At 32.3% G+C, this 257,297-nt stretch overlaps 28 protein-coding genes, 1 long non-coding RNA gene and 2 other non-coding genes across 61 annotated transcripts in view; 10 read left to right on the top strand and 21 right to left on the bottom strand.

Annotated features, from left to right (window-relative positions):
• LOC112729470 (uncharacterized) overlaps nucleotides 1–878 on the bottom strand; it is a 4,619-nt gene extending 3,741 nt beyond the window's left edge. Inside the window, exons 1-3 of the mRNA XM_025779656.3 lie at nucleotides 662–878; nucleotides 210–277; nucleotides 1–132 (exon numbers count right to left, since the gene is read on the bottom strand). The exon at nucleotides 1–132 is cut by the window's left edge and continues 4 nt beyond it. Of these exons, the coding sequence (XP_025635441.1) occupies nucleotides 1–132; nucleotides 210–277; nucleotides 662–733 (272 nt within the window). The 5' untranslated portion in view covers nucleotides 734–878. The remainder of the gene's footprint in view (nucleotides 133–209; nucleotides 278–661) is intronic.
• Nucleotides 879–10,826: 9,948 nt separating this feature from the next.
• LOC112728693 (calcium-dependent protein kinase 20) lies at nucleotides 10,827–16,084 on the top strand. Its single transcript, XM_025778948.3, has 7 exons — nucleotides 10,827–12,223; nucleotides 13,194–13,337; nucleotides 13,448–13,600; nucleotides 13,788–13,903; nucleotides 14,549–14,716; nucleotides 15,155–15,379; nucleotides 15,523–16,084. The coding sequence occupies exons 1-7, from the start codon at nucleotides 11,230–11,232 to the stop codon at nucleotides 15,601–15,603; spliced, it is 1,881 nt and encodes a 626-aa protein (XP_025634733.1). The 5' UTR covers nucleotides 10,827–11,229; the 3' UTR covers nucleotides 15,604–16,084.
• A 15,329-nt stretch (nucleotides 16,085–31,413) lies between these two features.
• LOC112728694 (ABC transporter G family member 22) lies at nucleotides 31,414–43,780 on the top strand. 2 transcript variants are annotated; one of them, XM_025778949.2, is made up of 10 exons: nucleotides 31,414–31,647; nucleotides 32,205–32,614; nucleotides 38,361–38,431; nucleotides 39,682–40,073; nucleotides 40,604–40,787; nucleotides 40,896–41,204; nucleotides 41,392–41,679; nucleotides 41,933–42,217; nucleotides 42,383–42,490; nucleotides 43,100–43,780. In XM_025778949.2, exons 2-10 carry the CDS (start codon nucleotides 32,215–32,217, stop codon nucleotides 43,319–43,321), a joined length of 2,259 nt encoding a protein of 752 aa, XP_025634734.1. In that variant the 5' UTR covers nucleotides 31,414–31,647; nucleotides 32,205–32,214; the 3' UTR covers nucleotides 43,322–43,780. The 2 variants fall into 2 exon arrangements, with proteins under 2 accessions (XP_025634734.1, XP_072066063.1); XM_072209962.1 differs by having other exon boundaries at nucleotides 31,490–31,647; nucleotides 38,307–38,431.
• A 240-nt stretch (nucleotides 43,781–44,020) lies between these two features.
• On the bottom strand, nucleotides 44,021–48,829 carry LOC112728695 (putative disease resistance RPP13-like protein 1). Of its 4 annotated transcripts, none has more exons than XR_003166295.3 (3): nucleotides 44,932–48,829; nucleotides 44,709–44,754; nucleotides 44,021–44,626 (listed from the first exon to the last, which is right to left on the bottom strand). XR_003166295.3 is itself a non-coding variant. In XM_029290952.2 (3 exons), exon 1 carries the CDS (start codon nucleotides 48,566–48,568, stop codon nucleotides 44,948–44,950), a length of 3,621 nt encoding a protein of 1,206 aa, XP_029146785.1. In that variant the 5' UTR covers nucleotides 48,569–48,829; the 3' UTR covers nucleotides 44,021–44,626; nucleotides 44,709–44,728; nucleotides 44,932–44,947. The 4 variants fall into 4 exon arrangements, 3 of the variants coding, with proteins under 3 accessions (XP_029146785.1, XP_072066062.1, XP_072066061.1); XM_029290952.2 differs by having other exon boundaries at nucleotides 44,709–44,728; XM_072209961.1 differs by having other exon boundaries at nucleotides 44,021–44,728.
• Nucleotides 48,830–50,137: 1,308 nt separating this feature from the next.
• On the bottom strand, nucleotides 50,138–116,952 carry LOC112728706 (prolycopene isomerase, chloroplastic). Of its 2 annotated transcripts, XR_011868971.1 has the most exons (5): nucleotides 116,868–116,952; nucleotides 85,227–85,337; nucleotides 85,011–85,119; nucleotides 51,690–51,833; nucleotides 50,138–50,782 (listed from the first exon to the last, which is right to left on the bottom strand). XR_011868971.1 is itself a non-coding variant. In XM_072209970.1 (4 exons), the coding sequence occupies exons 1-4, from the start codon at nucleotides 116,928–116,930 to the stop codon at nucleotides 84,394–84,396; spliced, it is 357 nt and encodes a 118-aa protein (XP_072066071.1). In that variant the 5' UTR covers nucleotides 116,931–116,951; the 3' UTR covers nucleotides 84,131–84,393. The 2 variants fall into 2 exon arrangements, 1 of the variants encoding a protein (XP_072066071.1); XM_072209970.1 differs by lacking the exons at nucleotides 50,138–50,782; nucleotides 51,690–51,833 and adding an exon at nucleotides 84,131–84,467 and having other exon boundaries at nucleotides 116,868–116,951.
• On the bottom strand, nucleotides 53,805–62,889 carry LOC112728699 (putative disease resistance RPP13-like protein 1). Of its 2 annotated transcripts, XM_025778958.3 has the most exons (5): nucleotides 62,389–62,889; nucleotides 62,226–62,292; nucleotides 55,441–59,007; nucleotides 55,148–55,294; nucleotides 53,805–54,476 (listed from the first exon to the last, which is right to left on the bottom strand). In XM_025778958.3, the coding sequence occupies exon 3, from the start codon at nucleotides 59,004–59,006 to the stop codon at nucleotides 55,458–55,460; it is 3,549 nt and encodes a 1,182-aa protein (XP_025634743.1). In that variant the 5' UTR covers nucleotide 59,007; nucleotides 62,226–62,292; nucleotides 62,389–62,889; the 3' UTR covers nucleotides 53,805–54,476; nucleotides 55,148–55,294; nucleotides 55,441–55,457. The 2 variants fall into 2 exon arrangements, with proteins under 2 accessions (XP_025634743.1, XP_072066065.1); XM_072209964.1 differs by lacking the exons at nucleotides 62,226–62,292; nucleotides 62,389–62,889 and having other exon boundaries at nucleotides 55,441–59,546.
• On the bottom strand, nucleotides 55,148–113,022 carry LOC112728696 (putative disease resistance RPP13-like protein 1). 5 transcript variants are annotated; one of them, XM_025778954.3, is made up of 4 exons: nucleotides 112,699–113,022; nucleotides 112,429–112,593; nucleotides 106,117–109,632; nucleotides 105,637–105,874 (listed from the first exon to the last, which is right to left on the bottom strand). In XM_025778954.3, the coding sequence occupies exon 3, from the start codon at nucleotides 109,629–109,631 to the stop codon at nucleotides 106,134–106,136; it is 3,498 nt and encodes a 1,165-aa protein (XP_025634739.1). In that variant the 5' UTR covers nucleotide 109,632; nucleotides 112,429–112,593; nucleotides 112,699–113,022; the 3' UTR covers nucleotides 105,637–105,874; nucleotides 106,117–106,133. The 5 variants fall into 5 exon arrangements, 4 of the variants coding, with proteins under 4 accessions (XP_072066067.1, XP_025634739.1, XP_029146780.1 ...); XM_029290947.2 differs by having other exon boundaries at nucleotides 112,695–113,022; XR_003812797.2 differs by lacking the exons at nucleotides 105,637–105,874; nucleotides 106,117–109,632 and adding an exon at nucleotides 111,350–111,603.
• LOC112728707 (putative disease resistance RPP13-like protein 1) lies at nucleotides 77,924–83,227 on the bottom strand. 4 transcript variants are annotated; one of them, XR_003812799.2, is made up of 3 exons: nucleotides 79,318–83,227; nucleotides 78,637–78,769; nucleotides 77,924–78,470 (listed from the first exon to the last, which is right to left on the bottom strand). XR_003812799.2 is itself a non-coding variant. In XM_029290951.2 (2 exons), the coding sequence occupies exon 1, from the start codon at nucleotides 82,962–82,964 to the stop codon at nucleotides 79,335–79,337; it is 3,630 nt and encodes a 1,209-aa protein (XP_029146784.1). In that variant the 5' UTR covers nucleotides 82,965–83,193; the 3' UTR covers nucleotides 77,924–78,470; nucleotides 79,318–79,334. The 4 variants fall into 4 exon arrangements, 1 of the variants encoding a protein (XP_029146784.1); XR_011868969.1 differs by lacking the exon at nucleotides 78,637–78,769 and adding an exon at nucleotides 79,090–79,161 and having other exon boundaries at nucleotides 79,318–83,154; XR_003812798.2 differs by lacking the exon at nucleotides 78,637–78,769 and having other exon boundaries at nucleotides 79,090–83,154.
• LOC112728703 (putative disease resistance RPP13-like protein 1) lies at nucleotides 87,330–90,821 on the bottom strand. Of its 4 annotated transcripts, none has more exons than XR_003166297.3 (3): nucleotides 88,242–90,821; nucleotides 88,018–88,063; nucleotides 87,330–87,934 (listed from the first exon to the last, which is right to left on the bottom strand). XR_003166297.3 is itself a non-coding variant. In XM_072209969.1 (3 exons), exon 1 carries the CDS (start codon nucleotides 89,720–89,722, stop codon nucleotides 88,259–88,261), a length of 1,464 nt encoding a protein of 487 aa, XP_072066070.1. In that variant the 5' UTR covers nucleotides 89,723–89,734; the 3' UTR covers nucleotides 87,330–87,934; nucleotides 88,018–88,037; nucleotides 88,242–88,258. The 4 variants fall into 4 exon arrangements, 3 of the variants coding, with proteins under 3 accessions (XP_072066070.1, XP_025634749.1, XP_072066069.1); XM_072209969.1 differs by having other exon boundaries at nucleotides 88,018–88,037; nucleotides 88,242–89,734; XM_025778964.3 differs by having other exon boundaries at nucleotides 87,330–88,063.
• Nucleotides 92,972–94,786, bottom strand: LOC112728701 (sugar carrier protein C-like). Its single transcript, XM_025778963.2, has one exon. It carries the CDS (start codon nucleotides 94,657–94,659, stop codon nucleotides 93,109–93,111), a length of 1,551 nt encoding a protein of 516 aa, XP_025634748.1. The 5' UTR covers nucleotides 94,660–94,786; the 3' UTR covers nucleotides 92,972–93,108.
• Nucleotides 97,247–103,641, bottom strand: LOC112728704 (putative disease resistance RPP13-like protein 1). Of its 4 annotated transcripts, none has more exons than XM_072209963.1 (6): nucleotides 99,263–103,641; nucleotides 98,865–98,959; nucleotides 98,496–98,661; nucleotides 98,160–98,220; nucleotides 97,955–98,066; nucleotides 97,247–97,856 (listed from the first exon to the last, which is right to left on the bottom strand). In XM_072209963.1, the coding sequence occupies exons 1-2, from the start codon at nucleotides 102,506–102,508 to the stop codon at nucleotides 98,879–98,881; spliced, it is 3,327 nt and encodes a 1,108-aa protein (XP_072066064.1). In that variant the 5' UTR covers nucleotides 102,509–103,641; the 3' UTR covers nucleotides 97,247–97,856; nucleotides 97,955–98,066; nucleotides 98,160–98,220; nucleotides 98,496–98,661; nucleotides 98,865–98,878. The 4 variants fall into 4 exon arrangements, with proteins under 4 accessions (XP_072066064.1, XP_029146783.1, XP_029146782.1 ...); XM_029290950.2 differs by having other exon boundaries at nucleotides 97,955–98,077; XM_029290949.2 differs by having other exon boundaries at nucleotides 98,865–103,641.
• Nucleotides 114,176–116,581, bottom strand: LOC112728708 (uncharacterized). The gene is made up of 3 exons (XR_003166302.3): nucleotides 115,047–116,581; nucleotides 114,885–114,964; nucleotides 114,176–114,777 (listed from the first exon to the last, which is right to left on the bottom strand). It is a non-coding gene; the product is annotated as an uncharacterized lncRNA (long non-coding RNA).
• A 1,009-nt stretch (nucleotides 116,953–117,961) lies between the features above and the next one.
• Nucleotides 117,962–123,695, bottom strand: LOC112728698 (putative disease resistance RPP13-like protein 1). Of its 3 annotated transcripts, none has more exons than XR_011868968.1 (3): nucleotides 119,565–123,695; nucleotides 119,308–119,344; nucleotides 117,962–118,635 (listed from the first exon to the last, which is right to left on the bottom strand). XR_011868968.1 is itself a non-coding variant. In XM_025778956.2 (2 exons), exon 1 carries the CDS (start codon nucleotides 123,209–123,211, stop codon nucleotides 119,582–119,584), a length of 3,630 nt encoding a protein of 1,209 aa, XP_025634741.1. In that variant the 5' UTR covers nucleotides 123,212–123,695; the 3' UTR covers nucleotides 117,962–118,635; nucleotides 119,565–119,581. The 3 variants fall into 3 exon arrangements, 1 of the variants encoding a protein (XP_025634741.1); XR_003166296.2 differs by having other exon boundaries at nucleotides 119,308–119,374; XM_025778956.2 differs by lacking the exon at nucleotides 119,308–119,344.
• A 663-nt stretch (nucleotides 123,696–124,358) lies between these two features.
• On the bottom strand, nucleotides 124,359–129,521 carry LOC112728700 (prolycopene isomerase, chloroplastic). 3 transcript variants are annotated; one of them, XR_011868970.1, is made up of 13 exons: nucleotides 128,589–129,521; nucleotides 128,065–128,271; nucleotides 127,867–127,966; nucleotides 127,378–127,460; nucleotides 127,216–127,272; nucleotides 126,855–127,010; nucleotides 126,692–126,770; nucleotides 126,424–126,572; nucleotides 126,196–126,330; nucleotides 125,905–126,018; nucleotides 125,449–125,579; nucleotides 125,233–125,341; nucleotides 124,359–124,695 (listed from the first exon to the last, which is right to left on the bottom strand). XR_011868970.1 is itself a non-coding variant. In XM_025778959.3 (13 exons), the coding sequence occupies exons 1-13, from the start codon at nucleotides 129,051–129,053 to the stop codon at nucleotides 124,622–124,624; spliced, it is 1,839 nt and encodes a 612-aa protein (XP_025634744.1). In that variant the 5' UTR covers nucleotides 129,054–129,521; the 3' UTR covers nucleotides 124,359–124,621. The 3 variants fall into 3 exon arrangements, 2 of the variants coding, with proteins under 2 accessions (XP_025634744.1, XP_025634747.1); XM_025778959.3 differs by having other exon boundaries at nucleotides 125,449–125,559; XM_025778962.2 differs by having other exon boundaries at nucleotides 125,449–125,559; nucleotides 128,585–128,852.
• Nucleotides 129,522–130,385: 864 nt separating this feature from the next.
• On the top strand, nucleotides 130,386–134,135 carry LOC112728709 (sucrose-phosphatase 1). Its single transcript, XM_025778969.3, has 9 exons — nucleotides 130,386–131,098; nucleotides 131,456–131,524; nucleotides 131,630–131,929; nucleotides 132,057–132,158; nucleotides 132,337–132,531; nucleotides 132,625–132,912; nucleotides 133,174–133,360; nucleotides 133,587–133,633; nucleotides 133,802–134,135. The coding sequence occupies exons 2-9, from the start codon at nucleotides 131,465–131,467 to the stop codon at nucleotides 133,877–133,879; spliced, it is 1,257 nt and encodes a 418-aa protein (XP_025634754.1). The 5' UTR covers nucleotides 130,386–131,098; nucleotides 131,456–131,464; the 3' UTR covers nucleotides 133,880–134,135.
• Nucleotides 134,136–134,721: 586 nt separating this feature from the next.
• Nucleotides 134,722–134,793, bottom strand: TRNAC-GCA (transfer RNA cysteine (anticodon GCA)). The gene has a single exon. It is a non-coding gene; the product is annotated as a tRNA-Cys (tRNA).
• A 1,322-nt stretch (nucleotides 134,794–136,115) lies between these two features.
• Nucleotides 136,116–136,187, bottom strand: TRNAK-UUU (transfer RNA lysine (anticodon UUU)). Its single transcript has one exon. It is a non-coding gene; the product is annotated as a tRNA-Lys (tRNA).
• An 8,418-nt stretch (nucleotides 136,188–144,605) lies between these two features.
• LOC112729471 (uncharacterized) lies at nucleotides 144,606–145,748 on the top strand. The gene is made up of 2 exons (XM_025779657.3): nucleotides 144,606–144,990; nucleotides 145,496–145,748. Exons 1-2 carry the CDS (start codon nucleotides 144,759–144,761, stop codon nucleotides 145,699–145,701), a joined length of 438 nt encoding a protein of 145 aa, XP_025635442.1. The 5' UTR covers nucleotides 144,606–144,758; the 3' UTR covers nucleotides 145,702–145,748.
• A 14,116-nt stretch (nucleotides 145,749–159,864) lies between these two features.
• LOC112728710 (uncharacterized) lies at nucleotides 159,865–161,646 on the top strand. The gene has a single exon (XM_025778970.3). It carries the CDS (start codon nucleotides 160,964–160,966, stop codon nucleotides 161,549–161,551), a length of 588 nt encoding a protein of 195 aa, XP_025634755.1. The 5' UTR covers nucleotides 159,865–160,963; the 3' UTR covers nucleotides 161,552–161,646.
• A 7,336-nt stretch (nucleotides 161,647–168,982) lies between these two features.
• On the top strand, nucleotides 168,983–172,735 carry LOC112728711 (E3 ubiquitin-protein ligase RHF2A). Its single transcript, XM_025778971.3, has 10 exons — nucleotides 168,983–169,347; nucleotides 169,455–169,572; nucleotides 170,243–170,377; nucleotides 170,497–170,543; nucleotides 170,911–170,973; nucleotides 171,068–171,176; nucleotides 171,259–171,608; nucleotides 171,706–171,810; nucleotides 171,909–172,273; nucleotides 172,518–172,735. The coding sequence occupies exons 2-9, from the start codon at nucleotides 169,567–169,569 to the stop codon at nucleotides 172,219–172,221; spliced, it is 1,128 nt and encodes a 375-aa protein (XP_025634756.1). The 5' UTR covers nucleotides 168,983–169,347; nucleotides 169,455–169,566; the 3' UTR covers nucleotides 172,222–172,273; nucleotides 172,518–172,735.
• A 1,268-nt stretch (nucleotides 172,736–174,003) lies between these two features.
• LOC112728712 (putative RNA polymerase II subunit B1 CTD phosphatase RPAP2 homolog) lies at nucleotides 174,004–178,677 on the top strand. The gene is made up of 7 exons (XM_025778972.3): nucleotides 174,004–174,157; nucleotides 175,005–175,622; nucleotides 175,858–176,676; nucleotides 176,765–176,958; nucleotides 177,072–177,335; nucleotides 177,656–177,814; nucleotides 178,296–178,677. The coding sequence occupies exons 2-7, from the start codon at nucleotides 175,031–175,033 to the stop codon at nucleotides 178,398–178,400; spliced, it is 2,133 nt and encodes a 710-aa protein (XP_025634757.1). The 5' UTR covers nucleotides 174,004–174,157; nucleotides 175,005–175,030; the 3' UTR covers nucleotides 178,401–178,677.
• Nucleotides 178,678–178,717: 40 nt separating this feature from the next.
• Nucleotides 178,718–182,897, bottom strand: LOC112728714 (uncharacterized). Its single transcript, XM_025778973.2, has 9 exons — nucleotides 182,506–182,897; nucleotides 181,868–182,114; nucleotides 181,394–181,747; nucleotides 181,187–181,281; nucleotides 180,897–180,977; nucleotides 180,729–180,807; nucleotides 180,577–180,648; nucleotides 180,205–180,312; nucleotides 178,718–179,310 (listed from the first exon to the last, which is right to left on the bottom strand). The coding sequence occupies exons 2-9, from the start codon at nucleotides 182,108–182,110 to the stop codon at nucleotides 178,927–178,929; spliced, it is 1,416 nt and encodes a 471-aa protein (XP_025634758.1). The 5' UTR covers nucleotides 182,111–182,114; nucleotides 182,506–182,897; the 3' UTR covers nucleotides 178,718–178,926.
• Nucleotides 182,898–192,243: 9,346 nt separating this feature from the next.
• On the bottom strand, nucleotides 192,244–196,781 carry LOC112728715 (calcium-dependent protein kinase 26). Its single transcript, XM_025778974.3, has 8 exons — nucleotides 196,254–196,781; nucleotides 194,911–196,042; nucleotides 194,353–194,496; nucleotides 194,068–194,220; nucleotides 193,773–193,888; nucleotides 193,475–193,642; nucleotides 192,809–193,033; nucleotides 192,244–192,583 (listed from the first exon to the last, which is right to left on the bottom strand). Exons 2-8 carry the CDS (start codon nucleotides 196,007–196,009, stop codon nucleotides 192,455–192,457), a joined length of 2,034 nt encoding a protein of 677 aa, XP_025634759.2. The 5' UTR covers nucleotides 196,010–196,042; nucleotides 196,254–196,781; the 3' UTR covers nucleotides 192,244–192,454.
• A 307-nt stretch (nucleotides 196,782–197,088) lies between these two features.
• Nucleotides 197,089–200,318, top strand: LOC112728716 (putative pentatricopeptide repeat-containing protein At5g06400, mitochondrial). Its single transcript, XM_025778975.3, has one exon. The coding sequence runs from the start codon at nucleotides 197,125–197,127 to the stop codon at nucleotides 200,296–200,298; it is 3,174 nt and encodes a 1,057-aa protein (XP_025634760.1). The 5' UTR covers nucleotides 197,089–197,124; the 3' UTR covers nucleotides 200,299–200,318.
• A 121-nt stretch (nucleotides 200,319–200,439) lies between these two features.
• Nucleotides 200,440–203,559, bottom strand: LOC112728718 (iron-sulfur cluster co-chaperone protein HscB homolog). The gene is made up of 8 exons (XM_025778981.2): nucleotides 203,051–203,559; nucleotides 202,279–202,375; nucleotides 202,028–202,117; nucleotides 201,713–201,778; nucleotides 201,539–201,607; nucleotides 201,259–201,401; nucleotides 201,016–201,076; nucleotides 200,440–200,891 (listed from the first exon to the last, which is right to left on the bottom strand). Exons 1-6 carry the CDS (start codon nucleotides 203,425–203,427, stop codon nucleotides 201,264–201,266), a joined length of 837 nt encoding a protein of 278 aa, XP_025634766.1. The 5' UTR covers nucleotides 203,428–203,559; the 3' UTR covers nucleotides 200,440–200,891; nucleotides 201,016–201,076; nucleotides 201,259–201,263.
• Nucleotides 203,560–204,305: 746 nt separating this feature from the next.
• Nucleotides 204,306–209,184, bottom strand: LOC112728717 (uncharacterized). Of its 3 annotated transcripts, none has more exons than XM_025778979.3 (11): nucleotides 208,832–209,184; nucleotides 207,941–208,167; nucleotides 207,696–207,814; nucleotides 207,423–207,531; nucleotides 207,284–207,323; nucleotides 206,982–207,071; nucleotides 206,791–206,890; nucleotides 206,556–206,692; nucleotides 206,237–206,339; nucleotides 205,348–206,027; nucleotides 204,306–204,946 (listed from the first exon to the last, which is right to left on the bottom strand). In XM_025778979.3, exons 2-11 carry the CDS (start codon nucleotides 208,077–208,079, stop codon nucleotides 204,652–204,654), a joined length of 1,812 nt encoding a protein of 603 aa, XP_025634764.1. In that variant the 5' UTR covers nucleotides 208,080–208,167; nucleotides 208,832–209,184; the 3' UTR covers nucleotides 204,306–204,651. The 3 variants fall into 3 exon arrangements, with proteins under 3 accessions (XP_025634764.1, XP_025634763.1, XP_025634765.1); XM_025778978.3 differs by having other exon boundaries at nucleotides 208,427–208,842; XM_025778980.3 differs by lacking the exon at nucleotides 208,832–209,184 and adding an exon at nucleotides 208,536–208,829.
• A 2,745-nt stretch (nucleotides 209,185–211,929) lies between these two features.
• On the top strand, nucleotides 211,930–215,040 carry LOC112728719 (L10-interacting MYB domain-containing protein). Its single transcript, XM_025778983.2, has 5 exons — nucleotides 211,930–212,126; nucleotides 213,033–213,379; nucleotides 213,468–213,600; nucleotides 213,709–214,091; nucleotides 214,182–215,040. Exons 2-5 carry the CDS (start codon nucleotides 213,041–213,043, stop codon nucleotides 214,767–214,769), a joined length of 1,443 nt encoding a protein of 480 aa, XP_025634768.1. The 5' UTR covers nucleotides 211,930–212,126; nucleotides 213,033–213,040; the 3' UTR covers nucleotides 214,770–215,040.
• Nucleotides 214,941–216,248, bottom strand: LOC112728720 (dihydroneopterin aldolase 2). Of its 6 annotated transcripts, none has more exons than XM_072209958.1 (3): nucleotides 216,120–216,248; nucleotides 215,614–215,840; nucleotides 214,941–215,246 (listed from the first exon to the last, which is right to left on the bottom strand). In XM_072209958.1, exons 2-3 carry the CDS (start codon nucleotides 215,826–215,828, stop codon nucleotides 215,030–215,032), a joined length of 432 nt encoding a protein of 143 aa, XP_072066059.1. In that variant the 5' UTR covers nucleotides 215,829–215,840; nucleotides 216,120–216,248; the 3' UTR covers nucleotides 214,941–215,029. The 6 variants fall into 6 exon arrangements, with proteins under 6 accessions (XP_072066059.1, XP_025634774.1, XP_072066060.1 ...); XM_025778989.3 differs by having other exon boundaries at nucleotides 214,941–215,231; nucleotides 215,614–215,818; nucleotides 216,120–216,241; XM_072209959.1 differs by having other exon boundaries at nucleotides 214,941–215,231; nucleotides 216,120–216,224.
• A 1,244-nt stretch (nucleotides 216,249–217,492) lies between these two features.
• Nucleotides 217,493–220,791, bottom strand: LOC112728722 (uncharacterized). The gene is made up of 3 exons (XM_025778992.3): nucleotides 220,319–220,791; nucleotides 219,312–219,488; nucleotides 217,493–217,780 (listed from the first exon to the last, which is right to left on the bottom strand). Exons 2-3 carry the CDS (start codon nucleotides 219,461–219,463, stop codon nucleotides 217,705–217,707), a joined length of 228 nt encoding a protein of 75 aa, XP_025634777.1. The 5' UTR covers nucleotides 219,464–219,488; nucleotides 220,319–220,791; the 3' UTR covers nucleotides 217,493–217,704.
• A 180-nt stretch (nucleotides 220,792–220,971) lies between these two features.
• On the bottom strand, nucleotides 220,972–222,451 carry LOC112730702 (agamous-like MADS-box protein AGL80). Its single transcript, XM_029290448.2, has 2 exons — nucleotides 222,350–222,451; nucleotides 220,972–221,984 (listed from the first exon to the last, which is right to left on the bottom strand). Exon 2 carries the CDS (start codon nucleotides 221,982–221,984, stop codon nucleotides 221,025–221,027), a length of 960 nt encoding a protein of 319 aa, XP_029146281.2. The 5' UTR covers nucleotides 222,350–222,451; the 3' UTR covers nucleotides 220,972–221,024.
• Nucleotides 222,452–250,503: 28,052 nt separating this feature from the next.
• On the top strand, nucleotides 250,504–254,259 carry LOC112728723 (uncharacterized). The gene is made up of 4 exons (XM_025778993.3): nucleotides 250,504–251,162; nucleotides 251,691–251,846; nucleotides 252,046–252,729; nucleotides 252,860–254,259. The coding sequence occupies exons 1-4, from the start codon at nucleotides 250,791–250,793 to the stop codon at nucleotides 253,988–253,990; spliced, it is 2,343 nt and encodes a 780-aa protein (XP_025634778.1). The 5' UTR covers nucleotides 250,504–250,790; the 3' UTR covers nucleotides 253,991–254,259.
• Nucleotides 254,260–257,297: the final 3,038 nt, after the last annotated feature.

Consider the following 257,297-nt stretch of genomic DNA (forward strand, 5'->3'; position numbering starts at 1 on the left):
GCATTTTCTTTTCCAGAAACAACTCCAAACCTGGACTTTCTGGCAGGAAATACTTCATCAACACGCTTATTGGTGTATTTTGGGCTCCTCAACAGCCCTGGTCTCTTATCCACATTATCCACCACATCGGTGCTGCAAACATAATCAACCAAAATCTCATGAAATCATGAAATAACACATACATTTTAAGAGAAGCATAAGAAACATACTTTGTAGTATCACTCAATGGGAGTGAAGATTTATCAGTGACAGCACTTCCCCTCTTCAACTGCTCTCCCTGCCAACCATGTAAAAATGAGAATTTCTTCCTCAACAATTCAATACTATTTTGTCCAACATTAGAAGAAAAATAGAAATATATTGGAAAATCAAATCAAAACTATTCAAAAAGCTTGTGATTATAAGCAGATGGAGAGAATTAAGCAAAAAAGAACTTAGCTTATGTCACTGGAAAAGTGAAATTAATATATGTACTAGTACAGCATAACAAGTAGCGAAAATTTTTATTCTGAATTAAAAAAAAAAAATTCCGATACAAATGGCTATGTTACTATAGGATGTTCGAAGCTCTTATACAGAACAGAAGCATCATCGATAATTGAATTGAATATCAAATGTGAAATAACAAATCGAAATAAAGCACTTGGAAATTAAAACCAACCCGAAGTTCTGAAGGTGTCTTTCTCTTAAGCACGGCGCCACCACCGTTCACCGGCGCTGGCAATTTTCCCATGGTTCCGATCACCACTAAATTGTAACTACTATCACTATATATCTCCAATAATTATGCAGAAAAAATTATAGAAGAAAAAAAAAAATTCGGAACGCGCGTGTGTGCAATTGGATTCGGGAAATGAAAGAACAATTGAATTTTTTCGGAGAATATGCCGTTTTCAGTTTTTTTTTTTTTTTTTTTGAATAGAAAGTTCGAGTTTTCCCTCCTCTTTATTATGAGTACAGTGCTCTTTGCGATTTCGAATTTATACGTTGCGGCGGAACCCGCTGTAACAATAACAAAGATAGTAAAAATTGATGTGTAGTTAATTTTATCTTAAATTGATAGTTAGGAATTATTAGATGATGATTTAATTAAGGATCCCACTAGGGAGACAATGGACTATTTGTACAATATGTACAATGGGCTATTGAGTTACAAAATGAACATCCCCTATACCATCTAGAATAACCATTCGAGTACTAGCGATTTTGGGGTACACCAAGGATCGAACTCTTGATCTTTCGGATCTAGCGTTCTAATACCATGCATGATACCACTCATCCCAAAAGCTTCAGCTGATGGGAAAGGGTAACACTAATGATTATATCTCTAATATTCCCCAAACCTCTATTGTACACATTGTATAAATATTCCATTGGCTCCTCATACTTTCCCAAGTTTAAAAAGAGGAGTGTTAGAGCCAGTAACTTTTGTGATTTGTAGTCATCAATGATAATTTTAATGGTGTGAGATTAATATAAGATTCTATCCAATGGCTCACTTTTTTTTCTGGTTATATGCTGGCCAAAATTTAGAAAAGTTGCTGGTCCTCTAGACTTTTTCAGTTAAAAATTAACATATTTAATTAAAGGATCCCGCTAGGGAGATACTAGGGATAATAAACATCTTCCCAAAAAATTAAATTGATTTTGGGGTTCACCAAGAATCGAACTCTTAACCTTTTGGATCTAACACTCTAATACCATGTCATGATACCACTCATCCCAAAAAATTTAGTTGATAGAAAAGGATAACACTAATGATTATATCTCTAATACTCCCTAAATCTCTATTGTATACATTGTATAAATATTCCATTGGCTCCCTAAGTCTAGAGGACCAGCAACTTTTCTAAATTTTGGCCAGCATATAACCAGAAAAAAAAAGTGAGCCATTGGATAGAATCTTACATTAATCTCACACCATTAAAATTATCATTGATAACTACAAATCACAAAAGTTACTGGCTCTAGCACTCCTCTTTTTAACTTTACATAAATTAAATGCACTTGAATTTTTACCACAAGATTTATAAATTTTTTTTATTTTTATTTATAGAATTTAATTTTGAGACACTATTAGTATAAAATAATTTTATACGTACATTCAATTACGTCACATTAGTCAAAATAATTACAATAATCATCTTTTACATTAATACGTGAATGGTCATTAAAAAAACAAATATAATTACACGCATACGACTGTGTAAAACGTTGTATATAGGGCTTTAAAATTAAACTCTTTATTTATTTATATATTATTATTATTATTATTATTATTATTATTATTATTATTATTATTACAAATAAAGAACTACAAATACAATAAAATGATGCATATCAATCTAAACTTCCACTCCCCTTACTTATCACCAAAAGACGTTTTCTTTTGATTACTAATAAAATGTGATTCAAACATCCATATCCATACATACGTCAATTGAATTTGACACAGCTTAAAAATATGTATATTAGTTTGAGTAAATTAGTTGAGCAATTCAAAATTACTCAATAGCTTATATTTCTTTAAGAGATAGAGATTTTACCCTTTTTAGATTCATTTGATGGAAAATTAATGACTAATATTTAATTCTGTTGGATTAACTTTATTTAAAATAATAATAAAAGTGTAAATTTTATAATTTTCCTTAACTCTTGCTATTTTTCTTATATTAAAAATTTTAAAACTATTTTTAAATTAAAATTACGACAAACTATTAAAATCTTACTACCTAATTAAAAGTTGTTTGATAGCAGATAAATTTCTACAGTTTGAAAGTGTATGTAGTACTGATATATGGAAAGAAATTGGAAGAGAAAGTGATGAATAATAATGTTCTCTATATAGTCTATATATTAATTACCACTAGTTAGCTAGTAACAGCATATATACAGTAGAAACTCAGGTGCAGTCAACTTCACGTGAAGTTGATAATTGAGATCTAATGACTCTCACTTATCAACTTCACGTGAAGTCGACTGCACCTGAGTTTTCACTTATATAATTCATAAGGTGAAAATTCACGTATAATTGTTTTTATGTGAAGTTGTTAATTGGCAACTATTAGATAATTAATTAATCAAACATATATAATCATCTAACGCTTTTCAACTAACAACTTCATATAAAAACAACTACGCGTGCATTTCTATTAAATTTGATAATATATATCATACAAGTTCATATGAAAATATATAACTATATATGATATATAGCTATATATATAATGCAATTGAAATGAATATAACTATCTATTAATTAATTAGGAAATAGGTTTCCCAGTTAGCTTCTGCACAGTACCCATAAACTCTTCAGGCCTCACATGAATGATCTTTGGAGATATCAAATGCACTATTACGGGAGAAATCATCATTTCATGCTGCTGATTCTTCTGCTTCTTCATCATCTTTGTGGAGTAGTTCTTGTTAACCGTTAGGGTTTCCGGCTTTGGACCATTCAATTGATTATTCTTTCTTGTTGCTGCTCTCGAAGAATCCATAACCATAACAGCGTTCAGATTCGTGACAAATTAGTTCTTAATTTGTCGAATTGAAAAAATAAAGTAAAAGAAGAAAGGGATGTTGGACTAGAGAGAATTTGAGAATTGATGAAGTTAATTAGTAATGAAAGGGGTTAATTAAGGGCATAGATATATAGTGGTCTTATGAGTTCATATATAGTTGACATTTAGCCAAGTCAAATTAAAGAACGAATTAATGTAAGCAACGTAGTAATGTAGCCAAGTCTATCTTTCTGATTTGGTCAACTATGAATTACGTAATATAATACTATTAACGTTGTTATTTGTCTTTTGAGTAGTATTGTTATTGTTATTGATACGTTACGCAACTATATATAATATCTTTTTTATACATAATATGATGAATTTTGATGTTTTAGTTTAAAATAAGAATTTCAAATTGAGGGATAAAATAACAAGTAAATTTTACTATTCTAAAATTATAATTGATCCTTCAATTTATTCTTTGTTTAAGTCAAATCTTTACCTTATTAAAAATTCTTTACTTTTTTTTTTTTGACTAATTATGTTGACGGAGAAAATATTTGTTCTAAATTTTAATAGAATATATTGACTATATATGCATATCAAATTTCGAAATCCGAACCAAAACTTAGTTAAAACTAGTGCAATATTTGTCAACAAAATTTTAGTATGGTAAATAAACAAAAGTGTAAAGGGGAATTTTTGTCTTTTTTTAAGTAGGAATTTGCATACCGGCATGGAATCTTCTAAGTTGTCAAAACTACCACCAAAGCATAATGTAAAATTCTTTAACTAAAAGTATAGTATAGTTTGACAAAGATAGTCGAAATAAATTTTCCTAAGTTGACCATTTTCTCATGTTGACAGAGCACGCACCATATCCCAGTTGGATTATTGTTAGAATATTATTATTATTAATGAATTTTTCAGAGATTAGGAATATGAACTATTCTATACGTGCTGGCATCTCACTATTAATTTGTGATTATTATTATAAGTATGTTTTGTTTTAGTATAAGATGTCAATGGTAGTAGTTTAGTTTTGAATGTGCACAAATATCTTTAATTATTTATATTTTGGAAATATTTGATAATTAAAAAAAATTAATTAAAAATAATTAAAATTTATTTTATTTAATATTTAAAAAATATTATTTATATATCAAAATTAATTATCATATATTTATATATAATATATATAATTTAACTTAGTTTTAGTATATATTTTTATATATATTTTATACTAATAATTAATTTTAATACCCGATTGAATATACATACATGAAAATAATGTTCTTTGGATATATATATATAGTCGTCGTCTCCTAATTAATAATAAACTGTTGTAATTAATCAGTAGAGAAAGTAGGTATATATATCCATATATGTCACCTAATCTTTAATTATGCCTTAGTTACTCTCTAGAGTTTACTTGAAATAAAATTGAAAACCGACGGGATCAATTCAACCATTGGACTGTTTTCTGGAAGAGAAAATATGGAACAATAATATTTTTTTTATTCAACAAAAATAATAAATTAAAAATTAAATTTTAAATTAATTAGATTTAATTATAATTTTTTTTTGTCGTAACTGCTCTCTCATAATCCTGTGTCACTATTACCGCTGTTATTATATCGCGACTCCGGTGCTCTCAGAGTTGTTGTCTCGTTACTTGTTTTTTATTAAGTTTGATAAATGTTCATTTTATATGTATACGGATAATTCTTTTTATTTTAAAGTGGGTGTTTATTTGGGTATACCATTGATATTTTACTTGATTCGTTTGATTCTGCATGCACATACTCTATAAAATATTCATTTTTTACTGTGTATACAAATAATTCTTTTCATTAAAATGTGAATGTTTATTTGAATCATACTTGTAACACTTTGAATTTTTATAAACTAAATAATAATTTATTTATGATTCATTATCTTTGTTTAGAATTTTATTTTCAGAATTTTTTCATTAATAGTAATTAAATCAAATTTTATGATACTTTGAGTTTAAAAATTTATTAGGACTCTTATATATAATTTTTATAGTTATTGAATATTTTTATTTAAAATTTAAAGTTTTAGCACAAATATTTTTAATTATTTATATATAAAAAATATTTGATAAACTAAAAAATTAGTTAAAAATAATTAAAATTTATCTTATTTAGTATTTAAAAAATATTATTTATACATAAAAATTAATTATTAAAATTAACTATCATATATTTATATATAAATATATGTATAATTTAACTCATTTTTAATATATATTTATATATATTCTATACTAATAATTATTTTTTAATAAGTGATTTTAATTTACATACATCAAAATAATAATGTTCTTTGGATATATATAGTCGTCGACTCGTCGTCTCTTAATTAATTAAAATGTTGTAATTAAACAGTAGAGAAAGTAGGTATATGTCACCTAGTCTACTTTAATTATGGCTTAGTTACTATCTAGAGTTTACTTGAAAATTGAAAACCGACAGGATCAATTCAATTATTGCACTGTACGTTTTCGGTAAGAAAAGGTTTAGAGAAATCACGTTTTTTTTTTTTAACAATGTAAATAATAAATTAAAAAAATTTAATTTTAACTTTAAAAATTAAATTTTAAATTAATTAAATTTAGTCATAATTTTGATTTTTTTGTCATAATTATTCTCTCGCAATTATGTGCTACCGTCGTCGTATTGTGATTCGGGTGCAGTGCCTCTCGTAGTTGTTGTTTTGTTATTTATTTTTTATCAATTAAATTGGATGTCTATTTTACTATGTATGCGGATGGTTTTTTTCATTTTAAAATAGATATTTATTTGGATATACTATTGATATTTTACTTGATTCGCTTGATTTTGTATGCACATGTTTCACAAAATATTCATTTTACTATATTTACATATGTTTGTTTTCACTAAGATGTGGATGTTTATTTGGATTATACCATTTAGGTGAACGAAGCAAAGCGACACGCGATGACATATTGAAGACACAAGGCAACGGCATAGAAGTAAGGGTAGAGGTGCAACGTTGGAGCAGCGGTAGAATAGGATCCCTGACTCGGGCGACAGTGCGACATCACAAAAAGAAGAAGGCGTGCAGTAGCAGCGTGGCTTGCAAGAGTGACGCGACGCATGAGAAAAGAAGGTGCAGCAGCGACATCAAGAGCGGAGTTGGGACGCAGAAAAGAAGAAGGTGCAGTGGCGATGCGGGCGCGTTGCTTCTTCAGACGGTGGTGGCGGCGGCAGTAAGGTGCGTTGGTGACGGCGCGATAGGCAGTGGTGGAGCTTAGTTCAGACAAGGGGAGCCATGGCCCCCCCAAACTTTTTATAAAAAACTTAGTAGTATTTTTTCAAAAGATAAAAAATAGTTCAATTGACTTAAATACTTTACTATGACTTAAAATATCTAATAAGTTCAATAAACAACATTCTCTCTATCTTTAAGTTCAAATATAAAAAATTAGATATTTTTATTTATTTAATTTAATATTATTTTATATTTTATTATTTATTTAATTTAATTTTTTATATAATAAAAAATAATAGAATATTCAATAAGTATTAATATTATTGTATTTGTATAAATTGATAAAAAAATTCAATAAATATTATAAATTTTAATATTTGTCCTTCTAATTTCTTTTTTATATATTTTACAGGATATATATTCAAATTTTTATATAAAATAATAATAAAAAATTAAAGAATTGATACATTTTTTAAGAGGAAGGCTAATATTTAAGAAGAAGAACATATAACTTTTACAATATCAACACATGTAGATAGTTCTTCTACTTTAATGAATCACGAAGAAAGTGAGATATAACCTTCAAAAGTTCAAAAAGTTATATCTGATGACTTTAACCTTAACTTTTTGGAACGAGATCTTGAAAAAGGGCTTTAAATTTGGCAGTATTACCCAAACCAGAGAGATGTGATTAGACGAGCTTATCTTAAATGAGGTCCATATAAAAAATATTTTGACAATTATTTTCTATTTGGCCCCCCAAAATTTTATTTCAAGTTCCGCCACTGCGCCGATAAGAAAAGTGGAATGAAGCGAGAAAAAGGTGGAAGGTGAGAATGAGAGGCTAGAGTTGTAATAGATAAATAGAGTGGAATATTTTTTGTTTTAGTGAGATTAGAGTACAGCTCATTGTTCACGTTGTTCGCACGCACATCCTAATAGCAGAATTCTCTGTGTGATTATATAAGAAGATAAACAAAAAAAAAGGGTTAGCCACCAAAAACGCCCTCGAATTATTTAAACGCCGACAAAAATACACCCGAATTTTACTATCGACAAAAATGCCTTCAAATAATTTAAAAATACAACAACAATACTCAACAGCAAATATATATTTTCAAAAAATACCTTAGAGATTGAATTTTGATGCAATTTTTTGCAAGCATGATTATAAAATTTATCTTATTTAATATTCATTAATTATTACTAAAACTAATAAATATTAACAATAATATTAAAAAAATAAAAAATAAAGTCAAAATTTATCTTATTATTTAGTATTTATTAATTCAGTAATGCTAAAAAAATAGTTAAAATTTATTTTATTTAATATATATTAATTATCAAAACAATTAATAAATATTAAATAAGACAAATTCTAATTATTTTAGTTAAATTTTTTTGTTCTTAAATATTTTTATTATTATTTATTACAATAATTAATAAATATTAAATAAAATAAATTTTAATTATTTTAATATTTTTTATTTATAAAAAATTTTCGTTTTCATTATTTTTGTTCTAGATAACAACTAACATCAATGTGACAATGTCTAATGAATGAATAAAATATGATAAGAAATACTTAGTAAATGTCGGTGAAAATATGCCACTTAAAAAATAACTCTTTAATGAAATTATCCGACTTTTTTATTTATAAAAATAAAACAACTACTTGACTTATTATTCAATATTAGAAAATAATTCATCAAAGTCATGGTTTCAAATCTGAAATATATATAACAAAATACATAAATAATAATGATAAAAATATACTAAAAAAGAAAGCAAGAAAGGCGTTATTTAATTTTTCTTAACTGGTTTTAATATTTATCTTTATATTAAATTAAATAATAAATAGAAAATATTTCTCCATATTTAATTATATACATAGGTAGACAACGAAAATCTATTATCTATTATATATTCTATTATACATTACTAATTTTAAGGTTAAAATGTGTCACATGTCACTCCTTCGTTGTAATTGAAATTGAATCTTTTTCTCTAAAATTAAAGAACTCTTTCCTCTTCTCTCTTCCTTTCTCTATCTCTCTCCTTCCTTCATTCACTCTATCTCTCTTATATATCATTATCAATGACTAATTAGGAATTTGACAATCAAAATATACAATATAACATTCTTTAATTGTATTTAAATTAAAATTAAAATACTAAAATTGAAATATAGCTATATTATATATTATATTTATATATTACTAACTAATTTTTGGTGACCTTTTTTTTTTGACTATATTACTAACTAATTTAATAACTAAAATGTGTCACATGACACTCTCTTATTAAAATTTAAAAAAAATATTTTCCTTTAAAATTAGTAAACATCCTTCTTATATTTTCTTATCTACCGCTCTCATTTTTTCTATTTCTCTCTATCATTTTCACTCTATATATAATTTATAATTCATATTTTATATTAATAATTTGACAAATCAAAATGTGTCACCAGATATTTTCATTATAATTAAAATAAAAATTTTTCTTAACTTCCAAAATTAACAAACTTCCTCTCTGATTCTTCTTCTTTATCTTTCTCTCTTTTTTCTCTCGTTCTCTATTTTTCTCTACCTTTATGTTTTACAAAAAATAAAAATTAACAACATAATATAAATTAAATAAAAAATATTATTATATACATATTTTTTATTTAATTTTAAATTTTTACTATTTATTTTTTTAATATATATTTTTACTTATTTTCTTTTAAATATTTATTACATATAATTTAAAAAAATACTAATGTTGTTATTAAAAGTTAGAATCAAGATTCAATTGTTTAAAAAAAATAGTTAATTTTATAACTATTAATATAAATTTTTTTATGTTAATATCTAATTATATTTTTATATATAAAAAAATATTATTTTTAAATAGCAAGCATAAAATTAATTATTTCTATTTGTGCAACAAACTTAATACCTAATGAAATATAAAAATATACATGTTAAATTCTTTCAAATTTTAGATAACGAATGTTAAAATTAAGTAAAAAATTAAACTCTTTTATTTGAAAATAATAACTAAAAAACTTATTATTTAATTTTGTTTAAGACTCTGGTCTTCTTAGTCGTCGGAGACTTTTGTCCCTTATGACAATTTTATAAAAGTAGTTTAATACTATAAATTTTTCGTCTCATAATCTATAATATCAGGACCGATGTAATTTTAAAAGATTTATATTCCTGTAATAGTATTACGGGTAAAAATACTAGTACTAAATAATGTAAACAATGAATATATTGGATGTTCATTTCACTAGGTGTGCAGATAGTTATTCTAATATTAAGATTTAGGTGGATAACTTAAAAATGTAGTGTATTTTTATTTGATTGATGATTGTTTATATTGTTCAAAAAAAGTCATTAATTACCTAATATAACCCTATATAAAATTTTCCTTCATTATTGCTAACAAGTAAGTGTTTGCTGATGCAGTAAGTAAATTAGGCTATTTTTAAGAAGAGGACAAGACAAGACATTGAGAACAAGATATAAAGGATAGAGACACAAAATTTTGTATTTTTATATTATTTTTTGTGATAAATTATAACAAATTATAAAAATTCAATTTATTCTCATTTTTTTATTTAAAAAATTTGAAAAGAAAAATATAATAATAAAAAAATATAATTATAAAAAATTAACAAGAATAATAAAAAAAAAATAAAAAATAAATTGTGTCTTTTGTTAGTGTCTCTGTCTATATCTCATCTATTAAATATGATTTTGTGTTTCTGTGTCCGTCTTAGTGTCCTGTGCTTGAAAACAAACGTAACATTAAAGTACAAAGACAAAAAATATTATAAAAAATAAAACAAAGTAAAAATAATTGTCTTGAACTGACCACTCTTTGGCATATATCCTTATTTATTTATTTGATTATAATTATATTAGTACTAATTAATTATTAAAAATTACTTGCATGCAATGCATGCATGGAAAATGAGAGCTACGTGAGCTTCATTGTTGCATCTGTGTCTTCTCCAAAATTCCTCAAATTTCTGAAACTAAACACATTCATTCATTCATTCATCTTCGTTTCTCTCTCATTCCTTTTTATCACAAACGAGTCACGACTCACCTCTCCCGAGTCACCAACTCACTGTTCTCTCTTCAACAATTCATCCGCACGTTCGTTCGTTCATTCATTCATTCCACTTTTTATTCTCTCCGTTTCCCACATATTTCGAATTCAACAACATCCAAATCAAATTGTCTCCTCCAAATTCCAAATCACGTTTGGATCGGAATCAAAATTTGGATCGTTTTCGCGCGGAAATCTGGAATTCTCGTGATCCGAGCTCGGAGTTTTTTCTTGGAGAACGCGATTAGGGTTTTCTTTCGAGCTCTCCAGATTCAGCATCAATGGCGTCGTTATGGAAGGAATGTAGGAGAACGACATCGTCGCGCTAGTGAAATCGGATCGCGCGAAATTCCGATTTCCGATGGGAAACAACTGCGTGGGACCTGCCACCGGCGGCGGAAACACCTTCCTCCAATCCATGTCGGCGGCGGTCTGGAGGACGCGGCCGCCGGAGGCCAGGCTCCCGGCTCCAGACGGCTCATCCACAGCAGCAGCCACTAGCAACAGGGAGACTCCGTCACAGTCTCCGGCGCCATCAATTCCCGCTCCGAGAACCACCACCGCGGCCGTAGGAGGCAGCAAAGTCCCCGAGCAAATTGCTGTTCAGAGCACGCCTCCTGTAACGGTTAAAATAACACCCTCGGAAACAAAACCGGCCCAACAGGCCCAAAAACCGGCTCAACCGACTGAAAAACCTGCTCAACCAGCTCAACAACAAGCTCAACCGGCTAAACCGGTGGCGAATAATGAACCTCCACCAAACACTGGTGGTAATGGTGGTGGTGGTGATGGAGGAGCTAACAAACCTACTCACGTGAAGAGAGGTTCAACCATTGGGCTTCAAGTGGATTCTGTGTTGGGTACGACAACCGGAAACTTGAAGGACCGGTTTAGCTTGGGTAGGAAGCTAGGGCAAGGTCAATTTGGGACAACTTTCCTTTGCTTGGAAAAGGGTACAAACAAAGAATATGCATGCAAAACAATTTCCAAGAGGAAATTGACAACAGAGGAGGATATTGAAGATGTTAGGAGGGAGATTAGAATCATGCACCACTTGGCTGGTCATCCAAATGTGATTTCCATTGTTGGTGCTTATGAAGATGCCGTTGCTGTTCATCTTGTTATGGAGCTTTGTGCTGGTGGAGAGCTTTTTGATAGGATCATACAGAGAGGGCATTATACTGAGAGAAAAGCTGCTAAACTTGCTAGGGTCATTGTTGGTGTTGTTCAGGCTTGTCATTCTTTGGGTGTCATGCACAGAGACTTGAAGCCGGAGAATTTCTTGTTTGTTGACCATGAGGAGGAATCATTGCTTAAGGCTATTGATTTTGGGCTCTCAATGTTCTTTAAACCAGGTATATACATATATGTATATCAGTTGTTTTGCAGAATCTTGCACTGGTCCTAAGAATTTGTAGTCTTTTAATATTATTTTGGAAATGGTACGTTTGTTAGTTTGTTATTTTTAGACATTTTTGTTGGCATAATTTGAGTTAGGTGAGAGAGAGAAATGCTGGAAAATTTATTGTTTCAATGCTAGATGGTGAATGAATTAGTAGTGTCACGAGTGAAATGAGTACTACATTATTTTTCTGTGTGAAACAGATATACACCTAGGTGAGTTATATTATAAGGGAAAAAGTATGAGAACATAAAATATATCTCACATTGAAACCATAGTTGATGTCCAATAGTTTTGTTCAAGTAACATATCTCGTGTTTATTTGTAATCATAATTTTATTAACTGTTTATTTCCATAGTTTTGTTTCCTTATTTCTGAATCATCATTCCTAAAATTAATATTTTAATTTCAGTGATTCTTCTTGCAAATCACTTGTTAGTTGACTTTTAGTTTTAATTACCAAATTTTAGGCACTATTGGTGATTATTTATCATAATCTAAGGAGAAGAAGAATGTTGAATTAGTTCTTAAATTATTTAGAATTGAGAAGGCAAAACAATTTTATTATGTTTCTGTAGATGCATAAATATGCATTTTATTACACAGATTGTTCACTAAAATGCTAAGGAATCATGCATGTTGATGATATATTATTGCGCTTATGCTTATGAATTCTGCCGTGAATAGAGAAAATGAATGACTGGCTGATCTGTAATGCAGGGGTTGTACTTGTAGGGTGAGTGCATTGAGTTGTTTGTGTCTCATAACTTAGATATATTAGCAGGAAAGAGTTACTGGTTACTTCTAGTGATCTTTTTTTTAAAAAAAAAAAAAAAACAAACACCACTACTAGTTGTTCTGTGTAATATTAATTTATATCTTTTCTAGTTCATTCAGATCAGAAAAGTCTACATCTTTTCAGGTGAAATGTTTACTGATGTGGTTGGAAGTCCATATTATGTGGCCCCTGAAGTTTTGCGGAAGCACTATGGGCCAGAATGTGATGTATGGAGTGCTGGGGTGATCATCTATATTTTACTTAGTGGGGTTCCCCCATTTTGGGATGGTGAGAATGATACCACACTTGGTTTTCTTGTTTCAACTCCTTCAAAGTTTGAGTTGAATCTGTGTATCACTCAATATACTTTATATGTTTGGCTTTCTTTTTTTGGTCAGAAACGGAACAAGGAATTTTTGAGCAAGTTTTGAGAGGAGATCTTGACTTTGTTTCTGAACCGTGGCCTAGCATATCTGCAGGTGCAAAGGATCTTGTTCGAAGAATGCTCATAAGGGACCCTAAGAAGAGGTTAACAGCACATGAAGTTCTTTGTGAGTGGAACGTAAAATAGTGTCTTTTATTCATTGTCAATCATGATATGAGCCTTGGAATTTTCTCTTCCTAATAGGATGCATAATCAAGATATATTTTTGCAACACACTAACCATAATTTTTGTTCTATTTGTAAATTGAGGAATAGTTTCTCTTAAACACACATTAAGGCTTGATATTTTGCAGGCCACCCTTGGGTTCAGGAAGGAGGTCTTGCTCCTGATAAACCGTTGGATTCTGCTGTTTTATCTCGTCTCAAGCAATTCTCTGCGATGAACAAGTTGAAAAAGATTGCCATTCGAGTATGTACCCGATCCACTGGTTATATGATTTTTGTTCTATTCATTTAATTTTTGAGCTCAAGAAACTATAGCATCTCTTTACAACAAGAGACCTACTACACATACAAGTCTTTTTGACATACAAGTTTATACAAGTTAATCCTAATTGAATAAAATCCACTTTTATAATGCAAGGAAGGAGAGGAAGAGTTTTGAATTATATAAAACTTATTAATACACATACATAAAAAATTCTTAAACAATACAATATAAATGACTTGTATGAACTTGTATGTGTAAATGACTTGTATGTAGAGAATAATCCTTACAACAATACAATTTTCATATAACATTAACTAAACAAACTCATGTAATGGATAGAAAGCCCGTCATTTTAAACTGAAACTGGTCTGCGATTATTGATAACATTGACATTTTGCTAAAAAGAAAAGGAACGGCGCGCGTATGACTATTGGAGAAATTTCTCTGTTTTGGAAATGTCACTTACAATATACTACCACTTTAACTCTGTTGTTGCATTAGGCTGTAATATTGGTTTAATTTCAGAAAATTGATATCCTAGTCTAGTAACTTGGATTCTTTTTGTTCCTTGTTCTAGATTTGTATGTGTTATTTGGTATGACTTGCAATGTTGTCCCTTGACAGGTAATTGCTGAAAGTCTCTCTGAGGACGAAATTGCAGGACTGAAGGAAATGTTCTCAATGATAGACACAGATAATAGTGGACAGATCACTCTTGAGGAACTGAAAAAGGGTTTGGAGAGAGTGGGTGCTAATCTTAAAGAATCCGAGCTTCTATGGTTAATGGAAGCAGTAAGTGCCTTGCATGCTATCCAAATTGGCATTTCTATGTAGGCATGTTTCTTGCACTTATTAGTGTGTTGTTTAGTTCTGTAATTTTCTACAATTATTTTAGTTGGAATTGGTTTTGGTGTAAAATGGTTCTTGATAGTTCCTCTATAAGTGATTTTGTCATAAAGGAAAAATTTTTACTTCTCCCAAAATCAATTTATTGATTCTGGTAGTTAAAACCAAACATGAGTAAAATGGGGGATGAGGATCATTCTAGGTCCCCCAAATGGTGTTCCAACGATGCATTAATGGATTTATTTGTAATGAATATACTTCCATTCTTTTGATCCGTAGTAAACTTGGCATTGTACTATTTTTGCACTATTGTGTGCAGCTTGTTATTATTATATTTGGTGTTTCTTGTGATTGACCCTTTTAGCTTTGTCCTATAAAATCCAGGCAGACGTTGATAACAGTGGTACCATAGATTATGGTGAATTTATAGCAGCAATGCTTCATCTAAACAAAATCCAGAAGGAGGATCATCTATATGCTGCCTTTACTTATTTTGACCAAGATGGTAGTGGATACATTACAAAGGAAGAGCTTCAACAAGCTTGTGAAAAGTATGGAATTCTAGATGGTAACATAGATGATATAATACGCGAAGTTGACAAGGATAATGTAAGACATTGCATCATATTATTATTATTATTATTGTTATAAGAATTTGGAACTTATTTTATGTCAGCTCAATATTTAAGATAGAATTAGTACACAGCATTTTTTCCTCCTTAATAAACTTGAAATTATGTACTATTTTTCAGGATGGACGCATTGATTACAGTGAGTTTACTGCAATGATGCAAGAAACTGACTTTGGCAAAATTGGTCTACCTAAAGCATGAGTAAAAATTGTGGCTGGCTTCAAAGCATTAATGAACTCTTTCATGGTCATGCCAAAATGAGGGATAGATGTTGATAGATAAAGTATCAGATAGATATATATAGCATCATCTTCAGATCTCTTCCATGTGCCAGATTATGTAAGTGCTTGCCCTTACACAATGCTTTAGCTTCAAGGAGAGGAAGCATGAACCACATTGCTTATAACCAGTCCTTTATGTATTTACAAATCATTTTCTTAGTTGAACATAATCAAGTATGCAGCAGTAGTAGATTATCACAGTTTTCTTTACACCCTTTAAAATCTATTACCCTTTTTTTCTTGGGGGTAAAATAGATGTGGTAGAATGAGATCTCATCATCACTTTCAAACCAACCATTTGCTCATGCTGAATATCATGTTGTATCAACACATGTATTGATGTATAGACTATAGAGCTAAGTAATTTGTGTACCTTTTTTCTTTTTTCTTCTTTCCGTTAATGGGGCTACATATATATTCAGTGTACCTATTTTGTTTGATTTTGTCTTTCTATTTTTGCTAAGGACAGAATCCATTGAATTTGATTAGACCAAATGCCGTGAACATCTTTCTTCTTGATTCATGAACACAAGATTCATTGTTCACTCTCACTCAGCCCCACCACCACCTAATTTGTCCCAATTTGTTCAGCTATCAACTTCAATTAAGTTCTCAACTAGCAGGCTCATCTAATGTAATCTGTAACATTAAATAAACCGAAAGAAAGCACTGAATCCATGAGATTATGCGACCATGATTCAGAAAAAATTGTATATCAATATCATGAACTCAGATCATAGATTAACCGTACCATCTACTCAAGAATCACATACATGATGCTATGAGAAATAACTAATTAAAGAAACATTTCAAAGAGACTGATACTTATTTCTCCTATATATATATATAAGCATGGTATTTATCCCTTATTTTTTTTCAGAAAAATAGTATAAACATGATAAATTAAAAATGGGTTGACACCTAATATTAATTAAGAAAATGTTAAAGGTTTATTAATTGAATTGTCACTCTTTTAAATATCATTATTTTGAGTAATAATATTAATATACAATTATTTTTATCTAATATTAAAAAAATTTGCATAGAGAATCTTCTTTATGTTTTTTTAGGGTTTTTAAAGCTAAAAAGTATCCAACTCATTCAATTAAAATTGTATAATTTCGATTATCTTCTATCAAAACTAATATTGGGTTTCAAAACCTGGTTCATTTTTTTTATATGAAAAGCATATGTGTGTTATGTGTTGTTGTGGAGAATGTGGATGTTAGATATGGATGTGGGACAACTTTTTCTGAAATAAGAGATGAAGAAATCAGACTATTCGATTTCTTTGTAAAAAAATTAAGTCTACTAATCAGATTGTCCGATTAGTATGGAAGAAAAAATTTAAATTTTGGCAAAGGTAATTGCACCCTCCAATTTGTGTTTAAAACATTAAAAAAATTGGAGTACACAAATCGGAGGGTCCGATTTGTATTCCCAAAAATTGGACGGTTCGATTTTTGTTCTTGACACCACAGTGTGTAAAACACCTATACACTCCATAATTGCATCCTACACCATTTTCCCAACCAGGTCTAAATTAAAAAGTGTCAAAACCCCACAAAATAAATTATTTTATTATTAGAAAATAACAACATATTAATAATATGTTTCGAAAAGTAATATTTAAGTAATTAATTAGTTCAACTAAGTAGATAATCCCGTTATAATTTACCAGCTAATATTAAGATGAGTTACACCTATAACACGGTATCCATGTTAACTGGCTATTTAAACTTTAAAAGTATATCAAAAATATTTAGAAGACAATAAAAATGAGCGTAAAGTCTTCAAATTTTTTTAATTTTATATTCGTTAATTATTATTAAAATAAGTGAGTAATTTTAGATATAATAAATATATATATAAATTATAGATTTTATGTTAAACAAAATAACTTTATATTATTGTCTACCTAATATTATTCTTAAAATACCATGATTAATTATATATTTAAATAATAATATTTAAAAAATAAATTTAAATAATCTAAAATTAATATATTTATTAATATTCATCATTAATTATCGTCAAAATAATTATAAAATTTTAAATATAATAAATATATAATTTTTAAATTATATATATAAAAATTTAGATATTAAATTAAATAAAATAATTTTAATTATTATCTCCTTTAAGATTACCTATATTTAAAATCACATGTAGCACCCATTACGACAACTTTTTAGCGACTCAACAATTACCAATCGGTGAAAATTCAGGTCCAGTCGACTTCGCGTAAAGTTGATAACTGATTTAACTAAATTTTTATCTCACGGCTCTCAGTTATCAACTTCACGCGTGAAGTCGACTACATCTAAGTTTTCACCTTATCAATCTCTACTATGTTAATATACGGGTTTTTGAGCAAAAACCCAATGAAGTGTTTCTATTTAAGGAAACACGATCTACTTGGATGTAAGTGCATGGTTGAAAGAAGAAACATGAAAGTAAACCAAACACCCAAAAGTGTAATAATGCAATAACTAACCTAGGAATCTAGGATGCCCTATAGCTAAAAGCCTAAACCACATGATATTCAACTAACCAAACACCCTCTTTTTTCTCATCTTGCATGCCTTTTCTACCATCTATATTTTACTTAAATCATTTTATGTCTAATGTCTCATTCTCGAAACCTTTTTTTTGAAAGAGAAATGAAGAAAGTTCTAAGAAAGTTTCAAGAAAATTAAAAAGATATCAATGCCCCCAACGGCATCTGCACCTAATGAGCATCTATCTTTCAAGGCAATTTCAAATAAAAAGGAATTTTAAAAAAAATGTTTAAAAAACCCTAAAAATATAGTACTATTTTGACAAACGAATTTTTTGTTATTATTTTTTTTAAAATATTGATTGTTATATATATATACGTATATGAAATCGATTCCCTAACCTTAAATTAGGCTTTGATGACTTCTCATGATTATATATCATTATCATATGAAAGCGATCGAGTAAGTGTTTTATTATTACTTTTATACTTCTGTCAAGTCAATGTCTTCCATACTTATACGTATCTCTTTAGCCCCAAACTATAGATTTAACCAAAATTAGGTTTTGCCTCTTTGCGATTATTACATAATTTCGGCATTAGAGTGATAACAATGATATAAATATTTATTTCTAAAAATAATTGATTATTGAATATAATATGCTCATGATTATATATATATATATATATATATATATATATATATATATATATATATATATATATATATATATATATATATATATATATATATTTTTTTTTTTTTACCAAAGATAGAAGACTCAAACCCGCAACCTCTTAATTGAGTATGGGGAGACTATGCCATTTGAACTATTATTCATTGGCTCATGATTATATTTACTCATTTGATTTGCTCTTTTATATATCCTTAATCCACTTGGATTAGCTAAGAGCTTAAAAGAAAAATGTGAGGATATATATATATTATTCACAAGTTAAATTAATTAGGATGGTTTGTGTATGAATTATAAGATTGTGAAAAAATTGTCACCACAAAAGTTAATTAGTATGGTAAAAGAGTCTAGAGGGTTTTAAAAGATTTCTTTTATGTTGACTCCTCTCGAGTAAGATTCTTTTTTAGATATTGGTTCTGTAAGATTCATAATAACATCTCGACTAAAATTTTAAAGTGGTCTCTGAGATTGGGCGAGTTACCCATAATCGTCCTTGACTTTCAAAATTTCCTAATAGTATCCCTCACATTCACCTCCGGACCCACAGTTGTCCTGCGACCCTTTCCGGCGCACAGTCAGCAAACGGAGTAATGATCTGGCACCTCCCATACCATGCTGGAGCCAGCAACGGCTAGCTGACGTGGCAAATCTTAATTTTCTACCCAATGTGGTCCTGGTTCCATTAAAATCCTAAAAGCTAAGAATGATTATTATATGTAGTATCTGTTCTTCCCTTCTCCTTCATCCCATAATTGTGGTCCACCATTGTGATTTAACGGAGATTCCATTGATGATACTCTGAAACAATGTTTAGAGGTGAAGGATAAGCCAGTGATTATTCAGCTAAGCATAAATGCCTTTTATCTCAATCTACTCATTCTATTGATATAATATATAATGCTAAAAATACAAGGAAAAAATATTGGGCAAATGATAAATATTCATAAGTGAATTTCAACCCTAATTTTCAAACATGCAATCTAGACTACTGTGCTAGATTGATAATAGGAACAGAAGAATAATTAATACCTGGTTCTTCCTCCTACCAAGTGGGTGATTAAACTTGCAATTGAATTCAAATTTGTAAGTTTCAGTTTTAAGATAGAAAGCACAATCTTCAGCATCAGGTCTCAGTGGATATTGCTGTTAAACTCTACCACTGCTACTATCTTTCTTCTTCTCCACTTTTTCATCACCTTCAACTTCAACTTCATCATCACCATTACCATCACCATCAACATCAAAATCTCCGCTTACCTTATCAATCTCACTCTCTTTCACATTCTCATTCTAGCCATAATCCTCATCATCATCCCAACCATCATTATCATCACTCCCTTGTGCTTCACCTGTTTCCGAGGCACAACCACCTTCACCACTCAATTCCTCTCCACTACCAGCTACAAAGTCCGAATCTTTCTTCTCATTTTCAGCTACCCTTTCATTCTCATCCTTCACATCCAACTTCTTGTGGAACTCTGCACCAAGTTCATCACGAGTTTCATCCTGCAACCCCAAATTTTCACTGAGATTTGACTCTGACATGTTGATTTTATTATGTGGAAAGCACATTTGCATATGTCAATGGAATCTCCGTTAAATTACAATGGTGGACCACAATTATGGGAAGAATGAGAAGGGAAGAAGAGATACTACATATAATAATCATTCTTAGCTTTTAGGGTTTTAATGGGACCAAGACTACATTAGATAGAAAATTAAGATTTGCCACGTCAGCTAGCCGTTGCTGGTTCAAGCATGGCATGAGAGGTGCCAGATCATTACTTTGTTTGCTGACTGTGTGCCGAAAAGGGTCGCAGGACAACTATGAATTCCGGAGCTGAATGTGAGGGATACTATTAAAAAATTTTGAAAGTCAAAGACGATTATGGGTAACTCGTCCAATCTCAGATACCACTTTGGGGTTTTAGTCATAACATCTCCTTTTAAAAAATAGAATCCCACCGGCTTTATTCTGCAACACTTTATTCGATCTAATAACATTTCATTTAATCTTTTTTGTCGATCAGAATCTTTTGCTGATCAAAATTTTTTTATATGTAGTCTTTTTTTGTTAGTCGATTCTCAATAAAAACATTAATATAAAACTTTGAAAATATCATCACCATAAAAAGTAACTCGTATACATAATGGAAAAATTCAAATTCTTATAAAGTTTTAAGTTTTAACTCTTTTGCGAGTGTGACTTTTTTTTTCCCCAAGTAAACGCTTATAAGGCAAGTAAATAAAGAATGAAACTGTCACTGTCCTTTTCATGCTTTAATTATTGTATGTGGTTATGCATTCCTCATTTATCATTTAAAAGATGAGGGCAAGAACCATTTAAGTTACCCTAAAAATTCCCAAAACATATGCATGCACACTTGTCTAATTAAATGCGTTGATTCTCCAATTAGGGAATATCAACTTTTTCCATGCATTTGAAAGCAAAATCCAATTGTCTAAGTAGATAGATTATATAAATAATTAAGGGGTTTAGGTAACAAGAGGAAAGGTCGAGAAAAACATGATATTAACAATTTAATCAAAGGAAAATATGATATTAATAATTAATCAAAGGTTTAGTAAGTCACCAAAAAAAAAAAATCAAAGGTTTAGTTCCGATCCACTTGGAAGAAAATTGAAGAAAGCACCAAAATAGTAACGTGTCATGACATTTGTGGAACTGAGTAACGCTGATCACACTGGATTTTTGGCGGCACACGTGGCAAAAGAATAATGATGCCTCAATCAGCATATAATTTGAGAGATACCAATATTATTTAATAAATTATTGCATGCATAAAATAAAATTTAAACGTCAAGTATTTACTTAAATAATCTAAATTGGTTCTTATAAATACTAATTTGTTACTGTTTGATCTAGTACGATGATCAGCCAAATAATATATGGGTTAAAGTGGCATTAAATCTTGAGAGATTATGTATATCTTTTTTAAAAAATCTCTTATCCAAATACTATAAACAAAAAATATAATATATATTTAAAATGTGTTATTTAATCTTAATCTTTATATTCTACTAACTTAATCATTGTTGATTAAAAATTTGTTTAGATAAGCTTTTATAAAAATATATTTTTTTAAGTGATTTAAAAAAAATTTGAGATGTAAAAATAATATTATATTTAAAAATATTTCATACAAAAATATTTTTTAATTAATAATTATGTTTAAGTACAGTAATATTCAAATATTTTATTGTTTATTTAAAATATTAAATAATATTTTTTTAATAAAAAATTTTAAAAAAATAAAATAAATTATAATTTCTATAAAAATATTTTTTATTTTTTACTTTTATATTATTACTATTAAAATTTTATCAAACACACTAAAAAAATATCTTATTTTAATAAATTTCTTTTAACAATTTAATAACATCCAAACAAATTCTAAAAATTAGTTATTCTTTTCCCATACAAATTACCCTAATTTGGAATCAGATTAGCTCTTTCTTAATATAAATAAATCTAAAATATTCCCCTGTGTTTACTGATTAATGACACTGATGAAGTTATCTAAACTTTGAGAAAAACAAAAAACAATAATATGGTTTTTGAATTGAATAATAGAGAGGTGAGTGTTTGATTGAGTGGAGGCTAATAAGTCCATAGTAAGTCACGAAGGCACTTTTTTGTTTTGAGTCTCTATCACGTCCTTCTCACGTGACTTTCCCTGCCACTTAGGGCACCGCCCTCCTTCACTACTTTTTTGTCTCTATTCCAACCCTTCAAAACCTTGGATCATTATGCATTCAAGGATCATTATCACTAACTATGTTTTCTCCTATTCAAATAGTTAGCTTATTGTTTCTAATTTTGACTTACAAATTTATCATAATTAGAATTTAGAATTACTAATGATAGTGACCATCAGCTTGACAACTTGTATTTTCTCTAAAATTAAAGAGGAAAAATGTTAGTTTTTTTCATAATTTCTGAAAAAGGTATTCTTCTTCTATTAATGATGTATATTATCACTTAAATCTTATATTATTATATTATTTTTATCATTCCAAAAAATTAAGTAGATAATAATTATATTTTTAATGCATCTTCTCACGTAAGAGGTTTTTTTAAGTTTGTATAAAATTATAAATTATAAATTTTTCTTTTTATTTATCTTTTGTTGATTTTTTTAAATTAATAAATATTAAACTCTAGATATTTTGGTCATAGAAAATTACTAATACTATGTTATGAAATTATTTTTTAAAAAAAAAAAATTTCAGTTGGTGATAAGAAAAGATATATAAATAATTAATTATATGTCTCTAAACATTTTCATTATATAGGTTTTTTTGTACACCTCTGTTAAAGGTAATTTCACCATCACTTGAATAAAAACAAGACTATTAATTAGGACAGCCAAAATTTTCTCTTCTGGATTTTAGCTAGCTGGATATGACCTTCTTGTAGTTAATTTATGCATTTGTTGTTAATTATTATATAATTATATGTAAATGTTGCTAGTTTCCAATATAAAAACAAGCTACTATATATAATGCGAAAACTAATTAATAATAATGTAATTATAGCATATGCAATCTCCTGCACACTTTGGAGAAAAAATTTTGAATAAAAATAAAATAATAAGAACTTATGGGACTGCATTGAAATGAATGAATATTATTTGCCCACATACTAGGCAGCACTACGACATTATATTAATATTTTAAAGGCAAATTAAGTTTACTAATTAATTAATAATTTTAGTTAGGCCACACTAATGAAATTGCTATACCTTATCTTCATGATAATATAATATTATAATGCAATATTGATTTCAAGGGTTCGTTGGCTTGTTTGCCATTAATGGATGATATCAAAATAACACTACATCAAACATTATTTGATTAGACATTCAACATATCTAAAAAGAATATATATCTGAATCATCATTATTATATTGTGCTTGTTTTCTATCATCTACTAGAGTTCAATAATTTAACAATTTTTGTTTTAAGAAAGGAATATTGCTCATATCCAAAAAGAAAATTATAGTCTAGTAGTATTACTATAGCAATTGGATTGGAAACTTAGCACTATTATCTAATTTCATGTGACATTTGTTTCTTGAAAATAAGGTCTCAAACTAACTTTTTCACACTAAAACATTAATATTAAATCAATTTTTAATTATGATAGATGATAGGAACCGAATTAGTTTGGTATAGAGTAGTTAGAGAGCCTTTACATTTTGATAATTTTTACTAAGATAATAGATAATACAAAATAAATAAAAAAACCTTAATTATGAAAAATCTATTGAATCCGAAAAAAAATCTAGTAAAAAAATAATTAAAAAAGTTTGTGACGGTTTTTAAAACCATTACAAAAGCTAATGAAAATGAGCGACAATTGCAAACCGTCGTAATATAAATGTTAAATGTTTAAACTCTCTTAAAATTTTAGGGTGGTCAAACTGCTGCTACAAAATAAATAATTTTAAATTAAAAAGCAATTTTAAATCACCGCAAAATAGATTTACAGTAAAACTTTTATTTTGCGGTAATTTTTTCACAGTTTGCCAAATTTTTTATTAACTGTTTTGTGATATCGAATAATATTTGAATCGACTGTCTAATCTTTATTTTTCTATTTTACAGCAGTTAAAAATAACCGTAAATATAACTACAATCTAATTTTAAAACCGTCGTTATCTATCCCTACTTGTGTACTTGTGTAGTGATTGGAACTAGTGTATAGAATTTGATCATCTATAGTTTAATTTATAATAAGCACCTTCAAGAATGTTATGTCAACAGTGACATACTATATATAGTTGAAAAAGAACTTTAATAATTAAGAGAATAAATTTGAGTATATTTAAATATGATTGGTTTTGTCATGAATAATAAAATATGCGAAAATATTCATAGGATATATATGAAAATAGAATTGCTCATAATTGTGGGATTAAGTATGAGTAATGTTGTAGGAAGGTGACACATGGCAAGTTGTGGGTGATTGTGTTTTGGAGTGCCATACCAACCGTCCACCACCATATGCTAATCATAGATAGCTCCTAATCGTTTGGAACCACAAAACCAAACAAGGTCTTATATGGGGGGCCACATTTGTTTTTGTCCACAACTATGTATATTACATAATCTTCATTGCATTATTTCGCCACAAACCACCTTGAGGAAAGTTCACTTTAATCCTATTCACTTGACTCAAATTACAAATCCATACCACATGCTATGCATTTGCCAAGGAAAAATAATGTTTAATCCACATTTATATATGAATTTAATTTTGATATATAACCAATTTTACACAAATATTTAATTACATAATATTATATAAATAAAAATAGTTATATTTTATATTGACAGCGTAAATAGTCATCTAAAAAAACGAATATAATTGTACGATTGTATAAAATATTTAACATTATTAACAATTCATCTAATTATGTAACATCATATCAGTAAAAATAATTATCTTTCACATTGACCAAGTGAATGGTCATCTAAAAGAACGGATGTGATTGCACAATAATATAAAATGCTTTAAACTGACAATGCAAAAAAATTATACTCTTTTTATATAAAGTTTTGTATAAGTCAGAGCATCTATTTGTTAGTTTTATTTATTTTATGCTCGATAGCTCGGGTCTGAAGCGGGTCTGGTACCACAGAATTCGAGAGTTGGTGGGTGGTTGGATACCTGGTCTGGGCGAGCTCCGGAGGGCAGGTGAGCGAGACTCTTCCGAGTTGACGAGGAAGGGAATGCCACCTGCAAGGACTCCAACGCTCAAGTCAGTGTCCGTACAAAAAGTGACAATTAGGGTAATGTGAGTGACGTACATGGGGGAGGGATAGGGCCCTTCCCTTATATAATCTGTACTACAGTGGGTCTCACATGCGTAAATCCTCTTTCCTAAAAACTTCCTTTCTAGCTGTCCAGGTTCACGCAAAGAAGAAGGTGACATGCAGATCACCTCTCGATTTAGGTATGATAAACCATTGAGTCGGTTAACTGTCTGACCGCGTGAATTCCTGATTCGTTGGGCCAGGCCGAAACATTTTAATATTTTAAATCTCACAGTTTTTTATTGATAATAGAAATAATAGTAAAATTTATCCATACTCATTCATTAAAATAAACGTGCTAAAAAAATTCACATCTTTATTATAAGTGATGTTTCGTTTTTCTTTCTTATATACTTACCCTATACAATAGCTTGTGTATTTGCTTACTCGTTTAAGGCATAAGTTAATAATACATACTCATATACAATAACCTATCCTTAGATTATTCTATTTTAAACCTAACAAAAACTAGAAAACTTAGGTTGGTTTAGTTGGACCGGATATATGTTAATGTTTAAGTATTTCCGCCGCTAAAATTTTCCTACCATCGAGAAAAATATATATATATATATTTTAAATAATGGTGGAATAATCACTTGTACACATATGATTTTTGGTATTGATTTCCAAAAGAGAGTACAAGAATAATGCAAGGACGATTTCTGAAGTTATAGTTATAATTAACAATGAAAACTATCAAGGAAGCTTCAAAGAAATTTGGCTAATCCAGTACAATAACTCACTTCATTTTTTTTTCTTTCAAAAATGACATTTAAACAATAAACAAAAGTTTCTTAGGTGTTTTAAGCGTAAGTAGGAGTCTTTGTTTTATTTTATTCATGTGATATATCAGCAATGTTGGAAAGCTAAGAGTTAGTTATTAAGAATATAAATTTTTAAATTTAATTTTTAATAATAAAAATAAGTAAATAACTCACATTACTAATGTGTGACACAACATAATAAATAAAAAATATGAAGTTCCATAATGATAGATAAAAAGAACAAAATATATACTTTACAAAAAATATAAAAATATCCATCTTTTTTGTGGACACATTTTAATAAGTGAATATGAAATTTTCGTTATTACTTTTTTTAGAGATATAACAATTTATAGTCCTTTCTCTTATTAATTTAACCTTTTGAAAAGAGTGATTAACAAAATTGTGAGAGTCAGAGGATATTTATTTTGACAATATCTACATGTGGATAGATTAAACTATTAAAAACAACTCTCACATACTCTTAAAACACTTAAAAAAATTCTTCTCCTAAAAAATATATATACATTCTCAATTTTTTACCTCTTAGTCTTTTTTTTTCCCCATATTTTTAGAATTTGAATTCGTTTGTATTAAACAAGAGATAAATTTATCTACTACTCAATTAATCCGATGTAAATATATTTCTGCATGAATTGAACTTATATGTTGAGAAAAAAAAAAGATTTGGTATATGAGAAGGACAATAGTATCAATTAATTAACATACATTATACATAATTGAGAGATTCAAGTAATGATTCGTCAATTAATTAAATAAAACAACTTATTAACAAAGAATAGCCTTATCACAAATTGTGCATGCATGTTATGCATACTTTAATTTATTAGAACAAAAACTTACACATCATATCTTTGATGGCACATACAAAATTCCAAAACCTTAACTTCCCTCTTGTGCTGGTAATCTTGGTTTTGAAAGTATGGAGGTCTCTCTCCAACCCAGCAAATAAAAACAGCAAACATAATTTCATTCAATCATAGAAGAATATAGAAGAATTATCGTTAACGGATCCATCATATAAAAATGTATTCAAATTATTTTGTGACATGTATTAAAGATATATAAATGATTGTTAAACTTTTAAGTCATAAAAATTTTAATATATATCATATCATAAAATCATTTTTCTTATATTTTTAAATGATAAAAAAAAGCATTTGAATAGTTATATTTTCAACTTTACTAAATTTTAATTTTTGGTAAATAATATTCGATAAAATAAAAGACATGAATAATTCATTTATACTAAATAAACAATAAGGATTTTAAAGCAATTTTTTCCTTGAATTCAGATATGAAACTTTTGAGGTGAAAACTCACGTACAGTTATCTTCATGTAAAGTTGATAACTAAGAATCGTTAGGTGATTTGATGATAAGTTTGACTAAATTATCATTTATTTTAGTATCTCCACAGTATTTCTTAACTCGACATGTTAAGGACTAATTTATCGCGAGTCAAAGTTTCATTTAAGAGTTTATTGTTGGTCAGTTAGTTGCTACATGCATGGGTGGGATTTGAACTCCCAACAATTGTTTAAGCGAATAAGTGAGCTAATCATTCGACCAATCCAAATTGATTACTAAATTATTATATAATGACTCTTAATTATCAAACCTGCATATAAATTTTGACAAACTTTTGAGTAAAAGATCATATTGATCTATCATCATCATGTTGACCAATCTGCCATATTTATAAGGACTACTTAATTAGCCGGCAAATAGAGGCATGAGAAGCCACTAGGCATATATAAGGTTAAAACTATTCATTAATACAAAAAGCTTATTGCTCCTTCATGTCATGCTCGAACTTACTCGTTGATAGACACCCTCTTCATCAACGTGCCTCCAAAATTTGATAGAATTGCATGCTATATGGAAAAATGAGAAAACAACAAAATCGTTACATGTTTGACACGTGTACGACAATGTAGCTTAACTTGGCGTTCATGGAAGCTAATTAAGGACCATGATATTATTATATATGATGTTTGATTCATGTATGGTTCGTTGTTTGTTCTGTGCTTATCAACTTGTATGAAAATGTTTTAATAATTATATATATATAGCAATTGACATAATTGAACGAACAGAATTGAATTATAACTTTGAGATAATAATCAAATGTGTTTTAAATAATAATGGTCAGCCTTGAGTCCTTGACTAATTAATATCGACTATATTTTTTTTGTGTGACTAAATAGAAAAGAAAGAAAAAAAAAAAAGAAACAAAGCTAAATTAATTGACTAGATTCGTATCTAAATCTATTAGATGTTAAAACTTACTTTATGGTTGACTCCAATTCAAGTAAATGTCTGCACAAGAAGGAGCTGCTTTAGCCATACAATCTGCAACACTATTTGCATTCCTATGAATTAAAAGAATAGAGACTCTTCAATTCCAATTCATAACCTCCTGTATATGCTTTGCCAAATCATATTCCGGAATATCCTTACCAAGCAATCTTTGGTTTACCAAGAAAAGAGCTTCTAAGCAGTGTGTTTCACAAATAACCTCACGAAATCCACTCTCCCAAGCAAGAAGTAAACCTCTCCAAATTGCATACAATTCAGCAAAAAAAATACTGCACATTTCGACTTTTCCAGTGCAACCTTTCAACCAACATCCATCAGGATTGCGAATGATACAACCAAAACTAGCATAGCCAAAAGGAGCAAAACAACTAGCATCACAATTCAATTTAACAGAATGAACTAGAGGTGGAACCCAATGCAAACAAAGCGAAGGAGGAGATAAAGATTGATGCATAGCAAAAATAGTGTGAAACTCCCTTACTGAACTACGAATCAAACTCACCACTTTACTAGCACTCCAAGAATCATCTATATTAAATAAGTCATGATTCCTGCTTCTCCAAATCCACCAGATGGTCGAAAAGAAAAGAAAAACATCTCCACTCCTTGCACCTTTGTAGAGCCAATCACGTAAATCCGAGTTATCTGAATACAGGCCTAAAAGGTTCTAGACCTCCTTGGCACTAGGGCACTCCCGAAGACAATGAAGAATGGATTCAAAACCATTCTGACACCGATGACAGGTGCTAGATAAAGTTAAGACACGACCTAAACGAAACTCTACCGTAGGAATAGCATTATGAAAATTGAGCCAAATCAATAACTTGTACTTCTCAGGAATATGCAGTCGCCATACCCACAACCAATTATCATGCTCATTCCAATCAAACTTTCTTTTGGCTAGCCAACTGTACCCACTTCTAGCTGAGTAGAGTCTAGAAGATGCCATATCCCACGACCAACCCGAACTCTCTCCAGCATTCAAATCCGGATTATAAGCATTCAAACGCTGTTTGACATCTTCTGAAATGATAGAGAAAATATCATGGAGATTTCATTGACCATCTTTCCAAACGTCTCTAATAGTTAAATCAGAGTCAAATATATGTACAAAAGGGACATCTTGAGCAATTGGGCCCTCAATACTCCAATTGTCAAACCAAAAAGATTGATCAAGTGACCCAACACACCAAGAGAAGGCATCTTTAAGAGCACCAAAAGCCTTGGAGATATTCTTCCAAACATGAGAAGCGTTGCAAGGGACAGGGCCAGCAACACAAGACTTATCCTGACAATAAAAAAGTTGCCAAACTAATTTACCAAGTAAAGATATATTAACACACGCATGATCTCTAACACTCAGGCCACCAAATTTCTTTGGAGTGATCACGGTCCTCCAATTAACAAGAGAAAGACCTCTACCATCAACTTAACCCTTCTAAAGGAACTCTCTCATCATAGAAGACAATTTATCGCAAACCCAATTTAGAAAAAAAGATACCTGCATATGATAGACAGGAATGGATGCTGCAACAGAATTGATCAAGCAAAGTCTCCCTGCTTTATTTAGAAGCCTTCCTTTCCAGTTAGCTAATCTTTTCCTCACTTTTTCAATCACCGAATAAAAAAAAGCCCTATTGGTACGAAAATGATTAAGGTTAACTCCAAGATATCTTCCTAAATCTAAAGCAAAATGTATTGAAGAAACACTAGTAAAAATATGTAACTTATGTTCTAGTAGTAATATATAAACACGATGCTAAATTGGCTTATTTAAACCAAAAATATATTATTGCGTTAAATTTATTCTTGACGAGTTTTTATTAATAATGGTTGGCTTATGTATCTTTTACAAAATAGAATGAAGTTTAAGTGCGAAATTTTTGTAAGTTCATGAAGTAGTTGCATGATCTACTTTAGGTTTTAGATATATTACCATGTATTATATGATAAATAAGATAATAGTATATGATTTATTGTTATTTGAGTCTATATATATATATATATATATATATCAAAAATATTTGATAATTAAAGAAAATCAGCCAAAAACAGCCATAATTTACTTTATTTAGCATTCATTAATTATTGCGACAATTAATGAAGGTTAAATAAATCAAGTTCTGACCGTTTTTTATTTAGTATTCTAGATCTTTAGTAATAAATTTGTAATTTTAAACATGGAGCTTTTTATAGTGCCTAAATTTTAGACATAAAATTTAAAAATAAAAGAATGAATTCTATCTTTTTTATTTTTATTTTTAGGCAAATTTAAGAACAAAATTATAGACACCAAAAAATTCTTCTTCAAATATATTGAACAGAAATGAAATATTTCTTACATGAGTTAGGGTATAGGAAGGAATTTTCTACCTAGATCAACATTTTTTCCAATTTTGATAAGATCAAATGAAATTTAATTAGGACAAATCAAACCATGACACTTGATAAAAATAAAATAAATACTAAGTAATAAAAAAAGTAGTCTAACTGTAATAACATTTAATTTAGCCACAATAACAATGAATCCTACAAATAAACATTATTGGAAAATTAAATATAATGATGAACTCCTAAAATGTTCTCAAAGAAATGCATGAGGGTAGTTTGGGAATAGGACTCTTAAATTAGTTGCCCTTTATAAGAGGGTGATTGAAGCACATGATGATGGGGCATAGCGTTTTAATTTATTGCAAGTTGTTGAGTTGAGTTGAAGTGTGGTCTACTCTACTTTCTAGCTACTATCCCCATCTCTTTTCCTTTCTCATCTCTCTTCACTGAACAAAGAAAACACCCTCTTAACTTCATTCATTCTCAAAGGTACTATTTCTTCTTTGCTTTTTCCTCCCTCAACATACCACTTTTGGCTAAAAAACGATAATCTTTAATTCAATTCAGTAATCATCTTCCTTCTTGTACTATATTACTCTAATTATAATAATTATATTATATGTTTTTACTTATATCTTATTTTACTTGAGTTTTTATTTATAATAATTTTATTTTATTAATTTCCTCTTTCATAATTTTTCATCAATAACTACTATTCTTCTTCTTCTTCTTCTTCACTTTTTCTACTCCCAAACTAATTTGGATTACATTCTCATAATTAACTACTATAAATAAAAATGGAAAAAGAAATAAAGGAGAAAAAAGAAAAAGAAAACGAAAAAACAATACCCATTTTCTATGTATTTAATTATATGTTAATATGTATATACATACAATATTTTATCAATGAATTCTCCCCATTGATATATATAAAGTATAGAATTAATTAGTTTTGGGTGTTTATAATTAACTCATTTATTTTGTTAATTATTAATAATAATTGGTCTAGTTTTGGTTTATTATTTAATTTATTATTATTGTTATAGAGTGCTATATATGGAGAAACCAAATTCAACAACCCTAGCAAGAACAAAATCAGACCAATTAATAGAATCTATGGCGGCGGCTTTAAAATCGCCGCAATCAAGTGACCACTCATCCGGAATGCCAGATAGTGGTGGTGGTGGTGGTGGCAGTGGTACGCTATCAAGGAAGTCGAGCCGGCGGATGATGGTGGCGGCTTCCCCGGGGCGCGGGGGAGGAAAGAACACACACATAAGGAAATCAAGGAGTGCTCAAATAAGCCAAATGAAGTTTGAATTGGATGATTTGAGCAGTGGTGCTGCACTTAGTAGAGCTTCAAGTGCAAGCTTAGGTTTCTCATTCTCTTTCACTGGATTCACTATGCCACCTGATGAAATTGCTGATTCTAAACCCTTCAGTGATGATGATATTCGTAAGTTTCCATCTTCTAATTATTTGTTAATTATTTGTTGAATTCACTTTTTGTTATGTTAGCCACATGTTATTAGGGTTTTTCATATTTAGAATAAATAAAGGTTTAATCTAAACCCTCACATGAGAAATTAATTATGTATTATTAAAAATAAAAATTTACATATAGTTATTTTCGTATAAAATTTATAATAAAAAAGTATTAAATTATAATTCAGTTAAATCTATTAAATTATTTAATAATATTTAATTATTAATTTGTTATAAAGATAATTATATGTGAATCATTATTTATTTTAAAATATAAAAAATTAAATTAAATTATTTCTAATTTCAAGGGAAAAAATAAACTTTTATTCTATTGAAACAAAGACTAAGAGATGAAAAGACTGATACTGAGAGACAGAGACTAAGAGACAGAGATTGAAATAAATGTTAGTATTTTGTTTGGTGTAAAGTAGGAGATAGAAATTAAAACAAGAATAAAATTCTAATTTAATTTGTATAAAGGGTAAAATTAGAATTAATTAATTGAAATAAAGGTATTTTAGATATAAAATATTATTAAAGTTTTCGTCTCCATCTCTAAAAATTTTAGTCCCCTATGTTCTCTCTTATTGAAAGTACTGAAATACTGAAATTTTAGAGATAGAAATAGAAATTTTAGTATCAATTTCTGAACTAACAAACATAATATTAATCTCAGTCTCTCAATCTCTATCTCAATACCTCAAAATAAATGATAGCTTATATCAATCAAATATTTGATGGGAATATTAAATATTAAATATCTATCTCCAATTGAGAATTAGCGAATATATTTATTATTGGTATAAAGGAAAGAAGTAATGCTACTTTTTAAGTTGAGACATAAAAAAATGAATATGAGAATGATACAAAACATTATATATAGCATAGTATGGGTAGGGTCAAGACTTTGTATTTATTTATTTATTTTGTCTCTCTCTTATATCTGAATAGTAATATATGGTCATAACAATAATAACTATATCGTCAATTCATTTTCTTTTATGGTATCCATATATATTATATTTTAATTATTCCCACCTCTTTTTCCTTAATAGAAATAAGAGAAATACACTTTCAATAATATAATTATTACACACAACTGATTTTGCCTCATTAAGCATAGACCTTTGCGAGTTAAAAGTTTTCACACTTTCTCTAAAATCATTTAATATTGAACAAAAAGATGATAAAAAAATATCAATAATCGTCGTGCCTTTATGGTAACCACACACATACATATGATGGTGAATTGGTGATGAGTATTATTATGTCTTTGCTCTATTATCTTCTTTATCTGTCAGATTTTGATAGATATATTATTTGAGAAATATTTGTCGTATTTAATTATTTATTTTGTAAAAAAGAACAATTTTATACATTGACTCAGTTATTATATGCTACGTACTAAATAATATTTATTGTAATTTAAACCATATTTCATAAAAAGGGAAAATTCATATGCAGTCGAACGTAAAGTTGATAACTAAGAATCATTAGATGATTTAACTGATTTAACTAAATTTTTATTTAACGATTCTCAACTATCAACTTCACGTATGTTTGCGTCTATTGTAACTTATTTGTTTGTTCCTGTTTGACTACTCCGCTATACTGTGTTGAGCTCTTTGTTTTTCAAAAAAAAAAAAAATTATCAACTTTACGTAAAGTTGACTGTATTGAGTTTTCCACCTTCATAAAAACATAAATATATTTAATATTTTTTATAATATTTTTTAGGGTAAATTAACCTTTCTTGTAAGACTAGAATATATTAAGTACACATAATATTTTTTATTTATAAAATAAACATTAATCTCTTTAAAATTTAGGTTATATATACAATAATAGCATTCGATGTTATATTCTTTATATTTTGTAAAACGCACTATAACACAAACTGTAAGAAACTGTCATAATTTTTTACCTTTTTTCCTCTATGAAACTAATAAAGACATATCAATAATTAAAAAATAAAAATATTATTCTATATATACTAATAATAAACTACTAAATCAACTACTATATATTTATATATTCATATATATTTTTAATTAAATAATCAATTATCCGAATAATTAAATATATATATATACATATTAATTAGAATAATTAAAACTATAATAAATGAAAATTAAATTTATTTAAAATAGTATAATAATTTTTTTATAAAATATTAAATACATGATTAATTAGTAGTTGATTTTTAGTGCATAGACAGGCATAATTATTAAAAAATATATTATGTAATAATATTGTTTAACCTAAAAAAAACAAGCACATACCTTATCCACATCTAGTAGGATGAAAATGACAAACATGTGGACGTTAGAAAATAGCTTTTGGAACAATATATAGTACACATATATATATAGATGGGACTGAAGAAGATTAAAATACAAATGGTCCTTCATTTTCATAATGCAGCTAGCACTCAAGTACAAATATACAGTGCCTCTTTGGTACGTTGCCGTGACTCTCATAAATTTTGATGCCTAGTGCCCACCGCCAACAATGAAAATTATGGACTCAGTAACTTCTTAATTAATGATTCAGTGTAATCTAAAACTTCCTTTGAATAAATATCCAGATTAATTAACTATGACTTTAATATAATTTAGAGTAATATCTCAAATCAAATTAAAAAATTTTTTAATCGTACACTTTAATTTTTGACAAATTTTAATTACTAAATTAGTTTTCATATTTTTATTTCATTAAATTGATATGAGAATTTTAAAAAAATTCAAAGGTTGTTTATTTTGTTTTTATTAAATAAGAAATTGTTTAATTTTCTTAACTAAAATTTGACTTAAAAATTAATGTCTACTAAAATAAAAAATATGGAACTGATTTAGTGATTAAAATTTATTAAGGATTAAATTATTCGACTGAAAATTCTTTGATTTGGGATATTACTCTATAATTTAAAGAATCCTTTGTTTTTATCTATTTTTAAAAAATTTTTAAAGAAATATCGAGTTATACTTTGCAGTTTGCTCCCAAATATATTTAATTAGATCTACCAATTTATTTATAGTAAAAACTCAAATATTAGATATTTATGTAATTGGGATGCAAGAAATTGCCACAGCACAAGATATTATTATTGTTAACAATATAAATGATTTTACATTATCAATATACTTTGAGACTATTAATTAATATATAAATCAAAATTAAACTCTTCTTTAAATAAACAACTCAATTCAAAGTGTTGTGTAAAATGTGAATATCATAGTTGATATAAACAGCACATAGCTAGGGTTACCACTTAGCAAGAAAACAACAAATAAAGTGACTCACTCATATATTGGTTCACTTCACATAATAATTATACTTCGTCTTTTTCTTCTTAGTATTATGATACTAATATTTATATTTTATACATCACTTTTTTTCAAACACTAACAATATAGGATATAAACAGTAAATGTTATTATATACATTACCCATCTAATAACTTTCGAGAGTTTTAAGTACAAAAACTTGGATATTTAACAATCAATATAATTATATAATAATGACACATATTTAAAAAAACAAAAACTAAAGTCGCACATCAAATCTTTAAAGGCACACATCAAAATTATCATCCTTTTTTATAAAAAAATTTAAGATAATTCTAATAATAAAAAATATAAATTTATTTGACATTTATATTTATAATTTTGTGGAATTAACCTAATTTTTTAATAGATATCAAATTAGTTTATATATTTTGTGGTTAAAATTATAAGCATTCGAGTCTTTTTATTTCAAAACTTAAAAAAAACTTATTTAATTATTTTTCCGTGCCATAAAATCATCCTTTCTAAAAATTTAAATTGATAAAAAAAATAATATAAATAATTATATCTCTAATACTCTCTTAGAGTTCGAGCTGATCTCTTTAATTAATTAAGAACAAGCAAGTGGCAGTTCTACTTGGAATAGAATTGCTACTGTTAAGGGGGCATGAACACCTTGGTTGAATGATATTGAAAGACATTTAGCTTCTAACTACCTCAAAATTATGGGGCCATACACTTACAACTACAACTCTACAACAAGTGGATCTGTCCCTATCTTTCTTCCTCCCTTTTTGTTGGAGAGCTCAATTTTCATTTTGGCCTCTTCCAATTTTGGTCCCCAAATTAAATTTCCCACTAGACTTTTTCTATTTGGAATTAATTAATTAGCTAGGTTACTGTTTAGACAGCTAAAAAAAAATATAACTTTCTCAAACAATTCCTCACATGTTTTGTGTGAATCTAATAATTATTTTACACAAAATATGTGTACCCAGATTTATCTAAAAATATAAAAAAATTTCGGACTAATAATTTTTAATATTTTTTGTCATCATTTAGCTAGTACAAATATTAAATTATTTTTAATAAATAAATTTTATTAATTTATATATGTAAATTTTAAAAAAATATAAATACAAATTGTATTGATTCATATGTAAAATTCTGATAAATATATATAAAAGTTATATGTTTCTGCATCTAAAATATATGTAAATATGGATACAAATTATTACTAGACTAAATACATACTGACCAAAAATAATAATATTTATTGGTCATATAATATTATTCTAAAAATATTATGCGGTCATATAAGTTATGTGACATTATTTGAAAAAAGATTTTTTGTTTGAGTTGTTTAAATAGTTTTTTCTTAATTAATTAGCTTCAATTATTTATAAATGCTGTTTTTACCTTTATATATATCAAACTCTGACACAAAGCATCTTAACATGACTACTGTTTTCGTTCAAACCTAGTATCTTTTATCAACAAATTTATTTTATTATTTTGTACTACTGTCTTGAAGAATGTCTAAATTAAATTCAATAAGTTAAAGAATGATGTTTATATGCTTAATTGTTCTTATTTTGTTGCCTAAGTCATCAATTTTTGAAAGATAAAGTTGTTAGACAAACATATATAATTGTGAAAGAATTTTAAATGTACTAGGTATATTGGTGTTTTAATAATTTTAATCATTGATTTTTAATTATAAAAAATATATATTAATTAAAATTAATATTAAGATTATTAGAATATTAGTGTTGTTTCACTTTTTTATATAGTATATCATTTTTTATTTATAATACTGAAAGGTAATAAATTACAAAAGGTAAATTTTGAGTGAAAACTTCATAATTGAAATTTAGATTAATAATACTTTTTTAATTTTTTATTTCATTAATCACTATAAAATAATAATTAAATCACATAATTTTTTTCTTAAAAGCTAATTAAATATCCTTACTACTAATTAATTATTGATGGCTTTTGTCTTGGTCAATGCTGAATTCTGACAACTATGGTCCACCATATGACTTCACTTCACCCACTTGACTTTTAGTGACTAATAATAAATATGACACTATCATTTATCTCATCATACCATGCAGCTGTCAAATGATTTAAGAAGCATCCATGCATAGTTTATTTCTTCAGAAATCATTGTGGATATTATTGCATCTTTTTTGCTTTCTAGCTAGCATGACAACCCTATTATTATTATACCCACACACATATTTTCAGAACCATATACTCACAAGAACATGCATTATTATTTTTATTTCTATAGTACACAAACTATTACACTAAGAGCTTCTTCTTCTTCTTCTTCTTCTTTCTTTTTTTTTTCTTATTAAAAAAAAAAAGAATTTTCTACCTTGGATCATATCATGAAGAAAAGTTCAACTATGTGTGTTGCAGCTGAAGATATTGAAGCTGGAACTAAGACAATAAAGTTTCAAACTGAGCCTACTATTCCCATCTATCTTAAGGTAATTAATTATATAATATAATATAATCTAATCTATACATGCATGTCATCATCTCAAAAAAGGTGAGAGAGTGATTTTTTTAGAGAAAAGATTAATTGAAAAAGTTTTACCTTGATTCTATTATAAAATTATAAAGAATAGACAACAGTTTGAAAAATAATGTAACATTCTTCTAATTAACATTTGAGAAATTTTTTCTTTTTAAAATCTTCAATAGAGTGTGATATTGTTGATGCATGTGGTCCTGTGTATTTGTTCTTCAATCTTGTATATGAAGTTTAATTTCATTTCATGTGATGCATCAATGTACAAGACTACCCTTTAATTTATTTCTTCCCACTTAGCCACAGATTTTATGATGAGATTTTGTATTTCAAAATAAGAGTTTATTCTTTGTAATATTTTCTTTATCCTTTTGAAAAATCTCACTTTTGTATTATTTACATGCATGGTACTCAATGCAATAACCGAAAAATAAAAAATGTAAAAATTCATGGTATTTGTTCAATACAATGTGAGTACAACATTAATTCACTAATTTAGAAAGGTTAACTATATATGAACAAATTAAGTATTTTATTTGTCAAACAAATAAATTAAATATCATTATTCATGATACATCTCTTCTTCTGTTTTTTTTTTTTTTTTGTTTTTTTTCACATGTTTCTCTCTCTATTAATCCATTAGTTATATCTTAAATGACATAATCTTCTCATACTCACTTAAGAGTTTGTAAATTCAAATATTCCTATCTTTGATAAAAAAAAGAAACATGACGTATATATGAGGAGCTGGAACCAATGTTGAAATAAATTAAAGCTGATTAATTTAATTTGAATATGTATATTAAATGACTAATTATGATATGTATTGTTTTGTGGGGAAGAAAAACAAAAGTTCTTATATATAATTATATATGGGATCTTGAAGCTAAGTCACAACTTTATGGTTTCATAAAATGAAACAAAGTTTTAAAATTAATCTCCAATTTAAAAACAGCAATATATAACATGATCATATTCTACTTATTATAAAGTTATTATTATGAAGAAATTAACATTTATTACACAATTTTAAACTCATTCAATAATCATACCAAACATTTAAACAATACCATATTACGTGTACAAAAAAAAGCCACTAAATCAGTCATTTGTATAAAATATACATTAAAAGCCGGCGAAACATTACATGTAATTGTTAACTCTTGTTTGATAATGTGAATGTATATGTTTGTATGTATGGTGCAGTTCAAAGATGTGAGCTACAAGGTAGTAATGAAAGGCATGACAACAAGTCATGAAAAGGATATATTGAATGGGATAAGTGGATGTGTGAATCCAGGTGAAGTCTTGGCTTTGATGGGTCCCTCAGGGAGTGGAAAAACCACTCTTTTGAATCTATTAGGTGCTAGAATATGCCACTCCACTATCTCTGGTTCCATCACTTACAATGATCAATCATATTCCAAGTTCTTGAAGAGCAGGATAGGATTTGTGACACAAGATGATGTTCTGTTTCCTCACTTAACTGTCAAAGAAACATTGACATATGCAGCCAGGCTTAGACTTCCAAAGACATACACAAAGGAGCAAAAGGAAAAAAGAGCTCTTGATGTTATCTATGAGCTTGGTTTGGAGAGGTAAATGCTTCAATCCTTGACATTCAAACATTTAAAGTAGGGTAAATGATTAGAATTTAGTTTTGATGCGTGTAAAGTAGTTTTACAGGTGCATTCAATTATGTAGCGCCACATCAGTATAAATAATTACCTTTCATATTGACTACATGAATGGTGATCCAAAAAAACGGATGTGATCGTACGTTACAATGTCAGTGTATCAAAATTAAACTCAAATTATTATGATATTTTTATGAGTTTTACACGGTCATCTAATCACATCTGTTCTTTTAGATGATCATCTACTAGTCAACATAAAATATAGTTATTTTTGGTCAACATAAAACTACTTTACACCAACCGTCCATCAAAATATTTTTGCTGATACTAACACTTCTCTTTATGTTGTAAAATGTGTGTAACATCAATTAACTAATGGGGTAATTACTATAATTTACCCTTCAAATTATTAGGAGTAGAATTCATAGGTGTCATTGTATGATTATAGAAGCAAAATTTTCATATTACATTTATGAATGAAATCAAAACAGGTGCCAAGACACAATGATTGGAGGTTCCTTTGTTCGTGGAGTATCAGGTGGAGAAAGGAAGAGAGTTTGTATTGGAAATGAGATCATAATCAACCCTTCTCTTCTTTTTCTTGATGAACCAACTTCTGGTTTGGATTCAACAACAGCATTGAGAATAGTTCAGATGCTTCAAGACATAGCAGAGGTACTTGCTTTTCTCATTCTTCCTTCAATAATATTGATCAACAAAACAGTTAGATTTATTTTACATCACATAGCCTTTGATCATGAACATGTTTGATTAATATGGCAGGCTGGTAAAACAGTAGTGACAACAATTCACCAACCATCAAGTAGACTCTTTCACAAGTTTGACAAGTTGATCCTTCTTGGCAAAGGGAGCTTGCTTTACTTTGGAAAAGCATCTGAAGCAATGAATTACTTCCAATCTATAGGGTGTTCGCCTCTTATTTCGATGAATCCGGCCGAGTTCTTGCTAGACCTTGCCAATGGAAACATAAATGATGTTTCTCTTCCATCAGAGTTGGAGGACAGAGTTCAAATGGGAACTGTAGAATCTGAAAGACATAGTGGCAAGCCATCTCCAGCAGTAGTACATGAGGTACTAACTTTTTTCTTGGTAACAATTTTCCATGTATGCACAAATCTCTATTCTATGATAAAAATTTAAACACAGACATTGAAATCATTGAACTAATGACTAAATTTTTGAACCAATTAGACATTGACAACATTTTTTGGAGTTAGTCTCTAGTTTTCTTAACAAGATTATGAACAAAATTTGACAGTATTTGGTGGAGGCATATGAGTCTCGTGTCGCGGAAACAGAGAAGAAAAAGATAATGGCTCCTTCCCCTCTTGATGAAGAAGTTAAGTCCAAAGTTCGTAGTTCTAAGAGGGAATGGGGAGCAAGTTGGTATGAGCAATTCTCTATATTGTTCTGGAGAGGAATCAAAGAAAGGAAGCATGATTATTTCAGTTGGTTGAGAATCACACAAGTTCTGTCCACTGCAATCATATTGGGATTACTTTGGTGGCAATCAGATACTAAGAACATAAAAGATCTGCAAGATCAGGTAAAATTTTTTTCCTGCAAGAACAAAATTCCTAGTCTTTGAAAAAAGTTATAGCAATAACTAAACCTTGTCGAACTAGATGGATTCGGCTATATAGATCAAACAATGCCAATTGTCATAGTGTTAAGTTACTATCAAATGACATCATAGTACTATGTTACTAAATGTGTGCCTATGCACTAACCTACAAGTATTACTTAGATATTGTTTTCTTTCTCAAGCTTTGACTGACATTTTCGCTATCGAATTTCAGGCTGGACTGCTCTTCTTTATAGCTGTCTTCTGGGGATTCTTCCCTGTTTTCACTGCAATATTCACATTTCCTCAAGAGAGAGCAATGCTGAGTAAGGAGCGAGCGGCCGATATGTACAGACTAAGTGCATATTTCTTGGCCAGAACCACAAGTGACCTTCCACTAGACTTGATATTACCAGTACTATTTCTCCTTGTTGTTTACTTCATGGCTAGTTTGAGACTCAGTGCTACTCCCTTTGTCCTCACCATCCTCACTGTTTTCCTCTGCATCGTGGCGGCTCAGGTATGTATCTGCATTAGAAAAGGAAAAACTTTATTTTTATCACTAACATTTTTTACAGTGATTTCAATTTAGCCCTAAAAGCTTTTCTTAGCAGTTCTGTTTATGTGCTTAACATAGAAACCAATATTAGCCTTCATTTCTAAATATAGTTTGTTATGAATTTAGGGACTTGGACTTGCTATTGGAGCAACACTCATGGATTTGAAAAGGGCAACAACTTTGGCTTCAGTAACTGTCATGACTTTCATGCTGGCTGGAGGGTTCTTTGTGCAGGTAAACATATATATAATTGTTTTTCGAGAAAAGAACAAATAGGTCCTGACCTTTTGTCCCGCAGACATTTTTATCCTTGACCATTGAAAAATACTTTTAAGTCCCTGACCTTCACAAAATTTGGATGGATCAGTCCCTCCGTCCAAATGCCTCCGTCAGGGACTGATCCGTTCAAATGCCTCCATCAGGGATTGATCCGTCCAAGTTTTATGAAGGTCAAGGACTTAAAAGTATTTTTCAATGGTCAGGGACAAAAATGTCCGCGGTGTAAAAGGTCAGGGACCTATTTGTCATTTTCTCTTGTTTTTCTCTTTGAATGTAAGCTTTTCATTATTGCCTTACACTTTTGTGGTGTCACGTTAACAAGTTGATCATACGGATTTACTTCAATCAAAACATTTGGTTTTAGCCTCTGCTGTTAGTTTGTCTTTGTTAAAATCAAAACATTTGATTTATGTCTGCTACATTAGTAATTAACAAAGACAGACTAATGGTATAGTCTAAAACCAAACGTTTTGGATTTTTTTAGACTCAAAATTCTAATTTCTATGTATAAATTGAGCAATCTACTAGCAGAAGAAGCTAACACTTGATACTAAATTTTGGCAGAGAGTTCCCATATTCATTTCTTGGATCCGGTACATGTCTTTCAATTACCACACCTACAAACTGCTGCTAAAGGTGCAATATGAACACCTAACTCCAGTTGTAAATGGGATCAAAATTGACAGTGGTTTGACAGAGGTTGCTGCTCTGATAGCCATGGTTTTCGGCTACCGGTTCTTGGCTTATCTTTCCTTGCGGCGGATGAAGCTTCAATCCGGAGCATGAGATCATTGATCCAAGCATAACAAGAAGTAGCCTGGATTGGAAGAAAGTGCTTCCATTTTGCATGAAGAGTGATATTGGATGAATGCTCAAATTGTAAAGAGGACTACATTGATGTGTTACTGTCCAAAGTTGTATATATTGATTCTAATTTAGCATGTTCACAACACCACAAATGCATGCTATATTTTATCATAGGCACATCAATGTCTGTAGAATTCAGGTTTTTTTTTTTTTTTTTGGAAACTGTTTTAAGTCTGAAAATGTTAAATAGACTGAAGCTTGTGACTAATGTAGTGAAATTAGAGGAGTGTTAACTGTTTGTTGCTACACTTAGTCAAAGTTTCAAACCAAAAGCATAGCTATAATTTGGTCATAAGTTTAGGTCCTTCCACAATAAATTTGGATAGAATTTATGTACATGAACTATTTTTGTAGAATTTAACTTGGTAGGTTAACTAATTGAGTCTTTTCTCTTTCTTTCTTCGTTCCTTTTTCTTTGATGGGTGAAAAACAAGAAACAAATTATATAAAACTCATTGATATCATCTCCCTAATATTTAGTTGACTTTCATTACATAATCAAGTCACATCATGTTCACTTATATGTACAATGAAGCATCATGGTGGTGCCTTGAGGACCAAACTATCCCATAATTATTTACTACTAGTGTTCCAGTGCATAAAAGAGAACAGAGAACATGGCAAAATATGCTGCAATTAAACCACCATAAGAAGTGATTGCTCATTCTTGTTAACCATATACAAGAACAACTTAAGTTGAAAATATACAACATTTTTCCATCTTATGTTTTTTTCCAGCAAAGTAACCCCTCAACCAAGGACTCTCCGGCATAGCCATCAAGGCCTTGGTCAAGGGTCAGCCTCTATTCCCCTTCGGCATTGCCATCAAGGAATAGGACTGTGGACAAAAACATCTATTATTGAATATTCTGTTCATCAAGTACAAATAAGTTAGCCCTTTCCATCTTACACTTAATGACACATTACTTACTGACACATGTATTATTCAAAGGAAAGCATAGAGCACAAATTATACACCAGAATCAGTGAGTGAAGAACATTTGTAATTCAAACTCAGACCAAACGGAAATCTTGATGACCATGAAATCAGGTTTCTTTTTGGCATGCTAACCACTTCCTTGGAAGCAGTTGCAGTAAGACTCCCATTCTCCAGTCTCCAGGAGAGTTTCCATTTGGCATTCTCAATGACCTTGAACTTCCCATTATACCGTACACTTCCCCATGGTAAATTTTATCATCTTATCAACAGAACAAGAGAAAAAGCTGCAGTATCGTAATATCAGCATTCAGCAGAAAAAATTGGAAAAAATATAGCAGAAAGAAGTGAGGCAATGCGGGTGCTTACTTGTTGGCTCGATGGATATGCTGTATGAGAATGTATAAAGCATTAACTGTGTTGGTAAGGAATGAAATAAGACATTAATAAGAATGAAGAGTAAGAATACTGTAATGCAGAAGAAGAATGAAAAACTAGTGAGGCACTTTATATGCAGAGTATTAATCTTAGTGCAAAAAACAAATGTATTTGGGGAAAAACAGAATATGTTGTGTGAGAGAGAAGCAGTTACCTGTGAAGTTGTTGGATTACCAAATCCATCTGCTATCAACTTGAATGGCGCGGATGTGGGAGATTTTGGGCCAAAGCTGTGGATCCTTCTTCTGACATCGATTGCCCAGCAAAGGGCTTTTATAGATGCTGAGTTGTTTTAGAGAGGCAGGCAGCTTTTCACCCTCCATATTCTCCAACTTGGGACATTCATTAATAGATAATTGATGGAGGGAGGTGAGGTGGGCAAGTCCCTTGCATTCCAACGTCTCCACACTTTTAATGCCTTCCAGTGTGAGAGACTGAAGGGAGGCAGGCAACCAACCTTCCTTTGGGAGGGACTTCACACTCTCGCCGTATTCACCATGAATGGAAAGACGAATAAGCCCTTGAAATTGTGAATTCATGAATGCTGCACTGCTCACTAGTTTCTCGCAGTAGCTGATTCCAAGATATCTGAGGCTACGGTGTGGAACCCCGGGAGCACACAAATCGATCTCTGGGCAACCCACTAATGAGAGACGCTCTAGCTGAGGTGCTGCCATCCATATCGTCGACACGGATTTCATACTCCCACAATGCTTGATCCATAAATATCGGAGAGAAACAAGGGAGCGTGACACCACAATTGACTCCATCTTTTCACATTTCTCGATTTCAACACGCACGAGATTCGGAAAGGCATCCAACAACGAGAAGGATGTAAGTGAATCACAGCTGTTCTGTATTGATAGTTTCTGCAGCGAGTGATGTTGCCCATCCATTTCGAATTCTAATTCTCCACAACTCTCGATCGTCAACTCTTGTAGTGATAGAGGAATAGCACTCACTGGAAACCATATGTGGGAGGAACAATCTGAGATGGATAAAGAAGTGAGGCAAGTCAGTTGCGTGTTGGTAATGGCCTCCACCACGGACCCCACTAGATGCTTTCCTGAAATTGAAAGACTGGTAATCGCAGGTGCCCTTGGAACACAACAACTCAGCTCATCGCACTTGTCAATCTGAAGTGATTGCAAAGATGGTAGATGAATGGGCAAATCTCCTCTCAACATCGGACACTCACTTATGGTGAGATGCCAAAGTCGAGGAAATGCATTCAACACCATTGAACGCCACTCCTTCCAGCAAGGCATTGACTTAAACAAAAGAGTTTCAAGCTTTTGAAATGGTGGTGTCTTCACACAAGATTCATCGTTCTGGTAAAAGTAAAACTCAGCACCCACAATCCCCACACTTTCAAATTTTGAAATTTCAAGGTGCTTCAAAGAGGGCAATTGTCCAAGTGAAGGAAGCATACAACAATTCCTGCAACCATCCAGCATTATTTTGGTGATGTTGCGGTAGGAAGAATGTCCCAACCAATCTGGAAAGGTTGTACCCCTGTAACCAGAGATATATAACCCTTTCAAATTAGTGTGAGGTCGTAACTTGTCAAGTATATCTCTTTCCATCTGGGAATCAACTGTATTCTCCTCTTCATTCGATGACCAAATTAACGTTATAGAATCAATGCCATCCTTATCGGACATTCTTGCCTCCAAAGCTTCACTGCTGTTCACCACATTCTCCAATTTGCCAATGGAAATTGATCCGTGTAGATCTGCTAGTGCTCCCCATTCTGTGATCTTGTTCTCTTCATGTTTCCCAACAACATAGTCGCTTAAAAACTGCAAATTTTTCAACTTGCTCATGCCTTTTGGCATCTCATGCAACTGAGTCCCTCTAATATCAAGATGGCGCAAATTTACAAGACCTTTCATGCCAACAGGTAGCATTTTCAGATTATAGCAGGAATACAACTTCAAGGTCTGCAAATTATAGAGGTTACCCAATGACTCCGGCAATGTCACAATGTTGGTCTTGGACAGATCCAAGTAACGCAAATGAATCAACTCACCTATTGAATCAGGTACTGACTCAAGAGGAAAGCCGTGGAACGACAACGCTCTCAGGTACTTCAACTGTGACAACAAGATACAAGGTGCGTTTTCCATGTTAAATGGGATCCATAACTCCAAATTGATTTCAAGAAATGTCCTTATATGTTTTATTCCGTCACAAACTCCCAACAGTTTTGAGATTGGATAATTGCCTTTAGCATTGTGGGACAAATGACGAGTTTTAATATCAATCTCAACTGTATTCTCAATCTCTTCTGCTCTAAAATAGAAATCTCCAGCAAACATCATTGCCAAATCATGCACGAGATCATGCATCACAAATTTATTTTTCCAGGTAATACTATGAGGTTGCAAAAATGATCTCGCAATTAATTCATCAAAATATTTATCACCAACTTCTTCTGGAGTCTTTTTCCCAACTGGTTGTAAAAAATTCTGAGCCATCCATAACAAGATCAATTCATCTTTATCAAATTCATAATCCTTTGGATACAACGAACAATAAACAAAACAATCTTTCAGACATGAAGGAAGATAGTAGTAACTGATTCTTAATGCTGGAATGAGTTCGCTCTCATCTTCGGACAATTCCCAAATCTCACTCTTCAATATACGATTCCAATGCTCGACATCAGAATTTCCATGCAATAAGCCTCCTAGTGCTTGAGCTGCCAAGGGCAAGCCATGACACTTCTTTACAATATCTCTGCCGAGCTTTTCCAAAGTTTGATTCTCCATAGAGTAAGTGGAAAGACATGCATGTTTTGAAAATATTAACCAACAATCTTCATCCGACAATAAACTTAGTTCATAAGATGAAATAGTCTGTGCCGCAGAAGCCACCTTTGTACTTCTAGTAGTTATGAGAATTTTGCTCCCCTTAACCCCATTCTGAAAAGGTTTTAGAAGCCTATTCCAACTACCATAATTCTCATTCCATGCATCGTCCAAAACCACAAAGAATTTCCCTTCGGATAATCTCTTCTTTAACTCATGCTGAAGTAAATTCAAATCATTCAAGTTACAAGGACTCTTTGTTATTGCCTCAATTATAGTCTTGGTGACCTTAATAACATCAAACTCTTCGGACACACAAACCCAACCTCGAAAATTAAAGTAGTTCTCCACTTTATCGTCATCGTAAATCAATTGGGCCAAAGTAGTCTTTCCAATTCCGCCCATACCCACAATGGAAATCACAGGTATATCACCATCACCAGTGTCATCATCATTCAACAACATTTTCACTATGGCCTCCTTGTCTTTTTCCCTACCATATATATTAGAACTTCCAACGAGAGATGTTGTGATCCTCCATGACATGTCCTCCTTAGGAATTTTTGTGAGACCAAGAGTGTCTTTTTGCTTCACAATAGACTCTATCCTATCAATGATTTCCTCCATCCTGTTTGCTATCTCCCTATCTTGCGAATTGAGAAAACGAGAGAAGAAGGTACCTGAATCCTTCTGAGTGGCAGCTTTGGTGAAGACATCATCCAGCAAGTCATCAGCAACATACATAGCAGCTTTGAGACTATCCAGCCAGTCCTTGACAGCTCTCTCCTTGATCTGCTTCTGCTCAGCATCAATGAGAAAGGCTTGAACAGCATAAAGATTGGTCTTCAACCTTTCAAGCAGCTTCTGGGTAAGCTTCTTCCCTTTGATCCAGTTGGCAACTTCAGGTGAGGACATCCTGTTAAAAATAACACTAAAAGTGGAAGACAGAACAGCTCCACCAACAAGTGCTGCAGCCATGTTTCTCAAGATCAAGTGATAAGATGAGAAAAAAACTGAGAAAGGCAAAAGGAAACAGATTTAGTTTGCAATAAACTCGGTCAATGTCAACAAGAGTAAGGAAACATTTGCAGGTAGTTAGTGAAGTATATTGTGGTATGCTGATATGAACCTAAAGATCATTGGTCTTCAAGGCAAGTGGTTATAAAATAATACATAGAAATTTCCCTCTTGTTGGACAAAGGATGTTGCCGATTATTATTTTTTAATATAAGAGCTTGACTTCACCTACTCCAAAGACACAATGTTCCAAGTCCACTACTAAACAGTGCAATGCAAGTTTAATTGCTTGAATTTTATACTAAACTTGATGTTAGATAAAAGAGATATATCTGTGTTAGTAACAAGTTGAGACAGTTAATAGTGTGTTGCAATTTATGTTATTTAATACCAGTAAATTAGCAGCAAAATTTATATGCATTTTTTTATCATTAGGAAAACTTTCACTCTTCAATCTTCATTCTTTCAATTTCCTTAGTTTCTCATATTCTTTAGTTCTACTTCTTGCTAATTTATCTCAAAATTGCTTGTTATTATTAAATTTAACCCTTTCTTTAATAGTAGATAACAAACACCGATGACAAGAAGGTCAAGCTAGGACAAAAGGTACGAAACAATGCAAGTACTGTTAAGTATGTCAGACAAAGTAAAAGAGTATTCAAATATAGTGCTTACTCATGTTGTGTCTCATGAACAAAAAATGTTGACATTCATGCCTAACAAAATAAAAAAGAATGACTATAAAGTATAAATAATGAGCAATGACTTGGTGCACTGGCAAACTATACTATGAAATAGAGGATGAAATCTAGTGCATGACGCATTTTTCACAGAGCTACTTATTTTCCTAATGATTCTTTCTCTGTTTCAGATAAAATAAAACAATTCATGGAATTTTAGTTATCTTATTAAACATAAGAACTTGACTTCACCTACTCCTATAAAAAATGGTCCATATCCAATAGGATGCTCCTGCAGGAAGTTTTTCTTCACATTTCCTTCGGTCTTTTTTATGCTCAGTTTAAAGATTTCGAAAATAAGTGTTAACCACCAATAGTTATTCCCATTTTATTCATCTGTGCACTAAACTTGATCCTAGAGACATATATCTGCTTGTTAGTGATGAGTTGAGACAATTAGTAGTGAGTTACTCTTCTATCTTGCATGTTGCATACTGATCTTGCAAAATTAAGGAATTTAAAGATGAAACTTAGGTGCTTTTTGATATTTTCAAAATACTCTTGACATCATACACTTGATTTTTATTTTTAATCTTACAATGAAATTTACACACTCCATTCTGTTAACTCTTCTTTAGTTTCCAACACCTTAATCTTCATCAAGAAAATAAGATATTTTCAAATCATTTTTTAAAATTTTAAAGTATTTTTTTAATGTTAGACAAATTAAAATATATTATAATTATAACCCAAAAAAGTTGACAATTTTTCCCAAGGCACATTCAGTTGATCAAGTACAATCATTGTAACGAAAAATCAGCATTCTTAATTAAGTGATTGCTCATTCTAGTTAACCAAAAACATTACTTCTTTATTCTGATAGAAATAAGCAATATATAGTGTTTAGTCATCATATTTTACAAGGACAAGTATGACATCATGTTTCCATCTTACACTTAATCACACCTAACCACTTCTATGGAAGAATTTGCCATTCTCAAGGACCTTGAAACTCAAAAGAACTTCCAACTATTGCACCAATATTGAATTGAGTTTCTCATATGAGCTGTATCCTTCAAGGGAAGATTTTATCATCTTATTAACAGAACAAGAGAAAAAACAGTCAGTATAGTAATTAAACATCAATGTACATGGTGTCAGGAGCAAAAGTTGGCAAAAGATACGAGAAAGACTTCCTTGCACACAGCAGCAGAAAGTCCTTCAACTACCATGTTTTGGCAAGAAGAAATTAACACTTGACCCTAAATTTTTAGCAGAGTTCCCATGTTCATTTCTTGGATCCAGTACATGTCTTTCAACAACCACACCTACAAACTGTTGTAAGTGGGATCAAATTGACAGTGGCTTTAGAGATATAGCTGCTCTTATAGCCATGGTTTTGGCTATCGTCTCTTGGCGTTTCTTTCGTGGCGGCACATGAAGCTTTAATCCTCCAGAGCATCAGATCATTGATCCAAGCATAGTAAGCAGCAGCCTGGATTGGAAGAAAGTACTTAGATTTTGCATGAATAGTGATATTGGATGAATGCTCAAATTATAAAGACAATTGCATTGATGTGTTACCGTCCAAACTTGTATATATTGATTGTAATTTAGCATGTTCAAAACACCAAAATGCATGCTAGATTTTATCATAGGCACTTCAATGTCTTTTTTAGAACTCAGAGGTTGCTTTTCTTTTTTTTTTTTTTTGGGAATCTGTTTTAAAAGTCTCTGAAAATGTTTAATTGAATGATGGAATTAGAGGGGTGTTAAACTGTTTGTAGCTGCACTTAGTCAAAATTTCAAACCAAAAGCATAGCTATAATTTGGTGTCACAGTTTTCGTCAAAATTTCATAATTTCCATCCATGTCTATTGGCTGGTTTCCATGTCAAGATAATTTATACCTCCAGACAATAATCTCATGTGAAGTGCTTGACAAATATCAACTTATTAATGCCATTGAAAAAGGAATGTAATACAAGTTGACCAAGTTATTAATGTGGAAAAAGAATAACTTGAAATGGTGAAAGACTGGCAAAGAATAAACAATGACTCAAGAGAGGAAAATGTTTAAGTTTCTTGGTGCACTCAGTAAGAAGCTTTTGTGCTTCTTCATGCATGATGCATATTTCACATGGCTTTTATATAACTTGAAGTATGTACTTCTCATCATGACTCAAATTCTCGCCCTTGAGTCTCTCGGATCCTGTGCCATGGTTTTCTACACTAAATATTCATCAAGTGAAGTATAATATATATGATTCTTCATCCTAGTTAAACATAAACTGTAACTTCCTAATCTTGATAGAAATAATCAATAAATAGTGCTTAATCTTGCATGTTGTGTATCAAGATCAACAAGATAGTAAGTATAACAAAGTCATCATTCCATCTTACACTTAAAGTAAGAAAGCCATTGGATAGGGTATTATGACCAACTTAATCTTAGTTAACTGTGTATTATGCCTCGTCCAAGTGTTCTATACCAACCAAGCAAGCTAAGCAGCATGGTATCCATAACTGGTGACTTCTTCTCCAACCCTGCTTGAGAAACACATTCAAGATGTAGGAAAATCCAAGCAAAAGAAAGGCCAAATTCCAATCATGTATTTCCATTTTCTACTTTTATTTCCACTGTTTTTGATTTTCTAAAATTTCGTGGGAAAATAATAGAAAAAAAAAAAATTGTTTAGAATATGTGAAAATGTTTCATATTATCTTAATCATATATAAAAATAAGGCATAATAGCTTTTACTATTTTTTTTATAAGAGAGACAATATCTTATCTTTAAATTTTCTTACATTTCATGAGTTTAACTTCATTGTAAAAGGAGATTGTTCTGGTTTTATTTCTTTGTATTACACATTCCATATCAATTTACACAAGTGCATACTACTGTTAGCCTTTGTTTTCTCCTTTTTCTTCTTTCTTGCCAAAAAAGAAAATGCATAATTATTCCTGATTCTGTTATCTCTTTCTCATGTTGTGTACTAAAAGTCTAAAATGAACATGAGCAAAGATGCAACTATAAATTTGATAGGAGGTAATTAGAGAAGCATAATAGAAATAAGGCTAGTTGGCTAAGACTTTGTTGTTGTTTTCTTACAGTGATTGAAGAAGTTACAGTATAAGTGTTATGCAATATGAGGGAAAATGACATAACTCATACCTCCGTAAAATCAATGGATGATCTAAGACCTGGAAACAGTATAATTTCTTCTCTAATCTGCATATGATTTGATCTGCTACAAACTGCTTCATTGCCTCATTCTTCTCTTCCAATTCCATGAATAAAAAAAGAAACACTTATATAGTACATATTGTGAGATTTTAAGGATCCTAATTTGCAAGAGAATAAAATGAGGCCATTAAAGAAGATTAGGTGGTTTACAAATTATAGAAGCACATGAGAAAAAGTTTTCAACTGTGTTATTAGTGGTACTCACTAACCCACTATTCCATACCTTCCATGCGAATTGGCAGAAAAGAAGGAGCTTTAACATAAACATTAAGCATTTAAGCAAGAGAGAATACAAAATCAAATAGCACAGCAAGAAATGAAGACCAATAGAGCCAGAGTTTAAAACATGCAATCAGCCACTATAGTTGATAGCACATAGTAGTGTCTTAATTTTTTACATTTTGATCACAATTTTCTTTGAAACAGTATGTATTAACTGTATGCATAAAATTTCCAAAGGTGCCTCAGTTAACCTAAATCATCCTTCCATAACTTCAGAATAGTTATGTGAACGGGAAAAATATCAGGTCAAAATTAGCACACTTACAAAAATATTTAATGACATACTGTTAAGTAGAATTAATTTAAATATTCATGAAATTAGTAGGACCAAAAGAAAACTGTGCTCTAGAAGTTTGACTTGAATTGTATTTCTTTCTTTATTGTCAGTGGAAATTAATAGCACTGATTAGTACAACTGATATACCCTTTGCAATATAATGTAGTGTTAATAGAAACAATTACAGATTAATACAATCTACAAAAAGTTGCCAACAAAAAATTCACAAAATATCACTTACTAAAAATTTCCTATAAAAGAAAAATGATATACCTTTTTGACATATTCAAATACTTATAGAGCACTTAACAAAATCTCTTGTATCTAAATGTATAAAACCATTGACATGATACCCTTAATATTTTATCTTCAATAAGATTCTCCTGCTTCATTCTCTTAACTCTTCCTTTTGCTTTTATGTCGTAGTTTTCAGCACCTGTACCTTCATCATGTAAACAAGATCTTTTCTAACCATTCTTTTTAAATTTAGAAACTAAATGGTTTTTTTATGTTAGAATAAGAGAACTTATTATAATCATAACCCAGAAAAGATTTGCAAGTTTTCTCCACACATTCAGTTTTTTTTTTTTTTTTTGGTGTCTCACCACACATTCAGTTCATCAAGTATAATAATTTTAAGGGAAAGTAGGCAATCTTACTTATTTCCAGCGCATAAAAGAAAACAAAGAACAGTGCCAAATAAACCGCAATTAAGCCACTGGAAGAAGTAATTCTTCATTCTTGACTTCTTGTTAACCATAAACATCTTTCCATCTTACACCTTTTATTCTTTTTTGAAAAATAACCCCCCAACTGGACTTTCCGGCATAGCCATCAAGTCCCTGGTTAAGGACCAGCCTCTATCCCCCTTCGGCATTGCCATCAGAGAATAGGACTGGGGCCAAAAACATCTACTATTTATTGAATACTCTCTACTTCAAGTACAACTAAGTTAGCCCTTTCCATGTTACAACTAATCACACAATACTTACTAACATAAGAACTATGAAGTACTTAAAGGAAAGGAAAGCATACACCACAAACAGTGAGTGAACAATATTTGTAATTCAAACTCAGATCAAATGGAGATCTCAGTGACCATGATATCAAGTTTCTTTACTGATTCCTAGCCACTTCTTTCGAAGCAGTCGCAGCGCGACTTCCATTCTCCTCGAGAGTGTCCGTTTGGCATTCTCAAGGATCTTGAACCTCATAAAGAACTTCAAATTGTTGCACCAATTGTGATGCCTATCTCAGAGCACTCCCTTCTTTGCTTATCAGCAGCCTCAATCTCAGTTCTGCCTTTGGATAAGCGAATCTTGAACTGTTTCCCATATGAGCTGTATCCTTCAAGGATATACTGTACACTTCCCCCACGGTAGCTTATCAACAGAACAAAAGAAAAAGCAGTCAGTGTTGTAATAAACTTCAATGTATAAGTTGTCAGCAGCAAAAGTTGGGGAAAAAAAAAAGAAATACATGAAAGAAGTAATGCAATGCAGGTGTTTAATAGTTCATAACACCACCGAAAATACCACCCTTACATCTGGCACGCAAGAAGTACTTTCTAGCTCCAAACAAAAACTACATGAGAATAGAAACCGTGCATGTAAGGAATGGTGCAATGAATTAACAGCACTAACAGCAATGAGGAGTTAGATTATACCTGAACTTTATCTACATATCAGAGAAACAAAAGCACCATTCATTTTTCAACCATGAACTATGGCAAATTTTGTTTAGATAAATCAATCATCTTGCGTGAACTTTCTTTTGGTAAAAAGGCTCAAAGAAATAGCACACTTCAACGAAATATAAAAGAATTTAGAGCCAATCATATAAGATTCTAGTTTTTTCAATTACCACTAACATCATTCTCTTATTGAGGAATGCATCAACAATAAAACGAAAGAAAAGAGAACAAACATTAAATCAAAATAATATACAATACTTTGCTGCATAGTTGATGGTATGCAACATATGAAGCACTGTAAGATACAGCATTCTTTCTGAGTATTCAAACGGAATATTAAATCAAGGTTGGAAGAAGAACCTAATTTCATCATGTCCCAACTCCCATGCCTAAGGGTCTGAAGCAAGTATCAAAGCATGTAAGAGTACTGCAATGAGTGAATAGTCTTGATGCATCAAAAGCAAAAATTTAACTGCAGACTTTTATCTTGTTGGCTCCATGGATAAGCTGTATGAGAGTGTACAAAATGTTAGCTGTGTTGGTAAGGAATGATACAAGACATTAACAAGAATGTAGAGTAAGAATGTTGTAAAGCAGATGAAGAATGAAAAACTAGTGAGTCACTTTATATGCATAGAGAGAGAAACAGTTACCTGTTGAAGTTGTTAGATTACGAAATCCACCTGTCAGCAACTTGAATGGCGGGGATGTGGGAGATTTTGGGCCAAAGCTGTGGGTCCTTCATCTCGCACCGTTTACCCAGTAAAGGGCTACCACTGATGCTGAGTTGTTTTAGAGAGGCAGGCAGCTTTTCACCCTCCATATTCTCCAACTTGGGACAATGATAAATAGATAATTCATGGAGGGAGGTGAGGTGGGCAAGTCCCTTGCATTCCAACGTCTCCACACTAAAAATGAAAAAAAGTTTAAGAGACTCAAGGGAGGCAGGCAACCAACCTTCCTTTGGGAAAGATTTCACACTCACACTCTCGTCGTATCCGCCATGAATGGAAAGATCAGTAAGCCCATGAAATTGCGAATTCATGAATGCTGAGCTCACTAGTTTCTCGCAGTAGCTGATGAAAAGAGATCTGAGGCAACGGTGTGGAAGCCCTGGAGCAGACAAATCGATCTCTGGGCAACGCAGTAATGAAAGACGCTCTAGCTGAGGTGCTGCCATCCATATCGTCGACACGAATTTCATACTCCCACAATTGTTGATAGTTAGAAAACGCAGAGATGAAAGAGAACTTGTCACCACAATTGACTCCATCTTTTCACATTTCTCGATTTCAACAGTCACGAGATTTGGAAAGGAATCCAACAACGAGAAGGATGCAACTGAATCACAGCTCTCACATATCAATAGTTTCTGCAGTGACTTGTGTTGGCCATCCATTTGGAATTCTAATTCTCTGCAATCCAATATCGTCAAGTCTTGTAGTGATGGGGGAATAGCACTCACTGGAAACCATATGTGGGAGGAACAACCTGAGATGGATAAAGAAGTGAGGCAAGTCAGTTGCGTGTTGGTAATGGCCTCCACCACGGACCCCACCAGATGCTTTCCTGAAATTGAAAGACTGGTAATCGCAGGAGCCCTTGGAACACAACAACTCAGCTCATCGCACTCCTCAATCTTAAGTGATTGCAGAGATGGAAGGTTATTTGGCAAATCTCCTCTCAACACGGGACACTTCCTTATGGAAAGCTCCCTAAGTCGAGGAAATGCATTGTACCCCAGTGAACGCCACTCCTTCCAGCTAGGCATTGAATAAAAGGAAAGAGTTTCAAGCATTGGGAATGGTGGTGTCTCCAAACAAGATTCACCATTCTGGTTAAAGTATAACTCAGCACCCACAATCTCAACACTTACAAAGCCTATAATTGTTAGGTGCTTCAAAGAGGGCAATTGTCCAAGTGAAGGAAGCATACAGCAACTCAAACAACCAAACAGTGTTATTGTGGTGATGTTGTGGTAGGAAGAATGTCCCACCCAATCTGGAAATCTTGTACCCCTGTAACGCTCGATTTCTAGTTGTTTCAAATTACAATGAGGTTGTAACTCGTCCAGTATATCTCTTTCTATTTGGGAATCAACTATATTCTCATCTTCATCTAGCGACCAACTCAACTTCAAATACCTAATGCCATCCTTATCAAACATTCTTGCCATCGAAGCTTCACTGCTGTTCACCACATTCTCCAACTTGGAAATGGAAATAGATTGGTGTAGATTTGCAAGTGCTCCCAATTCTGTGATCTTGTTCTCTCTACGCTTCCCAACAACATAGTCGCTTAAAAACTGCAAATTTTTCAACTTGCTCATTCCTTTTGGCATCTCATGCAAATCAGTTTCTCTAATATCAAGATGCCGCAAATTCACAAGCTTTTTCATGCCAACAGGTAACATTTCCAGATTTCTACAGCAATACAACTTCAAGGTCTGCAAGTTGTACAGGTTACCTAATGACTCCGGCAATGTCACAATGTCGGTCTCGGACAGATCCAAGTAACGCAAATGAATCAACTCCCCTATTGAATCAGGCACTGACTCAAGAGGAAAGTTATTGAACGACAAGGCTCTCAGGTACTTCAACTGTGACAACATGATGCAAGGTGCGTTTTCCATGTTGAATGGTATCAGCGAGTACAGATTGATTTCAAGAAATGTCCTTGTATGTTTTATTCTGTCACAAACTCCCAACAGTTTTGAGATTGGAAAATTGCCGTTAGCATTATGGGACAAATGACGAGTTTTAATATCAACCTCACATGCATTCTGAAGCTCTTCCGCTCTAAAATAGAATTCTCCAGCAAACATCATTGCCAAATCATGTACGAGATCATGCATCACAAATTTATTTTTCTCAGTACTATGAGGTTGCAAAAATGATCTCGCAACTAATTCATCGAAATATTCATCACCAACTTCTTCTAAAGTGTTTCTCCCTACTGGTTGTAAAAAATTCTGAGCCATCCATAACAAGATGAGCTCATCTTTATCAAATTCATAATCTTTTGGATACAACGAACAATAAACAAAACAATCTTTTAGACATGAAGGAAGATAGTAATAACTGATTCTTAAAGCCGGAATAACTTTTATCTTGTCATTGGAGAATTTCCAAATCTCACTCTTCAATATATGATTCCAATACTCAACATCAGAATTTCCACGCAATAAGCCTCCAAGGGCTTGAGCTGCCAAGGGCAATCCATCACACTTCTTTACAATATCTTTGCCGACTTTTCTCAGAGTTGGATTTTCCATAGAGTCAGTGGAAAGGCGTGCATGTTTTGAAAATACTAGCCAACAATCTTCATCCGACAATAAACTTAAATCATGAGGTGAAACCGTTTGCACCACAGAAGCCACTTTTTTACTTCTAGTGGTTATGAGAATTTTACTCCCCTTAACCCCATTTTGAAAAGTTTTTAGAAGCCTATTCCAGTCTTCATAATCCTCATTCCATGCGTCATCAAAGACAACAAAGAATTTCAGCGTTGACAATTTTTCTTTTAATTCATGTTGAAGTAAATTCAAATCATTCAAGTTACAAGGACTCTTTGTTATTGCCTCAATTATAGTCTTGGTGACATCAAACTCTTCGGACACACAAACCCAACCTCGAAAATCAAAATTCCCCTTCATTTTATCGTCATTGTAAATCAATTGGGCCAAAGTAGTCTTTCCTATTCCGCCCATGCCCACAATGGGAATCACTGATATATCACCATCACCAGTGTCATCATCATCCAACAACAACTTCACTATGGCCTCCTTGTCTGCTTCCCTGCCATATATATTAGAACTTCCAACGAGAGATGTTGTGATCCTCCAAGACATGTTCTCCTTAGGAATCTCTCTAAGACCAAGAGTGTCTTTTTGCTTCACAATAGACTCTATCCTCTCAATTATTTCTTCAATCCTGTTTGCTATCTTCCTATCTTGCAATTTGAGATAACGAGAGAAGAAAGTACCTGGATGCTTCTTAGTGGCAGCTTTGGTGAAGACTTCATCCAGCAAGTCATCAGCAACATACATAGCATCTTTGAGACTATCGAGCCAGGCCTTGACAGCTCTCTCCTTGATCTGCTTCTGCTCAGCATCATTGAGAAAGGCTTGAACAGCATAAAGATTGGTCTTCAACCTTTCAAGAAGATTCTGGGTAAGCTTCTTCCCTTTGATCCAGTTGGCAAATTCAGGTGACGACATCCTGTCAAAAACAACATTAAAAATGGAAGACAGAACAGCTCCACCTACAAGTGCTGCAGCCATGTTTCTCAAGATCAAGTGATATCAGAGGAAAATGAGGAAGGGAAAAAGAAATGGATGTAGTTTGCAGTAAACTCAGTTAATCTCAAAAAGAGTAATGAAATAGATGCAGCAGGTGAAGTATATTATGCTCTGCTGATATAAACTTAAAGATGATTGGTCTTCAAGGCAAGTGGTACTAAAATTATTCATGGAAATTCCCACTTGTTGGACAAAGGATGCCACTGATGATTATTTTAATATAAGAGCTTGACTTCACCTACTTCGAAGAAACAATTTTTTTTTATTCTAAGGGTTTTTCCTTGAGATGCTTTCTTCCTCAAAAGCTGTTAGATGCTTTCTAAGAGGATCTTTTAATATTATGCTCTGCAATAGGATGATGGATTCCATCTGATCTGTCCATTTTTTTTTGAATGCTCCCTACAACGGCTCTTTAAGTGCAAAATGTTTATGTTCATCAATATCAATATCCACTTCTACATTTATTTACTTCTCACATACCATTCACAGTTCTATATACCAAAAACAACTGTTATATACATAATGTTCTGTCTTACATGTGTGATTTTCCTTTTGGTATAAAAAATAATAAACAATGAAGTAAAAAAATATTTATCTTTTATACCATTAAAAAATAGTACAATGCAATTTTTTTTTAAAAAAAATCACTATTCTCATTTACTAGACAAAATATAGTGTTAATTCATGTCACATGCATATGCTCCCTTTTTAATTATAGTTTCAACATAAATCTGTGTTTTAAATAAGACATTCCATTTCTATTTTGTTAATTATATGTATAAAGATAAAACACATAAACAATTTATTTACAATGTTGCACTCTTTCTGCACAGAATTTTGTTGTTGCCTGCCTTGGTTTAGAGTAGCTTATTCTGTGCCTAAACCAAGGATGTTCAAAATATACTGAAAGCTGATTAATCTTTGTTAAGTTGGATTAATCCACTATAGAAAATTTCCAACATATTTTATTTTTTATTTTTCTTTTTTGGGATTAATTGAAAATAACAAGAAGTGAACTACTTTTACAAATCTCTTCATATAACATTGATCATTTACAGTTTACCCTTCACAGCAAATCCCTCCATCCCCAATATAATACAACAACAAATATACACTTTTTTATTGTCTTGTTCTTCAGTGAAGCAATCCTATAATGAAAATTGAGCTGAGACAAAAGTTATCAGAATCTGAGATGTTAACTATATTATGCGTCATTCAAGTATTCTTAACCAACCAAGCAACCTAAGAAGCATGGTATCCATAACTGGTGACCTTTTTCTCCAACTAACCCTGCTTGAAAAACAGATTCAAGATGCAGGCAGGAAAATCCAAGCAAAACAAGAACAAAACTCCAATAGTCTGTTTTCTAGCTGTTTCCATTTTCTACTTTTATTTTCGGTGTTCTGTGTTTCTAGGATTCATTGGGGGAAAAATAGAAGATTAAAATGAAAAACAAAGTCTTTAGAATATATGAAAATGTTTTATATTATCCTAATTGTATCTGAAAATAAGACAGTGTCTTATATGATCTCTTAGGAGTAGTTTACATTTTCTTATATCTCATTTTATTTTTTTGTATGACAACAATTCATATCAATTTACACAACTTCATGTTACTGTCAGCCTGTGTTCTCTCAAACACATAATCTCTAAAACGCTAAACTATATATCTTGATTCCATTATCTACTCTAAAAGTCTTTGAGAAAAGATGTAAACTATAGAAATATTTATGCATTATTACGAGAGTGTTTTCTCCATACAAACAGATAAGTCAAACATTAATACATAATAGCACCCATGCTTCTGTATGCAACTAAGGCTAACTAGTGGTGAAAATTTCTTCTAACTACTTTTACCAACCAATAATGATGCCATTTATTCATCTCCCACTCTTTTTTTTTTTTTTCTTTTTTTAAAACAGCAAACACAAGTTTAATTGCTTGAAGTTTATACTAAACTTGATGTTAGAAAAAAGAGATATATCATAATGGTTTGCTGCAATTTATGTTATTTGATACCAGTAGACAGCAAAATTTATATGCATTTTTTTATCATTAGAAAAACTTTCACTCTTCACTCTTCATGCTTTCAATTTCCTCAGTCTTCAGATTATTTGGTTGCTAACTTGCTAATTTATCACAAAAGTTACTTATTATTAAATTTAACCCTTTTTTTATTAGTAGAGAATGAACACCATGACGAGAAGGCTAAGCTAGGACAAAAGCTATGGAACTATAAACAAGTGTAGATTGCTATTGTTATCTTTTCTCTCCAAAAAAGCTGACTTCACACTTAACAAAGTAAAAGAAAGAATGACTTCAACACCTTAATCTTCGTCAAGTAAATAAGATATTTTCATACCATTTATTAAACTAGTGATCAAGTATAATCATTTTAAGCCAAAAAATAAGCACAATCTTTACTACTTCCTACTAGTGATCAAAGTGCATAAAAGAGAACAGAGAGAACATGGTTGTATACAACACCGAATATGCCGCAATTAATAAATAGAATCTAAACTACTTTTAGAAATCATAAAACATTACTTGCCTTATTTTGAGAGAAATAAGGAATAAATAGTATCTAGTAAGTAGTGATGGTTGTATCACAAGAACATCTCAAGTATGACAACATCTTTCCATCTTACACTTAATCACACATTACTCACTGACATTCTGACATACGAACTTCTAAAAGGAAAGGAAAGCATAGAGCACAAATAGTGAGTGAAGAACATTTGTAATTCAAACTCAGAACAAATGGGGATCTCAGTGACCAACTGATCATGATATCAGGTTCCTTTCCTGCTTCCTGATCACTTCTTTGGAAGTAGTCCCAGTACAAACTCCCATTCTCAAGGACCTTGAACCACATAAAGAACTCCCAATTACGACGCTCATAATTCTATTAATGAGCAATGCCTTCGTTGCTTATGGCAGCCTCAGTCTACAGTTCTGCTTTTGGATAAGCAATATTAAATTGAGTTTCCCATATGAGCTGTAGCCTTCAAGGCTATACCATACACTTCCCCATGGTAGATTTTATCATATTATCAACAGAATAAGAGGAAAAGTTTTCAGTGTTGTATAATAAGACTTGAGTGTACAAGAAAGAAATGATGAAATGCGGGTGCTTACTAGTTCAATGATTGCACATCCTTGCACACAGCGAAAGCAATTCCTTGACTACAGAAGTTCTCTTTGTCTGCACAGGAAAACCATATGAGAATGTAAACCATGCATGTAAGGAATGATATGACACATTGACAGCACTAACAGCAGTAAGGAGTTAGATTTATACCTTTACTTTGATCCACTATGAAAGTTCCCTTTGTCGACACTGGATAACTTCTGCTCTAGAATCAGCTTTACAAATTCGAGTTACTCTAAAATGCGATGTACATTTTGATATCTTGTCTTCCGATCTACTTGTAGCTATTAAATTAGGGTTACAATTTATAGTGCCCTATTTTACTCATTATATTAAAAACTATATCATAAAATCTTAGCAGAGTTCCCATATTTATTTCTTGGATTTGGTACATGTCTTTCAACTACCTCACCTACTAACTGCTGCTATCAAAATTGACGGTGGTTTGACAGAGGTAGCTGCTCTGATAGCCATGGTTTTCGGCTACCATTTCTTGGCGTATCTTTCGATGTGGCACATGAAGCTTCAATCCGGAGCAAGATATCATTGATCCAAGCATAACAAGCAGTAGCCTGGATTGAAAGAAAGTGCTTCCATTTTTCGTGAAGAGTGATATTGGATGAATGCTCAAATTATAAAGAAGACTACATTGATGTTTTACTGTCCAAACTTGTATATAAGGACACAGTAATTATGTTGATCGAAGTCCGAATGAGCATGATTAAAGTTTGGGTAATCACATTCACTTAATTCACATTTGGGTCGTAACTCGTAAGTCATAATAAGTAGACTTTGTTTTTTTTTTTTTAATCGTAGAATAAACAGGTTTGTATCATATAATGAATCCAACAAATGATGCCATCTCATTAGTTTTAAATAGAAGACAATAGATAGTAACCAACCGCTTTTTATTTTTAACATGGAGGAGAGTGTGAAGTGATTATGTGTTATGAAAAATAAGAGTACTTTTTTTATATGTGGTATCAGAAGGACTGAAATCGGACCGAGGAATTTAGCACAAGAAACTCGATCCGATTAGAAGGTATCTATAAAAAAACATTTTTTAATAAAACTCAGAAGGTCTGTTTTGATTTAAAAAAAAAATCTAAAAACGAAGGGTCTGTTTTCATTTTAAGAAAAAATTGAAAAAATCAAAATTATAAACAGAGGGTCCGTTTTCAGTTTAAGAAAAAAAATAAAAAATGTAAACGGAGGGTCCGATTTGATTTTAAGGGAAAAAAAATAATCGGACGGTCCGATTTATGGTCAACGAATTTTTTAACAAAGAATTCGGACGGTCCGATTTCTCGCTGCCATTGTTCAAAAAAGCCTGTCTCACACCTGTATACATCATAACCAAGCACAACTCACACACTCCTGCAATATCAAAAAAAATGAGTCGTAACCAACCAACCATTATTTCATAATTATTCAATTGAAACATAAAGTACAGATCAAATGGCATAGTCTCCTTATACTCAATTAAAAGGTTGCGGGTTCGAGTCTCCTATCTTTAGTAAAAAAAAAATGCAGTAAATACGTGTAAATTAAAAGTGTCATAATCTATACTAATATATAAAGCCAATACCAGAGTTTAGTGTCCAATTTTTATAGACATCATTTACCTTCAAATAATTTATTTTACAAATCAAATTTATGGACAAAATAGTAATAATACATTTTTGTTTCTTAATTAAAAAAAGTCATTAACTCACAAAAGAGTTAATAACTGCGACAATCGTAAGGAAATTAAATAACTGCTCCACTTACAAATATTTCTGGCTGTTGTCGATTTTTTTCTGCGTCTTGCTATATTTTGGTTCTGACATACATTTATTAAGAAAGGGAGAATTCAACAAATTAATAATTACGTGCAAATGATCGCCATATGATTTGACAAGGGAGTTGATACAATTCATACGCCAACTCCATTGTTAAACACAGGTATCTATATTCTACCTTTTAAAAAATACAAAAATCGACACGATAATGGTCCAAATAATAGGTATAAGTGGTTGGTATTTTATATTCATGTTTTATTTTATTTTTGAGTACTAATTTTTAATTTTTAAAAGAAAATTCAAAGACAACATCCTCAATGATATCCGCTTTCTCCTTCTTTCAACATCCTCAATTGCATCGCTTCCATCGTCATCCATCCGCTGTAGTTGTAAATTTAATTTGGCTTCACGCATAACTTTCACTTACATTTTTCTTTTTCTTCAATTTACTTATTTAATTTATATTTTTAGTCATTCTTCTATTCTTTTAATTCATTTCTAATATTTTAGGTAAAAAATAGTTTTGTCTTTTTTTCTTATCAATTTGATGTAAAAAATTGTTTTTTTTTATCTTACTAATTTGATGTAAAAAGAAAATATTTTTTTTATTTAATATGTGTTCTTATTTTTGTTTACATGTCTTTATTTATGGAACGAAGAAATTTCATAAATATTTTGTTAATTTTTTAGATTGCTTTGCAATAATATTTTTTTAATTTTTTAAATTATTGATTACGTAGAATATTATATTTGAAATTTGAGTACATAAATATTTTTTTAAAATAAAATAAATTATTAATTTTGTCTACCACAATATCATTTATCTTACATATTGGACTATACCAATGTATAATGAACTATACAAATGTATAATGGAAATGTTCGGTAGATCGGTTATCTGACGGTTCGGGTTGTGATCCGGGATGATGGTAAGGGCTCGTCAAGTCGTGGACTGCTGGTCGAGGGGTGCGAGGTCCCGATATCCCGTGTTCTTCGGGGAGAGGGGGGATGCCACCTGCAAAGACACTCCGACGCTCTTGTCAGTAAATGTGCAGGTGTAAAGGGTAGTGTGATATGTGACGTACCTTGGGGGAAGAGCAAGTCTTCCCCTTATATACCTGTCAGAGGTGGGCCCGATGAGAGCAGGCCCATGTTTCCAGGGACGTTGTCCTACAGCTGCACATGAGCTGTCTTGGACGCGTGTCCGGGTCGGTTGCGGGGCGTATATCCGGGCCGGGTGGCCTTCGGGTCAGGCGGACCCGCAGGGATTCTGGGCTAGGCCATAACAGTGCCCCCGACGCGCCAGGAATGGTCGTGAGGGACATTGGTGGCGCGTGATTTCTTCGTTCGTGGGTTGTCTTTGGGTCGGCTGACCGTGGGAGGGACGTGCCCCCTGCGCGTGTGTCTCTTGGTTGCTGGGGCGACCGTTTTATCGCTTCGTTCTTCGCGCTGAGTATTAAATGCTCATAATGGGTTACGAAAAATTCTGCGCGCAAAGACTGTTTTACCCCTGGCCTTTTCGCGTTTTATGCAGCGGTTTTTAAACAGTTTCTTATTTCCTTGGCTCCCACTTTTGCTATTCCTCATTTTCTTCTCTCCCTGATATCCAAACCTTCTTGTTCGAGCGTCTCTGTGCTTCTTCCTTCACTTCCAGGTTCCTGCAATTAATTCAGGTATTTCCAGAATCCTTCTCTTTTCTGTTTCATTCTCGCATGCTTGTTGTATGTATTTGCTTTGCCATTTTTGCTGTTATGTGGTCTTTCAATGCTAGTTAGGGATGCTAGGTAGATGTGTTGGGGGAGGGGTACCATTCTTGGGCAGGTTTCTAGGTGATTTGTGCGATTGGTATAGTTCTTAGCCGTATTTGGTCATGATTGAGTAGAAAGGGTATAGTTTCTTGGGTTTTCCCCAGACTCCCGACCTCGTAGACTAACGGAATGGTACCCCGCTGTAGGTATGCCTCGTGTCGTCTCCCGGACTTTCCCTTCCGCGGCGAGCTATGATCCGTACGCTTGGGTAACCTCGGATGTAAAGGACTCGCCAAACCAGATGGATCTGGCGGAGTTGACGGAGTTCCGACAAGCCGGATACTTGTGCAGGGGGACAGACGAAGAGGCTAATTATGAGACCTCCGTGCCTGCCCCCCACGAGCGGCTGTACGAGATCAATCTTCACTCTCCCCGGATCGTCGATTGGATTTGGTTTTACAAAGCCATGTTTACCCAGGTCGGGGTTCGCCTTCCATTTTCCGAATTCCAGATGTCGCTCTTGAATTGGATATCTGTGTCACCGTCATAGCTCCATCCGAACAGCTGGGCTTCTATCCGCTGTTTCGAGATGGTTTGCGAGTATCTCGAGCTGCCGGTGTCGGTAGATGTCTTCCTTTTCTTCTTCAACCTTACTAACCCTTCCAAACAAGGGAAAGCAAGGAAAGGGTTCCTCTCTTTTCGGTCTGCCCAGGGTAGGAGAATATTTGGTCTGTTCGAGGACTCCTACCTTGGGTTTAAAGATAAATTCTTCAAAGTCCGTCCCGTTAAAGGTCGCCACCCCTTTTGGTTGTCCTTGGAGGGGGAACGCCTCATCCCCACTTATCGGAGTTTTGGGACAGGGTCGAATCCTTTTATTAAGGCAACATATAAGAGGATGTCCTCAGTAGATAAGAAAATAGCCGACGTGCTATTTGCCATTTTTGAAAAGAACCCCGTGAATCCTCATCTCCTCATGGGTGAACGGGAGGCCGCCAGGAGCTATATTCGTGAGTCGTCTTGTCTTGTGTTTTTTGTGTTGTTTATTACTGTTTACTTTACGTGTTCTAACGGCTGATGCGTTTGTTTGTTTGCTGCAGTGGAGAGTGACGGGTCTTGAGAACCTGATGAAGACCTTCTTCAAAGAAAGCGATGAAGAGAAGGTCGAGGAGAAAGATACCGGGAACTCGGGTGGCCCTTCTGGGGAGAAGGGGGACCAGACTGTGCCCCCTCCCCAGGATACCGACGTGTCGGGCAAGAACCCAGAAGGGGTGCAAGCTTCTCCCCCTCCCGAAGTCATCGTTGGCGGGCACTCGCCTTCTGTCAATCAGGAAGATGACGATGTGGAGCTCATCCACACCCCTAAGAGACGGAGGGCGTCTGCGAGCCCGGAGGGGGCTCTCACCATCATGGAGAGAAACTTCGATGCCACAACCTTTATTGACTCGCAGCTGATTCCTGGGACGGAGGAGCATTTTCATGGAACCGACCTAGCCGGGCAGGCGAGATGGATGTACCGGACTTTGCTCCGGGGGGCTGTGATAGCTCGAAAGGCTGAGTTTGAGTTGTCGAGAATGCAGGCTCTCCGGAGGAAGCTCGAGTCCTCTGCCAAGGCAAACAATGACTTTAAGATGCAGGTTGAGCTGTTCCAGAGCCAGTTGTCCGAGATGGGGGAGAGGCTCAAGGTGTCCGAGGAAAAGGCGACATCCGCCGAGGAGAAATTGAAGGCTTCCGACGAGACGGTGGCCCGTTTAGCTGAGCGGGAGATGACATTGGAGAGCCAGCTGAACGCCGCTCAGGGTCGGGTAGCAGTCTTGGAGAGAGAGCGTGACCAGGCCGTGTCGTCGGCTAAAGCCGCTAAAGTCGAGGTCGAGGAGCTCCGGAAGAAGCTGAAAGCGACCAAAGAGCAAGGGAAGAATGCGATCTCTATGACTGAAGATGCTTTGAAAGCCCAAGTGAAGATCGTGGCTCCTGACTTCGACACATCGGCTATTGGAGTCTTCAAAATGATCCAAGACAGCAAGATTGTCGACATGCCTAGGAAGTGATTTCCTATAACTTGAACATTTTGATGTAGATTTGTTGAACATTTGTCGCATGTTTTGTAATTTGATACTTCGTAACAGTTACGTTTAGTTGGTTGTTTGGTGGTGCGGTATTTTATAACAACACTTACTAACCGGCAAGTGCACCGGGTCATACCAACTAATACCTTACGTGAGTAAGGGTCGATTCCACGAGGATTGATGGATTAAGCAACAATAGCGTTTGATAGGCTTAGTTAGACAAACAAAAATTGATGTTGAGATGCAGCATAAAAGAGATTAAACAATATAAAAAATATTGAAGAAGGGCAAGTAATTAAGATGGGAATAATATATGGAGAAGATAGTTAAGGTTTCAGAGTTATCTATTTTTCCGGATTAACTTTTCTTACTAACTATTTTAATCATGTAGGATTTAATTTATGGCAAACTATATGTGACTAGACTCTAATTCCTTAGACCTTCCTAGTCTCCTCTAAAATTTATCAACAGCCAATTCCTTGGTCAATTAACTCCAATTAGAGGGTGATAATCAAATTCCAGTTTATATGCCACAAAAACTCTAATTACCCAAAAATAAAAGGATTATATGTCACGTATCCCGTTAAATCCAAATAATTAAAATTTAGGAGAAAATGTTTTCAAGCTGTTGTTCAAGTAAAGAGTTTTTCCAAATTTTACAGGAACTCAAATAGAAAGAGGGTCATACTTCCGTTCCACCCAAATTCATAAAATAAAAAGCGAAAACAATTCTTAAATTATAAATCCATACATAAATTAAAATAGAAAAGGTAATAAAATCAATCCATAGACAGAGCTCCTAACCTTAACAATGGAGGATTAGTTGCTCATTATTGAGAGGAAAAATAAAGATTGTAAATTGGGATGGAATGGGATCCTTCCCAGGACCTCTCTACAAAGGAAGGAAAATTTCTCCCTTTTTATAACTAATCCTAATAAATTTAAAATCTAATATCTAAAACTAAAAATTAAAATAATATCTTTTCCTAGAATTAAAATTTGAATTTAAATTTGAATTAATTTAAATAATCAAATCTTCAATGGATGGATGGGGACCACTTGAATTGTCCATTATGCAGATCGCTCATGTGACGCGTCCGCGTTGTCCACGCGTTCGCGTCATTTGTGCAGATTCCAGTCCACGCGATCGCGTCATTGCGATTTTCTCCATTCCACGCGGTCGCGTGAGCCATGCGTCCGCGTCGGTATTCGCTGGTCATCTCCTTGGCTTCTTCTCTTTCTCTGCAGAAACTCCATCAAATTCCGCCAAATGCTACCTAAAATAAACAGTATTGTACAAAACTCAAAATAGCATTCATAATGGCTAAAATATAATTAATTCTTAATTAAATTCAATAATTTAGATGCAAATTCACTAGGAAAAGATAGACAAGATGCTCACACATCACAACACCAAACTTAAACTGTTGCTTGTCCTCAAGCAACCAAAACTAATATAAGCTTAGGATGTGAATTTGCATGAGAATGAGAGTTCGATTAAGCCCATGTCTTCTCTTATAGTGGGGTTTACAACTGCAATCCTGAACAATTTTGGCATCTCACTTTATCCTTTGAAGTTCAGAATGATTGGCATCCATAGGAACTTCAGAATTCAGATAGTATTATTGATTCTCCTAGTTCAGTATGTTGATTCTTGAACACAGCTTTTTTTATGAGTCTTGGCTGTGACCCTAAGCATTTTATTTTCCAGTATTACCATCGGATACATAAATGCCACAGACACATAACTGGGTGAACCTTTTCAGATTGTGACTCAGCTTTGCTATAGTCCCCAGTTAGAGGTGCCCAGAGTTCTTAAGCACACTCTTTTTGCTTTGGATCACGACTTTAACCGCTCAGTCTCAAGCTTTTCACTTGACACCTTCACGCCACAAGCACATGGTTAGGGACAGCTTGATTTAGCCGCTTAGGCCAGGATTTTATTCCTTAGGGCCCTCCTATCCATTGGTGCTCAAAGTTTTAGATCCTTTTTACCCTTTGCCTTTTTGTTTAAAGGGTTATTGACTTTTTCTGCTTGCTTTTTCTTTTTTTTTCTTTTTTTTTATTATTAAATATTTTTTTCGCAAGCTTTGTGTTTTTCACTGCTTTTTCTTGCTTCAAGAATCAATTTTATGATTTTTCAGAAACTCAATAACATTTCTCTTTGTCATCATTCTTTCAAGAGCCAACAATTTTAACATTCATAAACTTCACTATCAAAAAATATGCACTGTTCATGTCATGTATTCAGAATCACAGAAAATACCACCACATTTAAGTAAATAAGACTATTATTCAAGGTTGCGAGAACCGGACCGGTCAATGAACCGGTAAGGCAACTGGTTCACTGGTTCAATGGTCCGACCGGGGTTCAACCGGAGTTCAACCGGTTTAATTAAATATTAAATAAAATTATTAAAAATTAATATATGTAATGCTTGATCACTATCTAGTTGTTCTATCTTCAAAAATAAAAATTTCTAATTAGTAACAACTACAATTTACAAACACAAATTTACACAAATTAAATACATTTACAGTCAATGACTAAATATTGATTGTTGAAAAGAAAAGTGAACCTGAACAAAATCACTAAATGAAGTCAATCAAAATACAATGGTTCTCACAATGGTTCTCAACAAGCAACTAGAGAGGGCTAATTCCATAATTTCTAGCCTTGAAGATGCCCACAGAATTATGTTGTAGTTGTTGATCATTTTGTGGCTGTTCCATCTAAATTCAAAATGACAGCAATCTAGAATCCAGAAAAATATATCAATCCATATAACTCATACGACATTCATTCAACATAATTAACAGAGTAGAATTGAATTTAAATTTTAAACCCCAAAATTCAACAGAGCAGTATTCAACAGAGCAGAAATAAACAAAACTCAATATAGCCAAATCCAACATAGCAGAATTGAATTTATATACCGAAATTCAAAATAAACAAAATTGAAAAACAAAACAAGAATAATTAACAAAATAAAAAAATTAATTGAAAAACAGAACAAGAACCGATGAAGCTGTCTGAGATTCTTGTCCAGCATTATGTTGTTGTTGTTGATCATTTTCTGACTGTTCCATCTAAATTCAGAATGCCAGCAACCCAGAATCCAGACCAATATATCAATTCATAGTTCAAAGTTCATACAATTTATAATTTTATATGCATTCAATAGAGCAGAATCGACAAAATAAAAAAACTAAACAGAGCAGACTTGAAAAGATTCAAAAAAAATAAAAATTGAAGAACAGAGCATAACATAATTTTCAATTTCAACATGCATCAATTTTATTCTCAAATCCAACATACAAGTATACAACAAATTCATTCCACATTTGATTAATCATATAAAAAAAAATAAAAGAACAGAAGCCAGAAAAAAAAAATTGAAACAGTATACACTGAACAGACGCCAGAAACCCGATCTTACCTTAAGAGAAGAACGAAGAAAAGCCAGAAAACAACACAGCACGAAGCCACGAACAGAAGCCACAAACCCAGAAGCCCTAAACCCAGAAATCCAGAAACCCAGAAGCGGAGAAACCTAGAAGCCAGAAACGGAGAAACCCAGAAACCCAGGTGCGCGAGCGTGGGCGACGGTGCGCGACGGTGCGCGAACGTCGGCGACGGTGCCCGAAGGTGGCCGAACGTCGGGTGTTCTTCACGGCGTCCTCTAATCCGTTGTATGCAGAAGCTGCTTCAATGTTGGAGAGTGGAGAATAGATTGGGAGTGGAGCTGATGGTTGGGAGTGGCGGTGGAGGGTTCTTCAATCTTCAGTTCTTCACTCTTCAGCCTTCACTTCTTCGAAGATTTTGGAGAAGGAGAATAGAGATTAGGGATTTTGGCTTTGGGTTTTCAATTTTGGGAGTGGCAGCCTCAGCAAGTCACGCGTTCTTCATCCCCTTTTTCTTTTTTTTTTTTTTATAAAAGAAACGACGCCGTTTGACTAGTAGGGGAAAAAACCGGCACATATAAAAACTGGCCCGGTTTGCCCGGTTCATCGGTTAACCACCGGTTTAGCCGGTTTTTTCGCAGCGCGGTTTTGTTCATGGACCGGATCGGCTATATGATCGGTTTTCGGTTAATCGGGTTGAACCGGCCGGTCCGGTCCGGTTTTCAGAACATTGCTATTATTCAATATAGACCCACTTTCTCATGCAATATATCACTCCTATATTTTTTTTTAAGCTCAGTGAGTAATACATGAGACATCTTTTCAGAATTAAAGCAATAGGAAAACTAAACTAGTCCTAGGATTCTAACTAATAAAGGATCATGCAACAGACAAAGCAAAATAACAGAAAACCGAAACATAACATAGAAAAAAAGGGGAGGAATAAAAAATTAAAGGATCTCAACCACCTTAATTATCCTAGCGGTCGCTTTATTCTTCAGGTTGTGCTCCTTCGCGAAGATGATTCGCCTCCCTTTTGTATTAGAAAACCTATAAGCGCAGCGTCAACACTAAACTTAAAGGTTTGCTTGTCCTCAAGCAAAGAAGAACTGAAAATAGAAGAGACAAATATTAAAATAAAAAAAATAAAAGGATAAGAGAAAAAGAGAGAATTAGGATTGGGAGAGAGAAGGAAACTGGGCGGCGCAAGCGACGCGGCCGCGTGGGGCACGCGGTCGCGTGAATTGCGCGTTCTTCATAATGACGCGTTAGCGTCAGGCACGCGTCCGCGTGACCAAGTTTGTGATTTTAGCACACTTCTTGCCCCAAGCCAGCACAACTTTCTGCCCAGATACCTTCTACGTCGATTTTTCGGGTCACGCGGTCGCGTCGGTGACGCGCCCGCGTGGATAGTGAAAATCCCGAACGACGCGAACGCGTGGGGGACGCGTCCGCGTGGGCTTGTTTGTGCTAGAGGCATAATTCTTGCGCCACTCCCGCGTAACTCTCTGTTCAAATTTATTTTTCACGCACACATGATTGACGCGTTCGCGTCAATGACGCGATCGCGTCGTGTGCCTCTCTTCTTCTTCTTTTTTTTTTTTTAGCCTGAGGTGTTTGGTTCCTGTGATAAAATAGCTGCATGATTTGAAAATTAGTAAGAACTTAATAAAAATCAACTATGTAAAAACTACTACTACGAAAAACAGCTAAGAATGAAAAAGAACGATCATACCACGGTGGGTTATCTCCCACCAAGCACTTTTAGTTAAAGTCCTTAAGTTGGACATGTTGTGAGCTTCTTGTCATGGTGGCTTGTTCTTGTACTGATCCAGGAATCTCCACCAATGTTTGTAATTCCAATGGCTACCGGGATCCCAAACTAGGCGCATAACGCCTTTGAGCAAGTTGAAGCAAGTGACAAGGTCCCATGAGTGTTGATTGTGAGAATGAATTCCAGGGTCCCAAACCTTGCTTTTACACTCGTCTTCTTATGTATCACCATTGTTCTCACCAGGTGGCAAGCAATCTAAATTCTCACAGAGACATCCAAACAACCTTCTAGACCCATTCAAATTAGCTCTACACCAATTCTTGCACTTCAATTCGGAGCATGCAACCATATTGAACCTTGCTTGACAACTCTTACCACTAACCATCTTCCTCTTGCTCTTAATACCACAGAGAGCTCTAAGTTGACCATCCGTCTCCAGTAGCCCATATTCAAGTGGGAAAGTAAGGATTAAAGGTAGAAATTGTATCCACTTGAATGTTGTATTGGATGGTGATGGCTTTGGGAGAGGTCTTGCAAGCTCCACTCCCTTGTGTTATTCTTTGAATTCTTCTACCTCTTTGCAAGCTTTCTCAATTTCAACCTCTTCCTCTTGGTAGCTTTCTTCTAATTCAATCTCTTTTTCATTACTTACCAAGGGCATTGGAGGTTGTACATCTTCCTCTTCTTCTAATTGCTTGCTTATTTGGCCCATTTGCACCTCCAAGTTTCTAATGGAGGCTCTGGTTTCCTGCATAAAACTCATCATCATCTCCCAATTAGGATCTTCTTGGGATTTAGAGTTTGCCTCTTGAAGAAGATTTTGGGTGTTGATAGCTGGGACTTGCATGCCACCCATCTGTTGAGTAAGTAGATTTAATTGCTGAGTCATAAGCTTGTTCAGGGTAAGAATAGCATTCAGAGTTTCTACTTCCATAACACCCTCCTTTTGAGAAGCCTCAATATCTGATGGTGGCTCTTGATATGGGTAGAAAGATGATGGTTCTTGGTAGTTGGAAAAACTTGGAGCACTGAAGTTTCTTTGGTTTTGGCTTTGCCAACCAAAATTTTGATAGTTCCTCCATCCACCATAGTATGAATCACTACTTGGATGAAGTAGTAACCCATGTGATCTCTTTCCATTATTTTTTCTTAGCACAAAACACCAAAAAGATTAAACGCACCATGTGGTAAACAGGAAAGCACAGAAGAAAGAACAGAATTCAAAGAATTAAAATAAAACTACTAGGAAACACCAAACTTAATTTTAAAAAATAATTTTTTTTAATAAAATAAATCAATTTTTTTTTATTTTATTTTTTCGAAAATTAAAATTTAAAAAAAAAATTTATATTTTTATTATTATTATTATTATTATTTTTTAAAATAAGTAATAAAAGAGAAAAAAAAAATTTAAAACGAAACAGGGGAAGGGGGACAAGGGGTTAAACGAAAAAGAAAAAAATAAATAACGTAAAGGAAAAGAAAAAAAATTGACGTAAAGTAAAAATAAAAAATTATCGTAAAAATTTTTTTTTTCTTTCGAAAATTTAAAGCAAATTTTTTTTTTATAAAATTAAAAATATTTTTTTTTTGAAAATATTTAAAACAAAATTTTTAAATAAAATTAAAACTAAAATGCCTAATTTAAGCAATCAAACAACTAATAGTTGTTAATCACAATCAATCCCCGGCAACGGTGCCAAAAACTTGGTGCGGTATTTTATAACCACACTTACTAACCGGCAAGTACACCGGGTCGTACCAAGTAATACCTTACGTGAGTAAGGGTCGATCCCACGAAGATGATGGATTAAGCAACAATAGCGTTTGATAGGCTTAGTTAGACAAACAAAAATTGATGTTGAGATGTAGCATAAAAGAGATTAAACAATATAAAAAATATTGAAGAAGGGCAAGTAATTAAGATGAGAACAATATATGGAGAAGATAGTTAAGGTTTCAGAGTTATCTATTTTTCCGGATTAACTTTTCTTACTAACTATTTTAATCATGTAGGATTTAATTTATGGCAAACTATATGTGACTAGACCCTAATTCCTTAGACCTTCCTAGTCTCCTCTAAAATTTATCAGCAGCCAATTCCTTGGTCAATTAACTCCAATTAGAGGGTGATAATCAAATTCCAGTTTATATGCCACAAAAACTCTAATTACCCAAAAATAAAAGGATTATATGTCACGTATCCCGTTAAATCCAAATAATTAAAATTTAGGAGAAAATGTTTTCAAGCTGTTGTTCAAGTAAAGAGCTTTTCCAAGTTTTACAGGAACTCAAATAGAAAGAGGGTCATACTTCCGTTCCACCCAAATTCATAAAATAAAAAGCGAAAACAATTCTTAAATTATAAATCCATACATAAATTAAAATAGAAAAAGCAATAAAATCAATCCATAGACAGAGCTCCTAACCTTAACAATGGAGGATTAGTTGCTCATTATTGAGAGAGAAAATAAAGATTGTAAATTGGGATGGAATGGGATCCTTCCCAGGACCTCTCTACAAAGGAAGGAAAGTTTCTCCCTTTTTATAACTAATCCTAATAAATTTAAAATCTAATATCTAAAACTAAAAATTAAAATAATATTTTTTCCTAGAATTAAAATTTGAATTTAAATTTGAATTAATTTAAATAATCAAATCTTCAATGGATGGATGGGGACCACTTGAATTGTCCATTATGCAGATCGCTCATGTGACGCGTCCGCGTCGTCCACGCGTTCGCGTCATTTGTGCAGATTCCAATCCACGCGATCGCGTCAGGCACGCGATCGCGTCATTGCGATTTTCTCCATTCCGCGCGGTCACGTGAACCATGCGTCCGCGTCGGTATTCGCTGGTCATCTCCTTGGCTTCTTCTCTTTCTCTGCAGAAACTCCATCAAATTCCGCCAAATGCTACCTAAAATAAACAGTATTGTACAAAACTCAAAATAGCATCCATAGTGGCTAAAATATAATTAATTCTTAATTAAATTTAATAATTTAGATGCAAATTCACTAGGAAAAGATAGACAAGATGCTCACGCATCATTTGGCCGAGTGGCCGTTACTATCTTTCGCCTGGCTCATCGTGTTATTTTTGTTACCGCCTTTTCGGGGTGGGCTCATTGCTTGTGCCCGTTTTGTCGTTTTTACGTTGGTAACGATTTGGACCGATTTGGTCGTGTTGTCGCCGTGTTAATTATGGCTATGGTCCATCTGGCTCCCGGGGTGATCAGTCCCGTGCTGCCGTTTTAGGACGCAATCGTGTAAAACGCGTATTGGGAAGTAATAGATACGTAGGAGAATATTTTGACAAGTGGGAATTAATCGTCAGCTAGACAAGCTTGTTAATATGGCAAGTATTTGATAAGAGTAAATAGCTAAAAATTGACTAAAAAGATTAACATGTGGACAGAGCGAGCATACATGAGTTCGTTAGGCCTCCTGGTCGGCTTGCTCGAGTCAGGAGTAGAACCTTCTCAAGTTACCTGCATTCCATGTTCTAGGAATTTCTTTGCCGTCAAGTCTCTCAATCTTGTAGGCACCCTTACCAAGCACTTCTCTAATTCTGTAAGGACCTTCCCAATTTGCCGCCAGCTTTCCTTCTCCAGGGGTCGGTAGACCGACGTCGTTGCATCGCAGAACGAGGTCTCTTTCCCTAAAATCCCTCCTGAGGACTTTAGCGTTGTAGCACAGGGCTATTCTTTGTTTCAACGCTGTTTCTGACAAATGGGTCATCTCCCTCGTCTCCTCTACGAGGTCCTTTTCTACCGTTTCGTCCACACCTACGAGCAGTAACCAAGCACAACTCACACACTCCTGCAATATCAAAAAAAATGAGTTGTAACCAACCAACCATTCTTTCATAATTATTCAATTGAAACATAAAGTACAGATTAAATGCAATAAATATCTGTGAATTAAAAGTGTCATAATAATAATAATCATAAAAATTTTCATCAGTTACCAATATTCAAATCTTATACTATTTTATCTAATTATACATATTTTATAAACTCTTACGTTATTACTATTGTAAATTTGTATTTTATTCTATTTACCAAATAATCAAACACAAAACTACTAATAAAAAATAGATAAAAAAAATTACATATAACCTTTTCATATAATTATGCCAAAAATATATGATTTGCAAATTCTAGGAAAAAAAAAAACAAATAAAACACTGACACACTCAATCCCTCTGTTTCCATAAATAAAATAGATAATACTAAAAAAATTCTTATTCAAAAAATAAATATTGCTTATTTAAATAAAATTCCTTTTTTTTAAAAAAAACATTATAAAAACTACCATGAATACTAATTTTTTCAGACAAAGATCACATATCAATCAAGAAACTACAAAAAAATATATATATAAAAAAAATTCAAGAAATATCTTCAAATGAAAAACTTATATACAAAGGTTAATAAAAATGATTGTACAAAACTCAAACAAGTTAATATTTTAGAAAGATTCATCTCTATAAAAACATATGAGAAGAAGAACAAACAAACAACTTCAATAGGAAGAAAAAACAAAAAAGTAAAACAAACCTCATATAAGAAGACTAATAAATCTGTCAACTACAAATAATATAAAAATAAAAACAATAAATGAATATGTAACTTTGTACAATTTTAGTATCAAATACCTGTAATTTTTTTTAAAATACATAATATTTTACTTCATATTTCCTTCTACTTGAATAATTATATTGAACTATATAGAAATACCAGAATTAATATTTTGTACAATATTTTCAAGTTTAAGATTAATTTATATATATTATTTAATCAATTTATAAATTATATAACACTTTTAAATCTATACTGTATACTAATGTTGTTGTTTTAGTCTAGTATAAAAGAATTTAGAGACAATCATATAAGATTCTAAGACTTCTAAATTACCACCAGCCTCTATCCCCCTTCGGCATTGCCATTAGGGAATAGAACTGGGGCCAAAAACATGTACTATTTATTGAATACTCTCTTCTTCAAGTACAACTAAGTTATCCCTTTCCATGTTACAACTAATCACACATTACTTACTAACATAAGAACTATGAAGTACTTAAAGGAAAGGAAAGCATACACCACAAACAGTGAGTGAACAATATTTGTAATTCAAACTCAGATCAAATGGAGATCTCAGTGATCATGATATCAAGTTTCTTTACTGATTCCTAGCCACTTCTTTAGAAGGAGTCGCAGCGCGACTTCTATTCTCCTTGAGAGTGTCCATTTGGCATTCTCAAGGATCTTGAACCTCATAAAGAACTTCAAATTGTTGCACCAATTGTGATGCCTATCTCAGAGCACTCCCTTCTTTGCTTATCAGCAGCCTCAATCTCAGTTCTGCCTCTGGATAAGCGAATATTAGAAATTGTTTCCCATATGAGCTATAACCTTCAAGGGTATACTGTACACTTGCCCCACGTTAGATTTCATCACCTTATCAACAGAACAAAAGAAAAAGCAGTCAGTGTTGTAATAAACTTCAATGTATAAGTTGTCAGCAGCAAAAGTTGGGAAAAAAAAAAAAAAGAAGATACATTAAAGAAGTAATGCAATGCTGGTGTTTACTAGTTCATAACAACACCAAAAATACCACCCTTACATCTGGCACACAAGAAGTACTCTCTAGCTCCAAACGAAAACTATATGAGAATAGAAACCGTGCATGTATGGAATGGTGCTATGCATGAACAGCACTAACAGCAATCAGGAGTTAGATTATCCCTGCACTTTATCTACATGTCACAGAAACAAAAGCACAATTCATTTTACAACCATAAACTATGGTAAATTTTGTTTAGATAAATCAATTATCTTGCATGAACTTTCTTTTGGTAAAAAAGGCTCAAAGAAATAGCACACTTCAACTAACGTCATTCTCTTATTGAGGAATGCATCAACAATAAAACGAAAGAAAAGAGAACAAATATTAAATCAAAATAATATACGATACTTTGCTGCATAGTTGATGGTATGCAACATATGAAGCACTGTAAGATACAGCATTCTTTCTGAGTATTCAAAAGGAATATTAAATCAAGGTTGGAAGAAGAACCTAATTTCATCATGTCCCAAGGGTCTGAAGCAAGTATCAAAGCATGTAAGAGTACAGCAATGAGTGAATACTCTTGATGAACAATGTGGAGTAAGAACGTTGTAAAGCAGATGAAGAATGAAAAGCTAGTGAGTCACTTTATATGCAGAGTATAAATGTTAGTGCAGAAAACAAATGTATTTGGGGAAATACAGAATAACGTTGTGAGAGAGAGAGAGAAACAGTTACCTGTTGAAGTTGTTGGATTACCAAATCCATGTGTGATCAACTTGAATGGCGGGGATGTGGGAGATTTTGGGCCAAAGCTGTGGATCCTTCTCCTGACATCGTTTGCCCAGCAAAGGGCTTCCAAAGATGATGAGTTGTATTAGAGAGGCAGGCAGCTTTTCACCCTCCATATTCTCCAACTTGGGACATTCATAAATAGATAATTCATGGAGGGAGGTGAGGTGGGCAAGTCCGTTGCATTCCAACGTCTCCACATTTTTAATGTCACTCAGTGTGAGAGACTCAAGGGAGGCAGGCAACCAACCTTCCTTTGGGAGACACTTCACACTCTCACATTCACCTTCAATCCAAAGATGAATAAGCCCTTGAAATTGTGAATTCATGAATGCTGCAGTGCTCACTAGTTTCTCGCAGTAGCTGATTCCAAGATATCTGAGGCTACGGTGTGGAACCCCTGGAGCACACAAATTGATCTCTGGGCAACCCACTAATTCGAGACGCTCTAGCTGAGGTGCTGCCATCCATATCGTCAACACGGATTTCATACTCCCACAATGCTTGATCCATAAATAACGGAGACATGAAAGAGAGCGTGACACCACAATAGACTCCATGTTTCCACAGTACTTGATGTCAACACGCACGAGATTCGGAAAGGAATCCAACAAGGAGAAGGACGCAAGTGAATCACAGCTGCTACGTATGTATAGTTCCTGAAGTGAGTGGTGTTGGCCATCCATTTCGAATTCTAATTTTCTGCAATCCCGTATCCTCAACTCTTGTAGTGATGGGGGAATAGCACTCACTGGAAACCATATGTGGGAGGAACAATCTGAGATGCGTAAAGAAGTGAGGCAACTCAGTTGCGTGTTGGTAATGGCCTCCACCACGGACCCCACCAGATGCTTTCCTGAAATTGAAAGACTGGTAATCGCAGGAGCCCTTGGAACACAACAACTCAGCTCATCGCAACCCATAATCTGAAGTGATTGCAAAGATGGAAGTTGATTTGGCAAATCTCCTCTCAACATGGGACACTCCATTATGGTAAGCTCCCTAAGTCCAGGAAATGCATTGAACTCCATTGAACGCCACTCCTTCCAGCAAGGCAGTGATGAAAACAAAAGACTTTCAAGCTTTGGAAATGGAGTCTCCAAACAAGATTCATCGTTCTGGTAAAAGTAAAACTCAGCACCCACAATTTCCACACTTTCAAAATTTAAAATTGTAAGGTGCTTCAAAGAGGGCAATTGTCCAAGTGAAGGAAGCATACAACAATTCCTGCAGCCATCCAGCCATACATATGTGATGTTGCGGTAGGAAGAACTTCCCAACCAATCTGAAAATGTTGTACCCCTGTAACCCCGGATTTCTAGTTCTTTCAAATTAGTGTGAGGTTGTAACTTGTCGAGTATATCTCTTTCTGTTTGGGAATCAACTATATTCTCATCTTCATCTGGCAACCAACTCAACTTCAGAGAACAAATGCCATCCTTATCAAACATTCTTGCCATCCAAGCTTCACTGCTGTTCACCACATTCTCCAACTTGTCAATGGAAATAGATTGCTGTAGATCTGTAAGTGCTCCCAATTCTGTGATCTTGTTCTCTTCACGCTTCCCAACAACATAATTGCTTAAAAACTGCAAATTTTTCAACTGGCTCATGCCTTTCGGCATCACGTGCACACGAGTTTCTCTAATATCAAGATGGCGCAAATTTACAAGGTCTTTCATGCAAACAGGTAGCATTTTCAGATTTCTACACCAATACAACTTCAAGGTCTGCAAGTTATACAGGTTACCCAATGACTCCGGCAATGTAACAATGTAGGTCTCGGACAGATCCAAGTAACGCAAATGAATCAACTCACCTATTGAATCAGGCACTGACACAAGAGGAAAGTTTTTCAACGACAAAGCCCTCATGTACTTCAACTGTGACAACAAAATACAAGCTGCATTTTCCATATTGAATGGAATCCACTCGTTCAAATTGATTTCAATAAATGTCCTCGTATGTTTTACTCTATCACAAACTCCCAAAAGATTTGACAATGGATAATTGCCTTTGGCGTTATGTGACAAATGACGAGCTTTAGTATCAACCTCAATTGCATTCCGAAGATCTTCAGCTCTGAAATAGAATTCTCCAGCACATGTCATTGCTAAATCATGAACAAGATCATGCATCACAAAATTCTTTTCACGGGTTCTGTGAGGTTGCAAAAATGATCTCGCAATTAATTCATCAAAGCATTCACCGCCAACTTCTTCCATGGTCTTTTTACCTACTGGTTGCAAAAAATTCTCAGCCATCCATAACAATATCAATTCATCCTTGCTAAATTCATAGTTCTTGGGATACAAGGAACAATAAATAAAGCACTCCTTCAAATATGAAGGAAGAAAATAATAACTTATCCTTAACGCTGGAACAACATTTATTCTGTCATTGGAGAGTTCCCAGATTTCACTCTTCAGTAAATGATTCCAATATCTGATATCAGAATTTCCACGCAATATGCCTCCAAGGGCTTGAGCTGCCAAGGGCAATCCATCACACTTCTTTACGATATCTCTGCCGATTTTTTCCAGGGTTGGATTCTCCACAGACACTATTGACAGACGTGCATGCTTTGAAAACACCAACCAACAATCTTCATCGGACAGTGATCGTAGCTCATGAGGTGAAACAGTCTGCACTAAAGAAGCCACATTTTTGTTTCTCGTAGTTATAAGAATTTTACTTCCCTTAACCCCTTTCTGAAAAGGTTTTAGAAGCTTATTCCAATCATCATAAATTTCATTCCAGACATCGTCCAAGACAATGAAGAACTTTTGCCTCGACAACTTTTCCTTTAAATCAAGCTGAAGTAAATTCAAATCTGTCAAGTTACAAGATTTCGAAGTTATTGCCTCGATTATAGTCTTAGTAACCTTGACAACATCAAACTCTTCTGACACGCAAACCCAACCTTGAAAATCAAAATTGTCCTTCACTTTGTCATCGTGGTAAAGCAATTGGGCCAAAGTAGTCTTTCCTATTCCGCCCATGCCCACAATGGGAATGACAGATAAATCACCATCAGCAGCATCATCATCATCCAACAACAGTTTCAGTATGGCCTCCTTGTCTTCTTTCCTGCCACATATCTCCGATGGTTCAAGGAGAGATGTGGATGGACTTCTCCATGACATGTCCAACTTGGCACTCTTCTCCAGACAAAGTGAATCTTTGCGTTCTACAACAGAGTCCAGTCTTCGAACTATTTTCTCCATATCACCAGTATCTTCAATATATGAATCAACAAGTCGAGACCAAGAGGAAGAGTTACCTGGATCACTTGGAGTAGCAGCGACAGCGGCTTTAGTGGAGAGTTCATCGAGCAAGTCATCAGCCATATAAAGAGCATCTTGAAGATCAACAAGCCACTTCTTGACTTCCTTGTCAGTGAACTGTTTGTACTCAGCATCATCAAGCACAGATCTAACAACACAAAGACAGTTTCGCAACCTTTTAAGCAACTCTAAGGCAGAGTAGTTTCCATAGAGGACAGAGTCATCTTCAAGTATTGAAGACAGGTTGCCCAAAACAGTATTAACAAAGGGAGAGAGGTAAGCTCCACCATAAAGTTTTTCAGCCATGGTTGAATCTCCAGTGAAGCAGATTAGATGAGATCAAAAGTCAGAAGAAAGAAAGAAAGGTAATGGATGAGGAAAGGGTTCACAATTTGCAGTATAGTTTCTGGGTTTTCTCAAACAGAAGCTAAGTGAAGTGTTTCGTTTGTGTGGTGAGTGAAATTGACTTGATGAGGTTTATGGTCTTCGGAGAAAATCACATGGGGTAGGTACTAAATGATGTTTCCTTTTCAATAATTTACTGATTTCAGAGGACAATTATTATCCGTAGCTGAGAATTTTTTATTCTCACTAATCTTATTTTGACATATTATTTCTTTCCACCAATTTTGTTTATTTGATTGTTATAAAAAAAAGACACAAAAAAAAAAAAATAAATAAAATGCAATTCATCAGCCATCAGAAAAGACTCTAGTCATTGGAGGGAGTTGCATGTCCCTTTTGGCAGTTGGACACTTTTGTAATTCAATTACACCTTAGCTTATAAGAGCATGTTTAACGCAACAATTAAATGATTAATGGACTAAATTTCCTTTCCATTGTGATCTTTATCTCTTCCTTTTCCTTTGGTAATCCATGAACAAGAAAGAAAACGAATATTTGGATATATAGGACAAAGCACTTAGGTCCCATCTTCCTTTTCCATTATTCATTTTGTATCTCAATAATTGACCTGCATTACCTTAAATAAAAGGAAAAATATATATATGATCCTAAAACACATTTGATATTATTTCAAAAACATTCATGATCATATATATCAATGTTGTGTATGTGACTGCAATTGGACTTCATATTATATGTTTCATTCACTCTGTCCAAGAATTTTCAAAACAAGTAACGGAATTTTTTAACAACTTCACCCTCCAATAATTGTGGCCATTTATTCATCTCAAACTTAAAAAATAAATAAATAGTGCAATGCAACTTTGATTGCTTGAAGTTTATACTTTATACTAAACTAAGTTGAGACAGTTAAATTGTTCGTCGAAATTGATGTTATTTGATCCTATTAATGCATTAAAAAGTTAATCATATTGTCTCATCAGGTAGTCTCTTTCTTTCAACAACTTGTGTTATTTTCAATAGTATTATCCGCATAAATTTGATTATTACACTGAAATCTGATTGATCTTAGTTAAGTTGGGTTGATCCACTATAGAGGCAAGCTCTTCCAACATTATGTTTTCCTTTTTCTTCTTAGCATTGAACTACCTTGACAAAGCATTTCATATAACCTTTATGAAGAAGACTTTATCAATCATACATTGATCATTTACATTTTACACTTCATGGCAAATCCTTCCATCCCCAAGATAATACAACAACAAATATACACTTTTCTATTGTCTTGTTCTTCAGTGAAGCAATCCTATAATGAAAATTGAGCTGATGCAGAAGTTATGAGAATCTAAGATGTTAACTATATTATGCCTCATGCAAGTGTTCTTAACCAACCAAGCAACCTAAGCAGCATGGTATCCATAACTGATGACTTCTTCTCCAACCCTGATTGAAAAACAGATTCAAGGTGAAGGTACGAAAATCCAAGCAAAAGAAAGCCACATGCCAATGGTCTATTTCCATTTTCTATTTTTATTTCTAGTGTTTTATGCTTTTCTAAAATTTCATGGGAAAACAAATAGAAAAAAAAAAACAAAATTTAAAAAAGAAAGCTGTTTAGATAAAATGAAAATGTTTCATATTATCCCTTTTTCTAATATATATATATAACAAAGACACAGTATCTTATCTTCACATTTTCTTACATTTCAAGAGTTTAACTTCAATGTAAAAGTAGACTGCATATTACTGTTAGCCTTTGTTCCCTAATTTTTCTTCTTTCACACCAAAAAACACATAATATCGAAATCAGTAAATTATATCCTGATTCTGTTATCTCTTTCTCACCATGTGTACTAAAAGTCTAAAATTAACATGAGCAAAGATGCAACTATAAATTTGATTGGTAGTAATTAGAAAAGCATAATAGAAAATGTGAAACTCATTGAGTCATTGTATATTCAATTTCAAAGGGAAGTTCTAGCTTACCAATATCTGCAGCAACTCGATGAGCACACATGACTCCAGAGAAAGCAACTGCAATAACACCTTGTCCAGGGAAGCAGCTATCACCCACACAGTAAAGACCATTTACGCCCTGAAGGTTTAATTAACATATCACTTACTTTAATCACTCAGTTCTACGAGTATAATGGATTGTTCTAGAATCGAACCTATTACTAACTTTCGGAAGTAAAAACTTACCGTGGTATTGAATGGCATTCCCAGTAATCCCTTTGGAGTTTTGCGAGGCATTGGTCCGTAAGTTCCATCAACACGAGCTAGGTACCGCCAGTGTGTCTTTGGTGTCCCTACCTACAATGGGGCCTTACAATTTCAAAAAGAACATACACATAATAATATTACATAACTTAGAATCAAATACTAAAAAAGAAATGTTATATGCATTGTTAAGAGAGTGTTTTCTCCATATAAACAGATAATTCAAACATTAATACATAATAGCACCCATGCTTCTTTATGCAACCAACACCACCAATGGGGTAGTTAATCCCCTCAAAGTGCCTATCGCATAGAACCTAGAGGCCAAAAAAAAAAAAAAATTCAAACACCAAAGCAAGAAATGAAAACATGCAGTCAGCCACTATACTTGATAGCAGATAGCTGAGTGTTAATTTTGTATTTAAATTTTTTGTTTTGTCCACAACTTTCTTTGAAATACACTTTGGAGACTATGATAAGAACATTGCTTAAACTGCAAGTAGCAGCAAGATAGGTCAACAGATTTACCATGCTTGCATTGATCATTAGGGTCTGCAAAGCATTGACTGTGCTCACTAAAAAACACTGCAATGACAGAGTTTTTATGAAGTAAAATTACTGATCACGGCCAACAGAGTTGAAAAATAATGCAGTGATTAAACTTCAGATTAAGTAAGTTGTTTCATCTACCTCAACATCTATGTAAGACAACAACTGTGGATCTTTAATGTACTTCCTAGCTATGTCCCCAGCATTCTGAGGCAAATAATAAGCTGCCATATTATAATACATCAGAGAAGTCGACACTAGACCGTACCAAAATATTAATGGAATGCTCAAAATTTGGAGGGAGCTCAAAAGGTGAGATGATTAAGGAAAACTTTTATCAGAAGTAGTACAATAATATCTAGCATGACACACTCACTATTTAAAATATATAGTCTACCAGCATAAACACAAAAAATACACCAAACATAATCTCCACAATAACACCCTTTGCTTTGTTCAAGACATAATGCTCAAACGTTTTGAATTTTTATAGAAAATGGTATAGTCGAAAATCAAACGTTTTGAATTTTTTTAGACTCAAAATTCTAATTTCTATGTATAAATTGAGCAATCTACTAGCAGAAGAAGCTAACACTTGATACTAAATTTTGGCAGAGTTCCCATATTCATTTCTTGGATCCGGTACATGTCTTTCAATTACCACACCTACAAACTGCTGCTAAAGGTGCAATATGAACACCTAACTCCAGTTGTAAACGGGATCAAAATTGACAGTGGTTTGACAGAGGTTGCTGCTCTGATAGCCATGGTTTTCGGCTACCGGTTCTTGGCTTATCTTTCCTTGCGGCGGATGAAGCTTCAATCCGGAGCATGAGATCATTGATCCAAGCATAACAAGAAGTAGCCTGGATTGGAAGAAAGTGCTTCCATTTTGCATGAAGAGTGATATTGGATGAATGCTCAAATTGTAAAGAGGACTACATTGATGTGTTACTGTCCAAAGTTGTATATATTGATTCTAATTTACCATGTTCACAACACCACAAATGCATGCTATATTTTATCATAGGCACATCAATGTCTGTAGAATTCAGGTTTTTTTTTTTTTTTTTTTGGAAACTGTTTTAAGTCTGAAAATGTTAAATAGACTGAAGCTTGTGACTAATGTAGTGAAATTAGAGGAGTGTTAACTGTTTGTTGCTACACTTAGTCAAAGTTTCAAACCAAAAGCATAGCTATAATTTGGTCATAAGTTTAGGTCCTTTCCCAATAAATTTGGATAGAATTTATGTACATGAACTATTTTTGTAGAATTTAACTTGGTAGGTTAACTAATTGAGTCTTTTCTCTTTCTTTCTTCGTTCCTTTTTCTTTGATGGGTGAAAAACAAGAAACAAATTATTTAAAACTCATTGATATCATCTCCCTAATATTTAGTTGACTTTCATTACATAATCAAGTCACATCATGTTCACTTATATGTACAATGAAGCATCATGGTGGTGCCTTGAGGACCAAACTATCCCATAGTTATTTCTTACTAGTGTTCCAGTGCATAAAAGAGAACAGAGAACATGGCAAAATATGCTGCAATTAAACCACCATAAGAAGTGATTGCGCATTCTTGTTAACCATATACAAGAACAACTTAAGTTGAAAATATACAACATTTTTCCATCTTATGTTTTTTCCAGCAAAGTAACCCCTCAACCAAGGACTCTCCGGCATAGCCATCAAGGCCTTGGTCAAGGCCCAGCCTCTATTCCCTTTCGGCATTGCCATCAAGGAATAGGACTGTGAACAAAAACATCTATAACTGAATATTCTGTTCATCAAGTACAACTAAGTTAGCCCTTTCCATCTTACACTTAATCACACATTACTTACTGACACGTGTATTAGTCAAAGGAAAGCATAGAGCACAAATTATACACCAGAATCAGTGAGTGAAGAACATTTGTAATTCAAACTCAGATAAAATTGAAATCTCGGTGACCATGAAATCAGGTTTCTTTAAGGCATGCTAACCACTTCCTTGGAAGCAGTTGCAGTAAGACTCCCATTCTCCAGTCTCCAGGAGAGTTTCCATTTGGCATTCTCAATGACCTTGAACTTCCCATTATACCGTATACTTCGCCATGGTAAATTTTATCATCTTATCAATAGAACAAGAGAAAAAGCTGCAGTATCGTAATATCAGCATTCAGCAGAAAAAAATTGGAAAAAATATAGGAGAAAGAAGTGAGGCAATGTGGGTGCTTACTTGTTGGCTCGATGGATATGCTGTATGAGAATGTATAAAGCATCAACTGTGTTGGTAAGGAATGATATAAGACATTAATAAGAATGAAGAGTAAGAATACTGTAATGCAGAAGAAGAATGAAAAACTAGTGAGCCACTTTATATGCAGAGTATTAATCTTAGTGCAAAAAACAAATGTATTTGGGGAAAAACAGAATAATGTTGTGTGAGAGAGAAGCAGTTACCTGTTGAAGTTGTTGGATTACCAAATCCATCTGCTATCAACTTGAATGGCGGGGATGTGGGAGATTTTGGGCCAAAGCTGTGGATCCTTCATCTGACATCGATAGCCCAGCAAAGGGCTTTGAATGATGGTGAGTTTTATTAGAGAGGCAGGCAGCTTTTCTCCCTCGATATTCTCCAGCTTCGGACAGTACTCAATAGATAATTGTTGGAGGGAGGTGAGGTGGGCAAGTCCCTTGCATTCCAACGTCTCCACACTTTTCATGCCATACAGTCTGAGAGACTCAAGGGAGGCAGGCAACCAACCTTCTTTTGGGAGGCAATTCATACTCTCGTCGTATCCACCAAAAATGGTAAGATGAGTAAGCCCATGAAATTGCGAATTCATGAATGCTGCACTGCTCACTAGCTTCTCGCTATAGCTGATCTCAAGAGATCTCAGGCTATGGTGTGGATCGCCTGTTGCTGACAACTCGATCTCTGGGCATTCCAGTAATGTGAGATGCTCTAGCTGAGGTGCTGCCATCCATAGCGTCGACACGGACTTCAAACTCCTACACTCGCAGATATTTAAATAACGGAGAGATGAAAGAGAGCGTGACACCACAATACACTCCATCTTTTCAGACTTTCCGATAAAAACACTCACGAGATTTGGAAAGGCATCCAACAACGAGAAGGATGTAATTGAATCACAGCTGTTATGTATTGATAGTTCCTGCAGCGAGTGATGTTGCCCATCCATTTCGAATTCTAATTCTCTGCATTCCTGAATCGTCAAGCGTTGTAGTGATGGGGGAATAGCACTCACTGGAAACCATATGTGGGAGGAACAATTTGAGATCCATAAAGAAGTGAGGCAAGTCAGTTGCGTGTTGGTAATGGCCTCCACCACGGACCCCACTAGATTCTTTCCTGAAATTGAAAGACTGGTAATCGCAGGAGCCCTTGGAACACAACAACTCAGCTCATCGCACTTGTCAATCTGAAGTGATTGCAAAGATGATAGATGAATGGGCAAATCTCCTCTCAACGACGGACACTTCCTTATCGTAAGCTCCCTAAGTCGAGGAAATGCATTCAACACCATTGAACGCCACTCCTTCCAGCAAGGCATTGACTTAAACAAAAGAGTTTCAAGCTTTTGAAATGGTGGTGTCTTCACACAAGATTCATCGTTCTGGAAAAAGTAAAACTCAGCACCCACAATCCCCACACTTTCAAATTTTGAAATTTCAAGGTGCTTCAAAGAGGGCAATTGTCCAAGTGAAGGAAGCATACAACAATTCCTGCAACCATCCAGCATTATTTTGGTGATGTTGCGGTAGGAAGAATGTCCCAACCAATCTGGAAAGGTTGTACCCCTGTAACCATAGATATATAACTCTTTCAAATTAGTGTGAGGTCGTAACTTGTCAAGTATATCTCTTTCCATCTGGGAATCAACTGTATCAATATCAATGCTAAGTATCATCAATATCATTATCCACTTTTACATTTATTTACTTCTCACCTACCATTCACAGTTTTATATACCAAAAACAAATGTTATATGCATAATGTTGTATCTTATATGTATGATTTTCCTTCTGGTATAAAAAATAATCAATAAACAATGAAGTAAAAAAATATTTATCTTTTATACCATTAAAAAATAGTACAATACAATTTTTCCTTTTTTTTAAAAAAAAAGAACTTCTCTATTCTCATTTTACTAGACAAATATAGTGTTAATTCATGTCACATGCATATGCTCCCTTTTTAATTATAGTTTCAACATAAATCTGTTTTTTAAATAAGACGTTCCATTTCTATTTTGTTAATTATATGTATAAAGATAAAACACAAAAACAATTTATTTACAATGTTGCACTCTTTCTGCACAGAATTTTGTTGTTGCCTGCCTTAGTTTAGATTAGCTTATTGTGTGTCAAAACCAACAATCTTCAAAATATACTGAAAGCTGATTAATCTTTGTTAAGTTGGATTAATCCACTATAGAGAATTTCCAACATATTTTATTTTTTATTTTCTTTTTTGGGATTAATTTAAAATAACAAGAACTGAACTACTTTTACAAATCTCTTCATATAACATTGATCATTTACAGTTTACACTTCACAGCAAATCCCTCCATCCCCAATATAATACAACAACAAATATATACTTTTTTATTGTCTTGTTCTTCAGTGAAGCAATCCTATAATGAAAATTGAGCTGATACAAAAGTTATCAGAATCTGAGATGTTAACTATATTATGCCTCATGCAAGTATTCTTAACCAACCAAGCAACCTAAGAAGCATGGTATCCATAACTGGTGACCTTTTACTCCAACAAACCCTGCTTGAAAAACAGATTCAAGATGGAGGCAGGAAAATCCAAGCAAAACAAGAACAAAACTCCAATAGTCTGTTTTCTTGCTGTTTCCATTTTCTACTTTTATTTTCAGTGTTCTGCATTTCTAGGATTCTGTGGGGAAAAAAATAGAAGATTAAAATAAAAAACAAAGTCTTTAGAATATACGAAAATGTTTTATATTATCCTAATTGTACCTGAAAATAAGCCAGTATCTTATATGATCTCTTAGGAGTAGTTTAGATTTTCTTATATTCCATGAGTTTATACTTGTGTATGACAACAATTCATATCAATTTACACAACTTCATATTACTATCAGCCTGTGTTCTCTCAAACACAATCTCAAAAACGCTAAACTATATATCTTGATTCCATTATCTACTTTAGTATTGTGTACTAAAAGTCTTTGAGAAAAGGTGCAGGCTACATAAGAGAGTGTTTTCTCCATATAAACAGATAAGTCAAACATTAATACATAATAGCACCCATGCTTCTGTCTGCAATTACTTTTACCCACCAATAATGATGCCATTTATTCATCTGCAATTTTCTTTTACCCACCAATTTGTTGCGCAAGTTTAATTGCTTGAAGTTTATACTAATCTTGATGTTAGAGAAAAGAGATATATCTGTATACAGCACCGAATATGCCGCAATTAATAAATAGAATCTAAACCACTTTTAGAAACCAAAAAACATTACTTGCCTTATTTTGAGAGAAATAAGCAATAAATAGTGTCTAGCGATGGTTGTGTCACAAGAACATCTTGAGTATGACAACATCTTTCCATCTTACACTTAATCACACATTACTTACTGACATTCTGACATATGAACTTCTAAAAGAAAAGGAAAGCATAGAGCACAAATAGTGAGTGAAGAACATTTGTAATTCAAACTCAGAACAAATGAGGATCTCAGTGACCAACTGATCATTATATCAGGTTCCTATATTGAGTTTCCTATATGAGCTGTATCCTTCAAGGCTATACCATACACTTGCCCCATGGTAGATTCATCATCTTATCAACAGAACAAGAGAAAAAAAAGCTTTCAGTGTTGTATAAGACTTCAGTGTACAAGTTGTCAGCAGCAAAAGTTACTTGGAAAAAGATACAAGAAATAAATGATGCAATGCGGGTGCAATAACAGAAGTTCTCTTTGTCTGCATAGGAAAACTACATGAGAATGTAAACCATGGATGTAAGGAATGATATGACACACTGACAGCACTAACAGCAGTAAGGAGTTAGAATATACCCCTTTACTTTGATCCACTATGAAAGTTCCCTTTGTCGATACGGGATCAGTTCAGCTGTAGAATCAGCTTTACAAATTCGAGTTACTCTACATAACTGTAAGGATACTCAGATGAAGTTGAAGAGTATTATAAAGGCTACAAGGATTAGACAATTTTTTTCTCAGGCATTAATTGACATTTTCACTATCGGATTTCAGGCCAGACTACTCTTCTTTATAGCTGTCTTCTGGGGATTCTTCCTTGTTTTCACTGCAATATTCTGTTGAGTTTGAATTGATTTCGGGTACATTAATATTGGGTTAAAAGTCCAAGTGTGGTTTAATGTGTACGTTAGTATTATAGGTCCAATACTTCATTTATCAGCCCACATCATGAAGAATCAGAAAAACACCTCCCTAAGCTCTTGGCAAAGATGAATGGCTGTCTGGGGAATCTGATTCTACCATGACATTCATAAAGCCTTATTAAAGAAACAGTTGGGAGGCCATAGAAAATGGCAAAATGCCCCAAAGTTCCGCAAGCACTAAAGGCTATATAGAAGTCGCAAAAATGGCAAAAATAAATACATTTGCAATCTCACAATCACCAAGGAACACCAATTTATAGGAATAAAAAATCTACCACTTTTTTCCCAGTGAGATTGATATTCAAAAGCCTTCGAGACAGTAATATATACTGCCTAGCTAGCAGCTTGTCTCCATACAGTAGCATTGTAGAAATTTGTAAATATATTGAAAGGAAAAGTATAGGTAGACAATTATTAAACTACTTAGCTCATGACAATAATAAAGAAGTCTCGTGACCTACAAATTCAGCCCAACAGAATACATAAATTCAATTACAATTTTAGTTTTTATTATCTTATCTTGTCTTATATTTATCTTATTTTTATTTTCTTTTATCTTTCATAAGACAATGCTTTATATATACTTAGTTTTACCTTCATAGTTTACAATTCAATCAATCAACAATCAATAAAATTTCTTCATCTTTTCTTTTTTTTTTTTTTAAGGATTTATAAAATTTTCTTAAGATTCATAGAATATCAAAGAATCAATAACAACCAGACAAAAACAAACCTAAACCAATAATAAACAGTAAACCAAAGAAATAAAAAAGATAAGAATATTTATAGAATCCTAAACTTTGAGAATCTGGCGCATCAATAACAACCAGACAAAAACAAACCTAAACCAATAATAAACAGTAAACCAAAGAAATAGAAAAGATAAGAATATTTATGGAATCCTAAACTTGAGAATCTGGCGCAGCAATCTTGTTCTTTTGAGCAGAGGACTTGACGAATTTGTTCCAATAAGGATGATTCTCCCACACAAGAGAAATTTCTTCAATGGGAACACCCTTTGTCTCTGGCAAGAACTTGTAGATAAAGATACTCATAACAATCACAAAGAATGCAAAGAAGATGAAGAGCCCGAACTTCATATGGCACAACATTGAAGTGAAAACTTGGGCAATGGCAAAGGTGAAGATCATATTAACCGAAACGTTGACGCTCTGAGCTGCCGATCGAACTTCAAGCGGGAATATTTCACTGGGTACCAACCATCCTAGTGGACCCCACGACCATGCGAATCCCGCCACGTAGACACATATGAATACCACAACAGTTAGGGCAAACCACTTGGGAAGAACTCCAGGGTTTCCATCTGTTCCAAATTTGCTACCTATTGCAGCTGCGATCACAAGCTGACATATAAACATTTGAGCACCACCTTCGAGAAAAAGCTTTCGTCTGCCAACCTTGTCAACGGTAAAGATGGAAACAAGGGTGGCAAGGGCGTTACAACCTCCGGTAATCATGGCAGACATAAGGGAAGCAGTTCCACCAAAGCCAATAGTTTTGAACAAAACAGGAGCATAGAATGTGATGACATTCATGCCAGTGAGTTGTTGGAAGAAGGGAATGGCTATGGCCATGGTGAGGTGAGGCCTGTACTCACTTTTGAGCAAAGAAGACCAAGGATGCTTGACCTGTTTGGAGGCTTCACTGGCAGCAACAAGATCCTTAAACTCCTCGTCAACATCATTGGTTCCACGAATCTTGATTAGTTCCTCCTTGGCCTTCTCAGCTTGTCCACGCTCGATCAACGAGTTTGGTGAGTCAGGAAGAAACATTGCACCGATGATGATCATTATTGCAGGGACTCCTGCCAAACCTAAGCTATAGCGCCACCCTTCTCCGTTCTCCATCTTGGCAAAAAGGTAGTTCAGAATATTGGCAACAAAAATGCCAATGGTGATTGCCAATTGAAACAACATGTTAAGTGCTCCTCTGTATTTGTATGGAGCAACCTCGGACACGTAGATCGGCACAGACTGATTGGCGCATCCGATTCCAAAACCTAGCAACATGCGGCCAACAATAAGCATCCAAACTTGCTGGGCGAAGCCGTTCAAAGCTGCACCGGCGAGAAAGAGAACACCGCCGGAGATCATGGTGAGGCGCCTACCGAAGGCTCGAGTTACCTTGGATGCAAAGATTGAGGCCACAAGAGCAGCCAAATAGAGAGAGGAAGTGAAGAGTGTGAGCACTTGGCTATCAAATTTACAATATTGGTTATCAGTGGGCTTAATGTTGTGTTCCTTTGCGTACACATCAGGGAAGAATTTCTTTAGAAAAGGATCCATGGAGGTGACTCCACCTGAAATGCCTAAGTCATATCCAAAGATAAGACCTCCAAATGCAGCGGTGACACATGTTATGAAGACTCTGAAAGTGAGTTTTCCGGGATAGTTCTTTTCGGAAGACCCCTTCTCTATGAAACCACCCGCCATTATTGTATTAGCTAACACAAGCGATCATTCAAAACGGAAAATAAAGAAAAAGGAAAGAAAAGATGAAGAAATTTTATTGATCGTTGATTGATTGAATTGAATTGTAAACTATATAAAAGTAAAATTAAGAATATATAGAACATTGTCCTATGAAAGATAAAAGCAAATAAAGATAAGATAAGAACAACTAAAGATAAGATAAAGATAAGATAAGATAATAAAGACTAAAATTATAATTGAATTTATGTATTCTGTTGGGTTGAATTTGTGGGGCACGAGACTTTTTTTTATATTTATAGTTAAGATTAAGATTATAATGAACGTTTCTTTTTTATAACTTTTTTTTTGGTATAATTGTCTAATTCAATTGTTTATAGAGCTAGCTTTGTTGTTGAAAAATATCGCATATGTCTGTAATGATGATAGAAAATTCACATGACAAAAGGGTGATTCTCTGATCTCTGTTTCGCTATCAATGTTAAGAATAATTTTAATGCAATAATATTATAATTATTTATTCAAATTTATTCCGTTAAATAACTATAACTATGTAAATAAAAATACAGAGGCAAAACAGGATACATACTTACCTGATTCTCTTCTTCCCTACTCTGTTCTGTTCTGGATTCAGAGGCAAAACACAAAAAATCTCATGCATAATCTGCTTTAAGGAAAACATCTAAAAGAATTTCTTTTCTGAAATCAACTTGATTCAACCCCCTTCTCAAGTTCTAGCATTACCGTCACATTCTCATTTCTCAAGAGCTAGCTATACTGAGTACGGAGCGAGCGGCCGATATGTACGGACTAAGTGCATATTTCTTGGCCAGAATCATAAGTGACCTTGCACTAGACTTGATATTACCAGTACTATTTCTCCTTGTTGTTTACTTCTTGGCTGGTTTGAGACTCAATGCTACCCCTTTTTCCTCTGCATTGTGGCGGCTCAGGTATGTATCTGCATTAGAAAAGGAAAAACTTTATTTTTGTCACTATTTTTTACAGTGATTTCGATTTGGTCCTAAAAGCTTTTCTTAGTAGTTCTGTTTATGTGCTTAACATAGAAACCAATATTAGCCTTCATTTCTAAATATGGTTTGTCATGAATTTAGGGACTTGGACTTGCTATTGGAGCAACACTTATGGACATGAAAAGGGCAACAGCTTTGGCTTCAGTAACTGTCATGACTTTCATGCTGGCTGGAGGGTTCTTTGTGCAGGTAAACATATATATCCTTGTTTTTCTCTTTGAACGTGAGCCCTTAATTATTGCCTTGCACTTTGTGGTGTCAAGTTAACAAATTGATCATATGGATTTACTTAAATCAAAACATTTGGTTTTAGTCTCTGCCGTTAGTTTGTCTTTGTTAAAAGCTTTAGTTGGATTTATGTCTGCTATGGTAGTAATTAACAAAAACAGACTAGTGGTATAGTCCAAAACAAAATATTTCGAATTTTTTTAGACCAAAAATTCTATGTATAAATTGAGCAATCTACAAGCAGAAGAAACTAACACTTGATCCTCAATTTTAGCAGAGTTCCCATATTCATTTCTTGGATTTGGTACATGTCTTTCAACTACCACACCTACAAACTGCTGCTGAAGGTGCAATATGAACAACTAACTCCAGTTGTAAATGGGATCAAAATTGACAGTGGTTTGACAGAAGTAGCTGCTCTAATAGCCATGGTTTTCGGCTACCGGTTCTTGGCTTATCTTTCCTTGCGGCGGATGAAGCTTCAATCTGGAGCATGAAATCATTGTTCCAGGCATAACAAGAAGTATCCTGGACAGGAAGAAAGTGCTTCCATTTTGCATGAAGAGTGATATTGGATGAATGCTCAAATTATAAAGAAGACTACATTGATGGGTTACTGTCCAAAATTGTATATTGATTATAAATTAGCATGTACAAAACACCAAATTGCATGCTAGATTTTATAATAGGCACATCAATGTCTTTGTAGTATTCAGACTTTTGTTTTTTGGAAACTGTTTTAAGTCTCTGAAAATGTGTAATTGACTGAAACTTGTGACTAATCTAGTGGAGTTAGGAGTGTTAACTGTTTGTTGCTACACTTAGTCAAAGTTTCAAACCAAAATCATAGCTATGATTTGGTCAGAAGTTTAGGTCCTTTCACAATAAATTTTGATAGAATTTATGTACATGAATTATTTTTGTAATTACTAATTGAGTCTTTTCTCTTTCTTTCTTGCTCCTTTTACATTGATGGATAAAAAGAAGAAACTAATTATATAAAACTCATTGCTATTATCTCTCTGATGTTTAATTGACTGATTTTTTTTAAAATAAAGAATAATATCACTATTTTTCAGTTATACCTTGCAAAAGCAAGCATTTGGTGAGATAATAGATTTACAATATATAGTATATCGTATTAGGTTGTCAATACAATTATGCATCAAATGTCAAGTTTGTTGACTTTGATTATATAATCAGGCCTCATCTATTTACTTATATGTACAATTAAGCCTCATGGTGGTGCCTTGTGGACCAAACTATGACATACTTATTTCCTACTAGTGTTCCAGTGCATAAAAGAGAACAGAGACCATGGCTAAATATGCTGCAATTAAACCACCATAAGAAGTGATTATTCATTCTTGTTAACCATTTACATTACTTGCTTCATTTTGATAGAAATACACAATAAATAGAGTTTACTCATGCTGTGTTACAAGAACAACTTAAGTTGAAAATATACATCTTCCCATCTTTTACATTTTTCCCCCCAGCAAAGTAACCCCTCAACCAAGGTCTCTCCGACATGGCCATCAAGGCCTTGGTGAAGGACCAGCCTCTATCCCTCTTCGGCTTTGCCATCAAAGAATAAGACTGGGGCCTAAAACATCTATTTGAAATTTGAATACTATGTCCAGTATAACTAAGTTAGCCCTTTCCATCTTACACTTAATCACGCATTACTTATTGACATATGAAGTACTCAAACGAAAGGATAGAAAACAAATTATACACCACAATCAGTGAGTGAAGAACATTTGTAATTCAAACTCGGATCAAATGGAGATCTCAGTGACCATAATATCAGGTTTCTTAACCACTTCTTTGACTCCTATTCTCCAGGAGAATTTCCATTTGGCATTCTCAAGGACCTTGAACTTCATAAAGAACTTCCCATTATATCTGATGATGCGCTTCTTTGCTTGTCATCATCTTATTAACAGAACAATAGAAAAAGCTGTCAGTATCATAATATCAGCATTCTATTGGAAAAATATACAAGAAAGAAGTGAGGCAATGCGGGTGCTTACGTGTTCATGACACCACCAAAAATGCCACCCTTGCGTATTTCAATGACTGTACATGATTGCATGAATCAAAAGCAAAAGCAAGTCCTTGACCACAGAAGTTATCTCCTTGGCTCTACAGGAAAGCTATATGAGAATGTAAACCATGCATGTAAGGAATGGAATGACACAGTAAGAGCAATAACAGCAGTGATGAGTTAGAATATACCTTTACTTTGAATCTTTGATCCAGTAAGAAAGTTCTTTTTGTGGAGACTGGACGAGCTTAGCTGTAAATTCATGTAAATTTTGTTTTAAATAAATCAATGATCTTGCGTGAACTTTCCTTGGGTGGAAAATCATCATTAGAGGCTGAAAAAAATAGCTTACTTCAACCAATATAAAAGATTTAAAGCCTTTGCAATTACTACTAGTGTCATTTTCTTTTTGAAGAATCCGTCAACAATAAAACAAAAGAAAAGAGAACAAAATATTAAATTAAAATAATATATGATACTTCGCTGCATAGTTCATGGCATGCAACATATGAAGCACTGGAAGATACCTCCGACCACATTGTAGCTGAATATTCAAAAGGAATTTCCGAATCAAGCTTGGAAGAAGCACCCAATGTCATCATCTCCCAACTCCATGCAATGATTGAATAGTCTTGATGCATCAAAAGCAAAACTTTAACTGCAGACCTTTATCTTGTTGGGTCCATGGATAAGCTGTATGAGAATGCATAAAACGTTAGCTGTGTTGGTGATGAATGATACAAGACATTAATAAGAATGAAGAGTATGAATATTGTAACGCAGACGAAGAATGGAAAACTAGTGAATCACTTTATATACAGCGTATAAATCTTAGTGCAAAAAGCAAATGTATTTGGGCAATAGAGAACAACGTGGTGAGAGAGATAAACAGTTACCTGTTGAAGTTGGATTACCAAATCCATCTGTAATCAACTTGAATGGCAGGGATGTGGGAAACTTTGGGCCAAAGCTGTGGGTCCTTCATCTCGCACTGTTTAGCCAACAAAGGACTTTCATTTATGAAGAGTTGTATTAGAGAGACAGGCAGCTTTTCTCCGTCAATGTTCTCCAACTTGGGACATTCAGCAATAGTCAATTTTTGGAGGGAGGTGAGGTGTGCAAGTCCCTTGCATTCCAACGTCTCCACACTTTTCATGCTTAGCAGTGTGAGAGACTCAAGGGAGGCAGGCAACCAACCTTCCTTTGTGAGGCACTTCACACTCTCACATTCACCCCAAATACAAAGACTAGTAAGCCCGTGAAATTGAGAATTCACGAATAATGCACTACTCACTAGTTTCTCGCTGTAGCTGAACTCAAGAGATCTGAGGCTACGGTTTGGATCCCCTGTTGCTGACAACTCGATCTCTGGGCATTCCCGTAGTGTGAGATGCTCTAGCTGAGGTGCTGCCATCCATAGCGTTGACACGGACTTCAAACTCCTACACTCAATGATATTTAAATCACGGAGAGATGAAAGAGAGCGTGACACCACAATACACTCCATCTTTTCACACTTGCTGATATAAACACGCACGAGATTTGGAAAGGCATCCAACAACGAGAAGGATGTAAGTGAATCACAGCTGCTCTCTATTGATAGTATCTGCAGCGAGTGATGTTGCCCATCCATTTCAAATTCTAATTCTCTGCAATCCTGAATCGTCAGCTTTTGTAGTGATGCGGGAATAGCACTCACAGGAAACCATATGTGGGAGGAATAACCTGAGATGCGCAAAGACGTCAGGCAACTCAGTTGCATGTGCGTTATGGCCTCTACCCCCGACTCCACTAGATGCTTTCCTGAAATTGAAAGATTCGTAATCGAAGGAGCCCTTGGAACACAACAACTCAGCTGCTTGCAATTAAAAATCTGAAGTGATTGCAAAGATGGTAGTTGACTGGGCAAATCTCCTCTCAACATCGGACACCTAATTATGGTAAGCTCCCTAAGTCTCGGGAATGCATTGAACTCCAATGAACGCCACTCCTTCCAGCAAGGCATTGAATAAAACGAAAGAGTTTCAAGCATTGGGAATGGTGGTGTCTCCAAACAAGATTCACCATTCTGGTTAAAGTATAACTCAGCACCCACACTTTCTAGACTTTCAAAATCTGAAATTGATAGGTGCTTCAACGAGGGCATTTGTCCAAGTGAAGGAAGCATACAACAATTCCGACAACCACCCAAAGAGAAATCACCCAGTGTTATTTCGGTGATGCTGTAATAGGAAGAATGTCCCACCCAATCTGGAAATGTTGTACCCCTGTAACCATAGATATATAACTCTTTCAAATTAGTGTGAGGTCGTAACTTGTCAAGTATATCTCTTTCTATTTGAGAATCAGCTGTGTTCTCATCTTTATCTGATGACCACCTCAAGATCAAAGAGCTAATGCCATCCTTATCAGACATTCTTGCCATCGAAGCTTCACTGCTGTTCACCACATTCTCCAATTTGGCAATGGAAATTGATAGCTGTAGATTTGCAAGTGCTCCCAATTCTGTGATCTTGTTCTCTTCACGCTTCCCCACAACATAGTCGCTTAAAAACTGCAAATTTTTCAACTTGCTCATGCTCTTCGGCATCTCATGCAAAGGAGTATCTCTAACATCAAGATGGCGCAAATTTATAAGGTCTTTCATGCCAACAGGTAGCATTTTCAGATTACTACAGGAATACAACTTCAAGGTCTGCAAATTGTATAGGTTACCCAATGACTCTGGCAATGCCACAATGTCCGTCCAAGAGAGATCCAAGTAACGCAGATGAATCAACTCACCTATTGAATCAGGTACTAACTCAAGAGGAAAGCTATTGAACGACAAGGCTCTCAGGTACTTTAAATGTGACAACAAGATACAAGGTGCGTTTTCCATGTTAAATGGGATCCATGACTTCAAATTGAATTCAAGAAATGTCCTTGTATGTTTTATTCTGTCACAAACTCCCAACAGTTTTGAGATTGGATAATTGCCTTTAGCATTGTGGGACAAATGACGAGTTTTAGTATCAACCTCAACTGCATTCTCAAGCTCTTCCGCTCTAAAATAGAATTCTCCAGCAAACATCATTGCCAAATCATGCACAAGATCATGCATCACAAATTTATTTTCCCAAGTACTATGAGGTTGCAAAAATGATCTCGCAATTAATTCATCAAAATATTTATCACCAACTTCTTCTGGAGTCTTTTTCCCAACTGGTTGTAAAAAATTCTGAGCCATCCATAACAAGATCAATTCATCTTTATCAAATTCATAATCCTTCGGATACAACGAACAATAAACAAAACAATCTTTCAGACATGAAGGAAGATAGTAGTAACTAATTCTTAATGCTGGAATGAGTTCGCTCTCATCTTCGGACAATTCCCATATCTCACTCTTCAATATACGATTCCAATGCTCGACATCAGAATTTCCATGCAATAAGCCTCCTAGTGCTTGAGCTGCCAAGGGCAAGCCACGACACTTCTTTACAATATCTCTGCCGATCTTTTCCAAAATTGGATTCTCCATAGAGTAAGTGGAAAGACGTGCATGTTTTGAGAATATTAACCAGCAATCTTCATCCGACAATAAACTTAGTTCACGAGACGAAATAGTCTGTGCCGCAGAAGCCACCTTTGTACTTCTAGTAGTTATGAGAATTTTGCTCCCCTTAACCCCATTCTGAAAAGGTTTTAGAAGCCTATTCCAACTACCATAATTTCCTTCCCATGCATCGTCCAAAACAACAAAGAATTTCCCTTTGGATAAACTCTTTTTTAACTCATGTTGAAGTAAATTCAAATCATTCAACTTACAAGGACTCTCCGTTATTGCCTCAACTATAGTCTTGGTGACCTTAATAACATCAAATTCTTCAGACACACAAACCCAACATCGAAAGACGAAATTCTCCTTCACTTTATCGTCATTGTAAATCAATTGGGCCAAAGTAGTCTTTCCTATTCCTCCCATGCCCACAATGGAAATCACAGATATATCACCATCACCAGTGTCATCAATATCCAACAACAACTTCACTATGGCCTCCTTGTCTTCTTCCCTGCCATATATGTTGGATCTTTCAACTAGAGATGTTGTGATCCTCCATGACATGTTCTCCTTAGGAATCTCTCTAAGACCAAGAGTGTCTTTTTGCTTCACAATAGACTCTATCCTATCAATTATTTCCTCCGTCCTGTTTGCTATCTCCCTATCTTGCAAATTGAGAAAACGAGAGAAGAAGGTACCTGGATCCTTCTGAGTGGCAGCTTTGGTGAAGACTTCATCCAGCAAGTCATCAGCAACATACATAGCATCTTTGAGACTATCGAGCCAGTCCTTGACAGCTCTCTCCTTGATCTGCTTCTGCTCAGCATCATTAAGAAAGGCTTGAACAGCATAAAGATTGGTCTTCAACCTTTCAAGCAGATTCTGGGTAAGCTTCTTCCCTTTGATCCAGTTGGCAAATTCAGGTGAGGACATCCTGTCAAAAACAACATTAAAAATGGAAGACAGAACAGCTCCACCTACAAGTGTTGCAGCCATGTTTCTCAAGATCAAGTGATAAGATCTGAGGAAACTGAGAAAGGCAAAAGGAAATGGATGTAATTTGCTGTAAACTCGGTTAATCTCAAAAGGAGTAAGGAAACTGTTGCAGGTAGGCAGTGAATTGACTTGAAATGTTTATAGTTATTGGTCTTCGGGACAAGTTCAGATGATGCTTCTTGCTTTCATGAAATGTATGGTCCACTGCATCTAATAGCCAATAGGGTGATATTTGCTTCAATTATTAAGTAGATAATTTTGTTTGTGGCCTTGTCTGTTCTGTTTTGGTTTTATTCACTCTGGCCAAGACTTTTCGAAACAAGTAATGGAATTTTTTAACAACTTCACCCACCAATAATTGTGGCCATCTATTCATCTCACACTTCAAAAATAAATAAATAAATAGTGCAATGCAACTTTGATTGCTTGAAGTTTATACTTTATACTAAACTAAGTTGAGGCAGTTAAATAGTTTGTCGAAATTTATGTTATTTGATCCTATTAATGCATCAAAATGTTAATCATATTGTCCCATCAGGTGGTCTCTTTCTTTCAACAGCTTGTGTTATTTTCAATAATATTATCCACATAAATTTAATTATTACACTGAAATCTGATTGACCTTGATTAAGTTGGGTTAATCCACTATAGAGGTAAGCTCTTCCAACATTAGTGTCTCGAATTTTTTTAGACCAAAAATTCTAATTTCTATGTATAAATTGAGCAAGCTACTAGCAGAAGAAACTAACACTTGATCCTGAATTTCGGCAGAGTTCCCATATTCATTTCTTGGATTCGGTACATGTCTTTCAACTACCACACCTAGAAACTGCTGCTAAGGGTGCAATATGAACACCTAACTCCTGTTGTAAATGGGATAAAAATTGACAGTGGTTTGACAGAGGTAGCTGCTCTGATTGCCATGGTTTTTGGCTACCGTTTCTTGGTGTATCTTTCGTTGCGGCGCATGAAGCTTCAATCCGGAGCATGAGATCATTGATCCAAGCATAACAAGCAGTAGTCTGGATTGAAAGAAAGTGCTTCCATTTTTCGTGAACATTGGATGAATGCTCAAATTATAAAGAGGACTACGTCGATGTGTTACTGTCCAAACTTAAACTTGTATACAAGGACACAGTAATATGTTGATTGAGGCAATAAATTTTTAGTGTACCTACAATAGGGTAAAATTGAAATTATAATCAGTTAATAATTAATTTAATTAATTCTTAATCATTTTTAATTTTAAATTTTAAAAAAATAAGGATTTGGTTACGGAAAAGTTACGTATTTTTCCATTTTTACACGTGCGAAGAATGTTCTACAGTTTCTTTCTCTCCGGCAGTCTCTTTCAATCTCTCCGCAGTCCACACTGAAGCCGCAAAGATCACCACCATACGCCGCCCAGTTTTCCGGGAACGTCCGACGAAGACACCCTTTTTGCGCACGTTGCATCTGTCATGCAGCCTACCAACGCGGCGGTCGTGGGAATGGTGTCACGTGTACGATGATTTGAAATTTGGTGGGTTGCCTCCGGTGGATGTGGTGTATCAGATTGAAGATATTAAGAAGGCCAGTGCTTCGTTTCATGGTGTTGTGTATATTTTCGGCCAACTTGACTTTTTTGTTATTTTGTTTGATTCAATTTAAATATATACAATGAACAAGTTTCTAATGCAATGATAGATGAGGGTGGGATAGCAGCCGGTTTTGGGAGACGAGAGTATTTGGGTAAATTTCTTTGGTAAATTAAGGTTGAGATGATTAATTTTTTGAAATAATTGTTTGAGTTTTTTTTTTTTGTATTGGGCCAAATTCAAAATTCATTGTACTTCAAGATTTTTCATTATCTTCCTAGCAGAGTTCATTTAATTAATCACATTCGAGTCATAAATCATAATAAGTAGACTTTGCTTCTCCTGTTTTTGGTGGTAGAATATAGATATTTGTATCATAAAAAAATCGATATCTATTTCTTATATAATAAATTTAAGGGTAAAGTATGTTTGTCTTTGTTAAAAGCTTTAGTTGGATTTAAGTCTGCTATGTTAGTAATTAACAAAAACAAACTAATGGTATAGTCCAAAACCAAATGTTTCGAATTTTTTTAGACCAAAAATTCTAATTTCTATCTATAAATTGATCAAACTACTAGCAGAAGAAACTAACACTTGATCCTAAATTTTAGCAGAGTTCCCATATTCATTTCTTGGATTTGGTACGTGTCTTTCAACTACCTCACCTACTAACTGCTGCTATCAAAATTGACGGTGGTTTGACAGAGGTAGCTGCTCTGATAGCCATGGTTTTCGGCTACCATTTCTTGGCATATCTTTCGATGTGGCACATGAAGCTTCAATCCGGAGCATGATATCATTGATCCAAGCATAACAAGCAGTAGCCTAGATTGAAAGAAAGTGCTTCCATTTTTCGTGAAGAGTGATATTGGATGAATGCTCAAATTATAAAGAAGACTACATTGATGTGTTACTGTCCAAACTTGTATAAGGACACAGTAATTATGTTGATCGGAGTCCGAATGAGCATGATTAAAGTTTGGTTAATCACATTCGCTTAATTCACATTTGAGTCTTATAATGCCATGTCAGTAGTTTTAAATAGATGATAATAGATAGTAACCAACCAACCATTCTTTCATAATTATTCAATTGAAACATAAAATACAGATTAAATGCAGTAAATATGTGTGCATTAAAAGTGTCATAATAATAATAATCATAAAAGTTTTCATCAGTTATCAATAATTTTATCTAATTATACATATTTTATAAACTCTTACATTATTACTATTATTTGGCTTAATTATATCTTCAAGTCTCTTATAGTTATTTCAATATGCTATTCATTATTGCTTTGTAAATTTGTATTTTATTCTATCTACCAAATAATCAAACACAAAACTATTAATAAAAAATAGGTAAAAAAAAATTACATATAACCTTTTCCTATAATTATGCCAAAAAATATGATTTGCAAATTCTAGAAAAAAATTCTTATTCAAAAAATAAATATTGTTTATTTAAATAAAGTTCCTATTTTTTTTAAAAAATAGTAATTTTTTCAGACGAATATCACATATCAATCAAGAAACTACAAAAGAAAAAATATAAAAAAATCCAAGAAATATCTTAAAATGAAAAACTTATATACAAAGGTGAAATAAAAATGATAGTACAAAACTCAAACAAGTTAATATTTTAGAAAGATCCATCTCTATAAAAACATACAAGAGGAAGAACAAACAAACAACTTCAATAGGAAGAATACTGCAATGAGTGAATAGTCTTGATGCATCAAAAGCAAAACTTTAGGTGCAGACTTTATCTTCTTGGCTCCATGGATAAGCTGTATGAGAATGTACAAAATGTTAGCTGTGTTGGTAAGGAATGATATAAGACAATAACAAGAACGTAGAGTAAGAACGTTGTAAAGAAGATGAAGAATAAAAAACTAGTGAGTCACTTTATATGCAGAGTATAAATGTTAGTGCAGAAAACAAATGTATTTGGGGAAATACAGAATAACGTTGTGTGTGTGTGTGTGTGTGTGAGAGAGAGAGAGAGAGAGAGAGAGAGAGAGAGAGTTACCTGTTGAAGTTGTTGGATTACCAAATCCATCTGTCATCAACTTGAATGGTGGGGATGTGGGAGATTTTGGGCCAAAGCTGTGGGTCCTTCATCTCGCACCGTTTACCCAGCAAAGGGCTATCACTGATGCAGAGTTGTTTTAGAGAGGTAGGCAGCTTTTCACCCTCCATATTCTCCAACTTGGGACAACGAAAAATACATAATTCATGGAGGGAGGTGAGGTGGGCAAGTCCCTTGCATTCCAACGTCTCCACACTTTGAATGCGATCCAGTGTGAGAGACTGAAGGGAGGCAGGCAACCAACCTTCCTTTGGGAGGGACTTCACACTCTCACATTCACCCGCAATACGAAGACTAGTTAGCCCGTGAAATTGGGAATTCATGAATGCTGCAGTGCTCACTAGTTTCTCGCAGTAGCTGATTCCAAGAAATCTGAGGCTACGGTGTGGAACCCCTGGAGCAAACAAATCGACCCTGGGGCAACCCACTAGTGAGAGACACTCTAGCTGAGGTGCTGCAATCCATATCGTCGACACGGATTTCATACTCCCACAATGCTTGATCCATAGATATCGGAGAGACGAGAGAGAGCGTGACACCACAATACACTCCATCTTTTCACATTTCTTGATTTGAACATGCACGAGATTTGGAAAGGAATCCAACAACGAGAAGGATGCAACTGAATCACAACTGCTACGTATGCGTAGTTCCTTAAGTGAGTGGTGTTGGCCATCCATTTGGAATTCTAATTCTCTACAACCCTGAATCATCAAGTCTCGTAGTGATGGAGGGATAGCACTCACAGGAAACCATATGTGGGAGGAACAATCTGAGATGCGTAAAGAAGTGAGGCAAGTCAGTTGCGTGTTCGTAATGGCCTCCACCACGGACCCCACTGGATGCTTTCCTGAAATTGAAAGAGTGGAAATCGCAGGAGCCTCAATCTCAAGTGATTCCAAAGAAGGTAGGTGATTCGGCAAATCTCCTCTCAACATCGGACACTTCCATATGGTAAGCTCCCTAAGTCGAGGAAATGCATTCAACTCCATTGAACGCCACTCCTTCCAGCAAGGCATTGATGAAAACCAAAGAGTTTCAAGCTTTGGAAATGGAGTCTCCAAACAAAATTCATCGTTCTGGTAAAAGTAAAACTCAGCACCCACAATTTCCACACTTTCAAAATTTAAAATTGTTAGGTGCTTCAAAGAGGGCAATTGTCCAAGTGAAGGAAGCATACAACAATTCCTGCAACCATACAGTGTTATTGTGGTGATGTTGCAGTAGGAAGAATGTCCCAACCAATCTGGAAAGGTTGTACCCCTATAACCCCGGATTTCTAGTTCTTTCAAATTACAATGAGGTTTTAACTTGTCGAGTATATCTCTTTCTATTTGGGAATCAACTTCATTCTCATCTTCATCTGGCGACCAACTCAACTCCAAAGACCTAATGCCATCCTTGTTAGACATTCTTGCCATCGAAGCTTCACTGCTGTTCACCACATTCTCCAATTTGGCAATGGAAATTGATTGCTGTAGATTTGCAAGTGCTCCCAATTCTGTGATATTGTTTTCTTCACGCTTCCCAACAACATAGTCGCTTAAAAACTGCAAATTTTTCAACTTGCTCATACCTTTCGGCATCTCTTGCAACCGATCAGTCCCTCTAATATCAAGATGCCGCAAATTTACAAGGTCTTCCATGCCAACAGGTAGCATTGTCAGTTGCATACAGAAACGCAACTTCAAGGTCTGCAAGTTGTACAGGTTACCCAATGACTCCGGCAATGTCACAATGTCGGTCCAAGAGAGATCCAAGTAACGCAAATGAATCAACTCACCTATTGAACCAGGGACTGACTCAAGAGGAAAGCGTTTCAACGACAAAGCTCTAAGGTACTTCAACCGTGACAACAAGATATAAGGTGTGTTTTCCATGTTAAATGGGATCCATGGCCACAAATTGATTGCAAGAAATGTCCTTGTATGTTTTATTCTGTCACAAACCCCCAACAGTTTTGAGATTGGATAATTGCCTTTAGCATTATGGGACAAATGACGCGTTTTAATATCAACCTCAACTGCATTCTGAAGCTCTTCCGCTCTAAAATAGAATTCTCCCGCAAACATCATTGCCAAATCATGCACAAGATCATGCATCACAAAATTATTTTCCTCAGTACTATGAGGTTGCAATAATGATCTCGCAACTAATTCATCGAAATATTCATCACCAACTTCTTCTGGGGTCTTTTTCCCAACTGGTTGTAAAAAATTCTGAGCCATCCATAACAAGATGAGCTCATCTTTATCAAATTTATAATCCTTCGGATACAATGAGCAATAAACAAAGCACTCCTTCAGACATGAAGGAAGATAGTAATAACTGATTCTTAATGCTGGAATGAGTTCGCTTTTGTCTTCAGAAAATTCCCAAATCTCGCTCTTCAATATACGATTCCAATCCTCGACATCAGAATTTCCGCGCAACAAGCCTCCTAGTGCTTGAGCTGCCAAGGGCAAGCCATGACACTTCTTTACAATATCTCTGCCAAGCTTTTCCAAAGTTGGATTCTCCATAGAGTAAGTGGAAAGACGTGCATGTTTTGAAAATATTAACCAGCAATCTTCATCTGACAATAAGCTTAGTTCATAAGACGAAATAGTCTGTGCCGCAGAAGCCACCTTTGTACTTCTAGTAGTTATGAGAATTTTGCTCCCCTTAACCCCATTCTGAAAAGGTTTTAGAAGCCTATTCCAGCTACCATAGTTTTCATTCCATGCATCGTCCAAAACCACAAAGAACTTTCGTTTGGATAATCTTTCCTTTAACTCATGTTGAAGTAAATTCAAATCATTCAAGTTACAAGAACTTGAAGTTATTGCCTCAATTATAGTCTTGGTGACCTTAATAACATCAAACTCTTCGGACACACAAACCCAACCCTGAACATCAAAGTTCTTCTGCACTTTATTGTCATTGTAAACCAATTGGGCCAAAGTAGTCTTTCCTATTCCGCCCATGCCCACAATGGGAATCACAGATATATCATCATCCAACAACAATTTCACTATGGCCTCCTTGTCTTTTTCCCTTCCATATATATTAGATCTTTCAACTAGAGATGTTGTGATCCTCCATGACATGTTCTCCTTAGGAATCTCTCTAAGACCAAGAGTGTCTTTTTGCTTCACAATAGACTCTATCCTCTCAATTATTTCTTCCATCCTGTTTGCTATCTCCCTATCTTGCAAATTGAAAAAACGAGAGAAGGTACCTGGATCCTTCTGAGTGGCAGCTTTGGTGAAGACTTCATCAAGCAAGTCATCAGCAACATACATAGCATCTTTGAGACTATCGAGCCAGTCCTTGACAGCTCTCTCCTTGATCTGCTTCTGCTCAGCATCACTGAGAAAGGCTTGAACAGCATAAAGAGTAGTCTTCAACCTTTCAAGCAGTTTCTGGGTAAGCTTCTTCCCTTTGATCCAATTGGCAACTTCAGGTGAGGACATCCTGTCAAAAACAACATTAAAAATGGAAGACAGAACAGCTCCACCCACAAGTGCTGCAGCCATGATCTCAAGTTCAAGTGATAAGACGAGGAAAAAAAAAAAAGAAACTGAGAAAGGCAAAAGGAAATGGGTTTAGTTTGCAATAAACTCGGTCAATGTCAACAAGAGTAAGGAAACATTTGCAGGTCGTTAGTGAAGTATATTGTGGTATGCTGATATTAACCTAAAGATCATTGATCTTCAAGGCAAGTGGTTATAAAATAATTCATAGAAATTTCCCTCTTGTTGGACAAAGATATTGCCGATGATTATTTTTTAATATAAGAGCTTGACTTCACCTACTCCGAAGACACAATGTTCCAAGTCCACTACTATATCTTAATCTAATCTAATTTTATTCTGAGAGGGTGTTTCCTTCTCATTTCTTTCTATTTTTCAGTACTCTATCCAAGAAAAACGAGCAGTGGAAACTTTTGAACAACTTTACTCACCAATAAGTGTGCCCATTTATCTATCTTGGACCTTTATTTAAACAGTGCAATGCAAGTTTAATTGCTTAAGTTTATACTAAACTTGATGTTAGATAAAAGAGATATATCTGTGTCAGTAACAAGTTGAGACAGTTAATAGTGTGTTGCAATTTATGTTATTTGATACCAGTAAATTGGCAGCAAATTTATATGCATTTTTTTTTATCATTAGGAAATCTTTCACTCTTCAATCTTCATTCTTTCAACTTCCTTAGTTTCTCATAATTCTTTAGTTCTACTTCTTGCTAATTTATCTCAAAATTGCCTCTTATTATTAAATTTAACCCTTTTTTTAATAGTAGAGAAAAAACACCAATGACATGAAGGTCAAGCTAGGACAAAAGATATGAAACAATGCAAGTACTGTTAAGTATGTCAGACAAAGTAAAAAAGAGTATTCAAATATAGTGCTTACTCATGTTGTGTCTCATGAACAAAAAATGTTGACATTCATGCCTAACAAAATAAAAAGGAATGACTATAAAGTATAAATAATAAAGTGACTTGGAAGAGGAAAATGTACAAGTGCCTTGGTGAACTGGCAAACTATAATATGAAATAGAGGATGAAATCTAGGGTATGATGCATTTTTCAGAGCTACTTATTTTCTTAATGATTCTTTGTCTGTTTTCGATAAAATAAAACAATTCAACGAATTTTTATTATTGGAAAGAAGAATATATGAGGTAGGCTGATATCTTATTAAACATAAAAACTTGACTTCACCTACTCCCATAAAAAATGGTCCATATCCAATAGGATGCTTCTGCAGGAAGTTTTTCTTCACATTTCCTTCGGTTTTTTTTATGCTCAGTTTAAAGATTTCGAAAATAAGTGTTGGAAACTTCCATCAATGTTAACCACCAATAGTTGTTCCCATTTTATTCATCTGTGCACTAAACTTGATCTTAGAGATATCTCTGCTTGTTAGTTACTCTTCTATCTTGCATGTTGCATACTGATGTTGCAAAATTAAAGAGTTAAAACTGAAACTTAGATGTTTTTTAGTATTTTTAAAACTTGTCATGATAAACTTGATTTTGATTTTAAATCATACAATGAAATTTACACTCCATTCTGTTAACTCTTCTTTAGTTTCCAACACCTTAATCTTCATCAAGAAAATAAGATATTTACTCACACCATTTGTCACGGTCCAAAATGAACCATGACTGGCGCTGAAGAAAATAGTCCCCTAACAAGCCTAACAGATTCGAATATAAGATAAATAAGGCTACAAATATTTTTTTGATAAATTTACACTTTCTAGAATGAATAATTACATATTTTTAATAAAAAATAAAATAAGTAAATATGGATGGATCCTGCCTGTGACATATGGAGCAGATGACGTCTAATAAGTAATAACTCAACAAAGAATAGATACCCATTGCAGATCATTACTCTTGAATAGAAAGGCTCACATAATCAAATATTTATTCCTGAAAAATATTTTTAAAAATACAGGATGAGTTTTGCAACTCAGTGACTAGACAATACATTTAAAATCGACATGAGAACATATAAACATTATCATAAAAATAATTTTATTTAGAAAATAATAATTTATATAAATAAGTGAATCGATAAGGGAGTTCTCATACAGAAATCAAATCAAATAGTCTACACTTGGGCGGCTCCACCTCTAAGGGTAGCCTTTTCCTCTCGTGTGTTCGTACGGAATAATAGATCCAACATGTGGCCTACACGTTAGGCTAGCAACGGCCCTGAGGTATGCATCTAGGTTAACGTCATAACTGCCATTAACTACGGTTTTCTAATACAAACCTCCCAAACCAATTCAAAACATATAATTTCGAATATAACAAATTCTTCGGTCTTTCAAACATGAGGTATCAAATAAAATAAAATAAATAAAATAATACTTTCTCATCCAAATCATAGTCAATCATATTTTCTCTATCTTAACGGATTTTAAATATATTTCACAATTTCAAAATAAGCGAGTACCAACAAATACTTCAATGTTTCAAAAATACATATTCGAGTAAAATCAAATGTCTTAAAGTAATATAAAACTTCTTCAAGCGTACATATAATCTCATAAAAACATATAGTCTCATGTGCATATTAAAATGAGCTTAACAATGATAAATATTTAGTTCTAATAAATCGATTATTAAAACTAATTTAAAATCCTTTGATAGTAATCTTTGTAAGTATAACTAAATTCAACGCACCATATATCAAAATAATTATGGATGTAAAACCAAACAATTATAATTATAAATGTAAAGTCTACTCACAAACGGAGAGACGAAACTCAGAGCACCAAACTAAAGGGTACGAAAGTGCGCAAATTTTGGACTGGGCAGCGGCAGCTCTGATAGGCAAGCAAAACACTGAACAGGAGCACAACAGAACAGAAGCGACAACAGCTAAAGGCAGAGCAACGACAACAACATCAACAACTGTGGTAAAACAGTAGCAAAGACAAAACAGAACAAGCAACCATTAACCAGGCTAGAATGGTGGTAAAACAGAACTGAAAGAGGTGCGAAACGCTTCCTACCGACATTTTCAAAGGGCAAGGGTAGTGGCGGAAGGCTCCAGTGGAGGAAGAATGGAGGATAGAGCATGGACGAGCTTTCTTCCGGCGGCGACACAGCAGCTCAGCGACGAGCTCCTTCAGTGACGACAGCAACCACCGCGACATCCCCAACAGTGACGGCAGCTGCACTACTCTCTCTCTCTCTGGCCATCACGTCCTCTCTCTTCCCCTCTTCTCTTCTTCCTTTCTCCATCACTCCCCCTCTCCTTCCTCTTCCTCTCTTTTTGTTTTGTCTTCTGTCCGTGGGGTTGGGGCCTTGGGGTGTATGGGATAGAATGAGTGTTAGTTTAGGGGTGAGCACGGGTCGGTTTGGTTTTATGGTAAAATTAGAACCGAATCGATCAAAATATAATTGGTTCGGTTTGATTTGGATTTGTATTTTTTTTATATGTACCCGAACCAAACCAAACCGATTAAGAATGGATTAGTTCGGTTTTGGTAATTGGGTACCCGGTGACTTTGAAATTCATAAAAAAAATCAAATTTTTATCTTAAAATTAAACAAGTACAATAAACATATAACATCAATAGAAATAATCCAAACATGTTAAATACTAAATACATTAAAAACTAAACTCATTAAAATCCAAACATATTAATAATGAATAATTATTGTCTAATAGAAAAGCTATATATATTTTTTATTTTTTTATTTAATTAATATATGATCGGGTTCGTGGGTTGGTTCGGGTTCTGCACCCATAAAACCGATACCCGAACCAATCACTAACAAAAGTCATCGGTTTGGTTTGGATTGGACCCAATTACTCGTTGGTTTCAGAACCAATTTAATTAGTTCGATTCGGGTTCGGACGGGTAATCGGGTACCCGCTACTCGTGCTCACCCCTATGTTAGGGGGTTTAATTTGGGAATTAAGGTTAGGGTTTGGTAAAAGAAATATGGGTAGTGTAGAAATTTTGATAAAATTGGAGGGTTGGATAGAAATAAAAGAAATAAAATGTAAAATGTTTTAAAAAAAATCAGGACGTTACACCATTCTGTTAACTTCGTCACTAAAGGTGCATTATGAACACCTAACTCCAGTTGTAAATGGGATCGAAATTGACAGTGGTATGACAGAGGTAGCTGCTTTCATAGCCATGTTTTCGGCTACCGTTTCTTGGTGTATCTTTCGTTGTGGTTCATGAAGCTTCAATCCAGAGCATGAGATCATTGATCCAAGCAAAACAAGCGCTGGATTGGAAGAAAGCGCTTAGATTTTGCATGAAGGGTGATATTGGATGAATGCTCAAATTATAAAGAGGACTACATTGATATGTTACTGTCCAAACTTGTATATATTGATTCTGATTTAGCATGTTCACAACACCAAAATGCATGCTAGATTTTATCATAGGCACATCAATGTCTTTGAAAATGTTTATTTGTGACTGAAAGTTGTGACTAATCTAGAGGAATTAGTCAAAGTTTCAAACCGAAATTATAAGAATAGTTTGGGAAGAAGTTTAGGTCCTTCCACAATAAATTCGGATAAAAATGAATTATTTTTCTACAATTTAACTTGGAAGGTTTACTAAGTAACCCCTCAACCAAGGACTCTCCGGCATAGCCATCAAGGCCTTGGTCACGGACTAGCCGCTATCCCCCTTGGCATTGCCATCAAGGAATAGGACTGGGGACAAAAACATCTATGATTGAATATTCTGTTCATCAAGTGCAACTAAGGTAGCCCTTTCCATCTTACACTTAATCACACATTACTTACTGACATATGAAGTACTCAAACGAAAGGATAGACCACAAATTATACACCACAATCAGAAAGTGAAGAAACATTCATAATTCAAACTCAGATCAAATGGGGATCTCAGTGACCATGATATCAGGTTTCTTAATGGCAGTCGCAATGACCTTGAACTTCATGAAGAACTTCCCATTATATCTGATCACGCCTGCCATTGCTCATCAGCAGCCTCCATCTATCAGTTCTGCCTTCGGATGAGCAATGTTGAATTGAGTTCCCCATATGAGCTGCGTCCTTCAAGGGATGCCGTATAATTACCCCATGGTAGATTTCATCATCTTATCAACAGAACAAGAGAAAAAGCCGTCCATATTGTAATATCAGAATTCAGCGGCAAAAATTGAACAAATATACAAGAAAGAAGTGAGGCAATGCGGGTGCTTACATGTTCATGACACCACCGAAAATGCCACCCTTGCATATTTCAATGACCACTGAAGTTATCTCTTTGGCTCCACAGGAAAACTATATGAGAATGCAAACCACGCATGTAAGGAATGATATGACACATTAAGAGCAATAACAGCAGTGATGAGTTAGAATATACCTTTACTTTGATCCTTTAAGAAAGTTCCCTTGGTGGAGACTGGATGAGTTTTGCTGTAGATTCATCTTTACAAAATTCAAGTTACTATAGATGAATGTAATGATAGTTGGATGAAGCCCATCAACGAGAGATGTTGTGATCCTCCATGACATGTTCTCCTTAGGAATCTCTCTAAGACCAAGAGTCTCTTTTTGCTTCACAATGGACTCTATCCTCTCCTGTTTGCTATCTCCCTATCTTGCAAATTGAGAAAACGAGAGAAGAAGGTACCTGGATCCTTCTGAGTGGCAGCTCTGGTGAAGACTTCATCCAGCAAGTCATCGGCGACATACATAGCATCTTTGAGACTATCGAGCCAGTCCTTGACAGCTCTCTCCTTGATCTGCTTCTGCTCAGCATCGATGAGAAAGGCTTGAACAGCATAAAGAGTAGTCTTCAACCTCTCAAGCAGCTTCTGGGTAAGCTTCTTCCCTTTGATCCAGTTGCAACTTCAGGTGAGGACATCCTGTCAAAAACAACATTAAAGATGGAAGACAGAACAGCTCCACCCACAAGTGCTGCAGCCATGTTTCTCAAGATCAAGTGATAAGATCAGAGGAAAATGAGAAAGGTAAAAGGAAATGGATGTAGTTTGCAGTAAACTCGGTTAATCTCAAAAAGAGTAAGGAAATAGATGCAGCAAGTGAAGTATATTGTCCACTGATAATATTTTTTGTAGCAAAAGTAAATTGACTTGAAAAGGTTATCGGTCTTCTAGACATATTCACATAATGCTTCTTGCTTTCTTCCTCAAAACCAGTGACATGTTTGAGTGCTTTCATAAAGTGCATGGTCCACTATATACAATAGCCAATAGAGTGATATTTCCTTCAATTTTTAAGTAGATATTTTCGCTTGTGGCTTTCTTTGTTCTGTTATGGTTTTATTTCACTGTAGCCGACTAACTGCACATATTGAATCACTGTAAAAGTTTATTAAGACTTTAAGAGGCTGTTTACTAGAATTTTTCCCATATTTTTCAGCACTATGTCCAAGCATTTCCAAAACAAGTAACAAAAGTTTTTAACAACTTCACCCACCAATAATTATGACCAACTTAATCTTAGTTAACTGTATTATGCCTCGTGCAAGTGTTCTATACCAACCAAGCAACCTAAGCAGCATGGTATCTATAACTGGTGACTTCTTCTCGAACCCTGCTTGAGAAACACATTCAAGATGCAGGAAAATCCAATCAAATGAAAAGCCAAATTTCAATCGTGTATTTCCAATTTCTACTTTTATTTCCACTGTTTTTTGTTTTTTTTAAATTTCATGGGAAAACAATAGAAAAAAAAAATTCTTTAGAATATGTGAAAAAGTTTCAGATTATCCTAATCATATATAAAAATAAGGCACAATAGCTTTTACTCTTTTTTTTATAAGAGAGACAATATTTTATCTACATTTTCTTACATTTCATGAGAAACTTCATTGTAAAAGGAGATTGTTCTGGTTTTATATCCTTATATTACACATTTCATATCAATTCACACAAGTGCATATTACTGTTAGCCTTTGTTTTCTCCTTTTTCTTCTTTCTTGCCAAAAAAAATGCATAATTATTCCTGATTCTGTTATCTCTTTCTCATGTTGTGTACTAAAAGTCTAAAATTAACACGAGCAAAGATGCAACTATAAATTTGATTGGAGGTAATTAGAAAAGCACAATAGAAATAAGGCTAGTTGGCGAAGATTTTGTTGTTGTTGTTTTCTTACGGTGATTGAACAAGTTACAGTATAAGTGTTTTGCAATATGAGGGAAAATGACATAGCTCATACCTCCATAAAATCAATGGATGATCTAAGACCTGGAAACAGTATAATTTCTTCTCTAATCTGCATATGATTTGATCTGTTACAAACTGCTTCTTTGCCTCATTCTTCTCTTCCAATTCCATGAATAAAAAAAGAAACACTTGTATAGTACATATTGTGAGATTTTAAGGATCCTAATTTGCAAAAGAATAAAATGAGGCCATTGAAGAAGATTAGGTGGTTTACAAATTATAGAAGCACATGAGAAAAAGTTTTCAACTGTGTTATTAGTGGTACTCACTAACCCACTTTTCCATACCTTCCATGCGAATTGGCAGAAAAGAAGGAGCTTTAACATAAACATTATGCATTTAAGCAAGAGAGAATACAAAATCAAATATCAAAGCAAGAAATGAAGACCAATAGAGTCCGAGTTTAAAACATGCAATCAGTCACTATACTTGATAGCACATAGTAGTGTCTTAATTTTTTACATTTTGATCACAATTTTCTTTGAAACAGTATGTATTAACTGTATCCATAAAATTTCCAAAGGTGCCTCAGTTAATCTGAATCATCCTTCCATAACTTCAGAATAGTTATGTGAATGGGAAAAATATCAGGTCAAAATTAGCACAAAGTATCATTTACTAAATATTTCCTATAAAAGAAAAATGATATACCTTTTTGACATATTCAAATACTTGTAGAGCACTTACAAAATCTCTTATATCTAAATGTATAAAACCATTGACATGATACCCTTAATATTTTATCTTCAATAAGATTTTCCCACTTCATTCTCTTAACTCTTCCTTTTGTTTTTATGTCGTAGTTTTCAGCACCCGTAACTTCATCATGTAAATAAGATCTTTTCTAACCATTCTTTTTAAATTTAGAAACTAAATGGTTTTTTTATGTTAGAATAAGAGAATTTATTATAATCATAACCCAAAAAAGATTTGCAGGTTTTCGCCACACATTCGGTTTTTTTTCTCTTTTTGGTGTCTCACCACACATTCAGTTGATCAAGTATAATAATTTTAAGGAAAAGTAGGCAATCTTACTTATTTCCAGTGCATAAAAGAAAACAAAGAACATGGCCAAATAAACCACAATTAAGCCACTGGAAGAAGTAATTCTTCATTCTTGACTTCTTGTTAACCATAAACATCTTTCCATCTTACACCTTTTATTCTTTTTTTTAAAAATAACCCCCCAACCAAGGACTCTCCGGCATAGCCATCAAGTGCCTGGTTAGGGACCAGCCTCTATCCCCCTTCGGCATTGCCATCAGGGAATAGGACTGGGGCCAAAAATATCTACTATTTATTGAATACTCTCTTCTTCAATTACAACTAAGTTATCCCTTTCCATGTTACAACTAATCACGCATTACTTACTAACATAAGAACTATGAAGTACTTAAAGGAAAGGAAAGCATACACCACAAACAGTGAGTGAACAATGTTTGTAATTCAAACTCAGATCAAATGGAGATCTAAGTTTCTTTACTGATTCCTAGCCACTTCTTTAGAAGGAGTAGCAGCGCGACTTCTATTCTCCTTGAGAGTGTCGTGTCCGTTTGGCATTCTCAAGGATCTTGAACCTCATAAAGAACTTCAAATTGTTGCACCAATTGCGATGCCTATATCAGAGCACTCCCTTCTTTGGCTATCAGCAGCCTCAATCTCAGTTCTGCCTTTGGATAAGTGAATATTGAACTGTTTCCCATATGAGCTGTGTCCTTCAAGGGTATACTGTACACTTCCCCCACGGTAGATTTCATCATCTTATCAACAGAACAAAAGAAAAAGCAGTCAATGTTATAATAAACTTCAATGTATAAGTTGTCAGCAGCAAAAGTTGGGGAAAAAAAAAGAAATACATGAAAGAAGTAATGCAATTCAGGTGTTTAATAGTTCATAACACCACTGAAAATACCACCCTTACATCTGGCACACAAGAAGTACTCTCTAGCTCCAAACAAAAACTACATGAGAATAGAAACCGTGCATGTAAGGAATGGTGCAATGAATTAACAGCACTAACAGCAATGAGGAGTTAGATTATATCTGCACTTTATCTACATATCAGAGAAACAAAAGCACAATTCATTTTTCAACCATAAACTATGGTAAATTTTGTTTAGATAAATCAACTATCTTGCATGAACTTTCTTTTGGTAAAAAAGGCTCAAAGAAATAGCACACTTCAACGAAATATAAAAGAATTTAGAGCCAATCATATAAGATTCTAAGTTTTTTCAATTACCACTAACGTCATTCTCTTATTGAGGAATCCACCAACAATAAAACGAAAGAAAAGAGAACAAATATTAAATCAAAATAATATACGATACTTTGCTGCATAGTTGATGGTATGCAACATATGAAGCACTGTAAGATACAGCATTCTTTCTGAGTATTCAAAAGGAATATTAAATCAAGGTTGGAAGAAGAACCTAATTTCAACATGTCCCAACTCCCATGCCAAAGGGTCTGAAGCAAGTATCAAAGCATGTAAGAGTACTGCAATGAATGAATACTCTTGATGAACAATGTGGAGTAAGAACGTTGTAAAGCAGATGAAGAATGAAAAGCTAGTGAGTCACTTTATATGCAGAGTATAAATGTTAGTGCAGAAAACAAATGTATTTGGGGAAATACAGAATAACGTTGTGTGTGTGTGTGTGTGTGTGAGAGAGAGAGAGAGAGTTACCTGTTGAAGTTGTTGGATTACCAAATCCATCTGTCATCAACTTGAATGGTGGGGATGTGGGAGATTTTGGGCCAAAGCTGTGGGTCCTTCATCTCGCACCGTTTACCCAGCAAAGGGGTATGACTGATGCGGAGTTGTTTTAAAGAGGCAGGCAGCTTTTCACCCTCCATATTCTCCAACTTGGGACAACCATAAATAGATAATTCATGGAGGGAGGTGAGGTGGGCAAGTCCGTTGCATTCCAACGTCTCCACACTTTTAATGCCTTCCAGTGTGAGAGACTGAAGGGAGGCAGGCAACCAACCTTCCTTTGGGAGACACTTCACACTCTCACATTCACCTTCAATCCAAAGATCAATAAGCCCTTGAAATTGTGAATTCATGAATACTGCAGTGCTCACTAGTTTCTCGCAGTAGCTGATGAAAAGATATCTGAGGCTACGGTGTGGAACCCCTGGAGCACACAAATCGATCTCTGGGCAACCCACTAATGAGAGACGCTCTAGCTGAGGTGCTGCCATCCATATCGTCGACACGGATTTCAAACTCCCACAATGCTTGATCCATAAATAACGGAGACCTGAAAGAGAGCGTGACACCACAATAGACTCCATGTTTCCACAGTACTTGATGTCAACACGCACGAGATTCGGAAAGGAATCCAACAAGGAGAAGGACGCAAGTGAATCACAGCTGCTACGTATGTATAGTTCCTGAAGTGAGTGGTGTTGGCCATCCATTTCGAATTCTAATTTTCTGCAATCGAATATCGTCAAGTCTTGTAGTGATGGGGGAATAGCACTCACAGGAAACCATATGTGGGAGGAACAACCTGAGATGGATAAAGAAGTGAGGCAAGTCAGTTGCGTGTTGGTAATGGCCTCCACCACGGACCCCACCTGATGCTTTCCTGAAATTGAAAGACTGGTAATCGCAGGTGCCCTTGGAACACAACAACTCAGCTCATCGCACTCCTCAATCTTAAGTGATTGCAGAGATGGAAGGTTATTTGGCAAATCTCCTCTCAACACGGGACACTTCCTTATGTAAAGCTCCCTAAGTCGAGGAAATGCATTGAACTCCATTGAACGCCACTCCTTCCAGCAAGGCATTGATGAAAACGAAAGACTTTCAAGCTTTGAAAATGGAGTCTCCAAACAAGATTCATCGTTCTGGTAAAAGTAAAACTCAGCACCCACAATTTCCACACTTTCAAAATTTAAAATTGTAAGGTGCTTCAAAGAGGGCAATTGTCCAAGTGAAGGAAGCATACAACAATTCCTGCAACCATCCAGCCATACATATGTGATGTTGCGGTAGGAAGAACTTCCCAACCAATCTGAAAATGTTGTACCCCTGTAACCCCGGATTTCTAGTTCTTTCAAATTAGTGTGAGGTTGTAACTTGTCGAGTATATCTCTTTCTGTTTGGGAATCAACTATATTCTCATCTTCATCTGGCAACCAACTCAACTTCAGAGAACAAATGCCATCCTTATCAAACATTCTTGCCATCCAAGCTTCACTGCTGTTCACCACATTCTCCAAACCGGCAATGGAAATAGATTGCTGTAGATCTGCAAGTGCTCCCAATTCTGTCATCTTGTTCTCTTCACGCTTCCCAACAACATAATTGCTTAAAAACTGCAAATTTTTCAACTGGCTCATGCCTTTCGGCATCACGTGCACACGAGTTTCTCTAATATCAAGATGGCGCAAATTGACAAGGTCTTTCATGCAAACAGGTAGCATTTTCAGATTTCTACACCAACACAACTTCAAGGTCTGCAAGTTATACAGGTTACCCAATGACTCTGGCAATGTAACAATGTAGGTCTCGGACAGATCCAAGTAACGCAAATGAATCAACTCGCCTATTGAATCAGGTACTGACTCAAGAGGAAAGCCTTTGAACGACAAGGCTCTCAGGTACTTCAAATGTGACAACAAGATGCAAGGTGCGTTTTCCATGTTGAATGCAATCCACTCGTTCAAGTTGATTTCAAGAAATGTCCTTGTATGTTTTATTCTGTCACAAACTCCCAAAAGTTTTGAGATTGGATAATTGCCTTTAGCATTATGGGATAAATGACGAGTTTTAATACCAACCTCACTTGCATTCTGAAGCTCTTCCGCTCTAAAATAGAATTCTCCCGCAAACATCATTGCCAAATCATGTACGAGATCATGCATCACAAATTTATTTTTCTCAATACTATGAGGTTGCAAAAACGATCGCGCAACTAATTCATCGAAATATTCATCACCAACTTCTTCTAAAGTGTTTCTCCCAGTTGGTTGTAAAAAATTCTGAGCCATCCACAACAACATGAGCTTATCTTTATCAAATTCATAATCCTTCGGATACAACGAGCAATAAACAAAGCACTCTTTCAGACATGAAGGAAGATAGTAATAACTGATTCTTAAAGCCGGAACAACTTTTATCTTGTCATTGGAGAATTTCCATACCTCACTCTTCAATATATGATTCCAATACTCGACATCAGAATTTCCACGCAATAGGCCTCCGAGGGCTTGAGCTGCCAAGGGCAATCCATCACACTTCTTTACAATATCTTTACCAACTTTTTTCAGAGTTGGATTTTCTATGGAGTCAGTGGAAAGGCGTGCATGTTTTGAAAACACTGACCAACAATCTTCTTCAGACAATAAACTTAGTTCATGAGGTGAAACAGTTTGCACCACAGAAGCCACATTTTTACTTCTAGTGGTTATGAGAATTTTACTCCCCTTAACCCCATTCTGAAAAGGTTTTAGAAGCCTATTCCAATCTTCATAATCCTCATTCCATGCGTCATCCAAGACAACAAAGAATTTCCGCGTTGACAATTTTTCTTTTAATTCCTGTTGAAGTAAATTCAAATCATTCAAGTTACAAGGACTCTTTGTTATTGCCTCAATTATAGTCTTGGTGACCTTAGTGACATCAAACTCTTCGGACACACAAACCCAACCTCGAAAATCAAAATTCCCTTTCATTTTATCGTCATTGTAAAGCAATTGGGCCAAAGTAGTCTTTCCTATTCCGCCCATGCCCACAATGGGAATGACAGATAAATCACCATCAGCAGCATCATCATCATCCAACAACAGTTTCAGTATGGCCTCCTTGTCTTCTTTCCTGCCACATATCTCCGATGGTTCAACAAGACATGTGGATGGAATTCTCCATGACATGTCCACTTTGGCACTCTCCTTCAGACGAAGATAATTTTTGCCTGCTACAACAGACTCTAGTCTTCGAACTATTTTTTCCAAGTCACCACTATCTTCAATATATGAATCAACCAGACGAGACCAGGAGGAAGAGTTACCTGGTTCCCTTTGAGTGGCATCAATGGCGGCTTTAGTTGAGAGTTCGTCGAGCAAGTCATCAGCGAAATAGAGAGCATCTTGGAGATCAAGAAGCCACTTCTTGACTCTCTTGTCAGTGAACTGCTTCAGCTCAGCATCATCAAGAACAGGTCCAACATCATACAGACAATTCTGCAACCTTCCAAGCAACTCCAGGGAAGAGTCGTTTCCATAGAGGACAGAGTCATCTTCAAGTATTGAAGACATGTTGTCCAAAACAGTATTAACCAAGGGAGAGAGGTAAGGTCCACCATAAAGTTTTTCAGCCATGGTTAAATCTCAAGTGAAGCAGATCAGATGGGATCAGAAGTCAGAACAAAGAAAGAAAGGTGATGGGTGAGGAAAGGGTTCGCAATTTGCAATGTAGTCTCTGGGTTTTCTCAAGCAGAAGCGTTTGGTTTGTGTGGAGAGTGAAATTGACTTGATGAGGTTTATGGTCTTCGGACAAAATCACATGGGGTAGGTACTAAATGATGTTTCCTTTTCAATAATTTACTGATTTCAGAGGACAATTATTTATTCTCACTAATCTTATTTCGACATATTATTTCTTTCCACGAATTTTATTTATTTGATTGTTATAAAAAAAAAGACAAAAAAATAAATTGCAATTCATCAGCCATCAGAAAAGACTCTAGTCATTGGAGGGAGTTGCATGTCCCTTTTGGCAGTTGGACACTTTTGTAATTCAATTACACCTTAGCTTATAAGAGCATGTTTAGCGCAACAATTAAATGATTAATGGACTAAATTTCCTTTCCATTGTGATCTACTGATCTTTATCTCTTCCTTTGTCTAATTTACTTTACAGCGGCACATGATCTTTTCACTTTCATTTTTCCTTTGGTAATCCATGAACAAGAAAGAAAACGAATATTTTCCTTTTCCATTATTGATTTTGTATCTCAATAATTGACCTGCATTACCTTAAATAAAAGGAAAAATATATATATGATCCTAAAACACATTTGATATTATTTCAAAAACATTCATGATCATATATATCAATGTTGTGTTATGTATGTGACTGCAATTGGACTACATATTATATGTCTCATTCACTCTGTCCAAGAATTTTCAAAACAAGTAATGGAATTTTTTAACAACTTCACCCTCCAATAATTGTGGCCATTTATTCATCTCAAACTTAAAAAATAAATAAATAGTGCAATTCAACTTTGATTGCTTGAAGTTTATACTTTATACTAAACTAAGTTGAGACAGTTAAATTGTTCGTCGAAATTGATGTTATTTGATCCTATTAATGCATTAAAAGGTTAATCATATTGTCTCATCAGGTGGTCTCTTTCTTTCAACTTGTGTTATTTCAATAATATTATCCGCATAAATTTGATTATTACACTGAAATCTGATTGATCTTAGTTAAGTTGGGTTAATCCACTATAGAGGCAAGCTCTTCCAACATTAGGTTTTCCTTTTTCTTCTTAGAATTGAACTACCTTGACAAAGCACTTCATATAACCTTTATGAAGAAGACTTTATCAATCATACATTGATCATTTACATTTTACACTTCACAGCAAATCCCTCCATCCCCAATATAATACAACAACAAATATACACTTTTTTATTGTCTTGTTCTTCAGTGAAGCAATCCTATAATGAAAATTGAGCTGATGCAGAAGTTATGAGAATCTAAGATGTTAACTATATTATGCCTCATGCAAGTGTTCTTAACCAACCAAGCAACCTAAGCAGCATGGTATCCATAACTGGTGACTTCTTCTCCAACCCTGCTTGAAAAACAGATTCAAGATGAAGGTATGAAAGTCCAAGCAAAAGAAAAGCCACATTTCAATGGTCTATTTCCATTTTCTATTTTTACTTCTAGTGTTTTATGCTTTTCTAAAATTTCATGGGAAAACAAATAGAAAAAAAAAAGGAAATTTAAAAAAGAAAACTGTTTAGAATATATGAAAATGTTTCATATTATCCCTTTTTTTTATATATATAACAAAGACAGTATCTTATCTTCACATTTTCTTACATTTCAAGAGTTTAACTTCAATGTAAAAGTAGACTGCATATTACTGTTTGCCTTTGTTCCCTAATTTTTCTTCTTTCACACCAAAAAACACATAATATCGAAATCAGTAAATTATATCCTGATTCTGTTATCTCTTTCTCACTATGTGTACTAAAAGTCTAAAATTAACATGAGCAAAGATGCAACTATAAATGTTATTGGTAGTAATTAGAAAAGCATAATAGAAAATGTGAAACTCATTGAGTCATTGTATATTCAATTTCAAAGGGAAGTTCTAGCTTACCAATATCTGCAGCAACTCGATGAGCACACATGACTCCAGAGAAAGCAACTGCAATAACACCTTGTCCAGGGAAGCAGCTATCACCCACACAGTAAAGACCATTTACGCCCTGAAGGTTTAATTAACATATCACTTACTTTAATCACTCAGTTCTACGAGTATAATGGATTGTTCTAGAATCGAACCTATTACTAACTTTCGGAAGTAAAAACTTACCGTGGTATTGAATGGCATTCCCAGTAATCCCTTTGGAGTTTTGCGAGGCATTGGTCCGTAAGTTCCATCAACACGAGCTAGGTACCGCCGGTGTGTCTTTGGTGTCCCTACCTACAATGGGGCCTTACAATCTCAAAAAGAACATACACATAATAATATTACATAACTCAGAATCAAATACTAAAAAAGAAATGTTATATGCATTGTTAAGAGAGTGTTTTCTCCATATAAACAGATAATTCAAACATTTATACATAATAGCACCCCTGCTTATGTTTGCAACTAGCTTCAGTTTCCAAAACTTTTCACTCCCTTAATGATAGTGTTGTTACCCTCACATGCATAGAAATAAGGCTATTGAGATAATGCTTTCTTGTTTTTTATTGTTTACTTACAATGTATGAAGTTGCAGCACAACTATTATGCAATTCAAAGGTCAAATATATCAACTCATACCTCCATAAAATCAATGGATGATTTAAGACCTGGAAACAATTTCTTCTCTAATCTGCATATGATTTCATCTGCTACAAACTGCTTCTTTGCCTCATATTCTTCTCTTCCAATTTCCTAAATACAAAATAACACTGATATAGTATGTGTTTTGAGATTTTGAGGATGCACTAATTAGCAAGAGAATAAAATGGGGGCATAAAAGACAATTAGGATGTTTCCAAATTATAAGAAGCACATAAGAAAAGGTTTTCAGCTTTGTCTATAAGTGGTACTCTAACCACTATTGCATACCTCCCAGTCCTCCATCGAAGAAACTGTGAATATATGAAGGATGTGACGACCTTCTGGAGCCAGTGATGAATCGAGAACAGTTGGTATACTTAAAAACAAACTTCCATAAGACGTCTCCAATTTGGTCCAGTCGTCCTAGAGAAGTGGCAGAAACATTAATGAAACACAAAGTTGATAATTCATTCAAAGGTTCCAAGAAAATATCAAGTTGAGGAAACTTCTAATCACCTCAAGCACAAAATGGTGGCAATCTGTATCAGGTGGTAAAACCTCGGCTTTAACTCCCATGTGAATTGACAGAAAAGAAGGAGCTTTAACATAAACATTCTGGAAGTTCTCTTCCTCTTTCGGAATCACTTCTCCCTTTAATAACTTTCCTACAGTGTGTAACATTATGCATGTAAGGGTAAGCATTAATGAAAGGGGAGCAAGAGAGAATACAAAATCATTCAAAATTTAATGAAAATTATCTTATTAAGATAATTCTGAGACCAACCAAATGTGTCCCATCTCGTAGCATTGGATATTATGGTTTTGGCAAAGAATTCTCTTCCATCTGAAAGCCTCACTCCTACCTGCAAATAAAGGAGTATAATTCTTGTTAAACAAAATACATATTGTTAACCTTTGTCATCATTTTCATTATGCCAATGTCTTACAGCTTTGCCATTCTCATCAAGTATGATATTAGTGACATTTGCCTTGTATAGTATCTCACTGCCCTTATCGACTAGACCTTTCGCCAGGGACTTTGCAATGCCACCAACACCACCAATGGGGTAGTTAATCCCCTCAAAGTGCCTATCGCATAGAACCTGAAGGCCAAAAAAAATTCAAACACCAAAGCAAGAAATGAAAACATGCAGTCAGCCACTATACTTGATAGCAGATAGCAGAGTGTCAATTTTGTATTTAAATTTTTTGTTTTGTCCACAACTTTCTTTGAAATACACTTTGGAAATTATGATAAGAACATTGCTTAAACTGCAAGTAGGCAGCAAGATAGGTCAACAGATTTACCATGCTTGCATTGATCATTGGGGTCTGCAAAGCATTGACTGTGCTCACTAAAAAACACTGCAATGACAGAGTTTTTATGAAGTAAAATTACTGATCACGGCCAACAGAGTTGAAAAATAATGCAGTGATTAAACTTCAGATTAAGTAAGTTGTTTCATCTACCTCAACATCTATGTAAGACAACAACTGTGGATCTTTAATGTACTTCCTAGCTATGTCCCCGGCATTCTGAGGCAAATAATAAGCTGCCATATTATAATACATCAGAGAAGTCGACACTAGACCGTACCAAAATATTAACGGAATGCTCAAAATTTGGAGGGAGCTCAAAAGGTGCAGATGATTAATGAAAACTTTTATCAGAAGTAGTACAATAATATCTAGCATGACACACTCACTATTTAAAATATATAGTCTACCAGCACAAACACAAAAAATACACCAAACATAATCTCCACAATAACACCCTTTGCTTTGTTCAAGACATAATTCTCAAATTGGGTGAAATCTTCAATATCAAATCTCTATCATAATTAACTAAGGGAAAATGTAAAAAACGAATCATATGTTAAATTATCTTTGGAACTGATGTTGTATATTTTAGAGTTTGTAGCCTCTCATGTTGGAATAAATAAAGAAAATGAAAAGTACCTAGGGTCAAGCATTCAACTGGTTTCTGAAAAAACTGTCCAAAAAGATAGAGTGGCTCCTCCAGCGACTTCAACTCTAACGAATTCAGCGCATTGAAAATCTAGCAAACACAATACGATATAAGCTCTTAAAGGATGAATTACAAGTGTAGGCAAAAATGCCTTAGGGGGTGCTGCAGTCACCTCAATTAAGACAAACCTTCCAGCATTCACCAAAGAATTTGAGGATACCCTCCTTTTCGTGGGGAAAGTAACTCGTCAATTCTTGAATGAACTTTTCATATTCTTTGTGCACGCGAACAGAAAGATTATTTGGCAGATGAAAATGGACCATTGTCGGATCAGGTATCACCTGCATCTTGCAACCAACTGCTTCCAATGCTTGTGTAATCAAATTGAGATTACCCTACACAAGTTTAAGTTCAGTGTTCATGATACTTGAAATTGCACCATTCAACATAAACAATACTTTACAGTTCAGGCATTAAGCCATTAAGCTAAGGTATCATTTCATTCATTAAATTAGCTAAGCAACATTCTAAGCCTAATTGATCAGAACCCAGGGTTAACATGAAGCCTAATTTTTTTACTACCATTCTCATGTTTTAATTTAATAGTTGTTAAACATTTTTCAAATTTCGTTATATACAATATCAATCACAATATAACAATAAAACATTCACTACACACATAAACAGATGAACAGATAAATAAAAAACTGACCTTATCACTAAAACCAAACATGACAGATGAACCAACATCAAAAGTATACCCATCTCTCTGATAAAAACCAGAGCTTCCACCAGGAATCACATACTTCTCCAAAACCAAAACTCTTGCACCTTTTACTGCTAGCTGAGTCCCTGCAACTAACCCTCCAATCCCAGACCCTATAACAATTGCATCAAACCTTTCACCACTTTCCTCTCTTCTCCTCCCACTTCCCTCGCTTTCCACCACTGGTTCTGATGACACCACAGCCAACACCCTTTTCCCTCTTGGAGCTTTTGCTCTCAAACCGCCATACCCAGATGGAAATTCACTTGCTTTGCAAACCCCAGAAGCTAAAGATTCAAACTTTGGATGAAAGTTTGGATTTTGAACGGTGGGGCGCAAAGGTGTATGATGAGAGATGTAGCTGGAAAAGACATGTTTTTGGGGAGCTGAAAGGAAAGGAAAATTGAGCATGGTTCAGTAGTGGAAGATGGGAAATGGAAAGTGTGTTAGAGTAGTGTGCTGTGTACATATATATTCATATATCATATGACATATGTACTAGTGGGTATGATCGGTGAGTGATAAGGGCAAATTAATGGCAAGTTTTGCTGGTGAGCCGAATAGTGTGGATTCCACTAACTGATGAAACTGATTCCTTGTGGGAACAAAGACAAAAATGTTGTAAATCCATTGATAACATCCATAAAACATTGCTTGAATGATATAATATGATAGGGATAAAATAAGAAAAACAAAGTAGATTGCTTATTTTGTCATTTTTATAAGGTGGATAATGGGCACCATGTGCCATGTTCAAATAGCGATTTCCTTAGAAGTTTAATAATTTAATAAACTCTAGATTAATTTTCAGAATTTAAAAGAATAAGTTTAATTAGTTTCCGAAAATGTGAATTGAAACTTCTAAAACTAACTTTGATTATTGCTATTTGTGCAACAACATGCAGCTAATATTGTAATTTGTGACTTCAAATATTATCAGAATAATTTGTGTGGTTGCAATTGTAATTCTAAAAAACTGGTTTTCAAACAGTGCTAGCTAATTTTCAAAAAGTTTGACCAACTTATAAGATTAGAAATTATACTCTTCAAATCTCTATACTATACCATATAATGAGACAGATTATTTGTACTTATTTTATCTCATGAATTGACATTACATTTAATTATGACAGCTACATAAGCTGCATCAGTATCCTCATCAGCAACAAAGTAAACACTTTAATAGTTGAATCTCTGGTAAGCTTATTGAGTTGCATTACTTTGATGAAAAGCATGCTTTGTTCATGCATTCTGTAACACACTTATTACACACTTCAACTGTGGAATATTATAATCCAACTCTAACACCTGTAGTGAGTTTTGGTTATTATTTGTGAGACACATAGGATGAAACAAGTAATTAGTACTGTTTTCTAATTATTAACTCATCCATAGTGCATAAGCCAAGCTTTAATTTCAGGTTTAGATTCACATTTTTTGGCTCCCTTATATAGAAAATCACAAAAGGAAATTGATTAATTGATTGCTAACATGTTATAATATTCCTGAAGAATATGCTGTCTATACTATTTTCTTAAACTTACTTTGAATTATTTATGCTTTTTGGTTGGTTTGTGTTTGTGTGTTTGAGATGCTATTACCCAATCCAATGTGTTTGGCAAATGGGAATGCATGTGGAACCATGACCCTTCATTTCATTATCTTTGTGCCTACCTCATGTGTGAGTGAGATGCTTTTATCTTCAGATCTCTTTATATAGAATAAGCTGCTATCACTTTCTTTATGTCCAAGTAATACAAAATCACTAAATCATTAAATACAACAAAATAGACATCAAATTTTGCATATCAAATAATTAGGCTGAGTTTGGTTTGTTTTGTTTTATATTTTTATTTTTGTGACTTTTTAAAATTTTGTAAAAACAAAAGTAAACATATAAAATAAAATCAGAAAATATGGACTTTTTTTTGTTTTTACTATTTTTTTTCCTTAAAAAAAGCACTTTTATATTTTTGTTTTGTATTTTTTATTTTATGAAATACTTGCATATGAAATAAGCATTCTTTATCAATCAGTAAAATGATATTTACTAATATTAGTATTTTCAAATATTTAAATAGAATTGTTTCTAACAAAAAAAATCATTTGTTTTGCAAAAAATAATTTTTATACTTCATTGTAAACTTTGAAATGTTATTTATCAATGATCACATAATTCAATAATTAGCAAAGATTGTCAATTTAGTAAGATATATTATATTATATTCAAATTTTAGATATTTCTGAAAAAGGAAAAATAAAAAAATAAAAAAAAATTGGACCCAAATGCAGAGAGAAAAAGCGGCAAATAAATTGGATCCAATTGTTCCCATTTTCATGTTCATCTGTCACTCCTCTTTCTTCTTCTTCTTCTTCCTCTTCTTCTTCTTTAACACTTCAAATTCAGACACAGAGACCACTCGTTTCACAAGCTCCATCTATTATCATACTCAAAGGTACAAATTCCCCCGATTTTCCGTTTTTCTTTATCTTTTTTTCAATTTTCGTTTTTTGAGGGGGGGAAATGAGTGTTTTAGTTGATTAATTTGGAATTATAGGTAAAGTTCCAAATTTTAAGCTTAATCGAGATGGATTCTCTTTATTTATTTGATCGTCTCTCTGAATTTCAATGTTTAATCACCTAAAATATTTGAGTTAGGGAGAGCTTATATACGTAGTTATATACTTGCTTATTAGTTAATCTAATCATTCTTAGGTCTTTGATTGATTTCCACATTTCTGTTTTGTAATCAATGCACTGAATCAAAATGTGAATCACATAACGGTTTTTTTTTTTTTTTTTGGTTTTGCAGAAGAATATCATGGATCGCCTAAAATCTTCTGCGCGGCTCATGATTGTTTCGGATCTTGATCACACAATGGTGTGTTTTCTAGTTATCTACTTGCTGATTTTTCTCATTAAGAATCCTTTTGTATGTGTGAGGGTGTGTGTGAATTGAATTGTTTATGGTATATTTGTTTTGCAGGTTGATCACCATGACCCTGAGAACACTTCCATTTTAAGGTTCAATGCGCTTTGGGAAGCGCATTACCGCCATGATTCCCTGCTAGTTTTCTCGACCGGAAGGTCTCCCACGCTATACAAACAGTTGAGGAAGGAGAAGCCCATGATAACTCCAGATATAACCATAATGTCTGTAGGGACCGAGATAACGTATGGTAAATCGATGGTGCCGGATGATGGTTGGGTTCAGTTTTTGAATCAGAAATGGGACAAGGACATAGTCATAGAGGAAACAAGCAAGTTTCCTGAACTTAGTCGTCAGGTAAATGATTAAAAGGTGATACGGTTCAGGCGTCCGCATATGATGGTTTATTTGATTCTGTGGTAACTATTTTTGAGTTAACATCTTAGAATGATATGATTCTTATCTGGAATAATTGGTAGTGCAGGCAGAAACGGAACAAAGGCCGCACAAAGTTAGCTTTTATGTCAAGAAAGAGAAGGTTGAACAAGTGACAGAGGCCCTTAATAAGGTTCTCAAAGGGCGTGGGGTAAGCCATAGGCCATAACTCCTTTATGTTAATTGCTGCCTTCTTCAGTGCTGTGGAAGCTTGTTCATTGTCAAATGATTTTGTATGTACTTTGTGTGTACAATTCAGAATTTCCTTTTACATCTTTACTCATTTAATATTGTATATGTTTCCATAATGTTACCTCATTTTTTACCAGTTGGATGTTAAAATAATATATAGTGGAGGAATCGATTTGGATATACTACCACAAGGTGCTGGCAAAGGTCAAGCTCTTGCTTATCTGCTCAAAAAATTTGAGAGCGAAGGAAAACGACCTGTTAATACTCTTGTTTGTGGTGACTCTGGAAATGATGCTGAGCTGTTCAGCATTCCAGGAGTCCATGGCGTCATGGTTGGTGTTCCATCCATTTTATCGTCATGCTTTACCTTATTAATCAAGATTGATACTGTTTTCTTAGTGCATCTGTTTCTGTTCATTGTATAGGTAAGCAATGCCCAAGAAGAATTGTTGCAGTGGTATGCTGCAAATGCTAAAAATAACCCCAAGATTCTTCATGCCTCAGAGCGATGTGCAGCCGGGATTATACAAGCTATAGGTCATTTCAAGTTAGGCACAAACATTTCGCCTAGAGATGTTTCAGATCTTACAAAAGACATTGAAAATGCGCATCCAGCACACGAAGTAGTGAACTTCAACTTGTTACTGGAAAAGTGGAGGCGTGCAGAAGTTGAGGACACTGAGCTGTTTCTTGCTGGACTAAAGGCTGTTGCTGTATGTTTGACATCCTTTACTTTTGCAGACTTATCATGTGTTTTGTTTGTGTTAAAACTTAAAAGATTCCTGATTATTTTGAGAAATTTTTTTCTAAATTTTTCTTTTGGAGAACTTTCCTTCTCTTGTAATATTTTCAACAATTTCAACTACTTGAAATGGACATTAATCTATGAGTGCCTTTTTATTTCATGGATGCATCTGAAAATCACTTATCTCACCTTTTTAAGTTTCTAAGTTGTTCTTTCCTTTAATATGCAGCATCCAACCGGTATTTTTATCCATCCTTCTGGTACTGAGCATCATATCAAGGACCATCTAAATATTTTGAGGAAGGTGTACGGTGACAGCCAAGGAAAACCATTGAAGATTTGGGTGGATGATGTGTCAGCTTCACAGATTGGTTCGGATACATGGCTATTGAAGTTTGACAAGTGGGAACTATATGGTATAAGTTTCCCTTAATTTTCCATTGTATTTTTTTTTCTTTTTCTCCATTTCCCTCCCCTTTACATCTCTCAAAATAACCAAGTGTTTATTATTATCCCTATCCTTAAATTTAGAATGTGTTTACTTAATAACTTATTTGCTAGGAGTTGTAGTTGGCATCCATAATCCGATTAGAAAACTGTGTTGTACATTTTACTTCTACCTAATATTTGTCAACATTGTAGGTGAAGAACGGCAAGGTTGTGTTGTCACTGCCATTATGAGTACAAAGGTGTGTGGTAAACTTGTGATTGTATTAATAGCATGTTTGGTTTTGCATTTGGAAAGCTTTGCCTGAAAGCGGGTTCGGGGTTTCCTTCAAACACGGAATCAGATGTATGCTATAATCTTGTAATACGTTCTCTAATGTTTGCTGAGAAGAATGTATTTTGCATTTCAGGAGTCCAATTGGTTCACTTGGGTGCATATCCATCAGACTTTTTTGGAACAATCAGGGAAGCAAGAATGGATGTTTTAAACAGTTCCTATGACTCGTTGAAGTTGCCGAGCGCCTTGTAATTCCGTTCGAAATAAAATGTGATGTACAAAACCAATTTCTGCATATGAATTCTTCAAAGATCACCTCTGATGTGAAGGTGTCTTATACTGACATTTCATATGTATTTCAATTTCACTGTAAAATCTCCTGCTTGCAGAGCCTTCTTGAGAAATCACACTCTTTAACATCTAAACTTGAGTATTATTCATTTCTATGCTATGTCACGTTTGGTTTTTATCTTTTCTTCTCTACTTGGTGAAATTAATCATTTGCACAATATATGAAAGGTAAACAATTTTTCATGTAAAGTGTTTTGTAAATTTTGCAATCAAACTCAAGTTTGGGAAATGAGCAAAGTTCATAACAGAACAGTATGCAAAGTAGAAGTAAAATTAGACCAATCAAAAACCACATTTACACCAGTATAAACTCTCATATTCATACATAAAAATATACTCTGTCACTCTTGTGAAGCTAAATCATCAATTTGGCTGATAAATCCAATTAATCAGCCTTCTAAATTCTTTCGGTATTGGCATCAAGATTTAAGCAAGCAATGGATAAGACATAGAAAACACAGCACATGAATATTTTTTTGGTTGTTTACTTCTCAAGCTCTTTCCATATTAAGCAATTCTGCAGAAATTCTTGTTCTCATCTAAAAATCTCTTAAGAAAACTGACTATATCTTGTGTTTTAATATAAATATATAGATGTAGATAATTGATCTTTAAGTCTTAATAAAAGATAACAGATGCAGTAGAACTATGCCTGCTGACTAACCTATTATCATGTGTGAATATTAACAAAAAGAGTGAAAAAGGGCCCAACCGGATTCGAACCGGTGACCTCTTGATCTGCAGTCAAATGCTCTACCACTGAGCTATGGACCCATGGATGTTTGTTTGTTTATATTTAAGTTTTATTATTGTTAATTCTTTCTAAGATTCATGTTTTTTTTTTATCAAAGATAGAAGACTCGAACCTATAACCTCTTAATTGAGTGTGGGGAGACTATGCCATTTGAATTATAACTCATTGACTTCTAACATTCATGTTCCCAAGTAATAATAATTATAAATTATTTGACAGATAAAACTTTAACAACTTGTATTTAAGCACATTCAAAAAAATATATATATATACACTAACTTTATTTTACCAACTTTCATTTTTTTAACATATGCGCTGATACTGTATTTTATCAAAGTTACCATTGTTAAATGAGAAATGAACCTTATTCATTTTCAAGTAATATTAGAAAATTGTCAATTAGTAATAGCTCAAATGACATAGTCTCCCTATACTTAATTAAGAGGTTACGGGTTCGAGTCTCATATCTTTGGTAAAAAAAAAAAAGTAATATTAGAAAATGTAACAAAAATGTTATATAATAAAAATATTATAAATGGTAAAATATTTACCACTTATCTATGAGCTCCATTGATAAGTGAATAAGTGATAACTAATATGACTGTCGAAAAATAAAATTGTAATAATAATTAAAAAAAAAAACAAAAAACAAAAAGAACATGATATATGTATGTACGCTAAGCTTTCCACGTGTAGATAGATACAAGGCGACACGTGTCCGTGTTGGGTTCAGTATTTGGAAGCTCACATAGTTTGGGAAATTGAAACAGAGAAACAGAGCCTTATCCACTTTCTCACACATTTATTGGATCTCAAATCAATTCTTAACTCTCTTCTCACGTCTCCTACTCTTCTCTTGTGTTCATGTTCTCCTCTCTCTCTGTTTCTTCTTTTCAGCCATCAAATAACATAAGGAGAAAATAAAACCATGGGAGTTAGGATCGTGTACGGGCTGTTGTTCTTGTCGGTATCGTGCGCCTGCATCATGTTTCTTGATCTCATGCTTCGCCCTGTCTTTATATTTGCCTCTTGATTCATTAATCATTTATATTCTTCTTATCATGGGTTAGTTTTTTTTTTTTTCTTTTTCTTTTTTCATGTTAATTGAATACTAGGGGGTGTGTGTCTGATAGATACAGAATATAATGAAATTATGTACCTATTACAAATTTGTAATTTTGTAATACCATATATGGAACAAAATTGTGTGATGTGTTGAAGAACTGAACTTGTTTTCTGCTTATGATCCAGCATTGTTTCTAGTTCTAGATCCAAAGGGGAAAAAAATGGGATTTAGATCATGTTATGGTAATTTGGATTTAGAGGATTAAAAACTTGAAAACGCCGTCTGTGGGGATCGAACCCACGACCACGTGGTTAAAAGCCACGCGCTCTACCGCTGAGCTAAGACGGCTTTGATGTTTAATGATTTCTGGTTTTTAAATTTTGAAGAGTGATTATCTCCGCTGTAATAATTTCCATTAGAATTCTCTTTCTTTTATATAAATTATGCATAGATAATAGGTAACTTTTGAGTTAAATTTATATCTAATTGATTAACCATGTAAGGAGTTTGCAACAAAATAGTATGAAGATAGGTACATCTTTCTGTCTCATCACTTATATAATTAAGTGTAATCATGGTATACTGTATCTATAAAACGAGGACAAGAAACTAACATAAAATTTCAAATTCAAAAGAGACAGGTAAAAGATTAGTTGCTAAGAGATTGGTTAATACTTGATAAGGTAAACCAATTATATAAATTTAACAATTTTATATCGATAATTTATATTAAGGTTAGACTATTATTGAATTATATGTTAATAAATACTTAAATAGTATATCCTACGACCACTGATAGGGTATACAACAAAAGATGAGGTATTCGAATACAATAAAAGATGAGATATATAGATATATTAATTTTAATTTTTTATTTGACACATGTACACATACATACACATAAGTTATAAAGATATATATTATTTATTAGAACTAAAAAAATAATAGAGAACCCAAAATTAGAAACAATAAAAGAAGTGGGGTCTCCCAAATAACACCAACACATGTGCCAAAACAAAAAGAAATAAAGAGAAAGAGTAACGAAAGAGTAAAGTAATGTAGTGAAGCATTCAAATACAATAAACCAAAAATTCAAGCAAGTCTTGCTTTCAGGATCTCGTTTGTTAGTTTGTGGGAGTCTTGAGCCAATTGATTTGCATAATTCATTTTTTTGTCAAAGATGTATCAGTTTTTTGTCTTTTAGTAATTCCAAGAGAACACTAACAGAAATATGTTTAGTCAGCATTCATCAAGATTTTCAGTTTTACGCATGGAAGTTTTCTGCCACCAATAGGAGAAAGATTCTGAACGATCGCTCCACACATTTTTATTAATCAATGTTGATCTCCAAATTGTTGCAGAGAAGAGACATTGAAAGAGACAATGACATATAATTTCTTCTTAGATTAGGTAGCAAGAGTAAGTGCTAGGAGTGCCTGAAAATTTACTATGCAATAAATTCATCATCGGAAATTTTTCATGTAAATATTTCCACAAAATAATCTTTATTCTGTGAGGTAACTTTATTTTTCATAGACTTTCTCAATTTTTGTGGTTTTAGAAAGATTGGGAGTATTAAAAAAGTGGTGGATGATAAAAAGAATAGGCAATTTTATAACCTGAATTTATCTCATATGTTCCTAATTTGGACCAAATCCAATTAATTTTATCTTCCCCTTCTGCTGGTGTTATTGACATGATTCTCGAGCTAATGGCCGCAGTGAAGGTAGACTCTATTAGTGTTTGGTTTTATTTTCGTTCAAGAGTCATTAGATCGCTGACATAGAACAGACTCTATTGAGTATGGGTCAGTTGCTGCTAGAAGCCTGATAAGGGAACAGTGAACGACATCGGAGGAGGCAGCCAAGAATCTTAGGTAATTATGACTGACGATCCAGAGCTTATTCTTCATGACAAGCTTTTTTCAATTACTTTTCGGGCCTCCAAAATGCTGTATCACCCTCAAGAAAGTACATTACCTAACTCAGCTCTCAATATATCACTATATCTAAAGTATTTGCCCTTTAGTAATCTGGAAATAGTTGAATTAGGATATTTAGTAATTCGTCATCACTGTTTTTCGAATAAAGCTAGATTCTGTGTCCATAAATCTTTTATTCCGAACCCACTTTTTTTTTGGGTTTTGTCATAGTATCCCATTTAATCTATACAATTCTCCTTTTCGAATCTCATTAATCCTACTAAAATTGAGACACTATTCTGTGAATCTCATCATTGAATAAAGTATTTGAAAGTCTAAAACAAGACAACTGAGTTAAACATCAAATTTAACTTGTTTTCATATTATAAAGTTGGATATAATAAATATTAGAGATATAATCATTAATTTATTTTTTCTTGTCAGTTTAAACTTTTGAGATAAGTAATTTTATGATATAATATCATAATTTTATATTAGAAAGATTTTGACTTCAATTCTTAATGAATCTCAAAAATTTAAAAAAATAATATATATATATATATATAATGCCAATACATGAAATTTGGTGTCCAATTTTCTATTTCTTATTTTAATTACCCTCCTAACATAATTCAAAAATATTTTACAGTTACTTATTTCTTTTTTTTTTCAAAGGCAATGAAATTTCATTAAAGAAATAGAATGAGGTGTCCACATTACAATGACTGAAATAAGCAAAAGGGAATCTCCCAAAAGGTCATCTGAAGAGACCAAATTTAACATCAAAAGAAAAAAGTGAAACATTGGTAAGAGCAACTAAGGGAGAGAGTGATGAGGAAGGTCTCTCATTTCTCTGACTAGCTTCGTCGCCGAGGCTATTACTTCCACTGGGTTGCGGCGTGTGCCCTCATAGAACCAGCTATTTCGTTCCTTCCAAATCAACCAAAGGATTACAGCAATCTGTTGCAGCAGCGAGTTCCCTCATGTTCTACCATGCCCTCGAACTAACGCCAACCACCATGAGCTGAATTCAATGGCCTCCGAGCTAGGTAAACACCAGTTGAGTTGAAAATGCTCCCAGATTTCTTGTGTTTCTCTGCATTTAACCAAGCAATGAAGCTGGATTTCCTCTGTTTCGTGACAGCAAGGGCAGATTTCACTAGTGGACGGGAATCGGTGATGGAGAAGAGAGGAGACTAGTAGACATTCATGGCATGCTTTCCAGAGGAAGATTTGGATTTTGTGGGGGGCTGAGAGCTTCCATAGGGATGTCCAAAGGTCCTTCAGACGCAAATTTGGAGGGCCAAGCTCCAAGGGCTCGTGGAAAAAGTTGTAGGCAATCTGGTATCCTGCAGCGACACTATAAGTGTTTGATCTGTGCAAAGCCCATTTAATTTTATCACTATCACCTTCAATCAGAACTGATAAAATTTTGCTACTAATGTCTTCGGTAAAAACTTGCTGAATCATATTTGTATTCCACTGGCCGTTTGAAGTAATTAGATCTTTAACCCAGAAAATTGTTGGATGCTTGATGAGCTGATTGTAGATGGACAGTGAAAGGATAGGGAGGTGAAAGCCACGGGTCTTCAAAGATTCTAATTTTTGAGCATGTGCCAACGCTCCAAGAGAGCCCCTTCTCAACCACTTTGCGCCCCTCTAGTAAGCTGTGTCACCCCCATGAAGGTGAGTTTCTAGTATCTGCTTTTAATGCATTGCAATATCGATAATACTTTTCTTTTAATATTCTAGATAGGAGTGAACTTGGTTGTGTTGTTATTCGCCAAAACTGCTTCCCCAGTAAGGCTAGATTCTGCGTCCTGAGGTCCTTGATCCCTAGTCCCCCTTCCTTCTTAGGTCTTGTCATAGTATTCTAGCTGATCCACACCATTTTTCTCTCTGTACCTCGTTGTCCCCACCAGTATTGAGAGAGCATGCTATGAATTTTTGGGATGAGTGTGTCTGGGAGCTTAAAACAGGACAGTGTATATATAGGAACTGCTTCTCCTACTGCCTTGAGTAATGTGTGTCAACCTCCTGCTGACGAGGAATGCTAGGGGGCCAGCAATTTTTGTGATTTGTAGCCATCAAATAGCTATCAAGATAGTTTTAATGGTGTGAGATTGGTGTAAGATTTCATCCGATGGCTCACTTTTCTTTGCTGGTTACATGCTGGCCAGAATTTAACAAAGAAAAATTTTTAAATAGCCAAGGAGAGCCTTATTCAATTCTCAGTAGTTCTTCTTCCATATCAAAGAAAAATTGAAAGACATTAGGTTTTATTTCAGTAACTCTGAATCCTTTTGGCTTACTCCAGATTGCTGTTAACGCATTCTCCGTGGTGCCTGTTCTGAATTGTCTATTAGCGAAAATTCTGCCTGTCAGGCTATTGGCACAGGCTTGAACCCCTTCTATGATATCTTCTTCTCCAGGAAATACCACCCCTCCACGGCGATCTTCTGCATTCTGGTTCCTCCAGTCAGTCTCTTCTCTCTTATCGCCCATACTGCAGCGTCTTAATGCAGTGCTCAGAACTGGATCAGATCCCAATTTAAATTTATTAGGTTGAAGAGCCTTAGTAGGCGCTAGAATAAACCCTAGCAGAGCATTAGAGAAGCCTTAGTAGGCGCTTATTAGTATTGAGCCTAGATTATTTGAATCTTACAGTTACTTATTTTTCTAACATATTTTACTAACAATTCTAAAAATTCACGCATAATTTTTATTCAATTCTTTACTCCCAAAATCTCTTTCTTTTATTTTTTTTATTTTTTTGTGGCCATATATAAAATGAAAAAAAGAATAATTAGAAGCCAACAAATGTTTAATAAGTGGTGATAAATAGTTTTTTTTTATAGATCTTATTATATTATGAGGTATTCATTTAAATTATATTTTGTTAATTTTATGTTAGTCTTTGTTTGTATAGTGTCTATCCAGCAGTTTAGCCTCGTTCTAATTATTCTATTAGAATTTTTTTTGTAATCATAAAAAATATATCTTTTTTATTTTTTTTTTATAATTTCATCCATTCTACTGCTTTTTTTTTTACCTCTTAATACACTTTGTTATATTTTTCTTGCTGCCATTATTTTTTTACCTTCAACATCATCGATTTCATCACATCCATCGTTACAAATTTCATTTAGTTTTACTGTAGTTACTACATTCACGTATAACTTCCACCTATATTTTTTTCTCTTTAATTTACTTACCCAATTAATATTTTCATTATTCTTTTACCTTTTTAATTTGTCCCTAATATTTCACGTACAAAGATAGTGTTCTATCTTTTTCTCTTACTAAGGAAGAACTAATTTTTTTATCTCATAGGTATTCTTTATTTTTTTTAAATATATCTGTACCTATCAATGATGAATTGGAAACGTCTAATATTTTATTAGAATCATTTTTTCTTTTTTAAATTATTTTATATGGGATAATATTATTTTTTTAATTTTAAATTATTAATTATACAGAATATTATATTTAAAATTTGAGTACATGAATATTTATTTTTAAATTAAACTAAAATAAATGAATTATATTACAAAAATATAATTTATTTTGACTTCTATAATATTATTTATTTGGCATATAGCACTGGTTATTTGATTATCGTAAAAAAGATGTAACATATAAATACTTTGTGATAATTAATTACGGTGGATGAAGAGAATGTGGAAGGAGAAGAAAAAAAGGAGAAAGAACAAAGTAATATAATAATGGTGACTAGATAATGACAGGTATGTGTACAGAGAACAATAATAAGAGAAAGAATAATGTTTGACATAGTAAGGAGATATAATAAAAATTATAAATTAATAATTTTGAAAAATAATGAAATTAAAGAAATTTTAAAAAATTAAATATAAAATTAAAAATTAAAAATAAAATATTTTTTATCAATTGAAATTATACATGAAGATAAAGAGTCCTTTGAATATAAATTTTTATCTCGACTTCAAATTAAATACTATTAAAAATAAATAATTAAACTTAATAATATCTATAAATAGTTAATTTGTAACTAATATTTCTAAATTTTTATTTTAATTTTGTTATGCATAATAACAACATAATAAATTTGTTTAATATCTTATTTAATTTAAATTTATAAATTTTATACATTCTAAAAGTTAATTTGATAATTTGGGTAAAAGTTTTAAATACTTTATGTCTCACTTTTTTTAGCGAAACTTCAACAACTCATAAAAGTTAACAGAAGTGATAGACAAGATTAAAAGTTGCAAACTTGCGATAATCATACTTGGTGATAATTAATTACGAACGGTCGGGTGAAGAGAAGATGGAAAGAGAAGGAAAAAACGAGAAAAGAGAATAAGGTAATATAATAATAATAATGGCGATGAGACAATGACATGTATGTGTATAGAGAATAATAGCAAGAGAAAGAATAGTGTTTGATATTGTAAGGGATATAATAAAAAATTAAAAATATAAATTAATAATTTTGAAAATATAATAAAATTAAAGATAATTTAAAAAATTAAATATAAAATAAAAAAGAAAAATAAAATATCTTTTAACAATTGAAATTACGCATGAAGATAGAGAGTGTTTTGAATATAAATTTTTATCTTGGCTTCAAATTAAATACTAATTAAAAATAAATAATTAAACTTAATAACGTTTATAAATAATATTTTTAAATTTTTATTTTGATTTTGTTACACATAATTTTTAATTGAATAATCTTGAAGCGCTTATATATTTATTTTTATGGTCAATAAATCTGACAGCTTTTCAAGACTAAAGAAGTTATTGATAAGAAGATGTATGATGAATTACGAAGAATTTTTTCTAAATACACAATTTTTATACTCTCCTATTTTGTTTATTAATTATTCTTATATTTTGATATTTAAAAACGAAAAAGATAAGTATTCTGATTTATTCTATTTTTCACTATTTATAAAAAAAAATGAAGATCTCTTCGTATTTAGATTCATATTTTGGCCTATCACTTAAAAAAGATGAAGACAAATATGAATATTCATGACATTTAAGTAAAAATTATCTTTTATAAATAACTAACATGTATTTTGGTTTATATATACTCTTTTTAAATCAGAATAATGTTATTATTATTATTATTTGAATTATATTTTGGTTTATAGTAATTTTAATTTTAATAAAATATGATATAAATAAAATCACGTCAATATTAAAATAAAAATATATTTATCTAATAAATTTAAAGAATGAATAATATATTAATAAAAAAATAAAATTAATTTCTTAAAAACAATAGAAAAGCGGCTGATTTTAATTTTGCTATAATAAAGGTTAAATTATATCGTTATAGAATTAATTAAATAATGGTTAAATATGTATTTATTAACCTTTGATTGATGATTTAGATAAACCGAAATTTATATCTAGCTTTTATATAAATAGTATTTAAATATAGTTTCTTAAAACCAAGTTTTTATGAATATTTAAACATTTCCCTAACTCCATTCAAATTTATTCACTCGGATCATTTTATTGGGATAATCCTATTCTAATAATATTAGATGGGATAATTATTAAGAAATCTATTTATATAGAATACATATTAAAATATAAAATATATATTAAAAATAATTAAATAATATATATTTATACATAAATATAAAATTACTGATTTATTGTCTAATTTTTTTTTTTGTGTAGATATAAGATTTGTGTTAAGAGACTTAGATATACATGTTATTAGAGGTGTTCGCGGTGTAGTTTGGTTCGGTTTTAAGGGAAAAAGTCATTCGATTCCGAACACTTAATTTATGTGCGGTACAGTTTAGATTGGATGAACTTTTTTTGGAAATCCGATCCGATCCGATTACAAGCAGTTTGGATCGGTTTGGATTTGCGGTTTTTAAATAAAAAAATTAAATACATATAATAAGTCTCGACATCAAATTTTAAATAACCAACAATGACATAACAAGTCTTAACAATATCTTAAAAAGTCAACGATAATATAACAATAGAAATAAAATTATAGGTTAGTTAAAATAAATAAATAAATAATATTTTGAACATAAAATATTTATTAAATAATAATAATACATGAATAATAAAAAATATATAACAAATTGAATATGTTATAAGTATAATTGTAAATATAATAATAAAATAATAATATTATAGCATATTGTGCGATTTGGATTGGATTGGATCGGTTATGAAAAATAGATTCGAAATCCGATCCAATCCAGCGGTTTGCAAAAAATATAATCCAATCAAATCCAAATTACTACGGTTTTAATTGATTTTCGATTTAGATTGAAATAGATGAGTGGTTTAATTTGGATCGGTTTGGATTTGAACACCTTTACATGTATTACCTACCTATCGATACTATTTTTATTTTAACTTAATCTCCATAAAATATTATTGTGGTTTTCCTTGTAGACCTATACATATATAGCATAGGTTAACAAATAGAATATTCTATATTCAATCACTTTCATAGAATGATATATCCATCTGGATTATTGAAGCAAAAATTTGGTAAATTCATTTACTCAAAAGTCAAAAGTAAAAAAATAAAAAATAAAAAAGCCAACAGATTCTTCAAGAAAACCAGCTATAAAATAAATGAATCTGTACTCCTTGCTACTATTTTAAGGATATTTAATTTGTTTCTTACTTGAGGTAAAAGAAGTTAAATTAACAATTTAAAAATCTTGTTGGATCTTAGCTTTTCATGATTAAAAATAGATTACTAAAAAGTTATTTTAAATTATATATATCACCATGAGACATATCATAGTTATCATCACCATCATCATTATACCTTCAATCCCTCACATTGTTCTTCATCACCATCATTTGGTTTTAAAGAAGAAAAAAAAATGGCTCTAACTATTATTCCCATATTTCCTTTCATTGAGTACTATGCCATATGCACATCATCATTTTTCTTAGATGAATATTATGCTTGTATATGTTAGCTATATCTATATCTACGTGTAACTAAAATTCTTCACATGATCCCAACCAAATTTAATTTTAATTTTTCAATTAGAACAAATAGAAAGAGGGAAAAAATGGAGAATAATAGTTCAATGAAAATTGGAGTCATGACTGTTTTTGCTGTTTCTGGAAGCATGGTTCTTTTGATTCATCGAGTTCATAAGCATATGCTCAAGAATTTCATGGAGAAATTTGAAGTTGAAATTTGTGGTTACACACCACATGATGAGCATAAAAGCTTGGATGGTATGTATATTATGATTTGTTAATTAATTTTAGTTTAATTATTCTGTTAGTTTTTATAATTTTATCAAATTTATAATTAGGTCTTTGTATTTTTTTTCTTTCAATTGAATTTCTACACAATTTTTAATTTTATAATTAGATTATTTCTAGTATAAAAAATATTATAGTTAATTGAATATTTTTTTACAAATTAAAAATATTTATAATTAAAAATCTAATTAAATTTTTGATAGTATATTTTTTTATTGAAATATTCGGTTAATTTTAACGTTTTTCTACGTAAAAAGGACTTAATTATAAAACTAAAAGTAACGTAGAGATTCGATTGAAAAAAAAATATAAAGACCTAATTACAAATTTAGTAAAATTATATAGATCAATAGAATAATTAAACCATTCATTTTTCATCAATAATTCTCTTATTGCCTTTTTTTTCTTTAATTAATATCTTATATAGTTGAAAAGAATAAATTAAATGATTTCTCTTATTTTAATTTATGTGTAGAATCTCCGAAGAAACATCAAATAAAGAAGAAGGTGCGGTTCGCTGAGTATGTGTTGGAATTTCCAATAGAAAAGACACAACATATTATGAAGGATGACAAGGTTTTAGTTGGAGAAAGAGTTCAAAACTGTGGGTGTGAGGAATTGAAAGATATCATGCCATACACTAATAATATGTATAGGGGAATTTTGAAACATAGGAATTGATTAATGGTTGCGGTTGTTAATATATTATTAATTCTTTTATTCTTTTACGAGTGATTTTTGTTATATTCAATAATTGTTCTTTAACTTTTTTTATATATAAAAATTTGTCATTAGTTATTTTTTTAACATATAATAAATTCCTTTTTTTTCCAATAAGTAAAAAAGTCAAGTTCAAGAGATCAGAATAAAATAAGATGAAATATATATATATATATATATATATATATATATATATATATATATATATATAAAATAACAAGATTTATTTAAAAAAAAAATTAAGAAGATTACGCTTTCAATATCTTGAAGAACCTAGAGTCATTCTATTAAATTTTTGGGGCCTGCTACACATACAAGTAAAAAGGCCGTACAAGTTTTACAAGTTATCAGCCCAAACTTCATTAACACGCGCATTAACTCATTTTGAATGGAGCGTAACTACACGCGCCCCACTCAAACGGTTCCTCTTCGTCTTCCTCTTCCTCTTCCTCTTCCTCTTCCTCTTCCTCTTCCTCTTCCTCTTCTTCTTCTTCTTCTTCTTCTTCTTCTTCGATTTCATGGTTTCTAAAATTCTTTTTCTTCTTCTTGCTGCACGTTCTTCTTCCTCTTACTCTTCTTCTTCTCCTTTTCTTTCGTTTATGCACGTTCTTCTTTCTCGTTTTCCTCTTTTTCTTCTTCTTCATTTACGTCTTTTCTCTCTGTTTTCTATTTTTTTTCAATTTTTCATGGTAAAATCGTTTTTGAAGAAGAAGAAGCAGCAGAAGATGAGGAGGAGAAAGAGAAAGAGTTCTGAATTATGCATAAGATGTACTTCAACGAATTTTGGTTTGGGTGAATTCTTGTAACCGTTTGGGTGTATTTTCTGTAATCCCTTGGGTGTATTTCTGTAATCATTTGGGTGTATTTGAGTGATATCTGACTGATATCTATGGGTGTATCTGACTCATATCTATGGGTGTATCTTACTGATATCTATGGGTGTATTTTTCATTTCAGAAAAAATGGCAGGCAGAAACCAAGCTGAAAAAAATGTAAGAACAAATATATGTCTTCGATCAAATCAGTTTTTCATAATAGAAATATATCTAACTCTAATTTTGCTTTGTTTACAGCAAATCAAGGACCTAAAGTGTGCAACCCATCTCTTGAGTGAGAAATTCAGAAATATGAGCGAGGAGAAGTGATGCAATAAGACTGTCCAGGCCATCCTCATTGTTATTGAGTCCATTTTGTCAGATAGATTCTAATGATATTGTCACTGATTAATGTAACTGTTATATACTCTTGTAAGAAATTGAACACATGGTGTAAATATATTTGATCCAATTATAAGTAAATTTTTTTTCCATAATTAAACTCTCTCTGGTGTATTCAAAATGTCTGATTTACAGGTACTATAATATGAAGTGGTGATCCAGATAGATTGGAACCCATATATGACGGTCTGCATAGAGATCTGCATAATACACCCAAACACAGACTATAAATACACCCGATAAAAAATTAAATTTACACCTCTACTGCAGATTTTAACCCAACACTACCTGAAAGCCACTTGTTGTCCACAAGACCAAAATTAATTAAACTCTCTCTGGTGTATTCAAAATGTCTGATTTACAGGTACTATAATATGAAGTGGTGATCCAGATAGATTGGAACCCATATATGACGGTCTGCATAGAGATCTGCATAATACACCCAAACACAGACTATAAATACACCCGATAAAAAATTAAATTTACACCTCTGCTGCAGATTTTAACCCAACACTACCTGAAAGCCACTTGTTGTCCACAAGACCAAAATTTAGCAGAAAATCATTCCAATTCCTATCAAATGAGTCTTTGCTATGAGGGTTTCATTTTTCCTCTTTGCTACATGTAATCAATTGATTCTTAATCTCGTTTTTCTTCCTATTTGTGCTCCACTTCGCCCTGATTCAGCTGACAATCTGAGGTTGAATCATCTATTATCTTCAAAACGAGTTCAAACTTTGATTTCAGAAACCAGAAAATCGAAAAGAAAACGAAGCTGGAGTTATAGAGAGAAGAACTAACGTCAATGACGAAGAACAAACCAATGAGAAAGGAGAAGAAAAGAACGATCGAAAAACCAGGGGAAGACGCGCGAGAAGAAGAACGATGAAATTTGGAAAGAAGGAAAACAAAGAAGGAAACAAATCTTTTAAATTTGGTAGTTATACAAACGCGGGATCTTTGTATAGCATGTGTAAGTGACGTAGGAGTTGCAACGCGTTTTAGTGGATTAGGCGTTAATGAACTTGTAATAGTTACAAGCCCTAATCGCTTGTATACTGAGCTTTTCCCTAAATTTTTACTCACCACATAATTATTAAGGATCTGAACTCTATCTAAAAGTTTGTTATTAGTTAATGGATTGCTGTATACAGAAAGCAGAATTCAAACCCTTTAATACTTACTTAAGCGAACTAGTCAGCTAATCACTAGATTTACTCAATTTGGTTTATTTTATTTTGTTTTCTTTTTTTTTTTTTGGTAAGTTTTTATTTTGTTTTCTTTTGGACCTCAGTTCTCCAATACTACACAGGCCTAGGCCCAACAAAAAATTATAAAAACAACCCAGAAAAATAGAGAGGCACATGATTAAGGTCAAACTTGAAAACAATCAAGACCCAAAAAAAAAAATCAATAATCAATCATACAATAATCTTGTGTTTTTCATTTGACCTATTTATCTAAATTAAAGTCAACGATCATCCTGTATTTTACTAATAGTTTAAATCACGAAAATTTCAAATTGAACTCCGAATCCATTTTCTTTTTGCTATAAATGCAAGTTGGAAAATAAATGGAGTGAGTGATGAGAGCAGACTCATAGGACAGTTGAAGCTAGAGGAAAAAAAAGGATGAACACAAATTAAACAAGAACATAGTCAACACTATATTAGATAGAATCTCAATTTAATTTTTAAAATTTTAAAATTTTATAATATTATAATTTTAAATAAATTAATCAATTTTATAAAATTATAATAAATATAACAATTTTATGATTTAAATATTGTTATAATTTTATGTTTTACGTATTTAATTTATTTTTTTAATTTTAGGTAAAATTTTAATTTTTTGGTCAACTCTTCTTATCTAATACAAATTATAATGCTATTTTATTTAGTGCCCAATTATGCTTCCTATGTGCTCGTCATTGATATATAGAAATCTAGAAGCAATAACTGTTAAGCCTAATTAATATCTCCTAATCAATGGTTTATTTTGTCCTTCCAAACACTATCAACTAATCATCTATCTACATATACATTAAACTTTAAATTTGATTGGTTAACAATATAAATCAATATTTTATACACTTTTAAGAAGTATTAGAAAAATTATGGCCTAGAATAAATTCTATATATATAACATCTGGTAGTAAAAGTTTGCTGAAATTTTTTTTTTATGAGACAATTTTTTTCATAAAAAAGAATGTATAAAATATCTCATTAATTATTTAGCATAACTTCCAAATTTTAATAAATTAAAATAACCTTTTATGAAATATTATTCTCTCCTTCAAAATATATATATATATATATATATTTTGTTCGTACCCTGACCCAACGCTAAGACCCAAGTGTAAACAAAAGGCCCAATCCAAAAGATTGAGCCTACACTGACCTTCATCCTACGAAGTCGGTTCTTGCTACGACTTGCTCTAAAGAAGTCGAGAACGACGATTAGCTGGCAGATAAATACTCATTCAAATGGGTAACTGCCCCTAAAATCTCTCAACCCACTTCCAGGAGCCATATCCCAACTTCTCTAAGATAAAGGGACGGTTATCCACCTTAAAAGGGGGAACTATTTCAACGGTGGTTATTGGTTCACCACTATAAGTACACTGACACTCCTCAGGTATCTCTAAGTCCCAATACTCTCTAGACCTGCTCACACCCTTGCTGACTTAGGCATCGGAGTGTCTTTGCAGGTACCACCCCCATTCGTTCATACTCACAAGTCGGACGGAGGCCCCCAAAGCGCAAACCCGCTCGAAGGCTTCCTTCCTCAGACGATTGGGATAACCCAGCGAGTCCAGCCCAATAATCTCCGGTTACCCAACGTAACATTGGCGCCGTTGCCGGGGACCCGAGAGATCAACCAGTGATGGCGGACGAATCACCAGAAGATGGCCACATGGCGTCTGATTCCGAACAGGAAAACCTGGATATCGGAAACAACGACGCGAACCCAACTCCCCACCAGGAAGCCAGCGATCAACACCGGGAAGGCACCTCCAGGCTTAAAAATCCAAAGGTGAATTCCTCGGATGGACGGGAGTCAGGAAAGGAAGGACCACCCCACGCAACCAAGCTAATGGGGTTGGTCCACGGCCACCAAGGCCGTTTGGAACAATTGGAACAGGAGTTAGAATGACAATGAGAGGCGGAGCGAAATCTCATGGAAGAGATAGAGCGACAAAAAGAGTTAGAAGAAAAACTCTTAAAACTAGAATCCTCCCTTAGAAGTCGAAACTCCCGTAGCGACCGAGAAGAGTCGCCCCTGGGAGGAGAAGATCTGTTCAGTGAGGACATCATGAGGGCAAAAGTTCCAAGAAACTTCAAAACCCCTGATATGAACCTCTATGACGGAACCACAGATCCGAAGCATCATTTAAGCAATTTCAAAAGTCGGATGTATCTGGCTGATGCTTCTGATGCGACTCGCTGCAAAGCTTTTCCGACCACCTTATCAAAAGCAGCGATGAAGTGGTTCGACAGCCTCCCACCAAGATCGATCACCAGCTTTGAGGACCTCTCAAGAAAGTTCTTGATGAGGTTCTCCATCTAGAAGGATAAAATAAAACACGCACCGAGCCTCCTGAGAATAAAGCAGGAGGTCGGAGAACCTTTGCGGGACTATATGGAAAGGTTCAATAAAGCGTGTTTGGAAATTCAAGATTTGCCCACCGATGCAGTCATCATGGGGTTAGTAAATGGACTCAGAGAAGGTCCCTTCTCACAATCCATATCAAAAAGGCACACCACCTCCCTGAGCGATGTACAAGAAAGAGCAGAGAAGTACATCAACATGGAGGAGAATGCCAGAACACGAGAGACGAGTTGGTGGTCCGGGCACGCCCCCTCGACAAAAGAGAAAGCGAGAGGATGGCGACAGAAGAGACCCACCGCCACAAACCCCCGAGAGACACATACATATGATCTCGTGAGGATTTGCGGGTGGGGGACTCACCAAGTCCTCTCGCAAGAGACACCTCAAGCGAGTCTACCAGGTCGGGAATGAATCACCCGACCTTCCCACAATCTCATTCACAAAGGATGATGAACAAGGAGTAATCCCTGGGCATGATGACCCAATGGTGATAACCATGATCCTAGCCAATGCCCACCTCCACAGAACCCTAGTAGACCAAGGGAGTTCGGCAGACATCCTTTTCAAGCCCGCATTCGATAAATTAGGGTTGGATGAAAAGGAGTTAAGAGCCTACCCTGATACTTTATATGGATTAAGCGACACTTCGATAAAGCCACTGGGATTTCTACCCCTCCACATGACCTTCGGGAAGGGGAAAAATCCAAAACTCTGAGCATAGACTTCATAGTCATCGATGTGGGGTCAGCATATAATGCCTTGATTGGCAGAGCTACCCTAAATCGACTCGGAGTGGTGGTGTCTACCCCTCATCTTTGCATGAAATTCTCGACATTTGTGGGGATAGCAACGATACGGGGAGACCAGAAGTTGGCAAGAAAATGCTACAATGAAAGCCTGAACCTGAGAGGAAAAGGCAAAGAAGTCCACACCATAGAGCTCGGTGGCACAAGAACTAAAGAAGAGCTGCGCCCGCAACCAGGAGGAAAAACTGAAGAAATACAGGTCGGCGAAGAGGAAGGGAAAAATACCAACATAGGAGCTAACCTAGAAGAAAACTTAAAACAAAGGTTGACAAAGCTCCTAAGAGAAAATTCCGACCTCTTCGCCTGGAAAGCTTCCGACATGCCAGGGACAGACCCCGAGCTCATGTCCCACCGGCTCTCGGTCCACCCGGGGTCTCGACCTGTACAGCAGCGAAGGCGTAAGCTCGGCCCAGAACGAGCTCAAGCGATAGAAGAGCAGGTACAAGCACTCCTGGAAGCCGGCTTTATTAGAGAAGTTAAATACCCAACATGGCTAGCAAATGTAGTGTTAGTTAAGAAACAAAACGGCAATTGGAGGATGTGCGTCGACTATATCGACCTGAATAAGGCATGTCCCAAGGACCCATATCCACTCCCAAGCATTGATACCCTAGTGGACTCCAGCTCAGGGTATCAATACTTGTCGTTTATGGATGCCTACTCGGGATATAATCAAATCCCGATGTACAAGCCAGGCCAGGAAAAGACATCATTCATCACGCCTAGAGCAAATTATTGCTACGTGGTCATGCCTTTCGGATTAAAAAACGCAGGGGCCACGTACCAAAGGCTGATGAACAAAGTGTTCGCTCCCCACCTCGGGCACTTAATGGAGGTCTACATAGACGACATGCTGGTAAAAATCCGTGAAGAAGCCGACCTCTTCACGGACCTCGCACAAGTTTTCAGCACCATAAGGGCGCATGGGATGAGACTAAATCCAACAAAATGCACCTTCGCGATGGAGGCTGGAAAATTTCTAGGATTCATGCTAACCCAAAGAGGGATCGAAGTAAATCCCGACAAGTGCAAAGCCATCCTAGAAATGAAAAGCCCAACTTGCTTGAGAGAGGTCCAACAACTGAATGGCCGACTTGCAGCCCTTTCCAGATTCTTGGCAGGGTCAGCATTAAGGTCCCTTCCACTGTTCTCTCTGCTAAGAAAAAGATGCCGGTTCGGATGGACTCCAGAATGCGAAGAAGCATTCCAAGAGTTCAAAAAATTCTTGAGCCAACTTCCAATCCTCACCCGACCTCTAGTCGGGAAAGAACTTGTCCTATATTTGTCTGTAGCAGACAAAGCTGTCACATCGGCCCTAATACGAGAGAATGAGGTCAGACAGCATCTAGTGTACTTCACCAGCAAAGTTCTACAGGGCCCCGAACAAAGGTACCACAAACTAGAGAAGTTTGCTTACTCCTTGGTAATAGCCTCACGGAGGTTACGGCCCTACTTCCAAGCCCACACAATAAGAGTCCGAACGAACCAACCTATGAAGCAAATCCTCCAAAAGACGGATGTTGCAGGGAGAATGGTTCAGTGGGCGATAGAGCTCTCCGAGTTCGACTTGAAGTATGAAATTCGGACAGCGATCAAAGCCCAATGCCTCACCGAGTTCATAGCAGAGTACGTAGGAGACCAAGAGGAAATGCCAACTACATGGGAATTTTATGTAGATGGATCCTTAAACAAGACAGGAAGCGGTGCAGGCATAATACTGGTTAATGAAAGGGGAACTCAAATAGAGGTATCCCTCAAATTTGAATTCCCAGCTTTAAATAATCAGGCAGAATATGAAGCCCTGATTGCAGGATTAAGGCTAGCAGAAGAAGTCGGTGCAACAAAAGTGATGATATACAGCGACTCTCAAGTAGTAACCTCCCAGATAAACGGAGAGTATCAGGCCAAAGACCCAAACATGAAGAAATACTTGGAAAAAACTCTGGAATACCTCGGGCACTTTGCAGAAACCGAGGTTAAGCACATAACTCAGGATCTCAATAGCAGAGCAGACGCCCTCTCCAAATTAGCAAGTACTAAGCCAGGAGGGAATAATAGAAGCCTGATCCAGGAAACTCTCCAAGAGCCCTCTGTGGTGAAAGCAGAGGGCAAACAAGATGTCCTTGAGGTATCCGGGCTAAACCTCGGATGGATGAATCCCTTGGTCGAATACCTAAAATTCGACATTCTTCCCAAAGAGGAAAAAGAGGCCAAGAAAATCCGGAGGGAAGCACAATATTACACTCTGGTGAAAAATATCCTCTATAAAAGGGGAATATCAATGCCATTGCTGAAATGCGTACCGATCTCAAGGACCACTGAAGTACTAGAAGAGGTTCATAGTGGGATTTGCGGGAACCATCTTGGAGCCAGGTCGCTAGCCAGAAAAGTAATTCGAGCTGGATTCTACTGGCCGACCTTGCAGAAAGATGCCACAGAATTTGTGAAAAAATGCCGACCATGTCAAATGCATGCAAATTTCCACGTGGTTCCCCCCGAGGAGCTCATTAGTATAACTTCTCCATGGCCCTTCGCAAAATGGGGAATGGATCTGTTAGGACCTTTTTCCCAGGCTCCTGGACAAGTCAAATACTTAATTGTGGGAATAGACTATTTCACAAAGTGGATAGAAGCAGAACCATTAGCCACTATCACAACCCAAAGAAGTCGGAGGTTCCTCTACAAAAATATCATCACAAGGTATGGGATACCTTATTCCATTACTACAGAGAATGGAACCCAGTTCACCGACTCTACTTTTAGAAGCTTAGTGGCCAGTATGAAGATCAAACCTCCGTGGAACATCCACAAGCAAATGGACAAGCTGAGGCAGCTAACAAAGTCATACTGGTAGGACTAAAGAAAAGACTACAAGATGCAAAAGGGGCTTGGGCTGAGGAGCTCCCGCAAGTGTTATGGGCCTACCGGACGACACCACAATCCGCCACAGGAGAAACACCCTTCCGACTTGTCTACGGCGTAGAAGCCATGATACCAGTAGAAATCAGCGAACAAAGTCCAAGGGTGATCCTCCATGATGAGGTCGGAAATATACAGGGGTACAAAGAGGAGCTTGAATTGCTCCCCGAAGTCCGAGAGCAAGCCCAGATAAGAGAAGCAGCGTTGAAACAAAGGATGACCACCAGGTACAATAGAAAAGTCATTCGAAGGAGTTTCACCCCAGACGACTTGGTCTTGATCAGAAACGGCATTGGAGTCAACAAATCGGGGGAGGGAAAGCTCGCTGCTAATTGGAAAGGACCATGCAAAATTAGCGAGGTCTTAGAAAAAGGGTATTATAAGGTGACCGACCTAAACGGCACCGAGTTACCAAGGTCGTGGCATGCTTGTAACATGAAAAGGTACTATAGTTAAATGCGAACTCTACTCCCTGATGTACTCTTTTCCCAACTTCACGATTTTTTCCCAAAAAATCATAGGGTTTTTTCTGAAGAAGGGTTTTTAACGAGGCATCACAGTAGAGACTAAGGGAGAATGGATTATCAAAAACCCTTAGTAGCAGCAAAAATACCTTCCCAAATAAATAAAGATCTTTTACAATATCTCTTATAAATTCCTTCTCGTTTGTTTTTCTTTCTATGAAACGCACCGACTTAAGCTCGACAAAGCATGAAAATCCCATGAACCGACCTAGATGGTCGTCAGGATAAAACGACGAGGTACAAGTCAGTGTAAAGAGGTTATAAAAGTTGATCGTGAAAAACTCGAAAACATTCCGACTCATAAGTCGAAGTGAAAAGCCGAGCAGCAAAGAAAACGCATCGCAAAAATAACCTAAGTCATAGGAACTCAATAAATCAAAAAATTGAGTATGAAGAATACCAAAAAGAGATCGAAAAACCTATCAAAAAAGCTAAAGACTGTCCTAAGTCCTTAAAGTTAAAAGGCTCAAAAAGGACAGACAGCCAAGAAAAAGGTTTTCAAAAAGATCAAAGGGATTTTTCAAAAACCAAAGTCAGAAAAGCATACACACAAAAAGGTAACCTAAACCCTTATCCAAAAAAGGGTATTTCTAAATATTTTGTTTACGGCCTTAAAAGGCCAAGGAAAATGTCAACAAAGTCACCACCACGACAAAAGAGTTTAAAAAAGAGGGGACCCACAGGCCGGGCCCCCATATAGCCACAAATATTTTAAAGAGTATCACCACCAGAGCCGAAGGGAGTAGTCGGATCACCACCAGAGTCAGGGAGAGTAGTCGGAGCGCCATCAGGTCCAGGGAGAGAAGTATCCATAGGAGCCGGAGAGGAGGTTCTGTGAGCCTTCGAGGAACTCGGAGCATCCTTGGAACGAGGAGGGGACTCTATTATCCTCTGCCCTCGAGTCTTTAAATCTGAATTGGTGACATACTTGAGAGAAGGAGGAGAGACTATAGCCCCATCAATGACGAGCTTATCAGGATCCAAAGGGGAGAGATCTAGGTCGGGAGCAAGGACTCCGACCTGCTCCTTAAAAATCCTCCAAGCTTCCTCGGCCTCGTCAGCAATGGAATCTTCCAACTCGGCATAAGCATTCCGAGCATTCAGTAAATCTTTCCTCACCTCCACAAGGTCCTCAAATAAGCTTGAATAACTCTCCTGTGCCTTCAACCTTAGGCCCTCCTCCATGTTGCACTGAGCTTGCAACTTCCTTTCCCTCTCCTGAAGGCCATCCCTCTCTTCCTTCAATTTGGCAACCTCTTCCCTCAGCGACTTCTCCTGACCTTGATATAAGAGGAGCCTCCCCTCCAACTCCTCAACCCTCGAGGTTGAACCCAGAGAGCTAAGGGGAGTCTTCTCAAACATATCAAGGAACTTTGTGCAAACCCCCGCCGTCCTGATACTCTCTTGAGCCAGAATAGTGAGGTGGTTCCGAATAGAAACATCATCCATACCTATACGGGTATGAGGATAGATGTATTTCCGGACAAATTGAGGTGCATCCACCTTAGCCTCACCTTCAAAAGAAGAGCTAGACTCTAAAGTCTTGCGCTTCTTCTTCTCTAGCTCAGGGGAAGATCGGGGGGAGGGGACGGCTGAGAAGAAGCCGAGGAGGAAATAACAATAGGTCGGGAAGGGGTCCCCAAATTTTGGGAAGAAGGAGGAGGAGGAAGAGAGGAGCTAGTTACCCTGGCGCCGCTAGTCCTAGCACGAGACATCGCCTTGGCCTCCTGAACTCTCTGGAACGACTCCCTGGAATTCTTCTTCGCCATCTCTGTAAAAAATAATTGATAGCCAAAGTCAGCAAAACAAGTCGGAAGAAACGAAGTCGAAAAATATAAACAAACCAAAAGCTACCTAATCGTGTCTGGACAAAGGTCGGAGCCCCCTGAAGAAACTTTTTGGTATCCAGATAAGGGGCCCTCCCCCACACTTCTCGGAGGAACCCCACAATGGCTGCCTCCACTTTATCCAGGTCATCCAAACTATATTTCTCACAGGGGGAGGCCTCTAACCAGTACAAAGGAAAGCGAGGAGAAGAACTCTCATCCAGGAAAAAGGGGTGGTGACCCTCTACAGCTTGAACTTTGAAAAAATAATTTTTGAAGTCGTGAAAAGATTCATCAAAAAGGGTGAAGACTCTCCGACCTTGAATAGCTCGGAAAGACACCCACTGTTGCTTGTTATTTTGCCTACTAAAGGGCTTGGTCATGTGGAAAAGGAAAAAGAAAATCCTCAAAGAAGTCGGAAAGTTTAAAGCATGGCTAATGAACTGGTAAATTTTCAGAAAACCCCAGGAATTGAGGTGAAGCTGGGTAGGAGCAACACGGCAGTGACGTAGAACAGCGATCTCAAAATCAGAAAAATGGAGGAAAACGCCCAGGCGGGTGATCATACTCTCATACATATAGAAGAAATGAGGGGCTGCCTCAGAAGCCCTCCCGAAACAAACCCGGTCTTCAGGACCCGGGATAACCAACTCATACTTCAGCTCATCCTCATCAGAGGTACAAAGTCTATGATGAGTGCGGAGGTTGGTGATAAAATCGGTATCAACCATAGGCTCCTCCCCCAGAACGGTAACATCCACCCATTGAGCAAGGGTTTCTACAGAAGACATTGTTTCCTAAAGGTTGACGAAAACCTACAAAGGAAAAAGAAAATAAAAGATCAAGAACAGGGTCTCTAAGGGGACATGGAATCAAACAGAAACCTACAAACCAACTCCTTTCTCCAAAAAAGTAAAAGCATGCAAACAGAAATACTGCATAAAAGAGAAGAGGAGAAAAAACTAACCTTTACCTGAGAAAAAGGTAGAGGAAGATGAAAGCCTTCAAATGAAAAATTCCCCACGAACAGATGAGAAGGAAATTTGAAAAATTGCAGAAACGAAACAATGAAAGAGAGGGAAAGTATTTATAGACACGTTAGGGGCATAATGGTAAAAACAAAAAGCGGTCATTAATGAGTGCACCGTTACCAAGGTAATTAATCCCTACACTAACCTCTAACAGACACGACATTTGATTAGACGCGACTGTGAAAATCAAAAGTCACGTCGGTTTCGAATAATCACGTCGGTTCCCTCACAAGTCGGCTACGACCCCGAGTAGAATACTCGAACCCAAGTCTTGAAAAGAAATTGGGCTCGAGTAGGGGCACTGTTCATACCCTAACCCAACGCTAAGGCCCAGGTGTAAACGAAAGGCCCAATCCAAAGGATTGAGCCTCACCCTACACCGACCTTCATCCTACGAAGTCGGTTCTTGCTACGACTTGCTCTAAAGAAGTCGGAAACGACGATTAGCTGGCAGATAAACACTCATTCAAATGGGTAACTGCTCCTAAAATCTCTCAACCCACTTCCAGGAGCCATATTCCAACTTCCCTAAGATAAAAGGACGGTTATCCACCTTAAAAGGGGGAACTACTTCAACGGTGGTTATTGGTTCACCACTATAAGTACACTGATACCCCTCAAGTATCTCTAAATCCTAATACTCTCTAGACCTGCTCACACCCTTGCTGACTTAGGCATCGGAGTGTCTTTGCAGGTACCACCCCCATTCGTTCATACTCACAAGTTGGACGGAGGCCCTTAAAGCGCAAACCCGCTCGAAGGCTTTCTTCCTCAGACAATTGGGCTAACCCAGCGAGTCCAGCCCAATAATCTCCGGTTACCCAACGTAATATATATATATATATATCCAAAGTTGGGATTTGGGAATGCCTTTAAAAAGAAAAAAAAAAAAAAAACGTTGGGGCGGTGCCTTATCAAATATTCTACTATTTGAAGAATATTGAAAAGTTAGACACCACTGAACTTATGCACATATATGAATTACGTAACTCAAATAAGAATAATTTTCAATTGCAAAATTCATTAATCGGCACTGATACTTTAGTTCGAAAGTATTTTTACGAATCTTATACGTATATAGAGGTAGCAAAAAAGTTTCAAACAGAATTAAGCAAAAAATGTCTCAATCATATCTTATACGAATCTTATACTAATATTGAATTTCATATATTATTATTATTATTATTATTATTATTATTATTTGAGAAAAAGATTGTTGTATTTCGTTGCTATTTCAAATTTTGTAAAATTTTTAAAATAATCAAATCATATATTTCTATGAACATAGTAATGTATAAACATAAATATTTATATAATTATATAAATAATTCTACACTACTAATAATGAACTAGAAATCTAGACATAATTTATAAAACAATCTTAAAAACAACTTTTATGTAATACAATTTCTAACCATGCATATATTTCTCAATTACAACTTCAAATTTGAAGTGTATGTACTTTGTAGGATTATAAATAAATAAAAAAAGATTTATATGTACTAAAAATCAATTATTAAATTAATTTTTATGTATTTATATATTTTTTATTAAATAATCAACAATTAGAATAATTAAATTTCTATAAATAACTAATTAAATTTATTTATAATAATAATATAAAATATGAAATATATATTTTTATATGCAAGAAGTGATTAATGACTATTTTTTTATAATAAATAAATAAATAAAAGGCAGTCCTAGCTTTGAGGTATTGGATAGGAACAAATAAAAGAGAAAAGCCAAACTAAATTAAGGGACACGTAACCTTTGATCTCATCTTTAAGGGTTCCAACTTCCAAGTAGGCCCTACATGGCTACATGGAACACCACTTATTCTCAAACTTAAAACTCCATTACTTAATTTAATTATTAGTTACTTCTTATCAACCACATGCGTTTTAATTTGTGCAAATATGGAAGTTGTGCAAAGTAATGTACTCTGCGTGTAAAGTGATGATTACACAAGTTGTCGACATTGGATATCAAATATAAAAATATAAATTGAAAAACCCTCACACCCAACTGCCCAAGTTGATTTTTCTGTGTGTCACACTTAGTTGATTATTGTATTTTATTTAATTAATCATTTTGTAAAGAATCGATATTGGAATATCTTTTGTCATTTAACCACAAGGCCTAATAAAAAAAATCCAAAAATATTGATAGTAAAACTGGAAAAAAAATATTATTGAATATTAATATTGTAATACACGTTAAAATAAAACTGAAAAAATTATTGTGTAAGGTTTAAAAGAAGAATATAATTGTAATTAAATTAAACTACAAAAACAAAAAACAAAAAAACTAATGTCAAGTAGTGTGGCTAAAGTCCAAATATGTGTTCTGTAATATCCGTCACTAAAAATCCGTCACTATCTGCAATCTAGAAACTTAAATACAGAACCCTCTTAGCTGCCATTACGTGTGCTTGGTTTAAGGCCATGTCCTAATCCAAGATTACACCTAATTAATAACTTATAATTAAACAAACCCAACAAAAAAAAATTAGTTTCATACAAAATAATTAATAACTCTACTATTATTGAATAATCAAATTTCTTACATTAATACAATTAGAACTTTTTATAAACAACAAATAAGTATTTATATATGATGATTTATTTTTAGTATATATAAAAAAAAAAAAAAACTCAACTAAGAAACACCATAATAGAAATTACCTTAACTGTCAAGAGATTAAAAAAAAAATAAAAAATCAATTTTTTTTCTAAAAAAGGATAATTAACTCCTTATTAGCTGCCTCATCAAGATCCTAAATACCGATCAAACTAGTGGTTATGTTTTTTTTCAATTATATATAAACACTTCTCAAATATTAATTTTTCTAAATTCATTTCCTCTTTTCCAATCCTCAAAGAGACAAACACCTTTTGTCTCCCTCTACAATTAAATAATTCTCCTCCTCTCTCGCTCCATAGCCATGGATGAAGCTTAGGTCAATGATCGATCTCTAACATAGAGAGAGATCGATTTCAATTTTCTTCAACCAAATTTATAATATTTTTCACACCCCATTATTTTTATTTTTCCAATTCAGCAAAAAGTTTCAATCTTTGTTGTTGGGTGTGTCAAAATTCGATCAAATCATATAAAGGGTTGAAGAAGGCATTGAAAGAAGAAAAAAAAAAGTACCAAAATCCAAAACCCCATCATTTCCTTTTTCCAAAGAAGCTTCTCTCTCCTTGTTTTCCGTTACATAACGGTTATACAAGGTAGTTAAAGTTAGTTACAAGTTAGTTACAATCATATTTATCTTTTGTTATGTCCAATATGATTGTTCTCCGGCAAACATCCTTTAATAATCATCGGCACCGGCGACAGCAGCAGCAGCTCATCCATGGCGGCCATCAAGGCGGTTCCAAGAAGTCCGCCGGGACAAAGATCGGAGAGGTGATCGGCGGTGCAACCGCCGTGTGTTGTTGTTTTCCCATTGGTTTGGCCAACGTTGTGTTCCTTGCTATTTACAAGGTCCCGGCTGGTCTCTGTAGACAGGCGCTGCAGAAAAGAAAGCAGCGCCGTCGACTGAGACAAGCCAGGAAAGAAGGGTTATACCCTCCAAATCGTTGTTATAGCTACGCCTTAGACGAGGAATTTGGAGGTAAATTTTTCGGCCGCGGCGCCGGCGAAGAGGATGTAGCTAAGAAATTGAAAGATGAGAAGTTGGAAGAGGAAATGATAGACAAAGAGGTTATGGAGCTTGAGAAGGAGATGTGGGAAACATTTTATGGCACTGGGTTTTGGAGAAGTTGTTCTAAAAGAGATAATTCATCATCACAAGGTTTTATTAGCATTGTTTCTGGTCCTAATGCTCAAGTTCATGATGCTAAATATTGTACAGAATTTATCTAGTGGTGAGATTTATATATATCAATTTTCTCTAGCTAATTTATATTTATTATTTTCTGATCTTTATTCTATAATAAAAAATTATCTTAAAATAGCAATTTTTTTTGTCTTCTTAATATTACCATCATCTTAACGAGTAAAAACAGTAATAAACGAAATATATATATATATAAAGAGAGCAATTTTGAGATTATGACTAGCATAATTTTTGTAGATACATTAATTCTTTTGATAAACTCAGGTTGAGCACTCTATTAAAGTATAAACCTTAATTTAGAATGAAAAATTTATAATCCAAAATTCAAATTAAACATGATTGTTGTCTTCAAGTAGATATGATTTTTCTAAAGCAAGGCTGCATGGAGAATTTAAATTTGTGTATAGTTTGGTTTATTATTTTAATTTTTCAATTAATATACTATATATATATAAGTGTGGTTTCTAAACATTGATCATGGTGATTTTGTTGTTTTGGGTTCTCCTTTGTTATTCACTATGTGTTAATCATTGATGTACTCTGTAGTGTAAGATCCTAATGCAATAATTATATATACTTCTCAGATAAGCAGTTAAATTTAAGGGTCATCAAGTAATTTTTTTTTTCTATTAAACTTTGTGTCTTCTTAATTGACAATCGAATAATAGAGGGAACTTTATCACATTAAGAAAGCGTTTTAGACCATTAATGCTAAATTTCTTGTTATATGTCAACGATTATGTTAAGTGTACATTAAAATTAGTTATTAAAATTAGTTATCAGTATAAAATACACGTTAGAATATAAATATATATTAAAAATAAATAAAATTATATATATATTTATACACAAATAAATTAATAATTAATTTTAGTGTACGAATAATATTTTGTGATATTGTAAACAAAATACGATGAAATTAAACGAAAAAATAGATGATAAGATTCTCTTATATATATGCTGCTAATGAGTTATATCTCAAATGGTATAATCTCTCCATACTCAATTAAGAGGTTGCGGATTCGAGTCTCCTATTTTTGGTAAAAAAAAAAATCTCTTATGCTAAATGTGGATCAAGAAGATTTCATATGTTGACTTTGTTTATTACCAACTTGCATATGTAATTTTTTTTCCCCTTCTAATTAATTAAGGTATGTAAAAGCTAATATTATAAGGGAAGAGATGAAATATTAACACTATTATATTGTCCATGGCTTGTTGGATTGTCCATAATAGGAATTTTCCGTACAGATATATCTTTTCCATATTGGAATTTATGCCACTTCTTACTCTTTGCTTTTGTAAAGAGAATCATCAAGAAAATATGCAAATTCTTCTTGATTAAACATTTATACTCATTTTCATATATGCCACTTGATGGCTCCTAGCATTGATATTATTTTATTTTTCTTTTGGTTAAGAACCACAATAAAGCAAAACAAATAGTTTAATTTACGATTATGACCTCATTCTTAATCATTTTTTATATTAAGTAAGGAGCACTGTATATTTTTTTTTGGTTAATTAAGCAAATCTTAGTTTTTTATTTATTATATTTCATATCAATTGTTTAGATTTATGGTTTAAAATTTACGATAATTTATTTATTTTTTAACCTTTAAGAGCAAGTTAATTATTTTAAAAAAATAGATACAATTCTTACTTTTTTTCGAAACGCGTTAGCATTTATCTATATTATGAAATAATTTTTTTTTAAAAAAAATGGTTGTGAAGTGAAGTTAGGTTAATAGTTTTTAATATATACATTTTTTTAACCTAACAATTTATATGGAACTTAAAACATGAACAATACATTAATCATCCATATGTATATTGAAAATTTACATATTATGTGGTAAAAGACTCTAATATCATATCACAAATCATGTTTTTCAAAAATTTTCAATGATTAAATAGAAAACATAAATGTTTTTACATCTAATAATACGTGCACGCAATTAGTCAACTAATAAGTAACATTTTCCTTTTTTGATACTTTTATTTTGATCGAATAGTTAACTCATTCGTCCGCTTAAATAAATGTTGGAAGTTCAAATTTCATCTCGTATACATAATAATTTAATTTATTGGTCAGCAACAGACCCTTAAATGGAACTCCAATCTAGTTGACAATTAATATCAAGTTTAATTTGAGTTATTCTTATGATAAAAATAAGCAACCACAATTTTTTAAAGCAAAATAGTAAGATATTATCTAGTTGACAAAAGAGAAGGCAATTTTAGAGTTGTTTTAGAGTATTCAAAAAAATGGAAGTGTATGTGCTTTAAAGGATAGCAAAATAAATACAAGAAAATTCATATTATTTACACACAAAAACTTATTTATTAATTAGTCACTACTGTGTATTGAAATATATATTTGGTATCTCATAAAAAATTTTATTATACTACAATAAATAAATATTTATTTATTATAAATTTAATTTTATTATAAAAAAATTTAATTATTCTAATAACTAATTATTTAATTAAAAATATATGTAAATAAATATGTATAAATAATATAAACAATTATCCCCCTTATATATGTAAATAAATATGTATAAATATAAAAATAATTAAAATTTACTTTATTTAATATTTATTAATTATTATTAAAATTAATAAATATTAAATAAAATAAATTCTAATTAATTTTTGCTAATTTTATTTGTTACCAAATATTTTTTATTTTAGAATGCCCCTCCTCAATAGAGAGTAACACATGTGATATCAAACTCCCAACATTATTATCATATGATATCTATATCTACTTTGGTTTAAAAGATATTGGTCTTAATAATAATGTGGTGTACATAAGACACACACATGATGAAAAAGACCTTAAAAGAGATATTCTAACTTGTGAACACACCTTGTCCCTTCGTTTCTGGTTTTAGACACACAATTTTGTTTAGACATCCATCACAACCATCATCGTATCTTAGGTTTCATTCTAACAATGACATTCTTACTTTTAGTTTTTTTTTTTTTTCTTCACAAATATTGAATAATGTTACCTACATGAATAGCAATGAGTCAAACCAATTTAGATTCATCGAGCAGTCAATTTATTTAGTTATTTAAATAAATATTAAAAATTTAAATGTCATTTTTTATATATATTAATTTATTAATCAATAATAAATTCTTAAATAAAATTAAAATTTATGGTAAATTAATTTACGACTTACAAAATTTGAAGATATTTAAAAAAAAATCTTTTATCTTAAAAACATAAATTCTTCACCAAATTTAATTATAAATAGATTTTTGACCTTTGTAAACAGCAGACATGCAAATTCTTTCGTACTGGGTTTAAAGTATCACTAGAAAAATCTATGTATTTTCTGTTTACAAAAACTAATGACTTGTATTTTAATTTAATAAAAAATTTATTTGTCCTTATGATTATGTGTTATTTTCTTCTTCTTCTTCTTCTTCTCTTTTTATTTTTTTTTTATTTTTTTTTATTAAAAGAGTAGTGTGTCACTTTGGAAATGGAAACCAAAGTTACCCTTTGCTTAGTAGTAATAGCTAGGCACATGAAAGGGTCAGGTGCTTCAGTAGTTAGAACTCAGATATTTCAATTGCATCAAATTTTATTTAATTTGGTGGCATGTTGTGAGGGTAACGAATGTGACATTTCAACTTGTCTTACCAACATGTCTGCTTTTTTTTTTTTTTTAATTAAAGATAGGAGACTCGAACCCGCAACCTCTTAATTGAGTATGGAAAGACTATGTCATCTGAGTTATAACTCATTAGTCAACATGTCTGCTTATACTTCCATGCATACCTCATCATAATATATCTTCTCTTCCCCCTCTTTTCTCTCTAAATATTTCGAAAAATAATCAACTAATTCAAAAATGTCTATTTTATTTATAAGAAAGGGGGGAATAATATGTGTAATATTTTTTTTTTCCCTAGTATCATGCTAATTTGTCTTTAGCTGGTGTACCTTTTTATTATTATTATTGGTCCCCCCTCCGTGGGTAAATAATCCATCAATTTATCTTTTGACAACTCTACTATTTGTGATAAAACTTGCATTAGGTAAAAGGGTTTGTAGTTCTAATAAGACGTTTCTAGGATTAATTAATAATTAATTAATTAATTAGTTACTTAATTAGTAAATTAAGGATTTCGTATTTATTTTTGGTGGAAAAAAAAAATAGAGATAATGTTACCCTACCTTGATAGTATGTTAAAAATCAGTTGTTAAGTATTTGTATATTTGTTTTATATATTTTTTAATTGAAGTAATTAATTATTATTAAGATAATGAAATTTTAAAAAATTAACTTTTAATATTAGAATAAATTTGTTTTTCATAAATATGAAAAGATTAACTACTATTATATTTTGTACTTTTATTTTTATTTTAATTATAACTTTAAATTTAACTTATTAATTGTATTATTTATAAAATTTCTTCCAAGTTTAATTATAAATGTGAATGTAAAGGCATGCTATATTCTTATATGAATGACTAATTTTCTAATATATGTGTAGATAATTAAACTCAAATATAGTTATGATAGTGTTAGAGATATAATTATTAATGTTGTCTTTTTTTATTAATTTAAACTTTTGGAATGAATAATTTTATAATTTGGTATCAGAATTCTATGCCCAAAATATTAAGAGTTTGAATGTTAAAAATATAACCATAATTTAAATTTTTAGAATGTGTGATTTCATAATAGATAGGTTACAAATTAAAAAAGTTCATTATATATATAAAAAATTTATAATCCTTAGATACTTATTTCATATTTAAAATTTGGTTTAAGCAGATTATTGCTCACACTTCACAAAATCTTTATTACTATATATACTATAAAGTTATCATGAAAATAACACTTACTAGGAATTAATGAAGGCATAATATATACAAATGTAAAGAGAAAAGAACAAATAGGTCCCTGACTTTTTGTTCCGCAGATATTTTTGTTCCTGACCATTGAAAAATACTTTTAAGTCTCTGACCTTCACAAAACTTGGAAGGATCAGTCCCTCCGTCCAAATGCCTCCGTCAGGGACTGATTCGTCCAAATTTTGTGAAAGTCAATGACTTAAAAGTATTTTTCAATAATCAAAGATGAAAATGTCCGCAGGACAAAAGGTCAAAAATCTATTTGTCCTTTTCTCCAAATGTAAATGGCAAAAAATCAAACAACATATGGATGTAAATTCTTAACATGTGAAAGGGTCATATTCAAGGGGTAGATAGATATTTGATGGATTCATCTTCATAAATGGAATTGTGGTCCAAAAAGTAGCAATTGTCAATTCTACTAACCAAAGAGTATAGACATTCATAGTGATAACTACTGGCCCCTGTTTCAGTGAGTTTTCAAGCACAAAATCCAACCCTAATTAATGAATAAAATTAAAAGGAAAATAATAAAAATAGTGTGTATTGTGTCCAACTGTCCATACATTTTGAGGGATCATCAACAGTTTTTGTGGCAGTTTGTAAGAGTCATAACTTAATTCACTTTGTCTAACTCTATTACTATTAGACATTTGGCATACATTCAATTATGATGGTGATAGTAGTCTTCATCATTATTGCAAAGTTGTCATTTCTTATTAACAAGGAGGCAAATTTTCTAAATATCTTAGTTGATTTAGTAGTAAATTTATTTATTCGTTTAAATAAATGTTAAAAGTTTGAATCTATTATTTTATTAATAATAAATATTTTTATTGGTTCTTTTCTCTCTTCATAATTTATAATTCATTTTTTTCCTGCCTTATCATATTTCTCTTAATAATAAATCTCAGAGAAGATGAAATTATAATTTTAAAATTTAAAAATAAAATAATTATTACTTCTATTTTGTCTCTAAAAAAGAAAACATATGCTAGATAAAAAATAATAAATTAATTTTAAAATTGTGTGAATATCCAATGGATTTTGCTAAGGTTCTTATTGAAAATACAAAAGTAAAAATTTGATTGAAAAGATATAATTTTGGAACTACTTCTATTTTATATATTTATTATTAACAAGTGTTTTTATGACACTTATTAACAAAACTCATAGCCAAAATTATCCTTACATGAAGCCAGTTTATTTTAGGTCTGAGCTAAAGTCTTCTTTTTTGAGTTTTCACTTTTCAGTCATCATTATGACTTACGTGAGAGAGTAGGGCTTCTTCAGTTAGCCCAACCCAACACAATTTTGTGAGGTGATAAATGTTGGGCTTTCCTTTTGATCTATTAGGCAACATCAAATTCAATTTTCATTGTTCAAATCCATATCAAGCCCAAAATAAAAGTAGCAAAGCAAGATTAAAAAAATATGTGAAATTAACCAACTTGGGTTGGTCGAGCGGTCAACTCACTCATCCGCTTAAGTAAGTGTCGGGGGTTTGAATCATGCCTTGTGCATACAGCAACCTATTGGCCAGCAGCAGACCCTTAAATGGAGCTTAGATCTGCGACGGATTAGTCTTTGACCTATCGAGTTGCGGGATACTGTGAAAAACCAAAAAAAAAAATGTGAAACTAACCAATTTGGGTTGATTGGTGCTTGCTCACTCGCTTAAACAAGTGTCGAAAATTCGAATTTCATTTTGTGTATGCAATAACTTATTAATAAATAATAAATCGTTAAACATAATTTAGACCCGTGACGATTTAATCCTTATTCTATCAAATTAAGAGATACCATAAAACAAAAAGTGACTGACTTCTATTTGCCTTCAGAAATTTTCGTTGGAACTAATAAGCTAAACCACTTTAATCTTCTATTTTATCTACCTAATAGTATTTAATTAAGTGTCAATATAAAATATTCTTATTATAAGAGACTAGAGTTCACTTTATCCTATTGATATACTACAATTTTCAACATATATTTCAAAAACATACCTTTTAATGTTCATAGAGCAACTCTTTTTTCTTAATTAAGTGTCTAATATATTATAATAATCTATTAAATGTTTGTTTGGGTACTATTAAGTTGACAAAAAATTATTTTTTTAATAAAAAAGATTTTTTTAGCGTATTTAATAAATTTCTAATAGTAAAAATAAAAGTATTAGAAAAATAAAAAAACATCTTTTTTAAAAAACTACAATTTACATAATTTTTTTAAAAGATTTTTTTTCTTTAAAAAAAATATTTTTTATATAATAAATAAATAAATAAGTACTTTTATATGATTATATCCAAACATAATTAATAAATAAAATATTTTTATTACATAAGATATTTAAATATAAAAATTATTTTTAATTTTTTATAAGATCTTTTAAAAAAACATAATTTAAAAAAGATCCTTTTTCACCCAAACAAGCCTTAGATTAATTTTAGTAATTGTCTTTTTTTTTTTCATATACCTGTATATTTATTGTTTATTCTCAATTAAAAAAATGATAATACAATCTAACTTTTTCTAAATAATTATTTATATTGATCCCTAATAACAAATTTAAAGTGTTAGAAATAAACAATAAATTACTAGTTAGGTGGTGATTGGATATTCATCATCATCATCATGATCTAAAATTCTTAATTAAACATCTTATCATTTTTTTTTCTGTATTATCATCATTGATTCTTTAATTTAATTAAGATTTTATTATCATTAATTGATAATAATAATAATAATAATAAGGCGTAGAAAGCTATAAAGTTGAGTATACTTTATTCTTCTTTGTGTCCTTTCTGTGATGCTTGTGGGGTTAGTGGGGGTTTCTTGTCAAAAATCAAAATTCTTCATTTCACACAAACACAAATTTGGTAAAGAAACCCATCAATCAAATCAAATCAATAATCAATAATAATCATAAAATCCAGCAAGGTAAACTGCAACACTCTTCTCTTTGTTCTTTTTGTTTTTTTCTTTTCTTTATGATAATCATAATTTCTATTATTGAATTGTTGTTGTTTTCTGCACTGCATCTATAGCTGCTACCTTGGAGGTTTTGAATTCAAGGCTTTGTTTGGTGGGTTCACAAATAATCACTACAAATTTCTTGAGACCCCTTTTTTCTCTTTTGTGGAGCTTTACCAATTCTCAATGGAGGTAAATCCTGTAACTATTCGTTTGTTTGTTGAATTTTGATTGCAAATTTGTGCTTTTTTTCCTTTTTTGTCAAATACCCATTTCAATTTATGTTTCAAAGATTAAACCTTTATTATACAGGAGTTCATTCCAATTGCATCCTTACATGATCCCTTTACTCTGAGCTGTTGTTTTTTCTTCCATTTAACTTTTCACGTATTGGCATATATTTGGTACATGTTTAGAAGGAATAAAAGATGTTTCAGGCATAAATCTGATTATATTTCTTTAGGAGAAAAATGATCAAATTTGAATTCCAATGGCTAGGCTTAGGTAAATTGTTAGAGTTGAAAGTCTGAAACAAAGATCATTGTTTTGAGTTTATTTGCTGAAGCCATGGAAGCCTTACTTGAATAGTGTATAAAGCTTATTTTGGCTTCATTGTTTCATTATGGTTATGATGATGATGATTAATTGAGTTAGTGTTGTTTAATCGAGCTAATGATGTTTAATGTTATTGCGTTGTTCCATTCTCTGCTGTCATCTAGTACACGAGGTAATTCCGGGTAGAATCTGTATTTTTAATGTACTTATCGAAACCATATGTGGTCCATATTCTGTTTGATAAAAATAATATGCACTCTAAGAACTTGGGAAATATTTTCTGAAGTTGTTGGCTGGTATTTAAAAGGTTCCAGAGATGGAAGGAAAGATTGAAAGCCATACAACATCAGCAGAAGCCTTTGTTGAAGGGGGGATTCAAGAAGCCTGTCATGATGCTTGCAGTATATGCCTTGAGGATTTTTGTGACAGTGATCCTGCGTCGGTAATGTTTTCTGCTTTTGATTCATGTGTCTTTTGATTCCGGAATTAGTACTATAATAAGCAACTATTTGAGTTCAATCGAAAGACATTTCTTCAATTTCTCCACCTCTTTTTTTCCAGGTGACTAATTGCAAGCACGAGTTCCACCTACACTGCATTCTTGAATGGTACAATACATGTTTTGCAAGTTGTGTATCTTTCGGAACTTATTACGTTTTAGTTACTGGTGCTTTACGTTCCTTTACAGTACTCATAGGGATATGCATTATGTCATCTAGTTTGGTTTCTATTTATTAAAACGCCTTATAGTGTTTCACCAATAACAAATTCTCATTGACAAAATAGAACCAGAAGTAAGAAAGCAATGATGTACTTATATGCCATTTCCGACTTTCATGTTTTGTTTTCTTTTGATCTTCGGGTTGGGCAAAGTGGAAGGGACCAAAATTTCGACATGATAAAAGGGGGTTACTAGCCGTACCGATGTAAATGGAACTATATAACTTTAGCAATTTTACGAGTGATTGTTCACAGGTGTCAAAGAAGCTCCCAATGTCCCATGTGTTGGCAATCTGTTAGCTTGAAGGATGCTACCAGGTTGTTTGTTTATGATTTTTCTTTTCAAATATGATATCTATTTTATAATTCTTTTTTGGAATTATATTATTAAACTCGTATGCATTTATGACAGTCAAGAATTGCTTGAAGCAGTAGAGCAGGAGAGGAGCATAAGGGTTACCCCATCAAGAAATGTTGATATCTTTCATCATCCAACCCTTGATGATCCAGAATTGCAGCAGGTCGGTTATCTGTCATCAGTTTCGAAGTTTTGGTTTGATTCGCTTGGTTAAGCACATCATAATATGTTTTCACATTATGCAGTTTGAAGAGCGAATAATTCAACATATAGCTGCTGCGGCAGCAATGAGGAGAGCACGGCACCTTGGTCACAGGGAAGGTCCTAGTACTCGGTCATCTGCTCATGGCCATCCACATTTCTTACTATTCTCGGCACAGTCGAGTGCACATCCATCTAGTCCTGAATCTGTTGCCGGAGATGGAAATGAACTGGCTGAAATCCCTGTAGGAAGTCCATCTACGCCACTTACATCTGATGGAGACGAACCATCAACGTCTCAGCTGATCGCACATATTCAAACTCGGAGCCCTTCTTTAGCTCACAGGTCTACTGTCTCGGCTACAAACCGTGAAGGGATTCACCCTAATGAAAGGTACTTAGTTAGGTCTTAATGATTATTATCTTAGGGATCATTATTAGTAGTTTGGATAAGTGGAGTTATGTATTCTTTCTTCCCTTGCATGCCGAAGTTCTACCACTCATTCTTCGACTTTGGACGGAGACAGAGCAGGGCCATCCGATCTCCAGTCATTTTCTGATTCTTTGAGGTCCAAATTTAATGCAATGTCCCTGAGGTACAATTTCTTAGAAAGCAATGGCATGTGTCCTTACTCCTTAGAAGTATGTATTTTCTCAAATTGACTTATACGGTATTGAATTGTTTTATGACTAGATACAAAGAATCGCTTTCGAAGGGCACAAGGGGATGGAAAGAGAGGCTGTTCTCTCGAAATTCTTCCGTGTCAGAACTCGGTTCAGAAGTCAAGAGAGAGTTGAATGCTGGAATTGCGAGTGTATCCCGATTGATGGAGCGCCTCGAATCTAGAGAAAATAATAGAGTTGGGGATGCATCTTTGTCGAATCATTTGGCGGATTCCTCCATCCCTGAGACTAGCAACCAGCACAATGTGGAAGCTCTCGGAAGGAACTCTTCGCGCGGCAATAATTCTCAGGCCACTTTTTCTACTGGCTCAGATTCAAACTAAGCATTGTTTTTGTTTCTGTGAATGCATACTCCTCAGCATCTCATATTTGAAGGTGAGCTTTGATCTTTGTTGTTTGTTGGTGGAACCTATTAGCCAGAACAGAATCAGCAAATCTTTCATCAAATTTAAAACCAAAATATAGCTGTAAAATGGTTCTAATGATAACATATTAAAACTCTTCCATTCACCTCAATATTTACCTAGAGATGGAGGATAATACAGAGAAATAATTTACATGATTTTTAATCCCATATTCATCCATATAGATTCTAACATAACTAATTTTCTTTTTTCAGGCTAATTGTTTGCCCAGAAATGACATGCTGAGGAGATTATGCCTTTGTTATGTTCTGGTTTTCAATTTTTTCTTTTAAAAAAAAAAGGGTCTAAAAGGATATTTGTGTCAAAAGCTGAGAACTCTTAGTCTTATCTTGTGTATATTAAATGATGGGAACATGGAGGAGTTTGTATTTAATCTGATGGAGAAATTGGTTTGAAATTGAATTATCAGAAACTGGTGTCCTTATATTAATTACTTTTGGTACAATGGAACCCAATGGGAATATATGTGGATCAAGGTGTGCCAATTTTAAAGGTTCATTAAATAATTCAGAAATTTTAATTATGCACAAAAAATGGCCATATATAGTTTTCATTTTTTTTTTGTCTAAAGCACCAAATAATTGAGAAAATTATTATTGGTCTCATCGTTATTTCATATTTTTTCTTTTTTAATTAATTATTCATTTTAAAAATTTTGTTTTTCCCAAATAATTGTTATATTACGTTATTAGATATGTCGAAAATTGAAGGAATGGATTTTTCCAATTTTTCTTTAAATTATTTGGTAAAATATAATCTCTTATTTTATTGTCTTTAAATGAAATCAAGAGAAAATATAAGAGAAAAGATATTAAATAATAAAAAATTACACTTTACCAAACAGCTCTGATATGCTCTATGCATGGGCTTGTACGCATGGGCGATTATTAGTATTCTTTAATAAGTGAAAGACAGAATACCAAAAAAATAATAAGTGAAAGACAAGGATGTGGTATTTATAAGTATTTGATTCGCACCAAATATTAAATAAATAAATAAATAAATAAATAATATATGTTATATTTATATTTTATTTTAATTAATAATTATTATAATAAATATTATATTATTTTAATTTTGTTATTTAAAAAAATTAATTTAATAATATTTTAGAAGTAAACATATTTAAAAAAATAAAAAAAAGAGTTTCATTAAAATAAAAAAGAGATTTTATTGATTTTTTTATAGAAATAAACTTTTTTATATATTTTTTCATTTTGCGCGTCGAATTGAAATTTTAGCCATATACTATTGATCCGCGAGACCGCGAACACCCCTAATAAATGAAAGAGAATAAACAAACAAAATAATTAAATAGAATAATCATTAATATTTAAAATAATTTTATAAATTATTTTATAATTTCAATAAAGTTTAGTTATTTTATTAATTCAAATGAATATTTTAAAATAGAGAGTTAATTAAAATTATAAATATAAATTTTAGTTCAAGTGATCAAGTCACATGAATACTTATTTTAAGTTTATTTGTATGATGGATTGATGATGGCCCTTGGTCATTTTTTTTTTTTGGATTAAATCACAAGAAAATAAAAAAGAATTAGAAAAACCACAATAGGAATTACTGAATTAGGAAATCACCATATTGCATTATTGCTTAGAGTCTTAAATATAAATTTCATTATTAAAATATTTAAATTAGATAAAGTGTATAAATACATAAATACCACCTTGTCTCCAACATACATTCCCCAATTCGGTTGAATCCCTAAAATCTTCTCTTTCCCTCTTTTCGCTCTCCTTCGCGCCCATCACAGGTTCCACTGATCCACCCACCGCCACTCGCCACCGTCCACCGTCAAGTCACTGCCGGAGTACCTTCCCTCCCTCTGCTTCTTCTTCTTCTATCCATAAACCCTAGGGCTTTGCAACCTTCTCAAATTTTTATCTATGACAATTAACTCTATTCTAAGTCACTTCTCTTGTTCTCCTTAAAAACGAAATCAATTTTATCACTCGGACCAATTGGTTTCAAATGATTTTTTATTCTTTGACCGTATTCGAAAATTCCCAACCTTTTTGAGCTACTTAGTGACTTGGGATTTTGCAAATGTGGTCACTTTTTAAATCAATTTTTTTTTTATAAATATTTTAGCAATGTATTTAGTGCAGCTAAATCTTTTTAAAAAATAATTAATATAATCCAATTCCATATTATGCCAGCTTTGGTTGTTTTGTTGAAGCATGAAAGAGTTTAAAATACTTGCATTGGAATGAAGTAATAAGGTTTATATGAATGTACAAATAACAACTAAAATAATAAGGGATGTCACAATATTTATATCTGCATTGCATCTTTGTAACCAAGTAATGTACAGTAAGAGGTACAACTTGGTAGTAGCTATTTGACATTGAGTAGTATAATCTATGTTTATATGTTGAGTAAGCTGAGGGGAGTAGTTGAGTTAATTCTAGGAGCACGAGGATGATTTGATTATTGTAATGAATTTTGAAATCTAATACTTGATTATGTTTGTGTTTGAGGGAATAGAATCAATCTTAGAAAGCTTTGCTTTCAATATTTAATTATCATGTGCAATTGTTTGTCTTCCTGTTTTTCTGATCAGTTATTGCCCGAGTGCTTTTGAATTAGAAATATTTATTTTTTGTCTGGTGGTAGCTTAATGTTAGTTTTTTTTTTTTTGCATGACATTATTCCAGATACTACCTTTTAAGGATTTTGTTCAATGGGAAAGGATCAACTTGCATTTGTCAAAGATGCTGTTTTCAAACTGCAAATGTCCCTTCTTGAGGGCATCCAAAATGAAGACCAGCTGTTTGCAGCTGGATCTGTGATATCAAAGAGTGATTATGAAGATGTTGTGACTGAACGATCCATCACAAATGTGTGTGGTTATCCACTCTGCCACAATTCTTTGCCATCTGATCGGACCCGGAAGGGTAGATATCGGATTTCACTAAAGGAGCACAAGGTCTATGACCTGCATGAGACATACATGTTTTGTTCATCGAGTTGTGTTGTTAACAGCAAAACTTTCGCTGGGAGCTTGCAAGATGAGAGATGCTCAGTTTTAGACTCAGAGAAACTAAACAATGTTCTTAGACATTTTGCGGATATGAATCTAGAACCATTGGAGAAGTTGGAAAAGAGTGGTGATTTGGGTTTGTCTAACTTGAAAATTCAGGAGAAAGAAGAAACCGGCACTGGAGAGGTGTCTTTGAAGGAGTGGGCTGGACCTTCAAATGCAATTGAAGGTTATGTACCAAAACCAAGAGACAGTGATTCCAAGGGTTCTTCTCGGAAAAATATTAAGAAAGGTGAGAATTTATGGAGTCCTGATATGTTTAGGAGCCTAAATTATAAAATAGCCATATGCTAGTTCTTGTTTAGGGGTGATATTTTATTTATTCTATTATGTTCAATCAGTGGCATGTGAGTAAATATGATTGAACTGAAGCTGGCGACCTGATTTCTGAGAAATGGAATAGTTTAACTTTTAGTTCTTATCCTTCTTCACTTTCCGACAAAGTGGGCTTTGATTATGCGTTGCAGGGGCCAAAGGTGCTCGTGGCAAGTTGAACGGTGACAAAAATTTAATTATTAATGACATGGACTTCACGAGTACTATAATTATGACCGATGAGTATAGTGTTTCGAAAGCACCACCAGGTCAAACAGACACCAAAGTTGATCATCAAATTAAACCAACTGCATCAGTTGAGAAGCTGAAAACGGTTGGCAGTAAAGAGGTAGTTGCAAAAGATGGTAAGAGTATTGAAGAACTGTCTTCCTCTTTTAAGAGTGGTCTAAATTTAAGTGCCTCAGAAAAAGAGGAGGAGCCAAGAATCAAGGAAGTAGCTGAATCTTGTGATGCTGTGCTCAAAACCCCTCTTGACCCTTTTGATAAAAAAACAAATGTTAATTTCGTCTCCATATCTGAAAGACAATGTGATGTTGAAAAGAACAATTCTGAAGTGGCACCAATAAAAGATGGGGAATGTAGAGTTGCTGTTAATGATGGTGCTTCCACTTCCAATGTAGATGCAGCCAATGATGATGATAAAGTCCAAATGGAAAAAACAACCGGATCATCCAAGAATAAACCCAAGTCTTCTCTTAAAGCTGCTGGTGGAAAGAAACTTAGTCGCTCTGTTACTTGGGCGGATGAGAAAAGCAACAGTTCCGGGAGTAAAGATCTTTGTGAGGTTAAAGAATTTGGAGACGCCAAACATAAATCTGACTTGGTAGATGATACAGAAGTTGATGATGATGAAGATATGATTCGTCGCACATCTGCTGAAGCTTGTGCAATGGCATTGAACCAAGCATCGGAAGCAGTTGCATCTGGAGGATCCGATGTTGCTGATGCTGGTAACTTTTGTTTCTTTCATATGTTTTCTATTTATATATTAGATGAATTTTCACCTTCTTTTGGTGTCCATCAATGTGTCTCCTGCAGTTTTGGAAGCTGGGCTCATTATTTTGCCACCCCCACAAGACGGTGTTGAGAAAGAGATTAAGGAGAATGATGATATGGAAGAAACTGAATCGTTTACTGTGAAATGGCCACAAAAGCCTGGATTTCCCGATGTTGATTTGTTTGACAATGAAGACTCATGGTTTGATGCTCCACCTGAAGGTTTCAGTTTGACAGTGAGTCTCTAATCTCTACTGAGTTCTTTAACAAATATCCAATATCCTAAACTGTGCATGCTTTCTTGATTTAATCCATGCCATACCTTGATCCTTTTATAATTTTGTTTCAGTTATCACCTTTTGCAACCATGTGGAATGCACTCTTTACATGGATATCATCTTCTTCTTTGGCATATATATACGGGAGTGATGAAAGTTCTCATGAGGAATATCTATCAGTTAATGGGAGAGAATATCCATGCAAAATCGTATTGTCAGATGGTAGATCATCTGAAATAAAGCAAACTTTAGCCAGTTGTCTTTCTCGAGCTTTACCTGCAGTTGTTGCCGAGCTCAGGTTACCAGTACCAATATCAACCTTGGAGCAAGGGGTGGTAAGATTTTGGCTTTACTTTGTTCTATATACTAAGTAATGATGTATTACAGTTGTCAGACATCTGGTTCCATCTTGTGTTTACTAAGTAATCATGTGTGGTTACCTAGTAATGATGTTTCGTGTCGTAGGACAAAGGAAATTGTTTAGATGGGCACTGTGGAGAGTTCTTTGCACCTTAGAGTTATGCCTTAATTTTAATAGTATGAGTTGCATGTAGTTTTAAGTTATAATCTTCATAACTGTACAGAGAAATATCTTGTAATAATCCAGATACTATTTTTATATGGATATGAGTTACTTCACTTGATTTTCTTATAGGCATGCTTGCTGGATACAATGTCATTTGTGGATCCTCTTCCGGCTTTCAGAACAAGGCAATGGCAAGTGGTTGCTCTTCTGTTCATCGATTCATTGTCCGTTTGTAGAATCCCTTCTCTGACCTCATACCTGACAGATAGGAGGCCCTTGTTTCGCAAGGTGAGAGATGGTGATATCAGTATCTTTACCCTGGCAGGAATCTTATTGATACTAAGAAAAAAAAAACAATATAGTTATATTACTTAGATATCATGTCCTAAAATCTTAATCCTTTCCATATATGAGCTTTTTGTTGAGGTAGTTCAATTAACATTCAAGTATCTACATAACAACTGCAAGAGAGATTGCTTAATTTTCATCTGTGTTTCCTGTATAGATGTTTTGCCACCTCTTTTTATTGGTTTTGGTGCAAAACTTAAACAATATAAGCCCTTCATGGTTTAGCAGATCATGCTTGATTTTCTTCACCTTCTTCTACTAAGATTTAATAGCCACATTTTACAATTCTATAATCAAGTTTTTTGAAATGAATTCTTATATCTCTTAGGTGCTGCTTCTTATTCTGTGTTACTTCTGATTTTGTTGCATAATCCTTTAGTTTTCATTCATAATTTGTTAACTATGGGTTTGATGAAAACAGGTTTTGCATGGTACCGAACTGGATGTGGAAGAGTATGAGGTGCTGAAGGATCTCATGGTACCACTTGGCCGCGCGCCTCAATTTTCTTCCCAAAGTGGAGCCTGATCACATGATGCAACTTCAACTTGAATTGATCATCTTCAACAACTGAATTCTGAAGAACTTACAATGATTTGAGTGCAATCTTTTTATTGTTTCTTTTTCTAGGAAAAAAATTGCATTTCAAGCATTGCAGTGATTGGAAAATTCTGTTTATACTTGAAACCAAGATACTTATATGTTGGCACTTGTAAGAAACCCAAGCAAGATTGGAACCAGATTTTAGTATGACTCAATTCTATTGAGAGTGATGAATGAAAGATTGATTTTCAATTTTGACAAATTTCTGATATGAATTAACACACGAATAACTTGCTAAACAATGAATAAACAAGGCTTTTTTACTATAGGTTATAAAGGTATGAGTTCAATACAAGAAGCAAATATAATTTAATACATGCTTTTGATGAACAAAGAAACAACCTCATTATACATGATATAATATAATGAAATGAACATGGGAACAATAAAAACAACTTCAACAAGGAATCCTAAGTTTATATAATCAATATATTTGATCTGGATTTAAATTCTACCCTCCAACAGTAACCTCATATGATACAACCAGTGCATTATTGTTCTGACCATGAGGATTTTCAGATCCAAGTTCCATGCCACCTCTTTGGTATTCAGAATTGTTAACTTGTGCTTCTTGGCATTCTTCATTGCTTCCTATACCTGAGACCTTGATTATAGACTTTCTAGAATCATTTTCAGTTTTCTTTGAAATTTCCTTAGCTTGTGGCTTGGTTTGAGTTTTGTTCATTGGTTTCTTTGAAGTAACATCTTTGTGAGCTTTCACCTTTGATTTGGTGGCTGAATCATTCTGAGAACAAGATTTATCTTCTGAATTGTTGCTCACAACAGACCCTTTATTCCTTCCAAGCTTTGGGGATATTGGGCGAGTTGTAGGTATCTGATTGGTAGATAAAAATGCATTAGAATTGGTTCGCTAGATAAGAAATATGCAACTCCGAAGAGTATAGAAGAGACATGTTATTTGTACTTATTTTGTCTTATAAACTGAGCCCATACAAGCAAGGTTGTCAAACTCGGGAGTCTAGGTAAACTCGTGGAGTTGACCTAGACTCGACTCATAGACTCGTATGAGTTTACCTGTTATAATTTTTTTGCAAAAAACATATATATCGTGTATAATATATATGTTTATTCAAATACAGACATTCAAACTCAACAATTTCAATATCAAAAAACATAATAAATTAACATAATACTTCAATTATAACAAGTACTCTAGAACACACATTCAAATCCTTCACAAGTATGCATCTAGTTCAACATAAAATGCAAAAAGGGCTTGGAGAAGAGAGTGATTGAATGAGTGCGGCAAACAAAGTGAGGAATTTAGCTGTTTAGGGTTACGTTCATACGTTGCTCCCTTTTTTCCTCGTTTTTTTGGGCCCAAAATGGCTCCGTTTTTGCAAAAAAGGCCAAACAAAGCAAACTCGTTGACTCGTCCGTAAACTCGCGAGTTTGACCGAGTTTATGCGAGTTTACCCAGAAACGAGTTTGTGTCTGAATTAACTCGATTCCACTTTAACTCGAGAGTTTGACAACAATTAATACAAGTAAAATGAGTACTTAAAACAGTTGAGCAAGTCAGCATTACAGAAAAGAAGAATAGATTCTCTAGCTAAAAAAACACACATTAGCAATATGAACTTGCTTTTTTATTTGCCATGAAAAGCCATGAAAACAAGCTTGGATAAATGGAAAAAGAAAAAACCACTTAGTTCTGACTTCTGAGAATGGAGAACTTCTTTAGAAGGCATTGTGAGAGATAAGTTACCTTCTTGAGTTCAACCTTTGGAGGAGGTTCCTTATAGAAACTTGGCATTGGAGTGGCCTTGAATGTCATGGCTTTCCTCAATTGCTTGATCTCTGCTTCCTGGTTTTCCTGCACAAAATCCACAAGACAAAATGAAGAAAATAATTTAGAAAACTAAGATCACAACAAGGAATAGAATCCATTTTGTTCGCGCTAGGGAGAATGCTATGATGCATCACTTTAAACTCGCTACATCATGCACTAAGGTAATCCCAACGGCTCAAATCCGGTGCATAATAGATTGACTTAAATCTACTCAGTTGGATTACCATAGTGCATGATGCATCGAGTTTAACTTGGTGCATCTAAGTCATAAACCCATGCCATATGTACCTTTGATTTCTCTTGGAGATTAGTCTTTTCAGCTTCCTTTTCCTGAATTTTCTCTTCCAACTTTGAGAAGAACTGAGGGAAACAAAGGATCAATATATCACAATGACTATTAACATAATCAATAAGATAAGATGCAAGGTTGCAGCAATAACCTCCTTCCTCTTTTCAGCTCTCTCTTCCAATCTGAAGGAGAATCCAGAACCACTGCTCCTCCGGCGAGGAGTGGTGCTTCTGATAGCATGTAAACAAAGTTTGATGAATATTTTAGTAACACAAAAAGAATGAACTAATAAGTGTGAGTGATAGTGTATGAATCATACGAAGTTGTGGATTGACCATCCTCATCTTCCTTGTTTGTTTTTTCAGATTTTTTTGAGTCTGAATTTTGATCAACAACAGATCTGCAATAAGGCCAAAAAGCCATAATGTCACAGTCCAATCAACAGAATATTGAATTATTGATCATCCAACTTATAGTATTGATGAAGGATAGATTTAATTACTCTGTAGTCTCTTATAGTTTCACTTAATTATCAATTTGATACTATAGTTTAAAACTTTATAATTAAATCCTTATACTGAGTGAAATTATAGGGAGGCTAGCACTTACATGGATGGTTGAGATGGTTGAGATGGCTGAGATGGCTGAGATGGTTGACTCTTGGCAACATCATTTGCCAGCGCGGCCGGAGTTGACCTTCCAAGCTGGTAGAACAATGAAAAGAAGCTATCATGAGCATGGACATGGATACCAATGAGGAAGAATTTATAAGTTAGACAGAGAAAATGCAATGTAGAAAAAAAAAAAGAATCTAACCATAGGGCGTTTAAAGCTAGAAGTTGATGTCAAATTCTTTTGGTTTGTTTTTACTTCCTTTGAGCTAATTTGAGAGTTTGTCAACTTGCTTCCATGGCGAATCGAAGACTCGGCTTTAACACTATTGCCTTGAACATGCTGCTTAGCTTCTGTTTTCACCTGAACTCCATCAATGCTTTTCTTTATACCATCTCTAGTAGTTGCTGATTTTGATGGGAATGAAAGGCTCTTAGAAAGATTTTGCCTTTGCTTTTGCTTTTGAGAAGATGAAGTTGAAGCCTTCAAATCTGGTTTGTCTTTGATGACAGCAAGTTTGTTGTTCTTCACAGCAACACCACCTTTTCCACCAGGTTCCTAACAACATCAACTTGTTTATATATTTCTATCTTGAAACAGTTACCAAATTCGCCACACTCGCTAAGTGACATTAACATTCACAATGTGATAACTGATAAATAACCATTAATGTGGTACCTTAGCATGCTTTGAGCTTTTACTTGCTGCTGAAGATTTTGTTTTTGCTTCAACTTCAACTTCAACTCCATCACTAGCAGAATTTGAGGCTTCACCTTCTACTTTGGGTTTAGATCCTTCATTCTTTCCATGATTCTCTTCATTGTTGCAATTGTTTTCAACTTCTTTATCCATGTTCTCATTAGTACTCACCCCAATCACATGTTTCTCTTCCTCCACAGCAACTCCATTTTCAGATTCCATATTGCTATCATAATGAAAAACAAAACCAAAAAACAAAGGAAAGAAGACGAGGTTAGCCGAAATATGGTTATTGATTCAAGAACTCAAAGTTCCCCTGCTTCTAAATTCTATATGATTTCTATAGAAAGGTGCATGGACTATTAAACATGCCATTGGAAATTCTTGAAAAGATTTGATACATCAAGATTAACTATCAGATTCCAATGCTACATTTTCTCAGTATAAACAATAGATAACATAACATTGGATCTTCATCACAAACTTGAACATTGACCCAGATAAGATGAACATCAATTATATCAAAACCACACAAAAGAATCCATGCAGAATCAAAATCAGAACAAAACCAAAAGAAAGAATCTGAAAACAGAAATTCAGAACAACTGAGAAAATACCTCTAGAACTATGAGAATAATAAGCAGTGGCTAATCAAATTCAAAGGCTGAATTATGCACAAGATTGGTGTCTATAGTGTAAAAACAGAAGAGAATAATAGAGTATGAAAATTTTGATTATGATTTGGATTAAAACCACTAGAAGAAGTGGATTTTTAAGCACTTAAGGTATGTATTATAATAGTTGAAACTGAAAGCTCTGGAGTTGGTGACACAATACTTTTCCTTTGAGAAAAGAGAGATATGAAATTAAATTTTTGGAGATTTTTGGAAAAGAAATCTCAAGTGGAACTAGCTTTCAATGAACTGGAATACATAGATAGATTAATAGGAACTGTCACAATAACTTTTCTATTATTCTTTTTAACATGTAATTTTTTTTGGTACAATTTTAACAGTGAGAGAGATAAAATTAGAATATTAACAAAATTAATGTAACTAACATTAAAGTTATGTTTGGTAAAATGTATAAAAATATCTTGTCTGTTTCTATATATATTATTATTGGATGAAAAAAAAAATAACTATAGCCGGAATCACTTGTTTTTTACTTTTTTTTTGGTGGAACCAACAATGGAAAAAACAAAAAACAATTAGGGTTGTTTTGTCTTTTGATAATAATCTATGTGCTAAATTAACTTTGATTAAGGTTGATTAGGATAGAGGTTAACTCCTTAACAAAAAAAGTTTATATGCTTATGTATCTGCATAACAGCATAAGTGTATACTTAGTTTAGTTTATTTTAATTTAATTTAAATTAATTAGTCAATTATTTATTTGATCCAGAAATTTAATGTAATAAACCAATCATTACATTCGTATGAATTAATTAAGATAATTCATAATTTGTCTCAATTCCTCCAACTAACTTCATGGAAGAGGGTGCCACTGCCAGCAATAAAATGTTATTTAAAAATAAAAAAGGTGATTATTGCCACAGTGTAAAAGATTCATTTATTTATTTTTTATTATATTATATATTTTTTTGGAGATTTTGGTTACAGACAAGATTATTGACTAAATAAATTAAGAATTCCTAATAAGGATAGTTCTAGTTTCTTAGGAGTAATCAAGAGATATTTGTCCATCTCTAAAGAATATATATATATATATACATCAACATCACATTTCTTCTAAATCTTATACTTATTAGAATTATTAAGATCAAGATATGCTTTTGGCTCCATGAATATATATAAAGGACCTTCAACACCCTAAAAGAAAAATTACATACTTATAAAATTTGTTCTATTTTTTGTAGTTTACGTACTCTGTAGTCCTTATAATTTTATTAAATTTATAATTAGGTCTTTTTCATATTAAAAATATTAAAATTGATAGAATATTTTTTTCAAAAAATATGTGATAAAAAATTTAATTAAATTCTTAATTATAAATATCTTTAATTTATAAAAAAATATTCAATTGACTTTAATATTTTTTATACAAAAAATAATTTAATTATAAAATTAAAAATAATATAAAAATCTAATTAAGAATTTAATAAAATTATAAAAACTAACGGATTAATCAAACATTTTTTTCACCTATACTAACCTTCCTATATTATTGTTGGGAATAAGACACAATTCCCCCTTGAGAAAACACCTTTGACAGAGAAATAAAATAGACACAATCACAACACAAGAATTTAACGTGGAAACTCCAATTACCGGAGAAAAAACCACGGCCGTTGTCAAATGACAACCAGAGAATATCACTATGTGAAAATTGTTACAACACATAGACTTCTTTCTCTCACCGGCACCCCAGTACACCCACACTCTTTCAAAGCAAATATCTAACTACACCTCACAACACTCTCTAATCAAAGAGTACAGAGGAAAAGAAAAATCAGATACAAGCTTAAAGTGTTTCTGACTGGTGCAAAAACAAATGAAGAACTTAGCCTCATATTTATAGCCTAGGCCACCCACTCCATTTGCTATCCTAAGCAATGTGGGACTAATTCAACCAAATCCTAACAATCTCCACCTTGATTGAAATAGTCACACATCTTCAGCTTCCATTGTCAACACCGACAATTCTTTGCTGCCATTGTCTATACCGACAATCATAGTTCAGAGAACTATCATACTCCACCATGAAAGTATACTCACTTGGAATTAGACCACTCCAAGAATTTCGCCTTGGTACAGATCGAAACCTTGCTGAAAATTCATGGTGCAACTTCCAAATTGGCTTTTCCTGGAAGTTCTTCAGCCATCGACCTAACTCCGCCACACACCTTGCATCTCAACGCCAACCAATGCCCGTGTGCAATTGTGGACCCGATTGCCACAACTTATCCTTATCCATGGCAGTGCGGTAATACCATGAGGATACTTCTTGTCTTCTAGAGAACATCATCTTCTCTCATAGAGAGAGCAACCAGAGATCTTCTCCTTCAACGCCTTGTGCAAACCTGATTGTATCAACACATCCTTGACTTGTACTTGCCACAAGCCAAAATTGATTCTTCCATCAAATTTCTCTATTTCAAGCTTCACAGCACTTGAATATCCAGACATTGTTGCAACCGTATACTGGAATAGTATAACTCAACTGTAGACCGTGCACTAGGAAGGGTCCCCAGGAAAGAGAGGTGGGTCACAATGGACACACTTAAATACCAAGTCTTTCCTTAGCCAGAACCTTTCCAAACTGCACTCTCACAGTGTCACACTGCCTTCCAGCAACAACAACAGCAACCAAAGATCAACCTCAAGCCACAGGACAAAATTCTTTTCTGATGTGGAAGGTCAGACTAGGCTGCAACCACAGAGCATACTAAGAATAAATCCCACCGAACCGAAGCTCTGATACCACTTGTTGGGAATAAGACACAATTCCCCCTTGAGAAAACACCTTTGACAGAGAAATAAAATAGACACAATCACAACACAAGAATTTAACGTGGAAACTCCAATTACCGGAGAAAAAACCACGGCCGTTGTCAAATGACAACCAGAGAATATCACTATGTGAAAATTGTTACAACACATAGACTTCTTTCTCTCACCGGCACCCCAGTACACCCACACTCTTTCAAAGCAAATATCTAACTACACCTCACAACACTCTCTAATCAAAGAGTACAGAGGAAAAGAAAAATCAGATACAAGCTTAAAGTGTTTCTGACTGGTGCAAAAACAAATGAAGAACTTAGCCTCATATTTATAGCCTAGGCCACCCACTCCATTTGCTATCCTAAGCAATGTGGGACTAATTCAACCAAATCCTAACAATTATAAATCTAATATGTGAGAAGTCTTTGTCATCAATTTTAATTAATTTGAGTGATGTGGTTATAATGACTATTTAAACACTTTCGTGCATATCCATTTTCTTCTAAACTGAATCATATATGGCTTTCTTTATTGTTTATTATTTATATCATAATCTAAGTTTGTGATAGAAACCAATCATTACCTATAATTTTTGCATATAAATGGTTATGGTATACTTCCAATACATTACACTATTCCATTCAATGTATACAAGAAAATTACTATAGAATTTCTGATGAGGACAAATATATTTATTTATTCATTTATTTTTGTGTTAAAATAAATGTAGGCAAATAAAAATTTGTTACTTATAAGTGAAGTAAGACAAGATAATATTCTACCTTTCAAGTTGCAAAGTATTTAAGGAATTAAAAAAGATTGCTATTCAATTAGTTGAGTTATGTATATATGTATGATTTCATAAATATATGTTATAGTAAAAATAAAAATAAAAAAACAATAATATGAGAAGAAAGTGAAATAAGACAGAAGACAATGAATGAAGGAGGCAGCAAAACATATGATACTGTTTCAGAACATGGAAATGTAAGGAGTGAAGAGGGGCCAGGTTGTGGTATTTTTCTATTATAAGACATAACATTTATTACAATCTTCTAAAAAATAAAAATAGAAAATGAAAAAAAAAATATTTATGAGTAGTGGTTTTATTATTTACTGGAATATTGAGCTAGAATTTTTGTAACATACATTTATCATTGTTACAACATTCTGTTTTAAATTTTTAATGTATTATAAGGATAAACAATCATCCATGTATTATTTGGAGTACCAATATTTTGTTTTTCATTTAAAACTCCCTAAACCCGATTGTTAAAAAGATAATAGTTTTCTTATTTATATAATAGCTTTTAAGATTACACAAGTATTTTTCAAGTTTTATAATGTTATGAGAATAGAAATTACATGATAAATTAATTATTTAGAATTTAATTCAAATATTATATTTTATATTCAAATAAAATATAAAAAATATTTATTTTACATGTTAATAATATGTGTATAATTAAATTTATTATGTAATAATGTATGCAAAATAGTAATTTATCCATTTAATTTTCAAAAACACTAAAATAATTGTTTTGAGACTTGAGAGAATATGTTAGGTTTTCTTTAATATATATTACTCTTCAGGGAAGACTAGGTTTTGTTAGAAGGCCAAAATAACTTGTATCAAAATAAGGTAGGAGTGCGATATTTTTCGAAATTAACTTGTTATTGAAGGTGAAAAAATAAAAAATAAAAAATTTTAAATTTTAAATTTAAATTATTAATCTAAAATAACATAAATAAAAAATTAAAACTTTTTTAATTAAAAAAAATAAACATTTAAATATAATTATTTTTATATAAAATTAATAATTAAAAATTATTAAATAATAATTTAATTAAATATATTAAATTATTTAATAATTTTTAAATAACATCAAATAAAAATAATTACATATAAATTTTTACGGTTAAAAAAACAACATTTCTTATATTTAATAAAAAACAGTTAAAGAGACTTTGGCTGAAAATAATTTTGTAAAGAGAAATGAGTAAATGTTAAAAATAAATGAGTGACGTGGCAGAAGCATGGAACATGATTAGTCGCACATTAAGCCAAAATAGACACCCCACCGTTTGGCGCCAACCTCACGTGAGTTGTCAGAATCTGCATTTATCGGACGGCTGTCAAAGATCTTTAGCTACAATCTGCGTCGTCCATATCCGTCCAAAATCTAAATCATTCTCCACGTTTCTGTAGGTCCCACCCATTTCCCCTTAGACCCTGAAACGTTTCTTTTTGCAGAGGCTTTGCCTCATTATTTGTATTTTCTCATTATAAAAATAACTATATATTAGTTTGGTGTATAAAATAACAATATAAATACAAAGGAAAAAATTAGAAAAATGAGTATATGTGTGCATCACATTGTGAATTTTTTTTGTTTTGTTTCCTCTAAATTATTTAATACAAAAAGAAGAAATTATATATTCCCTTTCAACATCACATTATGTTACAAATATTCTTTAATTCTTTATATATATATATAATACTCTAGGAATAATTTGAATATTATTTATCACTTATTATTAATAAATAATTTAGATATACATAAAAATATTATATTAATAATATTTTTATATTAGAATGTATAATTTTTTATTTTAGTAAAAATATATATGAGAGTACTTTTAGAGTACTGTATTTATATTTAAATTATATCTAAATTTTAATAATATTTCTATATTAAAATGTATTATTTTTTACTCTAATAAAAATATATATGAGAATATTTTTAAAATACTGTATTTATACTTAAATTATATCTAAATTTTAGAGTACCGTATTTATATCTAAATTATCTATTAATACTTATTTATATAAAAGAATGATTCACTAATTAACCTTCAATATTTATATTAACAACTAATAAATTTGATCTAAATTATTCAAACTAGATAATTCACACAATATAATATGCATTATTTTAAGCCCCACTAATATTTATGTGTAATATTGTTAATTTTGTTTTTAAAAATAAAAAATAAAACTCGAATTCACAATCTTTTATATGAATATAAATAGATTATATTATTTAAATTATAATTCGTAATTAGTGTCACAAAAATGAGACATTATATTGCATAATAACAAAAATCAATTAATGTCTTTAGCTTATTATTATTATTATTCTTATTATTATTATTATTTTGTTTGGAATTGTGTGAGATATTATATATGATGATTTAGGATTTTGTGGGTGATACGTTGCATTTAAAAGGCAAGGCTGGGTGGATGGGATAGCAGCTGTCTCTATAATATGAAACCTTGCAACCGATCATTTCTCTCTGCAATCACCATCAAATATATATATATATATATATTTGGTTTTTTTTGTTGAATGGTTTTTAAAACCGTTTCAGAAATATGTCTTATAGTCTGTCTTTATTATTAGTTATTAGTAAGTGTACATGCAAGAAGAATAGCAGTTGTTGTTTCAGTCTATATTTTTAACTATTTTAGTTTTTTTGTTGAAAAAATAATTGAAAAAAAATTATTTTAAAATAATTAAGAATATTTTGTTTGTTTTTGTTTATGTCAGAATATAATTTTATTAATGACTTTGAAAGTTTCAAGCTGAGTGATCACTCTTCATGCATACACACATCATAACTAGTAATTAATTATATGTCCACATATGCTAGAGTTATTAATTATTTTGAAAAGTGTTTACAATAAATACACAAAATTTAATAAATTTCTAAAATATTTATTATTATTTATTAAAATAAAACATTTAAGAGTTTCTAATGATAGTAATGCGTTCTTAAGTAGTGTTTGGTGGAGAAACAGAAAAAAAAAAAACTAAAACTGAGAGACAGAGACTAAAAAACAAAGATTGAATAAATCTCAGTATTTTATTTGGTGCAGAGTGGAAGACAGAAATTAAAACAATAATAAAATTTATTTAATTTATACAAAGAGTAAAATTGAAATAAATTAATTGAAATAAAGATATTTTAGGTATAAAATATTATTAAAGTTTCAGTCTCTGTCTCTCAAAATTTTAGTCTCTTTGTGTCCCTACTTTTTAAATGTACTGAAATACTAAAATTTTAAAAACAGAAAAAAAAATTTAGTATCAGTCTTTGAACTAATAAACATAATACTGAGTCTAAATCTCTCTCAATTTTTATTGCAGTATAATTAAACTCTTAACGAATTAATTAATTATTAATTAATATACAAAACAACAAGTCATTCATGCATCTATAAAGTTAAATATAGTTACAATCTAGTAATTAACGAAGATACACACTACCTGCTAAGTCAAGAAACAGACATAGATGATATACATATATATATGACAATATTATTATCCAAGGTAGCTAGCAATAAAAGTAAAATAATAGAGCATTGATATAACAATATTATTATTTATATTATTGTCATTAATTAGTTGTTATTACTTGCTACATTATGAAGTTGGAAGTTGACCATGTTGATGGATGAATACTCACCAATCAAGCAAATCTTATGGTGACAAATTAAGCTCTAATTTGTATATCAACTGATCAAAATTAAAGATTACTCCTAATCACTTGATTAGCATGATACCCCACTTAATCAAATAGTTCCTTAATTAATTGGCAAACCTCATCTCACTTATTTGGGTGCCATAACTCATGACCCCATTGACAAATACACCCAACCTCTGAATAGATAATATAATATAATAATATAATATAAGATATAAACTAAATGGATGTTCCTGTTATGCTATGCATTACCAATGAACTTTCCTATACTTTGACATCATCGTTTGGATTATAAAATATATATATATATATATATATATATATATATATATATATATATATATAGTTATCTTGCACTAATTAATGTAACACCATCATGTTACTAAAGAAAAATTAGTAATAACAAATCAATAGAAACAATGATAAATTGGATAGCAACATATAACAATATCTAACCCACAAATTGAGCTTTAAAATGGATGACATTGACCTTGGTTTTATTTTGTTGTATTATTGTCTACTTCACAATCTCATTTGATGAGCTTAATTTGTGTCATTGTGTCTGTGTGTGAGTTCAGAGTATTTCCATCATACAACTAATAATTAAAATTGGATCCATATATTAGGAATGAAGCATTTTTCTTGCTAAGTCAGATTTAAGTCTTTTCAAACAATAGTTAGATTTGGAAAGAGAACATGTTTTTCTTATGATCATGCTTTTGGGTTAAAAAACATTAGTTTAATTATTCTATTAATTCTTATAATTTTATCAAATTTATAATTAGATTTTTATACTTTTTTTTTAATTGAATTTTTACATTATTTTTAATTTTATAATTAAATCTTTTTTAATAAAATAATAGAATATTCTATATTCTAAATCTTAAATTTTTAGTTAATTTTTATTTCGAGCCGACTTTTGTTTGGGGATTCAGTTTATCAATTATATGGTATGGTGACTTGTCAAGATGACTTTGAAGTTTAGCTTGGTGTATGACATTAACTCTATCTATCTATGATTATTGGCTAGCTCTATCAAAAAATAAATACAATAGTGATGTTTTTGACCTTAGGTTATGACATTATAACCCTTTGAATCCTAAGTATGAAGCATTACAATTTATAAGTGCCATTTTGAGAGCTACTCTTTACCAAGATTCATGTTAAAATTCGAATTGAATTTTTTTTAATAAAATTAAAAGAGTACATAAAGAGTATGCAAAAATAAAGAATGCTTTGTTATATATTTCTTGATTGATTGAATTATAAAAGTAAAACTAAATATATAGAGTATTGTCTACGAAAAATAAAAGCAAAAAGATAAGATAAGAAGGTAATATAAAGATAAGATGATAAAAACTAAAATTAAAACTGAATTTATGTATTTTGTTGGACTTTGTGGACCGTGAAACTTTTTTATTATTGTCATGGACTAAGGTAAAAAAATAGTTGAATACTTTTACACACTTAGGAGGCTGCAAGCTATATTCAAATAAATGTTGATCCTGATAAATAAATAATGTTACAAGAACTTAACTCTTAAAAGATCAATCAATTAATTAATTGGTTCCTAAAAGTTTTCTTTTTCTTAAGAATTATATATATAAACAAGATTTATCATAGGAGTAAATAATCGTATTGATAATTTTAAAATTATATTCACGCTTTAATCTAATCATCTCCAAAATTTTAATTTACTCAATTTAATTTTCTAACTTAATATTCGTGATTCACCTTAGTCCCTAATATTATTTTCGTCGTAGAATTGTTAACTGCGTGTTGAAATAGATTAACGTCTGTCGCGTTAAACTTCTTAACGACTATCTGATGTCGCAATTGAATTTTACCTCAATTACTTTCTAAGAAACTTTTAAAACCCTTAACTAAAATTAGGATTAAAATTTTAAAAGTTTCATGAGAAAAATCGAGGTAAAAAAATTCTAATTTTCACATTAAACGGTCGTTAGAAAGTTGTCCGTTTATCTTAGTATATTGTTAATGATTCTTTGACAAAAATAAGGTGAAGCCGATACAAGTCACAAATGTCAAGTTGAAGGACAAATTGAGATTGAAAGTGCAAATATAATTTCAGAGATTAATTTAAGTGTTAACTCTTGAGATACGATTAGTTAGTAAAATATCTATTAAGATGACATTTAGTTCTAAAGACATACGAGTCGTGTCACTTCTTTTTATCTTTTTATACATATAAAACTTAGCATAAAAATCTTTCTTAATATCGATACATGTTTTTTGCATTTTTCTATTTTAAAAAGTCAATCTTCTTAAATATTATTTTAGATAAAAATAATTTTAAACTTCTGTCTTTGTCTCATATTTTCAAATAGATTTTGTTCTTTACATTTGTGTCTTTTTTATTTCACAACAGAAGCCAAATGCTACTTTTAAAACATATATATTATGTGTCAGCACTTAACATTTTAATAATCTTTTAAGGATCAAATTGTTGGTTCATCCAAAACAAAAACGAACAAACCCTTTGTAATGTTTCTTCATCCAAAATTTACATGAACTAGGGTCAGTTCAGTTCAATACACACCTTGGAGAAAATTGTCTGTGTTACCAAAAAAGAAACTCATACACTATTTTCTTAACATACAGGTAGTGGTTCCCTAAATCCAATGCTAAAACTACTGCTACCTTTTCTTCCCCTTCTACCCATATCAGCATTGCCTTTTTGCATCATTGCCACAAATTCATTGTAGTCTATTCTTCCATCCTGATAGGGATCAAAAAGTAAACATGACAAAGATATCAATACATGAATGGAATTTGAAATTTATAAAATCATGTCCTCTGTTCTCTCTTTTTTCTTTGCAAAATCCTAAAAGTAGAAAACATAGAAAATAAAAACACAAATCAAACGCATAGTATTATATGATTTCATTTGATTTAATTTTTTATTTTTTCTGTATGTATGTAGAATATATATATGTATACTCACATTATCCTGGTCAACTTCTCCGATCAAATCCTCCAAGCGAACGTCCTCTATTCCAAATTCTTCACAAGCTTGTTGAAGCTCATCTTGAGTGATGTAGCCACTACCATCTTTATCAAAAAATGAGAAAGCTGCAGCTAAATGATCTTCCTTCTCAATTTTGTTTAAGTGCAATGTTGCTGCTAAGAATTCTCCATAGTCAATTGTGCCACTGTTATCAACATCTGCCTGTTGTTTTTCAGAACAAAAAGGAGTTAGATTGATTAAGACAATGTACTACTTAGAATGAAGAAAATTATATTTCCTATTTTAATATAATTTAAGTTTAATTACTCTAGCGATTCTTATAGTTTCTCTTAATTTTTAATCAGGTCTTTCTGTGTTTATAGATTTTGTTACCAAGTCTCCATACTGTTTAACGGATATTTTAGAGAAAAAAGAATAGTTTATTTTCGAGTATAGGGATTTGTTTACAAAAGTTTTAATTATAAGGACTTGACTGCAAGCTTTTATATTATTCTAATTGAAAATTGAGTGAAACTATAAAAACCTCGATGGTAATTTAACCATATTAATCAATCTATTATTATACTTTTCCTAAAATTATGATTCATGAAAGTTTAGGTTTAGTTGAGGTAAGAAATAAGATGATTCAGAATTAGTACTTACAGCTTGCATTAGGTCATAAATTTCAGACTCATTGAGATTATGACCATATCTTTTCAGTCCAATTTTTAGTTCTTCAAAAGTAATGTGGCCACTGTTGTCTGTGTCTATATTCTTAAACATTTCTTTCAATCCAGCAATCTCATCTTCATTGAGATTCTCTGCAATTACCTGCATAGAACAATATAGATAAATTCATTAAGGGTAAAATTTCCAGAATGAAGTCAATATATTTACATAGATATCTTTCTATTAACCTCTAATGCAAACCACTTTTCATAAAGATGAAAATAATACTCACTCTAAGAGCCATTTTCTTGAGCTTGTTCATTGCAGTAAACTGCTTCAGCCGAGTCAAAACTGCAGCATCAAGAGGCTTGTCTGGAGCTGCTCCATCAACCTGAATCCAGGGGTGTCCTGCATTGAATCAAAGAATGATCATTAAACGATGTGGTGACAAAATTTCGATAATCACAAGCCAGAATTTTGATTATTCAGGGCCTAATTAAGATACATGACACCATAAATGTGTTGGATAAACAAAAAAAGCTCATGTTTCAGAGTTATGTCAACATGTTAACAGTAAGGAAACTTACTAAGAACTTCAAAAGCGGATATTCGTTTGCTAGGATCTCTGTCAAGCATCTTCTTAACCAAGTCTTTTGCACCATCAGAGATACTAGGCCATGGTGCTGATGAGAAATCCAGTTTACTCTTCAAAATTGAGTCGAAAATCTCTTGCTCCGTTTCTATTTACCAAGGAACAAAATAAAGATTACCATTTTTAGAAACAGCTTTTACATCTTGGGGAAATAGAAATTAAGCACAATGATTAGAACTTGGATCATTGTGTGTTAAACTTAGAATTCTTAGTTTCCTACCTCCCCAAAATGGAGGTACACCACATAAGAGAATGTATATGATGACACCAGCACTCCACACATCAGCTTCTTGGCCGTAACGCTTTCGGAGAACTTCAGGTGCAACATAATAAGGGCTTCCTACCACATCATCAAAAATGTCTCCTGCAAAAGAAATTGTTGACAAAAGTTCATGGCACTTTAAAAAGTTGAAGGATGAAGAGACATTTTGTTATGTTATCACACTAATTTCGTTTAGTTATGCATCAAGATAGCATGATGCACATAAAAACAAAGTCTCTAAATACACAAACAATTATTTTTGTTTCAAAAACAAGTAACTTGTTTCACAAAATCAACAATGCTCTTTGCATTGTTTTGCAAAAATCAACTCAAACTTCACTTAGCATCAAATGAAAAGCTATACTTTACTGCATATTAGAAAAATGGCCTCAAAAGGATCTCAAAACAAAAAGAACAAAATATGGATAAAATTCTAAGATAACTCCTACTCAAACAAGGGAAGGAAAAATGGAAACGTTTTCTTTATTATTTTAGTATTATTATTTTTTGTCAAACCTGGTTTGAAGAAAGTAGAGAGGCCAAAATCTATTGCTTTAAGGACTGAATCTTCCTGCTTATCGACAAAAAGAAAGTTCTCCGGCTTAAGGTCGCGATGCATTACTCCAAGTGCGTGGCAAGACTCAATAACACCAACTATAATCCTTGCTAGTTTTGCTGCTTTTCTCTCTGTGTAATGCCCTCTTTCCACAATCCTATCAAAGAGTTCACCCCCTGCACACAACTCCATCACAACATGAACCGCGACAGCGTCCTCATAGGATTCCTTAATGGAGATCACATTGGGGCAACCTGCCAAGTGATGCATTATCTGAATCTCCCTCCTCACATCTTCAACATCTTCATCAGTCACCAATTTCCTCTTCAAAATGGACTTGCATGCATACTCGGTTCCAGTAGCTTTCTCCACACAAAGGTAGGTTGTTCCAAATTGCCCTTGTCCGAGCTTCGGTCCCAAAGTATAGAACTCCTTAAGGACACCAGTTTTCCTTTGCAAGATAGAACCTTGTTTTAGGCCTGCACTTATTTGCCTCTTCACAATCTGAGTCTTCTTTTCTTTTGCAGGCTCTCCTACTTTAACCTTTTCTTCCCATTGGTTACTTTTTGTTGTTGGAGCTGGAGCTGGAGCTGGAGCTGGAGCAAGAGCAGGAGCAGGAGCAGGATCAGGATCAGGAGCAGGAGCAGGAGCCGGAGCTGGAGCCGGAGCCGGATCAGGAGCCGGAGCCGGATCAGGAGCCGGAGCCGGATCAGGATCAGGATCAGGATCAGGAGCTGGAGCTGGAGCTGGAGCTGGAGCTGCCGGAGCAGGAGCTGGAGTTGGTGCTGGCAATTTAGTCTTCTCAACTTGTTTTATAGATTCCAGACGCTTAGTTTCATTCTTAACCTTTATGGATTGTGTTGGCTTCTCCACCTCCTTCTCAATTTTAACAACCTCTGGTGCCTTTTGTTGAACAGGTTCTGTCTCCTTTTCAGTTTTGCTCACATCTTCGTCTTTATCCGCGCACGCAGTTGCTTTCTTCGGCCGGCACCACGAGATGAAACTTGTATATGTGCCATCTTTGGAAGACTTTCTTGGTGCAACACAGTTGTTTCCCATCTAACATCAATACTCATTCCTTATTCCAAGCATCTAACAAACAATAACAATCCAAATATAAACAAATATTATAATTTAGAAAAATTATGATCCCATTTCAGTTTTCTCCTCAAACTTCAAAAGGCTAACATGATTAACATTTAGCTTAACATGAATTTCTCCAATTTGGCACCCTCTAATCCCTAACATTTCAAATTAAGAGAGAGAATGCGGGAAAAAGAAAATGAGGGTTTTTGCTACGTACTTTGAAGCATGAAGATGCAAGCGCTCATTCCTTCTTCTGATTCAGGATTCGAAGGAAATGCCGAAATAGCTCTCATTAATGAGAGGTCCCCACACTCATTACCATTATCATTATCATACGAACTTCAACAAACCCTATTCTTGCAATTAAGGAATAATAAAGGAGAAAATTCGCTGAATTGGAAGGGGGTTTTAATTTTGAAGGGTATAAAGGAGGAAACTTTGTGTGGAGACGGGAAAAAAATTAAATGAGGCTTGTTTTAAGGTGAGAAGAGAGAGTCAAAACTCAAAAACATGAGTTGTGTTAAGCTGCCAACTTTAATTTTGGATTCTCTAATGATGTTTGGTTCCAGGGAAAGAGGCACCAAAATGGAAAATGAAATTTTCTCAGAGAGGAAAATAAAGTTGGCGAGAGAATGAAGAAGGAGGGAAGGAGGCAGTTACCGCCTTACCGGTAATTCTGTTATGAAAGGTTTAAAAATTGGAGAAAACGCGTTTGACTCTATGAGGATCCAACGGACCAGATTCTAAGATATGCAAAGTAAAGTCTTATTTATACCTTTTTTTTTTTAAATAGGGTGGAAAACATATTTTATATAAATTTTTATGATAAAAAGTTAACAAAATTATATAATTAACAAATATTATTGTTTTTTATTAGTACTTAATTAACAATAATTTATATCTATATTTAGATATATTTTATACGCAAAAAATATATAATTTATATTTATATTTATAAAAATTTTACGTAAATAAATTAATAAAATTTATTTATTAAAATAAAAATAATTTAATATTTATATTAATAAAATAATTACTAAAAAATTATTACTCCTGTTTTTATTTCTCGCTAAGGACTTCTCCCTTTCATGGTGATGTCTGCTGTGTGCGATTTGCTCGGAGCCATGAGATCAATAAGCAAGCTCCGAACTCTGAATCAACCTTTGAGCTATCTCCTCTCACTGCCTCAAGTTCTTCATTTTTCTTCCAGCTCTTCCAATTCGTCAAAGCACTCACCTTTATTGTCTCGCGCAGCAACCCAACAATCTGATCCCGGCATCTACCGTGCACTTTTTGATGAAATTACTGACATTTTAGGGGCTGGCCCTGTGGTCCAGGACAATTCCTCATCTGGGTTTTTGTTTTTGGAGGAAGCTGATAAGGGGAAGTCGGGTTCTGAAGTGGAACATGATTGCACCAAAGATGTTTGTGGAAATGCCACAGCGAGTGTATTGCTTGATAAAGGCAAGAGCTTTGGTGTTTTTGGAGATTCCAAGTTGGGGAACATGAGTGAAGACGATGTGAGCCGAGTTGTTGGTGAGATTACTAGGATTTTTAGAGGTGAAAAGGATTGGAGTCCTGTGGAGGAGAAGTTGGAGAATTTGAATTTTGAGTTGAGAGCTGAGGTTTTTGATATGGTATTGAAAAGGTGCTTCAAAGTGCCACACTTGGCTTTAACAGCTTTTGATTGGGTGAAGAACAAGGAAGGTTTTAGTCACACAATGAAGACTTATAATACTATGTTGTGGATTGCAGGGGAAGCTAAGGAGTTTGGGATGGTGAATAAGTTGGTGGAAGAAATGGATGACTGTGGAATTGAAAAGGATGTTAGGACGTGGACTATTCTCATATCCCATTATGGGAAAGTGAAGCAAATCAGCAAATTGTTGTTGGCCTTTGAAAACATGAAGAAATTTGGTTGTGAACCTGATGAGGTTGCATATAGGGCAATGATACGTTCGCTTTGCAGTTGTGGGAAAGGTGATATTGCTATGGAGTTCTACAAGGATATGGTACAGAAAGATATGGTGCTTGATCTAAGATTATATAAGTTGCTCATGAACTCCATGGCAAGGGTAGGTGATGTTGCGGCTGTTCATTTCCTTGGAAATGACATGACACGGTTGTCTCTGATGCCGGAAAACAGTGTTCAGAGTTGTATGCTGAAGAGTTTCTGTATTTCTGGAAGGATTAAAGAAGCTTTGGAACTGATCCGTGACCACAAAAGTAAAGACTTAGCTATTGAACCTGAGTTTTTCGAGACCTTGGTGAGAGGGCTGTGTAAGGCTGGCATGATTACAGACGCTTTAGAGATTGTTGAAATTATGAAGAGAAGGGATATTGTTGATGGAAGGATTCATGGAATTATAATAAATGGATATTTGGTAAGAAATGAAGTTCACAAGGCACTTGATATGTTCCAAAGCATGAAAGAATCTGGTTGTGTGCCCACAATTTCCACATATACAGAACTGATACAGCATTTGTTTAAGTTGAATAGGTATGAAGATGCTTGCTTGTTGTACGAAGAGATGCTAGGAAAAGGTATCAAGCCTGATGGAGTGGTAATAACGACCATGGTTGCAGGTCATGTTTCTCAAAACCGTATATTCGAAGCATGGAAGTTATTCAAGAGTATGGAGTGCCAAGGCATCAAGCTCAATTGGAAACCATATGCACTGTTTATTAAGGAGCTTTGCAAAGCTTCAAGGACAGATGATATTATCAAAGTATTGTATGACATGCAGGCTTCGGAGATTGTAATTTTAGATGAAGTATTCCACTGTGTTGTAACATACTTGAAGAACAAAGGGGAACTAGACATGAAAGCGAAAGTTGAGAAGATTTATACAGCATTTAAACTTGATCTACAAAAATGCAGTAATTCCGAAGAACAAGTATCTTTGAGAATTAAGGTGGAGAAGGATGTGGTAATTGATCAATCAGAATCACAAAAAGTAAATTACTCCTCAGTTCACCCACATGATAAGACTTACAACGAGCAGGATGTTCATGAAATTTGTAGGATTCTTTCATCTTCCATGGATTGGTCCTTAATTCAAGAAAATTTGGAGAGAAGCACGATATGGTTTACCCCGGAATTTGTTTTGGAGATATTGCAACATTGCAGTATGCATGGCAACACTATGCTAAAGTTCTTTTCATGGGTTGGAAAGCAGCCTGGATATAGGCACACTGTAGAGACATACAACATGGCAATTAAGATTGCAGGTCGCGGGAAAGATTTTAAGCACATGCGCAGCCTGTTCTTTGAGATGAGAAGAAACAATTATCCAATAATGCCAGAGACATGGACAATCATGATAATGCTTTACGGTCGAATCGGTCTAACAGATCTGGCCATGAATTGTTTTAGAGATATGAAAGCTGAGGGTTACAAACCAAGTAGAAGCACATACAAGTACTTGATCATTGCTCTTTGTGGAAGGAAAGGAAGGAAGGTTGATGAAGCTATCAAAATATATGGTGAGATGATTCGTGCCAGACACATCCCCGACAAAGAATTGGTTGAAACTTTCCTTGGTTGTTTATGTGAAGTTGGTAGGCTTTCAGAAGCTAGGAGATGCATAGATTCTCTCAAAATATTCGGATATTCAGTTCCTCTTAGCTATTCCTTGCTTATCAGGTCTCTTTGCAGGGTTGGAAAAATGGAAGAAGCATTGGCATTGGTTGGAGAAAGTGGGGCAGAGAAACCAACTTTAGATCAGTTTACATGTGGAAGCATTGTCCATGGCCTACTCCGAAAGGGTCAATTTGAAGACGCCTTAGCCAAAGTGGAATCTATGAAACAAAAGGGTATTAAACCTACCATTCATGTTTATACATCTTTGATTGTTCATTACTTTAAGGAGAAACAGATAGGAAAAGCCATTGAAGTATTCAAGGAAATGCAAGAATCAGGTTATGAACCAAACATTGTCACATATTCTGCCCTTATAAGTGGATACATGAACATGGAGAGACCAACTGATGCATGGAACATCTTCTACCGCATGAAATTGAAAGGACCCTCTCCTGATTTCAAGACTTATTCCATGTTCCTTAGTTGTCTTTGCAAGTCTGGTAGATCAGAAGAAGCCATGAAGCTTATTTCTGAAATGTTAGATAGTGGTATTGTTCCTAGTACTATTAATTTTAGAACAGTGTTTTTTGGGCTAAACAGAGAAGGTAAACATGATTTAGCTCAGCTTGTATTGCAACGAAAATCAGAATTAATAAGAAAGCGCAAGCTCATAACTTGAATTTTTCTTTCAAAGAAAAACATTATTGAATGGTATGAATGAACTTGCGCAAATCCTTTTTTAAGTGCTCTTTTATTTCACATACACAGGACTTTCCATAGTTATGAAGTTTTATGCATGAATCAAGAAAAGCTCTTTAAATATCTAATGTAAAGAGAGAATTCAGCAGCTCATTTTTATAGATCAAATTGCTTAACTAGCCACTAGGTGCGAATCCATTAGTATAAGAACATGAAACACTTTTTTTTTGGGTCAAAATTCTCAAACTCATATCCACTCTTTATAATAATTATTATATTATTAATAAGAAATACAAAGTGTTGGTTCCTGATTAGCATTGATCTGTGAAAAGGGTGCTTCTGCATAGTATGTGTCTCATGATCTTGTAACAAAAATGTAATCTTCTATCATTTTCATAAGGGCATGACATCCTTTGGGACATTTGATTAACTCAATTGGTCATTTACTAATAGACCACATTGGGAAGAGAGTATGACTTATTAAAATTCTTCACACACAAATGATTATGATTCTGCTCCCCAAAAAAGAATAGCATCATGTTTGAAGCCTACACTTCATAGATATGGCTACCCCTGAAAAAGAAAATAAACAAAATAAAATCAGAGGCAAAACCCACAGTTACACAGCTTAATCAATATATCACATTTGTAGAATATAGATATATGATGGAACCACAAGTTGTAGAAAGAAATATACATTTTATTGTGAAAGGATGGAAGAACAAACAGCAGAAGGTGGCTACCACGGCAACAATATCCTGTAAAAATAATTGATAAAAAATAGTAAACCAAGTATCACTATTTTTTTTTTCTTCTAATAATTTCAGTAAGCATTAATCTCGCTGTTCATCCTAAGCTTCAATTCTTGTTTTCAAATTTCTTACTTTCATCCTTACTAAGTATAGCCTAAGGAATCAAGCAAAAGCAATGACCATGTTACCTTCCCTAAAGTTTCTTTACAACTTCATCAATTACACGACTATAATAAGTCATTCTACGAATAGAATCTTTTGCTTCCTCGAAGTTCCGACTTTGAAATGCGGTAGCAAAGGTGTTCGACCAACTTTTCAGGTTCTCCTCCATCTGAATGAAAATGACACGACACGACGATATGAAAAAGAACATCAAGGTAATCATCAAGGTAGTCATAATTCAAAATCAATAATTGATTATGCAATATCTTTGGAGCAAGCCTTGAAAATTTGAGTTTCCAGACATACCCGAGAGAGAATTTTCTTCAAAGACTCTGACTCAGTTGCTTCTTCAACCGCTTCTCTGATTTCCATAATCTGCAGTATAAGTTAACAACACAAAGGGGGTTATAGAGGCTAAATTCATGAATCCAGGTCTCTTTGCACATTAATTAAAAACAAATTAGGCAAATATTCATTCACCTCAGCTAGTAATTCTGGATCGGAAATTGTTTGTTCCTCATCAACTTCTAATCCGTCAAGCTTCATCTGGAGGAAAAAAATGACATGACATTTCTTAGCAACAAGGCGGAAGAAAAAACATTTGACAATAAATGATTGAAGAAAAGTCTAACGAGGACAAGTTTGATTTAATTGTCCTGATGTAAAACAACAGATTTCCTCATCACAAATATATTATCATCATTGAACCTTCGATAGCTTCAGATTATGCAGAGACTTCTACAGATGTGATAAAGCATCAAGAATTTTGGAATCTTCACAGCTGAGTATGCTTACCATGTAAATCGCTCTAGATAAAGGCTTGCTAAGCGTACGGTATGCATCAATCACCCTTGCAGATTGCTCAGCAGAAAAATCTCGTTCTTTCTAGACAAACAAACGACAGGATTAAACAAAAATGTTAGGTTCTCCTAGAAGTCATTCAAATTCACTAACCTCTGACGGATTCACCAAAGAGTAAAGAGGCAAAGCAAAAAAGTACAGGGAAAAAAAAAATCAAAGAAGAAAGGTTATCCCAACAGACCGACCTGAGATTTTGAATGTACTAAATCAGGATGCAATTTCTTTTGCCAGTCTTTATATTTGCCCTCCAAATTCACACCCTCTATATCATACTTCTTCTCCCTGTTTTAGAATTTTTGAGGGGGAAAAACAAAACACTTCTTAATTTCTAAACCAATCTATCAAATTTCTCAGACTATAGATCAATACATCCCTCTTTTTCTTCACTAAAGAGACCGAAAAGCACTAATTTAACATGCCAGCAGAGAAACTTTTCTCTTTGCTTGATGAGAGATGATACACTAGCACACATCAAAACCTTCAACATGAAGCAAACCACCAGATTGAATAACAGTATAACTACAATTGAAACGATATCATTTTGTTCTATCATAAACCATGTCTATAGGCAAAATATTAAGTATAATTCGTGTCATAATCCGGAACAGGAAAACAAAAATAAATACATAAATAGCAGCAATTTCCTAAGAACTATAAGTTCACCATCTCAGTAAAATTTTCATATGCCTGAAAACATAGTGAATCAACAGCAAGCATAACTTACACTCCTTTTCCATTTCTCAGCAATACTTAAGAATCCAATCAAGGTGAAAAACGCATGAACCGTATAAAGATCAAAACTTTGCAATAAAATTCATCCCCCCAAAACAACAAAGTTCCACAGCTATCTCAGAAACCAATCAAGTTGAAATCACATGAATTATCACAAAGAGCAAAACTTTGCAATAAGCTCAATCACCCAAACAATTAAAAAACCAAAATCATATCGAAACTTACAATCCAAAAATCTCGAAATAGTCAATAGAATCATCCACGGGTTGAATGCACCTGCAGGAATCACAAACCAAGAACGGTGCTGCTGCTGTTGATTCATGGCAGTTCCAGCACCTACTACTTCTTGCTTTCACACTCTCCGCAGATTTTGAGCACAACCTTTTCCCATCAAAAGTGAGATACCCAAAAGAATAGAACCAAGTTGGGTTGTGAAAAGAACGGCCTTTTGGTGAAAAAGGTGGAGGTGGCGATGATGTATGAAGAAAATGGTTATTAGAATGAGAAGAAAAGGTTAAAGGTGAGTGGTGTTTAGGAACAGAAGGTGTAGTGTGTCTTAAAATGGTGAAGAGGGTGCATCTGGTGCTGTTCTTCTTCAACATTGTTATTGAAGAAGGTGAGGTTCTAGAAATTAGAAGAAGAATAAGAAGCGGCAGAGAAAAAGGGGAAGGTGCCAATTCCTGTTCTTTTGGGGAAGAAGATGCTGCACCAGCTATAATAAGCTACAGTGTTGTAGGGACTAATTGGTAATTTTAAGCAGAAATAAAAAATTGGATTTTTGTATTAAATAAAAATTTATAGTTACTAATTGTTAAATAAAAAATTTATAATTTTTATATTAAATTTTTATTAATTGTTATTAATAAAAAATAATTATAAATTTTTAAATTATAAAAATTTAATTAAAAATTTTAACAAAACTGTATGAACTAACCGAATAATTAAACAGAATTAGTAATAAAAATATATTATGATTTTTGGGATGATCAGATTTTAATAGAGAAAAAAAAAACAAAAGAAAAGTCAGTCTGTCTCACTAATAGTAGAAATGAAAATAAATATTAAGAAAGATTAGTGGAAGAAAACAAAGAAAAATTGGGGAGTTTTATTATTATCGTTTGTATCTTATCATATATGATAACCAACATTTTTATTGTATGTATTTTTTTGTTTTACCGAAAATAAAAAGATTCGAACTCGCAATCTCTTATGTGAGTATAGAGAAACTATACTATTTGAGATATAACTCATTAGTTTTTATTGTATGTATTTAAAGTTTTAAACATGAGGTGATACATTAATTTTACTCATTTTATTAATAATTTTGTTTGGTGTTGTAAAAAGAAAAGTTGAATAATTAGCAAAAATTTTAATGTCAAATTAGTTAAAGATATACAAAAATGCTCCATGCAGAAATTTGTGGCAACAAAATATCAAGTTCACATTCTCATTTCTAAGTTCTTTCAGAAGCATCCAAATATAACTTTGAAGATAGATAGATTAAAAAGCTAAAGAATAATATAAGGTTACACATTACAATATTGCAGCTAGAAAAGTAAAAGAGAAAACACAATTTAAACAAAAACTGAAGGGAACAACCCTTTTGGCTCAGAACATTTTTGTTGTGGTTTGCACTTTGCACACTATTTGAGGCTTGCAAACTGCCATATAAATGTGCCTTAAATGGCTCATTTCAATGAGGAAAATTTAAACCAAAGAAGCTTTTTATATTACAAGTAACATACAAGTTCACAAGATGAAACTGAAAAGCCTTTCTTCTTTTTCTTTCTAAGCTTCTGCCATTTGGTATTTACCTAGAAACTTAGCTAAAGCAGAAAACACAAGTATGCAAGTTTTCTTCGCCGCCTGCTCGGCTCCTTTGACACGTTTGAAGACATGTCTTGGGGTACAATGGTGTTTATTTTTTTCTTATCACTTGACTTATTAGGGTCATCTAGAGACATATCTTGAACCGAATCAAATTTTAGTTGCTTGTTATTGCATATTGTTTGGTCCGAAGTTACCCTATCTTTCCATAAGGCCGGTGGTGTTGCTTTCTTCTCCGGTGATGTTGGTATGTTAGAATCTACTTCATTCGAGTTAGAATTTGTTCCTGTGTACCTGAGGGAACCAAAGGAAAACAATAATTCAATATAAAAGCAAGAACTATATAAAGAGTAAATACTAAATTTGGTTTCTGATGATTTTCACATTGGATAATTTCATTCCTTATCAGTTACCAATGACTATTACCCTTAACTTGGTCCCTAACAATTTTCGTTAATGATGACGACAACACAAAAGTTGGTGAGAGATGATATCATCCTATGCAAAAATTGTCAGGTACCAAACTAGGATTCATTCTTGTGCAGTATAATTCCACAACCACAATTAACCAGATGATAGTTGTGTACTATTAGAAGTTAACTCTCAAATCCCAAACAAACCATGTAGAGGAACACAAAATCATATACATGCATAAACTTTTATTCCTTTAAACATAGATAGTAACATGACATCACCTGAAGTCAGAGTTAATGCTAGTTGCTTCTTGCAAAGTTCCCTCCGGTATATCCCTATTTGTTACTTCAACAGCAACCTCATTTCTTGAACTTGGGCTAGTAAACTCTGCTGAATGCAGATCAACCCTGCCATCATTTTTCATCGAAGGAGGCTTCTCGGTTGGAAAGCTAAAAGAGGATGTACGCGAATGAAGCTTGTATTGCCGAACCACTGAAATAGCCTTGTCTAATGTTTCTAGAGCTTGTGCTACCTCTGAGCTGATATATGTACTCTTTGTGCTCTTCGACACACTCATATCGACTTCCTCTTTTGGAATGTCATTTACTTCCTTATCCTCCTCCGCAATTTGTATAATATCTTCACTATCTACTTCAATGATCTCACTGAATGTTTTGCTGCTATCTGCTACTACTCCATTCACCACCATCGACGTGGTACTATTTGCATATTGATTGCTCTTATCCTCTTCAGCTGCATCCTTTGCCTCATCTTGCTTACTTTCAATAAGGTCCTCTTCAGCAGGGAGAATATCCGCATCTTGTTTAAGCTCAAGCTCTTCATTGACCTTCGCCTTTGATCCGTTACTGCTATATAGAGATTCACGAATTCTGACATATAATGGATCCCCCAATGCCTTGCTCAATTCTTCTTCACCATGGCTCATCATAGAAGCCACAGTCTGCATCAAAATGAGGGTAATGATGATGATTATTAAAGAATCCACAGGGTAGATGATTTGGTCACAGAATATATTAGATGATACACATTTTATTAACTTATGCTTCTTTTTATAGAATGAATTACTATGGATAACATAAAGTAGTAACAAAGTAAATATCAGTCGAATCCGGAAATAAAAGAAATTGATATCTGGAGAAACTCTGTGACCTTCTTGTAAAGCCTGAAACCATTGCCAATCAACTGCCTTGAAATGAAGTTTATGAGAGATGGAGGCACAAAATCCAGCTTTATGTCCATATTTGCTATTGTCCTACAAAATTTGAAGTCTTTCAATCAGGTTGGCTTAATTAAAAATACATTTTCATTTCAGTAGCTTCCTTAAACCAATTAGATAACAAGGCAAGTTTAACATTCAAATTTCTACTATAAACTACCAAAGTTGGAAACAAAAGCAAGCTACGAACAGGAACCGATGACATCACTTAAATTAAGTAATTTCTTATGTTTGAGCAGATTTAAAACTCACCGAAAGTAACTTCTTTCTGATGTCACCTTCTGCAATGCAAATCCCCCTACCAAATCAACTCTCACAACATCCTTTGCTTCAGGAATCACCTCATTCAAACCATTGATGGTCGAATTGACACCATTTGACTCAGGAACCTGAAACCAAATTAAGTACAAATTCCTTGAAGCTTAGAACTAGTTTAGAATTAACATTTTCCAAAAGAAGTAAAAAAAAGAGTTAGTTAGTTGCCTACCGAATTTGTAAGAACGACTATTAAGTCATCTTGAAAGTACTCAAACAGATAGTAGTACACTATAGCTTCTCTCATAGACAGTGGCCATGAAACCTTCATCCTTTCTTCCAAAATTCAGAGTAAAATCAGCATTCGAAAGTGAAGCTTTTCGTCACAGTAAAGGGAAATTAAAATGGCTAATCATGACAAACCTCACTAGTGATATTTGTTCCCCAATCCGGACCTTGTGCAAACATTCACATGCTAGGATTTTGAAAGTTGGAACAGTAGATTGAGGCCACCTGATGAATGAAATTTGTGAAAAAAAAAACAAAGCAGTTAGATTTGTATACTGATTACATTACTCGGATTCGAGATAAAGCATTCTGGAGTATAAAAACAACCTCCCGTATCCAGCTCATAACAAAAAATCAATACTAATGCTGACTGTTGCATTGAGACTAACACATAGAAAACTAGAGGCACATATTACAATAATGAACATGGTTCTCACCATTTTTTGTAGAGAGAGGCCTCCCATGAGATGCATAAACCTGTAATGACAAAAAGAACTTGTTAAGGGATGCATATTGAAATCAATAGAACAGCATTTTTTAACACAAGGGTGGTGCTACTAATCCATTATGACTCACAAACATCAAGAGGCGCATCTACATAGCCTTCAACTAGCAATGTATGAAACGGAGTTCCCTCTGGTCCTTCCCGATACATGACACGGAACTCATCAGTATCTTGTTTTAACTGTTGAAAGAAGTGAAATGATGAATATTGACAGAATAACTTGATTGAACATGGCAAGTATCTTCATATTCATCCAAAAGCGTAAAAGGAGTTAGGCTTGAAGATAACATGAGATTGTATTAGTCCATTGAATTGTAAATATATATCAATGGTATATGGCATACTTTCCAATCGGCGTGCGATGTATTAGACCTTCCGCTATCATCTGAAGAAGCACTCCTTAACATATCAAGAAAATTAGATACCTCTGCAGTCTTTATTTCTACCAACTTCTGCTTGTATCCTAATTAACCAAACAAAGCATCTTCAGAAAATATACAAAGAATAATTTAACTAAAAATAATGGCTCCACCAAGCTAGTACCATTTCTGCCTAAATGAATTCAAAGGAAACAAGGGAATGTTATGACCTTCTACTTCTTGTTCCGAAGAACATACAAGTTGGCTTTCGACAAGTTTTTTGAGCATCTCATCATTTGTAAGATCAGGTGAGGCAAGGGTCCTATCAAGTCTTTCTCTGTACTGCACAATCTTTTGTTTCTTCTCCATCTTTGCATCTCCCGGAAAATTGGAACAAGCCTTCTCTTAGGAATTCATGTCAAGCACCATGTGATCAATACAAGTTCCTACTTTGCTCCTAAATCAACAACAGATGAAATTCACCATAGTTATAAACAAAGACTAGCCATTCATGACTAATTCAACATCTCATCATAGTGAATTGGTGCTTAATAATGATGGACTAAGACAAGCATGAACTAAAAGAGCTCAATGAACTTTTAATTCAGAAAAAGCTACAAGGAAATCATATCAAACTACCCCAGAAGAAGCTTCTGCTTAAAAAGATACAAACTTCATTGAAACCCCAATAGAAATATATAAATAATCAAACATACATGAAACTTCACTTTCTGGGGTTGTGATTTTCAATATCCTTCTTATGGTGAGAACCCAGAATCAGAAAAACAAGAAAGTAGCAGATCTCAAAGAGAAAAAAACAGCAACCAATGATTCAATCCACAATCAGAGAGACAAAATCAGCTGAATTGAGAGCACCAAGACGGGTACATAACATGGGTGGTTTCTTCCACTTTGACACAAAAAATAGTAAATCCACCACAAGATCAAATATGGGAACAAATAAATAAAAAAGGTTAAAAACTAAGCCAACCCAATATTATATTCCAAATACATAACAAGAAAATATTAAAAAAGTATGGTCTTTTAAGACAAAGGAATGGGCTTTGAAGAGAGGCAGAGAGAATAGAGATAGGAAAATAAAAACAAAGGAAAATTCTTACATAACAATGTTGATTTGTGCTGAATTTGATGACAACTAAGTTTGAAGGGTCAAAGCTTATTAGGGGCCACACGTGAGGACAAAAATGTGAAAGACACAGCATGGATAAAACACAAGTGAAGTGAAGCTGCTTCTTAGGTAATAATAAGGTTTTTTCTGTAACAGAAAGAGTGAAAGCCAAAAATGGTGTTGTAAGGTGAAGTACGAAGAAAATTTTGTGACATGTGTTAAGGAGTTGTTGGAGATAAAGTGGCAGAGAATCTGTTGGGAAAAAATGGAAAATTGTGGAATAGATGCGTTATGCTTTTCTTTGTTGATTGCCTTGGTGAAAGAGTAAATAATGGCTTTGGTATTAAGCAAAGTGAGCGTGTGAGGAAGTCATATCAACCAGATTCTGCTGTTTTAATCATAATTTCCCTAATAATAATAATTTAGTTTACACTAACGTTAAAGAGATTAAAAAAAATGGATTTCGATTCTCTAAATTTTGAATTTTATTTTAGAGAATAAAGTATGATTTATCACTATTTATTTCATAGGTGGAATTAAGAGAAAGCATTCAATTATAAAAAATCTCACTTTATCTTCTAAATTAAAAATCTAAAATTTAGAGGGTCTAAATTTATAAAAAATAATCAACTTAAATAATTTAGATTTTACTTATTTAGTATTTATTTATTGTAAAATATATTAAATAAAAATAATATTAGGAAGATAAAAAATAAGTTAAAATTTATTTTATTTAATATTTATTAATTATTAATTATTATAATAATTAATAAATATTAAATAAGATAAATTTTAATTTTTTTAACTAATTTATTTTAATTATCAAATATTTTTTATTAAATAAAGTAAAAAATAGTAAGTTTTGACAATTTTTAAATAATATTTATTAGTTATCAAATATTTCCATTTAGCTTATAAAGCATAAAAGTTTTGGCTATGTATTAAATGTTGGATTTAATTAATTTGTGCGCTAAATGCATATTTTAAAAATTTAATAATAGAAACTTTTTAATGTTTTTTATGTATTCAATGCATTAAAAACGTAAAAAAAAATTAATTTTTATAATAATTTTTATAAAATATTTTTTTTTATGATATGCTTAATTAATGTTTTTAGAGTACAAGTTAACAAAATCCTTAAATGTTTAACAAATTGAATGCTTTAATTTGATAATTAATAAAAGAAATTAGAATTCTTATTCCATCCTGTTTAGAACATTGATTAGCAAAATCAAAATATAATAATTACTGGGATATACCCTATTTATGTTGTAATATGTGTAATGAGTAAAGTATCGTTTTTGTCTCCAATATTTGAGATAAGTTCTATTTGTGTCCCTAACGTTTAAATCGTCCTATTTGTATCTTTAACGTTTATAAAAGTGATTCAATGTTATCCTACTATCAATTATACTAACAAATCAGATTATATTTTTCAATTATCTTGGATGTATTCATTCTCAATTAGGTCTCACTTGGATGTGTTCGATTTTAATATTATACCTATTATTTGTATTTAGATTCAATTATGTCCTTAGAAAAGTGAATTATGTAAATGTTGTAGGAATTAGTTTCAACATTTGATGAGCTATTTTTCGGAGTAGATTATCGATTCTATCCCAGACATTTGTATTCTAACTTCAAGAAGAGATTTTTAAAACTTAAACTAAAGCGCTCATGATGTGTAATTGACGGCAGGATAATATTGAATCACTTTTACAAACGTTAGGGATACAAATAAGACGATTTAAATATTATGGCACAAATAGAATTTATCCCAAACGTTTAGGACAAAAAACGATACTTTACTATGTGTAATTGTATATCAAGGTTAATACTTAATAGACCAATATTAGGAATTCATTAAAAATTTATTTCACCACCTTATAATGGGGGCAACTCATGTCACATTCCACCGCTAATTTATTAAGCGGCGGTAGGATAAATGAATCCTACCAAAGGAAATTTAATTGTATGGCATCATCTTCTTAGAAGAAAAAAAGAGAAAAGGTGATCTTGCATGTTAATATTGTGTATTTTATTATATGTTTTGAGACCCACATCATATTCATATAGTCTCATATTTTATTCAATATTGGAATATAAAACTATATAAAAAAGAGGAAATTAGCTTGGTCTAAAGAAAAATTAGAGTACAAGTATAACTTTTCTTGCTGAAAATTAACAACATGTGAGGTAATAACTAATAACTAATAAGATTGTCAACATTTGTGGGTGATACTAATTAGACTTTTTTTTGTGCACATAATTCAATCATTGGCTGCATAATTTGGTGTAAGCGTTATATTAAAATTAAAAATAAAAATGATTAAAAATTAATTAATCTCTTATAAAAATTTATATATTATTTTTTTAAAAAGATAATATTATTATCATTATTTTTTAAACTATTATATATATATATATATATATTGTGTGTTTTTATAATTTAATATTTTAAAATTTTTTTATAATAATTTTAATTTTAACCAAATACAATATAAATAAAGTCATGTTAATATTAAAATAATAAAAAAATATTTATCTAATAAATTTAAAAATAAATAATATATTAATAAAAAATAAAATTAATTTTTTAAAAAAAATAAAAAGTGACTGATAATATCTGTTGAGCCGCTAATATATAATAAAAATAAAAATAATACTAAATTAAAACAAGTTACTAAAATCACTTAAGTAGTAGAGATTTTATTTTGAAAACTATTAATAAAAAATATATTGGCATAAAATATCTTTCTTTTTTTTGCTAATTTATCAGCCAGACAGCCACTATATTTATCGTTTAAATACAAACAACGGAAAAATATTCTATAAACGTCGCAATAAAATTAAAATTTTTGAAGCAATTTCATTAACTTGCTATAAATTTTTTAAAAAACAATAACTGATAACTTAATAGGTCTGAATTCAATGAATCTCAACAATAATTAATTTAAATTGTAGAATTTTTTAAATAACAATCAAAATGATTCTAAATATGAATTGGTATTTATTATAAAAAAAATATATATGACAAATTGTATTATATTTTATATTTTATAAATTACTAAGGTCCTGTAACTATTATATAAATTAAATCTCATTGGAAATTCTTTCATATATATATAAAGCTCAAAGAGAGTTAAGCCAAACAGCACCTTTCTCTTGTTTTGGGAATAACTTTATTCCCGTTTGGTTAACAAATGATCGAAACTTGAAAGCTCCCTCGCAACTGACATCGTTTTTCTTTGCTTGGCTCGCTGTTATTCCTCGCCGTTGTTTGTTTTGTAAGTCCCATTTACTAAATTTTCCCTCATTTTCTCTGCCTCCAAACAGAGATTTAGGGTTTTGATTAATATCCCAGCTGTCAAAAATTGTTGAAATTGATTGATTGCTGAATGACCCTTTGATCTGTGTTCCTGGTTTGGTAGATAAAGCTTCAAAATTTTAATGTGAATAAGAGAAAGATTCCAACTTGGAGTTATTGAGACCTATTTTGAGATTGCAAGCCTGTATAATGGTTTTAATGGATGGTGAGTGAGAGTGTAAGATTCAGTGAGATCAAAATAACTCAGAGATCAACCCATTTAACTTTTATGTTATTATCTCATTGAGCTGAAAATTGATGATGGGTTGGGTGCACATATAAATGATTAACTGAATTAACTGGCAATTTAACTCTATTTCTTCCTGAATGTTCTGTTTGTTTATCATGTCATGCCCATGGAATTTGATTATTGAGAATGAGTTCTACCAACCAATTTGGCCCTAGAGAGTGTTTCAAATTTACACTTCTCACTAGAATGTGTTCAGTTCTTGAGAAGTCTTTTGGTTTGTTTCCCATTTCTAGCATCATGCCAGCAAAATTTATCCAGAATTGTTACTTTACATGAAAATAGTAAAAGAGATTTGATTGTAAATCTTTTGAACTTTAAACACATATCTTATGATAAAGGATAGTTGTTATTACATTATTGCTGTTATGAAAAGCATAGTGAAAAATGTGTTGTGGTTGATGATAGTGTTGCCAATAGATTCAAGTGTGCTAAGATGAGAGGAGATTTCGATATATAAGTCGTCATGACTGATGCATTGTAGTACACTTTTTACAGCTGGATTTATCTTTTTAAGTTGGCAAAGAATTAGGGAAATGCTATTAATGCTTCTAAGATAGTAATCCATTTGAGTTGCAGGTGATGAAATGGGGGATGAAAATGATTCTTCTGTTAATTTGGATAGCTTGAGGGCTAATTGGAATCCATCTCAAGACAAATATTTTCTTGAGCTTTTGCTATCTCAACTGCAGCTAGGGAATAGAATCAGCAAAGTCATTAGCAAACAGGCATGGCCGGTTATGGTTGAACAATTTAACAGCAAATTCGGATTGAAGTATGATATAGATGCATTGAAAAACCGTCACAAACGATTCAGGAAGCAATATAATGATGTCAAAATGATTATTGGTCAAAATGGATTTCGGTGGGATCATGAACTAAACATGATAATAGCTGATGATAAAACGTGGGATGAATATCTTAAGGTATATATATTGTCCATCAATCACATATTCCACAAGCACTAATGTATGGTTAGTCTTTACATGCAACTGAGTGTTTTTCTATTTGCAGGTTCACCCTGATTTTCAAGGTTTCAGAAAAAGAGTTGTTCCTTATTATGATGATCTGTGCAAAATTTTTGGCCATTCAGTTGCTGATGGGAGATACAGCCTTTCATGTTTTGATGTAGGTTTTGAAAATGAAGGTAGAAGCATTGATCTGTAAATATTATTGTATGGTTGAAAGAAAATTTATTTTAACTTTATTCACCGAATTGAATAATTTATGAAGAGTAGCTCATATTTTGTCTCAGAAATTGCCTCAAAAGAATTGGATGATCAAGCCACTGCTGGCAAAGGAGACGACGATGAGACTGTCCCTATCATTTGTAGTCAAAGTAAAATTGACTGGTCACCAATGATGGACCAATTCTTTGTTGAACTTATGCTGAACCAGATGCATAAAGGGAACAAGGTTGGCCGTTCGTTCAAGAAGAAAGCCTGGGTGGACATGACAGATTCGTTCAATGAAAGATTCGGATGTCATTGTGGTAAGGCAGTCTTGAAGAACCGTTTGATTGTCCTCAGGAGGCATTACTTCTCCATAAATGTTCTACTTAGCAAAGAAGGCTTCAGCTGGGATAATGCGCACCAGAAGGTCGTGGCTGATGACCAAGTTTGGGAAAATTGCATCAGGGTATGAAGTTGAAAGTGTTTTTCCTCATTTTGTTCTTTTCATTTGGAATGTTTTCGTTTTATACTGTCGCCCAATCAATTATATTTGCAGGTACATCACAACTACCGGATATATAGAACTAAAAGCATGCCTTTCTATTCTAGTATGTGCATATTATGTCACAATGAAGATACTCAGCATTGCAAACTGAATTCTGGAGAGGGATCTTGTGGCAGCAAGAAATCGATGCCAGATACCGAACCACCCCCTATTGCAGATGACACAGTATTGCATATTGGTGCAGAAAATAATTCTACCAGAAAATCTCAGCCTCTTCCTGATGCCGATAAAGAACCTTTGCATTTAGGCGAAGGAAGAAAGATTTCCGGTCACCAAAAGAGGCTCCAACCTAATATGTCCTCAAATGAATATAAGAAGGCGAGAAACGATGGCGAGGGTATGGTGGCAGCTTTGAAACACATGGCAGTTGCAGTTACCTCCCTAACAAAGCAAACAAAGATAGAAGATACCTTCTCTATAGATAAGGCTATTAAGGTGCTTCAGGCTATACCAGGCATGGATGAAGATCTAATACTAGATGCATGTGAATTTTTGGAAGATGAAAGAAGAGCAAGGATGTTTATGGCATTGGATGATAATCTGAGAAAGAAATGGTTACTGAGAAAGCTTCGTTCATAAACTTAAGTTAGTTTCATGCAAAGCATGCCATAGCTTTGAAGGTTCACATTAACCCCCAACAAAGTTTGTAATTAAAGGAATTATCTTTTGTTTTTCTTTATATATTAGTCAAGTAGAGATTAAATTTAAAACCATAGCTGTCTCTGTGTTTGAAACAATAACAACCAAGTCTTATCTAACCAAGCATTATTGGAAGTTCAATGTAATGAAAAGACAAAGTTAGAGCTACAAAACATTCAGCACTGAAATCAAACTAAATTCTAGTTTGCTACATCACTTCTGAACCTATGAATCTCAACTCCTAAGTAATCAACTGGACCCATAACTGCAACATGGGGTTTTCCAACTAGAACCCTAACAGCAGATATCTGATGGTGATTGGTTAGAGTTGTGCTTGCAATCTTTTGAGCCACTGATTCCAGAAGGTTGTGGGGTGGCCCTTCAATAATTTCCTTTACTATTCTGCATTCATCAATACTGCACAAATTAACATAGTACTTATGCAAAATGAGTTTAATTTTGAAGCACTGACATTGTAAAACGTTCTACACAGTCGTTTAATAACATGTGTTTGCGCAATTGGATGCACGTGTAAAATTGCTTTATACTGACAAAGTACATCAAAATTAAATTCTTTTTCAGAATGAAATCATAAATAGCTCATTTTATAAAACTAAAGTCTTATTCAACCCTAAAAAAATTATTAGAATGCAGTATGCTGATACTTTGGAAACATAAACAAGACATAGCACTTCATTTTATTTAATAATTAACATGATAACTGGATTAGCAATTCTTGTTCTGATTTTAACTATGAAAAGATTGAGTGTTAATTATCACTGACCGGTATATATCTGTGTAGCTAACTGAATCTGACAAGTTATCAGATTTACCAGCAGCTCTAAGATCCATCCAAGCATCTATATCTACCAAGAATTTCTGACCAAGTGTTCTTTCTTCTGGATTCACACCATGAAAACCATGGAACATTACTCCCCTCAGAATGAGCTTGTCACCCCTCATAAGTGTTTCGGTTTCCATTGTTGTTGCTGCTATCATCAAAGGTGAACACTAACACTGAATTGAGCAATAATAATCCTAATTCCTCAATGCAATGTTGAAAAATTACAAAATAATCCTAAATTCTTATTAGTGTTGAGATTGAATCCAATCAAATTTGAATGGTGATAATCTTTGTGTATGTTTCCTATGCTATCAATATATATCTCTTAACAGTTGCAAAACCAAATTTAAACTCAAGAAATTGGTTAATCTATTACAAACGCAGAATTCACATGTGTGTGTTTGGTTACATGATTAAGAGATAAGCATTTAGAGATAGTTAGTTACCTTGGAGAAGCAGAGGAAACAACCTTGTTCGTTTGTTTGCTTTGTAATATGAAAGAAGAGAAAAGAAAAGAGATGTTTTATTGTAGTGGAACCATGGTGGATAAAGAGAATATTTTTTTACATTGATTCTTTAACTTTTTTATTTTTATTTATTATTATTAATTTGTAGTTGTTGAAATGAAGATGATTAAAATCCTACCAAATACCAATTACCAATAACTCTTGAGTTAAATGATTAAGTTAATTAGGGAAGAAATGTTAGGATAACGTTTTGGGTTGGAATATTAAAAAAATTAATATGGTTTTTTTTTTTTTTTTTTGTTATTTACTTTCTTAATTTTTTCAAGTTATGTGAAAGAAAATAAAAATATTATGTGCAAAAAAAAAAAAAAAAAAAAACAGCTATCAAATTAGTCACTATATATTTATATATATTGTTTAATTCATCTTTAAAATATTTTTTTATATTTTAATATATTTTTTTTATGATTGGCTAATTTGGTATGTTCGCTTAGCATAAATGAAAAAAAATATGGAGTGATAATACTAGAATTTTTTGTTTATAATAATAAAATCCCTTTCGCACGCCTCACAAGTCATATATAAAATATTGATATCAATTATTAAATAAATAAAATCATTTTGAAATCTTAAATTCTTAATCATTGTCTATACGCACTAGTTAGAACTTTTGCAATATATAATATTGATCAATAATAATGTTAAATAATAGTACACATAATATTCTTTGATTTACTATACTAATCAATATTGTTATTGTTTATATTTATAAGAGAAGTTAGTGTTATACTTTACAAAATATAAGATTATTATATATTATTATTATTATTATTTAAACTTTAAGATTGTTTGATAATCGTCTCATAAATATCATTCTTTAATGAGAAAAACATAAAAATAAACAAAATTTCTACTGAGACAATAAGAAAAAATGACAGTGACATTGTCTTTTGATATTTCTGTATTTGTGATTTCAACAAACTCTATATTAGGAGCCAAAAATAAAACCCCTATACAATAACACCATTAACAATAAATGCAACCTTACTCTTGCAACTAGCAAGTAGAGTCTCTGTTTCTAAGATTAACTCATGCATTTCAAGTAATGTAAAGTTAAACATAGCAATCTTATTGTTACATCAAAACTAATTCAAAATTTTGATTTTGACTATGGTGCCAACAAGGTAGTGTTTGGCTCCTAACTCGAGACAGAAAGATCACAGATAACGGGACGGCGAAACCGTTACTACGGCTCTTCATTTTGGAGGTACATAGATTTACTTAAATCAACATCCTGAAATGGTCATTCAATTCAAAAACAAATCTGCTAAAATTAAATGGGAATGTAGAAATGTGGAATAACTATGAATTTGTTATTGATGGATATGTATATATGAGATTGAGAAAACATGGGTCTGAAAGAGTTCATACTTTATATCAACAGACATAGATGATGAATCCATTTTAGTAACAAAAAAACATGCATTCATAAGAACCCAGTGTATAAGGGAAACAAAAAAAGGAACAACTGCACTAAACAAACTCCATCACTTTGCATAAAGATCTACTGCTTGTCCTCCTTAGGAGTCTCTTTCGGAGGCACCTTTGATTCCAATTCTTTTGCAGATTTCTGCATTTCCCTGAAAAAAGGATTGCAAGAACATATTACAATCTGAAAAATCTGTTAAATCTATGTATAATCGACAGAATAAATAAGCATCGCCTATGTCAACGTTGCAATATAAGAAGAAAAAAAAAAAATGAAGATATACAAGTTTAGGTTTAAGGTTTAGGACAAACATGCTTTGAAGTGCAATTCCAAATCACAAAAAAGCCATCAAATTATTTTCTGGTAGATTCATAACATACATTTTGACTTACTAATTTAATAACCAAATCAATAGTTCTAAGTTTATTTCTAGTAGTATTTATTTATGGGTTCAAATCCTAGAAATAGCCTCTCTACACAAAAGAATAAGGCAACAAATATCTACTCTCCCTAAATCCACCAGATCAGAGTCCTATGCACCAAGTTCCCTTTATTTCTAACAGTAGTTGCTTAACAACCAAGTCAATAAATCAAAGCTAAGTTCATGGTATGTTCCCCGACATATTCTGGATTAGGTGTTTTATTTGGAAAATAGCATTGATCCAATTCATTTATATTATGATACTTAGATTTCAATCTTCGACACTGTTGTTTTTGGTCTTACTACCAATTAAACATGCAGTTTTCCATCAAGAGAAACACTCGGATCAAATATACTTCTCAAAGTGGGAAAGCAGTAGCTCTAGAAATAAAAAATGCATTACAGAGAAAGCTCTTTCCCGTTGTATCTAGGGCTAACTACACGAATCAAAACGACACCATTGTAATGTATCATAAACAAGTAACAGTCCCTAAAGAGAGAAAAACAAAAAGGTTAGAGGAACATATTCTAACACAACCATAGTTAGTCATCCATATGCTAACAATGCTAGTACCATCAAAATCCAAGACCCTTAGCCTTAGGCATGATTACTTACGATAAGCGACACCAATTCTTTCTAGCTTTCTCAATATAAGCAGATTTTAACATAAATGTAGTTAGCTAAGCAAAAGTGAGCTGATTACTAGACAAACCTCACCCGCAAGGTCGGATTTCCGAACCGCCATACCATTCACTACTCCAGGCCAAAGCTTAGCCTTCTCCACCTAATTTTTTTAGGAGTAAAATTCCTTTAAATGAAGATGTAATATGACCAATATTTTTCCTTGTGTATTTGCCTTATCGACCCAATACTAACCAACATCTTTTTTTTCATTAATAATAAAATACAACGTTGTATTGAAAATCAATGCAATGTATCAATTTTTCCCTCTATGAAAGGATGATAGAACTTCACTCTCTACAATCAAATATAAGCTAACTTTGAACACAAAATAACATAATCCATAAACATAAGCTTCCAAGTTCAGAATTCCAATATCCAACCAATCACTCTATGTTATCCAAATCCCACTCCTAAACCGTAAACCCTAACACTCCCCAAAAACGAAAAATTTCAACAACAAAACCATCAACCGAAAAACTAAAAACAGAAGCAACCCAGAACACAAGATCAAAACTTGACGAGAATAAACAAGTACCCAGATGGAAATCAGAGAAAAAATGGGAAAAAGGGACTCACTTGGAAGAAGCAGCTGTTTCTTCTTCGAGCCAGTTACGGATGTGCTTAACGTTGCGCCTGAATATGTTGGCAGATTGCTTCACGTCGCTCCTTAGAAGAAGCACCACCGCACTCACACCAGCCACCGTCAGCACGAAATTCGTCAAACCCATAATAATAGCGAAGGATTTCACCACCCTGGAGAAAAAAAAAACGCTTTTTTATGATGTTTATGCTGCTGTTGCTGCTACTTTCAGTGCAGTGAGGAGAGAAAATCAAAATAGCGTTTTTTCTCTTGGACACGGTGAAGGCCAGACACACCCGGCCCACAATCCGGAACAGACCCGATCCAGAACCCGCCCGAACCGGCCTCCCAATTCAAACTACCCCTCTCTGTCGCTGTGATTATCACTCCCTCTCCAGGAGTAAAATTCCAAAGCAGAACTAATGAACTATGCATGCGGTATTATGTAATTATGTTTTTATTTTTGGAATATTTTTGCCATTTTGAGTGTCGTTTTTGTCCTGGGCTAAACCCGAAAACCCTACCCAAACCCACAACCCCAACCCACCCGAACCAAACCCCAAAAAAATCTTCTCCCTCCCTGATTTTTAACATTCCATTGTGACTATCCCTAGACGGTGGGAGCGTGGTCGCCGTCGTGATAGTTAAAAGGTAAAATCCGGGACCGGTAAAAATAATTGGCTAATACCACTAAAATGGATGAATAAAAGACGCCATGATTGTAGCCATAGAAAACCAAAGAAAAAACTTTCTCACTTATAATTGACGGAAAATCAAACACAAGGCTCTAAACTAAACATGATCAGCTAGAAAATTAGAAATTTCAAAGTAAGTTAGATGAGGGTTTGGATTGTTTCATTCCTCGACATTACATCAACCAATTTCAAGTTAAAACCCTCAATTACGGAGCTCAATTTCCGTTTTAAAATTAATTAATACATTTTCATTGATTAAATAAGACACTAAGAGATGGAGATTGGAGGTGAAAAATAATGGATATCACCTGCCGGGATCGGCGACGGGAGCAATGCGGGAGAGGGCGCGATTGAGGAGGACGGTGAAGAGGGAGGCAGCACCAACGTATATAAGGAGGGTGCAACGACGTCGTCGTTTTTGGATACCCAGTGGGCAAGGAAGTCGCGTTTTGGCTTCGGTCCTTTGTATCTGTCAGCTGAAGAAGAAGAAGAAGAAGAAGAAGAAGGAGAAGGAGGTGATGAAAGGTTTTAAGGTGGGGACCCGAGAAAGAAAGGAATGGTGTTTTCTCTGATTTTGCTGCTCGTTTGGTTATGGGAATGTGAGTGAGAACAGTGAGAGCAATTGTTCCTCTTTTTTGTTCAATTAGGATTTTAATTTCTGGGTTCAAAGTCTTGGGCTTTTTTATATGAAAGTGTGTATCTTTAATCAGATCCAAAAAATATGATAAAAAATCAAAAAAATTGGTAATAAATTTGCAGCTAGGAAAATATATGGTTTGTTAACAAAAAAAAAAATGATTTGCTTTAAAATAGTGAAAACATCTTGACTTTGAATATATAATACTATCATCAAAATATAATTGTTGATCGAAATTATAAATATTTATATAAATGAGTCAAAGTCAACACTGTTAATAACATACTTGCTAAATTAAGAGAATATAAACAAATAAAAAGAACAAAAAAAACACTAGAACTATATTTATTTCAATTTGCAACTCTAGTCTACTTCATTTACATGTTGAATGGTTGAAATTGGTGGTCATTGTTCTTCTCATCAGCCAAAAATCCATCCATTGTTATTGGTGGCAAGATTTGTGAAGATTGTGGCACATTCTGAGATTGATGAGAAAGAATCTCTTTTAAATCAGTCTCATATTGAAGTTGATCAATCCAATTCTCAACCTCAACAAAATCATCCCAATTAATAAGATCACCATCTTCACTGATTTGATTTGTAGAATCCACAATAACATTCTTTTCTTTAGAATTCATAATCGCAACTTGATTTGTAGTAGAACAATCTAGAGACACATTAACTTGGCTAATAGAATCCATGATCATCCCATTGTTCTTTGCCACAAAATAAGTAACATTTGGATCAAACTTAGGGTTTTGAGTTTGATATACCAAATTATCATGATGAAGAGCATAATCATGATTAGAAATGTTGTTCATGAAATTGAGTTGACTTTGATTTTGGTCAACATTGAAGTTGCTACCATTATCTTGATTACTCTCCTTCAACATGTCAATTCTTTTCTTACAAGCTTTAATTTTAGTGTTCACCAAAGCAATGAACTCCATCAATTGGTTCCCATCTAAGGTAGTAAAGATTGGATCCATGGTAGGATATTTGAGTTTGAATACCTTCTTTCTCAATTTAGAAATCTCGGCTTCAATCATGATCTTCTTGTTCTTGAAAAATTCTTCTTCATCAAAGATTATGGGGTGTGTCTCATTATTCTTTTGAACCTCGTACTTTTTAATGATGGATTGCACCTTTGAATGTTCTTGTGGCCAAGTCATTGGTCGAGAAGAATCATCTCCATAAACAATTAGACAAGCTTCAACTTTACATAACTTTGAAAATGTTGAAATTTTCTTCATGATTCCATCTTTTCTTTGCATGAAAGAAATTTTACGTTCTCGTTCGTTTTTGATGCATTCATAGACCGTTTTTCCACGACCCATCTGAAATTAAGAAAATATTCTAAAATATTAAACATATTATCATTATTAATCATAATATGAAATTAATTACATAATTACATACACACACAAAAAAATAATAATAATCTCAAGTTCTTTATTCTCAATGTTGTCAAAATTGCATTATTAAAGAAATAAATACAGAGAAGAATTATTATATATCTTATTTTAATCTAACAAAAAAGAAAATTAAGAAATCATTCATAGCTACAACATGTCTTGTAGATAAACGAAAACAAGAAGGAAAACAAGAAAGAAGATAATAGCAAAAAAGATAAACAGCTTTCACATATAAATTAAAGTTCATGTAAATTTTGAAAATAAAATAAAAATAAGAACATTAATACCTTCGGCTTCAATGGCTGACCTCAGATTGTGCAGAGAAGAAAGTTATTTGAGTAAATATGAAGTTAATTGGTGGAAACTAAACATCAACTTATCATATTGTTTCATTAAACCCAACTAGCCTCTTATATATATAGTTTTTCTTATTTGTTGAAAATATGATTTGTTTAAAAAAAAAATATTTGGCCATCACTACTTAAAGATTACCGAAAATCTTTGATTGAGAAATATATCCATCAAGGAGATGAATCGTATTATAAATTTATGTACAAAAGATTTATTCATATTGACCGAATATTTAATTAATTAATATAGATATTTATATAATTCAACCACAAAATAGAGGGACTATAATTAATGTGGCAAGGATTGATAAGAAACAAATTGACACAAAACCTAAAGATGGGTCACTTCAACTCATTTAGGCCCATGTCTATTAAATTTGTGGACCGGGCTAAAATATTTTTTTATTTATCTATAGTTTTTAAAATGTATGTTTCTTCATCACCCAAAAAATATGTATATTTCTTGAACACAATATACGTTTTCATAACCAAAAAAATAACGTATCATTTCAAATCACAATATATGGTTCATTTTTATGTATTTAATATTGTAAAAAAATAGTTATTTTTTTTAAATGTTCGATTTTTGTATTCTAAGAGTATTTGGTAGAAAAATTTTAAAATATTATGAAATCATTTATCCCAAAAAATTTAAATTGATAGGAGAAGGCAACATTAATGATTATAAGTTATATCTATGATATTATTGACAACATTAATGATTATATTTTTAACATTTTTCTTTTTGTTTTTTCTTCTTTATTTGTCTTATGTTATTTTTTTTTTTTTTTTTTTGGGTTCATCAAAGATCGAACTCTAAATCTTTCGATCATAGAGCTCTGATAATATATTATAAAACCACTCATTCTAAAAATTTTAGCCGATAAAAAAATCACTAACTTGAAATATATAAAAATAACCATATTAAATAATCTAACAACTCAGTAGGTATAAATTCCAATGCAAACTTTAAATTCCAAAAAATAATTTGATCAAACATTAGGAACATATAATCCATAGAGGCATTTTGATCACATGGGCATGTTCTTTGTTGTTCATCATTTTTCAAGACCCACCAAGAAACATAGAATCTGGTTACTTTTTATATCCATGGAGGAATTGCATCCATTGAGTCAACTATAGGCAATACCAAATATTATGGCTTCAAGATATTCATTCCGATTTTGTGATGACAATTTGACAATGCCCACACCTTATATTATGCTGTGTTGCACATTCTAGACTTGTCTTGTCACCCACAATACTCAATAGTAAATAAAGTTTCCACCAAAAATATCTCCTTTTCAACCTTGGGAGTAAAAATATCCATATACATATATACATATATTATATTATTAGGTGAATTTTATGCTATATATAATTATAATATTAAAAATTTTTAAAATATTTTTGGAGTATTTTAATGATTTTAATTATTAATTTTAATTAATATATATTATATTTTTTATAATTGAAATTAATGATTAAAACTACTAAAATATCAGTAATTTAATAATATTTAAATTCTTCCTATATTAATAGTTATTGTGTCTATAAAATTTTTATAATATTTAAAATATATAATTAGAATTAAAATCATATTTTGTTATTATTTGACAATATTTTTTAATTTAATAATTTTTATTGCTTAGTTAAAAATATTATTAAATAATAAAAAATATAACTTTAACTTTAGCTCTATTTTTTAAATATTGCAATTTTATGGGTGTCATAAAATACATCATATTATATATTATCGATTATGTTACATGTATTTAAAATTAGACATTAAAACCAGTCATTAATAAAAAAAATATATATTAAAATATAAATATACATTGAAATAAATTTAATCACACATATATTTATATATAGATATCTTGGTGATTAATTTTAGTATACAAATAATATTTTTGATATATTATTATATTCATAGGCATGAAAAGTGGGATGATAGGTTCAATCTTTACCACCTTTACCTTTAATATGTCAAATTAAATAGGGACCCATACAAGATTAAGATAACTTTATATAATTAATTTAGTGACTATAATAATTCAACGAATAAAATTGAATCCAACATATAATAAAAAGAAGAAATGAAATATTCTTATTAATCTATAGTGAAAGTTGGAGAAGATGCATTCGTGGAATGAAAAGGAGGCAGTATGCGTGATTAGCCACAAAGAAATAAAGTTATATATATTATGCCTAACAAATATTCCAAAAAGATTAAGAATGAGACACATAATTACTGTGGCAAGGATTAAAAAACCAATGAACATATATAGAGACCATAAAAGAATGACACATTGACACACTCTTTAAAATTTATGCATATGTCTCTCAAATATCTTCCAAAAGGTAAAGATAAAAGGATATAACTTATGTCCCTCTACTATTGGAGTTTTGCTTCAACATTTATCATGAAAATGGATTTTCCCTTATTATTATTATTATTATTAAGAATGTGTCCAAACAATAATATTTTTTATTTTTTTCAAAGATAATAAGTTTTATATATTGTAACGGCTGCTTCCATCGTCTAAAATAAAAAAAAAATCGTTACAAGAGATTTTCAATATCTTTTTATCTTCGGTTTCGTTGATTTTTTTTTAATTCTTATCCTTCTTTGCAAAAAGATAAGAAAAAGTATCGATTTCTGAAGATATATATCTTTTTTTTTTTGCTCAGTTCTTGTCGTTATATTTCATTAATTATTAAAAAACAAAATAAAAAGATATCTAAAAATAAGACATCATAATAAATATTTATCCAATAGCGTATGGTCAAAAATTAAGAAGAATCTTAAAAAAAATAAGTCAAATCGAATGAAACTAATAACTTTTTTCAGGGAGACGACAAATTAAGATAAAATTATTTAGATTTCACAGAACAACTCGACAAAACTTGTAAGAATAGTAAGTAGAACTTTTAAAGATTATTTTTAGCATTACTCCACATTTGATTACTAATTTATGAAAAAAAATGAAACAAAAATTAATCTATGTCAAATATAAATAAATAAAAACAAAACTCTAAATTGAAAATAACATTAAATTATTAAAAAAAAAAAAGCTTTTGATCACATCAACAACTATATATCTTCTCATGATGCAATGACTAAAGTCTAAAACTCCTTAACTTTGAGTTTTCAAATTCATAATGCATGCTGAGAGTGAGATCTTTTTAAAGACTTTGACTTTGAGAGAGTGTTTTAAATTCTAGAAGACACAACAATAGATATTGGAGTATTGATCATAACACAAAATAATAAAGCAAGCTTCATACGTGTTCCATATTTTATGACCACTCAAATTAGGAGTGTGGTCTGCCACTTTATGAAATGTGTTGTTTAACTTCTCCATAACCAATCATGACACATCCTTGTGGATGTATACATAAAGTTTTAATATGTGAACCTTAGTGTTCTTCCATCTCCTTTCAACTTAATTAGTCAAACCCTATCATGTCATATTTCTATCACAACAAAATAGGGTTTCATTTAGTTTCACATCTAATAATGTTACTTATTAAGACCTCTCATCACTTCTCTATGCCACTCAATAACTTTGTGGTTCGTATAGTAATAATAGTGATAATGGATGATTATAATGAGGGAAAAATTTTAAGTATACCGAGAACATTAGTGTTCCAGTACAGTTGTTTTAATAGTTGATTTCAATTAATATATATTATATATATTTTTTATAATTCAGATCAATGATTAAAACAACTAGAACATCGGTGTTTCCAGTACATTTAAAACTCTTCCTATAATGAGTATATTCTATAAAATTACTTATATAAAAAATTAAATTATAAAAAATATAAATAAGGTGAAAACTCAGGTGAAGTCGACTTCACATGAAGTTGATACCTGAAAGTCGTTGGATGAAAATTTAGTCAAATCAGTCAAATCATCTAACGGCTCTCAGATATCAACTTCACGTGAAGTCGACTTCACCTGAGTTTTCACCCATAAATAATTATATTTTTAATATTTCTTCTTCTTAAATAATTTTTTGTCTCTTTGTTATATATTCCCTAAATCATTTATAGGTCCTTTTTTTTTCTTCTTCTTGTTATGCTTTATTTATATATGCTGAAATTTTTTTTTGAATTAGTAAAAATTAAATATTAAACTTTTTTATCATAAAAACTCCTAATAATTTAAGTTGATAAAAAAATACAAATAAATAATAATTATATTTTTAATTATTACCTACATTTAATTATATAAAAATAAAACTATTAATTTGAATGTTGAAATATCTTTCACATATATATCTTTCGATCTTACTATTACATATATGATCAAAGATCTTATGCCGACCAAAGACCTTTTATCACTTTTTAATTTATATATTTCTTTTCAATGTGTACAATATTTGAACTATATATAACTTTTAGATAAAGAAAAAAATTGATTACCTATTGTCTTCGAATTTATATATAATGTATTTTATTACGTAAAAATTTGAATAAAAATTAAATTAAAAATTATATTAAAAACATAATTATTTATGTATCTTTGTTTATCAGTTAAAAATTTAAAAAAATAATTTTATAATATAATATCAGATTTTTTAAAACTTAAAAATTTAGAGTTTAATTTTATTTGTTTTATCCTAAAAAAAAGAATTTTATTTCAGTATAAAAAATTGTTATATAAAAAAATATATTAGTAATATAAATAATACTCATATTATTTTTTTATCAATTTAAATTTTTAGAAAAAATGATGTGATTTCATGTCAGACAATTTTCACTTGTAATTTACAAAGAGTGAAAAGTTATTAAACATGGGCATGATTATTATGATTGTTCTGATACACATGGATGTTGGGTTTGATGAGCATATGGCAATGAATTGATAGACCAACAATTTTATGGGAAGAGAAAAAGGAATTTGTCTTCAAATTGGAAAGCATAGTTTCTGGGATTCCTTCACAAACTCCATAGGATGAAAAAAACAAAGTGGGAACGTGTGGACCTCTCTCTATATATCCCACTTAGCAAAATCTATCATTATGTTCTTTGCATTTCAATTAATTTGATGCTCAATAACCTCTACCTTATAATAATTTAATTTTAAAATTAATAATGAAAATAAATAATATATATGGCAAATTCTTAACTCCAAATAAATGACACACATAAGGTAGTGTAAAGTCCCACATCGGTTGGGGAGGGGAACGAAGCATGCCTTATAAGGGTGTGGATACCTCTTCTTAGCATGATGCATTTTGACAAGTGAGTGTGGGGGGCTTCAGTTATCATCCCTATCGTCAAAGGCAAAACCGTGAGGTTTTGTGTGCCAAAGCGGACAATATCGTGCTAGCGGGTGGTCTGTACTAAATTTTCTGTTTCTATCCTCAAAATTTCAGTATTTCAGTACCTCTAAAAAGTAGGGACATAGGGGACTAAAATTTTAATAACATTTTATACCTAAAGTACCCTCATTTCAATTAATTAATTTTAATTTTACTCTTTGTACAAATTAAAATAGTTTCATCCTTATTTTAATTTTTGTCTCTCACTTTGTACTAAACAGAATACTGAAATTTATTTCAATCTCTGTCTCTTAGTCTTTGTCTTTCAGTCTCAGTCTTTTCGTTTCTGTCTCTCCATCAAACGATACCTAAGTGTATATATATATTGATACATACATACCTTATAATAATTTTAGAAAATGAATGTGTGGTTCTTGTGAACAATATCAATACAGGTTACGTAACAATATATTGAAAGCTAAAGCCAAAAAAAAATCAAAAGTTTAGGGAGTGAGTGAATGAATGAAATTGAAAAGTCATGAAAATAATGCCCATAATATATAATATATGCTTTGGTTCCTTAGCTTATTGGTTAATTGAATGGGCCATATAAATAATGTATAGCCACAAGAATATTTTGTTACATATATACACTGATCCTATTCTCTATTCTAACTTTGGTGTGTACCTTTCAATTCAAATTGTTTAATTGGTGTTCCGTTTGGTGGTGTTATTATTGGTGGTTTTCATGACTTTGTAGTGAATAATAATGATACCATAATGGTGTCCACTATTTATTATATTTGTTTATTTATTTATATGATATTTAATTTTATGCTTGTTAATGAGAACCAATGTTTCAATGATGGGTATATATATGTGTTTTATCAACAAATTAATAATATCAATAATAAACCTATCTAACTATTTAAAGAAAGGTACATGAGCTAGCAACCATTTATTTTTTTTAGAAATATTTGATAACAAAAAAAATTTAACTAAAAATAGTTTAAATTTATTTTATTTAACCTTCATTAATTGTTGTTAGAATTAATAAATAATAAAAAATAAATTTAAACTATTTGGACTGATTTTTTATTGTATTCCTAACTAATATTACTGTCATTTTTCATAATTTGATAAGTTACAAAATAATAACTTGCCAAAATAGGAAGTAATTCACATCTTAATAAACTAATTAGTAATTTCTTGTTAATTAATGAATAATAAACTCTATATTAATTTTTTTTTAATGATTGATGATACCCAAATAACAAATAACTAATACAATATCATCATTTAAGTAGAACTTTCTCAAAACCTTTTTTTTAATTATATGAATTGATAAATGAAATAATTAAACCTCCCATAATTAATTGATATTATTTAACAAAATCGTATGAATTGATAAATGAAATAATTAAAATGCGATAGATTCTATGATTATGTATTTTAAAAATAATATACAATATATCATAAAATTTCTAATAATTCAAAATTTTAAAGAATATTTTCAATATTATCTCAAATTGAAGTCATGCTAGCTGATGATGCATTACTACTGTGCATATTTATTTATATAATAATGATTAATTTGGATTATTGAACCGAACCAATTACCTTTTTTTTGGGAATGATGCAATGCTTAATTAATTTGATAGAATTTATAAGTAACATTTTTTTATATTCTCTTATTGAAATTTCCAATTCTAGGTTGTTGGGTTGGCAAAATTATTCTCCAGCTAGGGTTTGACTGTCTAATTTGCATGGTTGGCATGGTTTGGAAGAATAATATAATAGAACATCCATTTTTTTTAAAACACTACATGGCTTGTCCTATTGGATTATCAATATTGGCTTTTTCTTTATAATTTATTTTTATTCTTTTTTTTTTTTGTATTTTGTATTTTGTTTTCTGGCTGCCCTTAAACTTTGTCCCTTTCTCTTAGATTATTGGGTTGTGTTCTTATTTGGTTTTTCAGATATCATTAGTGGGTGTTGCTTTCAACGGCTTCCACATTTTAAATTAACTTGAACCTAACGCAACGTGTGCTTATAGCCCTGGTCCATGGATTATTATTTGAACTTTAATTTGAAGCCATGCATATATATAGTAGTTTATGTGCATGCCTCAAGATTTTTACTTAAACTAAATATAAGTAATTAATAATTAATGTTACATACTATTTTAAATGTTATTGAAATATTAAAGATTTTGGCAATTTAATTACGTGATAAACAAACAAATGGATATCTTTTTTTTTTTTTAATTTTAATTAATGTATGTTATTGTTAGCTGTTGATATAAATAATACATGATTTTATGAGTTTTGAATCAGTGCTACAAGAAAAACATGATTTTATGTAATTTTTAAGGATTTTGTGGTGGTTTTAAACCACACTAAATAAAATTGTGATATTTAAACCAACTTGGGTCAGCTCACTCGTCCGCTTAAATAAGTATTGGGAGTTTAAACCCCGCCTTGTGCATGCAGTAACTCATTGACTAGTGACAGACCCTTAAATGGAACTTAGATCTGCGACGGATTAGTCCTTAACCTATTGGATTTAGGGATACCGTTTGGGTAAACCAAAAAATAAAATTGTGATATTTGGTAGATTACCGTTCTTAAAGCGTGCAAAAAATTTTGTGGCCATTTTTAACAAGAGTTGGTATAACCGCTATTAAATAAGTAATTAATGCAAATTAAACACTATATGGTGGTGATAAAAAAAAATTTAATACATGAATTAATTACATAACGATATATATTGACATGTAAGCGAAGATTACTATACAAATAAATTTATATTTTTAATTTTATAACTTATGCATTCAAATTGGTATTCGAAAAATTTTAGATTGAGAATTTTATTTTTTAACACATTTTTGTTCTCTAAAATCATTGGTCTTTGTGCTGTTTTAAAAAGAGACTATCTTTTTTAATAATTATATTTTTGAAGCTTAATTATTTTATAATAAAATTAGTTAAAAACTTATTTATCTTATGCATATTAAAATTTTAATTGAAATCAATAAAGAGATTAATTTGTCTGATAAAAATAATTTTTGAAGACTTTATTTTAGCAAATAAAAAAATGTATTAAAAACTAAAGTATTTATCTAAAATTTGTTGAAAATCAAATGTTTATTCCATAAGTTTTATCTTAAATTCTCAATAATATTATTGAACCAAAAGTTTTTAGAATATTTAGTAAAACAAGATGAGAGAGAGAGAGAGAGAGAGAGAGAGAGAGAGAGAGAGAGAGAGAGAGAGAGAGAGAGAGAGAGAGAGAGAGAGAGAGAGAGAGAGAATATATACTTGATATTGTCCTTATGATGAGCTAATCAACTTTTAATACAATTTTAAATTTCAATTTTGATGATGATGATCAACTGCCTTATTAGTTTTGCCCTACTCTTCTATATATATGTTTCTTGGTTTATATTCTTTTAGCCAATCTACTTTTTATAGCAACATTTTGTCCTCAATCATTATATTGTTTCTTTAATTTAGTATGATCCTTCAGTTAATTAATTCAATTAAAACTGAATCGTATAAATTGATGCATATCTCTTAGCCTCACAAGATTTTGGGGTACTAATGAAGATTTTATTGTTAGCAGTTTCCTTCAAAGAATATGTTCCTTTCTTTAATTAGTCAAAGCAACAATCCCTCCTAACATCTCTGATTTATTCCATTGGCACCTTTATTTCCATGGCTACTTGCATATACATATATAGACTTCAAATGTAGGGCAAAGGAATAAAGTGACTAAAAGGATAAATAATTGAGTATATATCAATTTTATAGGTTCTCATCAAAATTAGGTATTTAGCATTGAAGTGACTCAATCTAAATTAGAAAAAAAAAAAGGTATCTTCTATGTATCCATACTTAAATAATACGTACAAAAGTACTTATACTTTAGGCCAATAATCTTTTTGTTAACGTGACAAGTTTTTTTCATTGTTAATTAATTAAAGATAATCTTACTAAAATAAATTTGTATTACTGATCAATAGAAAAAAAATACAAAAAAAAAAAAAGAGATATAATTTATTTTTTATTTTTAAAATTTTTATAATTATATTTTTTATTATTATATATTTTTTTTTAAAAATTTATAAACAAAATAAAAAAATATTAAATTTTTATACTTTATTTTAATTTATTATCAAACAATATATAAAAACAAAATTTTTATATTTTTGTATCTTATTTTTTAGTGTTCTATTTTATCTTATTTTCCGAAACAAACACAATAATTTATGTAATGATCATCATATACGTAACTTTTAATTTGCTTTAGAATTTTGGCATATATATGCAGTTATTTTATTATTTCTTTTACTTTTCTCCGCTTAATTAGATTACGTAAATGATAGATCCACATAGATTAAGAAATTAAAGAATTTTGACAAATGTTGCAGTGCCGTCTCGAATCTGCAGCAGGTTAGTGAGGTTAATTAAGCTCAACCTGATTCTAACAAAATTAATTTGAAAAAAGAAAAAAACTAATTACATATATCAATATTTTTTTTTTTTTACACTCGAACCCGCAACCTCTTATTTGAGTATAGGGAGACTATGCCATTTGAGCTATTACTCATTGGCAAAAATTTGGAAAGATATGTGACTCGAACCCGCGATCTCTTAATTGAGTATGGGAAGTCTATGCTATTTGAGCTATTACTCATTGGCAATTACATATATCAATATATGCGTCCAAAACTAATAATTGAAATGGATTATCCGAATCATGTTATTATATATAAAAAAAAAACTATATATTATTAGAGATATATAATAAATTTATTATTATTTAAATTTAAAATTTACGATTTAGATTTTATATTATTTAATATTTTATTATTATTCTATAAATTACAATTATAATATTTTTTATTTAGATTTATATTACAAGCAATTTATCTATATATAATAAATTATGATATTGTTCAATCGATTTTTCTTTTAAAGTAATATTTTTATCAAAAACATTTTATAATTAACGCCAAAATTTACACCATATATACATAACATCTTTCAAAAGAAATTTCAGTCTCTTCTGATAATCAATTGTCCTAAGAACAAGTAACGAATTTTAAGTTAATTATCTTCGTCATTACCAAACCAGAAAAAATCCACTAGATAGTGTTGTCGGGTAGGTCAAAAATTAAATTAATTGATTAATGTTGATGACAGCTTAGAGATTAACCCACAATAGAAAATATTAGGTGCTTAACTTTATTTATTTATTTTTATTGCCATAGTGATATAGACTCACACATTGGTGGGAGAGTAGTGCTTCACCCTAAACCTATATAAGACAAAGAAAATGCTCCAAAAATATCAATGCTTGTAAATTAAAAAACCATACATATATATGATTATCCAATATTTTAATAAAATGAACAAAAAGTTAACTATTTGGACGGAAAGCTCAATCTACATTGAAAAGTTAGACGGCTTATTTTATAACATGACGACAAATTAGGGTTAGGAAGTAGGAACATATAATAACAAACAAGTTTCTTTAAAAAAAAAATTCATTTCATTAATCATTTAAGAGTTTACCTAATTAATTTTCTTTAAGGATGTAAAATTATTTTACATACATTATTAACGAACGTCGTCCAATCAAATTTAACAATTTATAAAAATATGTATGTATTAATTTATTAGTCAAATTTTTAAATAACATTTGAATTCAGTATGAATTAATCTCTAAGACTGCGTTTAGAAAAAAGATAGATACTGAGAGATTGAGAGTGAGAGACAAAATTAAGTCTCTGTATCGTATTTGGTGTAAAATAAATTGAGAGTGAGTTATATTTAGTTTAAAATAAATATGGTGATTGAGAGGTAAATTTAAAATTTAGAAAGTTAAAGGAGAGTATTTTATTTTAAGAAAAAATATTATTAAAACTTCAGTCTCCATTATCAAAAATTTCAGTCTTCTATGTTTTCACTTTCCGAAAATACTGAAAGAATTAAAATTGTGTGTTTCGAAACCGAAATATTAGTTTCAGTTTCTAACCACCAAATACAATACTAAGTCTTAGTCTTCTAATTTCAATTCCAATCTCTAAAAACAAACACTATCTAATAGCATATATATAAAGAAAAAGTTAAATAATTATTAAATAATTATCATTTGTTTATAGTAGTGGTTAGTTCAAATTAGAAGCATTTGTTGCAGTTTGAACGGATAATACTATGATCCTATCAATGACATCCCCACAGGATTTCTTAGTCATACCTGGCTGTTCCTTTTTGTCTTTTGATAATTAGTACATTCACATTGTCCAAAAAATATAATATTATATATAATTTTTCTATTTTTGATCAATTGAGACAGGAAATTTACATAATTAGTTAATAGTATTATATTTAATCATATCATCAAATATAAATTAGTATGGAGTTTTATTTGAAAATTTGAATATTAGTATATAATAATGAAAGATATAATTATTTGATTGTGCCATTTATAGCTATATATATTAACATCTTCTAGAGCTGGGATTGTATTATAATAATTTAGATTTTTGTTTATATATATAGCTTTTATAATTTGTTAGAAAAATGTTCATGTATTGTAGATTTTTGGAAAAATAAGTTAAATATGCACTTGATTTTAATATGATATTATAATATATATTTAAGGGTTAAGTATGATTTTAATTTATAAGATATAGGTCGAATTTTTTTTTTGTCCCTAACATTTTTTTGCATACAAAAGGGTTCCTAAGGTTTAACTTAGTTTTAAATTTTTGGCGGCGGAAACGGAGGCAGAAGTAGATTGTGAATAGCTTCTTCTTCTTCTTCTCTTTTCCCTTCTTCTTTTTCTTCCATTCTCCTTTCGTAGGAGTAGAAATACTCTCCTTCTCTTATTTTATTTTATATTTTTTTATCATGGCTAATTTGGTCCAAAATTTTAAGATTTAAGTAAAAAAGACGATTTTAAAACTTAGTTTTAAACTTTAGGGACAATTTTGTATACAAAAAAGGTTGGGAACAAAAAAAATTTTCAACCTATACTTTAGAGATTAAAATTGTACTTAACCTTATATTTAATATATATTAATTAAGTCGATTACCTAAAAATGTTTATCGTTACAAATTTAATTTCTAAATATTCAATTGTATATAAATAAGGGAAGTATATAGAATGTATTAGAAGTCATTTATTAAATTTTGGATGATTCATAGTTATAGTGTATGAATGCAGGTTTATTTGGCAAAGAAAAATAAATAAAAAAAGTAATCCGATGCTATTTTATGAAAAAAAAAAAACCTTGATATTTTGATAAATTTGTAACTCAATTATTCAAGAAAAATTCGTTGATAAAATAAAAATTTATTACTGATGAAAAAAATTCGTCAAAAAATTTGATACTTTAGTCAAATCTATAAGTCAATTATAAAAAAAAATTTATTGACAAAAAAACAAAATTTGACTATAATTTACTCGCAGAAAAATTATTGGTAAAATATTACCAACAAATTTTTTTATCAATGTAGATATTTGTCGGTAAATCCTTGATAAATAAAAATTTAGCGATAAAAGAAACAAAATATGTTGATCATTTTATCGATAATTTGTTATTTTTTTGTAATGTTTGGTCTTATAATTAGTAACCTTCAATTTATAAATGCTACCCAACTGTTTTTATCCATTGAAGTAACTTATTGGATTAATAAGATTAGAACTAATGAAATCTAAACTGTTATACTAATTAGTTAATGAGTTATAATTAAAATGACATACATTTTTTATATTTACCTAAAAATTGTAAGTTTGAGTCTTACTCCTAATTAAAAAAAAAAAAAAAAAAACCCTCTTGCACTAGCTAAAGAAATAAAAATGTTCTTCGCGGAGTTTGTTTACTTCCAAATGTGTGTATTCAAAATTCAAAAATGAAAAATCTATATTGGTTCCCTCACATAGAAGGTAGGGTAGTAGCAAGTAGCAACGGTTTGGACTGTCGTCACTATTAATCACTAAAAAAAATATCAATGTTACAAAAAAAACAAAGTTACAATATAAAATTATATTTATTAAAAAAAACCTCTTGTGACATTACTTTTGAATATTTTTATTCCGAAAGGCAAAGGGGTGAGTGATAATTTGTGAATTGTGATTGTATGTAGCTTTCTTTGGGTCCACCATAGACACGTTTTTTCCCTTTTGTTTGTGGCTACCATCCTTCATAGTTTCTCACCCGTTATTTTCAATGGTTTTCACTTTCCCCTTTTATTTAGTGCTAATGTGATTTTCTTCCCTTTTTTTCTGTGGACTTCACTATTTCATCATATTCTATTAATTACTAAAAAATAGACTAGCACTGCAGCTTTATTTGTAGAATTTTTTTATTTTTTTTAGGAGTAAAGACCCAATTCTATTCCTTGTCCATTTTTACGAAGGATAAAGCGATTTCTGTAAAAAAAAAAAGAGACACTTTAACCTTTAACCTTTTATTTTGGGACAATATGGTTTCTCTATTAAAAAATTCAATAAATAATAATAAAAATTAGTTTTATGGGGATTTTATTTGTATTTTGTGGGGGTTTTAAACCCCACAAAAATCTTTTCAATAATATAACCAATTACTACCACTACTACCATTATCTTTTTCATCCTCATTATTATCACTCATACCTCTATTATTTTTATTGTGTAACTATACTTTATCATCATCATTATCTCCTTTACCATCATCATCACTAATACCAATATTATCAACATTAAAGTTCTCTTCTTTCATTTTTTATTCGATGTTATTTTTTTTTTTTAAAAAGTATTGTACTATAATTACTTTTTTTTGTGACATTATTTTTATCAATGGTTTTTCTTTACTTAACCACCATTGAGGAAGAAATTTTTGAAAAACAAAGTTATTAATAGTTTATGGGGGTTTAAAACCCCACAAAATACAAATAAAACTTCCCACAAAACTAATTGTTATTATTATTTAGTGAATTTTTTAAAAGAGGGACCGTATTGTCCCAAAATAAAAAAGTTGAGGGTCGAAGTGTCCCTCTTTTTTGGACAAAAATCACTTTGTCCTTCATACAAATGGACAAAACCAAATTAGGTGTTTACTTTTTTTTTAGGGGGGTAGGTTTCTATCAAAATGTTTTTTTCTATTTCTAATGTTTTGACATACTTAATTAAGATAATATTTGTAGTCATGGGAGATATTAGGAGACTATATTATTTTAGTGAAATATTAAAGAGTCGTTTAGTAGTGTTGATTTATATATAAAATAAATGCAAGAAAAAATAGTAGTCAGTTAATATTTGTATATAATTATTATAATCGATCTTATTTAATTTGGTGTTTAATTTATTTTCCATATTTTTAACTTTTTTATTTAAAATTTGATAAAAAAAAATTATAAATTTCAAAATTTGATTTTAAAGTTGATAATTTTAGTTAGTAAAATATATGACAAAATTTGAAATATAATCATTTATGTATATTTTTTTACTAATTTAATCTTTAAAAAAAATTATGACAAAAATATTAATATTTTATAGTGTTTCATCGAAATATTAGAAAACTTGCATTTTCTCCCACCAATTTAATCTATTGAGATAAATAGTTTCATGACAAAAATATTAATATCTTATAATTTTTTGTTAAAATATTAGAAAATTAAAACTCTTTCGGTCCTAAATTTATATATAGACTCGATCATTATTTTGGGCTGGATTCAAATCAAGGCGAACCGACTTCATTCGATTCCATGTACAGCCCTAATTTCTAAATCATCTTCTACTGAGGCAGTGTTTTGCAATTTAGTAGCTTGTGAAATAGAAATTAAAAAATTTGGATCTTTTAAATTTTAATTTTTTATTTTAAAGGATAAAGTTTGATATTTTATCTTTAAATAATTTCTCTCTCATATTTTTTTTTTGTCTCACCTATGAAATAAATAGAAAGAGATTAAATTTTATCCTCTAAAATGAAATTCAAAATTTAAAGAATTCAAATTCGAAATTAAATGGGCAAAAAATCTATTGAGTGAATTCAAATTTGCACTGTCCACAATTCCCACCATCTTTTGTAGTAACATGAGTACTGTCTTTCTAATTGCAAATTCAATTTTATATGATAAAACTAAATATTTTCAGTTAAATACTCAAGTAGGGAGAGAGAAGGTTTAGAATAATAATACATTGCAACTTGTGCATATACAGGAATTGAACAAATTGTTCATATTTTGACAAAGTTCCTTTCATTTGCAATTTTTGACAGACTTAAACTCAAGTTTAAAGTTGTATCTAAATGCAACTTGAACTTGAGATATAGGGAGTTATTAAGGCTGAGATCAAGTTAAAGGATGAGGTCACAATAAAGAATGACTCAACAAGTATTATTAATGGTTAACAAATTCGGGTAGCTTATACAGTGTTGTTAACTAATATATACATATTGTATATAAATAGAGTTCAATAAGTTAGTTAAGAGTTTAAGCATTGTGATTCAGTAATTCAGTCTTAGATTTAGTAAAATTTGTAATGTAAGATTTTTTCTTTGTTACTTGTGTTTCAAGACTCACCGATCGTTGGTTTAGAGTAATAAATATATTTTTTTGTTTTTTTTTATTTGTACTATTTTTCTATTATAAGCAACTACAGTAAAACTTCTATGATTAATTTATTTATTCCTTTAAATAAGTGTTAGAAATTTAAATTTTATTTTATACATATAGTAGTTCATTAATTAATAACAAATCTTTAAATATAGAAGTCTGATTCTTAAGAAATTAAATTAGTCATTAACATACTAGATTATATTAAAAAAATATAAGGAGAAATAAAAAAATTAGGAAATTAAAATACAATGGATTAGCATGTGCATATAGCTTGTTTTAATTTAATCTCTCTCTAGATTTAGCTTGTGGTTTGCTTTTGTTTTGTTTGACCTTTTTAATTACCCTAATTTACCTACCAAATAAAAAGATTTCACTTTAGTTGACAAACATCGATAATAAGTAAAAATGTCATCTATAATATTTTATGACAAATTCTACTATTATCAAATTGCCTTTTAAAGCTATGTTTGGTACAGGTCAAATGATGAATAAAATCACACAAACATTTCAAAGTTTCAAACACATGAACCCACAGTAATAAATTTTTTAGACTTGACCTCTAACTACTCTTAATTAAAAATAATATTTTTTTACCATTCTATATAAAAATTAATTAAATAAAAATTTCACCAAAAAGAAGACATGAACGAAATAAAAACAAACTAAAACCCTAATTGGACAAAATTGAGTGTAAACAATTTCTTTTAAGTCCTTCAGCAATCAAATTCAAAGTGACTTGGATCCAAAGAGGTGCTGGGGACGATATTAGGTACCTTGTCAACCTCATCCATGGTTGTTTCTTTTTTTAAATTATTTTGTCTCCCCTACACCACCAAAAAAAAATAAAGGAAATTGTCTCCACATTATTTTGTAATTTTATAAATTAATATATGTATCAAAATGAGAGTTTCTCTTTTGCCTTTCTTTATTTGTCTGGAATTTTGGATTGGATTTATGTGACAATAATGTGTACTTGCACAATCACACGTGTGCATGGAACACTATATAAGAAATTAATCATATATTAAACTAATGATTAGGGTGTACATAAGTCAGATTAGACCGAGTTTAAATTTAGTTTAATTAAATTTAAACTAAAAAAAAAATACCGGATAAAAAATAATACACTTAAACCTGATAAAATATAATTATTCTATTGATCTTTATAGTTTTGCGAAATTTTTAATTAGGTCCTTATACTTATTTTCCTTTTTATTGGGTTTTGTAGCAATTATTTTTTCAATTAGGTCCCTTTTAGCAGTAATTGATTTAATTTTATAGAGATTCAATAAAAAAAATTTGGTACAGGAACTCAAATTAAATAAAAGAAAAAAAAAGTGTAGGAACTTAATTAAAAAAAATTTAGTATAAGGACTCAATTGAAAGAAAAAAAATATAAGGACCTAATTAAAAAAAAATTGTAAAACTATAAGGACTAACAGAGTAATTAAACCTAAAATTAAATATGCTTTAGATTCGGATCGGATTTTGATCACTGCTAGAACTATTGATGAATTGTGTTTAGTTTGGATCTTATTTATGTTTTTCAAATTTTCTTTGCATTTTAATAAATTAATTGATCCTTCAGAATAAAGTTTTAGTTTTTGGCTTTACTAATAGCTATGCGTCATTGCAAAATAATAGCTGTATTATTCTAAATATTATATAAATTATAAAGGGGTGGTGGAGTCATGCATGCAATTTCGATTCTCACCGTCAACTTTAATTTATAATTATGATTATGATGAAAGTCATATATATAAGGTGAAAAAATAAGAAAAGAAGAGAAATATAATTACATATTATATTTGGTTTGTGTTACACTTTCACGATTTAGTGACTTAATCATGCTTTGACTAATCCATAAAAAAAAAAAAAAAAGAGAGGGGGGGGGGGTGTTTGAAAATTGAAATCAATTTATTTATTTATCTCTATGATTGAAGATATGGGCCATATATCAGTCCACAAAGTCGGTTTGCCATAGTCAACGGAATTTGGTTGGGGCCTTAATAATTATTTGGTGTTTAGTAGAGCAAAAATATTATTATTAGTATATTAAAATTAATCATTAAAATTAATTATTAATATATAATTTAATTTATTTTTAATATATATTTTATATTGATGATTGATTTTAATGTATACGTAACATAGTCATTAATAAAATTATTGGATAAAAAGTTCTAATATAAAACTTTGTATTTATTAAGTTAATTAATGCTTTTTATTATTCAGAAGTACTTAATTTAACTTAAATATAATCATAATTCATAAGTGACATTTCGAAGTAGACTTCTTACTAAATCCGGAAGCAAGTACATGTTGCCTCACAAGTTTCATTTATTTAGTATAATAATATAGCTTAATTATTATTTTCGTTTGTGGAAATAATTACGCAATGTCATTTAATTTAATTAAGCTGGTTGCAAAAATAATCATGGCATGCTTTGAGATTAAGAAATGTATCCCAAAACGCCATTCCGATATTATTTAATTTTAACAAATGAATCGTGCTAATATGTATATGTTTTCAAATAGTATTCTTTGAATAAAAAAGTATTAAAAATACACAAAAAACTAATATATTGAAAAATTGGCTTAAAAAATTAGGTCTTTAAATTTTAAAATTTTGTAATTAAATTTTTATATTAGACTTAATTAGATAATTGCAAACAGTTTTTGTTAAAATATGAGAAATATTTTTGGAATGTTCATTTTTATATTTTTATATATATAAGATGAATTATGAAATAATAGAAAGTAATTTTTTGAATTAATTATTGTATTTTTTTTTGAAAATAAAAATAGTAAAATAAATAAGTCCAACAAGTTATTTATACTCATCTCTTTGTGCCGTAAATTTTTTTCCTTCTCCTTTTTCTTCTTCTTTATCACTATTGATACTTCTTTTTCTTCTTCTTTTATTATTTTTTTTCTTTTGTTATCGTCATCACCAACGCTACATCTTTCTCCTCCTCCTCTTTCTCCTTCTTTTTTATTGGACTTTCGTCACCTCTTTTCTTTTCCTCCTTCTCTTCCATTATCTTCATCGCTCGTAATGATCATCATCGTTATAGTCATCGTCGTCGTCTTCTTATACGTATCGCCGTTGTTATCGTCATTATTGATTGTTATCGTTATCGTAAAATTTTTGACATATTGATGACGTTATCTGATCCAAAATTTTTGCCATAGAATTTTTTCAAGTTTTTTTTTGTTTTACTCTCTTAATAAGAATAAAAACAAAAAAAATCAAATAAAGAAGAAGAAAAAACACATAATACTGCAAACTTACTTGGAAGATGATGAATTTACATTTATTCAACTAAAAAAAAGAAATAAGAAAAAAAAAAAGAAGAAGAAAAAAACTGCAGTATTAAAGAAAATATTTTTGTCTATTTGTAACAAATTTTGGTATAAAACTAAGACATTTATATGTTATTATTGAGTAATTTCAGTGTATTTATATTGATAAGTTTTGCATAATTCAAATTCCTTCCTCTTCTCCCTCTTTATTTTTTGTTGCTTTTTCTTCTTTTTTTTTTTATCATTATAGTCTTTTTTTATTTATATTTTTCTTCTTATTTTACTTTTTAAAATTTTTTTTATTTTATTCTTTTAATAAAAAAAATTAAATAAAAAAAAAGAAAAAACACAAAAAAAAAAAAAAAAAACGGCGTGATTTTAATATTGGGTAAACGTTACAGGAGAAATGCGGAAAAAAAAAATACAAAGAAAAACAATTTAATTTTACATGGGCGTTATGTAAGTGAGTTTTGTTAGTACTTAATAGAATTAATTTATTTAAACTTGTTTATAAAAAAAAGTCTTGTAGTGAATAATTATTTAAAAATATATAAAGTCATTTTATGCGTTTGCTTGTTCTATTGTTTCGGAGCTATAATAATTATGTTGGAACTTGGAAGTTACCTGCGGGCTTATTATTGGTTAAGCTGAAATATTTCTGGTCTTTTTCAAAATTATTATCATCTAATTTAATTCTAATATTATATTATGTATAGCATTTTGCTTGCTGTAGGCTGAAACCAAGTTGTATGTATCCAACAATTAAATGTAACAAATTAGAGTTTGGCTAATAATATTTTAGCTCGTTATTATAGCACTCTTGTTATAGGTTATGATGCATGGACACCACACAGATAAGGGATATGATACGATATGGAATATGCGAATACACAAATTTTAAAATCTTATAAAATACGGGGACACGATATATATATAAAATATAAAGTATTTTTAGATAAATTATAATGAATTTTTTATATTTTATTGGTATTAAAATATAAAATAATTTTTTAATTGTTTTTTATGTCTTCTTTTAACTATAAAAGTATTTAAAATATTTTTTGTTTTAATAAATAATATTATATATTATTTTTAAACTCATTTCAAGAATACATGTTAAGAATAAAGTTGGACACGCTGACACGTGATAGTATTTAGGCATTAGGTGTGTCTAAATGTGTTCGAATTTTTTTTTTTATTAAGACACGGTTGGACACGGTAGATACGCGTGTTGAACGAGTGTCGATGAGTGTCGTGTCCGAAATGTGTCCGCCACGCAAATACGGTAACTCAACGAAGTGTCTGTGCTTCATACGTTATAGCCATTTTACGCAAACTAATTACTGCAATAAAATAATAGGATTTAGATCCTTTAAATTTTGAATTTTACTTTAGAGAATAAAGTTTGATTTTTCAGTCTTGAATAATTTCTCTCTCATATTTTTTCTTGGTTCCACCTATGAAATAAATGGTAAAAGATCAAACTTTACTCTCTCAAGTAAAATTCAAAATTTAGAGAATTCACATCTAAATTAAAATAATATATCATAATATCCAAATATTACGGCGGATTTATAAAACGGCCGCATTATTAATGTCATTAATTTTTTTTTTGCAGTATCTTTACTAATGTAAAAAGTTTTAGCTAAATAAAATTATAATGTTTCAAGTTATAATGTATTTTTCGTTGCTTATAAAGCTTCAAACATTTCTCTGTTGAGTAATTCTAAAGCCGTAATTATAATAATAATAGGTGTCATTAAATAAGACGCCAGAAATGTTTAAGAAAAACATGCATGTGTATTAATAATTTAATATTTTGTAAAAGAATGGAATAGGTAAAAGAAAAAATTAAAAAAAGAAAGGTGAGATGGAAATATACTAATAGAGTATTATTAAAATATAAAAAAATTAGAGCAAGTATTAAATAGAACGTGACGAAAGAGAAAGAAGAAATTCTCTAACCGAAAAATGGCCACAAAAAATTAGATGTTTTATTTGCACGGAAATAATTAATTTAAAAGTTTTGAGGAATTAAAGAATTATAGAGAGAGAAAGAGACATTTAGCATTTTAAACTTTTTATATTTTTATTATTAAAACTAGTAATTAATTTTGAAAAATATTTATAAGAACTCTAAAAATACTACTAACTAGAAAACCCTAAATAATAGTAATTAACAATGATTAATTAATTAATGAATAACTTTTTATTTTGAAAATGTTTTTTCGTGTATATATATATATATATATATATATATATATATATATATATATATATATATATATTATTTTTAAGATTTACAATTTAAAATTTTAATTAAAATATAACATAATTATTATTTGAAAAATAATATTACCACTCTTATTTTTTATAATATCACTTCACATGTGATTTTTTGCATTGTATATTTGTATGAATTTATAAAAAAAAAAGTAAAATTAATGAACTTTTTCTTTTTAATATTATATTATTAGAGGTGAAATCTTTCCTCATAAATCAAATTGTGTGTTAAATACTATTATGGCCATTTACAAAACGTCAGTGACGATTTGTGTTTCTTTAATTAAAATAATTTTTTTTTAACAAAACGTCAGTGATATTTTGTATTTTAATAATTAAAATAATATTTTTTATTACAAAACGTTAGTAACGTTTTATTTTTTTATAATTTAAAAATATATTTTTTTTATAAAACGTCAATGACGTTTTGTGCTATCACCACAACTATGTAGAACACTAAAATAATAAAATATTTTTGTATTTCATATTAAAATTATTTATATATAAAAATTTTAGCCAAAATTAATAGCAATAGCAATATTCATGCATTCTCTTATTATTTTAACAAATTTGCTTATATTAAAATTTTACAATATTTCATAAATTAAAAAGTAAATTAGTTCTTAAATTTAAAAAAAGCCAAGCTAAGGTGGCCCACATGAAGAAAAAGACAGTCTCCACACTGATGTTGTCTTCACAAAGGAAAAATTTGATCTAACGGCTCACTGAATATTATAGATTAATACAATGTTAGAGAGGATTCTAATTAGTCATTAATTCAACTTTTGAAGAAAAAAGAAAAAAGCATCCACATGCACCCACATGTGGACCTGTGGTGCACATTAGTCAAGTGTAGTATCCTCCAAAGAAGAAAAAATCCCCACTAAAAATTAAAATCTATAACAATTAATGTTGGTTGCATTTAATTGTTGACTTCAACCGTTGACTTGGTACCATGGTAGAATCATATCATACATATGTACTCAATTAAATGTTGGGAGAACATGCAATGTTCATACATTGATGAAAATAAAAAGTTTTGCTAATTATTGTGTATTTTATTTTTAATCCAAAGTTTCAAATTTACAAAAAATGAAAATTAAAACTTTAATACACTAAAAATAATCAATAATATTAGAAAAATAAAAAAAATTAAAATTTATTTTATTTAATATTCATTAATTATTGATAAATAAGATAAATTCTAATTAATTTTGGCTAATTATTTTTTTTATCAAATATTTTTAAAATAAAATAATACTACTAAAAATTTAAAAAATATATGTAATTATTTTCATTCGGAACTTATTGTGTGTCGATTAACAAAATTCTTAAGAAAATATTGATAATACAAAATTAACGTGTCTTGGATTATTGTTAATAAAAAATGAGTTTAATTTTGATATACTGATAGTATAAAGTATTTTATATAGTCGTGCAATTATATCTGTTCTTTTGAATGATCATTTATACAGTTAATGTAAAAAGTAGTTATTTTTATTGATGTGATATTACGTAATTAAATGTATATGTATTATACTATGAGTCAGTGGCAGAACTTGAAACAAAATTTTGGGAGGCCAGATAGAAGATAATTGTCAAAATGCTTTTGATATGGATCCCATTTAAGATAAGCTCGTCTAATCTCATATCTCTGGTTTGGGTGATATTGCCAAATTTAAAGTCGTTTTTCAGGGGTCTCGTTTCAAAAAATTAAGGTCAAACTCATCAGATGTAACTTTTTGAACTTTTGAAGGTTGTATCTCATTTTTTTCATGATTCATTAAAGTAGAAGAACTACCTACAGGTGTTGATATTGTAAAAATTATATGTTTTTCTTCTTAAATATTAGCCTTCCTCTTAAAAAATGCATCGATTATTTGATTTTTCATTATTATTTTATATAAAAATTTGAATATATATATATCTTATAGAATATGAAAAGAAGAAGTTAGAAGAACAAATATTAAAATTTATAATATTTATTGATTTTTTTATCAATTTATATAAATACAATAATATTAATACTTATTGAATATTCTATTATTTTTTATCATATAAAAATTAAATTAAATAAATAATAAAATATAAAATAATATTAAATTAAATTAAATAAAAAATATCTAATTTTTTATATTTGAACTTAAAGATAGAGAGAGTGTTGTTTATTTGAATTTATTGGATACTTTAACTCATAGTAAAGTATTTAAGTCAATTGAATTATTTTTTATCTTTTAAAAAAGTACAAATAATTTTTTTATAAAAAATTTGGGGGTCCATGATCCTTTTTGTCTTAACTAAGCTCCACTACTATGAGTGTATTAAAATTAAATTTGTAAAAAAATTAAGTAGCAATGAATATATGACCTTTATATGTATATGGTGATTGAATTTGTAAATTGTATGAAGAAGGAAAATTCGTATACCAAGCATTTAGGCATTGGTAACAGCTCATGCACCACTGAAAGTGGATATTAAAAAGTGAGTATGACTATTATAATGTGTGCGTTGGATTGATAAGTTTAAATTGTGACAGGTGGGGTTTTATGGCTAGGGTTCCCCTATTAATCAAACCATCAAATACTATGCTAGGGGACCCAAAAACAATGATAGTGTTAACATTTTTATCACTCGGTTAGAGTTAGATACCTCAAAGGGTAACAACCAAGCATGTGATGAGTTATTATTAGTTTCTAGTCACTTGAATTCTAAAAGCGTTTTACGTTATGATTAAATTAGTAGGATTTTTAACATAATATGTTATTAGTTAAGTAAAAAGTTTTTGCTAAAAGAATGTACAATAATACATAGTTAAATATATTATATGATTTTTTATGCTGAAAATACATATGAATTAAATAATTTCATTAATTGCTTTTTTTTTTAAGTTGTTTACGGAATTTTTCAGTTCGACAATATTTGAATTCTATTTAATAGTAGTTTATTATTGACTAATGAATTATTGTAAGATATAAGACGAAATTCGAACTTTCAATACTTATTTAAACAAACGAATGGATTAATTACTCGATTAATTCAAGGTGGTTATGAATTACTTTCTTTATTTAATTTGTTTAGGTAAAGTTATCATGAATATCTTATAAACTTTGATTACTTGTCACTCTTATCTTGAAATACATAGGAATATCCCATTTTCCCATTCTGATTGATCCTATATATCCTCTATTGCTTATTAACAAAGAGAGTTTTTAAAAGGGGTAACATATATCTTGTAATAAGTAACTTTTGGCAATGATTATTATCAGCTTCAATTTTAATTTTACTTCATTGCTTTAAGGCGTAATAAACCTACCATGTTCGTTTCATGCAGCTTCATTCTTTTTTATATATATTACTAGTGCTTGTTTAGGTCCTATTATGTTGATTAAAAAAAATCGATCTTTTTATTTATTTTAATAAAAAAATATTTTTTATTTTTTAACATATTTAATAATTTTTAATATTTTTAGTAGTAAAAATAAAAAATATTTTTTTAAAAGTTACCATTTACATTTTTATAAAGATTTTTTTAAAAAATATATTTTTATATAATAAATAAACAATTTTTTTTATATTATTATAGTTAAACATAATTGATAAATAAAATATATTTTTATATGAGATATCAAAACATAAAATTACTTTTATTTTTTTATAAGATTTTTTTAAAAAAATAACTAAAAAAAATATTTTTTTAGAAAATTACCTAAACAGGCTCTAAATATTCCTCATCATAATGATATATTAATATTATTCTTTTGATTAAATAACCATAATATAGTAATTAATATGTATAATAGCTCAAATTAAATCACCCATCATAACAAAAAAAAAAAAAGGTATGCATATTAATTTTTGACTAATTTGTACTATTCTGTATTGTTTTAATTAACTGTACAATGATTCATTGAATCTTAATGTTCAAGAAAAATAGGTCTATTACCATGGACAATCTTTCAGATTTCACTGGTATCACTATATATAGTTGCTTGGTATTAATGTGAAGGATATAGTATACGCATATTACAAAGGCACATGGCATTGATTTTCTAATTACTTACAAGGTAAGTATGTGATGGAGTTGAATAGTCAATGTGACAATGTTAAATTAGGTTAGCTCATCAAATAGAAAAGAACCTTCAATTAAGGTTCATTACATTATTATAATTTAATTTCTCATTGTAAATTAAATTAAATCTTCCTTCTTATACAAAGTTACAAACCAACTAAAATAAAATAATTAAATAAACATAATAATCACATTTCATCATCCCATGCATTCATCCATTCTATTTAATTTAACTTATCACGCACAACATGTTTTTCATAAATTTTTAATAATAATAATAATAATAATACATAAAAAATTAATCACTAATCAATCATTGTGTATAAAAATACATATTTATTATCTCATAAAAAATTATTATTCTAATTGTAAATAAATTTTGATTTTTTTATTATAATTTGATTATCCTATTATAATTTGATTATTTTAACAATTAATTATTTAATTAAAAAATTATTTCTATCAATAATATAAATATTTATAAATTTATATTATCTGATTTAATAACTGAATTTTAGTATACACATAAATTTATATTTTTCAAATGAATCAATTAAAATTAATTATCCTCTCCTAATGAGGGTATGTATAAAAAGTACGAAATTTTATTAGTATACATGGTGGTTATATGGACCCTTAAAAATGTAGTTTGATATATATTGAAAAAAAAGCCCATAATGCTATACAATATACATATAAATTCAGTAATGTTAGGAAGAAGGAAAAAAAAAATCAAAATTTACTTTATATAATATTTATTATTAAATAAGACAAAAATTTTAATTATTTTAGCTGTTTTTGTTTTGTTTTTGGAACATTATGATATAAGTTAATCAATCCCCTTCAACGTAAAAACAGAGCTACTCATTTAATGGAATGGATATAGTTTGATATATTCTGTTGACAATAAAGGATTATACACTTCGTTGGAGTGGATAAACCAAAATTATAAAGTTGATATGTCTTTCTCTCTTAACTCTTCTCGCGGAAAAGCAAAATAATTCTTCAAATAAAGTTGAAAATAAGAAGAAAATAAAAAATTCCTAAAAAAGGAAAAAACAAAACAAGTGGAAAACAACCTCGTAATTACGGCGTCAGTACATAGCACCCTCCTCAAGATAATAAAACTAAATAATTACACCTTATAAAATTAAACAATTATTACTAATAATCTTACACTTGTAAACTTTATTATCAAGTATATGTCAATTTAGTGATGAGAATTAGAGACATATAACAATGGTCTTAAATAGGGACTCTAGAATTGGTTCTATTACATATTGTTCAGATTAAGGGAATATAAAAAAATATATAAAGAAAGAAAATAAATAAAAATATAAATTTTTTGTTGTTTGGATAAAAAAAATTAGAATAAAAGAAAAAATAGTGTGGGATTTACTAATTTTTTTTTAAATGAGATGAAAATGAAGACAAAATATGTAAATAAGGATAAAATTACTAATTTATTTTTTGATTAATAAAAAAATTAAAAAATCTAAAGATATTAGTGTAATTTTTTTTATTTTAATATTTTTTTATTTTTTATCTAAACAAAAGATTTTTTTAATTTTCTTTTTATTTATTTTTTATCAAACAACACAAAATAATTATTTTTTTTCATTTTTTATTTTTTTTTTATTTTATTTTTCATTATCTATCCAAACAAAATGTTAAAGTAAAAGATGTCAAAGAAACGAACAAGTCTACCATATCCATATATAAATTGAGATTAGGGTTTCTTAAAAAGATATATCATTGTGTTAGTATTTAAAAACCAAACTAAAGCATTTTATTAACAAGAAAAATCGCTTACATAATTTTATGTTGAGTTTATACTTTATATATATAGTACATGTTTTAAATAACAAAATATAAAAATATTAAAAGGAGAGAAGCAAAGACAGTTTATATTATGGGTTAAATAAAAAATTTAACAAATCTTTGATCCATTTTTATATTCATTTGATCAAATTAAAATAAATCAAACAAATCTAAAGTTTAAGGTGTAAAAAAACTCACATAAAATATTTTAATACAAATAATTAAAAATTATTAAACCACACTTTATATATAAAAAAAATCATCAAATTAGTTATTTATATAAAGGTAAAAACTCAGGTGGAGTCGACTTAACGTGAAGTTGATAGTTGAAAGCCGCTAGATGAAAATTTAGTCAAATCAGTTATTTAACGACTCTCAATTATCAACTTCATGTGAAGTCGATTGCACCTGAGTTTTTACCTTATATAAAATATATAATAATTAATTATATATATAAATAATATTTTTATTATTAAATAATTTAATATATTTTCCTAAACTACTTGTGAATATATCTAAATTACTATTTGGTATAAAACATAGGGAGACATAATAGCTGCTAGAAATTAATATTCACCTCAGATATAATAATAGTCAACATGTCTACATTGGATTCAACGAACTCAACCTTAACCAAACCCACGAGTGGGGTTAGCTTCCCAATGCAACACTTTCGAGTTTAGATTTTAGTATTTTACATTACATACATACATACATACATACATACATACATACATACATACGCACACAACACGGTTTCACACTATTCACGAAATTCACATAAACCATTCATCGAACACTTTCAACGCATAACACAAACACCACCCATCTCTCTCTCTCTCTCTCTGTTCTTATTATATTAACTCTGCATATTCATATTCTCCTCCATTTCCAACTCCCAACCAAACTACACTAACACACGCACAAAAAGATCAACACTTTCTTCCTTCTCTTCTCTCTCTGCATTCTTCAATAACCTTATTTCTCTTTCCTCTTTCTAGCAGCAACAGATGGTGGTGAAGATGATGAAGTGGAGGCCATGGCCTCCACTTGTTTCTCGCAAGTATGAGGTTAAACTCTTCGTACGGACTCTCAACGGCTGCGATCTCCTACGCGAAGCTTCACAGAAGGGGTCATCAACGCCGCTTTCACTCGAAGTTAGGTGGAAGGGTCCAAAACTGAAACTTGGCTCGCTACGCCGCAGCTCCGTCGCCAGAAACTTCACTAGGGAGGTGGAGTTGGCGGCTCTGGAGGAGGGAGATGAGGTTAACGGAAAAAACGACGTCGTTTCGTGGGAGGAAGAGTTTCAGAGCGTGTGTACCCTCTCTGCTTACAAGGACAATGTGTTTCATCCCTGGGAGATCGGGTTCACTCTCTTCAATGTAACTTTCTGGCTCACATAAATTCAGAATTTTGTTTCTCTTCTTGTGGGGTCTCTGGATTTTGTGTGAAGATTTTATTTTGGATTTGTCATATGTCAAAACTGGAGGCGAAAAAATGAGGTTTTTCAATTTGGGGGTTTTCGTAAGATGTTTTAGAAGTTGGTCAAAATTCAAAGTATTTTCATTCACCTCTTTCCAATTTCTTATTAAAAAACCGATTTTTACCTGGTTTATGGCAGAGCTTTTGGATTCCTCTGTGATCTACAATACGCACATGGATTTGCAACAATTAAAATGGATAATTTTGGTTTTCTCTGTATTTATTCTCTCTCCCTAGAATCTAGCGTGTTTTGTAACAAATTTTGGGATGTTTCCTCCCCCATTTTGTTAATCCAAGGGTGGGGTTATATTGGCTATTGGGTTTTTTTATTTTTTATTTTTATTTCTTTGGTTCTGTTAGTTTGATTGAGAAGGGTATGTTCTATTGTTGTTCCTGTGAATAGAATTTGACGTGGTTCTCTGCTGCAGGGGTTGAATCAAAGGTCAAAGGGAAAGGTTCCGGTGGTTGGAACAGCATCCTTGAATCTAGCTGAATTTGCATCTGCAGTTGATCAAAAGGATTTTGATTTGAACATTCCACTCATACTTTCTGGTGGTTCTGTTGAGCCTTCTCTTTCACTCAGTGTATGTTTAGTTTATGCCAAATTTTTTAGTCACTTTTTTGCCCCTTCTTTTATGTTACATGACATGTACTATTTTTTTACCATGTTTGGATATATGCTGGTTCATTCAACTCACTGTGATTGGTGATATTTAATTCTACACAACATTGACACTTTTTGATTGTTATGTACTTGTCATAACAGCTCTTGATCCTATGCAGATATCGATTAGCTTAGTGGAGCTAAGAGCTGCTCAAGAAAGCTCGGAGCTGGTTCCCAAATCGGTTGTGCCAGTCGCCTCAACCCCGCCTCAGTCTGAGGAAACAACCTTGGCTGAAAAAGATGAACTTTCCACTATCAAAGCTGGTCTTAGGAAAGTGAAGATTTTGACCGAGTTTGTGTCGGTCAGGAAAGCGAAGAAGTCATGCCACGAGGAAGAGGGGAGTGAAGGCAATTTCTCTTCTCGGAGCGAGGACGGTGAGTACAATTACCCACTTGACTCTGATTCCCTTGATGATTTTGAGGAAGGAGAATCGGATGAGGTAAAGGAGGCTTCAAGGAAATCATTCAGTTATGGAAAGCTAGCTCATGCGAACGCTGGGGGATCGTTCTATTCTAGCATGAGGATAAATGCCAATCATGAAGATTGGATATACTACAGCAATCACAAATCTGATGCTGGGGGTTCACAGATAGAGGATTCATCTGTGTCAGCCACCTCGGAGCCTTACTTATCACAAAGTTCAAGGCGCAGCATACTGCCTTGGAGGAAGAGGAAGTTGAGTTTCAGGTCTCCTAAATCTAAGGGAGAACCATTGTTAAAGAAGGCCTATGGGGAAGAAGGTGGTGATGACATTGATTTTGATCGCCGGCAGCTTAGCTCTGATGAATCCCTTTCACCTGGGGTATGTATTTTGCTTTTTTTTTTTCTTGCTTTCATGAAACTTGATTCTAAGGTCTTTTGATTGGTGCCTAGTTATTAGTGATTTCATATTTGTGGTAAACGATATATTTAGTATTGATTCTGTATTGCAGTCGCGGAAGACTGAGGATGATTCATGCGCAAATCGATCATCAGTGTCCGAATTCGGTGATGACAACTTTGCTGTAGGGAGTTGGGAGCAGAAGGAAGTAATGAGCCGCGATGGTCATATGAAGCTTCAAACACAGGTCTTCTTTGCTTCTATTGATCAACGTAGCGAACGCGCAGCAGGTGAGAGTGCGTGTACGGCTCTTGTTGCTGTCATTGCCGATTGGTTCCAAAGCAATCGTGATCTCATGCCCATAAAGTCCCAGTTTGATAGCTTAATTCGAGAAGGCTCATTAGAATGGAGGAATTTGTGTGAAAACCAGACATATAGAGAACGATTTCCCGACAAGCATTTCGATCTTGAAACTGTCATTCAAGCCAAAATACGTTCCCTGTCTGTGGTTCCTGAGAAGTCCTTTATCGGTTTTTTCCATCCAGAGGGAATGGAAGAGGGGAGATTCGACTTTCTTCATGGTGCCATGTCTTTTGATAACATTTGGGATGAGATCAGTCACACAGCACAGGTGTGCGCGAACAATGGTGAACCGCAACTTTACATTATTAGTTGGAATGACCATTTTTTCATCCTCAAAGTCGAATCCGATGCATACTACATCATTGACACATTGGGAGAGCGGCTTTATGAAGGATGCAATCAGGCATATATCTTGAAATTCGACAGCAACACAACAATATACAAGGTGCAAGATGATGTGCAGTCCTCAGATGAAAAAACATCCTCTGACCTTCAAACTGTAGCTGAAGTATTAGACAACAATGACAAGCAGATCCAGCAAATCAATGGTAAAGAGGTTGATTCTGCCGTGGATACGGAAGAACAATCGAAGTCTGAACCTGAAGAAGAGGCTGTTTGCCGAGGGAAAGAAGCCTGCAAAGAGTACATCAAAAGCTTCTTGGCAGCAATACCTATTAGAGAGTTGCAAGCAGATGTCAAGAAAGGTTTAATCTCATCAACCCCACTTCACCATAGGCTCCAAATTGAGTTTCACTACACTCAATTGTTGCAGTCTTATGATGTTGTACCAGTGGTTGGTTCAGTGGCTGAACCATCATCCATGACCATGATGAATGTGCCAGAAACTCTTGCCCTTGCAGTAACTGAGATTCCAGCATAATCCTATTGTAAATTGTATCAAGTGAGGTTATTACTCTAATTAGTCTTAACTACTTAAAAGGGGTGCTTTTAACTTTTTATGATCTAAGATTAACAAGAGAAAAAAAAAAAAGGCTCATTGAATGAGTTCTGTAATGTGGCAGTTGCCTTGTTTTTGGACTAATCCTTTTTAGGGAAAAGGGTATCTTGTAAATGTATCTGTAATTTTCCCTTCCTTTTTTTCAAGTGAGCTCAAACTTTTGGCATCTAATTAACATGTAGTTGGCAAAATACTACTCTTGTGAATTTGGCTTTTGTTGCATTTGTATTTTGTAGTTCCCTACACGATTTGTCTGTCTCCAACTGTGACTCCAATTTCACCTTTCCAAATATCTATTCTTTGGTTGTTTCCTGACAGAAATGGTTCTGGTCTATTGGTTATGCTATGATCCTTGGATTTTACACATTAGAACACTAGTTTAGCTTTGAATTTAGTTATATCAATTTACATGCAACTCTTTCTCATGATTAAAAATAGGTTTTGATGTTTAATCACAAAAAAGTTTGGTTGTAACTACCGGAAGAATTTGTTTTTTAGTGTATTAGTAGTTTACAAATATATTATATTGACAATTTGCAGAACAAGTCAAATTATGTTCAGAAAGGTATTAGTCTCTCTTTCTTTTGGTAATAGGAGGGTGAAAAATGAAAGAATTATGTATCAATTCTTTTTATAATTAATTTCAATAGAAGTGGTTGTAAAATTTAAGTATTTTAGGGGGATAAAAAGATAATTGACTAACAAATTATGTTTATATAGATGCCAAAAAATAAAATTAAAAGTCTCACTAATTTTACATTAAAATATTGGATTGACAATTTAGTATTTAGCCATGAAAAGCATTTCAATGAAATGATTGATAACAAGAAAAATAAGCATAGAACAAAATTCAAAACACTACTACATGAACATTTGTGAACACACGTGTTGACAAGACAGGATTTAGGGTTTTAGACAGGGTGTGACCATGATTGTTAGAACTTAGAAAGACACCAACAATGAAGTTTTCTGACAAAAAAAAAAAAAAAAACAATGAATTTGAACAGAGTGTAGCTGTATATGTGTGTGGCCAGGTACACTGACACCCCATAACAGCCAATGTATAATGTGTCTATGCCTCTAGATTTTGTGATAACTACACTGTTCACACCTTCTCTCATTGGCTATCACCATGTAGGTTGATCTATGTATGTATGCAACTATGCATGATATGCTAAACTCAATTTGATGCATCTAACATCTTAGATATTACCTTGTATCTAGTACCATATAATATTTTTTCTTTCTCTTTTGGTATTATAATAATAATAATATATTATGATTTAACTCTTCAAATGCATATGATGGTGGGTTTGATGTCCAGGCTGGCCCTTGTAGTGTTGTCTTCTTTATAATATTATTTATTATTATTCTCTAATGTGATGCTGGTTTCTGAATAAGTAGGTTTGGAGAGAAGAACTTTTAATTTATATTTTAAAAGTCAGTCTACACATTCAGGAGGAATGTATGTATAGAAGTGAGAATTTCAGTTATATTTTTTGTTTTTGGGCATATGACAAATTTGATTAATGATTAATAATAAGAGTTTAGTTTTGATGGACTTACAATGTGAAATGTTTTATACAGTTGTGTAATCATTAACGTAGTCAATGTTATTAATGTGATGTTATATGCTTGGATTCACGTGTAAAACGATTTTACACTGACACTACATCAAAATTAAATTTTAATAATAAATAAAAAACTTTTCATAAAAAATATTTTTCTTTTCTATTCAATAATAATAAGATACCTAATAAACTTCATATTATTTATGATGCATGGAAACTGACACGGACATGGGACACGACACGACATGGGACACGCCGACACGCGAATTTTAAAATCTTATATGACACGGGGACATGCATATATATAAAATATAAAGTATTTTTTAGATAAATTGTAATGATATTTTGATATTTTATTGATATTAAAATATAAATTAAAATTTTTAATTATTTTTAATGTCTTATTTTAATTATATCAAGTATTTAAAATATTTTTTGTTTTAATAAATAATAATATATACTGTATCTAAATTTATTTTAAGAATATATGGTAAGAATAAGACTGGATACGCGGATCCGTGATGGTATTTAGGTGTGTCCAGGCGTATCCGGAGAAGAATTTTTTATTTTTTATTAAGACACGGTTGGACACAACAGATACACGTGTCGGACGAGTGTTAGTAAAAGTGAGTGTCGTGTCCAAAATATGTCTGACACGTGAACACGATAATTCAACGAAGTGCCCGTACTTCATAGATATTTTGCTTATTAATATTTGGAGAATGTCAGGGGATTGACATTTTTAGTGAAAGAAAAATGGAAAATCGGCTAATGATGATTCAAATGCAAAGTAAAAATAAAGAAAAATTTGCTGATGATCTAATATTTCTCTTAATATTTAATAGAAGACAAGAGAGAATAATTTTATAAAACATCAATAACATGATGATAAAAAATCTATGAACTCAAAAATTATCCAGATCCTTTACTATTAATTTGCTCTTAGTGGCTTAAAAGATGTGAATATGAGAATACTTATTATTTCTCTAAAGTGTATTTAAAGCTATATATCAGTAATGTTAAGAAGACAAAAAAAAAAAATTTAGTCAATTTACCTTATTTAATAATTAACAAATATTAAATAAAGCAAATTTTGATTATTTTTTATTAATATATTTTGGTTACTAAATATTTTCACAGAAATATTAACCTTACCTACTATTAAACATGTTCATCTTTACTAATGAAGCCTGTCTAGGAATTGATGAGTTTGGAAAACTCTAAATTAATATGTGTGATGACTAAACATTATTAAAATTAATTAATTGCAAAATTATTTGATCTGAATTTTTATTCAATACATTGATGATTATAATTTTGCTGCAGGTTTAATCATGGGCCGGAAATAAATGTATTGTGCTAAGCCCAATTTACACTCAGCCTTGGTTTTAATAACAAAAATAAATGTGGCTGTTTTAATGTTACTTGGGCCCAAATAATTTTCTGATCTAAGCCCAAGTGGGTTACATGCTTTCCACTTGCTTTATGCATGTTCCAAATTTTATCAGGAAAGCAAATGTTATTAATGGGCCAAGATCAAATATTGTTGCTACCAAGCCCAATGTTGATGAATGTTTCCATGCCTTATTCGAATCCATGAAGCAAATGAAATGCCTAAATGCTTCCAACGGATTCCACTTCATTATTTTGAAGGATTT

Source organism: Arachis hypogaea, chromosome 12, assembly GCF_003086295.3.
Source record: "Arachis hypogaea cultivar Tifrunner chromosome 12, arahy.Tifrunner.gnm2.J5K5, whole genome shotgun sequence".
Classification (NCBI taxonomy): domain Eukaryota; kingdom Viridiplantae; phylum Streptophyta; class Magnoliopsida; order Fabales; family Fabaceae; genus Arachis; species Arachis hypogaea.

Coding starts and splice junctions, on each gene's coding strand:
- LOC112728693 (XM_025778948.3), top strand. CDS start 11,230: ATGGGAAACAACTGCGTGGGACCTGCCACCGGCGGCGGAAACACCTTC. Junction 13,338..13,447: donor GGTTCCCCCATTTTGGGATG/GTGAGAATGATA, acceptor TTTTTTGGTCAG/AAACGGAACAAGGAATTTTT. Junction 13,601..13,787: donor AACAGCACATGAAGTTCTTT/GTGAGTGGAACG, acceptor GATATTTTGCAG/GCCACCCTTGGGTTCAGGAA.
- LOC112728694 (XM_072209962.1), top strand. CDS start 32,215: ATGGAGAAACCAAATTCAACAACCCTAGCAAGAACAAAATCAGACCAA. Junction 32,615..38,306: donor CTTCAGTGATGATGATATTC/GTAAGTTTCCAT, acceptor AAAAAAAAAAAG/AATTTTCTACCTTGGATCAT. Junction 41,680..41,932: donor TAAAAGATCTGCAAGATCAG/GTAAAATTTTTT, acceptor ATCGAATTTCAG/GCTGGACTGCTCTTCTTTAT.
- LOC112728695 (XM_029290952.2), bottom strand. CDS start 48,568: ATGGCTGCAGCACTTGTTGGTGGAGCTGTTCTGTCTTCCACTTTTAGT.
- LOC112728699 (XM_072209964.1), bottom strand. CDS start 59,069: ATGGCTGCAGCACTTGTAGGTGGAGCTGTTCTGTCTTCCATTTTTAAT.
- LOC112728707 (XM_029290951.2), bottom strand. CDS start 82,964: ATGGCTGAAAAACTTTATGGTGGAGCTTACCTCTCTCCCTTTGTTAAT.
- LOC112728703 (XM_025778964.3), bottom strand. CDS start 89,722: ATGATATTGATGATACTTAGCATTGATATTGATACAGTTGATTCCCAG.
- LOC112728701 (XM_025778963.2), bottom strand. CDS start 94,659: ATGGCGGGTGGTTTCATAGAGAAGGGGTCTTCCGAAAAGAACTATCCC.
- LOC112728704 (XM_029290949.2), bottom strand. CDS start 102,508: ATGGCTGCAACACTTGTAGGTGGAGCTGTTCTGTCTTCCATTTTTAAT.
- LOC112728696 (XM_072209966.1), bottom strand. CDS start 109,694: ATGGCTGCAGCACTTGTGGGTGGAGCTGTTCTGTCTTCCATTTTTAAT.
- LOC112728706 (XM_072209970.1), bottom strand. CDS start 116,930: ATGCAGATTAGAGAAGAAATTATACTGTTTCCAGGTCTTAGATCATCC. Junction 85,338..116,867: donor CATCCATTGATTTTATGGAG/GTATGAGCTATG, acceptor GCCCCATTGTAG/GTAGGGACACCAAAGACACA. Junction 85,120..85,226: donor GAATGCCATTCAATACCACG/GTAAGTTTTTAC, acceptor TTAAACCTTCAG/GGCGTAAATGGTCTTTACTG.
- LOC112728698 (XM_025778956.2), bottom strand. CDS start 123,211: ATGGCTGAAAAACTTTATGGTGGACCTTACCTCTCTCCCTTGGTTAAT.
- LOC112728700 (XM_025778959.3), bottom strand. CDS start 129,053: ATGCTCAATTTTCCTTTCCTTTCAGCTCCCCAAAAACATGTCTTTTCC. Junction 126,331..126,423: donor GCCACCATTTTGTGCTTGAG/GTGATTAGAAGT, acceptor CCACTTCTCTAG/GACGACTGGACCAAATTGGA. Junction 126,019..126,195: donor CTTCGATGGAGGACTGGGAG/GTATGCAATAGT, acceptor TTTTGTATTTAG/GAAATTGGAAGAGAAGAATA.
- LOC112728709 (XM_025778969.3), top strand. CDS start 131,465: ATGGATCGCCTAAAATCTTCTGCGCGGCTCATGATTGTTTCGGATCTT. Junction 132,913..133,173: donor CTGGACTAAAGGCTGTTGCT/GTATGTTTGACA, acceptor TTTAATATGCAG/CATCCAACCGGTATTTTTAT. Junction 133,361..133,586: donor TGACAAGTGGGAACTATATG/GTATAAGTTTCC, acceptor TCAACATTGTAG/GTGAAGAACGGCAAGGTTGT.
- LOC112729471 (XM_025779657.3), top strand. CDS start 144,759: ATGATCCCAACCAAATTTAATTTTAATTTTTCAATTAGAACAAATAGA. Junction 144,991..145,495: donor TGAGCATAAAAGCTTGGATG/GTATGTATATTA, acceptor ATTTATGTGTAG/AATCTCCGAAGAAACATCAA.
- LOC112728710 (XM_025778970.3), top strand. CDS start 160,964: ATGTCCAATATGATTGTTCTCCGGCAAACATCCTTTAATAATCATCGG.
- LOC112728711 (XM_025778971.3), top strand. Junction 170,378..170,496: donor GTGACAGTGATCCTGCGTCG/GTAATGTTTTCT, acceptor CTTTTTTTCCAG/GTGACTAATTGCAAGCACGA. Junction 171,177..171,258: donor ATGATCCAGAATTGCAGCAG/GTCGGTTATCTG, acceptor CACATTATGCAG/TTTGAAGAGCGAATAATTCA.
- LOC112728712 (XM_025778972.3), top strand. CDS start 175,031: ATGGGAAAGGATCAACTTGCATTTGTCAAAGATGCTGTTTTCAAACTG. Junction 175,623..175,857: donor TCGGAAAAATATTAAGAAAG/GTGAGAATTTAT, acceptor TATGCGTTGCAG/GGGCCAAAGGTGCTCGTGGC. Junction 176,677..176,764: donor ATCCGATGTTGCTGATGCTG/GTAACTTTTGTT, acceptor TGTCTCCTGCAG/TTTTGGAAGCTGGGCTCATT.
- LOC112728714 (XM_025778973.2), bottom strand. CDS start 182,110: ATGGAATCTGAAAATGGAGTTGCTGTGGAGGAAGAGAAACATGTGATT. Junction 181,282..181,393: donor CTAGCTTTAAACGCCCTATG/GTTAGATTCTTT, acceptor TTGTTCTACCAG/CTTGGAAGGTCAACTCCGGC. Junction 180,978..181,186: donor CAACCATCTCAACCATCCAT/GTAAGTGCTAGC, acceptor GCCTTATTGCAG/ATCTGTTGTTGATCAAAATT.
- LOC112728715 (XM_025778974.3), bottom strand. CDS start 196,009: ATGGGAAACAACTGTGTTGCACCAAGAAAGTCTTCCAAAGATGGCACA. Junction 194,221..194,352: donor TGTACCTCCATTTTGGGGAG/GTAGGAAACTAA, acceptor CTTGGTAAATAG/AAACGGAGCAAGAGATTTTC. Junction 192,584..192,808: donor GAGAAGTTGACCAGGATAAT/GTGAGTATACAT, acceptor GATCCCTATCAG/GATGGAAGAATAGACTACAA.
- LOC112728716 (XM_025778975.3), top strand. CDS start 197,125: ATGGTGATGTCTGCTGTGTGCGATTTGCTCGGAGCCATGAGATCAATA.
- LOC112728718 (XM_025778981.2), bottom strand. CDS start 203,427: ATGTTGAAGAAGAACAGCACCAGATGCACCCTCTTCACCATTTTAAGA. Junction 201,608..201,712: donor ATCCAGAATTACTAGCTGAG/GTGAATGAATAT, acceptor CTTATACTGCAG/ATTATGGAAATCAGAGAAGC. Junction 201,402..201,538: donor TGAAGAAAATTCTCTCTCGG/GTATGTCTGGAA, acceptor ATTTTCATTCAG/ATGGAGGAGAACCTGAAAAG.
- LOC112728717 (XM_025778979.3), bottom strand. CDS start 208,079: ATGGAGAAGAAACAAAAGATTGTGCAGTACAGAGAAAGACTTGATAGG. Junction 207,815..207,940: donor TTCGGAACAAGAAGTAGAAG/GTCATAACATTC, acceptor TTGGTTAATTAG/GATACAAGCAGAAGTTGGTA. Junction 206,028..206,236: donor GTTTCAGGCTTTACAAGAAG/GTCACAGAGTTT, acceptor ATTTTGATGCAG/ACTGTGGCTTCTATGATGAG.
- LOC112728719 (XM_025778983.2), top strand. CDS start 213,041: ATGGGGGATGAAAATGATTCTTCTGTTAATTTGGATAGCTTGAGGGCT. Junction 213,380..213,467: donor CGTGGGATGAATATCTTAAG/GTATATATATTG, acceptor TTCTATTTGCAG/GTTCACCCTGATTTTCAAGG. Junction 213,601..213,708: donor TGTAGGTTTTGAAAATGAAG/GTAGAAGCATTG, acceptor ATTTTGTCTCAG/AAATTGCCTCAAAAGAATTG.
- LOC112728720 (XM_072209958.1), bottom strand. CDS start 215,828: ATGATAGCAGCAACAACAATGGAAACCGAAACACTTATGAGGGGTGAC. Junction 215,247..215,613: donor AGCTACACAGATATATACCG/GTCAGTGATAAT, acceptor TAATTTGTGCAG/TATTGATGAATGCAGAATAG.
- LOC112728722 (XM_025778992.3), bottom strand. CDS start 219,463: ATGGGTTTGACGAATTTCGTGCTGACGGTGGCTGGTGTGAGTGCGGTG. Junction 217,781..219,311: donor GAAACAGCTGCTTCTTCCAA/GTGAGTCCCTTT, acceptor TCCTTTTTTCAG/GGAAATGCAGAAATCTGCAA.
- LOC112730702 (XM_029290448.2), bottom strand. CDS start 221,984: ATGGGTCGTGGAAAAACGGTCTATGAATGCATCAAAAACGAACGAGAA.
- LOC112728723 (XM_025778993.3), top strand. CDS start 250,791: ATGGTGGTGAAGATGATGAAGTGGAGGCCATGGCCTCCACTTGTTTCT. Junction 251,163..251,690: donor TCGGGTTCACTCTCTTCAAT/GTAACTTTCTGG, acceptor TCTCTGCTGCAG/GGGTTGAATCAAAGGTCAAA. Junction 252,730..252,859: donor ATGAATCCCTTTCACCTGGG/GTATGTATTTTG, acceptor TCTGTATTGCAG/TCGCGGAAGACTGAGGATGA.